Raw genomic sequence first — 278,027 nt, 5'->3', positions numbered from 1 at the left:
TTTTTTACAGCTCCCCGAGTGAAGTAAGGAGACAATTTGTAAAAGAATTTAAGGGGTAGAAATTTTAATCCAGCTAAAATAAGATTTCGCTTTACTTACATAGAGCTGAATTTCACAAACACAAATGCTTAAATAAAACCGTAAAAGCATCATTATTCATTAGAAGATAATAAAATGAACAAAGAAAATTATATCAATACGAGTTGTGTGTTCATGACACTTACCTGGCCAGGATCCACCATTATGGTAACTCCAGCGTGTGTTCTTTGGATCATATCCAGTGCCAATCCTCCATTCATGTCCCTCCAAGGCTGGGTAAGAGATCTTCAAAGGCATCTCTCCTATCAAATCCTCCCAACGCTCCTCAATCAAATCCATAATTGCTGTTGCCTGCGCAGGCATGGCAAGAGAACTCAAAATGGCAATGCAGTTCCCTACTAAGAACCACCGGAAGTCCATCCGAGCAGGGCTAACATTGCCAATCAAATATCCTCCTCTCAAGGGCATGAAATCAAAAACCCAGTCGGGGATAGAATCCGGAATGACATTAAACTTGTTAACAGCAGTGTGGGAGTACTCCTCTGTCTTATAACGGTATATATTATTTAGCTGCGTAAAATCAAGCCAGTAGTACTTCTGGATGTGATAGCTGAGAGCTGTGATCCTCTTATCAATTCTTTCAATCAACTCCTTGCCATCTCGTTCTGGTTTTAACATTTGTTTGGCACACCTCAGTGCAAAATAGAAGAGAGCCTGGATCTCAATTGGATACCCATATATTCCCTGTGAAAAAATAATAATAATAAAAGAGACAAATTTTAAATCCAGTGGAACAAAAAGATTAAAACCCCTAAATATATTAGCTATCAGCTTCACAGAGGATCCCTATTAGGCAATTAGCAGGTGTTCAGCTTGAACATAGTATATAGATGTGCTTCAATTAGCGGGAAATTTTGAACCTGATAGTAAGCTTAGCTGTCATTGTTTGTGGGGAATTATAAAAACTTATACCTTTAGTAAAGTTTCAATCATATATATCAAGAGAACGGTAATGCTGGCTTCAAAAGAGATGAGCTGGACCCTATGCTAAATCCCTTAACAACTTCAGGCAGCACCAAAGAAGTCGGACTCAACTCACATTGTTTCAAAATAGCAAACTCAAGGACTATGAATATTTGAACAGAAGCATCCAACTACAAACTTCAAACCCATGGGCCCATGGCCTATGCATGCATTTTTTTATTTTTTTTATTGTTTATGCATACCTTCTTAACTCCGTGATCTTGCAAGACAATATAACAGAAAAAGACTCACCATTCTCCTGTCAATCATGCTACATCCATCCGCACACAAAAGTGTAGGGAAAGTGTCAAAGCCATCTGAGAGACAAAGGTTGAGAATCAACTTCATTCCTCTCTGCACCTCAGGCCGTTCTGCTAGTGCATAATCACGAGTGCACTTAGTATATGACCTTAGCAGTATAATCCACCAAAAGCCAGAATCAACAGGCGCTACCCTTCCTATGGCACTACCACCAAAATCTGCAATCAAGGTCTCCTTTTGCTGATGCGAATTAAAGAGTACCTTAAAACTTGCGGGCATCACCCCTTCTCCGAGGGTAAAGTTGTCAATCCTTTTCTCCCAACCTTGAAGGTGAAGGGTCTTCAATAGAAAGTTTTTTACAATCTCAGGTTCTGCAGGATCCCTCATCAGGCAAGCCAAGCCAGTTGGAACAAAATCTCTCACGAAAACCTGAACAAATAGGTATAGAAAGGACAATTACCCTTCCGGCAGACTTTGAGCAACATGTTGAACAGACAAAACATTACTCAAATAGCCATAATTAGACAGATGTCTACCCATTGATCATGGGAGAATTTTTAAAAGAGAAAAACACAATTTATAAGTGTTCTTTCCAATCATATTTAGATATTAAGATCTAACATAGATCTAGGATTAGACATGATAGAGAGATAGTAATTGTCAAGTGGCATGTATCTAACATAATAGTTACTTAAGTATTTTATTATAGGTATGTAGATAACTTGAGTCAAGAATGCATAGATATTTTACATCGTTTAAATACATATAATTGCATAATATTGAATGACAAATTCCCACCCTAATATAACAAAGAGGGATAATGTTGTTCAAATATGAAGATATTCAAACTAGTCTATCATAACTATTTATTTGCTATTAAATAAAGTATTTATATTCTCAGAATATACAACTTAATATAATAATTGCCAACTAAATTAGATGTGTTGCATTAATAATACATAGATATATTATTCTAATCACACACTAAATAAAAAGTAATTAAGTCAATCAAAGAAAACAATCACTTTTAATAAAAATTGGTGGCATTACAGCCAACCTCTTGTAATGTGTAATGATTATGACAATGCACACGTCAAACAAACATGCAGAGGCCACGTGCCCCTATAGAACATCCTCTTCCTATGAGTTTATAAACCAAAAGAATAACATAATGTGAGATTTTTTTTAACTTTTTCTCAAGGATCTCTTATAATCTCCCTCTCTGGAAATTTTTCTTAACAAGAAAAAAATTTTCAAAAGAGTAATACAGTTAATGATAAATCTATTAGAATGACTCGTTGTAACTATTCTCACAGAACACATAGTAGAAAGGAGTAATAATAACACAAACACCCTCTCCGTTGCAATCTTATCAAAACTCTCACATGACTTCCTCACATTATTACATTGCTGCACTGATGCATATTCCCGCATTATCAACACATCACAATTAGATATGAGAAAATCGTAGTAATCAAAAGGATATAGTTGTACTGAATAAAACACAAATGGAAACCGACAATCGTGTAATTTGTGTTTGTAGTTTGATATATACGTAGAAGTCTCATCTTAAAAAAAAAAAAAAAAGAAGAGTAGAAAAACGTTTATTAATGAAATCATAACATGCTTTTATAGGTTTAATCTGTACGAATATTTTCTAAAAATATACTCCAAATCGCACCTTATATACCAAAAAGAAATTAACATGAATACACTAGTAAATCAACCTGATTGTAGTTCAAAGCCTCGGCCATAGGATCCATTGCAGCGAATGTCCCCACAGGCTTTCCTTTGAAGAAGACGTAAGATTTCTTCAGTCTCTCCCATGCCTCTTCCATCATCGCGGCACCATTATTCTCTCCACCTCCACCATTCGATCTCATCACGTAATCATATATTTCAAGATTAGTGCCAACACTCGGACACGGCTTTAAGGACATTGCCTTGGGCAGATTCACGCTCTCGGACATGCTCTCGTTGCTCTGCAATCTCACCATCTTCTTCACCTTCTCCGGCTTCACTATCTCTCCGGATTCAAAGCTGTCTTTCTTTATAGAATCTCTATCTTCCAAAGACACTGAATCATTTTTTTCTTTAGCTTCTAAAGCGCATTTTGAAGTTTCAAAAGCCACAAAATCCGGCGAAGATTTCTCAGGAGTAGTCAAGTCCACTGAAGGGACTTCCAATAGATCATCCGTTGTGGATTCAAAAACCGATGAGTCCTTCTTGCTGATAGGTGTATACTCCACTAATTTAGTTTCCTTGTCTGACAAACTCTTTTGCTCGGGAAAATCTTCGTTAAATGCGGAGGAAGAGTTCGTCAGTGCCGGTGGAGGAGCAGCCTCTGCTTCCTTTGCATCATTTAAAGAATCTCTTAGCCTCTCCGACATTCTAGATTAGTGGCGAGAGCTACCTTCTATTGCTTGGCTGCAGAGAGATTCAAATACCGGCTGATAGAGGGAGTGACTGACTCACTCACTCAACTTGAGAGAATAGAAAGCAAGGAGTGTATGTTTTCTGTTTTGGCGGTTTAAAGAGAATTCAAGAACTCGATAAAAACTTATAGGTCTTATTTTTCGTATTATTTACAATGTTACCTTTATGCCCACAAGATAGATGGTGAAAATGTTTGTGGAAATCCTTGGAGTGATATTACGGTGATTAATTAGGGATATTTTGAGGAAATTAACAACTGGCGATCGTTTAGTTGCCGAGGCAGAAATGAAGGATGGATGCCAAAGCCATCGTGCGCCAGCTGCCAGCTAAGCACACAATACAACCGCCAGCGTTGCCTAACACGTGTCCCCAGTGCTACTATCAATGTTTTCGAAATCAATCCAGATGTTCAACCGGTGCTTGGACCGGTTTTGAATACACCTGGCTAAAAAAACAGATTATTCCTAGGGTCCGTGAGTAATTCATTTAAAAAGGGTTATAAATATTAAACTTCTAAATTTGTATAAATTTTGGATTCACATTGACAAATAATAAATTTTTATAGATGGATTGAGCATATTCAAGAGTACTCACAGATTATCCCTTTTTTTTTTCTAATGAAAGAAATTTTGTCATAATATTTATACTCATATCATAAAAAATAAAAATAATAAAAACGATAAAAAATCAATATTGACTTCATCTATTAGCCAATTATTATCGTCAAACAAGTCACTATAAATAATATTGTAATTTTAGACTCAATTCAAAATTTGGGATGTTGATACCCTCGTTATTTATTTTGATGATATATCAAATTTTGAATTTTATTATCTATATGATTTATGTTCTTGTGTAAAATACATATTAAAGATTACAAGAGAGATAATTTTTCTCTCTTGAAAGTATTTCTATCAAATATATATGTTGCAAAACCTTATAATTGTTAAGACCAATCTAATTTAATTATTAAGGTTATAACTTAAATTTGATTACTATGAATAAGTTATAAATTAATAGTGATGAAGTCACAAAAATTATTATTTTGACTTGTTTATATTTATTGCAAGTGGGGATCTTTCGTGTTAATTAATGTAGTATGGCAAAACAAAAATTAATAGTGATGTTGAACTCTGGAAAGAATCGGGAAGGTCCCGAAACAGGAAATGAAAATAGCTTGAAAATCTTCCTGATTCCTGCTCACAGAGGAAGAAGAAGGAAGTTACAAAGGGGAGATCTGGATTTAGCTTTAGAAGTTAAACTCCGACTACGATAATCGCTTGCTTCTCAGCAGAATCCACTCTTGGTATTACGGAGGATTATGTAAAGTTAAGGTTTTGAAATTGGTGGATCTTCCACGTGTCTCTCGATCCCAATCTTTCCATTTTTCTCTCTGTTTCCTTTATCTCTTTTGAGTTTTCAATCTTGCTTCCTTCTATGAATGATATATTAGCGCTGTCATTTATTCTTTCTGACTTAAAACAGATAATAATCTAAGACCTAACTTCAGTCCTGTTCTGAATAATGCTAATTAAGATGATCGGTAGATTATTGTCACTTTGAGAAATGAGAATGGAATTTTTTTTATTCTGCAAGTCTGAAACCAAATCAATTGGTAGGTTGTTTCATTTCATCATAGATGGTAGTCTATTTTCACTGTTTTCAGTCCAAACCCTTGTAGGGGACAATGAGGAGCAAAAACTCATGGGAGTTGACTATGGATAATCATCAAGGAATTTTCCACACCAAGGAATAATAATTTGAAAATATTAACCATCACAGAAAACGTGGAAACAAAGAAAGCAAGCTTCAAGCCATTCCAAGGAATTTGTGCAGCAACCTCCAAGATTTAAAAGAAAATTATTTTTCTGACTTTGAAAATTTAATATGTTGTCACATCTGCATATAGTTAGTTAACTGTAATTGTAATATAGAATAAAGATGAAGTTGGATTACACCTAATGGGACAGTGACAAACTTCAGCATCAATGGTCTGTTTGGGAAAATACCATGTGCTTAATATTGTTAGGTCTACAGCCCCAACAGTAAGCTAACCCAATTTTCAACACATCCTCATCCTAAAACTGTCCACTAGTGGGCCTCCTCGACTCACTCGCACTTCAACTTAGAAATTTAGTCCCCCATAAAAAAGCCATATACTTGGCTGTTTCTTGGCAACTTCCCTTTTCTTGCTGTTATATATACTTGGATTATACCACAAACCTGACACAGCCCTTTTAGAATGGATTCTGAAAAGGTGTTAAGAATCAGGACTCATCAACCTTGTGCCGCATGTAAGATGCTACGTCGGAGATGTGACAACAATTGCACTCTTGCACCATATTTTCCAACCGATGAGATAGAAAAGTTTGCCTGTGTGCACAAAGTTTTTGGCGCTAGCAATGTCATTAAAATGATTCAGGTGGGGAAGATTTACTGATGGATGTAGGATTAAGCGGTCTCATGTTCATTAATTCTTATATATCCAGGATTAATTGTTGATTATACTACTGTTGATTAATTCTTAATCATACCATGATTGAAATCCCCTACAGGTTTGTCCTGGAAAATTTGTTCTAAGATATTCGTGTTTTGTTATAATAACAGATGGTTGAGGAGATAAAGAGAGAAGATGCCGTCAAAGCACTAGTTTACGAAGCAAAAGCAAGGCTTAGAGACCCTGTTTATGGCAGTGCCGGGGCTACCTCTCACTTGTATAAGATGGTTCAGGATCTGAAAGTTGAGTTGGAATCAATGCAAACTCAAATTGTGGCGTTGCAAGAACAAAGAAATCAGTTATTAAGTATTCTTATGAATGTTCATCACCAGGATCCTGTCTACTCCATAAATGACTCCACAATTGACTGTGGCAATTTCTCAGTAGATGATGGATCTCTGGCCTATGATCCTGTCAACTTTCCTGTGGCATGTGACAGGATTTTGTAAGGGGATTCTAATTCTCTCCAGTATTTTATGAGGTGAATTACCAGAGTTGTTGCTTTAAAAAGGTAGAGATGATTTAGTAAGAAAGTACCCATGGAAGTATACTGGTTTAATTTGAAGAAATGTTCTACAGTAGAATCAAAATTTGGACTTTGTAATGTGTTCTTGTATAGCTATTAACTATTGACTCCTTTTATCAGTTTACCACAGTTACAGATTTCTTATAATTAAGATGACTTTTTTAATCTTTTGTTGTTGAAAGCTAACAAAGTTTTGTAGAATGCGCTTAGCAGAGCAGCCTGAGGTGTTTCTTCTAAATTGAAGGCTTACTAGTCATTAGTTTTTTCCTCTTTTAGCGGTGCCGACAAAAACAAAAATTCCACTTGGATAGCCGCAAGAAAAATTTTTCCAGAGAAGCTTCACGACATTTTCTTTCCAGAAACAATTGTGAACAAGCTGGGAGACAATTCAAAGTTGTCAGCTTTTCAAAGCCTCCTTGGCTAAGTGAAGTAGCAACATGTGGGGGTAAATATCTTGACATTGGCGCATTGGAATAAAAAGGGAGAAGAAAACATAAACTTCTCAGCTGAAGAGATTTGAGGCCGCCCTTGCCTAACTAAGTTTGTTACTTCAATTTTCAGTTATTTATCTGCCCATGAGTTGCTCGCTTGATATAGACATGTAAGGATATAAAAAATATCGATAATATATTATTATATAATTAAATAATTTTAAATTAAAGATAAAATTATATAAAATTATATGATATATTATTTATATACTTATATTATATACCACAATAATGTATAGATAGAATAACCTTTATATTATTATCTTAAATCTTTAGGAATATTTTATATTGTTAAGATGTTTCTTCATACACTTTTTTTTTTTTTCGATTTTAATCCCAATATTCTCCGGTTTTGTAACAAATTTCTGATTTTCTGGGTGTTACTTTTGGTCTCCAATGTCTCCACTTCAATGTTTGGTCTCGAACTCTCGATCGTTCCAGGAAGAGGACAAACTTTTCAGGCATTTTAGGAGTGGGCGGTTACCAATTGGACTTTAAGGCTCGGCATTTAGTGTTGACTTGAAAGAGAGAAATATAGATATTTCTACGGGAACTATACAGCTGTAAGTCCCCATGATGAACACTTGTCATTTCTTTCGCCGTGTCACGGCCTTAAGTCGAGTGCTAATCGCAAACTACTTTATAATCAAAATTACACGTGGGTACACATTGAATGCTTATCATGGGGCTGCCTGGACAACTACTTATTATTGTCAAAACTCTGAAAATTGCTGATTTTCGAGGAAATTTATTTGTAATTTTATTGCTTGATATCTCAGAAAAAGCCGAAATTTTGGTTTGGGTTGATTTCAAGATTTTTTTAATTACTTCTAAGGGTCCTATTTCAAACAAACAAAAAAGGACACCTCTTACTTACTGAAGATATAGGTCTTCCGACCCTTATCTTGAAAACAAGCTAGGACCCACAATCAACGTGTACGAATTAGATCGCACAAACGACGAGCAACTTACAACCTTCCGAGTCACGGTTCTTTAACATGGTCCCCACACAAATTGTCAAAATGACACATCGATGTTCCAGCGTCGTCATTTTTTAACCCTTTTTTTTTTTTTTTCGGTTAATATACGAAACCGAAAAGCCTGTGCTGAATCGTGTAAAAGGACATTGGAGCGTAATGGTAATGACTGAACATCAAAAGAAACGCAACACCGCCTCTTCCACCTGTCTCGTGCTCTTAGATTCTTTTGTTAAATCTTTTTGGATCTGAGAGTAAATGGTTTCATTCCATTTATAGATTCACTTCAGTTGGATCTGCTAAAATACCTACTTCCCATATTCAATATCTGTTCGTTTCAGTTATATTGGTTTGTACTTGCTCTCTTCTACTTCTTGTTCTTTCATTTCTATTAATTTTTTGTCTTTGTGATTCTTTTTTGTTGTATGCTGTCTAATTGCTTTTAGGTTTTGTCAACATGTTTGCTGCTTCTCTCAACTGATCTTTCTCTTGTTGATGGCTGCTTCAATATTGTTGGATTTTCATTTTCTTAGTTTTATTTTATTAATAGTTATTGGACGGGTTTTCCGGATTCGCTTGTGAAAGAGAAATATGTAAGTCAAATATTAGGTCTCGGTTCTTGATATATGCTGGTGCTTGGATTTTGAGTGATGATATTGGGATGTTTCTGAGCCCCGAAATATGAGAAAATAGCTGCATCGTAGTTTTGTTTGATTATTATCTATATTTTCCATCGTTATGAAGGGTATTGTCCTGATTTCGTGTGGAATTCTGAAAGAGTACTTGTCGGGATGAATGTAAACCATTAGATGATAATTTTCAGGGTAATTAACTTTTAATTAGTTGATTACTTTCAAACACTCTTATATTTGCAGTAAATGCTGTTTAACAATCTTTTGCTTGTATGTTTGAAATTCTTTGTGGCTTTTGTAAGTATAATTTTCTTGAGTTTTTCCAGGAAAATCAGGAAGATTATATAAATTCTAAGTTAAAATATATTGGATGTTAAAACTTGATAATCTTCCTTCGTTTTTCTTTTTCTTAATGTTAGTATGTAGGCATAGGCGTCTTATGATAAGAGAGATTTTTCATTCATCCTTGTTTATGGGAAATTATTGTTTAATTGGTTCTCAAAAATTTTTATAGTCACGAATGCACTATCATGTATTTCTGTGCATGCGGTTATTCTCATGACGACCTTGTATGATTAATCTTCTGATATGTTAAGAGGACAATGAAAAATGTTGCTTATATACTGTATTTGTCTGATAATGGGTGTGACATGTGATTTATTTTTTTGGTTATTTATTGCTTTGATTTTTTGGTTGCTTTTTTCCTTTCTTCTTTTCCCTCCTCTTGTTGGTGAGGAGACGTTTTGTAATGACTGGGGGAATATTTCTTCCTTGTGTGTCCCATGAAAGTCCATTTAATACTTGTAGTTTGACTCAAGTAACCAGCTTGTCACTGTTTATTTATGAAAAAATTTTTCTAGTCAATTAACATGTGATAAGTTTTTCCTTTTGCAGATAAATGTCTCCAGAGTGTAATGGCGGCAGCTGAAGCTAGGGCTGTGTGGCAGAGGACTGCTAATCGTTGCTTTGTCCAAGAAGATGCCAAAAGAGCTCCTAAGTTAGCTTGCTGCCAATCATCATCTTCATCGACAAAACAGAATGATGCAGGAGCTCCAGGTGTAGCAGATGCGCCCGATAATCCTGCTATAGGTTTCATGCCTCTGAACAGAAATTGGTCACATTCCAATCTTCCTGATGATACAAGATGGTGGCTTAAGCTGCAACCTAATTGTGGGTACCAAAAGGGTTTAACATGTGAGCAATTGAATGCCCTGGAGGCCAAGATGGAAATCCTGAGAGCTGGCTTGGTCAAACCATCCTCTAAGGTTAGCGGGGAACACCTATCAGATGAAAGAGGTGTTACTCATGTTTATAGCAATAAAAGTAGTGAGGTTCCTCTTGATGTACATCATGGGATCTCTGCTGTTTGTATGATGAAAGATCACAAAGTTAGAAAACAAGATATAGAGGCTTTAGATTGTAAGACCACCCAAGAATTTCTTGAACTGATTGACACAAGGGAAACCTATGAATTTGTTGAAATAGATTCTGTGGGATATCCAACTTCTAAAAAGTCCAATGAAAGTGATTTTGATCCAGAATCTCCCTGGATTGGGGATGGGAAGGGTGAGCCATGGTGGCGCAGGACAGATAAAGATGATCTGGCCTCCTTGGTTGCACAGAAGTCACTCTGCTACATGGAGAATTGCGACCTTCCTCCACCTCAGACGATGCACATTAGGAGAAACCCTTTTGCTTGTTCTCCTGATATTAAAAAAGTTGAAGCATCATCTTTGGATTGGAAATGTAAAGCTGATCTTATCTCAAATCCAATTGTTCGTGAACAGAGCTCTTCTGATGCGGGAGGGGCCTCAGTTGAAAAAGTGCAAACACCAGTTGTTTCTGATCAATCATTAAGGTAATATGTGTGTGTGTTTACACGTATATGTACTCAATAACCATATCCCTTGGCTTTTATCTATATTGAGACCTTATTTTCAGGTATAGCACAACCAGCAGGGACATTCCAGAAATACATGTTGTTCCTGAGAGTGATTCTTGCAAAGCTCAGCTTATGGAAGCACTACGCCATTCTCAAACACGTGCAAGGGAAGCTGAGATGGCAGCAAACCAAGCCAATTCTGAGAAGGAACACATCCTCAAACTCTTTTTCAGACAAGCCTCGCAGCTTTTTGCATATAAGCAGTGGTTCCAACTGCTACAGTTAGAAGCCCTTTACACTCAGATCAGGAACAGTGACCAGCCAATCTCCACTCTTTTTCCAGTGGCACTTCCATGGACATCCAACAGAGGTAGGAAACTGAGAAAGAGTTGGCAAAAGGCTAAAGGCAAGCGAAGGAAGCAAAACCGACCCAAAAATGACACATCAAAGTATGCTGTTGCTTTTGCTTTGGGGTTGGGTCTTGTTGGTGCTGGATTGCTATTGGGATGGACTGTGGGCTGGATGTTGTTCTAGACTCCGTAGGTCATCATCTATCAAATCCCTTCTTCTGTCGAAGATTCATTATCAAAGAGAGGCGTCAGAATCTAGTTTATCAGCACTTTATTAGATATCTTAGTCTTGTATATGTACTTCCTCAATTCTCTACTTATCATTTACTTTTATCTAATTTCTCTTTTCTCTACTCATCATTTACTTTTGTCTAAAAATGTAGAGCTGTCCATATGTATAAATTGGTTGAACATGTTCTCATGCTGCGATTTCATTAAATTTCTCTTTTGTGATATGTATAGATATTATGTATTTTAGTTTGCAATTCTATATTTCCATGTGATGTGTTTTTATGTTATAATTTTAAGGGACTTTTGTGTGGTTCCTTATTTGAGAATTGAAACTATTAGACTATTACTAGATTCACTGTACAGGATTCCAGGGAAATCACACACTCAATATTTGCACTCTAGTTAGAAGGTCAATAACAGAAACCCGACTCAGTTTTACCCATACCCATATTTACTCGTCTCGTGTTTGGCCCGGCAGGAAGCTATGGTTTGCCCCAAGCCACCAAGAAGCGTTGTGCTATGGTTTGCGCCAAGTCACCAAGAAGCTGTGTAGCTAAGGCTTATTGAAAGAGAGTACAAACAAGATGTCGGTAATGGAGAAGCTAAAGATTTTTGCCGTACAAGAACCTGTTGTCGCAGTTTCTTGTCTTATTGCTGGTGTTGGTGCGCTTCATTTTTATTTCCTCTCTTTCTAAACCCTAATTTAGGTCTCTTTTTTAATCCATGGATTATTTTTTAAATTTCTTTAACCTCCAATCATTTTAATGTATATCTGTTGAATGTGAATTACATTTGGGACGAAGCTGGTGTAGTTTCATTTTTTGTTTCTAACGTTTTGCTATTGCGGTAGTGTAAAGAATCATGTTATACTAGTCCTGATCTTGCTACAAAAAATTGATGTGCAAACAGGGATATTAGCAGATAATTTCAAAGATTTGAGACTTTTCAAATCAATTCTAGAGGTGGAAGTTTTTGGAATTTTTATCGAGGAGCATCCAATCCAGTTATTGACAATTTTGGTGATATTTGTACAGAGGTTTTCTTTTTATAGGTTTTTGATGCATTCCTTTGGCGGTATTTACTTTTGCTCACCCACGACCAGAATATTCTGCATGATTTCATTTTTCAGATTGCTTTAATATCTCTTGTATGCAATAGACATCCACTGCTTTTAAGTTCTTCCAGTTGCATTTGCATTAAGGGTTTTATACAATCATATTGCTCAGAAAGACTGATATGTGCTGGTGGGGAAGTGAGCTTCATCTTCTTGGTAACTGACTTATCATGTTGTGGAATTTCAGGCCTCTTCCTTCCCGCTGTTGTAAGGCCCATGTTAGACTCTTTCGAATCATCTAAACAAGTCCTTCAACCTGCTTTATGTGATGTGAGTATTGAACATGGTTTAATGATTTCTATGTTTTCTTGTGCAGAGAAAATTATGGATGCTTCTGTGTTTTGCTATATGAATTAAGCCAAATTTCTCAACCCGCTTCTACTTATTATTTAACTTGATGCCATTCAGTGGCAGCATTCCCAACTTAGAACACTACAGGTTGTGCACGCCTGCTCTAAATTGCAATTAAGATCTGCTGCCTCCAGTACTATACAGCATCTATAAATTGTTTAAATTCTGCACTTGTCCCCTCCACTGCAATAGCTCTATAAATTCTATGAATTTTTAGTCATATGTTTAATCTCATTTTGGGAGGAAAGACAAAATTAACTAAATGGCTGGGCTAAAATAGTAATGTATTAATGGTGTTCCTGCTTGCCTCCTCCAAAGAGTTAAGGCTAACATAGCTTATGGGTTTTCCACACAGTTGCAATTGGAATTCTTGTACCAGGTCATGTGATCTGCATATTCTTCATTAGTACTTATTTTGTATCTTTGCAGGTGGTCACAAGTGTGACTGGGAAAAAAACAAGGATGACGTGGTTTGCCAGGCATTCCGCCCTACCACTGCCTCTCTTTTCCCATTTTTGTTTCACCTCCATCACAAATGAAAAAAGCCAGGCTTTAAACCGGTGAAAGTGAAAAGAAGAAATTCATATTGAGCGATATGCCGTTTCATGTGTTGATCTTTAGCAGGTAATTGAAAACCATGATTTGAGAATTTACTTCCTTTCCTGTCCTTTCCTAGGATTTAATGTTTCAGTAACATATATGATAAGGCGTCAACTACCTGGAAGTTTGGAAAAGGGAGAGTGAAGTGGCCATGAACATTGGAGGCTAATTGAAAACCAGACAGTGGACAACTTTGCACAGTCAATTGCTCATTTGCTACTAACCGACACTGATTACAGCAACTAATTGGCCTATATGATATGAGCTTGTCCTTGTAAGTCGCTCATATGCAAGATTCATCCATATTAGCAGTGTAAAGTTATTCGTTTGAAAAATACTCAGAATGGCAAAAATAAAAAGAAAAAAACAAGGACCACTATTTAATTTTACAAGCCCAGAGAGTAGTCGCCTTCTTATTTTAGGCCCATCCAAAAAAGTTGCGGAATCCAGCTAGAGAAGCAACAGCAGCGGCGTCAAGCAGCAGTCATTTTCATTCACCACGATAATTATCACACAGCCACACAATTGTGTTACAGGTCATTAATTAACTGGCCAGCGCTATCCCATCAAAAGTCAACCAGGAAACCCATCTTTCTTCGCTTTTCTAGTCTTCCATGGAACCACTTGCTTCAAGCCCCCGTATACGGTCGCCTGCATTGTAATTTGTCAAAACGGCATTAACTTTTTTGCTCATAAATTTCTTTAGAAGGCCAAAGGATCCTCCATTTTTTGCATGATTAACGTTCAAAATTAATCACCGTCAAAACAAGTTTAGCTATGATGGAATAAGAATTTAAAAAGAAGAAAGAGGAGGTGAATATAATAAAGTCGCCATTCTCTGAACCTACTGTACGCTGTTTATTGTCGCCCCCATGCCTCGCTGCAACCCGGGACCTCTAGCATAAAAGTTTATCCGACTTCGTAAGCAAGAAAAAAAAGCATTCCTGTGGGTATTTTATTAAGACTGTTGATATGTACTAATATTCTTCATGGCATGAACAGGTTGATTCAGATAATGTGATGAAATTTTCTACATAATGCAAGTTTACAAGCAAAGGTACTAGTTTAATCACTCAAACTTGACATTTGTAATATGGAGTGAATGAAAAAAAATATTAAAAAGGATTTGGGTAGAGTCAAAAACTTACCCAGAAGTGAGACCTTGGAGCTGAAAGACTAGAAAAGCTGCCTGTTCTTCGGATACTGGTAAGGTTACTCCCTTCATCTTCTCTGCTGTATTCACTCTCTCTATCCACAGAAGATGGAAAGACGTAACTACCCCCTCCAACATCACTTTTACCTTTCTTCCACCAAGAACCAAATAACCCTTTGTCTTTGTGCCCTTTCTTACTAAGAACAATAGCACCAAGCTGACTTCTCTCAAGACTAAAACTACTCCTACGAAAGGAACCATAACACTGACCGGTAGTCAGCCTAAACGAAGAAGCCTGGATCTTAGACTTGCCCATGTAAGGACCATCAAGGACTGTAGTGGGTGAGGGTTCCATTAACGAAAGTCTAGGTGGCAGTTCTAAACACTTGTGAGGAAGATCATCTTTGGGGTTTGAGTAAGGGGTCTCAGTGGTGCATGTTTTGGGTTTACCAGGCTCTTCCTCCCAACGAAATGGGACAGAAGCTGAGGAGTAGAGCGGTGACGGTAACATTCCAGGTCTCTCAGGAGACTCCATGCTAATTGGTATGGAAAAGAAAAGCGACAACTTAGGTGTGGAGCTTAGCTGAAGCTGATCAGAATCCATGATCAAACAAAACAAAGTATGGTTGACTGGACAGGAGAGAAAGTCTTTGCACGATAACTATATAGAGGAAAGGAGAAAGATCATGACAGAGACAAAATAAGGAAGGTGAGGGGAAGTGGAGAAAGAAAGTCTTCTTGCCCCTTAATTACTCATACTTGTCACTGTCTTACTTAACCACTACATGTAAAGGCTTGGTTCCTAAAAGATCGTTACTATCCGAATCTCTATAACCCACCCAAATTAGACCAACGACAACAAGCGTGCATGTCTTTCATGGTTGAGTGGATGCCAAGTTTCTAATAGCAAATTAGTTGGATTAATCATTATTTTTAATTTCATTTAAATATTAGTTTCATGGTAATCGCGGTGATGGTGAAAGCACTAAATATATCACGAAACCAACTTAACCTACTCTCCATTTTTAATTTGAAAATAAAGAATATCAAGAGGCCGAAAACAGCAAAATCATTTCACCGCTTTTCATGGCAACAAGATTTTTTTACTTTTTGGCAACAAGATTTTAACTTGAACATGTTTTGACGAATATAGAGGCTTCATTGTTGGCAATTACGGTGCTCATGTGCACACCAGATTTTTGTAAACTGCATTGGATGCCAACTTTGTGATTGTTAAACCGTCTTGTATCAAGAATGGACTTGGTAGTCAAAGTCTTTCCTCTGTGCCACCAAACTTGCTGTAAATCGTTAACATTTTCTAAGATTAAATGGCACGGCTCTTGTGAAATGTAAGTTATACCTAGGTTTGCATACGAGTAGAACAATTCTGAAAGACGAAAGTCCTTATAATGATGATAAGGCCCTTTTAGTGCGGCTGTGCTTAAGCTTAAGCACTTTCTTTTCATATTTTGTTTTTATCTCAATGGTAATGCCATTTAGCCAAATTAGCCAACTCTTTGTGGGAAAAGCAAATGTACGAGCTAGGGAACTGTAGCCGGGCCAGATGGCTACCAAGTGCAAAAGCCAAGAGGGAAGAAAACAAAAATAAAGAAAGAAAGATTCTGTCATTTTCAGGCATGGGAAAAACGAGCCCGCCGGATGCAGTACAGTATATCCATCCATGCACCACATTTTTCCTTGGACTTTTGGGCTCTTGAGCACTTTCAGAACCGTTTTCGTCTGCCCTCTATTTCCCTTTTGATCACTACTTCTCCTTTATGCAATTTGTACATCATTAAAGACAATGAGAAATGGAGAAAAAACACTATGAATTATAATCCCTCTTTACATTAATTCATCATCAAATTTAATTGTTGAAATGGGAGGAAATAAACAACGAATTTTTCTACTATTTTGTGAAGTCAAGGATTCTTTCATTTGATTGCATGCAAGCTGCACTAAGTGGAAAGACAATTATGCATGCAATGACCAAAGAATTTTCTGAAGTCCCTGAAGTATAAAAAACCTTCTTCTTGTTCAAATCTGGTGGGGCTGGTGACAGAGTGCGGCTAGGCCAGGCCCATCAATTAGTTTAGCCCAGCAATCATATCCACCGACACCAGTTTGCTTTTCATGCATACAAATATACCCCACGTTACGGTTAGATTCGAATCAAACTTATTCAAATTCGAATTTGAGTTTAACTCAAATAAATTTGAAATGAGTCAGTTATATACAAGTTTGAGCTCAAGCTCGAGCTACTCATCAAATTTACGAACTAAAACTTTTGATGCAAAACGATGTCGTTTTGATCAATATATATTAAAACAATATCGTTTTAATAATGAACTAGTGAAAAGTTTAAGCTTGAAATGAGCTGAACCAAATTCGAGTTAAGTTCAAGCTTAGCTTCCACGAGCTCGAACTCAAACTCTACTATATGCAAATCTAGCTAAACTTGAGTTCGATTCGATTTGAATCCAACTCTGCCCACCACCAATCCTATAGTTTCATTGCTTAAGCCCAATATCAAACAACGGTCTGCTGACATAAATATGGCGAATTAAGCTCTTTAATTACGTTAAATTCATTTTCATATATAAATTGAAACCAATTCTACTTAACACATAAATATAGAAAAGCCTCTCGGTTGCAAAATGTTTACCCACTAGTCTAAGTGGGTCAATTTTCGTGTGTAGAATTTCCCCTTTGTAAAAAACATAAAAATAAATATTTGGCCCATCCATGTGCTTTAGGTTGAAATATGATTGATTTCCCTTAAATTGTGGCAAAAATTGGGCCCCAAATTTAAAAAGGGGAATGAACCCGACGTGAATCGAACACGCAACCTTCTGATCTGGAGTCAGACGCGCTACCATTGCGCCACGGATCCAGTTAATTTTTATGTATGGGATTTTATTTATAAATATATCTTATAGAACCCTTAGGACCAATCTCACTTAAAGTGAGTAAGCAATTGCATTAGTTAAAAGTTGGTAGAGACCCACCTCAAGCAAAATTAATGGAGGAAAAACGTGCGTGGTTTGTACAAGGACTTACTTAAATGGGGTTTGATTTGAAGCCATTATGAGTATCTTTGCAGGCCTAAAATGTCCTTCAAATGGCCGATGCAATTAAAACCCATTACCAACCCAGTATTATTTATCCAAAATAGGTCATAAAAATCAGAGATGTTACTTCAACAAACTATCAAGAATGGGAATAGATGCTTCTATTATGTAAAAATTAAAATAACTAGACAAACAACGATCCTCTTTATGTTCTGGACATAGTAGTTAACTTTTGACCTCCTCCTAGTGCTGAAACTTTTTGAAACAAAAAAAAGAAAAAAAACTAAAACTTAAATTCTAATGCTCCCGTATCTTGTATGTCACTGTCAAAGAGATCATACATTTCTTTTTTTTTAAGTTTCTTTCCACCCAACCTCTCCTTTTAGTAGAAGTAATCTTATTGAAAACAACCTTGGCCCCATATCTACGACAGACTTGAAAAGCAATTCCCATATCTATGCCAACTTCTTATTCTCTCCATGTCACCTTCCCCACTGATTCTTGTTTTTTCTTTCTAAAAAACTCAAAATAATTGTACCAAAACATTGCCCTCTAAAAAACTTTCTAAACTCTTTAGCTTTTTCAATAGAAAACAGTAATCTGTATGTGTCTTCCAGTGACAAGAGAATAAGGGCACGCTGCTCGTCAGGCATAAAAAAATGAATGTAGTTACAGGCCAAATGGTCACAACTTTCTACTTCCAGAAAAATCAAACGCCAACAAAGTATTCATGTATATATTTTTACAAACTGTTCTACATTAAAACCACACTAGTATTAAAAACCTCCATAAGTTTCTCTAAATTTTACCAGTACGAATCTGCTAGCTCTCCTTCATTCAAGGCTCCAGAAAGACCCCAGCAAAAGTGAACTACCACCACCTTGCTTTAAAAGTTTTTAGGAAAAAAATGTAAAATCAATAGGGTTTTTGTACATTTAGATTTCAGACTAGTTATCTGAGTCGTCCAAGCTTATAACAGTCCGCTCACCCTCTACAGATGGTACATTAAGCTTGCGTATTGGGCTCATCTTCTTCACTTCACATGAATATATGAATATCTTCTTCACCATTTTACAAAATTCCCTGCAATTGAAAAGAAATGTTCATGCTAATTTAATGGAATTTTACAATGTGCTATTGAATAGATTTGGAATCACTTACTGCCATGGATTGTCGCCTGCCAGCATCATATCACCCTCATCATTAGCAAAAACCACTTTCCATTTGTCACATGGACGAAGTTGTCCTTCAATTTCAAACATCTTCTCTAGTTCATCAATGAGATCATCGTACCCTTTCAATACAGTTAAATCAACAGCTCGTCCGACAGCAATTCCTTGCATTTTAACCTTCTCAAAATCCAATAATTTTAATTAGAACTTTAAGGCTTAAAAGATTAGAACAATCCAGTTAGAATCCAGAAATATTCCCAAATTCTCTACCTTCGTACGAGTTCTTGTGGAACTAGCTGAAGCCTGCTTGTTCTGTGTCTCTTTTGGTAATGCCTCTGGAATCACTTGCTTCAGTTCCTTCAAGGATTTTGAAAAATCTGAATTTTGGGCCTTATCAGAATCAGATGCAACCGGAATAGACCCTTCAATGCAATTGTATTCAAAAGTTAAATCAACAACTTCCTTTGCTGAAGGAGCAGCAATGTTAGAACTATGTTTCAGGTCAATTCCAAACAACCGGCAACCTGTTGAAGTCTCAGACTGCTTGCCTTTTTCCACCCAATCATTAAGTACGTCATCATGTGGACTTGATGAAAAACCAGACAGAGTAGACCATGCTGCACTGTTTTTGTCGTCATCTGCTGTACCCTGGAACAGGTTTAGAGAGACATCTAGATAAGAAGTAGGCCAAATGCTTTCAGGTGCCGCCCTTGAGCTACAGACATTACTGCCATTCAAATGATTGCTATCAAGTTCTTTCTGCCTCAGAGGCCGGACACCTTGGCTTTCAGAGCTTTGGACTTCAGCAGCACCAGCTAATTGAATTAATTCATGGGAAAGGGTTGATCCTTGATACCAAAGAGCTGAAGATGCCAAATTTGAAGAAATTTCTGCATTCAAATGATGCATCCAAGATTTAAAAGATTAGATGGAAATTCCATTGAAAAAATTCAAGGAAAGCATTTTCATACCAGAAACTGAAATGTCAATGGATCGGGGTCTCTTGCTCTTAACAGCAGGTTGAGCAACACAAGGCTCTATCTCCCAAGGAGAAACCCTCTCTGGCCTTTGAATTGTAGCTGGCTCATCCCATTGAATCTAAAAAGACACACGCAGTTGGAATAAAAACAATAAAACAACAAAACAATTATGTAACCGTTTGAACTGTAATTCAGAACCATATTCAACCTTTAATGAAAGCCATTTAGAGCCTGGCCACTGCACAGAATTATCTCCAACACTGATTATGGTGCCTGTGAACCTGAAAACAGTACCTGTAGGAAATAAGAATCGACCTCTAACCATATTAACTCTCACCGAATTTAAAAACATATTGTTGAGATACCTTCTCTCAGGAGAGTCTTCTCCCTCAAATCTCATCTTAAAATGCATGCCAACAGAAAATCTATTATTAATAGCTTCCAGGTACTTGTTTACGCTGATAATGAACTGCCTTGTCCTGGATTAGAAAACAAAGCAAAAAAGAGTCCTAAGATATATTAGTAGGGCAACAAAATAATATAATTCCAACACAGATTATAACAGGAACCTTGGCTTGTAGTATACAACAAAGCGTGTTTGAGTAGTAACAGCATGTGAAGCCGTAGCTAGCACTCCTAAATGCATACTCTGGCTGGATATCACAGATGAAGGCATGGAGCTCTGCTGACGAGCAAGACGTTGAACCCCTACTCGTAATTCCCTATTCTCACCTCTGCACACCATCATTGTAAAATGAAACCTAAGCCACAACAAAATTCATGCACCTGAATCTAATTAGTATAACAAAGTTGAAAGCCAGCTACCTCAAAAAAACAAATGCGTCTCCTGCAACCAGCCTTTTGGAGGTAACAAATGTACTCCACCCTGTAGTAAGCAAATGTCTCTTTGGATGACCTGATCACATTAATTGGGTGGAGCAGAACAGAATCAACACAACAGATATTACTTAATACATCTGACTCCAAGCTGCTATGCACTTATGTTAGCAAAGAACAAATATAACAAAACTACAGAAAGCAAACTCTGACTTGAATGTAATTTTTTATTACCTCTGAATATATGTTTGAATCGCCACTCGTACCCATGAAGATCTTTGGCAGCCAATTCCTGGGTTGGGGTTGTTTGGGTCATGTCCTAATGAAACAAAAGATGATGCAGAAGAAAAAATAAAGTAAGATGATAATATGTCCCAGAAAATAGTTGTAGTACAGTGACAGTCTTTACCAATGGAGGAAGGCATTCAGTAGCATGCTTGCGAAGAACAGAGAACCCCCCATGGGTGCTTGTATCTGAAGCTGTTAAAATCTTACAAAACGAGTGAACAGTTTGCTTCGGAGGGTCAGATGGGCAGGGATCAGGACTTGTAGGTTCACTTTGCTGTGATATTGCCATAACCAGAAACATACATCAATGCCTGTGTTCATCTAAAAAAATCAATAATACTACGGCCTATTTGGTTGCAGGTAAAACCAAGAACAAAAAATAATAATCGATAATTGCTCTAAGCTAAATATACGGGCAAAGCTTAAGCTAGTTACTCTCGTTGATTTCTGAATATAAAATAAGAATAGAATTTGGCTCAAGTTTCAATTTCCAGCAACCAAAGGAAGCAAAAATGGGACAAAAAGTAAACAGATTTACTCACATCTGCAGTTGGTAGCAAAGTGATCTGAGCATAAACTTCGTCTGTCTCTTGCTCAGCCTATAAATATAAGGAAAAGGATTGCAGATTGAAGAATCGACAAAATTGAGAAAGAAAAAGAAAGCAGAAACAAGTAGATAGTATGAGATATTAAGATAAAAAAACAATAATTACCAGTAACTGAACGTTAACAACTCGACAAAGGATCTTATAAGGAAGATCAAACAAGGGCTTTTGATGATTCAGCTCTTGATTCGTCGATGCTTCTAGCTGCAGAACTCAAAGAGTAAGATATAAATAACAAAAAATATATAGATAAATTGCAACAAGAACAAAAAATAGATCTATCATGAAACACATAAGGAGAAAATTTTGGAAATTTTACTCAAAATAAAATTTGCATACTTGTTCCAAGTGACCCTGAGGGAAGTAGAAAACTCTTTCTCCAGGTCGAGGAACTTCAACCAGTGGCCCTGCACATGCCTTCCAAAGCTCCTTATACAGATCACTGCTTCCTGTACCCAACAAATTCAAAGAAAAACTTAGAAATCCCGTAAGCTGCAGCATATAGCAACGGGTATTAGGTCCCCGATCCTAAAAACATAAAAGAATAACAAATCACAGATATGTTTTATAATTTAAGCCCAAAAAGAAAAGCTTCATTCTAATCGAGCAGAGAACCAAGTGCCCAACTTGTGCAGCAAACTACGTACGATTTCACATTCTCATTTTTTCACCGAGTTTCGTATCTTTTGTCGACAACCAGACAAAGGCTTCAAGTTCAACTTTCCCATTTTGTCACAAACAAAAAAAAATCCCATTTTTATTCTTCTTAACTTTCTCCGGGAATAAACACAGGATTTTAACTTAAAATTTCTCCAAATTGTTACCTGTTTCTACTTGAGAAACCGATGAGCCCCCAAGATGAGTGTCAACATGAGCCATCAAATAAACAACCACAGCAACGATGTCCTTTTCAATGAAACCGGTATATCACTTTACAAAATCTCAAGAAAGGAAAGAAAGAAAGAAAAGAAAAGCCCTTTAAGCAGAAGAGGGTAAACTAAACTACCCCATTAACGAAGAAAAAAAAGGCTGTAAGAGAGAAAGAAAAACAGGCTGAGAAAGAACAAGAAATATAGATCACGAAACAATAGATCACGGTTATGTATCGTATGCAAGCATAAATACAAGTAGACTAGTGTAACAGACTGTGAGGTTTCAGTTACAAAAGCAATGTGCTTTGGTAATCTCACTGCGCTTATTTCCAGGCTTATACTCAACAAACACTTGTAAGAAGCAACTTTGTGGTTTACTTGTTGCTGCTGTTGTGCACTTCTTGCTCCTAAAAACCTGAATCAGACGTTACCAAATCCCCAAAACCTCTTTTTCTCCGACTTATAATATTCTGCTGGAAGATTCTCTCTCTTATAGGTTTTTTTTTTTTTTTTCGGTTTGACTTTTATAATAATGGAGGAATCTGTTTTTATTTTATATTAAAAAAAATTTAAAAACAATATACCAAATTTAAATGACAGATTTTTTATTTTTAAATTTAAAAAATAATTTTTTATTCTTTAAAATTTTAAAAATATTTATATTATTTTCTCTAAATATTATAATAAAAATATTAATACTTTTTATTTTATCATTAAAAGTTTAAAATATTACGATAGGATGATATTTTCACTTAAAACATTTTTAAAATTATCGTGTTTAGTTTTGAAAATAATTTTAATTTTAATTTTAAATATATAACATTTAGATTTCTAATTTGATATAATTTTTTTTTTTTACGTCTAATATTAAAAGATATATTAGAATTATAAAATTAAAAAACTAAGATTTTTTAATCTCAAAAAACATTAAAAATTTATATTACCGCTTTTAATATTTTTTAAAATTATGTTTAATTTATATTTATATAATTATACTATCACTCACATATTCATCAATATATATAATTTTTTTGTTATTTTTAATTAAAATTAATATATAATAATATAAACAATTATTTAATAAAATTTTGAAAACAAAACTTTATTTAGTTCAAGAGTTTTTTTATCTTTTTAATAATTTTACAAAAAAACAACTTATTTTTTAAACAAACTTAATAGTAAAGTCTTAAAAATTGGATCAAAGCACGAACTATTTTGAGTATTAATTTTGGTCAAACCGTTTTGACTGATCAATTTAATTGGATTTTTAGTTTTATGTTAAAATATAAAAAAATTATATCTGATTATATGTTCTTTATACACTAAAATTTAATTTATACATAATTTTCAATTTAAACCCTGCAAAATATGTATTGAAATACTATTATAAGTTAATTATATAACATAATATTTCTAATAAATTTTAATTATAAATAATTAGAATTATATTCACGGTAGTTAATTATCTAAAACTTTTTATGACAATTTGACGATATTTGAACTTGAAGAATTATGCAGAATTATTGATGAACTTGAACCTATAGGGAAGAGCCAAACTTGGATAACAACAATTTGGAGAAAAATTCCACTATGAACGGCATCGACAACATATGAGAAGAACAGACAATGTTGTGGGAAGTTCGTTGGTTGGTTTTAGTTTTGCAACAACAATGGCAACAGAAAAGGGCTAGAGCAATGACTAAAGCACCAGTGACAATGTAAAAAGATTAGAGCACCATCAACAACGTAGGCGAACTAGAGTACTAATGATAATGCATAAGGGTTGGAGCAACAACAGCAAAGCAAGGAAGGGTTGGAGAAACAACAGCAAAGCAAGGAAGGGTTGGAAACGCGATGGCGCACTATCATGTTTTGATCAAGGTTTGCAAAAAAAAATAATTTAACTATATATTCATAATTTTAATGTATCAGAGTTTTGTTTGAATCAGACTAGATAGTGAATCAACAATGAACCATCCGTCCAACCACAGTTCAGTCTGAACAATTAAAGAAAATGGTTATTCCAATCTAGAAAATCATTGAAGTTATTAGTTCATGATCTGATTCAATTTTTCAACCCTTGTTTAATAGACTACAAAAATGAGTTTTAAAACTTAAAGAATGCGCACATCAATTTATAAAACTTTGGGTGGGACATAGTTGTTCGGCCTTATTTTTACTTCTATAGTTTTATCTTTGCCAGGAATGACAATGTCGCGCAATGGAACTTGCCTTGTCAAGGGCAACGATCACATCCCTCTTTCCAGAATATTTCATAATTTTGTATGTAATTATTATTCCTAGAAATTTTCATTTATTAGTGAAATTATGAAAAATCCAATTTATTGGTCAGAAGAAAGCCCTCCTCAGACCAGCACCTTTTCTTTGGAACTGTTTTAATTATATTAAATAGGTTAAATTTTAAATTTAATCATCAATTTTATAATTATTATATTAAATAAATAAATTAAATTTTGATTTTAACAAATACCCAATTGAATCTTTTACCCAAAATCTCCTTATTAGAAATCAAAACCCACGATCATCTACCTTTTAAGGTATGAAAATTCTAATTTTACTCTGGACATTTTTGCGTCAGACATAGGGATCAGTATCACGGGACTACCGTACATCACTCTGTAGAAAGTGAATAGCTGCCTGCCGTCTGATAAAGGCGGCGAGGCCAGCAGATGACTGATCATAATCCATCACATCACAAACCACGTCCCGATGTTTAAGTGTTACATTGGCAAACGTAATGACTCAATGATTCACGGAGTCGAGCTCCGTTTTCTGCCGTTATCACTTTTTCTTTTCTTTAACCAGTATCCTTTTTTGTCTGCATCGTGGCAGGCAATCTTGTTGGCTCGTCTAAACCCGGCAGAGAATATTTGGTCTTATTTTGTTTATATTTAATTCGTTTAATTTTATTTATATAACTTTTTTGGTCTTCGTATTTTGAAAGTTTGTATTTTACACGTGTTCTACCTTACTGTTCGGGACCACCCGGAAACATGGCGTTTAAGTTGATTTTGAAGCCCATGACGCCTTGATATTGAGTGGAACGCACGCGCCTCAGCTGGGAAACTCTATCTTGCGTACAGGTTATTGTCCTTGTGCGCAGCTTCTGAATATTGTCAGCGACATTTTTTATCTTTTATTCAATTGAATCCGACAATATCTATCTAATTTTAAATTTTCTCATTTATATCCTTAATATTACAAAAAAATAAACACAATTGACTCGAATTGGTTGGACAAATTTATCCAATGAAGCCATTCATCTTCTTCGTCTTATCTCTTAGCTACCTGTGACAAGACCACAAGTTTGAACATATCATCAGCAGATTGACTATAATGAAATCAAAATAATAAATTATTTATAAATAAAAAATATTGTTTTGAATTGAACGGTGGTAGTTGCATGGATCTGAAATGGAAAGTGTAGGGCAGTGCGTTGATGAGGAGCGTGGGGTTTTACATAAACTTGTGTTTCAGTGTTGTGGGCATGCTGATTAGTTAGGTGGACCATCTTACACGTCATACTGCCAACCACATTAAGCATAGCCACGTGGTGAGGCTGTTTTCGTCAAGACCCAACGTTCCGTTGCCAACTTCTTAAATTGTAAAAAATTTGTGGATGGAAGGAAATATCTAATTCAAATAAATAAAATATTATAATAATTTTCTTTGATCCCAGTTGAAAAAATTAAAAATTAATATTTTATTTTGTTGGGTTAGCTTTTTGTATGCATGGGACTACGAAATCATTTAATTTGTTTATGGTTTTTGGTATAATATCATTGGTTTGAGAAGAATGGAATATGTTATAAAATAATAATAATAATAATAACAAAGGTAATGGAGAGCACTAAATTATTTGAAAATGCCCAAACTTCATTTGTATAAATAAAATATGAGGCAATTTCATATTTCTCTTAAGTTTTGTAAATGTTATATTACCTACATGAATTATCTTACTTTATAATAATTAATTAATTTTGTCTGTTTTTTATTTGAATGTCACTTTTTCACCCTCAAATTATAAATATGATACTTTCTCATTTTTCATTTATATATTTTTGTCAACTTTATTTACAAAAAGATATTTTCATAATTTTTATTATCTAATTTAAATCTTAATTGTAATTATCTTTTTCTTTTTGTTCTTTCTTTTTTTATAGGAACAACTTCCCTTGTTATCACTACGCACAACACAAACTTATACATTATAACTAGTGACCTCATCACCCCTCTTCTCCCACCACTCCGGCTAAGATTAGGGCTCCAATGTGTTTGTTTTTTGGGTTTTTGTTGTTTTGATGAAATGGTGGAGAGTGTTTGGTTAATAATAAGGATGTGTGGGAATTAAAGAGAAATTTTGTCATTTAAACTTTGAGAAGTTTTTTTTTCTGGTTTGGGGTGTGAAAAAGTTTTTTTTTTTTTTGGGGTCAAAATTCAGCGTGATGCGCTTGTTTCTAACTTTATAATTTACTTGAGTTTGGAGAACCAAACCCTAAAATTTAGGTTTGAATGTTTTCTCAAAGTTTGTGTAATGAAACAGAGGATTTTTCTTTCTTTTTTGGACATGGGTTTCCCTATTTTTTGGATGTTTAAAATAATGTGAATTCAATAAAAAATTATTTGTATAATTTTTATTACAAATTACGATATATTATCATATGATTTGATGTAATTGGTAACTCTTTTTATCTATAAAAAATGAGAACAAATTGGATAACATCAAAGTGGAGATGGGTATATCCTTTGTTGACATGAACATTAAAAGAAGGGTGTGTGCAATTGCATGTGAGAGAAACGGCTCTCTCTTGGTTGCCTTTTGAATTAAAAACCATAAGAAAATAAATAAATAAATCACCCCATTATTAAGGTATGATTTAGTCTTAAAATAAATTAATCAAAGTGTAACATGGACCGCTCCTTTGAAGCAGCATAAATCAGTTTCATTGTTGTACCATAATGTAAGTGCACCACGGATGAGAATATTTATATTTTACACAAAATTAAATAAAAAGCCCAGCAGCGAAGTGGAATCCAAATCATTGCCCTAATCTATCTATCTTTCATTCAGTTTAATAGGTTCCTTCCTCTAATCTAATCTTAAGCAGCAACCAAATTGACATCAAACTTCTAGAATTATAATCATTTTTAATGTAACATCAAATCATTACATGTGAATTTTACCCCCTCAAGGCAGCAGAAGTTCAAATAACAAGCCAGCTGACCACCTTTTTATATTAATATATTTGGAGGCGGAGGTTGGATTTGAGTCAGTCTTCTTAACAATGTACTGCTTCTTTCTTAGATGTATTATAGATTTTTAAACTTCTTGTAAGGAAAAACAGCGTAGTTAACAAGAGAAGCAACATACCAATCACATTGAGTTCCGTATATTATAATAGAGGCCAAAACACTTTATCCCAATTAAGTTGTAGTGAAAACTTAAAATAATTTCTTTTAATTGTTAAAGATTTAAATATTTATTCATGAGTTAAATTTTGTTAAAAAATTTAATTAGGGTAAAGGGTAAAATCATTATTTACTATAAAAATTTTACTATATTTTCATTTTCAGGTTTAAAAATTTTACAATTTTTTTTCATCTAAAGTTTTAAAAAAGATGATTTATCCCTTAAGTTTTTTCTTTTCTCTCCATGACGATTCACCAATCTCTGACAGTCAGACATCCTACCTCCTATTTTATCTCTCCCTCCTGGCTCTCTCCCTTAACTTGCCAACTGTTGTTTACCAAGACTCAAACGAAGATAACTGGCCTCCCTCTGATAGACAAAGAGAATTTCTTTGTCTCGTCTTGGCTAATGATAGTCAACAAGGCAAGCAAGAGACTAAGAGGAAAAGATAAAATGAGAGGAAGGATGGTTGGTAGCTGGAGGTTGGCGAATCATCGTCGGAGAGAAAGGAAAAAACCATATAATATAAATGTTTTTTAAACTTTGGGTAAAAGAAAAATTATGAGATATTTAAATATAAGAGTAAAAATGTAATAAAACTAACAGTTTTACCTCTTATCCTAATTGAATTTTTTAACAAAATTTGATTTATAAATAAGTGTTTAAATTTAAAAAAATGAAAGAAAATCACTTTAGATTTTTACTATACTCTTTGGCTTACAATATACCCGCATGATCCTCTATCAAAGATGGTTTCACAGCCAAACAATATTAATACATCAGGGTTACGACGTGTCTGTTTAAGCAGTCCCAGTTGATCCATGGAGCAGTAGTTTGACCAAGTCAAGGCCCAAGCAGATGTAAAAGGATTGATCAAGATAGGGGTTGAGGTGAAGGCTAAGTTGTAGTGGCATCATAATAAAAATAAAAGTGAGATGTTTGGTAGTACAATTACAATACCCCCCATGTGGACATCAATTCAGTTTCTGTTTCTTTCTCCTGTCCTTCACCCTTTGCACTCATCAATTCATGTGCCTTCTCTCCCCTGCCCTACCCTTTTATTACTTATTTATTCTGAGGTAGAAATTCATGTGAAAAGAAAACAACCATGAGAGATGGGTTCGTTGTGATTGTCACTTTCAGTTACTGTTTATATCCTTCCTGTAATATTTGTTAATACTAATTTCTGATACCTAAATCTTGTAATTTATTATTATTTCTTCTAAGAACCTTTGTTAGGATTTGTTGTCCTAATCTAACCTAAGCCTATTGAGTGATCGAGAGTGTAAACTTGAAAGCTATATAACATATATTATAAGAAAGGTCAAAAGACTTATTCCCATTTAGGGTGTGTTTGGTTGGGGAAATTTATTATTACCTTGGTAATCTATCTTTTATTTCCTTGTTTGGTTTGTCAGTGATTACAGTAATCTTCTATTATCAATGCTGATTTATATGATAATCTGATTACCATTTTCACCTTAAGTTTTAAAGATAATTTTAGTTTATTATAATTTATTTATTTATTAATAGATAAAAATAAATTTATTAATTAATATTTATAATTTAGTTTATAAAGTAATAATACCCATAATATAATCTATCTTTATCTGTTAAGTAATCAAACATTGACCAAACCAAACGCCTCCTTAAGGTTAAAATGATTCCCCAATATTATATCAGTAATATCAATATAAATAAAATTATATCTTATTCTCTTTTTTTTAATTAAAAAATTAATAATTTTTCTTTGTCTTAAAGTTTAATAAATTGTATTTTTCTTTATACTAGGGTTTATTTTTGTTAATCGAGATTGGTTTTCATCCCATTTTTTTTCTTTATCATTAATGATGATGATACCTGATGAGACCTAGTAAAGCCCCGATTGACAACAAATTAAAAACAAAGAAGCGAAATCAACAAATTTTTTCTAAATTTATTGGTATTTTAGTCTGATTAACTTTATTTTTTATTGATTCGGTTTTAGACAAAGACAAATCACGCTATAAAAGCTTTGTTTGAAATCAATTATATAAAAAACACCAACAAATCTTGAGAAGCTTCATTGATTTGATTTCTTTTATCTTTGATCCATTGTCGACCAAGGGTTTCGTTGGCTTCATCGGACATCATTCATTAACTGGGACAGGACAGCAGTTGAAGAGATAACCCCACATGAATTAATTGTTTATAATTTAAAACTGAATAAGGGTAGGGAAGGGAAGGGAAGGGATTTTGGTACATTTGTCCGTACAAATCATGACACACTTTTGACCAAATTTGCCACTGATAAGGTCAGGAATCTGGAGATCCATTGGCCTACCATTACATTTAGTTGTTTTCAGAAATAGTAAGGCCCAATTCACGTTACCTTTGCACAATTAAGAAGAAAAGTAGTTAAACCATACATGGAACAAAAACAATGGAAGCAAATTTGTAGCTGCAAAATATTACTGGCTAACAAAGCGCAGTCAGAAATAATAAATAGTGAAACAGAGAGTAGATAAGTGATATGAATGTGTGAGGATTGGTCAATTGTACATTGTAATTGGACTAGTAAGTTCAGTGCTAAAATTAGGTAACTAATTTTGGTGGGTGAGGGGACCAGATATAAACCGGGAGAATGACATCAGACATAGTTTTTCAATGAGCATGATTATCTCTGTACCAATATATATATATATTAAGCATCCTGCAGCGAACCCAAATATGCTAACAAAAATATTTATATTGTTAGTCATTTAGGTTGCCTTTTCACTTGTAAATGCGTTGCATGCATGAATTTGATTAGCGGGTTAACATGAACTTGATATTTTATTATAAGTTAACAAACTTTGTATTATAATGGTAAAAATATCAACCTTAACCATCTGAACAAAAATAGGAAAGGTCCAAGACAATGATGGGTATTGGGCTTGCCTTTATAAGTGGCTCAGGAAACTGTATCTAAGTCGAGCCCAATTAATTCAGGGTCCAGTTATGTCTCTAATGGCTTGTGGGGTATGCAAGTCTTCTGATAAATTTATAAACAATTGATTTAGTGCATGTGGAAATGATATTTAGCCTAATCAAAATGTTCTCTAATTTCTTTATTTGAGGTCTTTCCATAAGCAAGATGTTAGCAGGCCATAGGCGTGACGCCACACAAATATAATCATGAATTCTTGCAAAAGCTTCAAGCAAAATTCTTACACGAAACTTTTTGTTCAGCAGAAAAAATAACTACAAGTTCAGTCCAAATTACCGAACTGCTTTGCACAGTGACAACATAGTGCATGATCTTAAGAACTTTTAAATAAATAAAGAAAAAGGGGGCAGTTTAACCTACAAATTTTTTGACTGGATCATAGATCTATATTTCATAAAACATGCTCGCTGAACAAGACTCACAAACTGTGACAATAGAATGGGGCATATTTACCCCGGAACACAATTAACCACACAGCAGAATGACCATCTGCTGCCCATGCAAGGATAACTTGGAGAGCAACGGTAACAACAGACTCCCACCATTCTGATCCTCAGAAATTGCAAAAATGGAAGGTTAATTCTTGACAATGTTCAGTTACATGGTATAAAGTACTGTCACCTTACAAATGTGAGCTGATCAAAACTTGATGAAACAAACGCACAAATGGAGCTTTTATGCAGAAAAATACCCTGAAAAGTCGTGCAGAAAAATATCCTGAAAAGTGGTGCAAACAAATGATTAGATGATATATTTTAGATTGCAAACCAACATCTAAGGACAAAAAAAATAAATAAATAAAAAGAAAAGAAACTTATATAAACAATTTGAGAATCAAAGGGCAATGTCCATTCAGCTAAAACACTGGCATGTGATGGGCCAGAGAGCAAATTATTACATATATATTGACTTGCCTCAAAATCTATGAATGAATTTCGTGAAAGATATGAGATGCCTAACAAGCAAATAGACACTTTACTATACATCACAGGTGTCTCAGCCCACTGGAAGCTCATATTTCCAACGGAGGCAACACCGATTGATACAAGTCATATTGCTTGTAGAAAGAAACACAAACAATACGCAGGCACAGAAAAGTATAACACAACTTTTAAAATTAAACTGATATGATAAAATTGAATAACCTAAACACTTCTTTTCAGCATAGGGAACAATGTATTAATTTGGCTGACAGATAAAGCAGAGTTTTCAATCTGAGAAACAATACTGATGACAAAGAAGTGAAACAATGACAAAGCGGAAAAAACATACTCAAACTATAGGGCAATTGTAAGTGTTGCAAAGTTGAAGCAATGTTGTCTGATTTGCAGCCTCTAGATTTTCACTGATGATCTGGGGATACCTCCCAGGGGAAGTGGCAGAGCATCTTGCCAACGATGCTACTAGGAATTCCTTTGGATCCCTTATATCCTTTAAAGGATCCTCTTCTTTCTTCCCAGCATTGAAAAGGCTAACAAATGCAGCTGTATAACCCACATTTTCAGCAATATCTGGCATTTCAGGTTCCTCTTCAACTCTTTCCTCCTCTGGCCGCGAAAGAAGGCTAACAATGCTGTCCAGCATCTTCCCCCAGAGTCTTAGAGCAGCACCATCCAAAAAGACAGGAGATTCACAGATGAGTCTGGTTGAAGCAACAGCAGTCAACTTAACTTCAATGGAGCCTGTGATCAACTTAAGATTTGGTATCCAAAACTGCTCTACAATTACTAAAAATACGTCAGGCTGAACAGCATTCATTGTATTGACAAGGTTTGCAAAACCATGCTTGATAAGAAACAGTGACATAAAAATCAGAAAGGACTTGATAAATTTGATTGTCCGATTCTTCTGGAGGCGTGTAAAAAGGGCATTCCAGATGTGAACAATGTATGAAGAAATGGCATTATATTCAAGACACTCAATAACAGTGTTTAGCACATAAAAGCCTTGTTCATCAGTGCTTGGGGATGCCACAAGCATGTTGAATATCCCAAGCACCTGGCTCAACCTGCCTTCTTGGATGATTTCATGAGGTACCTTCTGAAGGAAGGCCTGAAGCAAACGCACAAGAGCTGGAACATTTGAAGATCTCTTCCAGGATTCAGGCAGAAGGAGAAGCTTAAAAATCTCCATGTAGTTTGCGGCAACAGGTGGCCTATTCAACTCAACAAGCTGAGCCAACAGCTGGAATGCATACGGCAAGAACTCAATCACATCATTTTGCAAAATCATCTGGAGGCTGGGCAGAATGCTAGCTTCAAAAGCTGTTATGAGAGAGGGATCCCTCTGGCATGCCCGTCTGACAAGAACAGCTACTGACTCAAAGAGATAATGATTAAAAATTGGATTTTTTGGATTTTTGCAAATTTCATTCAGAATAGTCGTCAAACCAGAAATGCAGGGTCCAGCAACCTCACTGGAAATCTCTGCAACCCCAAGAGTCCGCATTATACACTTCATTATGTACTGATTCTCCTCAGATTCCGGAAACTTCAGAGCATTAAAAAGGTTGGTCATCAGCACTGGAAGATATGGAGTTATATCCGCTGAATTGTACCTTGCTCCTCCCCCCTCATCCTTGACCAGCAAGAGTTTTTCTATACAACTAGCAGCATAAGAATGAACCACATTTGACTCTGCACCAAGGAACTGAACCAAGTCCGGAAACAATTGAAATGCATGGAGCTTTGGTATCTGACTTCTAAACATTGTAAAGAATTTAAGAGCACCAGCTTTAAGCATCGGAAATGCATTCACATCCTGATTTTGCAACTCTGGAACAATAACTGATGTAAAGAAGCCCTGAACATCAACAAGATCAGTCGAAACAGAAGTGCCCCCAGCCTTCTTCGTGGCAAGTGAGACAACTAAATATATGGCACAATCCTTGTCCTTCCAATTTACAACAGGGTTAGCACCAAATGAGCTTAATAGATTCTGTACTTGAACTGAAACTATTTCCATTACCTTTTGCTTATAATGTGTTGCAACACCTTTAAGTAGTTCACATGCAATCCTCCTTCTAGTATCAACATCACTACCCTCCATATCCCTCCTAATAAACTCAACATAATTCATCTCAAAAAGCTCTTCATCCTCATCTCTCAACCTCACATTTGGAATCACAATACTCTGACAAATCTGAGGTATAACTCCTTCACCAGAAAACAATGTGTGGTGCACGCTTGTACTCACAGCAGTCAAAAACTTAATTGCTGTAACAGCTAATGTATCACGACTAGAAGACTGTGACACACTCCCTAATAAAGTCCAGACAGCAAGAGCAAAATCATTTAAGTAACCCTGGAACTCTTCCTCGTTAATTTTCATATAAAGACTGATATTCTCACACACTGCAGCCCTAAGCTCATCAACCACGCCAAGTCCATCACCACTACTCTCAAGTGTAGGATAATTTGTTGTTAGATATTTCTTGAATTCACTCATCCACTCACTCATATGATCCTCAAAAAACTCAGGCAACTCTTGGTAATTCAGCGAATAAAATATCCTACAGCTCAATCTTTGAGACTCTAAAAGCAACTTAAGAGTTGCAGCCGCCCCAACAGAACTTGCAGTTGAATCAATTAATGCAGCAGTTTTAAGAAATATTTCTAATAATGGAGCGGCAAAATTATCGAGACAGTATTTCAAATCTAATAAAAGGTCATTTGTTTTGTATTGGTATCGAAATTTCTTAAAAATAGAGTTTGCAGTTCCGAGAATACCGTTGACGGAAACGTAATCGTTGGATTCAGACGCTTTTCTGAGATTGGCGACGAGTTCGGGAAGTAAAGTGGGCCAAAATTTGGGAAAATCGTGCTTGCCGATGATGGCTAGGGCCTCGCTGAGCTGACTCTGAATTCGCGGCGTCGAAGTGAGCATTAGAGTCACGATTAGGGCTTTGATTTGCTCCTTCTCAGGATCCAGTATTGCAGTGAGAGTGGAGCCAGAGTCAGAGGAAGGGGCCCAGCGAGACCGTAGGTGGTTCTTGAAGTTGACAGCGGCGGCTTGGCGAATCTGTTCATCGACTGTTGGCTCAGCTACCAAGCGGAGAACTGCGAGACCGTAGTTGGGCCTTTCCGAGGCTTCAGCCAAAGATTGTTCTGCGGCGCGGCGCGGCTCGGGGGACGGAGACAGCGTGTGGAGGAAGCATTGAGAAAGGTTCTGGAGAGTTTCTGGATTCCACTCCATTCCGATGATTAACGTGAGTGGTTTTACGATTTTCGAATGTCTCTGATTCGAAGGGTTTTGAGAAAATAAGTTTAAAATTTTTTAAATCAGAAATGCTGAGCTGGGAAGGAAGCCAACTGCCAAACCAGCTAACCTGAGACTGACTGAGATTGACTGCTGAGGCGGACCCTCGTTACAGTCGGCTGTTGCTAATAGGCCGGAAAAGTTTTCCAGATCGTTTTTGTGATGTACGGTAGTTTTCTTGATGTAAGTGGGTGGGCTTCAATGAAATTAAACGGGGGGAAATTGAAATTTTTATCTTTACTGTAATTCGTGTATATATAAATATCACTCATTTTAAAATTTAAACTAATATATCATGATAGTATCTACTTTTCTAAAATATCTTATCTATTTTTATACAAAGATTCTTTTTTTTATGTAATTTTTTTCTTTTTTTTTTTTCTTTCAAATGATAAAAGAATCACGTAAAAACTAAAATAAATACTTAAAAAACAAAAAAAGAATAAAAAAAACTAAAAAAAATAGATTTGAGATTAAGAATCCATAACTTAAAAAAAAGTAAAAAAGTTGGTCGAAAATCACCACCTTTCTTATTATATTATATTTTAATAATATAATATAATTAATAAAAAGAAGGGTTGCGTTGCCGCCAACCCTTACAAATAAATAAAGGGTTGGCTTTTAAATTTATTTTTAATTTTTCCTTAAATTTAGAAGCCAACCTCTTATATTTACCGCCAACCCCCTTTCCAAATTTTTCTCGTCAAAATCAATTTTCTAATAATTTTTTTTATTTTTAAGATTATTACACTAATAATTTCCTGTAAATTAATTTATTTTTTGTAAAATTCTTCTATAATAAAAATTATTATCTTATGCTTCTGCAATAAAAATTATTCTCTAATGTTTCTGTAAATTTTTTTTTGTAAGATTCTGTAATTCATTTTTGTTTGATTCTTCAGATATATATATATATTGATGTATTATTTATATATTCAATATCAAGTACACATAAATATAAATTTTGTTTTAAATATTGATACTAAATATTTATAATTTTCTCTCTTTACAGTGCATTAAAAATAAGTAATACTGAAAACTTAGTTTTGGTTTCTCAAGGTTGAAGATAAGACAATTGAGGTATTCTATCATATAAAGTGGTAAAAATGTTTAGAGTGTAAAAAGTGTAGTATAAATGTATACGTGGGTCCAAATGAGGGTAAAAATTTCAATTTCCCAATGATGAGGAAGAGACACAGTAACAATCTTGTTTGGTTGGTGTATTCTAAGAAAACATGAACACATGGTACAATCACTATTTGGAATTTTTTAGAAATTGTATTTTAGTTTTGAGTTTTTTTTTTTAATTATAATTCAAAATTATAATAATATGAATTTAAATTAAATAAATTATTCTTAAATCTAAAATTAATTATAAAACAAAAAGATTTGACAAAATAACAAAGTAAAATCACTTTTATCACTCGCATCTTAATTTCGTTAGAGAGTTTTTAAAATTAGTTTTGAAAGTAGAATAAGTGTTAGATCGAGATTTTGACTATATTTATAGAGCAATGTTATATAAATACATGATATGTATAATTTTATATACAAACAATGATATATCGTTATATAATTTAATAATTTTAAATTAGAGATAAAATAATATTTAATTATATGATGATATATCATTATTTGTGTACATAATTTTATTGATATCCATATAATGCATAGAAAGTTGGCTAATGTGTATAGGCCCAACAAAATTATGTTATTTTAATTAATTTTCCAATAAAATGGTAACAATAACTATAGATATTTTTTAAAAGAAAAAACTTTTAAAATTTATTATTAAATAAATAAAGCTTTTAAAATTATTTTATTGAAAAGATAAATAAAATCATCGCAATAATGTTTATTCACATCCTTCGATTTAAAAAAAAAAATGTTGTGCTTTGATACCCTAACTTAGTATTGTTCATAAAGAATTGAAATTTTACCCTGAAAATGTGTCTTCAAATAATAATTTACATTTGTGAGTGTGATTATATGGTATAATTTTCCGTAATATGCTTGGATTTCCAAGAAATGCCCCTCTCATTTGGGCGTAAATTGTAGCAACACGATTGGTCATAGTCCATTATATGTCTGCTAACCTGTAAAAGAACTGTCGGCTAGTATTAGTAGACAAATACCGTGACTGATTTCGACCCAACTCAATAGAAAGGAGAGCTGGAGATAAGGCTGGCCTATTCTGCCGGGCTCAGGCTTATGTTAGCATCACGGTAAACTGGAAAGGCACTGACACTCCAGAGAAGTGACAACAGTACGCCTAAAATCTACGGTGTACACGAATCTATCTACTCTCTCGCACACGCCGGCTCATAAAAGAGTTTCCATTCTGAAAGAAATAGTGTAAAGTACAAGAAAAAGTAAACTTCCATGGCCTTTCGATGTTAAATCAGTTGAAATTTGACAGGGGCTATCTGGAATTTTGTAAGTTCGTTTTTGCTTATATTTGGTAGTATTATGATAGTGGCACCAAACATAAGTTGTAACTGGGACAGGATGCCAGATCTTCCTGTTTCCTCATTGTGTTGTGCTTGAGCGCTAGGATTACGCTACAATTTGCCATATCCATGACCCTTACAAAATAATCGGCCGTTTTTGGCCCTCCGAATTTCCTATAAACTTACGTGTTCACATTTATGATTCCTTTTTTCAGAAATATGATTAATTTGCTTCTTGTTGATAGATTTCTCCTTGTATAGGTAAATATCCGACCCGACCTGATTTGAACAAACCAACCCGATGCATGTTATGGAAAAAAATAAAAACAGTTTTAGTTATTCAGGTGGAAACTGAGAGCTGCAATAAGAAACCTGCCATTCAAATCCCGTTTCACATTTCTTTATTTGTCTAGAATAAAATAAAACAAATGTCGGCTATCTCATAGTCAAAAAGATTTTTTAATGTAAGGTGTCATTAGGATAATCAACAAGAAGGCCCATTTTATTTGATAATTTATATTTCACATCCTTTGCAAAAGATGACAATACATGGCCTCCTCGAATTCCATTGAATTATTATCATCCGATTTTGCTTTTAGCCGACATATTGTCCATGCCTAGAACCTAAATTCAAAGTAAGAATTTAATCGGAAACGTAGAAAAGACTATTTGTTCTTTCATATGAAATTAGTAGTTTTGTTCTAGAGATTAACACTTACAAAAAAACAAGTACAAACAAGTCAAACTGAACGAAATATTATTTGATTTGAAGTCAATTAGATAGATTTGTTGAATAAATAGAATTTCAATTCGAATTCAAAACAAAAACGATTAGCTTGGGTTTAACTTAAAAACTTATATTTTAATCAATTTTTAAAAAATAATTAATATATTTATCAATTAAATTATTATATTCTAAGCCAACATATAATTTTTTACCATTATATGAGAATGATTTAAAATATTTAAAAATTTATTGATATTTTATTCGAACTTAACATTAAACTTACAAACTCATTAAACTAGCCAACGTAAATAGCTTAGGGTTATCGATCATCAAGTGATAACCCTTATTAGAGTATAATATTATCCAACGGGCTCTCGAATAACGGGCTAAAGTTATTTTACCTAAAATAGTTTACCGTACCATAATTTTACAGAGTAAATGTAAGACATGTTAGTTGGTTGATGAAAAAGAATTGCATATAAGGGATAAATTATTATTTAAAATATATGAAGGTTAACATATCTATTTGATGATATCCATTTAAAAAAAAAAAAAGCTACAATATATAGATTCATTAAGTCAACAATATCAAATTTAAACAAAAATATATTTGTATATCTCCTCAACTTTTCTGTAAAATAATTAAATTATATAGTAACCAAAAATTAGAAGAATTTTACATTTCTCAAGAATGTATTCCAAATTCCAACTTTGTATAAATATTCTTCATTAATAAATTACATGGATATATCACTTGTTACATTTAATTTACAGCCTCTTTGAGCGTATAAATTTCACATATATTATCAACCAAAATTAAGCTATTAAAATCAAGTAAATGGCAGTTTTATTGGGAAACCCATGAACTTGTATAGATGAAAGATAACAAATAAAGCAGGAATAAAATTATGTATATATATTTTAAATATATATAAAATATAAATATAAATAATATATTTTTTATATAATTAAATAATTTTAAATTAATAATAAAATAACACTCAATCACTTTGTGAATTCAAAAGTTTAGTAATCAACAACACCAGAAGCTAGTAAAATATACATAGACTTGCTAATTTTTACATGCCTGCCAATGCCTCCTGCTTTAGCTTGAAAAACCTCAATAGTGTCCGTCAGGGGCATGCCTTGAACGCCAGCTGTGCATCTCCGTCAATCCACGTGGCATCACTGTTGAACGTCCATCCACAAGAATTACTATGAAACCCACTGTTAATCAATTCAGGCAATTCAATCTCACCCCAGAAGTTATCATCAACATCACCGTCCGACTCATCAATCTTCTTTGATGAATTAACGGAATGTGCTGCCTGAGCTGCCGCCGCCTGAATATCTCTAGCCGTACACGTCGGGGGTCGTGGCAAGTGATCAACTTCGTCAGGAAAATTTAACTGAGCCTTCCGTCCCTTTAAACAGTATGCAGCTACATCGTACGCCTTAGCAGCCATTTCGGGGAGGGGGAATGAGCCTAGCCAAATGCGGGTTTTCTTGCGAGGCTCTCTAATTTCAGAAACCCACTTGCCCCACCGACGTTTCCTAACGCCGTGATATACAGGATGTCGCGTACCGCCACCTTGGGAGATGTGTTTAGGTTGAATCACGGCGGTGTTTGTTGCGGTGATTTGCTCATTTTCAGTAAAGGGTGGTCGCTCCATTCACATTCCTAGCACCCAGCAATTTCTCTTAACGATTTAATGGCATAAATTTTTATACGAGCAGCTGGTATTGTCATGTACAATTACTAAAATGCCCATCTATAAGCGTTCATTGTCAAATGAAAATCAAGCGATTCGAGCACAGATTAGCACAATAATGACTGAGTTGCCCTTTCATGAAAACTCGTTGTCAGGGCTAACGACTCTGCAACTTTCGGTCAATGTAGAGGTTGGAGATGGTTTACACGGCGGAGAGTGCCACGAGATTTTAGTGATTTACTTACTTTGTTTTAATAATCTATGGCTAGTTTTATATACAGCCATTTATTTCGAGGCTTGATTATGACAAATCTTCATAGTGTTCAAGGCTTTATAATTATTGGAAACACACGAGAAGAAAAGTCCCATCAATTTTAATTCCGGAGACAATGATCTGATAAGGACTAGTTTCAAATTACCAAAAGGACCCATCAAGTTTTAGGTTAAATTTAAAATCACATCTATAATAGATGAAAAAATTGAATGCTCATCTATAGATTAATTATTCTCTAAATTTTTAATAAGAGATAGAGGTAAAATCATTATTTTACTCATAAACTCTAAAATATAAAAAATTTATATCATTTTTCTTTCTTTAATTTAGAAAACTTATATTTACCTTCCATAATTAAATTTTGAAAAATTCAATTTTCTCCTCTTTTCAAGTTTCATCTAAGATGACTTAGGGAACCAGTTAGCGATCAGAAAGAAGTGAAGGTCTTTTTCGATGAAAGACGACCCTTCTGAATAACAAAGCATCATCCAAATTGGGAAGATCAATGAAGGACAACAAGTCATCATCCTTCGTTGTTGCATCTATATGGTTGTCCTTCGTCATCTTTTGTAGTTAGATCTAAAAGATGAGTGAAAAGTATCGATTATCAGTCAAAATGATAGTGACCAGACAAAGAAACAAATTTTAAGGTTAAAATCTAAATTTTTTAAACTTTAAAAATAGGTTGAAATATTAATTTTTATAACCTAGGAGGAAAATGATATAAATTTTAAGGTTTTATAGTTTATAAATAAAATAATAATTTTACTCTTACTTCTAACTAAAATTTAGATTGTAGTTAATCTATAGATGAATAGTTAAATTTTTTATTTATTATAGATATAATTCTAAGATTAAATTAAAATTTAGATAAAAAATAGTATTCCCTTCCCTTTAAAAATTACATTAACCACATCAGACTCCTCAAATCTCTTTCAAACATTATCCGTATAAAGAGTACAGAATTAGTTTGCAGTTTAAAAAAATCACATGAGTGAAATTATGTTGATGTAGTAATCAAAAGATAGACACGGGCTCAATCCATGCTAATGACAGAAGTAATGTAACACGGAAGAAACTCTATCTAAAGCAACTGTCTTCATCAGTGTGACTTTGCATTGGTTGGCCAGAAAGTAGAAAGCTTCCTGTGACGCCAATCAATCAATGAGGAAATAAGGCTTTAATTCGTTAACAAGCACAGTGTAAAGATAGAACTTGGGAGGGGAATGAACATAGGTAAATTTGTCTGCTTTCAATTTACTGGAAGCTACCCAGTACCCACCAATTAAATTTTGTCTTCTCTTTAACATCAGCCTGGTGTCATTTTTACGTAAATATATATTTAGTTATATTATTCTTGCCTTCTGTCTTTTGTCAGTTCAGTGTACTATGGTTTGTAAAATCTACCCTTTATTCACATGACATGATGCAAGAACAGTGGCATTGACACCAAACAAGTACGGCCTAAGTAATAGCATCAAGGTACAAATTAGCTAGTACTACCAGAATAACCACGTGGTTCCGTTGTTACTTGCCGTGTTAAATCAATATAGAGTAAATATGAGATATAGGACAAAGGATTTATTTTATTTTTAAAAATACATTTACATAGTTTAAAATTTTTTAAATTTTATTTATAAATTAATTATTATTAATTTTTTTGGTTAAAAATAAAAATAAAAATATTATTTTATTAATAATATTAAAAATATATAAAATTAATTTATTTTTCTTTAAGTTTTAAAAACTAACGATTTTAATTTTGTTCAAAGTTTTTTAACTTTAAAAAATTATATTCTTTTTTCTCAAACTTCGGGTTTTCTTTTTACCCCTCCATCCACCATCTCTAACATTAATGATCTTCTCTCTTCACCCTAAACTGTTGATCAGTACACAAAAAGAGTTTAGAGACACTGGTGGTTGGAGATCTCTTCTCCGACAAAGAGATCCCCAGATTTTCTCATCTTCGATGAGATCTAAATATTTATTTATCAGTTAAATTTCATTGTTATTGTTAGAGATAAAACTGTTATTTAAAAAATTTTATTTAAACTCATATTTTAGGATTATTTCTAAATTTTCAACTTTATATTTTTACCCCTTAAACTCATATTTTTTAAATTTAAAAACTGACTTCTCCCCACCCTAAAGTTCAGAGTTTGCAAAACTTTATCTTTTTGCCTTATACACCACCTCCCCAAATTTTTAGAAAACTTTCAATTAACAAAATAGTCTTCCTTTTTCTTCCTCTTTAGCAATGATTTTTGACAATTGACAGTCGATCTCTCCCTCCAGAATTATCAGTATGGCTTTCCCTTCTCTCTGGGATGGGGAGGGGATTTTCTTAGTTGAAGATGAAGATGATCAAAAAGGAAGACCAGTTGACTGGGAAAGTAGGAGGAAGAGAGCTGACAGTGGTTGGTCTCTAAAGATAAAGATTTGGAAACCGAAGTTAAATAGGGGTTAAACTTGGATTTTTTAAAACTCTGAGGGGTGGCTATTTATGGTAAAAAGATGTGAGTTTTGCAATCCTAGATTTGAAGGGAGAAAAAAAGTCAATATTTAAGCTTGAAAAATATGATGTTAGAGAGTAAAAATAAAAAATTTAAAACTTAAGGGTAATTTAAAATACGAATAACAATAAAATTTTTAAATAATGATTTTATCTCTAATAATAACAATAAAATTTAACAGATAAATAAGTATTTAAATTTTTAATAATTAATAAGTAAAAAACTAGATTTACATCATATCTTAGGTGAGGGAATAATCATTTGGCCTTTCTTTTTTAACGAACAACACTCTTTGACGGTCCGGCATGTTGAACAGCTGCCTCAATACCTTTTGAAGAATATCTACTAAAATAATTATTAATATAAGAAAATGCAACTTGCTTGATTTAAAAATAATGTTACAATTAAATGATGTCTTTCAACCTTGTTTTACATATGATTTGGAGAAACATCAATTATGCGAAATATTATTTTACAGGCAAGGGCCTGTAATGTAATGATTAATGAGTGAAGGATTTCCAATTATAAATATTCGCTTCATCTTATTCGTTACTGGTTGTCAAAGTCATCCTGATGACGATATTTGCTCTTTCCAATTAGATTTATAATGTCAAGGCCAACAGACTTGTTTTTACTCAAGGTATAGTAAAAATTCAAACTTTTATCATTTAATTTTTAAAAATTAAATATATATTTATAAATAATCTTTTATTAAAAATTTTAATTAAAATTAAAAATAAAATATGTATTTAACAACAAAATTTAAAAAGATTAAACTTTTATAATTTTTTCTCTCTTAATTTTAAAATCTCATATTCCCCCTTTCCTTCCAAAATTTTCTTCAAAGTTTGAAATCTCACAATTTTCCCTCTAGTTTTTTCTCTTTTAATGACTTACTCTTTCCAACCATTAGTCGACCTTCCATTTTTCTTCTCCCTTATCGGTTGGCTTTTTTTATTCTCATTTTGCTTTCGTCGGAATGAAGACTATCATCTCTATCTTAGATGAAGACTTTTTGTCTTTGTCTAAGACAGATACAATATTCTCCATCTCTAACGAAGGATAAAAAGAGGCAATCAGCCTAGAGAGAAGAAGAAGGGAAGGTCGGTTGATAATTGGGAAGAAATTGTCGCTAAAAAAAAAAACTTAAGAAAAATAATCATTTTTCAAATTTTGAAGAAAAAATTTGGGGGAGGGGATTGTGAGAGTTTTGCATTGAGGGAAGAAATTGTGATAAATATTTAGTTTTTAAATTTTTTAATTAAATAATAATTTTATCTTTAATTTTAACTAAAATTTGTAATAAAAAATTATTTATGGATAGATATTTAAGTTTTTGCAAATTAATGAATACCAAAATTTTCAATAAACCTTGGGTGGGAATAGGTGTTTTGGCCTAATGTCAATACCATCAATAAATTGAAATTTCAATAGTGGATAAAATATTTAAGTTTTATGTATTAATTATTTGTGATGAAATTTTGTGGGAAGTACAAGTTCTTGTTAACATCTAACTTACCAAAACACAGCTGGAAAGGAAAGCATCCTTACTGGACTGATGAATAGGTACAGGCCTTTCCACCTTTTATAGAAAATGATTTAAATGCATAAGGCCCAACGCAGCAAAATAATACAAAATTTAAATCTTCCTTGTTGCAGAACTAGTTAGGGTTGGATTTAAACTGAATTTATTCAAATATGAGTCTGAGCTTAGTTTAAATAAGTCTAAAATGAGTAAACTCTATACAAACTTGTTCGAGTTCGAGCTACTTGTCAATTTTGTTAATTAAAAATTTTAATACAAAACGACGTTATTACGATTAATATGTATTAAAACAATATCATTTTAATAATAAAATAGTTAAAAACTTAATCTCAAAATGAGTTAAATCGAGTTTGAGCTAACTTTTATAAGCTCAAACTCGAACTCTACTATATACAAATCAAACTGAATTCGAATTCGATTTGGTTCGAATCTAACCTTAGGGCTAGTTATTTAAACCTAGAGGGATGTTTGGTTTGGAAATATTTTTTATTAAAATTAAAAAATTATTTTAATAATATTTTAATATTTAAAGTAAAAATAATAATCATATAATAATTATATTTTTTTATTACATTATTATTGATAATAAAAAATTATTAAAATTTTTATTATTTATAAATCAAATAAGATAATATAAATAATAAAAAATAAATTATTAGAGTAATTTTTTTTAACTCTTGATCAAACGCCTTCAAAGTAGGCTAAATTGCTCTTGGCATCAATTGTGTACACATACATGAAATTAACTTTTGTGACAATACATTGATAACCCAATATTAAAACAATAATAAAGTTATGAGCAGCCAATTTTAAATAGGCCAAAGGACTAACCCAAAGTATAATTTCTCTCATTAATTTTGAAAATTCTAACCCACCCATAGACTATTAAAATTAACGGAAGTCTAACCCTTGAAAGTTTAATAACAATTTCCCTCAATTCAAGTAAAAAATAACATTTTTCCTCTTAGGGTCAATTTTTTAGAGTTAGTTTTCCGACACTATTTCTTCCTCTCCGACAAGTGATATTTCTTCCTCTTCGGCGTTCCTAATTATCCTGGACTCATTGACAAAGATGAGTCGTCTTCGTCGACGACTGTGCCTAGGACAACCGTTGGAAGGAGGTCGCATCAGAGGAAGAAGTGTCACCTGGAGGTCACCAGAGAGAAAGAAATGACACTGAAAAACTAACTCCGAAAAATTGAAAGTAAAACTTGAGTCGTTTATAATAATACAGACAAAACAATTTTATCCTTAAAACCGTTAATTTTAATAGGTCATAAGTTAAATGAGATTTTCAAAGCCTTGAATACCTTGGATAAAAATAGTCATTTGAAATTTTCAAACTCTGTGTTTTGGTGTAATTATAAATTAAAAATAAAATAATATTTAATATATATTATTTAAATATTTAATTAAATACTTAAAATTATATATATATATATATATATAACATTTATGTTAAATCAATGTATTTAAAAACTTGCAAATATTAATAATAATGTGTTGTCTATATATATTTTTTTTCCGAAGCAATAATAATGTGCTGTCTTCGTTTAAGCATCAACGACTGAAAACAATCCTTAACTGTAGCTTTAGATGGCCCAAAAGAGGCCCAAGTACTAAAAGACTGGAGGGGAATAATAAAGCAAGAATTGTTGATTTATTATCTAAGGCAGATAGCTAAATCGCGTATTAAAATCTTAACTTTTTATATCATAGATTAAATATTATATTATATTAATTTAAAATAACAAAATAATCTAATTAACACATTAATATTTTAAAAAATATCACAAACACTTTTAAAAATTTAAATTTTTTTTTTATATACATCTTATTATATCATAATTTTTTTTAAAAAATATATCAATATGTATTATAAGATACATATTATATCATATGATATATTTATTGTATCATATTAATTTGATAGATGTTATGATATAAATTAGTGGGATGAAAACAAAGAAAGGTGATAGAGTTACCCTTTGTCATCTCAACTTTATATGTATGCATGTGTCATGTGATTTAAAGACTCTTAACTCTCCATGGATCCTAAGATGCTTTTTATCGTAAGATCAAAGAAACTTGCACATAACCTTTCAGTAAATTAAACTATAAAATTTGTAATCGAATAATCGTGGTTCATGAATTTATTTTTAAAATACAAACATAAACAAACTCTCATGTCTTTGACCAATCAGCAGCAGAAGCTTTAAAAAGGAAGCAAACATCTCAAGGTGAGAGCGATACATCAACAAAAGATCAAAGTGGTTGTTCGTTGAGACATCCCGAACTTCCTCCTAACACTCACCCAATTAATCTTATAAACAAAAGCTTGGACAGCAGCCATTGGAAGACAAAAGAACTTAAATGACCTATTTATTAATTTCTAATCACCTGGGATTAAGATATATAGTTTGTCGCAACAGAAAGTACAACTCCACATGGTCTGTCAAATATATTATATAAAACACAATTCAATTCAGATCGAATTCGCTCAATGACAAATTGACAACAATAAGGCCAGAAGTTACAATGGAAAAAATATTACACTTTTTACTTTCATTATTTTGCAATATCATATGTGTTGAAGAGTCACACGGCAAATAAAAATGGTATAAGTGTGATAAATTGAATATTAATACAAACTAATTAATTTTATGTAATATAAGTTTCAATCTTTATACTTATAAATCTAATATATTTTTACGATATAAATTTTGCCCGGCTTACAAATTTAGTTGTCTTTCACAATCCAGGATAGAAACATTAGGTTTTTTTGCTTTCAAATTAAGACAGATTAAGTAGAGAATATTTAAGTTAAATTACTTGTTATTTCCGTTAACATGTGGGTTATATGTAATTAACATTGAATAATGTGATTAATGAGAAATTTGACGAGGAGATTAGTAATAAAAAAAAAAAAGGCCCAAATTTGACGAGGAGAAATTTGAAACAATAAATTCACATACTTTAAGTTTGAAACTCTAATTTTTTTTTGTATATCACGTATTTTTTTTTTTTTTTGTTGGTTTTAATATAAATTACTGTTTTATTTTTTATTTTTGTAAATATAATGACAAAAAATTGTCACCATTTAATACAAAATACAACTATTAATATGTCTTTAATTGTATTAAAATTGTAAAAATATCCCTATCAAAAATAAAAATATAAAATACCAATTTATCCTCAAATAATTATAATTATAATTTATTAATTTTCTCTTAAAAGATTTTTTTGACTCTTTCTCCTCTTATTATCCAAAGTTTTTAATTTTAATTCTCAATTTTCATTTTTCTATTTTCAACACTCATTGACTATTTTCACCACCAATCATTGGCTATTTTTTCTTCTTTTGGATCTTCACCACAAATTGACAATCATTTTATCTTTTTTCTCGTCATCTTAATCAATAATATCATTATTGATTATTATTTTTCTTTAGTTATTTTTACTATTAATCATTCCTCTTCTCTCGTTATCTTTACTCCACGCTTCTATTTTTTTAGTTTTTAGGAAAATTTTTTAATTTATATTTACTTAAATTGAAAATGAATTAACGGACAAATAAAAGAAAGAGATAAATAATACTTATTAAAAAAGGAAATAAGTGAAAAAAAAGAAAAATATAAATTAATATTTACTAAAAATAAATGAGTTAAAGAAAAACAGAGAAAACATTATAATAAAAAATGAATAGAAAAAAGAAGTAAAGAGAGAAAGTAATATTTATTAAAATTAAATAAGTTTAATAGTAAAAAGGAGAGATAGTAACTAGAAAATGATAAAAATAAATAGGAATAAATGTGAAAATATTTTTAAAAAATTAAGCGTTTTAAATATTTTTTAAATTATTAATTTTCAATCTCTATTAAAATAATGTTTTAGTCCTTTTAACTTGTAGAAAAAAATTTGCCCTCCCACAAAACGTTGGGTGAGAAACGACCGTTTGACCCACCCAAAAAAATGGTTAGCCTCTAATTGACTTGACTGTTCAATTGTCGTAGTCAAAAGAATCCAATAGTCGTGACTCGTGACGGTGGCAGGCAAAGCAAACCATGTTGGACTATTGGGAACCACGCCCAAAATGTTTAGATTCACAATCATGCCGCTGGTGTGAAATCTGCACCCAATCCAACTGCACCACGTGAACTTTGTGTTTTCTTCACGGCCAAAATACGATTCTCACCCAAGTTTTTAGTCTATTTTAAAGTTTTCGTAACAAATTTTAAAAACTCAAATATTTATTTATTGTCTAATTTTTATTAATTTTTTCAGTTAATTATAAAAATAAATTATTATTTTATAATTAATATTAAAATAAATAAAATTATATCTTATTTTACTTTTTTAATTAAAAAATTAATAATTTTTTTCAATCAAAAATTTAAAAAGTTATAATTTTCTTTTAAGGTTTGATTTTTTTTTGGTTTTGATGACTACTCCATCTAGCCTTCTCACCGCCTCCATCTTTGATGGTTTTTTGACATAAAAACCATCAAAAAGTCAATGAAAATAGTTGATGAGGTTATACAGATTTGTGTAACATTTGATTGATGCACATATGACTAGACATTACATATTTAAGTCAGTTTTTTAATAGCTTCCTAAGGGATAGAGGTGATGGGAAAATCGATTGACAATTTTTCTGAAGTAGTCACTTGAACAAAAAAAAAAATCAAACCTTTAGGGGAAATTGTAATTTTTTAAATTTTTAGATTAAAAAAATTTCTAAAAAAATTAAATGAAGTATAATTTTATTTATTTTAATATTAATTATAAAATAATAATTTTATCTTTATAATTAACTAAAATTTTTTAAAAATTAAATAAATAAATATTTAAGTTTTTAAAATTTTATTTATAATACTTTAACTAGACTAAAATACCCTTCATATTTCACAAATATCTTAATTTTTTAGAAAATTATCGATTCATTTGGACCTTCAAAAATGTCTTTTCCTGAGCCGACGCTTCTAGACTTTTAGACTTTCAAGGCTTTGCTACTAAGCTAAATGGGCGGTCTTTTTGCTTGTGAATGACAGCATGTTACTATAAATTAAAATGTCATTGTACACTACATAGATTATGTTCGTAACTCAATATAAATAACAATATTTATCCGGATCGAGAAAGGGCAAAGAACAAGCAAACGAAAATCTGCCATGTCACTATGACAGTGAGAATTACGCGGAAATATCAACGAGTCGGCACACGCCAAACACGTTGCACCTAATTTAACACAGTCTGATTTTAATCGCATATCACGTTCTTCTCACACATACGACACAACTCCCCCTCGGTTTACGTTTAAATCACGTGCTCTTCACGACCTCTGAGCCATTTTTTTGTCCAGTCCTTGTTTTGTCAATTATCAGCCTCTCCTTTCGGCAAGTTTATCGGTTTGTTCGGTTTGATCGAGGATGGCGGAGATGGTGAAACGTGTCAACAGATCCCTCCACAAAGGTCGTGGCAATCACGTGATGTGATAAACGTGTTTGCAATTCAGAGGTGTGATTCAGCCGCCCGAGAACGCGTGTCGACCACTTCGTTATCGTGATGATTCTCATTGGAAAGTCTTTTTCACGCCAGCATTACAGCATGGAAATTTCAAATGTATTGGACGGTTGTCTCACGCGCCACCATGTGTTTGATTTGAAGATAAATTTCACAATCAAGACCCAATTGATTTAGTCAAAATATAGGGATGGAATAAATATCATATACTTAGTTATTCACATTATCATAGGAAAGGATTTTGTGTCGAGCGTAAAAATTATTCTGGTGGTTTATATTCTATTATTTATATTATATTATTTAATTTATTAATAATATAATATTATAATAATTTTTTTTATTATTATTAATATAATAGATAAAATAAATGGTAATTTGATTATTATTTTTATTTTGAATATTAAAAATTATCATTATAATTTTGATTTTATTATTATTATTATATTATTATTCATTAATTTTTAGATAAAATAATCTTATTTTTAATTAAAATATTTATTTTTTAATATTTTTAATAAAATTAATAATTAATAATATATATTTATTTTTAATAAATTTTATTATTTGTATTTATTAATTTTTTAAATAATTTATTTTTATAATAATTTTTTATTTTAATAATAATATTATCCGACCTAAATATCCCTGAAGATAATGTATAAATACGGATATAAATATTTTAATTTAAAATTATTTATGTTTCTACTTTAAATAGAAATATTTCACCAGTTATCTCTAACAAGATTGAAAGTAAAATACTAGAAACCAGCCCAAGTACGGTGTTGTAAACAGTGAAATTCTAATTGGATTTAACCATGCTTTTCTGACCTGGTTTATGTCTTCAATGTTGATAATATTTTATAACCACGTGCCAACGATTTTGCACGTTTGACGTAACAGACTTCACTTGTTTCCCAATTTCCCACGTGTAACATGTTTGTGTAAACTGTGCTCGGGCCTATCGTTTTCAAACTGACTAACACTCTCAGCCGTTCGTCTTTGTATATTGTTTTTCGATCACGAGGCATCCACACTTTATCACATAAAAATGAAAGAAGGATAAATTAGTATCACTGATCTCGTTAGAAGCTGTCCTGATTATGAGATCACCTGAGATTTTTATTGGCTTTGTCTCATTTTCAACTCTTGTTTTCCCTAGATTCTACTCAATTTGGGGCCACATTTCTACTTTGCATTTTTTATTAGGCCAAGAGAGTTTCCCACTTAAATTTTAATTCAATTTCGAAAACATCTCATAATATATTAAAAATTTAAATATTTATTTATGAGTTAAATTTTATTATAATTTTTTATTAGAGATAAATATAAAATTATTATTTCACCACTAGACCTTAAAAATTTATATTATTTTTTTCATTAATTTAGAAAATTAACAATTTTCTCTTATAATTAAACTTTAAAAAGTTGTATTTCCCTTTTAAGATTTAAAATTTGTAGGCAAACCACTGTCTCTCCAACCAACAGTCGTCGATCGTCTTTCTTCCTTCTTTTGATCTCATCCTCACCGAATAAAATGAATATTCATCTAGACAAATTGACGAAGATGAGAAATCATCTTCGCCGAGCACTGATGAGACGATTTCTCTGCTTAAAATTAGAATTGTTGTTCGATGCTTTTATGGTTTAAGGTTCCTCTTCCTACTGATCAATCAAATTGAAGACGAATCGACTATGTTTTCGATGATAACGATGTTCGCTCTTTGACCGACGATGAAGGTAGCAGAGAAAGAAGATGGGTGGGAAGAGGAAGTCAACTAGAGAAGGAACTTCGTCGCTAGAGCAGAAGAAAAAAAATCCTAAAGGGGAAATTTTGATTTTTCAAAACTTAACTTTTTGGGTAAATTTTTTGTTTTCCAAATCAAGGGGAAAATGATAAAAAAATTTAACGTTTAATGATAAAATAATGATTTTACCTTTACCTCCAATAGAAATTATTCTATAAGTAAGTGTTTGGATATTTTTAAATTTCATAAGTATGCTTTTGAAATTATACTAAAACTTGAATAAGAAATAGTCATTTTGCTTTATTATTATTATTCATTTAATGTTAACCTTCTCCTAGCCCACCTAACCTTAATATTATCAAATTTGATTTGTTTTCTAGTATTCTTTTTCAATAAAATTAACTATATTAATAATGAATACTAATTTGTGCATAATTATTATATAATTAGATAATTTTAAATTAAAAATAAAATATATATAATCAAATAGTAGCATATTATTACCAATTCACAAATTATTATTCATTATTCCCAACTCATCAATCAATCATCATCATCTACTTTGTTACGTAAAATATCTTATGATTAATAATTTATTTAATATATGAAATCTTTTCCCTCTTATTAGGACTCTACTACACTATTTACATTAACCATCTCAAATTCCCTTAATCTTATTTCTCTAAACCCTACAATCCCTTTGTTTTACTCACCACCACCATCTTTTAAAAAACCTCAAACTTTTCCTCCTCATTCTCTATCTTTTTGTTGCCTTCACTCATCAATGCTTCATTTCCTTTAACTTTGACCAGGGTCGCACATCTATCCCCCATTTTGCCTCCCTAATTTGCCTTGTCTTCTTGGTTTCTCTTTTAATATTCGTGTCCACTTCTCTCCTTCCCTTCTCCTCCGAATTTTTTCACTCTGGCAACCATTGTCTTTTCTTATCCAATGCCATATCTTCTCAACCACTAACTTTGCACAAACCTTCAATCTCCAAGCCAAATGCAATTGTTTCTAGATGGTTTTCCAACTTCTTGTCTTTGTTCTATTTGATTCTCACTTGCCAGCCTCGATTGTTCATCGGTGATGTGGCTTTAGTGGGAATTTATGCTTGCACATGTTGTGCAAATTGCAAATGGCATTAACAAAAGTGGATGGTTGGTAAAAAAATAATTTTTCAAATTTGAAGAATGAGAAATCATTATTTCATCAAAATTTGAATGAGAAAAATAATCATTATTACTATAATTTAAACTAGTCAATTAAAAGAAAAACAAAAAATAATCATTATTTAAATGACAAATATGTATCTAAGGTAGGTAAAAAATCTAACTAGTCATCTAAGTTTTAATTTGTTAAGGTATATTTATATATTTTTTGTTAAAATTAAGAGGTAAATTTGTCATTTTATCAATAATATTAAAATAATTAAAATTATATCTTATTTTTTATTCTAATTTAGAATACTAATATTTTTTCCCCTTAAATTAATTTTAAAAAATCTATTTTTTCCCTCTAAAATCCAACCACAGTCAACCAATGGTGGAGGAGTCGACTACCAAGTATGATAACCATCATCTAGATCTGAACAACAGTTTATTGTCCAAACTGGACGACAAACGTCATTCTCATTGGACAATGCTCCATCGTTCAAATCTAGATGATGAGGGTCATCCAGAGAATAGAAGATACTTTGTCGTCTAGTGAAAGACGACGAGCGTCATCTAAATCTAGGCAACGCTCGTCATTTAACCTCTAACCAAGTCAATTGTCAATGGTCAGAGGGAGGATTGAAGAAAAAATAAGGGATTTCGAGAAAAAAAATCACTTTTCAAAGTTTAAGTATAAGGGTTAAATGTTAATTTTTAAAACTTAAGAAAAAAATGAGATAAAATTATATATTTTTTAGTAGTATTATTAAAAAATATTTAACCCATATATTTAATGACAATTTAAGAATGAGTAGGTGTTTGAGTTTTTCGTCTGTTATAAATATAATTTTTAGATTGAGATAAAACTTGAGTGAAAAATAGTCCTTTGCCCTAAATAATAATAGGCCACTATCTCCCACTTAAATTTTAGCATATTCTCAACAATATATTTGTAGTGTTTCAAAAATTCAAACATTTATCTACGGGATAATTTTTATTAAAATTTTCTATGAGAAATAAGAGTAAAATCATTATTTTACTCATAAATCATAAAAATTTATATTATTTTTCTCTTTAATTTAAAAAATTAACAATTTCCCTCTATGATTAAACTTTAAAAAACATTTTCTCTCATAAGGTTTTTTCTTCTATCTCTGGTGACCAAATATTGTTCTTGTCATTAACTGGTCTTCCTACCATCTTCTTCTTCCATTGTCAATGTTTTCATCGAACCAATTTCATTAGATGAAGATAAGTCGTCTTTGTCTAACTAATGGATTGGCATCAAATGAATCTTCTGATATCAATCTGTCTGTCAAACAAAAATAGTTTGTCTCAATCTGATGAAATTGGTCTAATGAAAATGTCGATGTCAAAAAAAGAAGATGGTGGAAAGGTCGATCAACAATGAAAATGACATCTAGTTGATAAAGATGGAAAAAAAAAACCTTAAAAGAGAAACACAACTTTTTATAGTTTTATTATGAGAGAAAATTGTTTTCTAAATTAATAGAAAAAATAATATAAATTTTTAGGATTTAAGAGTTTAACAGTAAAATAATGATTTTATTTTTATATTTAATAAAAAAATTTTAATAAAAATTAGTTTATAAATAAATTTTTAAATTTTTGAAATATTACAGATATATTTGTGTGGATACACCATAACTTAGACTAGAAATAGAAAACAAGCAAAAAACTTTGTCTTGCCGACTACCCCTCAACCTCCAACCATTATTAACCCAACACACTAACCATGGTTACTCTTTAACCTTAACGTCTACTTAACTAAGGTCCGCTTATGCAGTTCCTACACTGTTAGGATTTAGAGAACACATACAACGGACTCCCATTTCTCTCTTTAGCTTCACCTTCTCAGCTTCTTCTCTCTTTCATTTGTTACACACAAAATAGAAAATTGAAAGGATTTTTGTTTCTTTGTTCCTTTGTTTTGTGGGAAATTTTATTCCCTAATTAAAGTTGTTACTTTCTCCTGAAAATTTTACAGCTCTCGAGACTCTCACTCCGCTGCCTTACTTCAAATGATAACAAATTCTTTCGTTTAACCACCGGTGTGTATGAATTTTTTTTTTTTGGATTAATCCTAGCTTATTTTTTTTTTATGGGTTTTCTTTATTACTTAAGCTTTTGAGCTTGTGAGATCTGAAATCGTAAGCGCATGCTCTCATGTAATTGAGCCATATGGGTTTTCTGAAATTTTCGAGTGCATTTAGTTCAAGTTTATATTAGATTTTTTTTTCTTTCGGGTTTTAGATAATCGACTTGATCTGGATACTTAAACTTTTAAAAAATTGAATTTTTAGGAGTTTAGATATGAAATTTGAGTTTAATATGGGCGGCCGTTTGTGGAATGATGAAGACAAGGCCATGATAGCTGCCGTTCTTGGCACAAAAGCTTTAGATTATTTAATATCAAGCTCTATTTCAAATGAGAATCTCTTAATGGCCATTGGCAGTGATGAGAATCTACAAAACAAGCTGTCTGATCTCGTGGACCAACCGAACGCATCAAATTTTAGCTGGAACTACGCCATATTTTGGCAAATTTCGCGGTCCAAGTCTGGTGATTGGGTTTTGGGGTGGGGTGATGGATCTTGTAGAGAGCCAAAAGAAGGCGAAGAATCTGAAGTTACACGTCTTCTTTATATTAGGCTTGAAGATGAGACTCAACAGAGGATGAGAAAAAGGGTTTTGCAAAAGCTGCACACCTCGTTTGGTGGATTGGATGAGGATAATTATTTATTAGGATTGGACAGGGTTACTGATACAGAGATGTTCTTTCTAGCATCTATGTATTTCTCTTTTCCTCGTGGAGAAGGTGGCCCAGGCAAGTGTTTTGCGTCTGGAAAGCATGTCTGGTTGTTGGATGCTATGAAATTGGGTTCTGATTACTGTGTTAGGTCATTTCTTGCAAGGTCTGCTGGAATTCAGACCATTGTTTTGGTTTCAACTGATGTCGGGGTTGTTGAATTGGGGTCTGTTAGATCTGTACCTGAAAGTCTGGAATTGGTGCAGTCAATAAGGGCCACGTTCTCTGCCAATTCTTCTATGATAAGGGTTAAGCCAATAGCTGCATTGCTACCCGTTACTAGTGAGAAGAAAGATGAGAGTGAAGGGTTTTCGAATTTGGGGATTTTGGAGAGAGTGGAGGGAGTTCAAAAAATTTTTGGCCAAGATTTGACCACCACAAGCCACGTGCCTGCCCATTTTAGCAGAGAGAAACTTGCTGTTAGAAAGATGGAAGAGAGACCATCATGGGAAGCTTATGCCAATGGAAATAGGAATGCCTTTTCGAGTGCTCAGAATGGTGTTCATGGTTTCAGCTGGGGAAATGTTCAAGGTGTGAAACAAGGGAGCCCAACTGAAATTTATGGCTCTCACACTACAGCTAATAATTTGCAGGAGCTTGTGAATAATGGTGTTAGGGAAGATTTTCGAGTTAATCACTACCCATCTCAAAAGCCTGTGCCAGTGCAAATTGATTTTTCAGGGGCTACTTCTAGGCCTGCTGTGATTGGTAGACCACAAAGTGGGGAATCTGAGCATTCAGATGTTGAAGCCTCTTGTAAGGATGAGCGGCCTTGTGTAGCCGAAGACAGAAGGCCTCGGAAGAGGGGCAGAAAGCCTGCAAATGGAAGAGAAGAACCACTCAATCACGTGGAGGCGGAGAGGCAACGGCGTGAGAAGCTGAACCAGCGGTTCTATGCATTACGAGCTGTAGTACCTAACATATCCAAGATGGATAAAGCTTCCTTGTTGGGTGATGCCATTGCTTATATTAATGAGCTACAGGAAAAGTTAAAAGTCATGGAAGCAGAGAGGGGTAGCACTTCCAGAGATTTGTCTGCTTTGGAATCTAACCCAAACGCAGAAAGTCTGCAGCAAGCTCCCGACATTGATATTCAGGTTGCTCATGATGAGGTTATTGTGAGAGTAAGCTGTCCTTTGGATTCACACCCTGTTTCGAGAGTCATCCAAGCGTTTAAAGAGGCACAGATCACAATTGTTGAGTCAAAACTTGCTACTGCAAATGATACTGTGTTTCACACATTTGTAATCAAATCTCAAGGATCCGAGCAGCTGACGAAAGAGAAGTTGATTGCTGCATTTTCCTGTGAATCCAACTCTTTACAGCCATTATCATCAGTTGGGTAGCAGTGGTAGCTCAAGAATGGCATTTAACTTTGTCTATAAGCGTAAAATGTAGAGAAGAACTGATATGGAGCTTCTTCCCCGGTTTTGGTATACAGCAAAGGATCCTGGAAAGAACAGCAGGGCTAGCTAGAAGTAGAAAATAACTACTTATTGACCGAGTAGGGTAGCAAATTTTATGTGATTGTTTATAATATACATGTTTTCTGTTATAAGCAAATATTTTTTCAAGATGAATTAAAATTTTAAGTTTAACCAGTTATTATATTCATCATTGTTGGTTATTAAGGAACTGATTATTTTTTATGCATATTGCTTATATTTTTTGTCCTCTGCCAATTTATGCGCTTCACTGAAATCCTTTGGGCGAGGACTAAAGAAAGAATAGATTAAATGTTCCAAATATTTGCCATGGCCTTTCCTCCTCCTCCCTTTCTTGTTCCCTGAGTGTTTGGCTTCTTGCTTCATGTGGTGATTGGTTTTTAACTAAAGAGCAAGTGCCTGGTGGCTTCAACCCATTTAGTCATAAAAAATTCCTGATGAGAATCGGCTTTTTAAGAAAACTTGTATTTAGTTTCAGATTTGACCCATAAATGGGAAGAATATTTGCAAATGTGCATAGCTTGATGAGTAGCAGAGATATCCAAAGAAAAGCATGTGACTTAAGATGGCTGGTGGAAGCCTAGTGGTTATTACTGTTCATTTTCTTTTTATCGAATGTAAACTCCCATAATGCTTTCTTTGGTTGTTGCTTTATGTCAGCATCAGACAGTAAACTTAGGAAGGCGCAATTTTCTCAGAAACTAAACGTTGCACCATTACCACAATATGCTTCTTTTTTTTTCCCATTGGAAAGAAAGCATGGAGTTTCTTTGTTTGCTTTAGATTTTAAATAGTTTGTTTGTTGGGTTGATATGATCTTCTGTGTTTTATGGCAAACCAACAACTAAAAAATTTTAATATTCTCAAATCAGTTTCTTTTTCTTTGTGTGTTTTAATAACCAAAGGAAGCTCCTTTAGATGCACATGGAAAAGTGGACAGCGGAGAACCAATTTTTGTTCTCAAAATCTAAGCCATCCCTTTAAGATTCCTCCTTTCTACAAAGAGGGTTTGAGGTATCTATCTCCATTCCTGCAGAAAAAGAAACTGAAATAAAAAAGGCAATTTAAAACAAAAATGAGTCCATAATTGCTTGCTTAATCAATCAATAATTTGCATAAACTAATAGAACAAAGACAAAACCTTTGGGGACCAAGTTTTGTACCCGTGAAGATGTTCAGCCAATGAATTGTCATTGATCTATGCCATGTGACCCTTTTGAAATCTCGACACAAGTTTGAATAAAATGAGCTAAACTGTGCATGCTTTTTGTCGATAAGATAAAAATTCAACATCAAGGCTTTACTTTCGTTCAAGTATTTGGGCTGGATTTGGTTAAAATTCAACATTATCTTCGTCCCAAAACGTGCGAGCTCAACTGCTTCATGTCCATGTTCACCGTTTCTACCAGCATGAAAAATGAATCAATGCTGAAACTTATGCCTGAATTATGTGTCAATCAAAGTCCATTATGCTTTTAATGCATGCCAACCTTTTCTTCATTATTTATTTGTTATTTTTTTGTGGGTATATTTTTTCACTTATCTTACTAAAACTTCCTTGAAGAGGTGCTAATAGACCCACATAGCGTGGCAAATGTGAATGTGAGACACTACACAGCCAAAGCATGCCATGTGAAAGTCAAATTTGGAGCTTTCAACTTTCAGTAAAATCGTATCTACCACAAAAGGTTAGTATAAATTTGTGGACCCATTTTCCATTTTGAGGCCATCTCGATGAATAAGATCAAATGAGAACATTCGAAATTTCTCAATTGAGGATGCTTCTGATTTGGCATTTGACTGGACTGGTGCACCCAACTGATATTTGGGTAACATATGAAGTCTTCCTTGTAGACTTGGGGAGCAGTTGTGCTGTCCAAGTTACAAATAAATAATTAAAAAACTAGAGAAATTTTGTTATCAGCTATAAAAATTCTGTGTTCTCCCAGAGTTGAAACATTATAAAACAGATTGTACCCACTAAAATTCAAAAGTCAGCCTGCTTCACCAAAATGGTTAAAACTTCAACTTGGAGTTAATCAGCTACTCGCCAAGTCCACGCTATTCATAATCATGTTAACATCCTATTTTCAGCAGCAGGTGTAGTTGAATTGTTCCCATTCTGTCTCTCATTGACTTCCCTGTCAAATTTCCTACTACGGCATCTGCACCTTCATCCCAGAATTATAGCACACTATGGTTTTACCATCCATCTCTTCATTTCTTTTATCAATTTCTGTTCAGCGGTCCTGCTTTTAGCACTTTCTTCACAATGTGTGCAATTGCAGTAACACGAGGGCGAGAGTCAGTGGGGACTGGGGACATAAGCAATTTGTAATTGCTTTAAGAAAAATTCCATCCGTGGCACCCAGCAGAGGTAATCCTTCCCATTGAAACTGTTGGGCTCTGCAAGAAAAAGTTCAACAGGTGAAGTCACTGAATTTGGCACATTTTCATTTTGCTCACGTTAGAATTCAAATCTACAGTATTTTTATTACATTGGTTCAGGTCAGTCAATCATTTGGTTAACTGCTTTATGGCCAAGAGATGATTACCATATAAAGACTAAGAAATAAAACATGCCCTCACTCGAGTACTAATTAGAGCATCGTTGGATTTAATGAGATCATATTCACATTTTAAAGACGAGAAAAGAAACCAGAACCAAATCAATAAGTTAAAAATTCAAAGTCAAGAACCTAAAGATACCAAGTCAATAAGCTGTGATTATATCTTTATCACAGCTTCTTCTATTGCAGGGACACTTTTACTGAAGCCTACCCATTGCTCATTTGCTAAACTAATTCCTACAAAAAGCAAAAGTAACAAAAGCTTTCAGTGTCAACACATCTGTTGCTGATCAAAACAGTTCGATTCCGCAGAAACAGCCTAATAAATCAAACACTAAAGACAGAATAGATCATTTTAGGCATTAGCTGCACTACTATAGCAACATGAGGATTATCGCAGCAGGTAATAAGAACTAAATGAGATTGTTAAGAAGACAAATAACGAACATAATAACAGAAAGATATTATTTGTAATCATCAACAAGAATCACAAGGAAACAAGAGAACTTTTCATCTTTCTAATAGTATTAAATAATTGATACAAAATCTTTAGCCCCTAAATTATTGAATCACCACCCTCCTCTTTTTTGAAAGCTAAATCAAAATGAAGGGCATTTCGTAAATGCAAATGCAGAAATAAAAATCGTTTTTTTAAGTTTACCTGACACATAACACGAACTCCGTTCTCATTAATTTGTTTCTCCAGTTGGATTTGGTGGCATTTCGTTTCTTCTTGAATTTGAATCCGTCTCCCTAGCATCGCCAGCGTCTTCGATGGTTGACAGCAAAAAAGACACCAACACACTTTTGATGAACTTCTTGTTATTAGCATTAGAGAGATCAATACCCAATCGCTCAGAGGTCGTCATCCGGACCTTGATATCAGTCGTCTTCTCCATCCGCATGCTAAAGTATTTCCTTCACAGTTTCTTCACGCGTAGTGAGAAGAGTTATGGGTGATTTCGCGATTTTTCAAACTATGCGGGTACACGGTATCGTGTGGTGGGGGCGAAAGTGTGAGATTTCAGTACGCGGGGAGGTTTCCAATATCTGACACGCAAGGCTGCGTGATGGGGGTTTTGGTAATTTTATAAAACGCGTGGTGGTGAGGTTTTTTTGAAGATTTTCCATTTTAGTGAGGAAATTGAAAATTTTTTTATTTAAAGGTTTAGGTATTTTAGGTTTTAAATTTTTTTCGTTCGTTTTTTCTAATAAAACATATATCATAAAAATTAATTTATTTTATTAATTTATTTTTTTACAGAAAATATAAAAAAGACATAAATTTAAGTTAAACAAAATTATAAATTCAAGTGATGAATATAAATTGAACCAAATCACAAATTAAAATTATTTATTTGAGTTAAAATTCAAACCGAGTTCAATCGAATATTTTCTAACTTTAATTCAGTTTAATTTAAAAAATGGATTGAGTCATTCAACTCAAATTCACTTTAAAGCCGAATTAAATAAATTTGAGTTAAATTAATTTTTGAGATTGAACCAATTTGATTTGAGTTTTACCTAATTAACACCATTAATATGATAAATTATCAATTTAACCCCTATATAGTTAAATATCCAAAACACCACCAACAGGGTAAAACGTCCATTTAGCTTGTGCATGGTTAAATATTAAATAACACTGAAAGTCTATTTCCCACCCAATCACAATGATTGACAATACCAGCCCTTGAACCCTAAACCTTGAGGGAAAAGCACTATTTCCTACCCAAATTTTAGCCTAATCTCAAAGTCACATCCACGGGAGATGAAAAACCTAAACTCCTACTTATGGCCAAATTTTTGTTAATTTTTTCTGTTGAAAGAAGGGGTAAAATAGTTATTTTACTGTTTATATTAAAAGTTATAAAGTTTATTAAATTTTCTACTGTAGGTTTTAGAAACTAACATTTCACCTTTACTTAAGTTTTTAAACTTTGAAAAGTAACATTTTCACCCCTAAACCTAGGGTTTTCATATTCTTCAAAACTCATTTTCCCCTCATAACTTTCAAAAATAGTAGTTTCACTCTCACTCTTCAACTTTATCTTCCAGTGTCGTCTCCAACCTCCTCCTTCTCCTGGTGTGATGACTGTGGTGCGATGAAAAGATCTCCAGCACCGTGCGACGAAGAGATCTCCAGCACCGTGCGACGAGAGATCTCTCTTCGTGGCATAATCTAGATGCTGAAGGATGACATTTTGTCGTCCTTTGTAGCTCGTCGCATCTTCCAGACTTGACGACGAAACGTCGTCTTTCATTTATTCTTTCAGATATGGATGATGTTTCATCATCTAAATATAGGCAACGAATATTCTTCTTTTATCGTCCTTTGTAGTCGGAGAAGGGAGATTTGTGAAAAGCGTCGACCGTCGGTGGTGGCTGGAGAAGAAAACAAACCCTAAAGATGAAATCTAAACTTTTCAAACTTTGAAAATAGGTTGAGTGTTACTTTTTAAAATCTGGAGGGGGAAATGATAAAAATTTTGAAGTTTTAAAGTTGATAAGTAAAATGATGATTTTACCCTTGTCTTTAATTGACTTTAATTGAAAATTTGGATAGGAGTTTGAATTTTTCATCTCCTGTGGGTGTGACTTTGAAATTGGATTAAAATTTGGGTGGGACATAGTCCTTTTCCCAAACCCTGAAGATGCGTCTGGTAGCAGAACACCGACAGACTTTCCAGTCATGTTTTTCGTTGTCTTATCCTTTTAGGCGGGATGTTCTTTGGTTGTTCTCAAACCTTTTTATGGGTTCTATGCTTTTTGTTAATATAAAAATTACTTATCAAAAAAAAAAAAAAACAGAGTATTATATAATATATATTTAATCTTTACATGGTCAAATATCTGTTAACCCCTCAATATTGACAAATATCAAATACTTTTTTGAATGAGCCAAATTGTGTAACTCAAAGTTTGAATTTGAATTAAATAAATTTAAGATAAGTTGATTGATTAGAATCTAACTTTAAAAAATTTAATACAAAATTTAATAAAATATCAATTTACTCAAAAAGATAAAATATTTATTAAATGACCCAAAATATAATAATACTTTATTAGAAAAACTCAATACAAAATTTGGAAAATATTAATTTATATAAATAACTAAAAACGATAAAAATTTTGATAAATATCAAGATAAAATATTTATTAAATGACCCAAAATGTTATAATATCTGTATTAGGAAGCGACTAATGCCCATAATAAACTGAAAAGCTGACAATTAAACGAGGAGAAAGGTTCCACCGAGATTTGAACTCGGGTTACTGGATTCAGAGTCCAATGTCCTAACCACTAGACCATGGAACCAGTTGTTATTCTGTCAAGTGAAAATTTTATTAATAACGTTTGAAAATATAACCTGGTCTGAAAATGAAATATCTAATTGGGAGATGAAATTAACTTCAACCACCTTTGGTAACTCTTTTGAAAAAATAAAGCAAGTTGAAATTTTATTTATATGACAATATTCAGATTTGATTTGATACCTAAAAAATAACACATCGCCCCCGTTTCCTCGACCAATTAGGGAGATCATGCACTTTTGTGCTCTTCATTCAACATGATCAGTTGAACTAACAAAAATTACTTTTCTTTTAGGCACAAGACAAGTAAAGAACCAATATTCACCGTCCGCATGATTCACCAACCAATTAATAAAAAACAGAAGCACAAATATACACGTCATGTCAAGGCTGTGGATGCAAATGAACAATTATTTATTATTTCATGAATAAATTTCAAGAAGCTTCAATCTTGAATCTTTATAAGAGCACATAAGAACCATTCCCCCCAACATAACATGAAAGCTTTGAAGGATTCTAACTGGGATACCTTATGGGATTTCATGAATAACCATATCAAAATAGATAAATCTGTTAGCTCAAGAAGTCAGTCATGGACTTAGCTACATTTTCTTCAATCTTTCTCTTCGCTTCAACCGTCGCAATCGTCGTACAACGCTGCTTCAGCCGAAGGAGACTGCATAAGATCAAAAGGCTTCCTCCAGGCCCACCCCGATGGCCCATATTTGGCAACCTTCTTCAGTTGGGCCAATTGCCTCACCGAGATCTTGCTTCTTTCTGTGATAAATATGGACCATTGGTTTACATTCGCCTTGGTAGCATTGACGCCATCACTACCAATGACCCCGACGTCATACGCGAGATTCTCCTCCAGCAAGACGAAATATTTGCCTCCAGGCCACGGACACTTGCAGCTGTCCATCTAGCGTATGGCTGCGGTGATGTGGCTTTGGCCCCATTAGGCCCAAATTGGAAGAGAATGAGGAGAATTTGCATGGAGAACCTATTAACAACAAAGAGGCTTGAGTCGTTTGCGAAGCACAGAGCTGTTGAAGCCCAACATCTTGTTCAAGATGTTTTTGCCCGGGCTCAAACTGGGAAGGCTGTGAACTTGAGGGAAGTATTGGGTGCCTTCTCAATGAACAACGTGACGAGGATGTTGCTGGGAAAACAATACTTCGGAAGCGGATCAGCAGGCCCCGATGAAGCCATGGAGTTCATGCATATAACACACGAGTTGTTTAGGCTTTTGGGTTTGATATATTTGGGCGATTATTTACCAATTTGGAGATGGGTGGATCCGTATGGATGCGAGAAGAAAATGAGGGAAGTTGAGAAGCAAGTCGACGATTTTCACACCAAGATTATTGAAGAACACAGGAATGCAAGGAAGGAGAAGATAAATTTAGCTAAAAGTGAAGATGGTGAGATTGATTTCGTCGATATTTTACTGTCTTTGCCTGGTGAAAATGGGAAACAACACATGGAGGACGTGGAAATTAAAGCTTTAATTCAGGTTTCTTTCTATCTTTTTCTCTTCGCCATTATCTTTCAAAATCTAATATGGTGTTGTGTAGGACATGATAGCCGCTGCAACTGATACTTCAGCTGTGACCAACGAATGGGCAATGGCGGAAGTAATTAAGCACCCACGTGTCCTCCGTAAGATCCAGGAGGAGCTTGATTCTATTGTGGGTCGTGATCGAATGGTCAATGAAGCTGATCTGGCCCACCTCAACTACTTACGCTGTGTGGTACGCGAAACATTTCGCATGCATCCAGCTGGGCCTTTCCTCATCCCGCATGAATCTCTACGCGCCACAACAATCAACGGCTACTATATTCCAGCTAAGACACGTGTCTTCATCAACACTCATGGGCTGGGAAGGAACACCAAGATATGGACCGATATCGAAGAGTTTCGGCCCGAAAGACATTGGCTGGCTGATGGAAGCCGAGTGGAAATAAGCCATGGAGCTGATTTTAAAATACTTCCGTTTAGTGCTGGGAAGAGAAAGTGTCCTGGCGCGCCACTCGGTGTAACGTTAGTGCTAATGGCTTTGGCTCGACTCTTTCACTGTTTTGATTGGAGCCCGCCGGAGGGTTTAAAGCACGAAGATATTGATACCAACGAGGTGTACGGGATGACCATGCCAAAAGCCAAAGCGTTGATGGCTATTGCCAAGCCGCGCTTGGCAGGCCACAAGTACCGCTGATTGCTTCTTCTATAAATAAACTTCAGATATTAATACAAACTTCCAAACTACTTGGTTTAGCAGGGAAAATTAAATATCCACAAGTGATAACGAAGCTTCCCAAAGTCACTTTACTGGATCTAATTAGCATTTTAATTACTTTATGACATTGGCACCATAGGGGTCCACATTGAGAAATTTTCCTCTGGCATCTAAAAATGAGTTACTTTTTTCTTAATCAGATGATTACTTTAAAGCAATAATGTTAAATTCTTTTCTTCACTCTTCCTTCACCCCATTCGCGTAGACAAATTTAATGATGAGAACTCTTCATGTCGCCGTCTACTTTACTTCTTCTTCTCTTTGTGCCTTACTTTTATAATGCCAATACCCTATTGTGTCACATGCTTATTCTAATTCATTAGCTCTTTCGTTTCATGATTCCTCTTTTTGTTTTAAATTAATATTCTTTTCTTGCTTTTGAGAATGTCAACTAGCATTGTCTATTTAAATCAACCAAACAACTGGATGTCGTTTTAGTTACTCTCATTGTATTTGTAGTTGTACATTCACATTATATGCTTTATTTCATTGTCCTTTTAAGTACCAGTAATGTTACCTTCCCACTTCACCTCCATCATAATCTTTAATATTTTGCCGAGAATCGATTGACTGACTATTAAAGTTACCTAATAAGTGCGGTGGCCCAGAACGTGCTATATGAGATAAGCATAAGCCTGATGTGTAAGTTGGAAATATTAAATTCCAATTCATTTTGCACACATCAATTTACTCACCTAATTCACATTTATGGAATTCGAGCTTGAATTTTAATTTAGGCCAAAGGATTTATTCCCACACAAAGTTTATTCTTTTCTCTCACTCTTTCTTGTTTAAACGCTTATATGTTTATTTATAGACAGTTAAAGTTAACCAAAATTATTAATTATATCATTTTTTTCTCTAAATCTTAAAATTAATAATTTTTTTTAACTCAAGTTTTAAAAAAATAACATTTTCCCTTTAAGGTTTTCAATTTTTCAAACGATGAAGAGACTTCTCCAGTAATCTTTAAATAATATCTCTTCCTCTTCGATATGTCATTATTTTGATGATATATGACATCGTCATTAGAGAACAAAGACAAAATTTTTATCAAGAAAGAGTCTTTGTTGACATCTTTATTCTCTAATGATGACGTTATATAATGTTAAAAAGAGGATACGTTGAATAAAAAGAGATATCATATGGAGATTGTTGAAAAAAAATTTTTGTCATTAAAAAAATTGAATCTAAAAAATTGAAAATATTAAGAGAAAATTACTATTTTTAAAAACTTATATTAGAAAAAAATATTAATTTTTAAAGTTTACGAAAGGAATAATATAAATTTTTAGTTTTTTTTAATATTATTAATCTCATAAGTAAATATAGGAAATTTTGAAAGCGAAAGAAAAAAACAAAAAAAGGGGTAAATTTTGGATAGGAATTTATTACTTTTATAGGCTGGAGATAAGATGGAAAAGACGTTAATAGACAAGTTAGAACTATTCTCTAAACGATACACAAACCACCGCTTGTCCGAATGTTTGCTTGAGGCTCTGTAAAACTCTGATTAATATTAAATTAAATCTAACCTAATTATAAATGAAACCGTGATTTCAATATAATTTCTATATATATTACAATTTTAAATGATTCATAAATTATTTTTATTGTTAGTGAATAATAAAAAATTTAACAGAAGGAAGAAAAGGGCGGGGAGACAAGACTCAGTATGAAAGCTGAGCGTTCCAAGAAGCTCCTCCAGTGACGTGAAAAGCCTCAAAATTTCACATCCAAACACTTTGACCGATGACCCCATAAGGTCATTACCATGAAGACACAGTCAAAGCAACGATTTGAGTGAGCATGCCTGCATAAATATGATTGGATTGGGACTTATTGAAATATTTAGTTTCTATTTTATTGAGATTTTTCCTTTAAATATAAGAAAATCATGTTAAAAAAAATGTCGGCACTTTTTCTCAGCGTAGAGGAGAGTGTGGATGTAAATTGACGTGGTTCATCATGGAAAGATAAGTTGAAGAGATTACGCGTGAGGGCCACAAATCGTACAGCGATATTCGTTGACAAATATTGTTCATAGTCCCACTTGCTGTCATGATTCAAACAACTTGATGAGGACGTAGCACGCACGGACTTCTCATATTTCTTCACTGAAGACTTAGTCTCACTTTCTTCCACGAAGACTTCCAGCTCTAAGTTTTACTTATTGTACTGTTAGCTTGGAAGCCTATTTAAGGGCTGCAAGTTATTGAATACAGCGTGCTTCTCAATTACTTAATTATTTTATACCGTTTATTTTAGCAACATTGCTAGTCGTTTTTCTTCAGCTTTCCAAGATAGGTCGCAAATGCGCAGTCAAGGCATCGGGATGGTGTCATGGCTGTGAATCCGCAAGTGACCTTAATAAGTACAGAGGAAAGTGAAAAGTTTATTTTTTCTTGGAATAATATAAATGTCAAATGCCTATTTTTCACCTAAGGTACTATGTAAAACTAATTTTTTTACTTATTAATAATAAAAAATTTAAATATTTATTCATTTTTTAAATTTGATTATTACTATTAAGAGTATATTATTATTTAAAAACCTAAAAATTTATTATATTTTTCTTTCTCTCCAAATTTACAAATCTAATAAGCTTTTTCCACTCAAGATTTGAAAAATCAATATTTTTCTTTAGGGTTTTTTTTAACCACCATTGTCGATAGTCAGAGATCGTAATAACAATGACAACGTTCTCCCTTTCTTTTGACTTTTCTCTTACTTTTGCTCTATTTTTTATCATCACTGATTGAGAAAATCGGTTGACGAATATTGTTTTTCGTCTTTAGACAAAGACACAATTCATTGTCTTTGTCTGAGATGAAAATGCACTTCGTTGTTTTTGTCTGAGATAAAAAAGAATCATCATTTTTATTGAGAGACAAAGAAACACCTTCGCCCCAACTTTCTTTGGTCAAGATTGAAAAAAAATAAAACGGGATTAATAGAGAAGTTGAGAAAGAGAGAGAATACCGTTGACCCCATCTTTTTTGATGAGCAGTAACGTATTGAGAAAACTCTAAGAGAAAATATAAGTTTTTTAAATTTTAAATAAAAAAAATTATTAGTTTTTAAACTTAAAAATATAAATATAATAAATTTTTAATATTTTTAAATATTTTAATAAATAATAATTTTATTTATAATAATAATAAAATTTAATAAATAAATAAATATTTAAAATTTGGTTAATTAATAAATACAAAATTCGGTTTGCACCAGACTTGGGTGGGAAATAATCAATTGGCCTGATACAAAATGTCACTATTCTGATCAGGAGTATAGCCACGGCACCGCACTAAATATGAATTGGTGGGGAAGTGAGAAGGCTGAGTCAAGTCAGTGGGTTTCACCGTATTTGTTACTTTTCAATTATAACTTATCGTCTGTAATAAACGCGCCCATATTGTATCTCAATTATTATTATTTACATGTTACTCGCATGCCCCTGCAATCCCTTCTTCACTCTCTCCCTGTTTCTCACACTCTCTTCAATGGAAGGAAAAGCTAAAAAAATCCTTCACTTTTCCTTCTTCACCGTTCTGTTCTTCTCCACCGTCACCTCCACCTCAAACTATCTCCAGTCCCACACCCTTGTTCTCAACTCTCTCCCTAACCCATCCACTTTCTCATGGCCCCAATCTGACTACCGGTCAGATCTAAATGACCTGACCCAAACCAATGGAGAATCCTCTCTCTCCCTAGACTTACACCATCTCGATGCTTTAGTGTCAATCACCAAAGACCTAGAGTCTTTATCATTTAATGGAACTCAAACCTCTGAGAGTCTTTTCAAACTTCGCCTCCAACGCGACATCTTGCGTGTCAAAACCTTGAACAAAATCCTTGAATCTGCCGCACGTTCTCCCCCAAGTAACAGCACTGCTGCAAGTGGGAGAGGAGGGTTCAGCAGCTCCGTCGTATCGGGACTTGCACAGGGAAGCGGTGAGTACTTCACTCGCATCGGCGTGGGCACACCTCCCAAGTACATTTTCATGGTCCTAGACACCGGAAGTGACGTCCCTTGGCTCCAGTGCGCCCCCTGTAGGAAATGTTATTCTCAAACCGACCCGATATTCGACCCGCGTAAGTCCAGCTCATTTTCGAAAGTACCGTGTGGTTCCCCCACGTGTCGCCGACTTGAAAATGCCGGATGTTCCACCAAAACGCAGACGTGTCTCTACCAAGTGTCTTATGGTGATGGTTCTTTCACGAGAGGTGATTTCGGCACTGAAACGCTGACGTTTCGCGGGAGCAGAGTTGGTCAAGTGGCGCTAGGTTGTGGACACGACAATCAAGGTCTCTTTGTTGGTGCTGCAGGTTTAATGGGACTCGGTCGTGGGAGGTTGTCTTTTCCTACACAAACCAGTCGCCGGTTCAACGGAAAGTTCTCGTATTGTTTGGTTGATCGCTCAACTTCTTCTAAGCCGTCCTCTATGATTTTCGGCGATGCGGCTGTTTCAAGAACCGCCCGGTTTACTCCGCTAATCACAAACCCCATGCTTGATACTTTTTACTACGTTGAACTTCTCGGGATTAGTGTTGGCGGTGCACGTGTCCCTGGCATAGTTCCTTCTCTGTTCAAACTCGACGAAGCTGGTAACGGTGGAGTCATCATTGATTCGGGCACATCAGTGACCCGTTTGACTCGATCCGCATACATCAGATTTCGTGACGCTTTCCGAGTCGGAGCGTCGGGCTTGAAGCGTGGAACAGGCTTTTCGTTGTTTGACACGTGTTTTGATTTGTCGGGAATGAAAGAAGTGAAAGTGCCCACTGTGGTTTTGCATTTTAGAGGAGCTGATATGTCATTACCGGCGAATAATTACCTGATTCCGGTGGATTCTTCTGGGACTTTCTGCTTTGCCTTCGCCGGAACTATGAATAAGTTGTCAATTATAGGGAATATCCAGCAACAGGGATTCCGGGTTGTGTATGATTTGGCGGGTTCCAGGGTCGGGTTTGCACCGCGTGGCTGCGCTTGACTTTACATGCGCGTGGATGTTTTTGGAAGGGAATTATCTCTTTTACTGTTTGTTTTAGTCTATTGGAAGATGAGAAAGAAATCCTTCTTAAAATTGAGTCCTGAGAGTAGGTGATTAGGATTTATTTCACTTGTTTGTTCATCTGTTTGTATTATGAATCTGCCTCTTTTAAGTCTTTCTCCAATATTTTGATAATAATAAAAGCTAAAATTAATCCAATTTCCAGTTAATTTTCTATACTTGTGTCCGAAATTTGAATGTGATGTTTAGGGGACAGGAAAATTGGCAATGTCTGAAGGTACTTACTTATCAAGTAGATACCTTATTTATTTACTTTTATCAGTTTGGTATTGATGTAATGAACCAATGACGAGCTTTATCGCAGATTCTGCAATATCTTAATTTGAATATGGCCTGTGTATCAATGTTAAACTGCCCATTGCTGCTGGCGCATGTGCCGCCACTATAGCACATGGCACCAGCAGCAAGTAAAAAAAAAAAAAAAAGGTTGGGCACCGAACTCTTACCACCTGTGAAACCACAATATCAGCTTGCTGGATATTTAAGAGATTGCGAAATAAGTCTGTCTTAGTGGTGGCTTGGAAAAAGGCATTAATGAATTGACTCCTTTACAATGCGCATCATGTAATTCCGCTGTCGGTGTGACACAAAATGATGCCAGGAATATTTATGAAGAATAATAATAATAATTCAACATGCTCGTGAAAAGTCTCACTTGAGATCGATTAAGAAATCATCGTGTTTGATTATATTCTGTTCACACCATCAATCCTCCTGAGAAATTAAGGCCTTAATCATCGCATTAGAAAGATTTAACCAAAAAACCCCTGGGTAGTTTATAGTTTATGTATTTCTATGCACACGGGATATTGTTCTTCTCTTATATCCATGGACAAATGTACAAAGATCTGCAACAGGAATCCCATAGCCAATGGGTGTCAAAGAAAGAGGTTGACTGCCCATTTTATAAATCTGGCTCTAATTTACCAAATATTCATAGACGAGAAGGTTGAAGTCTACATCCCTCATAGTCAACACACTCCTACCAAACGGAGAAAATTGTAGATCAATGTTAATGCTTATAAGCCTAAAATTTTTATAGTAGTTCTATTTTTTTAAACTGGCCTAAGGCTGTTTTAAACTTAAATCTGTTATAAACAGCTCAGTCGATATTGTCCGCTTTGGGTTTCAGGCCCGCACGGTTTTGTTTCTCCACTTGGGAAAAGGCCTCAACTGAGTTAAGGGCTTCTGGCCCCTGTTTATATACAAACTCAGTAGACTGCACGGGAGCGATGTGAGACTTTAGGTCACAACAAAATCAAAGTTATAATATTTATTTTAAATTTTTTTGAGCTGATAAAAATATCATTATCCATTATCAATCGGGTAAATAGTGCCAATAAAGAATGAAATAATTTTGATCATAAGAAAAATAATATCGTACAAACCGATTTTAAATCAAATTATCAAATTAAAATTTTAATTCAAAATTAATTCACTTAATCTAAAATTAAGGGTAATTGTTTTTAAGTTCTGGTTGGCTTAATAGACAAAACAATTTTGATGGTCTGATGACCATGGTGAGTGAGAGTTCAATATAATCCAGACCCGCCGTGACTTGCGGTGGCAATGATGGGCAATACACGCCAATTTTGACAGACCTACAGGCCTTATGATCACCACTAATTTTTAGGGTCACTAATGAAATATTGACTACTGTATATGCAGCCAGAAATATTAATGAAAAGACAGAGGTGACTAAAAATAGCTAGCTTTTCTGATGACTTCTCAGATTAAGGTGACTAATCACCTTGATTATTCTTGATAGGCACTTCTGCCAAAATAGCATCCTTGATGAGTTTGAGTGATTCCACAATATCATCACACAACTGATGAGGATTAGGGATTGTGTCTTCATCCACTGATAAAGCGATCGTCATTTTGTCAAAATAGCTTTGAAAGTTGATCATCAGTGCCTGCAACCATGCAATTAATATATTTAGCTCTCAGTAGCTACCAGCTTAAGTCTTAATGTTCATGAATCAAACATATAAATAAAAGGGCAAGACATATATAAATGAAAATTGCTTACGTGAGGCAGACCATAAGAACTTGCAGCAATGTAAGTCATTGGATGGCCATAGTAGCCAATTTCCTCCAGGGGTCCAACTAAATTTGAGAAAGACATTGTCGTGCGAGAGAGAATCTTGTGGGATAGAGAACTTGCTGCCTGTATTTAGCATTTTGGAAAGTTGAAAATAGCAATAAAATTTGATAATCGCTTTAACTAATGTGAGCAGTTGTATGATTCATGCCTTAATACCAAAAAGCTTGAGAACCATCTCAGCAATGGAGAAAGTAAATATAGCTTCAAGAGAATGCTTCTTTCTGTCAACTGTGGCCTTGGCTTCGCGGACATAATCTAATGGATCATCTCTTATTGCAATATTGAAAGGAAGAAGGACATAGCCAATCCAGTTGCCCCACTTTGCTTTAGTGTCCTTCATCATATCAGCAAACGCCTATCATGACTAAAAAACATGAATATCTTAACATTGATCTTAAGTTTGAAAGTAAGAAAGATAAGAGATAATTATTTACCTTAATACCTGAAGAAGGTCTTAGGTTAATTAGCAGAGCTGATCGGAGCCTAATATGCTTTGGAAGATTATTTTTCATCTGGGTTGGTTCCTCATCTTTCTTACCGCCACCTGCCAAATGAAATTTTATTGACTTTGCTGTGCACACTTCTATCTCAACATATATAAAACAAGATAATTAAAAATGGAAGGCTGACCATATATTCTATTCATAAATCGTGATAAACCAGCCTGTGTGATTCCCAGGGCAACATCGTTAATTGTCTGCAAAGCAGAAAATTTAATTATTTGAAGTCGGGCATGGATTTAAGCACTGATAAGAATTGGAAAGTTCATGTGAGATTTAATAAGATAAATTAGAGGAAATAAATGTATAGCTCACAGTGTTCATTTCATTCTTCACTAGCTTGAAATCATCCAAACTAACAGTACGATGGACAAATCGCCGTGGAGTAAATTCCAAGCCCGGTGGACCTTTCAGAGGATTCTCTGTATCCTTCAAGAATAATGCTGTTGCCGTAAACATAAGAACATCCACCATACTATTTAAAATTAGCTGGAAAACCGACCAAAACCAGACAACGAGACTCCAAAACACTCCATAAAACGTGGTATTGTGTTGAATTCTCCTTTTCTTCATCACTGGAATTGTGGGCAAAGCCTCGGGATGATTGATTTGGCGAGTACAAGCAGCAAGAAGAGACATGAGAGAAGTGCCATCGCCAAGAGAGTGATGGATCCTGACAATGCCAACAGCCTCGGAGTCTGAGGTCACAACGTTCAAGAGGTGGAGATCCCAAAGGGGCTGGGATTTTACAATTCCAGTTTTGCTTAGATTGTAAACATAATCTTCAACAAACTTGTCTGGTGAGTCCATGTCTGGGTTTATCTCTGGAACTATAACATGCTTTTCTAGGTCAACCTTTGTGCGAACCCATTTCATCTCTCTGTCACCCACCTGTATGTTATTTCTCAATTAAATAATTACTGCTAACTTTATTCAATTATGGTCAATCAAAGAAAGAATCGGAGACAGAAAATGGAAGCCTTGGGGATGTTAAACATAAAAAAAAAAAAAAAAAAGATTTATTAATTTGTTCAATCCTTAAAGGGTAAAAGACGTCAAATCCTTTCAATTGACTGGTCCTTGACTCTTTCTTGTTACAAGGAGAAAGCGTTGATTCTGCAGTCTATATTAAACACGTAGCACGCATGCGTTCGCTCGACACGTAAACCATTTTCATCTTTCTTTTGGCCTTTTATCTCTATCAAAGCAAAAGTTCTCTGTTGCTTAAGAAAATAAGAGATGTGGCAGCACTGCTGTTTGACAGAGTAATAATGCATTAATTTATAGTGAAATTAGCTAACATGCAGAACTCTTCCACACTCAAAAGCAGGTTGATCCAGTAATATGACTGTGATTTCTTATTTTATGTTGGACCAGATATTGAATTACCATGTATACCGAAAAGCTGCAATAACTATCATTGGAAAAGAACGAATTGAAAAAAAAAAAAGAATTGTTAATGTACCTGCAAACTAGAGAAGCGAGGGTGTTTAAGCAAAGTGTGCTCCAAGTTGGCTTTGATTACTTCAGGGTAGATACGAGTCTTACAGCCCATAATGGCTATGATGTAAACATTGAAAGTTGGTTCATGAAACAATCGAGCTGCCGGACTCAATGGCTCTTCTTCTCTTGTTTCGCTGCTGCTGTCAATCTCTCCGTTGAATGAGCTCTTCGTTTCAATGGCTTGTAATTGCTTTCTCCGTCTCCTCAGACTTGCACCTTTTGCCGACTCCATCACTGTCCCGAAGCTATATGGCTAGAAGTTCTTTGACAAGTGAGGAAGATTTAAGGAATACAAAGCTCACAGATTATCAAGTGGGCACCTCTACACAATTTGCCTTCTCGTTAAAGACATTAGTAATTTAAGCATTAATTAAAAATCAGAAATTTCCATACCAGAAAATGCTTCATGATGTGAGCAATCAAAGCTTAAGTTGTTCACAGGTGTTTATGCTGACAGAGTCCTCTGTCCTTTCGTTAAGTCCAAATTAATGAATAACCGTTTACTCTGTCATTTCTTACACTTTCAAATACGTACACAAGCCCGCCGCCGTAATCGACTTCTAGTTTTAATCAGTGGACTATCAGAGACAGAAAATTTGTATTGCTTTTTCTATGCTTCAAAAATCTTATGTATTATAAAATAAAATTCACTGACAGACGCAATGGGGGTGTAGCTCATATGGTAGAGCGCTCGCTTCGCATGCGAGAGGCACGGGGTTCGATTCCCCGCACCTCCATAGTTTCTTGTCGTTTTGTTTTTTCTTCTAATCATTAGGTACAGGGTAGCAAGGTCTTTTAATGTTTCACTTATTTTCTCTAGGGTTGCGCTAACTAATAAGCTATTTCACTTTTCTAATTAGATTTGTAGTGATTTCACTCTTCCATTTTCGCTAGGCATACAGTAATAAGGTCTCTTGCATTTTCCCTTGCCAAATGGCTTCTTGGGAAAATTGCACTTGTTTTTTTTGGTAACTTCTTTCATTTTGATTAGAGTTGGGTAGTAAGGTCTCTGTTTTTTCTTGTTGTCAAATAGCTTCCTGGGATAATTGCACTTTTTTTTTTTCTAAACTTCTTTCATTTTCATTAGGGTTATGTAGTATGGTATGGTCTTTTTCTTTCTTTTTTCAGTTATCAAATGACTTTATGAAAAATCTCCTGCTGATAAAACCGCACTTAGGATAGTAAGATCTTCTACTCTTGATTTTCTTCTTTAGTTATCAAATAGCTTTCTAAGAAAATTGTTACACCATTTTTTTCTTTTTTCACTAAATTTATGGTAATAAGTTCTTTTATTCGTATTTTAACTTGTCACAACTTACGAAAAAAACACACGTAAAGGTAAATCAAAAAAGAAAAGACTTCTTATATGAGCTAATTTAAATAAACAAAACAAAATGTATACCAAAAAGTAAAAAAATATAACAAATGAACAAAGTAAACTTTCCTCAAGTTCATTTGTAAAATATAGTAGAATTAGTAGTTATGGATAAGAGAATTATAACAGAACTATAAGGGCAAGAAAATTTCCATTCTTATTGTCCTTCTATTTGGCCCAAGCAACAACATCAATCTCTGTCTGGGCACTTCTGTACAACTCTAGTCTCTTTACGAGATTGCTTCGGCGTTGCATGACCATTGGGTCTTCATTCAACAAAGAAGATAACTGTTTCGACTGCAAAATTTACAAAAAAATCAGAATTTATCTTTGGAAAAAGGCAGAGTTTGTCTAGATTCTCACCTCCTTTTTTCCCAGCTCAGTGAAAAAATGATCCAACAAACTCCTTTTGGCCTCACGTACTTGACAATACACGACCGACTTGGGAATCGAGTTTCTCAAACTTGCACAAACCATGTTGACATAGGACAGGACAGTGCTTCCTGTATGTTTCCAAAAAACAAAATGAAATGAACCAATATTAACTGAAAACGAACTGGAAAATGTGCAAGCAAGCTATCAGAATCCTTCAAAACTTACCTATTCTCCGGAGATATGTATCATTATATCTATCAAAAATTGAATGCGTTGGATTTCCACCCTTCTCAACATCTTGAGGAAGTTTGCGGAAAAACTCAACAGTCAAGTAACTACACTCCATGTCGACTAGCTGTAAAGTTGCTTTCCTGCTTTCATCTCTCATCCTCTCTAATGACTCAACAGCAGCATTTCCAACTTCCACTCTAAGACTGGGATACTGCTTCAGTTCCTATGTGGAGCATAAAAAATGTCTCCTATTAGATACAAGAACATTTGCAGGAAAAAAAAAAAGTCATATTAACAAATGAATAATATTAGATGATCAAATTTTTATTATATGAATCAATAATATTCTGACCATCTAGCTACAAAGGCAAAGAAGCTCACAGATGGTGACAGACTACCGCTATTATTTCATCAGAAAATTTCCTATCCTGAGTTTCTTAGTTACCATATTTGACATATAAAAAAGTGTGTCAGCAAAAAATACAGAAATCCAAAATATAATGCTCATAAGATTGGCATGACCAGGAACTTGCCATAGTCTCACTGATAGATTTATGAACCATCTCCTTCAGTATAGAATGAACCTGTAATCATTTGCAAAAACAGGCATCAATAAACAATATAGAAAACAATGATGTTGAAACAAAGTCCAATTGAAAATTCTATATAAACATAACCATATAACACGGTGTTCTTTGATAATGCATGTGCAATAGTTTACAGCAAATTTTACAAGGTTTTCTCTTCATAATTTTATTAGAGTTATCAAGAAGGAGAAAATGGTAGAAATTCTTCTAAGAAAATATAACCAAACCCAACTAGAAACCCAAATTGGAGCAACAGCAAAGTGATAGCCAAAAAGAAGTCACAAGCTTAGTGCTAATTTTTTAAAAGGAAAAATAAAAGGTTAAATTTGGAAATGTTTAGGAACTAATCAATCACTTATATATTCATATGTAACCCAATTCCTTCTAAAGTAGTAAAGATGAGATAAATCAGAAAATAAGACATAATCACCAGATGGAATCAATGAAAACGATTGTCGTGAAAATGATGCTTACAGCATCAACAGCTGCCTCGGCAGGACCTCTGATAGTCATTAAACAAGACTCAATGAGGCGACGATATCCTTGCTCAGGAGCTATTAGATGAGGTTGATATCCATCAGCTTCAGTTATAAGCTTTCTTACATTATCCATGGAAAGATGTTTATCAAACTGCAACCTCTTCAGAGCGGCAGGAAGTTGATTGTCAAAGACACCATATATTTTATCACCACCAGGGCGTCTGCAGACATTTATCATCATCAAATCCAAGGTTAAGATAAAAACTGATAACAGATAATACTCCAATTAAATTGTAAAAGTAGTACACAATCAAAAGACATACACGCCATCAAGATGTTCCTTGAATATTTGATCAAAAGAACGGCAGATTTCCATTGTCATGTATAATTTTCCCTGCATTTATAAAACAGGAAGTCACCAGTGTTTCACAGTGCAAGCATCCAACAGAGGTGCCCAAAAAGGATAACTCAGCCACAAAACTTGACCACGTATAGAAAGAGAATGGAAAGAAACAAATAAAAGGAAATTTCTTACTCCAGCATCAGCAGCAATAGGCTTCCCAAGACGGGTCAATTCTCCTTCTAGTTCAACAATAGTTTTGTTGATAAGAGACTGAAGGCCGGGGATTCGAGACTTTATGACAGTTTCCAAATGCTGAAAAATTAACCGCATTTAGTGACAGTTGATTGGTCACCAGTGATAATGTTTAGTTTCTAAACAATGTTGACTGGATTTTGCAAAACTGGGGCGGAAAACCCACAAACCACTGTGGTTTACTTTTTTTGTCTGTTGACAACAAAAAATTTAAAATAAATTCAAGAAATGTTCTAGGCTATAAAAATCTTTTACTGATTTTTCTCACTTCTGTTGGCAAAGTACTAATCAAAATATTGTTATTCAATCTCAGAAACTTCCCTTAATATAAACGAACCACAAAGAGAACAAACTTGGTCACGGCAGGAAACCACAAAATAGTCATACCCACATTAATTGCATCAAAATTTATTACCTTAGAAAGCACCTTGCCAAGATACTCAGAACCCATCCTGTTACTAAGATGCCTGTATTCTGGGCTGTGTGCAAAGTACTCCCGCTCTCTACGCCGTGCAGCAATCATATCAACACTTTTGTTGATATCAGCTTGAGAGCGATTAACTACGCCAACCCAAGGATACTGTAGCTTATATGATCTCCCTTCAAGGATCTAAAATCCGAACATATCATGAGCAAGTCATAATAATGAACTCCATATGGTAGTAATTAACTCTGAAAAAGGCATAAAAATGTATAAATAAATTCAAATGCAACAAATTCTTTGACTATGCTATTAAATGTCTGTCATCGTTTTCATATGAAGAAAATTCATGCCATGACATCTAAGAGCAGTCATCAACAAGAAGTTTGCATATCCATTACAAATTATATGATCTCATTCTCATATATGTAAACAGACATATTTTCATGCATTCCAACCATAAAAAATATCTAGTTCTGCTTATCTTATAACCAGAAAAAAGATTTCTTACTGATTAAATGCTTTTTGTCACTTTAACAATACAATTAATCATAATACTGACACACACAAAAAATCTTCACAAAGAGTTCCCTGTTAGCTTTAAAAGTCATGACTTAGAGCAAATCAGACTTCAGAATGAATTGGCAAAACATCATTTAACCTTGTACCAGCAGGGTGCATACTTACATCAACGGCATTAGTACCCTGGTCCATAAGATCAATCTTTGTCAAAACTCCAAATGTCCTGTCCCCTGCAGTTTGATAACCAAAGAAACTTAAAATTCATAAAAGACTAGAAAAAGTTATAATCCACATAGTAAAAAATAAGATATTTCTTTGTTTGTCTGTAAGTGTCAGCAGTCCGACAAGATTTAATGATTAAACACACAAAAAAGAGAGTAAAAGTTGAGAATAAAATCCAATCATACAACCTATCAAGACTAATGGATAATATTATGTTCAATCAACAAATCAACTGCCTACTTACATATGTTTCCACTTACATCACTGCAAGGTGATGATGGTCAAGAAGGATGTCTTACCTCACCATAGAAATAAAAATTCGTTTGTTTTCTCTTTCTCCCGCAATCAATCTTGTTTAGGTTTTCCACTAGGTCAAATTTTTGTACACTTTGACGTTTCATTTATTTTGGCAAATTTTTTTATCAACTTGTGTCGTGAACTTAAATAAGAATTATCATCAAGTACTAATGGGATAGATTTACTATAGAAAGGTCCCTTCAAAAAGATGTGTAAAACCCTACCCTTAGGATCAACTTCACGAGAGATCTTGATTGCGTCTGAAGTAGCAAGGTCTTGATTGGCTGGTGAAATTGCTAGAACAATACAATTGGGCTGCATTATAGAAATGAACTATTAATGCTTTACATCCATGCCAAATATATATGTGTGCGTAGGTAAATAATAAGAATAATAAGAGAAACAAGTAAACAAGCATTTTTGGCGGATAAATTTATAAAGTGTGAATTGGCAAAATTCATACTCAGTAATTTACCAAAAGGCACATATATATGAAATATCAAACCGGGTCAGAAAGCTATTAAATATTCCAATCAACGGCAATTTTTGTTCTTTAATTTCATCCACAAAGATCAGAATTTCTGATGATAATTACCTTCTCGATGTAGGACCTAACCATATTCTCGATGTCTTGCACTGTGCTTTCAGGTTGACCCTCTGCAAGACCCAATCAGCATCACGTACAAAGCTAAACGCTGGACTAGTGAAAAATTATAACAGTAAGGGCAAATTGCAATTAATGAATATATAACCAACCGACAGCAACTTTTGTAAGTCCAGGAAGATCAACCAGTGTCAAGTTCACAACTGCAAGGTCAAAAAGTCATAAGATATATAGCAGACAGCTTCAAGCACAAAAAATTTAATGTATATTTAAATCGGCAAATTCCACGACTTTTGGAGAAAAATATCCAATCAAGATTACAAGCTAAGACAAATTCATCGACTCACCATTAGGGGAATATATACTTAAATGGATTGGAACGCCAGAGATTGCTTTTGAGCGACCAGTCTCGCGATCAGTCTCATCAGATATCTCCTGCCTCACAGCAGCTACATATGAACACAAGGTAGATTAGTGTCCAAGATAAAATGAGAAGAACATAGACACAAAACACTTGAAAGTACTGTTTTACCGAACATAGCATCACAACAAAAAACTAGAGAGATAACAATTAGAAGGGGCTTTCAGCAGAGCACGGAAAAAGTTATCATTGAAACAAAAATTAATAATAAAAAGCAAATAACATTTCTGCAGGAAAAGCTCTTTTTCAAGCTAAAAGAATACCAAAATCAGTGAACCTCTTTTTTGGGAGGTGCATAAACTCAGCATATTCTCTCCCTTCATCAATCTTATGAAGCTGCAAGACAAGAGGTCTCCGAGTAACAATTCCTACACAGAGGATCACATTTTATCCAGATGTTGACAGTAAATTGTTGGCAAACAGTAAGTATGCCATCTGCTTATCTGAAGCACACTGATAAGAGATAATAATTTGAATTACCTGAACCACGAGGCAGAAAGTCTTTTCCAACAACACTTTCCAACACTGAAGACTTCCCAGAGCTCTATAGATCAATAAAGGATTGTGAAGATTCAAGCAAATTCATGCTCATGAAAAGATGATTTATCAGTGAATGTCATTAAACAATTTAAACGCATTAATGATTGAAGTAAAACTTATTAGTACCATCCATCCAACTAAATCTCTTAAAAAATCTCTTTGACAATTGACATTACAAAAAGAGCTAGAAAATAGTTGTTCATAGCTCATTAATTTGTTAGTAGATTTGTTTAGCTAGAACTTAACTGCTTTTAATGTATAAGGGCCAATATTTCCCACAAACATTTTTATATGGTCTTTTCCAATAACGCCAGTTCTCAGTATGCATCACCTTTAAGAACAGAGAACAACCTTTGTTCACGGATGCAACATTGGTACACCATTTTCTATGCAGGACGTTTTTCATATTATCAAGTATTAGAACAGACAAGTTAAAAATAAGATAAAATTATAAATGAGTGATGTTGCACTTGCAAAGTTTCATATCCTAGATAATGTGAAGGCGTATTTAACATAGTTGCACCATTTATTAATCCTGTATTGATATCCAGTAGCAATCACATGACAACTATATATACACAAGAAGAACATGATAGTAATAAACGAAACGCAAGCCGATCAGTGAACTAAAGCAAGAACAACTTACTCAAAATACAACCCATACACAACAAAACCGTAGTTTCAAAATTATTTTGAAAAATGCACGCAATTCAATATTGAACAAGAAACTTGAAGATTGTTACAGATCTCAAAATTCAAATGTAATGTGATGGTAAATTGGCCGATACAAAATTTTAAAATTATAAATAATAAAAAACGAAAGTAGATATAGGAAGAAAATTAAGAAATGTGAATCCTACCTGTCCACCAACGACGGCAATGGCAGGTAAGGAGTCCCAGAGAGTAGGCAACGCGCTCTCTTCGCCGTGATCGCCTAGAGCTGTACACGCCCTCTGTATCTTGTTTACCAATGTTATCAAATTATCCATGAGTGTAAACCAAGTGTGACCACTGAGACTGTGGTGACGCGACTCCGATAGTGATTCTGACTCGGGCTAGGCTAGGAATCGAAGTTGTTGTTTATCAGAAGAGAAGAAAAAGAGGGAGAGGTTATTCAAATGTCAATAACGGAAACGCGAAGAACCGGGAAAATAGAATAGTTCGGTTTGAGAAAAAACAGCGTTGGAAATTTTCTAAAGGCCAAAGGACTATTTCCCACCCAAGGTATGTTGTTTTCTCAAGTTTGTTCCTTTTAACTTTAAAAATTTCAAATACCTATTTATGAATAGTTAAAATTAACGGAACCCTAAACCCTTAAAATTTTATCTCTTTTTGCCTCCCTAAACTTTAAAAATTAAAAATTTTCCCTAATCTAAATTTTAAAAAATAACAGTTTCCCTCTAGGATTTTGTTTCTAGATATCCGATGTCATCTTTGGCTCCATTTTTTGCAGTCTCTCCCTCTCAAAGCTTCCTCTCCCTCCAACGGCTCTCTCCACCCATTTGGACGTCTAATCCACGTCCCGTGGAAGACGAAGAGCTTCAAGAAGAAGACCTCTGGGAAAATGAAAAGTTTCGTCTTCTCCAACGAAGCTCTTCGTCTTTCATGGCTCCTCCGATGTCGATTGGATGTCTAAATAGGTGGAGAGAGATTGTCGAAGGGAGAGGAATCTTTGGGAGAGAGAGACCGCTAGCAATAGCGTCAGAGATCTGGAAACGAAACTCTAGGAGGAAACTGTAATTTTTTAAAACTTAGACTGGGGAAAACGTTTAGTTTTTAAAGTTTGAGAGGGGAAAAAGATTATATTTTAGTTTATTTTTAATATTATAGATAAAATAACAATTTTACCCTTACTATCGTTAATTTTAACTGCTCATGAGTGGGTATTTGAAATTTTTAAAGTTAAAAAGAGGGAAACTTGAAAAAACAGCATACCTTGGGTGGAAAATAATCCTTTGGCCTTTTCTAAACTAACTAGTAAATTGTAACTTAATTGACCAAAATTACCTAGACTTGGCCGGTTCACGATTCAAAAAAATAAGAACCCTAAACTGGAACCGTTACAGGACGGTTCATAATCGGTTTAAAACCGACAGTTTTGATTCATGACCCGGTTCGAAACCAACATTAAACTGTCAGTTCTGATTCATGACCCCGGTTTATTTTTTTAATTAATAATTATAATAATTAAGAATAAAAAAATTTTTAAAAAAAGTTTAAACTTAATTTTTCAATTAAGCTTTTTACATATCTTCTTGAGATTTGGAAGAATCAAAGTCTACATAATTCTATTTACTATTTTTTATAATTAATTTTATTTATCATCTATTATTATTATTTTTTCTATTATCTTTCATAATTAATTATATAATTTATTTTATTCATTATCAAAAAATAGTAAATAAAACTATGCGGACTTTGATTCTTCCAAATCTCAAGAGGAATAATTAATTATGAAATTGTATAATAAAAAATTAATAATAATTAAATTATAGAAATTAAAATTAGAATTGATAAAAATAAAGGAGAATTTAATTAAATTTGAGATAATTTGATTGAAGGATTAAGAGAGTATTAAGAATGGAGACAATGAGAAATGAGAGAGTTGAAAGAATGAATAATATTTATAAGTAAAATTTTATATTAAAGAATTAAAAAAAAAACAGCTAAACGGTAGCCATGTTTTAAACATTTGCAGGGGACCAGTCCCTGCAAATATTTTAAAACATTTGTATTTACCTGTTTATGTAAATTTTTTAAATTTAAAAAATAAAAAAACTGGTTTATAAATCTTTTGAATTGTCGGTTCATGAACCGGTTATAAATTGACGGTTCAACGGTTCAAAATTATTAAAACCAGAATTGAATCGTTAAAATCTGATTTTAATTCTGGTTCATACTGGTTCTAGTTTTAAATGGATCGGATTTGATCCGATTCACGGGCCAAATCGATCTGTGGCCAGGACTAAAATTACCCCTTTTTAACAAAAAATTATCTTAGTTGATAAAATATTAACAATTATCCAGTTCAAGCAACAATAGTATCCCCTTCCTCTGGGCCTATCCTGATCATATTTTTTTAATTCACAGCCCATGGGCCATTAAAAGCTTGCTGGATATCCTACAGGCAGGATATACTTGAGCACTTCTGCTCTCTGCTCTCTTAATGGTCCACTAATTCGGGTCTAGGTCCGTGGTCCACTGACTCCACTCGGCTCCAATAAGTTGATGCGTCCCTTTTAAGCATATTCCTTTGAAAATACGTGACTCAAAGTGGTATTTTCGTTATAATATGATAAACCAAGGGTATATAACATGTAAATATGCTTATCGCCCTTCCCACTCCCTACGCAATCAGAGCCTCCCGATTCTCTTATTGTTGCTTCTCTCTTGAAATGCTGACTGAACTCTGTCATGGACTCTGTTATAACAAAACCAACATTTAGCTCTTTCTGTTTCAATTCCATAAACACCAAAACCAAAATTTTCTGCGGCCCACCACACTCATCGTTCTTTAAATTCAGTCAGTTTAACGAAGTCAAAACCTTTTCAGTCATCTCTTTTTGTTACAAAAACCCTTCAAATGCCGATAACCTCGACTCAGAATCTAATAAAAATAGCAGTCTGAATTTCCCTTTAAACCCTTTATGTATTTTGTTTCCAATCTTACAGTCTATCAAAGGTTTAGCCTCTTCAATAACTGCAAAATGGGTGTCACGTCTGCAAGCTCATAACCATGAGTTAGAGAGTCTCTTACATCAGCACAAGAGTAACCATTACTTGCAAAACGGGGCGTTTGGGGTGGCTTTATTAAGCGCGACTTCGAATGCAAAAGTCAAATTCAGTCCATTTTTAGCCACGCTGGCTGCGAACCCCACATTTGTGTCTGGTTTATTTGCTTGGATTGCAGCACAATCTATAAAGGTGGCTTTGAATTTCTTTGTGGAGAGAAAATTGGATTTTACAATACTATTTGCCTCCGGAGGGATGCCCTCTTCGCACTCGGCTTTATGCACGGCTTTGACTACTTCAGTGGCGCTTTGTCATGGAGTGGCAGATTCCTTATTTCCTGTTTGTTTGGGGTTTAGTTCCATTGTTATGTATGATGCGATTGGTGTTCGACGCCATGCTGGGATGCAAGCTGAGGTAAAAAACTAAAATTAATGTTTTTTGAATGTTTTGGTTAATATGATATATGCTATATACAGTGTTGCCTAACTATTTTACTGCTGCTGTGCTTCTTGTAAGATTTTGGCTCCATAGCCCTGTCACAAGATATTGTATGCTTTTGACACTGTAAAGATATAAAACCACTTGACGGTGAACTCACGTGCTTGTCTTAGTATTCCAAAGGATGTGGCATATGTGAGATGCCTATACATGTATAACATCTCTCCCAAGCATTACATGTGAGATTTGCATAGAGTCGGCACATTGCTTAGACAATGCTTTTCTTGCTTGAATGGAACAGTGATCTTTCTTCATTGTATCATATCTTTGTTTGAGTTTTACATTGTCAGGCTCGTTATCATTACAGATGAAAGGAATGAGATGACAAGTAATACATGGTTACCCTTAATTGTTGCACCTACCTTTTTCTTTCATAGAGTATCCCATTTTGATGGCATATTCAGCTGTTTCTGAGTACATTGTTTCTTTTATTAAATGAATAACTTATTTGTGCATTGAATTGTTGATATATCCAAGTTGGATCCCTGCAAATTGTCGGACTTATCCAATGGTCTTGTGGTGGCCATGTAATTAGATGTATCTCTAAATGCTTGGTTGTCCATGTAGGAAGTAGAAGCTAGTAATGTTGTTTAGAAGTATTCTTCCTCCTTAATGAGAGCCAGCTGTGCATCGAAGGATTGTTTTTGAATTTATCTATCAAGGGTTGCTCAGTCTTTTAATTATTTGAAATTCAAAAGGCTAGTGTATCTGGAAAAAAAAGGTTTTTGTGTTATTTATTCTTAGATTTGAAAATTTTTTCCTCCATGCCTTGGTGGGGCAATAGAACCTGAGACAAGGGTAATTCTTAACAAATGGTTGGGTATTTCCTAATGAGCTGAAAACTTAGTTTGATAACAGTTATATATACCATGTTGTCTAACTATGAAGAAAGAAACATATTATGTTTTCGATGAATATGCATATAACACGTCTCCATGCATTTCATTCATGCAATCAAATGCTTTTCAACTGGGAGTTCTAATACTCCACCATTTTTGCTATACCTATATGATTGGAGTTACTACTATTAGTCTATGCTAACTCTAAATTATATGGTCTTGAAAATGTATTTGAACAATAAAAATTGCAGTTCTCACAACTAAGATTGGAAATGTTAAATCCTTGAATATAATAAAAATGGGATTCTATCCCAAGAAAAGAAGTATTTCCTTGGTTACCTCACATAGTCTGTGAACTTGGGACTTCAATTCTATTCTTATGTCCTTGTTGCATATCAGGCAGATAGTTGATCTTCAGAAAGAGTGTCATGAAATATAAAGGCTATTTTACTCGTGGACTTTAGCATACATGTTTGAGCTAAAAGGAAAGATATTCGTACTTCTTACTACCTAAAAACCTACTCTTCCTATATTTTATGTGTAGGAGTCTGAGGCCTATTTTCAGTGGGTTTACAGGGGATTTATATTTATCATGTATTTATTATTTAAGCGGTCCTCATTCTTGCCTAGTGGGCAATACAATTGACCTTTTTGTATCCTGAAGCTCTCCTAGAAGTTGGGAGCTGTCATATTGGAACTGACTTGGCTTGCAAAAGCTGCTGGTGATGCCTGAGTTTTTACCATTTTCATCGTTGGCAGTATTTGGTTTGGTTTCAATTTTGTTGGTTTCGAGTATTTAGTTTTGGTTTGTCTTTTAGGAGGGGAAACACGTGAGATTGCCAAAACATTAGACTGTGGCTGCCCTTTTTGTGTTTTTGACCTTCTCTTGTCAAGTTGTTTGGAAGATATATATGAGAAATGGTTTTATATTTTAATTGTTAAATAGGGTGCTACAGAAATGAATAGTAAGAAAATTTTGTTGCTTTTGTTTGCATGGTTTCCACTGAAATCCTCTCTTCATGTCAGTTCACTGTAATCAATTTTACCTGTGTGTTAATGTTTGATAAATTATCCAAGTCTATTTGTTTTTATTTGATTACATAAAAGCTGGGGAGCTTTGGCATTCAGTGGCTTAAGCTCACCTGTGTGAAATTTCTCAAATTTAGATGTTTATCCTCTAACAAAGCACTCGTTAAAATCCTGTCATTTGTTTTCTTTTTGTTTTATGCTTTTTGACGTAGGTTCTTAATATGATCGTCGAGGACTTGTTTCAAGGTCATCCCATCAGTCAAAGAAAGCTCAAAGAGCTTCTAGGCCACACTCCATTACAGGTCTTTGCAGGAGCTATGGTTGGTATTGTGGTTGCCTGTATCTGTTGTCAAGGTTGCTTAGTTGCAACCTGAAACTGCTTTTGCAGCAAAATTTTGGTCATTCTTACTTATGTTTAAATTGCATTGGCTCCTTTGATGGTCGCCGAGTTATTGTATTCTATTGATGACAATGGAATATCAAACAATAGAAAAATAGAATATGGATGTTTGGAATCAGGGGGTTGACAAACTATTAATCATGCCAAGTTTGTTACATTCATTTCTAAGTGCTCAGAGAAACTATCCCCAGCATAATCTGAGGCACGCGTTGCTTATCCAATTTACAGATACGTTAAAGAAGATAACATTGAATAGACGGCTATAAATACAGAAGAAGATTGGGATTAGGTTCTAATTTAGTGGGGAAATCATAGACTAGAATCATTACAGTAGAATCGAACAATCAAAGATGTCTTTATGATAAAAACTTGATTACGGCCAGAACTCCATTTTCTGCAATAAGAAAGAAAGGAGCTTATTAACAATTAATAATAGCTTAAGCCTTTATCATCCATACATTTTTCAGAGAGATCCTCGGTAATTTCTGCATCTACAGATAATGGTATAACCAATAAAATTACTTGAACTTATGAGTATTATTTTGGATATCAATAATAATGTGTCATCATGTAATTAAAATTAAAGATAAAGTAATATTAAATTACATACTGACACATCATAATTAGTATTTAAATTGAACTTATTATAAATGTACATAGTATTACTTGAGTACAACAAATTCAGCATGCCCATATGAAAGCCTGCTAGACTTATCCGATCATCCATAACTACAGAGGTTTGGTATGCAGGCTCCACCTTCTGGGTGCTGCTGTTCTTTCCATATCCGCCCTGTAACACGGAGTTTTAATTCTTTCCTGTCCCCTCCCGAGAAGAAAAGTGCCATATTACGCTGTATAATTAGGCCATCATGGCTGTCTCTAACCTTCTTGTGGCTATCTCTTATGCTTCGTGGGGTACCTTCCCAAATGAGTTTCCGCCCATTTCCTCCAACCTCAAGACTGTAGCTGTAATTACGGGCATCTGTTTCATCACCCATGAAGCGGAGGAATGCCATATACACAGGAGCCATCCCCAGCTGAAAAGCTTCAAAATGGAGACAGAAGTACTGACCGAAACAGTAGAAAACCTAAACAAAATTAATCAAAAAGAAAGACCTCAATATAAAAATGGACAGAGCAATCACAAACATTATTTGCAAGATCAAGAAAATTAAGGTATGACATGTTGGATGTATCTCATCAAACCCTATCCACAATGGAACCAGTGTACCAATCAACCAGCAGAAGGGAGATAAAGCACAATGATCGTTAGTTTCTAATTAACTTCTAACATTCACTTTCCAATTTAAATCATTTAAATGTGGTAAGGAGAGAGTGAGGAAAAAGAGAGAACTCCTGTGCTAATGTTCTATCAAGATAACAGATTTTAACTGCTTATAACAAACATCACAAAGTTTAATGCTGATGCTCCTATAACTAGCAACTTAGTGTGTATATGCATGAGGTTACCAACCAGCAAGAAGCATTTGATTTTCTTTAGCATCATTCCAAATTATATATACTGTCCCTGCCAGCAAAATGAATTAAATAAGAGAAAGTACATACAGTTAACATCCACGTTGCATTTTCTACTTCACGAGGATTAGACTTGACATAACGATGGTTGAAAGTGCATCCAGAATGCATGTCCACCTTGTGATCATCCCTCAGATGAGCAACGAGGAATGGTATATCCCCAACAACTGAGCACTCTGATCCAGCATATGGACAGTTGTATGGCCTCAAGTTGCACACAGCCTCATGTCTGAGTTTACTATAATAAGGGAAAATCTCTGGGCATCCAAGAGACATATACTTGCAAGGCAGTTCAAGCGATTCAGCAACCTTCTCTAGAGCTAGACACCTTATATCACCAAGCTCCTGTCTACAAGTGGGGCAACGGTTGTGTACCCTTGTTTTACATGTTGAACAGAGTGTATGCCCATTATGGCACTGGAGAAGTAGGAGAATAGGGCAAAAAAAAATCAGCCAAACTTTTATATAGTGGCATGATCTCAAAGTTTCTGTATTGAAAGTTATAGAGACTTACAAGAATGCCTACACACAACCCATGGATGTTGCCACTTAACTCATAGCATGTACAAATATGAAAGCATATTACATAAGCCAGGTAGCCAAGTAGAGTGATGTAAATAAAACAAATAGCATGGCTATGCTCCTGTTAGTTTTAAGACATTGCAACAGAAGGGGCTTATCCAGTCTAAGAAAGATGAAAGAGGATAACAAAACGATCCCAAAACCCATGGTATCTCATGCACGACCTAAAGAAATTACCAACACAAAAAGGAAATAATCCACAACCTAAATAAGATATGAAACTACACATAGCAAAATGATAGAATATCCCTACTTCTTTAAATAATAACAGAACATGCGATAATTCATTCTTCCTCCCACATTCACCAATATACCAGGGAACAACAACAAAATGTTGTCACGATTAGGAAGAATCTAAATAACTACTTCTATGTGCACCTTAATAACTTCAACATTTTGTAGAGTTTAACATGATTCCATAATATGTACCAAGTAAATGGCTACATTCCTCATGCTCTACTATCCACATAATTTCTCATTCCCTGAAGATTTCTTGTGTCAGTTGTACTCAGCACCACCTCACAATTGCCCTTTTGTTATGGTTGCTAATTAGCAATAATACACCTGAGCAGATATTCTGACCTAACTATATTCTATGACTGCTAGGGGCTTGTCATTTCTTATTACTAGTATGGAAAATTTAACTTGGAGAGAACCAGTCTGGCTTTCTTTCAGCTTTACAATGTCATAAAGCTAGTCCACTACAATCTTCCATATTCTTCCTACAAAACTCCCTTTCAGATTGATAATTAGAGGATAAGACTTCACTAAAAAGTTCTGACTGGATCACAAAGAGACTAAAAAATAGGCCAGAGCCAATATTATTTATATATACCAGAAGCAGGCATATCCCATTCACTCTTTACCCCGTGTAATTCTAATACCACCACTTTCAGAAATTGAAAATCAAAACACTTAACTAGAAAAAATAAATAAAAAAAGCCAGTAATGCTTTTTTTCAATGAATATGTTCCGCTCAATGAATGTACCATCACGACCCCAAAATATTCCACCAACAAAATACATAAAATCTAACACAGATCAGTCAACCAAACTAAAATCCTCTAGCAATACTACGAATTTTCAGCTAATTCTAACACCAAATTACTAGAACTGATTCAAGACCAAAATTCAAAATAAGTCAAAGGAAATGACTAAATCTGACCACAATGATAAATGATAAAACTGCTACCAAGCACAACGAAACAATCATACAAACACAATAATTACAATCAAAACATGAAAAAAAAAAGTTAAAAATGATAACGAATTCACTAAGAATAAAACCCATGAAGCAAAGAAAAAACCTGATGAATCGGAGGATACATTGAATTAGTACAAACTGGACATTCAAGAAGTTCATGGACACTGGTGGTGCCTGGATGAATAACTGAAGAGACACTGGAGTTATTATTGTTGGTATTAATATGAGGCTTTGTACTTGCAGGAAACTGATGATGATGGTGATGGATCTCATCCTCATCAGTCAAATCCGAGGATGGCACACATTCAATGCTCTCCAATTCCATTCACACAACAAACAAGCAAAAAATTATCAACCTTCTGGCTTATTTCTTTGATGGGTATGTTCTACATCTAAAAACACAAAGATTTATTGAACAAAATGGAGAATTTGATTTAAGAGAGAACAAAGAATTTGACGAGAAACAAGAAAAGATGAAATGAATGTGTGTAAAGAGACGCTCTGGGAGAGAAAAGAGAAAGTCACCGTCGAAATTGTTTAGAGTCAAATGATGAACATCAAACGGTTTAGGAGAAGAGATGAATGGAGTTTAAAAAAGAAGCAAAGCTTTGGGAGAGATTAGGTGGAATGATGAAAAAGGAGAACAGTCATTATTGCCATTCACTTATTAATTATAAGAATTTTACTTCATCCATCTTGTTGGTTGTTCCTGGCTATTACTGTTTCTTCTTTCTTTAAATTTAATTAATTAATTTAAAATATATATGTAGACGGTATCTAGGTAAGGTAACCCTCTGCGATGCTTCTAGGGGTCTATGTAAACGCGGTTTGCAATATTGGTGGATAGACTTGACCTATTATTTTTATATATATATTTGGTCAAAAAACTTGTTCCCACTTAGGTACATCACCAACCCTTTTCTTTAAATTTTTAAAAATTCATACAATTATCTATAAATATTTTTTTTAAATCTCAATTAAAATTAAAAATAAAATAGTTATTTAAAAAAAATTTAAAAACTAATTTTTTAATCATATTTTCTCTCCTCAATATTAAAATCTCATAATTTTTTTTCTAAATTTCTTTCAAATTTTGAAAAGTAATAATTTTTTTCTACCATTTTTTCTCCTCTTCAACAACTAATTTTTTTCCAATTGTCAATCGACCTTCCCTCTTTCTTTCTTAACTAATACCTCCTTCTTCCATCCTTGGTTAGACAAAATTAGGTTGATTATCAAAAAGAGTAAATCATAAGAGGAAAAAAAAAACTTAAAAAAAAAATAACTATTTTTTAAATTTTTGAAAGAAAATTAAAAAAAAAATTATGATTTTTTAAATTAAAAAAGAGAAATATGATAAAATTTTAATTTTTTTAAATATTTTTATTAAATAATAATTTTATTTATAATTTTAATAGAGATTTTTATTAAAAATTTATTTATAAATAAATATTTAAAATTTTTTAAAGTTTGGGAATAAGATTTTGAAAATTTATTACCCCTCCTTGGAAACAAGTATTTTGGCCTATATATTTTTGTAGGACACGTATTGCTTTCTTATTAGAGATTCTACATAGCTTCACCCCAGATTTATTCGCCTCACTCGCGCTGTGTTAGTGGGCGTTGACAGCATTTCGTCCTTGTTCATATTAACCAGGAAACCTTTCTAAAATTGTGAAATTTAAAATAAAAAGGGCAGAAATCCAAAGCGACCAGAATATTACGAGTAAATACTTTACTGGTAGGCATCTTTCTTCACATGTACAATACTTATAGGCGTCCAGGTATAATGTCATCATCATCACTGATCCTGTGATCTATCCAATATAAGATCATTGGAGGTAACCTTTTTCCTTTTTTTTTATCGTCGTTATGGTTACAGAGAAGATTTGGAAAAGAAGGAAACTTGAGTTCAACGTTTCTTAAAGGTAAATATAATCTGCTAATACACAAGCTTCATGAAAAAATATTCTAAACGGAGATGCCTCTGCAGCATTCTTAAACATTCGACTGTCTTTCAAGTTTCCCGATTGATCCCTAGAATTTAAGATTCTTTTCACAAAAAATAAGCTCAGAGGGGCTTTATTGCATTGTAAGGGAAACAAAAAAGATAATTACATAGTAAACTAAGAACAATATGTCTCAATTTGTTTAAAAAAAAGAAGTAATACACAATTAAATCAAATCATTGATCCAAGTCATTATTGCTATGAGAAATAAAAAAAACTTAAATTTCAAGATATCAAAATTTCCTAACCATATCATGAATGAATCAAGCTTGTTACCATAAGAAAAACATCTATAATTTTCCAGGAGTATCTTCCTCTCATTACCCTCCAATCAAGCAAAAGCTATGGGAGTCCAAGGCACAATCTTCAAACTGTAAACCTGCAAACTGAGCAAAACCTTTAATCAGACAATAAATATTAATGAAAGCTCCAGATCAGAGCCTGTAAAGTATTAAAGTTCATAGAACCCAGTTCAGTAAGGATAAAATTGGATAGGTCCAAAGTGCCAAAAACTGATTTATGTCTATCCCCAACCTCAGCAGGCTTGAACTTCCATTTCTTCTAATCCACGGCACAAGGAAATCGTCTGTATACCAACTCTAGCATTATACTTTATTTCTAATTTATTGGATGAATTATAAGAGAGCTAACCACAATACATCTAAAACAAAATAGTGGTTTTCACAGATTAGTAAGGGCGAGACGATACCTGATGCAGAAGAGACAGCCTTTTGGTCCTTCATCACGAACATCCATTTGCTTATAATCAAAATCAAGAGTATCTGCACATTTCCTGTGGATGTCAATATTTTAGGTTTGAAAATAAACCTTATACTTGATTATACCCATCTTATTGGTAGAATGTTATAAGAAAGTTTCCCAATTTTGTGCCTTGTAATTGCATCGTAAAAAAGAAATTAAAAAATGAAGTAGGCATATGATGTTTCATCAAGAAATCCACTGGAAAAGAAGCAATACATATTTGAATATGCTTCAATTAAGTATACTGGCCTGCAACATTTCAGAAGGTGGTCTAATCATAAAACTGATGAGGCAAGGCAATTTGTAAAGATGAATGCCAGAAAAAAGGAAAAACGAGAAATAGAGAAAACTTGTGTCCCTTTCATGATAGAATGAAGGCTTGCAACTTTTTTTCCCCAATGCACCTGCTAAACTAGCCTTGTAAGAAAACAAATCTAACTATATAGCACTAGCAGAAGAATCTTCAGTTGAAGAAAAGCTGGTTGACTTTGGAGATTCACTCCCTCTGACTACCCTGTTATTTAAAACTTTGAAGGACTGTGAGCCATATGGTCGATTAAGCAAACTAATTGGCATTCTCAAAGTTTGTTTTCGGTTCCGTCTTCCCCTTATTAAAATGCTGAAGGTTTTCTCGCCTTCAGTTCTTCTTTCAACAGTACTTCCAGAACTTTCGTTTGGACTGTTGAAATGATGCATTGGCCCATTCCTGGAATTCTCAATCCCACTTAGCTTTGAATGACCATTTTCCTTTAGACTTTCCAAATCAATCTCAACAACTTCATTCGCATTATCCACTTCTTTAGATGTTTGAATGTTCACTTCTTTCTTAGCTTCTTCCACAGCATCAATATCCACTGGCAGGATTGGCATTGAACTTGTAGAGTCATCAGGTTGCAATTTTGGCTTCAATATTGGATCAACAGTTGGCTCAACAATAGCTGGTGGAACAGAAAACTCCACAGGGTGGCAGCTGGGCCAAAATGTTCCAGGAATAAAGTCTGATACACTGGGGTTCACATTGCATGGCCATGAGAAATGATTGTGATGAAAGGTACCAGTAGACACTGCTTGAGGCTGTGAATAAGGAGGGTACATAAAAGGCAATGGCTGCATCATGTTAGGAGTTGGAGGAGGCGATGGATATGGATGGTGTGGGGAAGAGCACATCGGGTTAACTGTGTGTAAGACAGTAGCAGGCCCTGGATGAAGAGTTATGTTTACAGGCCAAGGGGCAACAGCAGGAGCCTCACCAGGACCAGGAGGCATAGTCATGTTTATTGCTACTGGTAAACGAGCAACACCTGGTGATGGGTTGAATGGTGCTGCTGCTGCAGACAATTTCCTGTTCGGTAATCCTCGAGTATCATCTAAATTCATGGCTGAAGGTTTGTCCTTCAAATCCTGTAATACTTGCAAGTCAGGATTTGAATTATCAGGATCAGGGGATTCAAAACTTCTGGATGAATCATTCTCATAAAACTCCCTTGGAGGAGAATCAATTGAATTGGGCATACCATCAATCAATATGGTATCCTGTGCAACTTCATGAACCTCAACAACATCAGAATGAAGTTCTTCTACATTCTTAGACACCATCAAAGAAGGATTATCTTCCACCACATCATTTATCTGAGTTTGTTCCCCATCAATCAATATGGTATCTTGTGCAACTTCATGAACCTCAACACCAGAATGAAGTTCTTCCACATTCTTAGCCGCCATCAAAGAAGGATTATCTTCCACCATAGTGTTAATTTGAGTTTCTTCCCTCTTTTCAACATTGCCAATTTCCTCTTTTGAGTTATCAGTTGATTCCGATATAGAATTTCCATTCTTCTCTTCAATGAGGTTTTCTATGCTAGTAACAAGAGTATCAACAGAATTTTTTCCTTCATTCCCTTCATCTCCACATCTCTCAACACTGAATTCCTGATTATCTGGAATATCACTTTGGGAAGCTCTTACATGCAACATTGCAATGGAACCTGGTGGGGCCAATGCCACTTCCTTGTAAGAAGGAGATTTTCCAAGACTGATAATTGATTTTTTCATCAAACTGAGATCATTTGGTACAGAAGTGGGCCAAGATTCTGGTGGAGAACTTAAGAGCTTGCCACCATTTCTAGAATTTTCTTTTGTATCCATTTTGATAGATGAAGCAGTGGACTTTACCCTGTATGTTACAGCCTTAACTACTCTACAACCAAATTTGGTACCTTGTGAAGAATTCAGAGTGTGATCCACAGAACTTCCATGGGATATTGTCCGTTTCTTTAAAAGATAATACCTACTGTTCTGATGAGTAGTCTTGACTGATGGATAGTCAACAACTGCATCCATACTCCTTTTCTGATAACTATAAACCTTGCCAAGTGTCGCTCGCCGCTGCTTTATCCTACGTCCATGTGAGCCAGCAGATCTGGGCCTCTGAACCGGTTGCCATCCATCATCTCCTCCATCATGTGTTTCAGATAAAATTTCCTCGGCAACATTTAAATTTTCCTTTGCAGTCACTTCCTCCACAAGCTGCTGCTGCTGAAATGGTACAGAGCTAATCTCCTGTTTAACTTCCACATCACCTCCAGGTTCAGGTACATGTGTCTCATCAGCTGAATTTTCTTTCAGATCTTCTTTGAGAGATTCATCAGAACCTGTGATATTGATATCTGGGAATGATTTTCCCTTCACCTGTAAAAAATTATATTAATCATGATCAAGTACATTGCAGAGATCTTCAGAGTTTATCTGACACAATGAACCATATAATGTAACCATCACAAACAATTTAGTAACTCCTTCCCCAGTGTAAAGCTAAAGCTTGTCTCAGATTTTAGAGTATTCAAAATAGTAATTTAAATCAGATCACTTCTTTAAAAGCATCAAAGAGGTCTAAATTTTAGTTCGAAAGACGTGTCTCCCACAAAAAGAAGATCTTGCTTCTTATTTTCAAAATCACTAGTAAGACAACTATCAGGCAGGTGCTTTATGACACTTTCATGGACTGTTACCACATTAACTAATTTACAATTTGCGACTCTTGATTTATGGAATTATGTTGTATGCCAAGCTTCAACACTGGTTCATTTACAAACTATTCCTTTCACCTGCAAAGCCTCAATTAGGATTTCATCAGGGAGACCATTTTCCAATTAATTTCAGTCACAAATGGAGTCATGTTATCAACTTTCCTTCAGTGGTATAGCTGCCAATGGTTTGATAAGATACCAAAACATGCAAGTCATTCTTCACTCAAATGATTAAAAAAAATACATCAGTCCCACCACAATCTGAAATTTTACTTGAATGATTGTTACCTATATGGTTACGTACCTTTGTAATATAGTTCTTTCTCTTTATGGCTGAGACATCTCTTCCCTTGGCATCATGACTAGGATTAATGTAGTCAAGTAAATCTGATACACTGTCCATTTTTGTTAAAAGAAGAAAATGTATCAGCAAAGAAAGGGTTGGGTCTTTCTATATGAAAAAAAAAAGCCATCACATGCTAAACAAATCACCAATTGCATAAGGGTCCATTCCATCAAGGACAATGCTTAAACAAGTTATACCTTAGGTGACCTTTGCTGGCTATGGATGCATCAGGCTTCCGAGTACCATTTCGTGCAGCTTCTTGCTGTTCAAAAGCCTTCGACTCAAAATACTCAAGCCAAGCAGCAGCATCCTACAGCATCAGATCACAAATTTTGTAATCAAGTATAAATGATAGAAGGTTCTTTGGACTAATCACACGTCTCCCTCCAAAACACCCCCTTCTCCCTCTTCCCACCACGCCACAATAAAAAAACTAAATCTAAAGGTGTCTTCATTTGAATTCTGAACTCATTATTTAAAACTTCTCATTTAAAGAGTTAAAAATACAAACTTCAATTTGATTCCATATTTTATGCCAAGTATTCCAGCAATGAAAAATGGCAATGAAGTGCTATTTTCCACATAATCCAAAAACACTTGTATTGAGACTACACTAGGGCAAGCAGAAAGGCCTCCGAAAAAACAAAAACACAATTGTTGAGTATAACTCTTGTAACTAAGATCAAAATACCTGTGTACGGAGATCATCTGGGCCCAGCTTCACTCGAAGAATTTGCAAGGTTGTTTGTTCATGTTGAACACTCAAAGGGTATGCCTCCATCAATGAGAGTGCAATTGCAATTGCATGGTAACTTGCTGCGGTCTGGAGAACATCAAAACAAACAGAGAAATCTAGTTAGAACTGCAAACAAAAATTTCAGTACACAGGATTATTTAATAAATCTTCAATTAAATGTTCCAGTGGTATAGTATGAGCATGCATCCAGGCAAAAGTCAAATTTTCAATCCTCAAAAAATCTGCATTTTCTGCAAAACACGATATCAGGATTATTTAGGGAGACAAGTACACACTAAATCACTCATACTGCAACTTATAAATTATCATGGTCCAATCAATCAGCTCTAGATTGGCATTTCCAGTTCTGATTCTGTATTGAGTACAGGCCTGCCCTTATCATGCCATATTCTAGACTGACATACCACTGTCTCATTCGACACACCAAAATTGTCCCAAATCTCAACCTTCATGGAATGATAGGATATAATTATAGTTATAGAGGTAGCATAGTATATGCAGTGTCATTAATGAGAAATGACCAGAGAATATGAACACTATAATATTTACAAACTTCAGCCAAATTTGAAAAGAAACGTTAGATAAACTAAACTAAACCGAACCTGTATGTGATCTGGACCAAGTAACCTTTGATTACACTTCAGAGCTTTGTGAAGATATCTGAGGGCAACATGCACATTCCCAAGTCCTTCTTCCATCATGGCCACATTGATGTATGTTGCAGCAGTGTTAGGATGAGACGGGCCACAAGTGAGATGCAAAAGGTACAGTGCACGCTTAACATACCTGGTCAAAAGTAATTACAGGTATTAATAAGGTGTATAATCTTCAACAATGATGTACAAGATGTCACTAGGATATTTCTCAAAAAGGGTAAAAAGGAAAACTTAATAAAATGTATAAGCAAAGATAATCTGGAAGTCATTTACAGAAAAAAGAAAATAAAAAAAAATATTAACTAGAAACAGGTTCCCAAATTCTTCATACAAAATCATAAGGTGTATCACATCATCTGTCATCCTTTTCCATTCGCACTAAAAGAGAAAGTAAGGGGCATTCTTCATAATAGACCAAGATCAAAAATTTTTGAAAGTCCAGAGACCTAATTGATATGCTGGTTACACATAATCAGCGAAAATGGCAAACTATTTATAACTTAATTTAAAAATGTGATTTTGAGCCACGAAAAGGTTTCTGAAATTTCTGAATAAGGCTTCAGTTCTTCACTGCTACCATTTTATCAAAGGCTTAATACAGAGTTAATGTAAGCCTACAAGTTTATCAGAAAAAAAAAATACTTGAGAGCCAGCTCTGTGTGCTGAAGTCTATAATAGAACACAGCAAGATCCCCATAACTCTTCATCGTATCAGGATGATCAAGCCCCAGTTCTCTCTCGTTGATATCCAAAGCTTTTTGCTGATAAATTGTTGCCTGTATTATGGACACATTGTTGATTGTGAATTGTCTTGAAAATATTCATTATTGAGAAAAACAAACACTAATTTTAGTTGTTAAGGTGCTTGAACAGTTTAACAAATCCTTACATGGCAACCCATCTTGTGTTTATAAGAATACTCAAATAAAATTTTGAGAAGGTAAAAAACTAATGGTGCTAAGATATCTTATCACCACTAGAAGAAAATGGATAGCTAGCAAACCTGATTAAAGTCTCCAGTGTGATACAAGACTACAGCAAGGAGGCTGTAAGCACCTGCAGTCATTCGATGGTAGGGACCACAAACTGCTACTAGCTTTGCAAGGGCCTTCAAATACCACAGAAGGAAAGAAGTAAGATGAAGAAAAAGTTTCTTAAGCACCTTAACACTGACTTATACTAAAGACAGATTTAGTTAGTCTAGGAAGCACCTTTGTTCCATAGGTAACTGCATCTTCAAGTTTTCCCTTATCCAAAGCTGTTTTTGACAATTCCAGGAGTTGCCTTCCATCTGCAGATGAGCATGCTGCTTGCTGCAAATAATAGAAAAAGAAATTAAGAATGAAGTACAGAAACATGCTGCTTGCTGCAAAAGCAATTAAGAATGAAGTACAGAAAAAATCAACATTTCAAAGGCAAGGTAGAAAGGAATATGTTCTATCACTCAATTTCTCATTCATTACCTTATGCACAGGTACCAGGCCAACAATATCTGTTTTCCGGAATGGACTTGGAGAATCCATATCAAAATCCCTTGAAACCAACTCAATGCCCACCTTAAAAATTAACAGCGATAAAATGAAATACTCAGTTAATGTTTCATTTGTAATATAAGATTCATGACCTATAAACTTCCCTGCAGATTCAAGATATTGTTTGTATTGTGAACAGTAACAATTACTTTCCAGTACTGACTTTCCAAATGATTAAAACATTTAATTTATCCGTTTAGACCTAGAATTGACCCTTTTTTTTAAATCTATACATAAATTTGGATATTGGGAATGCTTTGGTGAAGTAGTAATCACTTGACGAGTTTAAGAGAGTAATACCTGCCTAAATATAAATTTAATCATGAATATTATCCATACATCCATAATTAGGAAAAATTCATTGAACATATGATGACAATCAAATCATCTATTCAAATGAAAAATATCAGGTTTAACTACAAATGAGTGTTTCTCTTGGCATAAATTCTTCAAAACTGATATAAAATGCTCATGATGTGTCTCTAACCAAAGATACATGACCTTCAAAACTGACTGGAATAAAATTTATGATATATCAGAGAATGGCAAATCCATTACAATCGGTAATGCAGAATGTAGGTAATTTCCAAAGAACTTTGTAAACTAAAATTTGTAGTTTAATGTCAAATACCTTGTGACATAATCCCCGTAGGATTGCAAATTTTCGAACATCATTGTCACTTAAGCTATTAAGATCCCATTCATATCGCTTCATCAAGAAAACCTCCAACCATCTCCGCACAAGGGAATGGACATTATGAGATTTATTTAGTTCTTCTTTTTCAGGAACACCCAGCAGAAGATTAAGTGCAGCAGCTATAGATACAGCCATTTTCTCAGTATTACCAACAGCGGAAATAACGGCCTGAAGAATGTGCTTAAAGGCTCGAACTATCATCTCATGGATACAGAGTGATTGTACATGTGACAATTTTTCTGAAAGCTTCACCTGGTTTTCAAAATGAATAGCTAGCATCAGAGACAATGGTTCCCATACATGTAGCATTTATAAATTCCTCTCGCCAACCCCTATTCTACCCCCATCTTAATATTCTGGATCCACATAATATACAAACTTTGATAGGCCAGCTCCAGGAATTCGTACAATCCATAGTTCTAATATCAGTTGAAATTTTAGAAGATATATGGAGACATACAGCAGCAGCGGTTGATGATGAAAATACTCTTAAAAGAGTATGACAAATGTCAATTTGACAAGTGTGCGCATATGTCATAAGGATCCCAACATTAGTATGTTAGACACAATACATATCATCTAACCTATGGTAACACTTCAAATGAATTGAGGAATAAAAAAATGCAGAATACCTCCAGGAACATGTATTTATGTACAAACTGAAACAGCAAAACCACGGTTTAGCAAAAAGGCACTTACAATTTGTCCCAGAGAACGCATCCGAAGGCCTCTAGTGTGCATGAAGTCTGTTAGAGTCCGGCCATCAACAGGTGAAAGTTCAAGAGAACCAAAGTCTGCTACCTGTAGTGCGTAATCAGTACTAGAATAAAGAATCAACATAGTCTTATTTACATGAAGATCCAGGGGATAATTACCAGTTTTGGTAGAGCAACTTCAATGTAATATTTGTTGGACAGATCAACTAATTCCGGCAAAGACTGTCAAATAAATGATAAATTAGTTCCCACTGTATTGTGTTATACACAGCAGGAGATTTTATACATTCCGCCCTAGTTTGATATTAACAAATATTACCTTACGATGAAGTCCAGTTTCAGATTCTTTTAGTCGAGCAAATGCCTTATCAGACAACATGCCTTTAAGTGTAAGCTCATTATATTTGGTGCAGGTTTCAAGCTGAGCTTCTATAGAAGCTTTAGCAGAATATTCAGATTCGTCAGTAACTCCATCTGCATGGGATGTCAAATTTTCAGTCTGAATTTTCTGATTTCTTCCATCCAATTTTTTCTTATCGTTCTTAAGGGACCTAAGAGGTGTTCCGAGCCCTTCAACCTTCATTTCATTCTTAGCCTTCTCATTTGCTGGTTTCTTGTCTTTTTCTGCATTTTTTTGGTCTTGCAAATGCTGTATCCAGCAGGCTCCAAGTTCCCATCTCACAAACTGGTCCTGCTCTGGTTCCTCTTCCTGAAGTTTAGCGATACTCTCTTTTAGCAATCTCTCCACAAATGCTTGGGAAGCATTAAGTTCTTCACATTCCAAATTTTGCACGTGTGGCGCCATTTTATTCTCTTCCAATGGTGTTGATTTGTGAAGAAGTAATCTTAAACTGTCAGAAAATACAGGGCTTATACATTGCATAAGATGTCAAAAAACTAAAGGAATAACAGAAACTAAAGAATATATATTGTCACCCAAAAATGAATGATGCAATGCATCACACAGCACAGAATTTAAAGAGGTAATAGTTTCACAAGCAGAATTCGGCTACCTTACTATCTTAAAAAATTCAAGGGACTCAAAATAATTACTTCCAAGTGGATGCAACATTTTGTTCTATGTCCCCAGAAAAAAAAAACTATAAGAGCATTTGGATAATTTACACAGTCAATTAAGAATAAGAATTAAGGAATGACCAAATTAAGTGCCCAACTGTGGCATACATAGGCAGAGACTGAAACAGTATGTGATAACAAGAACACATTCCTATTCTGAGTTTGAAATTTTACTTTACTCACCAAAATCTATCGAAATTCTTAAAGCCATAAAGGGGGCAACAAAAACTAATATATAATATCTTTCAATAAACGTTGTAGAGTTTGCAAAAACCTGTTGATATTAAGGGCATTAGCGCCACCTTCAGGCTGTTCAAGTTCAAAGCTTTGAGGTAGTGGACCAACTTTTTTGTTCCCTCTCTCATCAACTTTCACAATAGCTACATAGCCACAATATCTTACATTAACAACACCAAGGGTAGCAACATCCTGCAATCAAAATGTAAAACTCACTTCAAACATTTTCATGGAAATTAGATAACATCTCAACCACTAAGAGATAATATCATCAGTTAATAACAATTCAAGTCTTACATGTGCAGCAGTATTTTCGTCAGCAGTGATCCCTTTCAGAAGATTTCTTCCTACTAAATTCTTTCTATCCACTCCAGTTGCTCGAGTTCCATCAATCTTGGTGTCCACTTTAAAGCTTGCATTGGTTGCACTTTTCATAACCATGATGCTCAAATCTCCAATTTTCTCCGTATATAGAAAATCACTGTTAGTTGAACAGGTTAGATCCGATCTTCTCATAACCTCCTGCACTGCCTTGATTGCTCTTAAAATAGCAACATCAACAAATAAACTATGAAGAAGAAATGCCTTCCTATCTCGTATTTGCCTGTCTTCTGCTGTCTTGCAAGCCATAGATGAAAGAGACGAAAACTCATAAGCCCAAGGTATCAAATCACTTTTTCCATCTCTCCCTAGACCACCTCCATTTCCTCCCCATGCTTCATCTTCTGTAGGAAGAGAAGGGAAAACTGATGGAAATTGAGCTGCAATAGGAGGGATGAGCCACGTGTTTGCTCTGAAACCATAAGGAAGATTCCCAAACTACAAGGTAAACTAGAATAGGTTAATAGCATAAAATGCGACGTAAATAGTGAGAATTCATAAAACTATCTTATTAAACAATTCTATACAATGTTGTTCAAAGAATATTTAGCATTTTAAAACTCAAAATTAAATAAAAGTAAATATTGAAACAATTGTTCACCCTATTACGCTCCGCGAATCCTTTCATGAGATCATCATAAGCCTGAAATGACATAAATGAGATATTAACTTCTTCAACCAAATATTTAATTTCCAAGAGAAAGTATCAAGTCAGAATAGCATCAAGTAAAAAAAGTTTGGCAGAATCTAAAACCTCCGATTCAACTAAAACAACATTAAAATAAAAGACCAAATGCCAATACATATTTGCTATTTTTTATGAATATTAGGGCATTGTATACAAAAACTAGCACAGTATATGAGAGATAATTTAATAAGTAAACTAAATTAAAAGTAAAGAAAAACCAACATTATCAAAGGCTCGGCTAAGCTGCCGCAACAAATCAACAAGATTGTGGCAGAGAAGCCGGTGCTTTCCAGCACTATAGAAACCCTTCTTACAAGCTTCAACATGAACCAATTTCCCATTGCAAAGCTTCACCTGAAATTAGCAACAAATTCCAAAGAAAAATTACAAAATAACATTATCTAAATCACTTGTTTAAGTTGGTTTAAGAGGAAAGCGGTTCCTACATCAAGTGATAAAATATGATCATCAGTTGAAACGTCTTCAAGATGTCTTTTATTTGCCCTCCTTATAACTGTAAGATGCACATCCACCGTCGTCAACAAATATAAACACTTCAAATTCTTTTTATAAAGAGATGTAAAGAAAGATAAGATTACATTGAAGAGGAGGAGTGAGGTGAGAAAGAGAGAAGAACTCATAAAAACTGCCGAGTCTAGGGTAGGAATGGCTCATCTCCCCGTCTCCGCCGACAAAATCGTCACTTGACGACGGCGATTTTGAAATTTTTGATGATGTCGGTGGTGGCGATTGCTTGTCATTACTGGGTTTCGCGGTGGTTTTCTTCGCACTTTTAATGTCCACAGCATTCTTCGCCACGTCTGACTTTGCGCCGTCCTTGGTCGTACCGGACGGCCCAAAGCACGTCGTACACGCAACGATGTCCAGCAATCGTCTAACGTGCGCCACTGCCCGTTCCTCATCGTAATCCTCTGAAATTTTAGCGGCAAAACCCGCGGATTATTTTTTTATTTTTATGGAGCCGTTAATTATCATTAGGCTTTAAAGGTAAAGGAGGTTTACCTTCAGTCAAAGTGAGGGCGCAGGGCTTTAATGCTGACACGTCGACAGTGTCCTTTAACCGTGGCCCGCGAACCTACCATTTAAGCAAAATCCAAAAAATTAAACTATCGAAATTACGAAAACACCCTTCCCATTTCTTTTTTTTATTTTTTATTTTTTGCGGCCTAATATATCTCAGAATAAACTATAGTAAACTATAAATAGGGTGACGATTGAACCTCATGAGACAACGAAAAATTTGTGATACTGCAAGTGTCGGTGTATACAGAGAGCAACCGACGAACATCTATGATCCTGTCCGTTGATATTCCCTGCTCGTAAATCCAATATAACGCAAATTACGCTCAGAGGAAGCATTCAAATTGTACAAAACGTGATGAAAACATGTTAAAAAACGACAGCGCATTTAAGATTTTCAGCCAATAAGATCCTTGACACGATGGCTAACATTAGAATCGTCAAGATTGTGGAAGAGAAACAATCTTGCAAGCATAAAAAAGTATAAGATGCTCAAGAAAATTGAAGAATGAAGACACACGAATGGCACCATCAAAAAGTTGGTGTCGCTGACTTGTAACTGCAAATAAAAAATTAAATGATGTGGATACAGTTGTAGCTGAATTTACTCAAATTGAACTTCAACACAAGAGCCATGAACTTTAATTAGGAGCACCAAACCTTTAAAATAACGCGAGTTTCGTCGGGAAGGTTTATGGTGATGTCCATTACAACCGGCAGAACTGGATTTTAATATATAATATTAGCTGGTTTAATGGTAAAAAATGAAACGAATGAAGAGGATGAACAATATTGAAATTAATGAATCCATACTTTTCTCTTCCTTCTTCTTCTTTTCACCTTTAGCCTTGCCGCGACTGTTCCTTGGAGCCATTTTTGAGCTGGTTGGATGAACTGATTAAGCTCTTTGAATCGACCTGTTTCAATATATAGATCAGAAGCAGTTTCGTTTTATGAACAAAATCAAACAACGTCATAATCAATATATCTATGTAATTATTCATAATTCCTCTCAGGTTTAAGAGTACTGCTGTAGTAAATTAAATCTTCAAATCCAATACCCACTGAGAAATATTGCTCAGAACCGGCAAAACCAATCCGAAGGACACTCAAGAAAGAGGGAGAAAATTAAGCAGGTCTAGAAGCACAATTACTTGTTTCATATTATTATTAACAGCAAACATGAACTAGTTTTCAGAGTCAATAAGCATTATAAACATGCATATACCAAGTAGCAGAAGCAGAAGACACGGAGGAATTCTGAAATTCCAAGGGTCTTTAATGTACTATCGAAATTCTCGGGATGATTGCAGACCAAATTGACAAGAGACTTTACTCCAAATATGTGTAAAAACCATAAAAAATACAAGCTAAAAACAGCACAGAAACGAGAGTGAAGTTTTTCGGAAGTTGGATAATGAAGAATGCTTAACCATAGGACTTTTGAAATGGAGCTCTCAGCCACTTGGTGAAAGAAAAGAGATACAGAGAGGAGTGGGTGTGATAAGGAAGGAAGGGCGGAGATTTAACAGTCAGATGATAAATGGCAGTTTCTGGCTTGTGCAGTAATTATCTTTTTCTGGATATTTCGTCTCTTAACATATTAAATAAAATATCAATTATATTCTATAAATAAATAACTGATAAAATAACCCCATTAACACTAACTAAAAAAATCACCTGCGTTAATATTGGATAAGATATAACATACATCATATAATATAAAATATAATTATTTTAAAATATATTAAATTAATATGATATATAAATATATAATATAATATATATATAATTTTTTTTAAATAATGATATAATAAATTTTAAATTTTAAAAAATATTTATAATATAACGATATAATAATTAAAATCTTAAAAAGTATAATTATATAATATGATATTTAATATATAATATAAAAAATAAGATTTTCGATATACAATATTATATACAATTTTACAACCATAACAAAAAGAGTCCATCCAAACCTTTTAGAATATATTATCATAGGAAAACAAGATTTGTCAATGAGAATTAGGAGGTACATTTTTTTTTTTTTCTAATTGAAATTTGAATTGAGATGTACGTAGACAAACAAAATTAATGGTGACTTATTTACAGGCTCATTACAACGGTGATAGAAATGGGCATGGTGACAAGTCATTTCAAAGTTTAGAAAATATTTGTATATTGTGACAAGTATCAACTACAAAATCATGCAATAAATGGACGGTCCATGATCACATGAATATTTACAAATCTATACTGATCTGAGATGCTATAATTTGTTGGTGTTTCGATGAATGTGTTTTATGATAATTACCCAAAAATATGAAAGAATTAAAAATGATACAGTACGTGGGCTAGGTTTTTCTTCGTTTAGGTGTAGAAATTAAATTAATTAACTCCTAATAAATTTGTGCGGAAGACTATATAAAATGTGACTTACATGCGTAGCCATGTTTCACGTGGGCTGATAATCCTCTGCCACTTGAAAATGGTAAGTTTGACACGCGCCTTTCATTTTTCAAGCTTCTTCAATCCAATTATAATGTATTTAGTATTTACTCTTGGCCAAACGACTATTTCCCACCCAAGGTTTGATGTTTCCTCAAAGGTCCCCCTTTAACTATAGAAACATCAAATACCCATCCATGATCGATTAAATTTAACAAAACTCTAACGCCTGAAAATTTTATCTCTCTTTTGCCCCCCTAAACTTTAAAAATTAAAATTTTCTCTCAGCCTAAGTTTTAAAAAATGACAATTTCATCCTAGGGTTTGGTTTTGAAATCTCCGGCTACCGTTCCGGCTCCATTGTCGATGACCTCTCTCTCCCTAAGCAGCCTCTCCTTCCGACGAATGTTTTCCTCCCATTTGGAGGCTTGATCGACGTCGAAGACATCTTGGGAGACGAAGACGAAGCCATCATCTTCGTCTGGGGAGACGAAGAACTTCGTCTTCCCCGACAAAGTTCTTCGTCTCCCAAGGTGAAGACGAAGCCGATCGAGCCTCCAAATGGGAGGAAAATATTTGCCGGAAGGAGAGACTGTTTCAGGAGGGAGAGGTCGTCGGTAATGGAGTCAGAACGGTCGTCGAAGATTTCAAAATCAAACTCTAGGGTGAAACTGCCATTTTTTAAAACTTAGGCTGGGGGAAAATTTTAGTTTTTAAAGTTTAGGGGGGCAAAATTAGATTCTATTTTAGTTTAATTTTAATATTATAGCAAAAATGACGATTTTACCCTTACCACTGTTAGAATTTTGTTAAATCTAACCAGTCATGGGTAGGTGTTTGATATTTCCATAGTTAAAGGATGGAAACTTGAGAAAATATCAAACCTTGGGTGGGAAATAGTCGTTTGGCCTTTACTCTTCATAAAATTTGTGCTTATTCACTTCAATTTTTCAAAACTATAAATAGGATTATCTTTTTTTTTTTTTCCTCTTTTATCAACTATAATTTTGCCTTTCGGAAGTTTTTCAAAGAAATTTCGAAAACTCATGTAATTTAAATAATTCTTATATTACAAAAAAATAATAAAAAAAATCTGTTTTCCGGAATTTGCTAATTTATCAGAGTTCGGTAACCGGTTGATGAATTTGACACGCTACTCCACCTTGCCTAATATTTTTTCTTGGTTAATAAATATTTAATTTTAATAATAATTACAATTTCACTTCTGAAATATATATTATTTGTGGATCGCTGTAATTTGAGAGAATGTGAACAAAATGCCTGCATTAAACAGCTTTGAATTTTCAATTTTTTTGTTTGTTTTATACGTAGCCTTTTTAGTAGCACGTATTTGTTAAGTGATCATGACTTTCCGCAAACAGTAAGTGTCTTTCGTGATGTTGACACTGACTGACCATGTACCGTAGCATTACCGATAAGTCCACCACAAATTGTTCAATTTGATTTAGCAAAAATAAAATATATATATATATATACACACACATACTTACGCCACACACACACATTTCTATTTGTTGCACGGACACTTCACAAACATTAGGGAGTTATCTTTAATAAGTCTATTTCAATTTACTACGAAATGCTCTGCATTGGCACCATATTTAAACAAAAATGAAACTAGGTAGTGTATTCAATTAAATATTTAAATATTATATTATTTTATAATTTTAAATTAATAATAAAATAATATTTAATTATATAATAATGTATCATTTAAATACTTATTTAAATATTTAAAATCATATACATATAATATTGTTTATTAAACATATAACACAATAAAATCAAATAACAAATGGGGGAGATAATTGGACCTGAATTCAATATTATTTTCAAACTACTGAGCTAGTTATCAATACAATATGGAGCATTTTCAACACCATTATCTCCATACAATGCAAGTTGATTTTGTGTTGCATACAAAGGATGCATCAATATAATAAAAATAAAACTATGGTACTTTTTTTTTATATAAATATGTAACTATTTGATTAAATGATTTTTAATTTATAATAATATAATATTTAATCGTATAATAATATATCTATATATGTATATATTTATATAATAAAAAAATATATATATATATATAATATTACACATATAATAATAAACTTATAATATAATTATATATATAGATAATAATATATTATTATATAATTAAGTGTATATCATTATTGACCAATTTATCTCAAAGTCAACTAACGGCCCCACTACAGACTGAACATTATTTATGAGATCATTTGCCCACTTAATCGAGCAAAGTGGGGCGGTATTAGATTGTATTTCAAAACACTTTATACTAAAAAGGGCACCAATTTGATTAAATTACTACTTGTTTTGGTTCTGTGGCAGTTGATAGAGTCGGTCAAGTGTATTCCACATGCCCATTTGTAATATAATAAATCATAGATTTATTGGGAGAAAGTTTATCAGTATTTAGGATTGGTCAAAACACACCAAACAAATCACTGTGTTTTTGTTGAAAGGCCAATGAAAGATTCCCGAGAGTTTGGCCATTGTAAAACCCATTAACCATATGAGGGGAGTGGCAGCAGCATGATCCAGATTGGAACCAAACACACTCAATTTTGTCTGTGACAAATGTTTTCAAAAATAAGTTAATGTTTATAATTGGCCAAAGGACTTATTCCCACCCAAATTATCATGTTTTCTTAAATTTTTATATTTTAACTTTAAAAATCTTAAACACTTACCAATACACAATTAAAGTTAACAAAACTCTAACCCTTTAAAATTTAATTTTCTTCCTCCCCCCCCCCCTCTTCCTTTCCAAAATTCTAAAAACTAAAAGTTTTTTTTTCTAAATCAAATTTTAAACAATGATATTCTCTCCCTTAAAATTTAATTTTTAATCTCTGATGTTATCATCGGTGATAAAGAGTCATCAACACATCATCATGTTTAGACAGTCTCTCTCCTCTTTTTTGAATCTCCAATCAACAAAAATCTCATCTGGAAAGATGAAGACGAAGATGAGATCTTCGTTTTCGTCTTTTCAGAAAAGATTTTTATTGGTCAGAGTTTCAAATTAGGGGAGAGAAACTGTCAAAACACAGTGATACGTCAATGATCCTTCATTGCAGGCGACAATGTCAGATTTAGCATCGGAGATTGACAACTAAACCATAGTAAAGGAAATACCATTTTTTAAAACTTGACTTAAAAGAAAACTTTTAGTTTTTAAAATTTAGGGAAAAGGGAAATATATTAAATTTTACTATATTTTTAATATTATAAATAAAATTATAATTTTACCTTTAAAACTAATAGATTTAATTTTTTATAAATAAATATTTAAGATTTTTATAGGTCAAAAGTAGATATTTGAAAAAATAAGAAACTTTAGGTGGGAATAGGTCCTTTGGCCTTTATAATTATATACTAGAATTATGGATTCTCATGCTGGAGAGGTGGCATGAAATAATTAAACAAAATGTTTTTTTTGTTTATTTTATAAGAATAAAATTATTTATAAAAGAAATTATGTCCTTATTCACTTCAATTTTTAAAAATATACATCGATTTTCCTTTTTCGTTTTGGCTATTACTCAAAGATAATAACATTTAAATAGGAAAATTAGTAGATGTACAATCAAATTGAGCGACTGTAAGTTTAAATAAAATAATATATGTATGGAAAGTAAATTTTGTTTCTTTCAAAAAAAGTAATTTTATGAAGAGATTACTTAGAATATATATACAGTGCTCAGATATATAGCATCACTAATTTAATGTAATATTGTTACAAAGCTTCCAATATATTGGATTTTTTCTAAACTAATTTGAGTGTCATGGCAACTCCTCTGTTACTCAAAGCAAACCCAGCATTGGTATCGCTGAAACGAGGAAAAAGTGTTCACGAAAATTTTTCTTGTGTCAAATCTGCTAAATGCATGACAGATACGAAACTTCCATGTTTTAAAGTGAAAAGCTTCGCGAACTCGACTTCTTCAAACCCAACTAGCAAAAACAATGCTTTTCAACTTTGAAGCGACATTGATAAGATCAAGCTCCTCAAAAGAAATTCTGAAAACCATTATTTTAAAAACCTTGAAGCGGTTAAAAATTCCTACGGCAGTGATGATGTAGTGTCCGTTGTTGATGATGATAATGAGCGGTCGTGATTCAGCATGGGCTGATTCTGGGTTGAATAGTAAAGATTCATCAGTTTTATTAATTGTCAGTGTTAACGGAGCCGGATGTATATTCGATAGCAGATCATAAGATACAAAGGGCATTGCAGAACTTGCCTAAATCATCATCAAAGGCTAATAAGTTATTATTAGCTGATTAATAAAACTATCAACAGGGGGAAAAAAGCGTTGTAATGAACTATTTAAAGGAGAAGATATGAAAGTCTGATATGAGCTGCATAAGCCAGTCAAACAGACCTTATTCTGTGGTTGGTGAAATTTAATTTCTGACAAATAAGTACTAAATGAATGCAAATATTGATTACTTGCCTTAATTCAGCGGATTGTTTTTTTCCCAGATAATATTTTAACTTTCCAAATTTTGGAATTTGGGTTTTAGTCCTTAACCATTGTGAGACGGCGTATGGGCTTGTCAGACAATAAGGTTATACGGCTAGTCGAGTCCATTGTTGTGAAGGCTGCTCCGGATTAAATAAAAGGATTAGCTGATTTGACTAAATCCGGTAGGTTGGCCGGTCTGATTCAACATTTAAAAGTCTTTTATAAGTTAAATTGGGTGAATTGTGCTTGAATCGAGTGAATTATACTAGATCCATGGTTCAATTGCTAATTCAAATGTTATTACATTATCTATTGCTTTTATCCGCAACATTAAACAATTGTGACTAAGTTATATACAAGGTTAGATTCAAACTGAATCGACCTTAAATTGGAGCTTGGTTTAGTTTGTATATAATAAAGCTCAAGTTTGAGTTCGAATTCATTAAGTTCATGGAAGTTAGGTTTGAAATTGGTTTGACTCATTTTGAGCTCAACTTTTTAATTATTTTGTTATAAAAATGATATCGTTTTAATACATATTAATAGAAACTACGTCGTTTTGTATTAAAATTTTTAATTGATAAATTTAACGAGTAGCTCGAGCTCAAACGAGTTTGTATAGAGTTGACTTGTTTTAAACTTGTTTGAGTCAAATTCGAGCTCAAATAAATTCGATTCGAATATAACCTTAGTTACATAACAACCTACATATATGTCACCCTTACTGTTGGATAGTGCACCCCATTACCAATTGTGCAAGCCTTGTCCACAAACCATCTCGCCAAACTTCTAATATAAAACTAATTTCCCCTTTTAATTACCAATAGCTAAGGCTTAAATTCGGTTCAATTTGATTGTTGGCCTAATTACTTTCCTAGCGGCTTGACGTTTGTATGATTAGATTAATAAAAATGTTTTAAATATGTAATATTACTACATCAATATAATTGCATGTATAAAACTAATCCAATTAAAGTGAGGATAAAAAAAATTATATATATTCACCAATCATTTTGCATCAATAAGTTGGCCGTACAAAACAAGCATAGTATCTATAAGAATTGATGTAATGTTATTAGCCGCCCTTGTGCGACTGAATATTATATTATTTATAATTTAAAATTATTAAATATTATAATAATTTATTAAAATATTTAATTAAATATTTAAAATTGAGTAATAAGTGAATATGAATTAGGATGAGCTCGAATACTTCTGATTCAAATAAAAAATAGTGAGGGGGTAAGTTTGACTCCAATTTGATTCAAATTAAAAATAATTAGATTCGATTTAATTTAAATTTATAATTTAAATTAATCATTTAAATTTAGGGTTTAGTACAATTTAAATTTATAATTTGAATTGATAATTTATTAATAAAATGATATTATTTTATATAAATAATAAATAAAATATTAATTCAAACTATAAATTTAGTTTAAATTGAATTATAAATTTAAATCATTAATTTAAACTATAAATTTAAATAATTAATTTGAGTTAAACTTAAATTAAATTTTAAAAAATAAATAAAATTTTTAATTTAAATCTTACTATAATTTTAATTTAATAAATTTAAAACAAACCAAACTACTTCCGGTAGAGTATAAGTGGAAATTAACTCTATTAAATTCAAAATCAATTATGACATACATGTGTAAGAGTAGCATAAAAGCTGCGTGCTATCTTCAATTTTTTGTTTCGCGCTTTCCACGACACTCTTTTTCCAAGGGCTCCCTCCCTCGCCAAATATTTGGAGCCAAAAACACGTCCCAGTTGGTACGGCACGTAAAATCTTCATTTAAAACTTTTAATGTTATTATTTAAAATATTTTATAAAATTTAAATCTCAATTTATATAAAAATATATAACTACTGTACTTGTGCTTTGTGTGCACGTCGCCGTTAAACAAACAGACCCCCTTCTCTCATCCAGCTTACAATTTTTATCGGCCGAGTCAGTTGCTTTCTCGGCGGGTTTTATTATTTCCAAGGAAATTCATTTTCAGTCGATTCGCTATCCATTCGGAGACTGTATTTCGAGAATTTTCCTTTTAACTTCCCTACAATACGCTTCTCAATAAAAAACCCAAACGTGTAAATTTTGATACTCTTCTGTGTCAGTGACTAAAATTAGGGTTTCCCATCAAATCTAGGGTTTCAATTGGTGTTTTCGATTGAATACGAAATTTATTAATACAGCCGTATTTTCTTCTATTGGCATTATGCTGTATTGGATGTGAATTAGGGTTTTACTTTTCGAGACGAAGAAGAAGATGATAATAAAACGACATTCCAAACTCGAAACGGCGAATTCGGAGCGGACCAAGATTGCGGATCCCTTTTATGAAGACGAAGACGCCGACGAGGCTGTCTACCTGTCAAATCCCAAGAAACGCAGAAGAAGAGACAGCGATGATTATCGTTCAATGCATCTTGAAGTCGATGATTTTAGCAGTTGTTCAGGTTCTTGGATTAGTGAGGATGGCCCTTATTGGGGTTCTAAATACGATTCCAATTCAAAGAATTTTAATTATATTAACAAAGGCACAAATCGAAGCTCCGTAAGGCATCAGCCTCCTGCATCAAAATCGTTGAGAAGAACTCAGATGCTTCCTTCTAAACACGACGACTCAGTTCTCGTGGTAGGTGACACGGATTCCAGCTTCGGTGATGATGATTATAATGACGATGAGGAAGTTAAAGGCGGTTTTGAAAGAAAATACAGTGGAACAAATTTATTGAGAGAAAAGTTTGGTTTCAGAAGCTCAAATTACTACTCAGTAAGAGAAAAAGAGATGGGCTATATAGGGTTCAATGATTTTGATCCTAGAGAGTATCTGGTTTCACGTAACTCTACTATGCCGGTGCATAAGCTGAATTCTGTACCATTTGTTGATAACGAGCAGTATATTCATCGGTTTAGTTCTAGAAATGTAGACAAATCGACCAATGAGAAAGGCAAAAAGAAAGATGTGTACAAGCCGGAGGATTTTGCTTTGGGTGATTTAGTGTGGGCTAAATGTGGGAGAACATACCCTGCTTGGCCAGCCATTGTGATTGATCCCATTGTGCAAGCTCCTGAAGCTGTTCTGAGATGCTGCATTCCTGGTGCACTTTGTGTCATGTTCTTTGGCTATTCAAAGAACGGAACACAGAGGGTAATTTTATTGCCTCTTTATTGCTTGATCATGTTCTATTTTTGCAGTTTTTTATTGTTTAATTTATAGAATGTGTTTATTTATATCTGCTATTTGATTGGCAGGATTATGGCTGGGTGAAACAAGGAATGATTTTCCCTTTTGCAGAATTCATGGACAGGTGAGTTCATTACTTTTATTATATGATTTTGGAATAATTTCGTTAGGCTATGAACATTCTGGTTAACTTTTATTATATAATTTTGGAATGATTTTGTTGCGCTATGAACATGTTGGTTAATTTCTGGTTGTTTAGATTTAGGGAGCCGACTCAGTTGTCCAAGAGCAAGCTAAGTGATTTTCGGAGGGCATTGGAGGAGGCAATTTTAGCAGAGCATGGTTTTTTGGACACGAACCTTGGGATTGGGCAAACTCATTATCATAAATCTTATTCTTGTGGAGTTGAAGAAGCTACTGGTTCAAGTCAGGATGAATATTATTTTCAGAACCAGGTAAAATTTTAGAATTTGCTTTCTCTTCTTTCTTCTAAGTTTGGATTCATAATTGAGTGCTTTATGGGCATTTAAGTCTCATGATTTGTGTCAGTTTCAATGCTGTAGTCAGTAGCCTAACTGTTGGATAAGATATGTAAAAAGCTTATTAGCCTAATATACTTATGATCAGCATGACTTGGGTTGGTTTCTGTTTCTTGTTCCACTATATCACTTGAAACTAATGCAATTATAAATGAAAATATGATATGCAAAGAACTTGGTTGTACAATGTACCTATTTAAGCATCCATACAAATGTTATAACTTAGCTTGCCACTCACTCTAGTAATAACCATATGGAAATTTAAAAAATTGTTAACTCAGAAAGTACTTTCTACCTGTCATCTTATTTATTAGCAGCATGCAGCCTAATTGCTTCTGGTTAACTACTAGAAAAGAAAACCATAACCATACATGTTACCTATTACTTATGTGAATTGTAGTCATTTATCATATTTATTGGTTTTTTTCAGTGTGAAATTCTGCCTTGAAATTAACAAACTTATCATATAAAATTCTGAATGAATTTCAGTTATAACTTGGGGTTTTCTATTATTATATTTTAGTCAATGAAGCTTCAATAAATTTGGTTGCTGAGTTACAAAAATTCATCTAGTTAATCAACTTTGCAGAATGCTTGTTATAAGAATGCAAGACCTTGTGACAGTTGTGGCTCAATTATGCAGAATGCATGTTTTCTATTATTATTTTTTAGTCAAGGATGCTTCAATAAATTTGGTCGTTGAGTTACAAAAATTCATCTAGTTAATCAACTTTGCAGAATGCTTGTTATAAGGATGCAAGACCTTGTGATGGTTGTGGCTCAATTCGTCCTTGCAAAGTGAAAAAAACGGGGGGTTCAATATCTAAAGGCCATTTCTTTTGCAAACATTGCACTAAGGTTCATAAGTAAATCATATGAATTTTATTCCATATAGATATAACTTCCAGCTTTATCAATTGTGAAAGTGTAGACATATATCTATTATTTCTAAATGATATCTACTACAATATTTCTACAGCTACAAAAGTCAAAACAGTATTGTGGCATATGCAAGAAAATTTGGCACCATTCAGATGGTGGGAACTGGGTGAGGTTATTCACACTTGAAATTAGATTTACAACTCTTTCTTTAGTGCAACAGATGAATGATCTGAGAATCTTTTTATTCTTAATTTTCCGGCTCAGGTATGCTGTGATGGTTGTAATGTTTGGGTACATGCTGAGTGTGATAAAATTTCCAGCAAAGTATTTAAGGTGTGCTTATTTTATTTAATTTGTAGTATGTTTTGGTTAATTTATGTTATATTCCCAAAATGCATTAAATTTGGGGCCTTACATACTTGGTTGTGATGTGAAGAGTCTGGAGTACATTGATTACTTTTGCCCGGATTGCAAAGCAAGGCTTAAAGCTGAATCACATATAGACAAATGGTTGCCAAGTGTCAAGTATGTTAGTGCTATCTCTGCTTGTTTTTTCCTTCTTGTGGTTTACTGGCATTCTCAGGTTTAACTCAATGTTTATTATTGCATCTTTGGGATGTGAGATGTAAACCTAATTCTGTGACAAATATATCTTGAACAGGCCTATAGAAAATAATGGACAATTGTTGCTGCCTGATAATGTAATAGTAGTATGCAACAACATGGAAGGAGCATATATTCCAAGACTTCATTTGTAAGTCCTGATAACTTTTCATTATTGGTGATAGGTGTATATGGAAACTTAGTATTTTATACTTATTAGTAAAAAGATAAAATAAAGATTGCTCAAGTATTCATTCTCTCTCTTCTTCTCCTTTACACTAATTTTTTTCTGTGTTTGTTAACAACTAGTTGCTCTGTCTCTTCTGGATATACAGTTCTACTGATTAAAAAGTGTTTACCAAATACGTATATTATTTTACTCAGGGTTCCTGTTCATTAATTTATCTTCATTTTTGCATTTTATTTGTCTTTTTTATTAGTAGAAAATTTTAGTTAGTTAATTATAATTTATTATGTTGAAGAAAAATTAAGCTAAGTGCTTCTGTTCTTTTGTTCTTTAGAGTTGTCTGCAGGTGTGGTTCTTGTGGGTCTAAGAAGCGCACACTTAGTGAATGGGAACGCCATACTGGGTGCAGAGCAAAAAAATGGAAGTATAGTGTGAAAGTCAAGGGGACATCACTACCACTAGAAAAATGGGTTAGTATTGATCTTTATCAGATTGGAATATCTTTTCTGGCCATTCTTTCCATGTCATGCGTAAGGATTTTCATTTAATAGAAAAACAAAGTGAATTAGTTAAAGCAACCAGCCAAACATATTTAAGATTAGAGCTCATTCGTGATTGCACTTGATTGCTGAGTCCCCAATAGCAAATTCTGTTTAGAACTTATAACTTATGATGGATTTCCAGAAAATCCTATATATTCAGTCTGACTGTTGATTTTGATGCTATTATCAAATTTGAGCTTATGTGCAATAAATAACCTAAGCATATTTTTTTGACAGCTACTTTATCAAAGTATTGTTGAAACTTTTGGAAAAGATTCTAGTATTGTATGTGGTACTATTATGCTAGGCACTAAAGGATATTACTTGATTTTTCTTCCTCGTATGGGAAGAGTATGCCATATTTGTAACAGCTGCATACCCATGTCATTTGACTATTGTTATAGGCTATTGTTTATTTCTTTTCTCACTAGGATTTATGCTTCTTATATGCAAAGAATTAATGTTGAAGACATTGCAGATTGCTGAGTTTAATGCTCATGGTGTGGATCCAGTGAAGTTGGATAAGGAAAAGTTGCTTTCCTTATTGAAAGGTTGTTAGCTTTAATTGATGTTGATATTCTTCATTCTCATTCTTTCCTTAATCTAGGGCAGGGTGTTGAACAGAATCTATTAGCATGTCCTCAGTTGCAGGAAACTTAATTGACTTGATTTAACTGCAACAGAGAAGTATGAGCCTCTTGATGCAAAATGGACAACAGAAAGATGTGCTATCTGTAGATGGGTTGAAGACTGGGATTATAACAAAATTATCATCTGCAATAGGTATATATATCTTCCTTTATTTCTTAAAGCAAGTTAAGTGTAGTTTGAGCAATAAATATTATGATTTTTGCTGATGCAAAAACAAGAGCTTAATTAATACTCTAAATCATTTATCTCAGCAGCAGTGCTATTTTTTCAGGTGTCAAATTGCTGTCCACCAAGAGTGCTATGGGGCAACCAATGTTCAAGACTTTACTTCATGGGTTTGTAGAGCATGTGAAAAACCTGATGCTGAGAGGCAGTGTTGCCTCTGTCCCATCCAAGGCATGTCCCTATAACTGAATTTCTTATTGTTTCTTAGCTGTTCTGAGACTTGGTATGCAGTCCTTCTATTCAACTCCATGTAAGTTTTTTACTAATCCCCGGGTAGGAGAGAAAATGGGCAGTGTTGTGATTTTACTTTGTGCATTGCCTTCAATAACTTGTACAATTTGTTTATTGTTTATATGTGTATTCTTAATTATGTTTCTGACATTATCTGACAAATAGAGGTGGCACCAGAAAGTTTAAATTGAAGGAACTGAACTACATATATTAAATGTTTCTCAAAATAATGTAATTTTTAAGGAAGACTTTTACTGGCAAAGGTTTGACAAAATAAAAATCCCTTAGTGTATCAGGAATTGTTTCAGTGTAGGATACATATTTCTATGCATCAGATTCAGTTAGATTTTGTTTTTAAGAGACTGGACCTAAAATAATCTTCTCTGGCATGTTATGAAACTAGTTCTGAAATTTATCTGATTTAGTTGACTCTAGTCTCCAATGATTAATTGTGTTATCTATTGAAATCGCTTTTCTAGGTGGTGCTTTGAAGCCAACTGATGTTGAGCCGCTTTGGGTTCATGTTACATGCGCTTGGTTCAGGCCTGAAGTTGGTTTCTTGAATCATGAGAAAATGGAACCTGCAACTGGAATCCTTAGGATACCAACAAATTCATTTTTAAAGGTACACTGGTCACAATGATTGTCTAGACAGCTTCTCTTTTCTGTAGTACATAGAAATACCTGTTGTCAAACTGTGCAAAGAATTGGCTCTGTCATGCTTGAAGTTACTTCTGTTTCTTTTTCCTAGATGATATTTTCATGGCATTATATGAGTTTATTGTGAGGAACTGTGGCTGAGTTGCAGTTTTTCTGTTAATAGTATCTTTCTTCCCTCTAAAAAATGAAAAAAAAAAATTTAATGCAATTTTATTTTGTTACTCTATGAGCTCATACATTGTTTTGCTATGTAGCATTAAAAGTAATGAATGTTTGTGATTAAACTATCTTTTAAATGTGACTGCAGAATTGCATAATCTGTAAAACAACTCATGGTTCATGTACTCAGTGTTGCAAGTGTGCCACATATTTTCATGCAACGTGTGCATCAAGGGCAGGATATAGCATGGAAGTAAGTTTTACTTTATTGTTTAGTTCTAAACATATTCTTGTTCTGAAACTTGTGATGATACTAATCTGGTCACTAATGAAAATGGGGTTTCATATGATCCCTCTAATGTGAGGATTTATTTTGTTCTGAATTGGAAATATGAGAATTGAAGAAAGTAATTACATATTAACTGGAATTTCAGATACAATGCTTGGAGAAGAACGGGAGACAGATAACGAGGAAGTTAATTTACTGTGCCATTCACAGGTTGGGAAATTTATTTTTTTTTTGTTTTATTGGAAAGACTCTTTGATCCCTCTTTCCCTCTACTGTAGAATAGAGAAATGTATGTGAAACTTCATTCTCCACATCTGTTAGTTTGGTCTTTGTTTTTCATGCCCTGGTTTGGTACAGGTCCCCAAACCCAGATGCTGTTGTAGTTGTACATACTCCAACTGGAGTTTTTGCTGGAAGAAACATGTTACAGAGCCAGAAGGGTTGTTTTCGAGGTTCTAGGCTGGTTTCATCTAAGAGAACAGAGTTTCCTGAAGCTTCTACTTCAGAGGCTTATGAGCTTGAACCTCTATCTGCTGCAAGATGCCGTGTTTTTAGAAGATCAAAGGATAAGGTGATAAATTGGGAACCAAAATTTATTCATGTGTGTAACTTTTTTCTGAGAATTCTTGTCATTTTCTTGTGATTGAACTGAGCTTCTTTCAAAGCTTGCATTTCTTGCCTCGTAAGGACAAAGTCTGATACTTTTTATTTTTGCTTGTCTCTGAGATTGTTTTGATCTATTTTCTCTTATTTCTGTCTCATTCTAATCATTATTATTGTTTGTAGAGTGTGGATAGGGTGCCAATATTCCACCGACCAATGGGGCCAAGTCATCATTCTTTAGATGCAATAAATAGCCTGAGTGCATTTGAAGTAATATTCTTGTCCCTTTTATGTTAGCTATTTTCTTAAGCTTTTCATATATGTATATATGGCTGTGGGTTTGGATATGAGGAGCGTACATTAATCTAATGGTCTAAAAATTGTGTCAAAATACAATGCCATTGATATGTAAACATATCTTTTTGTTTGTACTTTGCCTTTCAGAGTGAAATAATTTCCTCTGGGTTCCTTTCCATTATTTCAACATTTGCTATAAAGTTACATACTTAATTTTGTCACACTGCAGCAAATCAGTGAATGTAAGAATTTCACATCATTCAGGGAACGTCTTTACCACTTACAGGTAAACCATAATTCTACATGCATAATAACTATGTCTTAATCTATGTAATGTTGTAATTAAGTTTAATTCTGCCTTCAGAGAACTGAAACCCATCGGGTTTGTTTCGGGAAATCTGGCATTCATGGATGGGGCCTCTTCGCACGTAGAAACATGCAGGAGGGAGAAATGGTTATTGATTTTTAATCTTATTAATGCTCCTATCTACTTTTAAGGCTTTGTGTTTAAGCACTAGATCCCTCTTTGGGTGATTTTCTCAATAAGGCAATAGTTTCTGGATACCTCTTAAGTGAAGCCATTTTAATTCTAGGCATGTCTGTCTTCAGGTCGTTGAGTATCGTGGTGAACAAGTGACACAAAGTGTTGCTGATCTGAGGGAGGCACAATATCGTAAAGAAGGCAAAGATTGCTATGTGAGTTTTCTTTTTTCTTTTTCCTTTTTGTGTGTACCTAGTCAGCTTACTTGTGCATGGGCTTTGGTATCGTCTCATGAATAGCTTTTAATTATTTTAGTGGACTGGAAATGTAACATCAATGTCTGTGTTATTTAGTAATTGAATGTTTTACTGTGTTGTACTTTTAATTATTTGGTTTCTGATATTGGAGTTAACACCTAAAATGGAGAGAAAATCTCCAAAATGTTCTATTTATTATTGATGCTGTCTGTTATTTACTTATTTTTATGTTTTTCTTAGAAGTTGATTTAATTTGTTTTGACAGCTATTCAAGATCAGTGAGGAAGTGGTAATTGATGCCACAAACAAGGGGAATATCGCACGCCTAATTAATCATTCAGTAAGTTCTTGTTACTGCAATTAAAACTTTTAGGATTGAGAAGCAAACTTTTCCAATATTACCCGCATTCATTCTGGAGAACCAGCAGAAAGCGCATGTATTTGAGCTTTCAGCTTCAGCTTCTGATGCCATGCCAATCTTCCAATGTCTTGTTACTTCACATCTGACTTCCATATGCATGAAGCTTGTTACTTAGATTCAATCTGCTGTCTCATTGCATGCTCCAACTATATCCAACTAAAGTTGTTTGTGTCGGCACTATCCACAATGTCCACCAATCATAATACTCATATTAGCCTGTTTTTTATGCTTCTCTTGACATTTCAGCCCTCTGTTGGCTACTTGAGTATTCGTCACAAGATACTGAGGAAAGTTATTATTGAAATTTGGATGACTGCAGCCCTTTTTTGGCATCTACATTGGTTATATTCTCCAAAGCATAAGAAGAACTAAACAATTACTACCTCTTGTTGCAGTGCATGCCCAATTGCTATGCTAGGATCATGAGCGTAGGTGATCAACAGAACCGGATTGTTCTGATTGCTAAGACGGATGTGTCAGCCGGAGAGGAGCTAACGTATGATTATTCTCCTTATATATTTCTGCATATGATTTTTTTGGGTCTAGATTCATACTCATCAATCGATCCATTTTTTAACTTTGCTATTTTAGATGAGGAATAAAAGAAACTTTATTTGGTTAACAGGTATGATTACTTATTTGACCCAGATGAGCCTGATGAATCGAAAGTCCCTTGTTTATGCAAATCTCCCAACTGCCGGATGTTTATGAATTAGGTTACTATTTAATTCCCATTGTAATTTTACAAACTGGGCTCATCTTTAATTCCATTGGGAATCTCACATTTTTTTCAATTTAGCTTGTAATTCTTTTATTCTCTTTAATTGTAGCCTCATTCTTGACGAAGCACAAAAAAGGATAAAAAAAGCTAACAATAACCCTTTTAGGGATTTCAAATCCAGGATAGAGAAATCTCCTAGGGAATTCAAAATTCACTGATAATCATTGATATTATTTGCAGAACAAGACTTTACATTAAACTAATCCTAATATTATTAGAGTAAGAAAATTTTAATTTCTATTATAATTAAATTGAAAATAAGAAATGAAATTTAGCTAAAACAAATCTTCCTAATTTAACTAATTCTCTTTTTATGATTCTAGATATGCAATAAAACGTAAATTATAGTAGTTTGGCGAGTTGCTATTGTAAATTAATGTAAGCATAAACTGTTAGGATTTTGATTTTTTTGAAGAGCCCCATGAGGTCTACCACTCTACCCCTTGCAGAAGCACAGAGAATGAACCGTTCAGGATTTGGTGCTCTTATTTATCTAAAATTGTAAAAAATAAAATAAAATCATTTCCTTGAAAATTAGAGTATTTAGTGGTTGTGTTTAAAGGGTGAAAAATAATGTGAGTTGAGCCATGCGATGAATTACATTTCAATGAAATGAGGTAGATCCCTTGAAGATGTTCAAGTATATCATTGTATTGGCTAACAAAATTTACATGAAATTTAAAGTCAGCATATGATTCAAGACACTTGAATATTGCCTCAGCTGTCTAAAGCCAATAATTCATCCACAACAGTACCGACTAAGATTAAACACACAGATAAAACTATTACTTCTTCGCAAGCAACTTCTTTGGAAGCTTCTCCACTGGGGTTGATTTCAGCAAGAAAAGCCTGGTAGCACGCTCTTGCAAGGTGCCCCCGCATTTTAGCCCACGTGCTTGGAGTTCAGATTTTAATCTTTCCATGCCAAGAGCCTATCAAAACAACAAAATGATCAAGTTAAGACAATTATTGACTGACCGTGGCAAGACTAAATATTAATCATCTAACAATGCCCACAAAATAAGACAGCATCGCTCAAGAAGTTCTCATCCGCAGGATTCATGTCAATCAAACATGAAGAGATTGAATGGATTCGAAAAGGGAGAGTTTTGTAGAATGCATGAACTAATTGATCGTTCTTATCCTCATGAAGGTAAAATATATATCGTTGGTCAAAATCGGAGGATGAGACTAAAATATAATGCAGTCAAAGCCCTAAGGAAGAAAGGATATATTCAAATAGTCTGTATGATGATATATAAATATGATAGATATTTTAGACAGCAAGAAATTCTTAAATTCTCTATATTCTAAAAGAGATTACAAAAATTCCCTTCATTTACATACTATGCACATGCTAGTCCTGGGTTAGTCCTTGAACACTTGCATTAAAATCTTACTGTCTTTTGGTTTCAAGAAATATGTGATACCACCATCTGGATCGCATTAGAACAATTATCAGACCAACCAATCAAGTCAAGCACACAAAAGGTAAAAAATAAATTAAAGAAATTGCATATAACAAGCATACCTCCATCTCCACAGCTGAATTGAATTCATTAAAATCCAAAGGCCTTTTCAATTCTCCAACATTTGTACATGCAACAACTGCTCCTTCGGGAACTCTGAATTTACTTTCAGAGGCACCACTAGCTTCAGCATCCATGGGTCCATTTTCATTAACTTCCTCATCTCTTGAACTCAAAACATTTGGAGATTCACCAACTACTTCCTCTGAATTTCCAGCTGCAGGTCCACCACCAGACTTGTGCATAGCTTCAGTTACAGAAACCAATTTCAGCTCCACGCTAAAGGCTCCAGTACTCTGCACCTTTTCTTCATTAATCTTGGGTTCAGCCACACCATTCTCCTCAGGGTTCGCATCTTCACTGGAGCATCCACTGGATTCAAAGTTTGGCTGCACAAGAGTCTCTTTCTCTTCTTCAGAACCACTCTCAGATGAACCTTCACCAGAAAGTTCTCCATCTGGTTTCCCATCTGTAACTGAACCTGTACTCCCCTCAGTACCCTCACTTAAATCTGATTGACTCCTATTATTTAAAACTATAGATTTCTCATTTTCTTCACCATTGTCATCCTCACTATCTTCATCTTCACTTTCACCCAATTTTCTCTTCCCCATCCTAACAAAATCAAACATCAAAACCAAAATAAATCAGAAAACAAATTTCTCAAGGATTTGATAATATCAGTATTGCAATATTTGACAGCATACAAAATGCAATATTCATATATCCATAGACGTATTAAATATTGCATTAAATTCTATCGTTTTTCCTAAATTTCTCAAAAGTCCAAACGCATTTAATCACATTAAAAGTGAAAACTTCCAATAATGATAAAAAATGTATAGATAAAAAACGAAACCCTAAATCCGTTCCTAAGGCACACCAATTGAATTATTGAATCTTTAAATTAGATGAATGTAGTTAAAGATGAGCCCTCACCAAATCTTCAACCTTTTGGCCTCCGCTGCTGCTGTTCCAACAGTCTTTCGTTTAACATTGCCAAACGCCTCCCTCACCGATTCCTCAACCTTAGCCACACACTTCGCCGACTCTTCTCTATACGTGGACACGTACTTCTCAGCCTCTCCATCTCCAACTCCTTTTTTCCCTTTTTTCGCTGCCTTCTTAATAAATTCCTCCGCAATTTTCTCCAACCTCCTCTCCTCTACCTCCATCTTCCACTCTTCCAACTTCTTCTCCGCATTCACGTGCCTCAACCTCCGTCCACTCATATCTCGACACGCATCAAAGTTGTTTGTCTTCTTTTGACCCGCCTTTGTAGCCGCGCCACGGAGTAAAGACCCGAACCCACCTTTTCCTCCCAAAAGAGGAAGCACGAGGTGGAAGGTGATGTTATCATCGGAAATTACGGATCCGTCCTTCAATTGGATGCCAGAGTAGATAAGTCGCTGAAGGTGGGTGGGTATTTTGGTGGCTTCGTAGATGCGATTCTTGATCTCGTGGCCATACACACTTGGAGTAGAGAAATTTAGGGTTGCGGTTTTTCCATTCAGAAGCCTCACGAATAGCTGTAATGGCTTCAGATTGACGTTGTGATCTTCCATTCCTTTGATTGTGAAGAAGATGATCGATCTGTGAATTACGAGACGACGAATACAGATTATCTTTGATTTCGGGCTTTTGTATTTGTAAACAAAAGAGCCCTAATTTCTCGCATATATAATTATTTTTAAAAAAAAACGGGATCAGTGCTTGACACGTGCACGTTGTAGGTCCCAATTTCCACGAAGGTGAACTCTTCGGCTGACATGGCAAACACTAACCGTGATCATCCGTGTAACAATGGATCTCGGGTAAAAATAAATCCGAACCAAACTACTTGACGCGATCACCATAAATAAGAATGACGAGAAATTCATTTCATCGGTCTCAGCAAGGAACGATGATATGAACAAGAAGGAAGACCTTACGTCGGTGGATCCAAATCTACCGCGATGGGTGTGCCAGAACTGTCGCAATTCCCTTTGTATCGTCGGCGCCGATTCTTACGCCGACAGATACTTAAACGACTCTGCTCGCTCTAGTTAGGGTTTTCTCTGTCTCTCCTGCTATTAATTTATACCATTAGCCATGATTAATTAGTCATAGCTGGTGCTTTTATTAATCAGTTGTCGAATTTTCTTATTTTGAGCCGAATAATATTTTATCATCAATATCAATTCTTTTTTTTCATTTTTTTTTTTTTGAAGTTTAGCTTAAAACAGTATTTTAGGTTCTGCATGTTGTCACCATGGCGATTGAGGTTTTAGTACTTAGGTTTAACTCCTGTAAGTTGTACTATTTGTAATAACTCGATGAATTTTGTGGTGAATGTTGTAGGCCTATATATAAATAAACAGATTTCAATTGAGTGCAATCTATTATCATTCATTTGTTCTTGGGCTTATACCTTAAAAAATGTCGTTTTTGGAATTAAGTTGGTATTAATGTCAATGAATTTGGATGATAACATGCAGCAATGCAAGGCTCTTCAATGCATGTGGCCAACAGTGTGCTAGGTTCAACAAGGATGGATAATTCTTTTGTCGTTTTGCCAAAACAAAGGCTTCAGTCACAAGGGGTACCTCCACGTCCTCGTAGTACTTCTGGCCAACCTGATGTAGGCCAATCTGGAAAATCTATGGATGAATCTTTTGTGGTGGTTTACAAGTCTGAGTCTCCATCTGATGGAAGTGCCGCCCAGTTGCCCACACCAGACGGAGGAGCAAATGGTCCTTTACAGCCAAACAACTCTGGCTTCCATTCAACTATAACTGTTCTTAAACGTGCTTTTGAGATTGCCACAACCCAGACACAGGTATACCCAATGTTAAGGCCTTTTTATTGGTTTTCACATTTTCTTCTAATGTTTGAGCTTCTTGTTCATGTTTGATGTTGATGTTTCAAGGTATTTAGATTAAAATCTTTGTGTCTCCTATTCAGGTTGAGCAACCTTTATGTCTTGAGTGCATGAGAGTGTTGTCTGATAAACTTGATAAGGAGGTTGAAGATGTAACCAGGGACATTGAAGCATATGAAGCCTGCCTTGAGCGCTTGGAGGTGGATTCACATGATGTCCTAAGTGAGGCTGATTTTCTCAAGGAGAAATTAAAGGTGCTTACTTGGAAACAGTTTTTATGCGTATGATACATTCCTATATTTATAAACATAATTGTATTAATCATTATGACCATTTATTCGGTGGTTGTAATGATTAATAGACTAGACAAAATGCAAGTGGTATTTTAGAAAGACATGGTTGGCTCATTATTACAAATAATTTGAACATACATTCCAGTTTACTATATATTGTTAATGAAGCAAGGACAAGATCATAAATGAGTTAAAGGCTAAATCTCTAAATTAGGATTACATTGAAGTTTCCTAATTTATGAGTATTCGGTTTTGATTGATATCAGCACAAATAGGTTTTGAAATGTTTTGCAACTGAGTAAAAATTTCTTTATCTTTTCTTGATGCTTTTAGATTGAGGAAGAAGAAAGAAAACTTGAAGCAGCAATAAGAGAAACAGAGAAGCAGTCTGCAGAAGTACATGCTGAACTGAAGGAACTGGAGTTAAAATCTAAACGTTTTAAGGAACTGGAGGAGCGGTATATTTCTTTAGTAGATACATTTTGGCTGATCAAACTATTTACAGCCCCCACTTTGTGTTTGTATTTCCAGATAAACTATGATGTCTCGACGTTTTTTAATTACTCTTTAGTTTATTCTTTTTGTATTTTATATGCTCTTTATATTTATAGACCCATGTAAGCGGTAGTTGTTCTTCTTTCATGATTCTTAAACTAATGTTAACAGGTATTGGCAGGAGTTCAATAATTTCCAATTTCAATTGATTGCTTATCAGGTGAGTTGATTGTCTTCACTGTCTTTTTTGTCCTCCACCCGCTGTCTTCCAGTGAAAGTAGTTTAAATTGACTCAGAAGATCGTTGGGCTTTGATCATTACCATAATTAATCCATTGTTCCTTTTCCTAATGGGAAATTATCCTTATACAACCATTTAATTCATATTAGATTGATTTGGTTTATATAGTTAATTGTTTTTTTATACGACATTTGTTATGATGATCTTCTATGGTTGGATGGTACACACTTATGTAATCCTTTTACTGCCATCTTCTGATTAAATAATTTTCTCTTAATAGGAAGAGAGAGATGCGATCTCAACCAAAATTGAAGTTTCGCAAGCACATTTAGAGTTGTTGAAGAAAACTAATGTAATGAATGATGCCTTCCCCATCTTTCATGATGGAGAATTTGGAACAATCAACAACTTTCGGCTGGGACGACTTCCTAAAATTCCTGTAAGAGAAGAGATCATCTCTGTTAAATCTTTTGAGAATTTTCATTCACTTGCTGGTGGAAGTGTTTTCCTTTTGTTGCAATACTGCTGTTTTAAACATTTATGTGTTGGGTTTATATTTTGATAAAATGGAACAAATGGTGCTGCACACTTCTTTATACAACAATTGACTCAGTAAAAGGGGGATTGCTTCTTGCCCATCATTTACTCTTTATGGTATATTCCACTAACATGTTTTCAGATAGATTGGATTAAAGCTTATATTATACTTTTAAAATGCTGGGGAAACATTTAGGTCGAATGGGATGAGATTAATGCTGCCTGGGGCCAAGCTTGCCTTCTCCTCCACACAATGTGCCAGTATTTCCGTCCAAAGTTTCAGTATCCTTTTCAATGAAGCATATACTATTTCTGCGTTCTATTGATTATTCGTGGACTGTGGTATACTCTTATGATTGATAATACATTCAAGTGTATACCCATCTATGTAGATGGCTTGCCTTCTTTGCAATGGTGCTTTCAACTTATACCCCTTAATATGAATTTACTGTTTTTGTTGCATAAGCTATCATGCCAAGATTTCTCAGTTTTTTACAAAGGCTCAGTGTTAGTTGTCATATTTACAAGTGCTCTAATTCTCTAAAACATTTAGTAACCAGAGTCTGGCATTTTAAATTATATTCTGTCCAATTGAACTATATAGAGATATGCGATATCCTTAATCAGTAACTTTCAGCTATCGGATAAAAATTATTCCTATGGGGAGCTACCCACGGATAATGGACAGCAGCAACAGTACTTATGAACTGTAAGTACTAACTACTTCATTGGTGTTAAATCAGTTATCTTTAAATGTGGTGCATGTTCAATATATTTCATGGTGTATAAAGTGCATTTTGATCTAAATATACTTTATTGATACTCGAAAGATAAATTTCTTTGGCTTGGCTAGAAATTATTACTTTCAATGCTCAGTTTTATATGATAGAAATATCTGTGATATAGCAGAGATCCAGGGAGATGCCCTTAATAGACCATGCCTCTATATCAGTGTCAGTTCATATTTTTCTTATTGTTGGATGCTAATTAATGAGTATATCTTAGGTTTGGTCCAGTGAATTTGTTTTGGAGCACTCGCTATGACAGAGCAATGACATTGTTCTTGACATGTCTAAAGGACTTTGCTGAGTTTGCATATTCTAAAGACCTGGAAAATAACATTCCACCGGATAAGTGTTTCAAACTGCCATATAAGTGAGTTGTCTTGTCTCTGAAAAAAAGAGCTCATTGAGTATGGTTAGATTTTTTTTTTTTTCTTTCATGCTTGTAATGTTATGCATAATCATGGACTAACCATGCAGGATTGAAAATGACAAAGTTGAAAACTACTCCATCACACAGAGCTTCAAGAAGCCAGAAAATTGGACCAAAGCTCTCAAATACACTCTCTGCAATTTGAAGTGGGCGCTCTACTGGTTTGTTGGGAACACTAACTTTCAACCCCTTAGTGCAACAGTGGCTTCACCCACTGAAGTACCAGCCAGAGGCCCTGTGTAGTTGAAGCGTGGTACTGACATCAAATCCACAGCTCGTAACTTATCAAAGCCATGATTTAGAAATGGGATCAATGTTAATCAATACTTAAATAGAAGCTGTTCAATATGCTTAATCTTTTGCAGTTAATAGCACATGTGTTAGCCGCCAACCTCTTCCCCTTGCCGATCAAGTACAAACTCGCACAGAGTCTGTGGATTCCCCTGAATCATAAATCAGTATTAACACCACCACACCTGCAAATAAAATAATTAAGCTGGGGTTATTAAGAATCACTTAATTGGTCTCCTAGCCATTTTTGTGTTACTCACTGTGCCTTCGTGGTCTGACAGTTGTACTTTTGACAAGGCGCTAGCCCCCTGCCTTGCCATTTTTGACTCAGCCCGATACGTAGTCGTGTCTATCGGGTACAGAATAGTAAATCTTTAATGAAATAGTTGTCGATAGAAAGTCAATAATTTTGTCCTGTTTATCTCTCTGATAATTAGTATCATAATAATTAAGAATTTACTGGCTTCTCGTTAAACTAGACAAAAGGCATATAAATCCAAACGTAGTGCTTGCTTCAGACTCGATAAATAACTAATTGCACATTATAACTTTACATGATAGAACAAAAATCTGGACAAACCACTGAACATTAAAATACTCGACAGTTCCACCTCTCTAGAAGTCTTTGGCCGTAAAGTCAGGCTCAGTAGGCTTTTGAGGTATGAGTGGTGGTAACCTCTGAGCCAATCTCGTGCTGCGTCCACCATTCTGCCGCAACGGTCGTAGTAGATTGGCCGCAAACTTTGATGCATAGATGGTTGCAGCAAGGCTAGTGGGGCCCGTCTCTGTTGCCAGAGCATCTTGAAGTCTATCTTCTGCTTCGCGTAAGGATTTTGTAAGTTTCTTCCTGCAGTACCGGCGCCAAGCTGCTTGTATAAAACATGCTGCCCATGTTCTCCACTGTACCGAGTGGAATCTGATAGCATTATCACCGCAATTTGACCCATTATAAGCAATTTTACAATCAAGAAAAATGAATAAAAGATTTTTTAAAAAATGAATTCGTACCTGAAACTGTGCTGAAGCTGCTTGCTGTGAAGACGCCGGTATTGAGAGGCAAAAAATTTCAAGTCCTCAGCCATGAGAGCAAAGGCTTCAACCTCTGATAGAGCTTGTACAGTTCTAGTTGAGATGGGAAGATAGGTGGAGGATTGGGGGTCCAAGGCCCACGTAAGAAGAGCTTCTCCACAGAAATCAGTTGCCTTGAGATAAACAGCATTGAAGAAGCCAGTTCTTCCACCATTAGTGGTCATGGAAACTAGCTTTCCTCTCATGATAAAAAGCATCTCTTCAATTGGATCCCCCTCGCGGAGAATGAAGCTCTTCTCTGTGCAAAGGACTGGCTTTAAACGATCACACATTGCATCCAACAATTGCTCATCCATTTTCTCGAACATTGGAACCTAAATTGAAAAACGTTTTAGCTGTTCCTTGGACAATTATCTTGTAAAGAAATTATTTATGGAAAAAGCACTCACTTTCTTGAGTAGGTCCCAACAAAGATGATGCTTTATATCCCTCCTGAGATCTTTCGGAAGGTTTCGAATTAGAGCGTCTTCTTCAACACCTCTTGTTTCTTGCCATTTATATTGTTCATATTTTCTAATTCGGTCCTTGAGATTTTCAGGGAGCAAACGATGAGACATCCACTGCTCTGTATCTCTTCTCCTTATTCTCATTTCCTCTACTCTAACAGTTTTAGATTGCAGATATTTCTGCGAAAGTATAAGAAATTATGATTGACAGATTAAAACAGAGTAGCGAAAGGAAATCAGATGAATATTTTTAATGTTTCGTGGCCATACCTGCATATTCCCAATAAGAAGAGCAAACAAAACTAATCCAGAGATAGATATGAAGAAAGCAAAGAAAATCTCTCCCACATAAGTACTTGTTCTGAGATTTTGGCCCAGAGAACTGAAAAGAAAAAAAAACAGCAAACACAACTTAAATCAGTGAAAAAATTTACACACATTTCAAAGTATCTTTATTTTCATTAGATGGTAACAAAACACAAACCTAAGATTACGCAGACCCCACCAGAAGCAGTAAAAGAATTTCTTTGAAAAATGCTTTTCTTCCACCACCCTTGACCGAAGAGCATCAATTGCTATGCCGAAGTTGAATCCATTCGGTACACTTATATCATCAGGATCAATAAAAGGGCATGAATTATTCAGAAACCCGGCGTTCGATTTACCATGTTCGCAGTACAAAGAATGATGTTTACAATTAGTCGGATCTTTTTCGCACACCTGGCGCCAGCAGCTATCTTGTCGTTCAATTGAATACAAGTACCAAATAGCTCCAATCATCTGCCAAGTCACATTTTTCAATGATGAGAAAATCAATATAAACAGTTACAAATGGTGCTACAGATTTAAAAAAAATGGCAAATTAAATTTACATGACTGGCTAACATATAAAGGAAGAGATTTAGAGCAGCTCCAAGCTCTGCTGTTTCAGTGAAATTGCCAGAAGTTCTATTTACATCGTGGTACAATGGATATAAACGAGCAACTCTTGGAACATATTGGCATATAATAACAGCTTTCAACGTCTCCTTTGTGATTAATGCAATGGGGCCTTTCCTAGAGGCGATTATAAGAAGAACCACCTGGGGAAGAAAAGCTTTGTTAAAATTCATACTTATTTTTAAAGCATCTATCAAGTGAAGAACACAAACCTGTGGAAGAGGAAGAATTGCCAGAACGTCAAAAACGAAGTAAGAGGTCAAATATCTCTTGGCTATGGCTTTAGGATCATCAATCAACTCGCCCCTTCCGAAGACTCGAGACGAAGGGGAAATAAACCCAGTACGGAATTGAAATATTATATGAAGTATATAGAAGAGATCAACGGCTGTACGAAACAGACAAACAGAGATCTCTAAATTAAAGTCAACGTTAAGGCATTTCTTTTTTCCATCAATCACTGGGATGTAAAAGAACAATGGGTCTATGGCCAATGCAATCACACAAGAAATCATAAATATTTTGTTCCAACGTTGAAGAAACTGGCTTTGTGGGTTAAGAATTTTCTTTCCAGACTCAGGTTCCAATGCTGACTGATTAACATGAGAAGGGATTCTTAATGGCTTCTTTATGCTTTTAATTTTTTCAGAACCCATTTCAAAGCATCTCTGAAAGCTTTCTATAACAGCACTTATAGTTGGCCTAATCCTTCTCGAATAAAACCCATTTTCCAAGGGTAATCGCCTCTCTGAATCAGATTTTTCTGAACTCCAATCTTCAAATCTGAAAAACAAAAAAGAATAGATATAGAAAACTGCGTGAGCCAAGTTTCACCGGAAAAGTAAACTGATCAGAAGCCACCAAAATGGAATCACCAGTCAGACTATTCAGTAAAAAGCAATAAAAAAGAGGATGACTGACTGTTTCAATCCATTATATCTTGTGGTCAACATGAATATCATATCTCTGGTTTATACTGCTGTGATCAAACAACTGATTATGCTATTTTGGCAATTTTTTCAATTTTCTTTACTGTAATCTGCAACGCATATTAAATGAATAAAAAGAAAAGCAACAAAATAAAAATGCAGCCAAAGAAACTAACCTTACAAATTTCACACGCCCCATATTCATAGCTTCCTGCTACAATATTGTTTCCAGTCTCAACTATGAACCCCAAATAATAGTTTGACTTTTCACATCAACAAATATATTACTTGGGTGCCTTCAGCCTGCAAAAGTTCAACAAAATTTGTAACAAAAATTCTAAACTTATACGCAGATTTAAAAACTACATACATACATACATACATACTTATATATATATATATATATATACCACTCAAATTAAACAACTAAGTCCTAACCTTGTGCAAGTTATTAAATTTTTGGAAAAAAAATTAGTAAAAAATTTCTTATTATCCCCTGGTCACAACCTACTAGACTACACACCTAACTTTTTCTCTTTCTTTAATCGTGATACAGAATGCTTGTCTTTTGTGAGAACGGAAACATTTAAGAAAAATCAGAAGCATGTTGAACAAGTGAATTCGTTTCAGTAAAGGAACCGTGTAAGGCATTCTACAATCACCCAAAAAATGAGAAGAAGAAAAAATATTCAAAGATCAATTATAAAGTTTAAACTCTGCCATTACAATGAAAACATTGTAAAAATCTCTCTTTCTACATGAGAAAAGTGAAAACAAAAAATTAAATTAGAAAAATTTTTATGCAGATATGGTTCGTACTTCATAACAGAGAAAAGAAACAACCTACCTCTCTAAACTAACAAGGAAACGATCTGAATTTCTTAAAAAAGAAAATTTTCCACTGTTTAATAAAATTTTTTCTCATAAGCCAAACATAAACTACAAGATCATGAAGAAAAAGAAAAGTTGCACATACCCTTATCTTTATGAGCGATGAAAAAGGAAAGAAGATACAGTTTAAACTTTAAAGAAGTGAAAAACAAAACAAAATGGTCAAGTAAACGCAGAGTTTTGAAAGGAAAGTTCGTGGTGAAGCATGTAATTGCAGTTACTGTCCGCGTAATCAGAAAGAAGGAAAAACAGAGAGAAGAATGAGTCCACTGAAACGAAGAGTCAAGGCCTCCGCGCCACACCCTCCAATAAACTGTTTTCGTACAACTTCTATTGGAAAGTGGGACCGACCTCGGCCTACGTGGACAAAAAAGGGGACCCTCCTGGTCTGATATATATATATATATATATATATATATATATATATATATACCTCTAAGATAATTGTACAAGAGCGTAAAATAGTGCGGTACATATGAAAGTGTACAGTGTTGATACGTGGATATATTTTAATACATGAATCCATGTACAAAAATCAAGTGGATAGTATTAAGTTTGCTATCAATCTATTCTACCAATTCTTCAAGTCAATAAATGCTGTCTCATTTTGGGTATTAATTTTCTGATGAAAATGGCGTACACAGTCTGACCTTGGCTTTTCAATGTATGGTTGCCAAGTTTAGAATCCTGTCGTTACAATAAGACGACCTCTATGGAAAATGAAGAGTAAAAATTTAGTGATGATAGGTGTTTGATTTGGATAATATTTTATTATTAAAATAAAGAGATTATATTAAAATAAATTATTTAGAAGATTATTGGGTATATATAATTATTATGTTTGATAAAATTTTGTATGTATAAATAATTTTTAATAATAAATAAATACTAGTAAAATATTTTATTTAAATACTCTTAAATATAATTATTTTTAAATATTTTATATTATTTGTTATGTTAATTAAAAATAAATTTATTTTTCTTTTAAAAAATTATAATATAATTATAATAAAATCAAAATTATCTTGGTAATCTTTTAATACTTATGTTAAATGTGGTAATTAAATTATCACTTATATTATCTGTTATATTAACATTGGTAATAGAATATTACCGTAATCTTTTATTATTAACAAACAAAACAACGTAATGTAAATAATAAAAGATAAATTATCAATATAATTTTTAAAATCCTGTAATCAAACGGTCCTTTAAAACCTTCAAACAGGCAATTTAAATAGTAAAAGAAGAAATTTCATAAATAAAACAATATTAATTCAAATATTTTTTATAAAGTGATTATAAGATCGCTCACTGAACTTAAAATTTATTTTGTTTAATATGATTAATCTCATCTCAAAAATAATAATTTAATTCAAAAAAAAAAAAGGCACTTGCACAAACCATGAAATTAAAAATTGAAAATTAATATGTTGCAGATTGGATTCGTATTTGAATGTGCATGGAACAAAACGTAGCATAAAAAATATACATTTTAATTAGTAGAAAGTCTTTCTTTTAGGAATGAAGACCATTTGGGTCATATTTATGATTAAAAAATAAAAATATAAAAGTAGATTTCTTCAACGACGGCTTTTCTGAGAAGGCGTTGAATTGGGGCAGGGGGTCAAGTCAAGCGTAACAAAAGGGCAAGGGCAAGGGCAACATTTTCATTGTTGAATAATAAATCGTAGACTAATATTTCTTAAGGAGAAAGTATTGTTAATTTGATAGTGACATTTTAAAATTCACTTTATCAAATTCCGATCATGATACAAGAAACGGATGTGATTTGAAACACAGAAAATAATTACATTTAGGCTGAAAGGCCATTTCCCAACCGAGGTTTGTTAAATGAATAAATTATATAATTAAATATATAAATAATATATTATTAAATTTTAAAAATTATAAAATTGATAAAAATGTTCTGTCTTTGAAGTCGTATAATTAGGGGTAGGGGTTCGTATAATCAGGGTAAAGGTTTTGATTGTAAGCAAAATGTCAGTATTTATTTTTAAGATAAAGATGTGATAGAATTTTTGAATAACAAAAAAAATATTCCTATATATTATACAATTGGATGATATTTTATTTTAATTTAAAATTATTAAAACATAAAAAATAATTACATTTAGGCTGAAAGGCCATTTTCCAACTAAGGTTTGTTAAAAGAGTAAATTATATAATTGAATATATAAATAATATATTATTAAATTTTAAAGATTAATAAAATTGATAACAATGGTTAGTCTTTGAAGTCGTATAACCAGGGGTAGGGGTTATGGTTGTAAGCAAAATATCAGTATTATAATTTTTAAGATAAAGATTTGATAAGATTTTTGAATAACAAAAAAAAATATTATTATATATTATAGAATTGGATGATATTTTATTTTAATTTAAAAATATTTAAAAATATAATGATATACTTATGTATCTAATTATATATTTAAAAGTATGTATATATAATTTTATTGGTTTTATTAAATAAAAAAACAAAAAAAGTTATTTTACATAATTTTTGTTATTCTATTTTTTTTAAATGATATACATTTGAGAGGTTAACTGTAATTTATAAAAATATTAAGAGTGTTAATAAAAATTTTTAAGGTTTTTTTTAAATATAAAAAATATTAATATATTTTTAAAATTTTAATGTTTATTAACTATTTTAAAAATAACAATTATATTGTTAAATAATTAAATAGATAGTTTGATTTATTAAGAATTTATGTGATAACCTTTTATATTATTAAAGATAAATTAATAATTTTATATTTATTTTAAGTATTAATGGTAGTTTAATAATTTTAATAAAAATAAAATAATTATTTTCAGAAAAAGCTGAAGAAAAATTGTCTTCCACAAACCTTGACTAGGAAATAGTCAATTGGCCTTAGTTTTATTTTAGGGAAATTGAAATATTTACCTTTTTTTTTAATCATGTATATATATATATATATATATCACTCATCTCAAAGTTTAAACAAAAATATTATAATAGTATTTTATTTTCCTAAAATATCTTTATTGATGTAACTTATATAGAAAGAGAGAATACTATCTCTCTTTTTTCTCAACCTTCCAGTGAGGGAGAGACAAAATTTACTAAATTTATTTAGAGAATTAATATTTGTTACAAATATTTCACAACAAATTATTCACATTCAAGTTAGTATGTTATGTGTTTTCTTTATGAACAATTGAAAATCAAATAATGTATGATAGATTCATGTTTATGAGTTCATATAAAATTTAATTTTGTTATAATTTCATATTGTTAGATTGTTTAAATTGTTATTTTATATTATTTTTATTGTTTAAAATTATTATAATATTATATTAATAATAATAAAATTTAAAAATTTAAATTTAAAAAATTTCAAACAAATAATAGGTTGATGACGCCAACCCTTTGACGTTAATATCAACCCTTGGCGACGTCGCCAAGGGGTTGGCCCCGTGAAAATAATTTTTTTTTATTTTTTCTAATATAATGGCCATACAAATTTGATTGAGAAAAGGCTGACAACACCAACGCAAATGACTTTATTTTTTTATAATTTTCTTTCATATAATGGGCCCCACTACATGAAAGAAAACAAAAAACAAAATAAATACAATGGGGAGTTGGCAATTGCATGGAAGAAACTGAAAAGCAAAATAAATCTAGTGAACCCCATTGCATGAAAGAAAATTATAAAAAAATGAAGTCACTTGCGTTGGTATTGCCAAGCTTTTCTCAATCAAATTTGTATGGCGATTATATGAAAGAAAACAAAAAACAATTTTTTTTGCGAAAGGTTGGCGTTAATACCAAAGGATTAGCGTTGCCAACCTATTTTTTATCTGAAAATTTTTTAGTTTTAAATTTTTGTATTTTATAATTATTAATATAATATTAAATAATATTATAACAATTTTAAACAATAAAAACAATATAAAATAATAATATTAAACAATCTAATAATATGAAATCACAATAAAATTAAATTTCATATGAAGTTATGAATATAAATCTATCATATATTATTTGATTTTCAATTATTCGTAAAGAAAATATATAACATATATATTTTATTATTCAATCATATATTTTTTTTGTTAATGAATTTTTTTTCATACTACAGAGATTCTTTTTTTATTGGAAGGTGGAGAAAAAAAGAAATGATATTTTCTCTTTCTGCAAGAGTTATATCTTTAAAAGTATTTTAGAAAAATAAGATATTATTGTGATATTTTTATTTAAACTTTAAAATGAATGATATATATATATATACGGTTAAAAAAAAAAAATAAAAATTTCAATTTCCTTCAATTTTATTTTATTATCGGAGTCGTTTCCTGCCTTCAGACTCTGACCAATATAATAAGGATTGCATGCAGGGCTGCTAGACATTCATTTTGCATATTGATTTGAACGGGCGGCCACTCCAACAATTACAGCGACTGTCTGCCATAACTCGGCAAAAGGAGATAATGGGTTCGGTCTTTGTCATGGCCCATTGAAATTCAAAACATTGCTCCAGACACAGTAGCCAAAATAAATAAAATCAGATATTGAAAATTACAATCGAATAATTCGCTAAATTGGCATGTTAGGCAGAACGTTAGTGAAAGTCATAATCAGGAAGGTTTTAAATGGCAAGACTCATAAATAATACATAATTAAGGAATGTGCAATGCTATAGGCTTTTAAGAAAAATGTTATGGTGAGAATTAATAATATTTTATTATTAATTTAAAATTATTTAATTAAATACATTATCTAAATAGCAAATAAAGTACTTAAACTTGGATACACATATTTTTATTTTTAAGAAAAATGGTTCTCAACTTTCCCATTTATTTAAGTTGATATCCACAATCTGAAAGATAAGAAAGAACTTACAACAGTGGCATGGTTACTTTCCCGATTGCATGCTAATATTAATTAAATAGTCTAGATTACTACAACGCTCAAAGGATGACATTTGTTAATAATAACAACAAAAGCAGCCTGTTCACTAATTTGATGACGACTATTTTTACTATTTTATCGGTCTAACTTTGCCCTATCCTGCCAATTTTTAACAGAAAATAGACTCACCTTATTCTAGGAGTTCTCTTCATCCGAATGAGGCATGGTGGTCCTGGGACTGAGTCAACAAAGAAGTCCTCCACTGAAAAAAGGTTGACCCATTAGTTTGTAGCCAATGTACATTAAATCTTTTATCATAAAGAAAAGAGAAATAGCCATGCAGAAACTCTCAAAAGTACTTTGCTAAAAAACTGATAGGTTTATTATGCTATCTGGAAACCCAACTAAAGTGATGTGATTTTTTTCATAATTAATCCATACGACGTAAATGCATATATTTGGAGACATTTGATAGAGTTAGAATGATTTCATAATCAACGCGTAACCTCATGTCCAATCAAATAATTGTCTATACCATAACAGGGAAATTATCCTTTCCAATGAAATCAATGCATTGTATTGCCTCTAAGGCCTAGCTTTTAAATTTTTCTCAATTCTTCATACAGGAAATGGTATATTATCTTGATAGTAGTAATGAAACTGTGCTGTGTTTCCTATCATTATTTCTCTCAGATACCAGGTCAATAAGCATCAAACTGTAAATGCAATCCCCATTACCTATATCCTCTTGATCTGGTGAATCAAGCAGAAGTTCTGAATCAGAGGGTAGAAAAGGGGGACCAGGATAGTTTCCCAGAGGTCCTAGATCTGCAAAAACACCAAACAATTTTAAGGCAAAACATTTCATCAGAATAACAGAAATAAATAAGAAATCATTAGTCTTGACCATATCTATCAATGCACTGAATTGGAACCAGAACAGACCCCCCAAGTTTGGCAAATCTGCTGTTAGATCTGAGAGGCTAAAATTCCATGGAATCTGATCCAGTGATCTGAGGGAATCTCTAGAATTTCCAGCCCCACCATCCAGTCCAAGCTGCAATCCCACTGAACTGGCCACATCAGATGTAAATGTTGTATCAAGTGCACATGCGTCCACACCCATTCCTGACATTTCTGATGCAGTGAAGGGGAAATGGCCACTAGATGCCACTGATGTAGGACTCACATCCATTTCTGATAAGGACGACATGCCACTGTTATGAGGAATAGCAGGAGCTACTTCTGCTGCACTGTTGTCCATAACCGTGCTGCAAACAAGAAAGCAGCTGCTTGGCTAAACTTTAAAAAAAGAAGGAACAATAGGGAAAAGTATTTCATTAAATTGCTAACATGATGACCGCCCAGATACTGAGTATCAATCAAGCATATTATAGATAACATTAAAGTTCAAATGCAAAAACAAGCTGAATAAAACACTGAATCCTCACAAAAAAGGTGAAAAATTTGTAAGGGAATATTGTTCAATGCCTGAATCACAAGATGATCATGGACATGACTTCCAAATATGGCCATGAACTACCTCAGAATTCTATTATATAAGTAACCATTCATCAGTGTTAATGTGTTAAACTTGTAAGAGAAAGGCAGATAAACATAGGGTAAAGTATCAAGGGAGCAATTCAGTTATATTAACTAAATACCAAATATCAGAAAGTTTAGTGCAGACAGTAAGATCCTCACTCATTCCCAGAATTCACTTGCATAGGATGAAAATTGCCTGGTGCTGGTATTCCATATTTTACACGACAACTTGAGATTCCACATCCCATGGAGTCAAGATGAGGTTGACCAGCAGCTGGCATTGGAGGTTGCTGAAGCACTGGATACCCCATAGGTAAGTTGTTAACTGCACTGCAAACGAGAGGTGATGAATACCAATAATAGTGATTAAAAGAGACATCACCAATAATGAACAAGAACAGCAATAACTAGGCATGCAACTGATATGATCATCAACCCTAACTTCAAACTCTCATTCAACCATAGATCTTCCAACAAAAATCTTTCTTCACACAATATCCAGGAACCACATTTTATGCTACAGGTGTTTGGAAGATCTTCAACACCTAAGGTATTTGCTTGTATTAATGATAACTGAGATGGTTCAAACAAATCTTACCACCCCAACCTGCATACCAGCACTGGTTATTACCATCCATAACAGTTTTGGCATATGCCATGGTCTTGCATGGGTTGTCAGCAAGGACAAACTCATGATATTTCTTTTCACATAAATGAACACCTACTATGTATGCACTCCTAGAGATAAACTTATATTAGCATTCCAATGCAAATGTGATTGAAAGCATAAGTAATTCTGAAAATATATCACAAATGAAGACCTAAAAGTTATCAATAAAATCTGCTGAGTTATTTTATGTTTGACATATTTTTTAACAATAGTATAATTTAAAATTATTACAAAGTCAAGCATATATAATTTATAGAGTTCGACATTTATCCTAGCACAAAACTAATGTGGGTGCTTTTTGCAATGATTACATATTATAAAGAACTTACCAGGCATGGGATGAATCCCATTTTGTATGGGAGCTAAAAGAAGCTTTGGAGGTACAGGATACTTCATCAGATGATATTGATGCTCAAGCAAATGATTGAATAAAATAATTTGCCTCTTCAGCTTTAGCCTAATATAGTAAGCCCTAAAGAAATCAGCATTTTCTTCCTCCAACTTCTGCCACACTAAATTAGCAAAAATAACAAGAAATATTATGTGAGACTAGTACTCTTCCTTTCGGTTTTGAAAATTAAATACAAATCAATTGACTTCACACAACACCTCTTCCAAGCAAAACCAAGAATATGTTTTGTAACACAAGAAATTTATTATGTTGGTATAGTGTTCCCTGCAACACAGGCTGAAAGCCATTTTATCTTATAAGGAAATTCAATGGAAAGAAATTAAAAAAAAACAACATTAATTTCATTAGAACTCACTATAATCAATAAAATGATAGGCCATATTATACTTGCTAAGAAGAAAGGAAAAAATAAGTTTGAGGATCTTACCCAAAGTAGTAAATCCAGGATCAATCCTGGCACGAGTCAAGAGGGTTTTAACAACTTCATCTCTATTCATATACAACTGTAGACACCTTTCTATTAAATTTTGGACCTAAAACAACACAATTACCAAAGCTATCATCTCCAAAGAAGTAAACAACATGGTGAAGAGCCTTTAGAAATCATATAACTTAAAAAAAAAAAGAAAAAAAACACCAAATAGATCTACTGAAAAAAAAAAATCCTCTTACAAGTTCAATATCTTGGCGGGAAACTTTTCTTCCATCATTGCTTGATGCGGATATTGAACCAGAATCTGCCAAAGGAGCCTCTGTTGTTTGGTTGTTTTGTTCATCATTTTGAGATTCAAGTGAAATTTGGGTCGGGGATTGTATTTCTTTTGTACTCTGTAAATAATTTGCTTCATCTCAGTAACAAGTAACAAGTCTTCAGTTATTGCAATTAAGAATCACAGAGAAAATCACCACATTAACAATTCAAATATATTTAAAGAGATCTTATGAACGAGGAGTTTGAGAAAAATATGAAGCAGCAGTATGAAGAACCAATGATACTTCAAAATGGATGACTAGTGAGTAAGAAGGGCACGCAGCAAAGTTTAGGTCCCCGCACAACATTGACAAATAATTTTGGGAACTCAAAACTCATAAAAGAAGAAACCACTTCAAGCAACATTGAGAACATGAATTTATGAGCCAGAGATTGTACATAAAAGCAGTAATAAGAACAAGATTTCACAGAACCTGTGAGTTCTTCATTCCAGCTGAATGCAAGCTGACAGCATTTCCTTGCTCAGCATATAGACTTCTCAACTGCAGTTAAGGTCGTATAATTGACCAACAGGAATTTGTTGGTGGTGTATAAATAAAGAAACTTCATTTATTGAACCAATTTTAACCTGAAAAATAATGATAAAATCATTAGGTGGATAAGTTAAATAAAATAATCATGTTTTACCAAAGTTATTGAGGGATTAATTATAGATCCATAAAACCATCAAAGAGCTTCAGTTAACTATAGACACATAAATGCAACTTCTCCAATAAGTCATTCTCATTAAACAAATAATGTTATATAAAAAGCATTTCCCAGCAATAAACTGAATGGAACCAAATCTCTGTGTTTGAAACAAACACGCCCAGCTCTATAACATAAAACGATAAACATTTTAACAGGTAGGATAACTCAAACAAATTTTACACTAAATTCTAAATACTCAAAATCGGAAAGTATGGCAGTGTAATCCACATGTAGTAGGAATTAACCAGATCTCAATCTAGCACGTAAATCTTGCTGCATAAAGATTTCTACAACTAATTACAATGGAAAAACAGTATGGCATAGCATTTAGAATTACTTACCCTGCTGTTTCGGGAAGCAAAAGTTGCGACTGTTTGACTGAGTATTATATAGAAAAGAAAGTGCTGCCAAATAAAATTTGTTGTTAGCTAAAAGAACATACATGAACTAAAAGAGAGGACCACAATCTTCAAATTAACAACACCTTAATTAGAAATCAAAGCTATTTCTGATAAAATTTACCTTTAATAAAGATTCAGTATCTCCAAAACACCTCAAACATAAACAAATCCAACTTTATTTCGACAAATTTAAAGATCTTCCATTTTTTGATAACTCAAGATTCGCGCCAGATTTAAATAAACAAACCAAAAAAAGAAAAAAAAATTGGTAAGTAAACAGTAATAATCACGGTAGTGTATGGAAAAACTCCTTGAAGAGCTTTGAATGCACTGAAACTGAAATTTGAAGGTACTGTTGTGAAGGTTAAGCGAAATTTACTTAAACAGAGAGGAGTAGTTGGGAATTTTATAAGTTCACAGGGCCATAGGTGGAAAATACTGATATATTTGTTGAGACATTAATTAAGCGTTTTATGGGGTTTGGTGTTAAGACATTATTGGATGCAAAAGTGGAGGAGACACTGAAGGGACAAACAGAAGGGAAAAGTGAAAAATCTTTCACCGAGCAAGCTAATGTTGACATTCACTTTTATAAATTATTTTTTTAATTTAGTATAAATTAAAAAGCGGAGTATATACTTTCGTACAATCTAAATTAAAATATTCCTTCCACGTGTGACGTCTCCAACAGTTGGTGCACCTGATGGTAAAACTGGTAACTTTTGATTCAATTTGTTAACATGATACGATACAATATATAAAAAATCAAGTTAAGGTTAAGTATTTGTGATACAAAATTTATTTCAAATTAACTTGACATGATTTAAAATTAAATCAAATAATATTAAAGTTCACATGAAAATACCCTAATATGACACAAATTAACACAAATATTTTAAAGAAATATTATTTTAACAGAATTTGTTAAAGATAAAGTATAAACAATGTTATTTATGCAGAATTTTGATATATAATTTAAATATACAAATGATATGTTATTATGTAATTAGGTGTTACTTTATCTTTAATTCAAAATCATCTAATCACATGATGATATATTATTTATGTACCCAAATTATATACAAAAGTGTATATGGAAATAGTTTTATTGATAAATTACATAAATATTAACAAATAATACCAATAACAGTTGAAATCTTTACAAATTACATATAATTATAATTACTTATATTAATTTTTATTTTTATTTAAATATTTTATTTTATTATTAAATAGTAAGAATGTGATTTAATTAGTTAAATTATTTATGCGTTTTAAAATCTTAGTATCTAATTTTTAAACCATTTATAAATAAGATAAAATGTTATATTGTGTGTTTTATTAATAATAAGTTAAAGTTATTTGATAAATAAATTAAAATAATAAAAATATTTTAAAAAGTAAAAATAATTAATAATTTTAAATTAATTTATATCAATTCAAATATTATAGAATTAAATTAAGATTAAAATTTTTTTATATAATTTTAGTTTAAACCAGATTAAAATTAAAAATCTTTGTCACAAAATTTAATCTAATATAATATAAATATATTTTGATAATACAGACTATTTGGTTTTAACGGTGCAATCTGTGAGTCGTGTTGAGGTCTTTGTAATCATATTTCTCGAGGATTCTTACACATAATCAAATGGTTTACTTTTAAAAGAAAATTCAAAATTCAAAATTCATGAGTAAACGTCTGTCAATCAGATGTTATGACGGTTATGTTGGATGGATTTTTCATTTCATATTTTTAATATTTCTGAATATGTATCATATATATTAAAATTGTGATATATATATTATTATTATTATTAATTATTTGCTATATTTTCATGTTGAGGGGCCCGCTCTTTCGGTAGTCCAACCTCTGAAATCTTCTTGTCCATCAATTCGATCCTTTGATTGTGAGAGAGATCTTATATTTTGTTGTACCATAATACCCTGGAGACAACTGCCTCATCAGTATCAAAGTTGCGGTTCGGTTGAGATCATTGTTACACTCCGCCTCACGAAAATCTCAAATCTTGATCGCAGTTCCATTTGTTTCCTCTCAGAGATTTCACCCACTGGATCATTGCCCAGGACCCTTCACATCCAAGGCACGTGATCAAATATAAAGATTCAGTTAACCTTATTTAAATAGTAATTAATTAACAGAACAAATAATAATTAGTGTCAGAATTAGAAAGTGCGCAATACAGGTGACAGCTTTTGTTTCCCTATACACACCAATCAATGAGCTTAATCAATGTTGTAAAAACAATGACCATTAAGGTTCGTCGTTCCACACACGTGGCATAAAAGCAGCAGCAGAGCGTGGCATTCGTCTGTCCTTTTGTTGCATTGGAATTCGGGCTCAATATTGGAAAAGTTGTAAGAATTTTCAAAATTCCCGCCATGATTGACAGTTTGGCTCATTTTCTTGACTGTGAACACTCTTAACCTTAACATCACGATAACGCAGACAGTGAAGCGACGTTGATGTACTGATGCATTGTTTTGATAAGGATCACGTAGGCCAGAAGATTTATTCTCACCCATGTTATAATAAAATTTGAAATTCGTACGTATTAATTTTTAAAAATTAAAAAATTTATTTATTTAAATTTTTTATTAAAATTAAAATTAAAATTATTATTTTATTAATAATATTAAAAAATTATAATTTCATTTTAATTTTTTTCATATTTTAAAAATTAATAATTTTATTTCATTTTTTAAACTTTTTAAGTTTTAAAAAATAATCTTTTTCTCTTAAATCACTCAATTTTTTTATTTTCTCTTCAATGATGATGACAATTGAGATAAGGTATCAGTAAACATCTCTTTGTTTTTATCAATTGAGACATTTCTTCATCTCTATTAACGAAGGAACGTTTATTTGTTGTTGTTGTCTCATCTTAACCACTATCGTCGTCGGATAGTCGCTAAAGAAGGAGGCAAAAAAAACCTAAGGATTGAAGGGGGAGGGAGGGGAGGGAGGATTACTTTTTAAAACTGAAAAATTATCATAAAATTATATTTTTTTAATATTATTAGTAAAATAATAATTTTACCATTAATCATAACAAAAACTTTTAATAAAAATTAAGTGTTTAAATTTTTAAAAATTAATAAATATATATTTGAGATTTTACAATACCATAGGTGTGAATAAGTGTTTTGGCCAGATCAAGTATAGCAGCCAATGAAGTTGTAAAAAGTTGACAAGTCTTAGAGCAACCTGTAACCAGTTACCAGTCCCAAGATTTACCTACCGATTTGAATTGAAACCTCATAAAATTTTGGAAACAAGCAAAGTCCAACGCCATTAATTCCTTTCGGTTGAAATGAAGGGATGGTAATGCTGCTGGTAGAATTTGGTGTATACGGGTGACATGTGGGCTTCCCTACCTGTCCCAGCCATGACGCATTGATGCTTACTGCTCACCCTCTTGTTCGCCAACAGAGAAAAAAGAGCGAACTTTGTCTTTCTTCATAGAAAACGCAGTCTTAAAATGTGTACCATCTGCATCATGTGAGCAATTCAGCATTGTTCTCATCTTCTCATACAAGAAAGCAGAGATTCAATATATAAAAGAATATAAATTTGAATTCTCTTTAATAATATTTTAAGATTAAAAATTTAATTTATCTAATATAATAATTATAAGATCAATCACTGTATTCAAAGTTTTATTTATTTAGCATAATCGATTCAGTTTTGAAGAAATAATTTGACTTAAGTTGGTTTTTTATTTAAAAAAATATATATAGGGTGCGTTAATTAGTACTTGTGTTATTGTGTCACCAGTCCATTGGCTTGAATTTCAATTGATTAAAATGTCCACATCCGAACTCTTGGTACGCTAAGTCAAGGGGCCAATTCTTGGTTCTAACTTATTATGAAATTATTGGAAGGACCACTTGGTATCACCTTCACGTCAAGTTTATTCATCAAATACCAGTTTTACAGTGGAATCATTCTGAGCCACTAAGTAAATGTCCGTGTCCATTCCAACCAAGGGACAGCACCGGGCACTCATGACTCAACGTACTCGCCTTCCACTACATACAATTTCATATTTGGATTAATTAGTTGGATAGATGTGACACAATGGCTCATTTGTGCCATCACCATACGCCAAAGATCAAGTTAAAAATAAAATATCTACCTGTTAAATATTGTGTCCATTTCATTGAAGATTCTGATGCCGGAGGTTGAATCGAACTTAGATAAATAAGTGTTGGGACATCAGTTTTTTTAGTTATTGAAATTTTCATATAATTTAAGCTATTCAAATTTCAACACAGAGGTTTGGAGTAATTTCTGACTTCATCTTCCCATCAATGGAAACGGGCTGGCTGCAATAGGATTTGGGGTTGGGCTGGACATTTAACATATACCATTATATAATTAAATTTTAAATTTAAAAAAACAATAAATTATATAATAATACATATAAATATATTTTTATTTATATACTAATATATATATATATATGATATGTGTTTATTTGAATTTAATATATTACTATAATTGATGGTTAGGGCTTAATGTTAAATTTTTACAAGTAATAATTAATATAAAGATGAGGAATTTACTAACTTTTTCTTATTTTGTGTGTGTGAAAAACTAAAGAAAAAATCAAGATCAATGACAAAAAATTGGCATGTGCAATGGAATGATCGGCCTGTGATTTTTGAGATGGGTAAACTTAGCTTTAAAACAGTTGTATAAAATATAGTAATTTTGTTCAACCATAATCTCTTAATCAAAGAGTTTTGATCCCTTAAGTGATAGTCAATTTCCTTTGTACCCCTTCCAAATAGACCATTTTAATTAATGTCAAAAAACTAGGGCTGGATCTGAGCTGAGCCAAGCTCGAGCTCGGCTCGATCGAGCCCGAAACAAGCTTGGCTTAACTGAGCTCAAGCCGAGGTCGAGTTGGCTCGGTAGAATTTTTTTTTAAATTTTTTATACAAAACGGCATCGTTTTGATTAATATATATTAAAAACGACGTCGTTTTGATAAGAAAAAACGAGTCGAGCCGAGCTCGAGCCGCTCATATATGAACCGAGCCGAGCCGAGCTCGGCTCTGCTTGAATCCAGCCCTACAAAAAACTGTTTCTCATCCAAGGTTTGGTGCAAACATAATTTTTCATCTATTAACTATTAAAAGTTCAAATATCTACTATTCTGTTAAATTTTGTTATTTATGTTGAGGATAAAATTGTTTTTTAATAATTATATTTAAAAAATTATAAATTTATCATATTTTTCCTTAGGTTTAAAAACTAATAATTCCTCCCACATTTTTTTCATCCAAAGTTTAAAAAATCATTATTTTTTATCTCTCAAAAGAGGACAAATCATTGGTAGGGCACAAATTCATGCGACACATAGATCTGTGTATAGTATAGACTCTCACTGACGAATCATTGACCAATCTCATGTCGACTAATGATTCGTCCTCGTTTAGGAGATGGAATGAAGGAGGTTGGTTGGCTCTAGTCGCTAGAGAAGCAACAAGAAAAAATGCAAACCTTATGAGAAAAATAATAATTTTTTAAACTTTGAGTGAGAGGAAGGTGAGGGAGAGTTAGTTTTTTTAAATCTAGGAAGAAAATTTGATAATTGTATAAATTTTAAATATTTTTATTAAATAATGATTTTATTTTTTATAAAAATAATAAAATTTAACAGAACGGTACATATTTAGATTTTTAATAGTTAATTATTAGAAAGTGAGTTTGCTCCAAACCTTGGGTGGGAAATAATCATTTGGCCTTTAATTAATTATCTGTTTTCTTTTCTCGGAATTGCAATTGTCGAAATTAACGGCTACATCAATTTTTACTTGAAAATTCATTCCACATATGTTATTTTTATAAATACAAATTCTGATAATGTAAATAATTGAGAATTGAATCAAGGTAAAAATAATATATTAATATATTCTTTTTGACAAAATGAATATTCAGTCAAATTGAAAATAAAATGGTGTCGTTTTGATTGCCCGGCATCTGCTAAACCCTCTCACCTCACCTCCCAAATTCAAATCTTAAACCCTAAAAACCTCTATCCTGCCTGTTGCTCTGTCCACCTAATATTCTGGCGAAATCTCGCCATTGCACAATAACATCCTCCAAGTCCAAACACAAGGCATTGGCGTTTAGAACCGGCAAACGGTCATTTCAGGTTGTGCTATGCCCATTAAGCTGTTACCGCATCTTCGCTTCTTCAATCTTTCATTCCCAGTCACCCGTTTCCCTTCAATGAATCTTAAACCCTCTATCCACACTTCTGGAGTCGTACCCACTTTGCGTCGGGCCTTCCCTTTTAAGCTCAAATACTTAGGTTTCGCCGCTCACGATAATGACCCACAGCTTCAGCTCCGTGTGCGGAAATTATCCACTCGCCCGTTTCGATCCGGGTCCGGGTCCGCCTCTAGGCCTGTGTTCTCTCGTGGTGGGGAGAGACGTCGAGATGAAATTCCTGGGTCCAAGAGTTTAATTGAGGACGAGGCTGAACTTAGTGACTGGGTTAGTGAGTTAGGGCGGAACTCATTCCGTGGTAAACGGATTAACAGAGACGAGGAAGAGTCAGATTTCAGGAAGCCTGTTCGTAGAGATAGAGACTCTTCATTGATGAAGAGGAGAAGAGAGAGTGAATCGTACGGGTCTAATAGGAGAGTGAATCGGAACTCAGCTAATTCATTTTCAAGGAATAATAGTTCCATGTTTAATAGGGATCTTGAGAATGATAATGGGGTGCCTTTTTCGCAGAGAAAGAATCGTGGATTTGAGAGAGGGGGAATTGATAATTCTTTTACAGAGAAGAGAAGTGAGAGGAAGGACAGAAGGAGTTTCAAGAAAGAAGAGAAAATTTATAAAAGAGAAAGGCTCATTTCGGATGATGATATTGGTGATGAAGTGAATGAGGAGAGAGGGAGAATAATGAGTGGTATAGGGGATTTGCTTAATGAGAATGTTAGTGACGTTGATGATGTTAGTGATGATATTGATGATGATGATAGTACTTTACAGAAGAATGCCAGGATTTCAATTGGATTAGACGAAGAAGGCAGTAAGACAAGAAGCTTGCCAGGGAAATATGATTCTTATTTGAGTGAGAGCAGGTATGTCATGGGGTTTTGTTTAACTTTCACCTATTATTTGCACTCTGCTTTCATTAAATATAACAGTAGAGGTTGTGCCTACCATATATGATTACATCAGTTGAACCTTGACGATCTTAGTGACCAATGTTATTTAGCTCTTGACTTACTTTACTACTTTTGGATTCCTGCAGATTCGATCAATATCCGCTCTCCCCTTTGTCACTGAAAGGAATCAAGGATGCTGGATATGAGAAGATGACCATAGTGCAGGAGGCAACTCTACCTGTGATACTCAAAGGTTAAAAACTTTCTTATGTATCTATAAGGTTCTTGATTTTTGATTATTTGGATTGTGTATACACTTTAGATTCCATCCTTGTAAATTACCATTCCTTTTAAGTTAATTGTTGCTATGTAATGTCGCCTATTTTTTGAGACTGTACTATCAGACATGAATTTACATTTAGAAACTTCTTCATGAGAGAGTTATTTGTAACCTAATATTTCAAATAACAAGAATGCCGAAACCTAACCATGGATGCCATTCTTACCTCCTCAGCCAGAATGGATAATATGAACTGCACATCTTTGCTAGGAAAGTTCTCGTTGATTTGTTTACTCATGGAAACTCCTGATTAAGAAAGATAATGTGATTGATATGTGAGTTTGATCTGTTGTTTTGAACTGTGACTCCATTGGTTTGGTCCCTAAAAATGATTAGAGTTCTCTGAAGTAGCTTTCATTTTCTTATATTTATATATGGGTTTGCTTATTCTTTTTATACTGTTTCCCAGGTAAGGATGTTCTGGCAAAGGCTAAAACAGGCACTGGAAAAACTGTAGCATTTTTGGTAATTTTTTTTTTTTCTAATCTTATGTTAATTTGTAGACCAAGGCAAAATGTTTTCTGAATTCTAACAATAAATAGCGCCTTTTTATGGTTTTGACAGGTTTTCTAGTTATCTAATTTGCATTCAAATCATCAAAATTTGGGTCTTCTGTCTTAAGATTTACATATTGTCTTAAAAACTGATATCACACTTTCACTTTGAAGAATTACCATATACCTTGCTTAACTATTAGAAAATAAGTAAATAGCTGTGAAGGGGATGTGATTATAGTTTGGTATGTTCACTTTCGACATTAAGTTTGTACTGTGATTTTGATATAACAGAAATAATAATATTACCATTTTATGGATTTCAATTTGATGTCATTTTGATAAACTGTGGGAAGCAAAAGTTTCTTTGTTTGCTGCACCTAGGATAGGAGATGGACATGAGTCATTCAGTCTGTTTACTTGAGACCTTCTTTGTTTCAGCTTCCTTCTATTGAAGTTGTCGTAAAATCTCCTCCTGTTAGTCGTGATCAAAAGCGGCCCCCAATTCTTGTGCTCATAGTATGCCCTACCCGAGAGCTTGCAACTCAAGCTGCTGCAGAAGCTAACAAACTACTGAAGTTTCATCCATCAATAGGAGTTCAAGTTGTGATAGGTGGTACAAGACTTGCTATGGAGCAAAAGCGGATGCAAGCAAACCCTTGCCAGGTCAGCTTCTTATCACATCATGGGGCATATATCCTTTTTAATTTAATGCCTGTCACGCATTGGAACCTTGTAGGATTTGATTGGCCAATCATGAATCAGTCTACTGACCTCTAATTGTTTGACTTGTTTTTCAACTGTTTGACTTGTACTGGACGCAAAATGAGGAAATTAGAATGTCTTGGCAGAATGATTGTGTGTAGTTTAGAGACTCCCAGCCATCAACCAGTCTGAACATGGTCTTCATAGCATGTACTGCACATAAGATTGCATTGTCATTGACTATAATGTCCAGTTAGTGACATGTATCTATCATGAAATAGTAGGGATGTGGTTACATTTTCACACATTTAAAACTCTCAGATTCTTGTCGCAACTCCTGGAAGGCTCAGAGATCATATTGAGAATACTGCAGGATTTGCAACAAGGTTGATGGGCGTGAAAGTTCTCATACTTGATGAAGCCGATCATTTATTGGACATGGGATTTCGAAAGGACATTGAGAATATAATTGCTGCTGTTCCAAAAGAACGACAAACACTCTTGTTTTCTGCCACAGTTCCTGAAGAGGTTTATTTCTTACCTTGGGTTTGTTTTGGCGTGCCTTTAGAAATAAGGAAAATACTTAAGGTGCTTTATGTTGTGAAGGTTCGTCAAATTTGTCATATCGCTTTGAAAAGAGATCATGAATTCATCAATACTGTTGAAGAAGGAAGTGAGGAAACACACTCAAAGGTTGGCATTCTGATGATTCTTAAAATGAGGAAGCACAAAGCCAATCAATTATGTCCACTAACTAATCTTTTTCTTGGTACTTAAATTTTTAAAATTTTGGATCATTTCAGGTTAAACAGATGCATTTAGTTGCTCCACTAGACAAGCACTTCCCCCTCCTGTATGTTCTTCTGAAAGAGCATGTAGCTGATAATGTTGACTATAAGGTATAATTGTGGTCCATAATCCTGTCTTTCAAATTTCTTTTGTTAGATTTTTCGTAAAAAATCAATTTTTACATTTCAATTCTTTTTGAAGTATGGCTTAATACTTATGCACATTCTTGGTCCCTGACCCATGGTTTGGCATCATAGGGGTTGTGATAAAGGAGATTTTGGGCGTCTAAACTTCTTCAGTTGTATTCGTTATGATTTTTTTGTCAGTGAAAGGAAGATCTTTAATTTTTCCTCTTTTGTGCAAATTGTCCTCTGATTTGTGCAGGTTCTTGTATTTTGTACAACTGCCATGGTAACCAGATTGGTTGCTGACCTTCTTGGTGAGCTGAAGCTGAATGTTAGAGAGATACACTCTAGAAAGCCCCAGAGTTACAGAACAAGGGTTTCTGATGAATTTAGGAAATCAAAAGGTCTCATTCTTGTGACTTCTGATGTGTCTGCTCGTGGGGTCGATTATCCTGATGTCACCCTTGTCATTCAGGTAAATAGGACAAAATCTAGAAGCATCTTTTCAATTAATTTCTTGAATGAGAACTTTCTCAGAAAAGGATATAAATTTTATGCTTTTAACACTTTCTTTGATGTCCAAACCTTGCGGATGTCAATACAAAGTATAACCAACTTTCTGTCTGCCATTGTGGATAATATATTTACCATATAATTCTTTGCAATTGTAGGTGGGTTTGCCAGCTGATAGAGAACAATATATACATAGGCTTGGCCGAACTGGTCGTAAAGGCAAAGAAGGGGAAGGCCTATTGTTACTCGCTCCTTGGGAGGAATTCTTTTTATCAACTATCAAGGATTTACCAATAACAAAAGCGCCTGTGCCTTCATTTGATCCAGACACACAGAAAAAGGCAAGTTTGAATATTTTCTCAATTTTTTGTATATTGTTTGTTTTTATTGTAATACCTATTCATGATTTCTTTTTTCTGTGAATTGAATCAGAATAGTGAAATTTTCTGTGGTTGGGAATTCTTATGCGTTTACAAGTGAATACCAAAATCAAATATGCAAAAATACTAACATTTGTTTTACAGGTAGAGCGTGCACTTACCAATGTGGAGATGAAGAACAAAGAAGCAGCGTACCAGGCATGGCTTGGTTTTTATAATTCCGTAAAGAATGTGGGGAGGGACAAAATTAGGCTTGTGGAGCTTGCAAATGAATACAGTCGAAGCATGGGTCTTGTTAGTCCTCCAGCTATTCCCAAGCGCGTCCTCGCCAAAATGGGTCTTAGGAATATACCTGGTTTACGTTCAGAGTAATATGATATTGCGGAAACTTACAGCTTCGAAAATTTCTCATATTTATTATGGTAACCAATTAAGCTTTTTGATGTGTCCTGTGCTGAAACTGAATATTATGATATCAGTCTTGAGTCTTGATTAAGAGCTTTTGTATTTTAAACTTTTTAAAAGTGAATTTAATATAAAGATCCAAGAAACAAGTTTCTAGATAATCACGATTGTGTCAGCAGCCGAAATTTGTCAGAAGAGAAATCTACTTCCAGCAAATAATAATAATAATAATTATTATATTACTAAACATCTCAAATAATATCGACAATGTAACTTTCAATCAATTTGAAAATCTTAATACATTTCATCATTATCAGCTCCAACTCCCATCATTTATATGTCAATAAAAAACTATGAACCAATCAAGAAATTTGCATGAATTCATATAAAGATATATAATTATTTTTTTGGTATTAATGATTTAAAATATTTTAAGGGAAAAATTAGATGAAATGGGAAAAAGAAAAAAATTTTAGACTAGGTTTGATTCAACCCGGTAAAAATATCCACGCCCCCAACCCAACCCAATCTTAACCTTATTTTTGATGTTTAAATACTTGATAACGGTGGATTGGGCCTAAGGCAGTATAGTAGCAGACCTTTGCAAATCAGATAGGTCTATGAAAAGTATGAGACTTATGATATAAGTCCAACAATAACGGAATGATCCGTTAATTTTAATTAAAAATAAGTTTTTTTTTATTATAATTATTAATTAATTATTTATTTAAATAATTATGAAAACAGTAACAGACTAAACCGGCCCATAGGTTTTGTGTCTAAGTCCAAAGTTCCACCTGAAAAAGCCCGTTGGCCTGACCACTACAGTAATGGATCGGATCCTTGCGGACCATACCATATTCCCTGTGCTTTGGGTCAGCCCACGCGTTTGACACAACAATGTATCACCCCTCTAAATTGGTTAATTTAATTAATTATGGTACAAATAGGGGTTTCATTACGTAGTTCGTCTGCATTTTCGGTACTCGGTGATCAGCAATAAATAATCCTGAGAAAAAGCCCACATGACCATCCTAAATGATGAGAAAAGGCCAGCTACCATTCTATTCTAGCTGTGAACAAAACATACAGCGAAAAGGAAACTGATAAAAGTAGTTAGTTTGAGTCTAATAAACAAGGCGAATTTCTCTTATGTAATCTTTTATATTTTTGGCTACGTAACTTCTTAAACAGAAGTTTAGAGTTGAGAACTTGTACGCTGAGCTTTATGAATCAAGATGCTACTACATTCTTTGAAAGAAATCATGACAGAACAAATTTTATAACATGCCGAAACCCTAAAATTCTAATCCCGACTGTATTATACTTGATCAGAGTTACAATGTGTGGTATCCTAAAATGAAAGCCTGATTACGGAGTCCTTGCATCCCACTTCAACGTCAGTCTGTTGCATCCTTCAAAACAGGGTAAATTAGAAAATTGAGCTCCCGAGTGTACAAACAAGCCACAAGGTGGAAGAGCATGTTCCAGGAGAAATCATCAGATAAAATCACATCATAACTAAAATCTCCTTTTTTATGAGTGAGGAGAAAGCAAAAACACTTGGTAATGGGAGGGTTTCCCATTATAACTTTCCTCACCATTGTTCTCTCCCCGGTTTGGAAATGCAAGAGGGAAATCCTCATCCTTCAACTGGTAATTTCTTAGGGTGACTGATCAGGCAATAAAATCAAAGCCCCCTGTTAAGATGATAAATCAACGACCATCATAAAACAATTCCAGATAAATAATAAATCAAGTGATAAAATTGAATAAAACTGAAAGATTAACTACCTTTGGATGTGGGGAGAAGGCTGATCTGATGAAGACTGTTGACCTGAGCTTCCATGAAACCTCTGCTCTTCAAATGTCCCACTTGATCTACTTCCCTCACTTATCTGTGATACTTCATTTGGGCCAGAGAGACCCACTGGTCCAAGAGACCCAAACTCAAGCTGTTCAGCAGAACCATAAGCAGCATTATGATCATAAGGATACAGCATGACAACAGGCGGAAATGCTGGTCCATTCAGAGATGCTCCATTGGGGTTCATGGTTGAGAGTGGATACATGCCATATGCAACGTTGGCAGAGCCACCCTGTGTGGAATTTGAGTGAAATGGACCATTTTGAGATTGGTATGAATGGAAGTTATCATGTCTATGTGAGCCCCAAAGCCTATCAGCTCGACTCTCAGTTGTAGCTAACCGGTCTGGCCGTGGGCTTGATTTATCAGTTTGGCTACGATTATGGCTACGCCCAGATGCTCGTGATTTGGAATTGACATTCCAGTTTCCTTCTCTTTCACCATGGTGGTCACCTCTGTCGTGGCTATAATTCCCCCTTCTGGTACCTGACGAATGCCGGTCCCTTAGAGAAACCTTCTGACATACAACAAAAAAGAAAAATGTAATGTTATTTGTACCATCAATTGATTAGAGCAACTATATTAAGAGATTGAAAGAAACTAGCACATGCAAAAAGACAGTCAGAGTTGAACATTGCATTCTTTAAGTAATCAAGGGCATTGTATGTCCTTGATTACACTGCCTTCTAAAGCAATATCTGCTTTTAGACAAAGAAAAAGGAGGTAGTAAAGTATATTTTCTTTAAATAAAAGGAGGGTTATGTATTTCAGGCAGTGGACTGGGGTTTGGGCACAGTATCTTAATCTACTTTAGAGGAAGTGAAGAGCTTAAAAACCAACCATAAAAGCCAATGATCCTAAACCATTACTTGGCAATTATATTTAATTATATTCTGAAAATGACATACTTTTAGTTTCATAAGGCAGCAAATTAAGGGGTGGCCCTTGCAACCATGCACTTATTATTCTTCAAGAAGACCACTTATTACAGACAAAATATTATCCTTAAAATAACACAATGGGAATTCTGTTTACCATAATACTGGTTAACCCAATTTACATACACAATACAAGTACAGTAAACCTGGCAAATGGAACAGGAACTAGCGATACTCGGTTTTAATAAAACCTAACATCTGGTTAACTATGTGATTGTGAAACAAAAATAAAAATGTATCAATGCAGAATGAATGTGCTAAAGTGGATGAATAGAAATCAAACTGTCATGAGAAAGGGTCTGTTGAAAATTAATCTTACAGGATTTGGCAGGTAGGTCCCAGTCCCGCTACGATATCTTGGCATTTCATCGTTATAACGCTGGTAACCACCAGCAGGCCTATTAGAAGAAGATTGGATAGGAGCAACAGGAACAAGGTGAGAACCATAACCCATAAGTTGAGTAAAAAGATTCATGTTGGCCGAAAGGGGTCTTCCAGGACCATCCCATGGTAGTCTGCCTTGTAAATAGGCAGGTGGCACCATAAAGGGTGAAGGATAAATGAAAGGTGGAGATAGCCGTGGGTTTTGGCAAAACCGACCATATTGTAAATTTTGCCAATGGCTAAGAAAGTCGCTGTTAAGAATGTCAGACTTGCGCTCTGATGGCTCAACAGCATCAGACCTTCTCATAGAGTTAGAAGTACTCAACACCTCAGACTGGTCAAGTCCCTCAGACAAATCAAAGTTTTGACCAGAATCACTGTTATCCAGTCCGTTGTCCCCACTAAAATGACTTACTGATGCATCAACAGTTCCAGTCTCAGTTTGGTAATTGCAAAATGGAACTGGAAGCATTGTAAGAAAAAGAGGAACTGGTGGCCCAGTGGGATAAAATGTGTAGGGAGGAACAACCCCTGAATTGTCTATAGCTCTCTGTTGTGAACCAGGGCCAAAGAGCATTGAACCAATGGGAATAATCGAATCTGATCCACTTGTTTGAGCTTCTTCGGATCCTGCTATTTGATGCCTTGAAACATGCAAAGAACCACCAGCTTGAGTTCCTGTGCTTCTATCAGCCATTTCAGTGTCCACGGTTGGTGACCGATTCCAATCTCTGCTATCTTCATCCGCCTGAACAGATGAATGTTCAGATACACTCTTACCTTTTCCAAAAGAAGTGGTAGAAGCTGTTTTTCGACCCCTTTTTTCCCTAGCTGACTTTGAAGCCTTTACTGATGATCCTTCCCAAGAACTCTCAGAATTAGCTTTACTTCTCTGAGAACTTGTTTGTGAAGCAAGCGTAGACCTCAAACTTGTGGATCTATCATCAAAGTGAACCTCATTACCACAATTATCTTGATGATGAAAAGCATCAGCATGATCTTCCCTTATTGACCCTCGAGCTTCTTTAGTGACTTTATGTGAAGTTCTTCTAGAAGTGCCAGGGCCACCTATTCGAGATGAAGGGACAAAGTTATAACCAGCAGAAGTTGATTGTTGCTTATCATCTGACTGAACCAGCTCAAAGTTTCCATTATCAACATTGAACCCACCAGAGGAATCCCATTCCAGCTCATGCCAGTGATCCTGCTCGGCTTCCCCAGGGTTCAAATCTGAAGGACCAAAATTCTCACTACCAAGTTCAAGTGAATCTTCTGGATTTGATGCCAATCCCAGGCCAGGAAAATAATGATTCATGTGTGCAGAGACCAAACTTTGGGGAGACTGCATATTTACACCAGATTGAGTCTCAATCAAGGGATTATTGGGAAACATTCCACTTAGATTTCTCTGAGAATATCCCATTGAAGCTAGAACAGAAGGTGGGAATGCAGGAGGTAGGTGACCAGAGGCCATATTCATTGGAAAATGGACCTGTCCATTAAAATTATGAGCAGAATTTGCCATCATGTTCACAAGATCTTGCTCTTCCTGTTGCATCCCTTGTGTGCCCACTCCAGAAGAACATTCATCACCCATGGCACCCAAGACCAAATCATCATTGTAACTATTCAAAACACTGTTTGAATCAGCAGGGGCATCCAGACATTGACGGGATGAGGTGTGGCCAAAAGATAATGGATCATCAGTTGAAGATCTAATGTCGTGATTCACCAAATTATCAGATTCCGAATTCTTTCTCCTACTATTGTCTAGCCTTAAAGAAGCAAGTTGGCCTTTTCCACTTTCTGAGGCTTTTTTAAGTCTTCCTTGGGTAGAAATTTCACCATATGTGTATGTAAGCTCAGGGCTAGAGCGTGTCCTTGCAAAGAGATACCTACTGCTAATGTCACTAGCCAAGGTATCAGGCTTGAAACTTCTGAGACTTTTATCATTCTGCGCATTCTGATTGGAATCGCTATCCCTTCTAGTCTGATCAGAGGTCCTGGTGTTGTTCAAGTTACCATGATTCTTTTGGGGTTGTGCATGAGAAACTGTAGAGACATAACTGCTTCTAGAAGTGCTTTCAGAGGGAATTTCCTCAAACTGAGAGGAAGCACCAAAAGATTCTTGTGACCTGTCCACTCGAGTTTCACAACCATATGAAACCTCATTTCTTTGACCACTGGAATTGGAATTGGTATGAAGATTCTCGGACTCAACTTGATGGTTAAGATTTTTTAACCTCAACTGCCACAAGTCATTCCTTGGCGCATCAGGACGATGGCCACTGCCATGTCTGTCCCATGTGTTCATAAAAAACTGATTTACTTCATAATGTAGATCCTCTTTGGGGCAATCAAGTAACCTCGCCAACCTTTTAGCCCCAAATGCGAATGCACTGCGTATCCTAAAGAAGTTACCTGCATAATTGAAAAATATATGTACAAATTAAAATAAATCACCAAACATTCATATAGATTATACAAAAGTAGGTCAAGATGTTACACCAAGAGCATTAATATTTCTCAGAAGATGTTAAGTTACATGTTTATGAACATTTAGTAGCATATGGGCATAACTTGATAATAAATACAGTTCCATCACTCTTGTCTTTTTGTAAACAACAGTACCTGACCTCATACCATTAGCAATTTGAGTTGCAGATACATATATCAGTATCATGAATTTCCCACCACATCCAGATTAATTTTTGAACTTATAAGAGAAATTATTGCAAAAACTGCATATCATCTACTAATGTGTGCCACTGAACTCCATGCTGGCACACACAAAGAACTGCAGGGAACATGTCAATGTAAAAATAAGATCATTAAGATTTCAAATCAAACAAAATGTAGTTCACTTCAACCAAGTATTAAACATCTTTGCTGATTAAACCCAGAAAAAGAAAGTAGCAACTTTAGCTAGATGTTTTAGAGCCCATGCAAAGCAATGAATGTGATGACTACACAAAGAAAAATTTAGATATTGAAAATGTATTTTATTTTAGATCACAAGCACCTTTACTAACACTCCGTCCTAGGTTGTTGTTTTCACGCAGAGGATCAATCACATTAAAATGTTTTGAAACGAAAGGTTGACTCGGATTTTCTAGCCCAACAGGACAAACAGCATATGTAATGCTAAGAAATAACTTGCTAAGTGGTAACACTCCGCCATCTTTTCGAGGTGGTTCTGCTGAAAATGCATCAATATAAGGAATGTTAATCCTGGAATATGGCCAAAAATTTGCACGCTGGGCAATAAAGTATAAAAACATTAATCAGAATCTTTAAACAAATATTTATACCTGTTACATCTGGAAGCGAACTGATGGGTACAGGACCCCACAGGCTAAGACAAAAATTATCCCAGTCAAACTTACTAAAGAACTCTAGAAAACGAAAAAGGACCTGCAAGTGCAAAGGAACATACATTCAGAAACATGAATGAACAAATGTAAGAAGATAGAGATAATGTGGTCCCATAGCAACCTCGAGTGGTCCAGAAAAAGAATTGTTGAAAACATGAAATATGTAAAGAACCAAGGTCTCCAATGCATAAGTTGATATGAGTCCGTGGTGAGCACCCAATATACGGCTCTCATAGTAACACCAAGCTTTTATCAATATAATACTACGCTTGAATAGATGATCGTGCTTTATCACACATCAACCTATGGAAGATAAAGAAAAAGAAAAAACAATTTAGAAAGACACATAAGCATTATAAAGAAAGATTCAATTAAAGCTTTCTAGGATGGACATTCACCTCTTCAAGGAAACAAAGGGTGCATAACCCTCCAAGCTGTTTAAACGATATGTCCACCACAATATTTTCCACAAGACACTTTATTATTTTAACCTGAGAATAAATCAAGGAAAAGAGAGAGTTAAATTTACCATTAAGAAAAAATCTGTAAGGCAAGAAGTGCTTAACCATGTTATGTGAAAGTTTATGCAAACATTGTCCAAGATAAATACAGTGGTGAACTCAAGATAATAATAAAAATTTAGTAGACAAATAAGAATCATCTGTAGTAAACATCACTGGCATGAATACAATCACAACTAATTGCATTGCAACACTTATGCTAAAATTTCAAGGGAACATGATAAATGAACAATAAGAGATCCTTAACACTTGAAATTGAATTTGAAAGGAAATAACAAAGAAAAGAGACAGAATAAGGCTTATCTATTCAGGACACAAGATGAAATACTTCAATAATCAACAATATCCCATAGCACACAAATATAATATACTATTTGTACTGGGGCATTCCCCTCTTATGACTGATCAGAGTATATCTTACAATTTACCACAGTTCGGGAATTGTTTATGCTCAAATATTTTTTACAGCTCTACTGAGAGGTTGAAAGTTTGTGCATCAACTAATGCAACTCCCTTAATTCAAAAACCATCTACTGAGATAGATCACAAGCATAACTTTTCTTAAATATATTCACAATTGGATTAGATATAATAAGACACCAAGACTAAATTCAAGACCATGTGGTAGACTGTGTAGAAGACATAAAACTTAAGGAAAGCATTGAAACCTACTTCTGCCTGAATGTATTGAACCTCCTTCACATGGAATTCAGCATGCTCATTTTTTTCCTCATTCTCCAACATATCACGAACCTGATGGGCCCATGTGTCTTTCAAATGTTCATTTTTACTGAAGGCCGTTAAGTCAATGTCCCCGTCAGGCAAATATGTCTTAAGGGGAACTGACCCAAAAGTAAAAACCTGTGGATTAAAATGGACACAAGTAAATACAAATAAATGAGTATGCATAAAAATCTACCCGCTATAAATTAACCCTAGTCTCCACCCATTTGTTTTGTATCTTTACATTAACTTACAAATTAGAAACAACGAGAACTTTTTTACAACAATGCAATAGGAATTTATCAATAGAAAAAGGCCAACCTTACAAGGGAAGCATTTGACTATGAGACCCTCCACATAGGATGCAACCGCACGGCGGCGCTTTCAGAAATAGGGTTGGGCTTAATGCAGTCAATAAGCTCAGTAATTCTCTCTTCGGCCTTCGACCATCGCTCTGAGTCAATAACACGGATTGCTGAAGCCGCCTCATTGGGCAACAAACCATTTAATAATAGCCCGCTTGGTGGCTCCGTCCACCCTTCATGCTCTCCCATGCAATCCCTACGATTTTCTCTCAGCCAAACTTAACCCAAAATGCCACCACCGCTCGCAACAGCAAGGCAAACAGATTTAAACCCGCAACAAGTAATACAATAAATAATTGATAATGTTTTACTGGATTAAACGAAGTTGTTGGTATTCAAATGATTACAGTTCTAATGTTGCCAGACAAAGAAACTTGGAAATTACTTGAGTGTCTTTGAAAAGTTTTCTAAAGTAATGCTACCAAACATTTGACTATTGTATTACCTAAAGAAAAATACAGAATTGTAAATTGTAACAAATTGAATCTACAGAGAAAAGAATACAAACCCTAGACGATTGAAAAACAAGAAGAAGAAAATCAGTGATAAAAATTAGGCTTGGCTTTAAATTATAAAACCTAAGAAGAAAGTTTGAAACGGACGTATTGGTCTGTCGGCTAACCAAAAGTATAGGAATAGTTGGTAGGACGAAGAAGGACCAATTAGCAAATGCCAGAAGCCAAGATTGGGTATAAAAAAAATGGCGGAAAGATGGGGAGTGTGGATAAAATATTAGGTTTTATTAAGAGAAACAGAGAGGACGTGTTTGGTTACAAGAATAAGGAATTGTGGAGGCTAGCAAGACGAGAGAGGAACGATGAGGAAGTTTGCACATTCGAGGGGTTTTTTGAGTTTTGAAATTACAAATATTGTGAGAAAGAGGAGGATGATAGAATCTGGGGTTGGAACTCAGAAAGAGAGGAAAGCCGTTCTTTTCTTTCATTCTTAATTAGCCCGTTCTGATAGAAGGGCAAAGCCCAATAAGAAGCTCCGGCCCAAGCTGTAAAAGGTATTTTTCTGGTTTCCAAATTTTTTCCAGTTCGGTCAAACGCACAGGTAGTTTCTGATACAGGAGTAAACGACACCGTTTCATTCTCCGAAACCAATAATATTCAGAATTGAAAGAAAAGCGGTTTTCTAAAAGCCCTAATTTTTGCTCAGCATTTCAAACTTGTGAAAATAATCTATCACAGTTAAGGTAATTGATAATACACATTTAACATGCCTATTTTGATGGTTTATGCATTCGAGTTTTAGTTTCACTGTGTTCCTGCAATTAAGGTTTACGCATTTAGATCATATGTGATTGTGTTTTGGGTGGTTTTATCTTTTGGATGTTAAACCAAAAGAGTTTTAGTTAATTTACATTTTCGGCGATTCAATTGCATATTTATAGGTTCCCTGCGTTGTAATCTGATATTCGGTGGTTACAACTTATAGCGTTTTTTAATTGAAGCTTTGCGTTTTCACTTTTAAATGGCCGAGTCAGGCGATGCTCAACAGTCAGAGCAAGGTAGGTTATTTTTTTCGTCTATTTTTTTTTTAATTTTTTCTTTTGATTATATTAGCTGTTGTATTTCTTGCTAATTCTGGGACTTCTGTGATTTAAGTTTGCAATTTCTTTAGAAAGCCATCAAAGAATAAAAACATTAGAAAAAGAACTATAAATGAAGATGAAGACGAAGATTCAAAAACGGAGAGTTCAGTGTTACAGAACCTCAAAAAGGCACCCAAGTCTGATGGTCAGCTATATTTTTCAACTGGGTCCTCCAAGACTGCTAGGTCCACCGAATCTAATGCAGAAACTAATAAGTCAATATTTCAGTTTGAGTCTTCAAAGGAAATTCAAGTGCAGCATGACAGCAAAGCAACAGCAACTCTTGAAACTGAGACTGAGTTCTCAAGAGACGCTCGTGCTCTTCGTGAGAAAGTCCTTAAGCAATCAGAGGAGGCTTTGAAAGGAAAAAGTTCAGGTGATGAGAAATTGTATAAGGGGATTCATGGATATGTTGATCACAAGGCTGGGTTCCGAAGAGAGCATACAATTTCAAGTGAGAAAGCTGGTGGTTCACATGGACCACTTAGAGCTTCTGCTCATATTAGGGTATCTGCAAGGTTTGATTATCAGCCAGACATATGCAAAGATTACAAGGAGACTGGTTACTGTGGGTATGGTGACTCATGTAAGTTTATGCATGATCGAGGGGATTACAAGTCTGGGTGGCAGATGGAAAAGGAGTGGGAGGAAGCGGAGAAGGCAAGGAAGAGAAATTTGGCCATGGGAGGGAATGATGCCGATGAAAGTGACGAAGTTCCAAGTGACGAAGATGATGCTGATGCATTACCTTTTGCTTGTTTCATTTGTAGACAGCCTTTTGTGGATCCTGTTATGACTAAATGCAAGCACTACTTCTGTGAGCATTGTGCTTTAAAGGTATAATGTGTCCCATTTTTATCATAATGACTAATGAGGCATAATCTATCTAATGTTTGTTTTTTATTTTATTGTATATATATTCATGTGTGATTCAGTTGATTTTGTATCTGTGGCCAAATGGTTATGCAAGGTTTTTTTTTATATGAAAATTATTGCTTCTATTTACAGGTTATCCACACTAGATCCCAGCTTGTCATATACTTCCTCCAAGAAATGTCTTTGGGGAAATCATAGGTTTAGGTGATGTTATAGAAGGTTGATAATGAAACTAGAATTCTTGGTCTTCTTTGATTTAGAGAAATGTTTATTACTATTAAACATTGTTGATGTTTAACATTTTCATGGGTGTGCTTTCAGTTATTTTGTACTTGAGCATCCTTCTATGGGACATAATTGCTACTTTCTTTACCTTTTATGTCTATTTACAAGTTCATATTTCTTTTCTCATTATAAAAATTATCTAAGTCCCTCTTTTCCTGTTTTTTCTGTCCCCAGCATCATGCAAAGAACAAGAAGTGCTTCGTTTGCAACCAACCTACACTTGGCATTTTTAATACATCTCATGAGATACGCAAAAAGATGGCTGAAGAGGGTAGAAAATAAGCTCATAAACTTCTTTGCCTTTGTTCCTGTGGACCATAAATCCCTCGTCAGGGTAAATCTTTGACACGAGATCTATGGGCTGTGCTACCTCCTTTTTTTGTTTACATTGGGTATTGTCACTTTGCAGTGTAGTATGGCCATCCTCTCAAGTCTTCTACTGTAGTGTGAGCAATTTTCTTGGTAATTTCTTGCTTAATTGATTTGATATTGAATGGTTTTTATCCTCATTATAGTGCATGTTATGTATTACTTGTAAGGAACATACTTTTTTCGCCCGTAAGAATATTTCTGTGTTTCAACTGGTAGATACAATGTTAAACATTTGTATTATTAACAGTGTTGTGGCAGATGTACATATGAGATACATAAAGAGAGAATAAATTAAATCCCTCAATTGAATGTACAGCATTTTCTGCATAAACAAGCAGACAGTAGTTAAAGAAACTTAGAAAGTAGATTGAAGAAAGATGTGCCATGTTTGCGTGTGAATGAGATACTTCTATTTTTATTTAGACAGGGTGTGAGGCAAGGGGCCATTCAGACTCTTCAGGACTAAGGCTACATGGTTGGGATAGTTGCAAGAGAAGGCTCTAGGTACAATATCTCTAAGCATCATCACACAATGAACATGGCTCTCGTCCAATTCCAAATAATCAACTATCTTTCAGTCTCCACAGAACACAAATGGTGAAGCAAATGTGACAACTGAGCGAAGAGCAGAGGGCTTGACAATGTTTCTATTTAGTAGCATTAGATTAACTACAAGAGAAAGACTACCATGAAGAGAATGACCAGTAAATTGAAGCACCGTATTTATGTTGATGGTCTATGATCTCTGGCAATAATTGCTTGTAAATTCCTTTTGCAGCTTCGTAAATTCCACTATGAACAAGCACATCTGTTCCCTGTGAGAAAGACGATAAGATTTTAGTGGTGTTAGCTGCTTTTCTCATTCTAATTGAAAGTTGCTCTGTCAGCTCACCTCAAATCTTGTAGGCTCAAAGAACAGACTGGCTTGCCAAGATGCACGGGAGTCTGATCCCTGCAACAGAAAGAATACTAGCATGTCAGGCAGTCAGTAATACTAATTATAATGTCAATTGTATTGAAAATGAAGAAAAATACTTTTGACATAAACACTTATAGAGGGTTGTTAAAAAAGTATATCTATAAATATAAAGGAGGGGGGCAACGAATTGACCTGAATCACAAAGCAGCGGGTGAACGTGCTTGGATCGTCACAAACAAACCATTCACGGGGTGAAGAATGAAGGGACTTAAGACCCTTTGCAGCCTCTAGCTTTTCCTTCTCTCCTGCCACAACTACAGCCATGAGATTGAACATGAAATCAGCTTGCAGCTGATGCAGCAATCTTAGAAGCAACAGATGGTCAGTTTGACATATTTGCTCAAGTTTCACAATGTTTTCAGAATAAGATTGAGCAGCAATTGAGTCGGTTCACGAACAGTCTTGATTGAGTTCAACTTTTATGGCAGCTGCCTTGGCTTTCTTTTCCAAGGAAGATGTTACAAACTGTGCCGTAGTACCTTCTTATATCCTTGGCCTGCAAATTACAAAGGATGAATTAATTTCTTCGTCTAGCTAGATATGTCTAATTTACTCCCGGCCACTCTGATAATAAAATGAGTAAAAGAAAATACTCCGATTACAAATCCTGGGAATCCTAATCATTTTCTCTTTTGATTGTTTCTACAATCCGAAGCTAGAAAGTTTCAACATAGCGAAGTTCAAAAAGCTTTGGACAGTCCGAAGACTAGCCATTCTATTGGATGTTCTAAGAAATGCTGTAGTTGGGTGATAGGCAAACATGATATGCAAGAAAAGAATGACACATACCTTAGTTTCAGGTATCACATAAGCCAACTCACACAAGAAAGCCAGTTGAGAAAATAGCTTGGTATCAGACAGTAGTACTTCAACCAATAACTCGAGAAGGATTCACGGTCATATCTAACTCCACATCCTTCTTCGACTTCAGAATCATCACACTCACAAACCCAATTTTCCCTTTTTATTTTCTTTCTGCTTCATTGCTCTCCTCAGCAATATCAACACTGTCAATACCCTCTCTACTGTATTCATATCTTCACTTGAAGAGATATGCTCACATACAATTCTAACTTTTTGCACTATAAATATGCAAGAATGTAAAAAGAAGCTACAACTCTCTTGTAACTATAACATAATCGATACTCAACAAAATTTTTAAAAACATTAATAAAATAATTGTAAAATTGTAAATGTAAACTCATTAATAATAAACTAAACCATTTTAAAAACATTTTGTCTTCATTCACTTCTAAAATTATCTCTGTGGACAAGTAATTTTGGTATTAATTTCAAATTTCATTATCCACTTTTAACCTAAGATCATGGACATGTCACTTTTCATTTGATGGTAATTTGGCTCTTCTTCCTTTCTTTTTAATATTCTCATTAAAATCTTATCCCCTTTCACTAAAGATGATAATTTCAATATGAATTTAAGGTTTATGACTCTAATAGTAAGAAAATTCTTCAATAAAAACGAGAAATAAAATAGAGATTGAGACAAAGATAACAAATATTTTCATAATCAGAAATAAAGATATTAATATTTTTATTTAGATTATTTATGTTTTAAAAATTTATTTATATTTTTGTTGTGTATATTAAGATGATTAATATATAATATTTACAATATTTGAGATAATTAATTAATTTTAAGTTTAGTTAATTTTTTTATTTAACATATTTATGTTATATTTAGAAGTTAAAGGGAGAATTTTTTTTTTTTTATAAAGATGAGAGAAGATTTTTTTTCCATGAGATGGGATAAAGAGAGGATGAGGAGAAGATAGTAAAAACATAACATAAAATTTTTGTCATTTTTATAACCAAAATAAATTTAAAAAAAAGGATTAATATTTTTTATAAAAACAAAAAGGGGGATTGAAATATCCTCTGCCCATATGCCCCTCTCTTGTTGTCATCCGCACCTTTCACTCTCACTCATATTTCTCGATTCAACTGGGATGAACACTTTGGTTCAGACTTCAGATAACAAACTCAGACTCTAGCGCTTGTTCTGCATTACGAGGTCTTACCAACACCCATACATAAAATGACACGTTATTCTCACTCAACGTCCCTCGATGAAACTTCATACGCTGGGCAGTTAGAGGTTGGATAATGAATACGACAAAGTTTGTACGATTGTGGTCCTTGGCTCTGCCACAATGAACATAAAGACGAGCTCTCATGTTTTGCCAAAAAAGGACGGGCCTACTATTTCTCTAGTTGTTTCTGTAAAGTAATTTGGATTTTGTCGTTGAGAATGTCGCAAAATAATTGAGCCTCCACTGCAGGGAGAGAAGATAAAATTCATAAATCATATTTTCCATTTTCAAAACAATCTCACGGTCACAAACTGTGTGCTTGCACCAGAGTAGAAATTTATTAGGCTGCTAAAAAAAGTCCAACTCCCGAAGGTTTGGAAAATAATTTATTTGCTTACAGTGTTGAACATCTAAGTAAATAATTAAAAGTTGATAAATATAATGTTTTCTAATTAAATTGATAATCTTTGTGCATAGATTTGGACAATAATACATCCAGACAAAGATCTCATGATCGAAGGGGGGATAAAAATGGTATTATAAATTTTTAAAATTAAAAAACTTTAAATAAAAATAAAATTATTTGTTTTTAAAATTTGAAGAAAAATATAATAAATTATATATTTTTAAAATATTATTATTAAAATGATAATTTTATTCTCATATCTAACTAAAAATTTTAATAGATATTAATTTACAAAAAAGACTTTAAGTTTTGAAAACTGTTGTATGAAAATTTAAAACTCTATCAAACTTTGGATGAAAATGCGTCTTTTGACTTTAAATTATTAAAATTATACAGATATAACAACATTATTGTAATTAAAGTGGCAACATTTATGAAAACTTTTTTTTAACTATTTAAACATTCTCACAAAAAGGAAGATTGGGATGGTCCATGGTTTCTCACTTAATGTGCAAAAGGGTATGAAAACTATAACACTTGCTTATTAAGAAAAAGGGTGATACTTTTTTTAGTATCCAAAATCTAAGGGAATATTTTATCATAAAATTAAAAAAAGAAAACACCCAATAACATTATTACTTTGATTTATATTGTGATAAAAAAAATTCATGTCTTCCTATAACATAGCATTGGTGCCCATACTTGTTACGAATCTGGGTTTGTCCAATTGAGATGATATGACTGGACTTCCAATACTTTGAGCATCTGAATCTTGATGAACTTTACATTTGCTTTACATGATTTACTTAATTTTGCCTTTTTTTTATCAAGTGCAATGCAACACCCGGTTCTCTTTCACTTTACAATGAACAAAAATTATTATAATTTATTTTCTAGATATATTCGATTCATTGCGATCAGTGTCCTGTCAATGTAATTTTAATTGCCTTACGCCGGTGTATATCAACCGAATTGAGTTCAAATAACATTTTATATAAATTTAATTCAAATGAAAAATAACTTTATTCGAATTAACATTAAAGTGATTAGAGTTTAATTTGAATAAAAATGATTTGATTTGAATTTATAATTTAAATCTATGTCTTGAATTTATAATTTATTTATAAAATAATATTGTTTAATAATTTATTTAATTTAAGTTATGGATTAAATTTAAATAAAAACAAATTACTTATTTAATTTATAAATTAAATTAAATTAAATTGATTTTTTAAGTCAAACTAGCGTACGTCGGATCTAACACAGATATAGATCTGTATTAAAAGACATGATACTTTTACGGGGCAAATTAATTAACTAAATTGGCGTGGGATCGGAACACTGCATGTGGCAGGAAAAGATGAGCATGAAGTCACTTTACTGTACATAAATTTGTCTTGTTGTCGAATTCACTGTATTCAATGATGCTTCTCTGCTACACCTTTAAGACCTCTGACCGCGCACGAATGGCGATGGCATCGATATTTTGGACCGAACTCTACTCAATTCAACTCATTCGTAAAACAAGGTGCTGCCAGACAAAGGCGTATAAAATGCCTTTTCTGGTGAATAATTATAATAAAAAGCGATTCCCTATTCTGAGTAATATATTGTCAGATATGCCCTATATTAGATATAAAGGTACACTATATTGATATTCTATATGATAGTTCATCTTTTTCTTATCATTATTAAGGCAAATAACTATTTCTGACCCAAGATATGATGCAAATTCAATTTTTTATTTTTAATTATAAAAAATTTAAATAGTTATTTATTTATTAAATTTTATTATTATTATTAAGAATAAAATTATTATTTATCAAAATATTTTTAAAATAAAAATTTATTATATTTTTCTCTTTAAATTAAAAAATCTAACAATTTCTCTCTTCAATATTTGAAAAGTGATAATTTTTTCTTAAAGTTATAATTTTTTTTCTTGATTTTTTAGTGAGCTTCTCTGTTGCTATCGATTTCTTCCTCCCAATGCTCTCTCTCCCTCTTAAGCACTCCTTCTACCTCCAGATGTCTTCTATTTCCACCATCAATGACAAACGGTTGCTGGATTTGAAACCATGAGTGGGTTTCAAATTAGGAAGTCGACGACCAACAACTGTTAACAAGGACAAACAACACACAAAGGAAGGTGAAGGATGATGCACGAAGGAAAACGATTGACAACGAAGCGATTTGAAACCGTGAAGGAAGATAATTCGTCTTCATCCCCAACGAATACGGCTGGTGAGTGAAGGGAGAGTGATCGAGAAGGTGAGATGGATAGAGACAACTATCAATGACGATGATTGGTAGTTGGAGAGAAATATCTGGAAACTCTAAGAAGAATAAGTGTGACAATGACATTTTCTAAAACTCTGGGGGCGACTATCTATCAAAAAATATGAGATTTTGCAACCCTAGACTCAGAGAGGGGAAAGTCAATTTTTAAATATGAAAATAACTAGGTTAAAGGACAAAATTTTTTTTAAAACTTAGGATAATTCAAAAACATAAATTTAAATAACAATTTTATTTCTGACAAAAACAGTAAAATTTAACAGATGAATAAATATTTACATTTTTGATAGTTAATAAGTGAAAAATTGGGTTTGCATAAAATCTTGGGTAGGAAATAGTCATTTGGCCTATTATTAATTTGGAATCTAATAAAATAAAAAGTTTTGGCATCCAAATTTAATGTAAAAAAAAAAAAAAATAATTTTTTAAAAATAAACATATAACTCAAAATTAACAAAAATTAAAATCACACTCTTTATATGTCCAAAATGAATGAAACTTTATGTATATATATTTTTAAATATAATTTGTATATAGAGATAATATACTAATATATTATTAAATAATTTTAAATTAAAAATAAAATAACATATATTATATGATAATACCTTATTTTTATATCCAAATTACATATAAAAAATTTATATACATAACATTATTCATCCAAATTATATAAAAATTCATATATTTACTTTCATTTTACTCTTACCTTCTTCTTCCTTTTTTTTTTTTTTGGTCTCAATTTGAAACTAATAACAAATGATAATAGTAATTATACTAGTAAAAATATAAACAAGGGTGTTAATTACAACTAATTGTATATTTAATGATGAATTATATTTTTAAAAATATTAAAGATGTTATTAAAGGGTTTTTGAAATTTAAAAAAATTTAGATTTTTGTTCAAATGATAGTTATACACCCAACTATTATATTATAAACTATTAGAACCATAAAGTATTTTTAAAATATATAATGGTTTTCCAAGGAGTGGCCCGACATTTAGGATTTTTAAAAAAATTTTAAAATTTGATTGTGAGTTTTTGAACCTTTTAAGGGTTAAATTATTATACTTAAAATGTTTTAGTTTGATTTTCAAAATTAAAGAACAATAAAATGATTATTTTGCCCATATACTATTGTAAGTGACACTGAGAGAGTGTTATTTATACTATTTAGGATGAAAAAATATTTAAATAGTGTTATATATATAAATAATATATATAATTTTATGTATAAATAATAATATGTTATTATATGATTATATAATTTTAAATTAGAAATAAAATAATAATAAATTATATAAAAATATTATTATTTGTATATATTATTTTAGCGGAAAGATTTTTAATCCAACTGTGGGTGGGAAATATAATTTTTTATAAAATAAAATAGACAAAGGAAAATACGGGTTAACTACTAAGATCCGAATTTGTTCCCTAAGTGCGATTCAAACAAATTGGAAAAGGCCGACAGATGATAAAGCATTTTGTAGCAGGTCGGTGGGCGGATGATGGAAATTAAATTAATGAAAATGTAACGTGGTCCAATTAAAATCCAGGAATATGAAGGGTAATCTACAAGGTGACACCTGGATCTGCACTTACCGTTGATGTCAACTTGAATTATATATTAAAAATTGTTACCTAACCTAAAGCAATGAAATTGGAGAATCTCGCTCCATTACAAGAGAGTGCAGGGCACTAGCTGAAACTCTGACAAGCACACATGAACCAATATGAAAATAGTTTCTGTTCAAGGACATTTATGTCATTATCTTCGTTTGAAAGACCAAACGAGTGTTTTCCACCTGGGTTTAGTGTAAATCAAAATTTTTAATTATTAATTATCAAAATTTTAAATATTTATAATTTTATTAAAGTTTATTATTACTATTAGAGTAAAATTATTATTTAACAAAAATTAAAAAAAAAATGAATTCATCACGTTCCCTCCACTCCTCTGATTTAAAAATAAACAATTTATCCTTCTTTTTCGTATTCGGCGTTTGAAAAATCAATTTTTTTTTTTTAGGGTTTTTCAACACGACGACTCGATGAAAAGACTAAAATCTCTTTGTCCTACTATAAAGAGACTCAGATATCAGTCTTGTCTTACACTAGTAGGTGAGAGAGAGGCTGATCGAAAATTGAGCATGACTGAAAGAAAAGCCTGGAGAGAGAGAAAACGTTGCTATCATCATCTTCTCTAGCCATCAAAAGTTGTTGCAAAAACCCTATGAGAGAATGTAAGTTTTTTAAACTTTTGATAGGGGATTATGTTAGTTTTTAAACCTATGGGTGAAAATATAACAAATTTTTAGTTTTTAAATTTTTTTTGTTAAATAACAATTTTGCTTCTGATAGTAACAGTAAAATTTAACAAAAAAATAAGTATTTAAATTTTTGATTGTTAACGAATGAAACATTGGGTTTGCACTAAACTTTTGATGAGAAATACTCATTTTGGCCCATTTAAAATAATGGAAAAAGGATAATTTCTCACCCAAGTTTTAGTCCAAATTCAAAATCATATTTACGACAAATGAAAAATTCAAACACCCATTGATGAGCTAACTTCCGTCTAAATTTTCAGTTAAAAATATGAATAAAATCATCATTTTATACATAAACTCTAAAACCTAAAAAATTTATATAATTTTCCCTCTTAGTTTATAAAACTCTATTTATCCCCCATAATTAAACTTTAAAAAATTTACTTTTTCCTCCTTTTTCAGGTTTCATATCCGGTGACTTAGGAAACTGACTGAAGATAAAAAAGAAGCGAAGGTCTTCTTCGACAAAGGACGACCTTGGATGATGAAGTGTCATCCAAATCGAAAAAACTCGATGATGGTCGTTCTTCGTTATTTGGATGACATGACAAAGGAAAACACTTCGTTGTCACTTCTAAACGATGTGACGAAGAACATGTTTCGTTGTCTTTCGTCGTCCTTCATAGTTAAATTTGAAAGATGGGTGAAAATTATCGGCCTTTTATCGAAATGATGGTGGCCGAAGAAAAAAACAAACTTTAGGGGTGAAATTTAAATTTTGTAAACTTTAAAAATTGGTGAAAATATTAGTTTTTAAAATCTAGGGGAAGAATGATATAAATTTTAAAGTTTTAAGATTTATAAATAAATTTTATTTATGTCTTTAATTAAAAATTTAGACGATAATTAATCTATTAATAGATGCGTAAATTTTGTATCTATTATAAGTATAATTTTGAGGTACACTCAAATTTAATAGGAAATAATATTTTTCCCAAAAACAATATTATTAATCGAACAAGAAGGTGCGAGTATTGCGTAACAGCCATCCAAACTTCCAAAGTACTAACATCATCCCAATTTCTTCCCAATATGCCCTTTCTCACTATTGACTCCACAATTCAACATTAACCACAAATTAAAAATGATCAAATCATAATGTGCCGTGCAAGGTTTGGGGAAATCACTTTTCACCCCTAAATTTCAAACTACTGACTCCCACATAAAATGTAACTCTGATAATAGAAAATAGTTAAAACACACCTTATAAGAAAAATTACATGTTATCTTTTATTAAATTTTTTTTTTAAAATTATCATATTACCCTAATAAGCGAACATCGACGATTTGATTGGATACAATATGAAATACACTATCGAACAAAGTATTTTCTGGTTGGATGAGGTTAAATCATCCCTTATTGTTTTCAACACCTTTGACAAAAATTAACAAATTTATTTTATTTGATAAATAAAAAATTAGAAAAAATGAGAATTTATATTTTATTGTTATTAAAGTTTTTGCATAGAATCATTAGAAAATGAAATCAAGTCCTCCTGTCAATCTGAGGAAATAATTTAACAAGGACTTGTGCTGTCGTGAGAAAAATATGAGGTAAATGTAATTTTATGCTCAAGGAGAATCAAGGCAGTCAATATCATAGTTAATAAAGCAGAAGTGAAGACCAAAAAAAAAAAAAAAATAATAATTTTTTTTGAACAAATATTAATTAGACCAGATGATTATTTCACACAAAATTTGATGACAGGATTTTTTATTATTTAAATTTAAAAAATATTCAATTTTCACCTATTATCAATTTCAGTTAATGAAATTTATTAGGTATAAAAATAAAAAAGTCATTTTCAAGAATAAAAATCAACAATTAAAAAAAATTTATATTTATTTCTCTTGTATTTTTTAATATAATTTTTTTAATGTCTTCATAAAACTTAAATCCAATTTTCCCTCTCACTATCCCTTGTCATTATCATTTATATGATATAGAAAATTAAGTATATTATAAAAAGACAAAACATTTATTTTCAGAAAAAACTAAATAGAATTTATTAAAGAGAGCGGATAAAGTGTGGGAAATTGAATATTTCAAACTTAAAGGTCGTAATTGTGATTTCATCAAAGTTTGGGTGCGTTTGGACTTTTAAATAACAAAATGAAGTACAGGAACATGTGAAGGCAGAAAGGAGCAGTCAGTCAGCTAAAAGCTAGTTGTGATCACCTTGCAAATGCCCCATTAGCTATATATATTTATTTATTTATGTAATTTAAAAGAGAGGGAAAGCAAAGGAGAAGTAAAATATTTTATTGGGTAATGGGCCCACCGCTTTAAGATCAGGAAGAAAGATAAATATAAAAAACATTATACTGTCGGTGAGTTATGGATATCTGATAGACAGCCAAACCAAAGCTAATTAAAGGTTGTACTTTGCACCAAATCCTCTGCCTCTTCCTCTGCCTCTGCCATTACTAGAGATAGAAGCTTATTTCCTTTTTTTTTTTTCCTTTATTTAGAATTTTAAGGCACGTAATTTTCAGTTTTCCAGAGGGACTGTCTCTCACTCTTACTTTCTCTGATCAAAATGAACGGTGGAGATGCCTACGGTGCTATGGAGGCGCAGTACATACGGAGGCATCACAGCCACGAGACGAGCGAGAATCAGTGCACTTCAGCACTTGTGAAGCATATCAGAGCTCCTGTTCATCTTGTAACTACTGCATACAGAGCCATCAGAACTTTTTTAATTTCTTCTACTGTCTCACCCTTTGATTTCTTTCATTTTTTTGCATGATTGACTTTGTTTTTATGGATCTGAAATATTACTTGAATTTGCGTTGATTTTAGTTTAACCTACTTAATTCTTTTGTTTTTTGGTTTTTTAAGGTGAATTTTGGGTTTTGAGTTTAATCTACTTTTGTTTGGATTATTTTTGGTGGTTGACTCAAATTTTGATTTCTTTTTCTGTTTGGTTGAGTAGAAATTAAGTATTTGGAAAAAAATTATCAATAAAACTATGTTTACACACTCTTGTATTCTAAATCATCTAGTGATATGATGGAACATACCCAATTGGGAACTCAAAATATGTACATATGGAATTGCAAATAAATTATTAACTGTTTTGGTATATTATTGCTTTGCTATTTTTGTAGTAGTTTTTTCGTTCTTTTTATGTTTTTGTTGTATTTTCTTTCCTTTCTTGAAGCCGAAAAATAATTGAGTTAATGTTATTGAATTAGTAGTTTATATAATAAGGCAGTTATGGTAACAGTTGATTATTTGAGCAGGTGTGGTCTTTAGTTAGGCGATTTGATCAGCCGCAGAGGTACAAGCCATTTGTTAGCAGGTGTGTTGTGAATGGGGACCTCGGTATCGGAAGCGTTAGAGAAGTTAACGTTAGGTCTGGGCTACCTGCTACAACTAGCACTGAAAGGCTGGAACTTCTTGACGATGAAGAGCACATGCTTGGAATCAAGATTGTTGGTGGTGATCACCGGCTAAGGGTATATTTATTATGAGCAATGAAATGTGCCCAATTTGATACCAATGATCACCATGTCATTCTTGTTATTTTATCTTTATTCAAAATCATTTAATCACACATCTTGGTAGTAAAAGGGCACATAGTTTTATTGAATTATTATTCTTTACATTCTGCTATTTTCGTATAGCTTATATTACACAGAATATTTTCTTGTGATTTTACCAGTTTTGATGCAGGATTATATATATATATATATATAGGATTTGGAATATATGTTATGGCTGTAAAGGAGGTTGAAATTTACCATGATGTAAAATATTTAAATGACCTTTTGTTATTTGTTATGAGGTTTTTTTGTTGGTGGTTTTGTTCTTCTGCTGGAAGAATTTGAACCCACTTTCTTCTTGTTTAATATGTTTGCAGAATTATTCTTCAATCATGACTGTCCATCCAGAGATTATCGATGGGAGACCTGGAACACTGGTGATTGAGTCATTTGTGGTGGATGTGCCAGAGGGAAACACGAAAGATGAGACATGCTATTTTGTTGAGGCCTTGATAAGGTGCAATCTCAAATCATTAGCTGATGTCTCGGAGAGGATGGCTGTGCAAGACCGAACTGAACCAATAAACCGACACTGATGAAGAATGATGTCTAAAGTGGAGTATAAATTTATGTTTCTGGATTCCAGGTCTTTAGAGATTGGTAGGAGTTGTCCTACCTTGTTCTCAGAAGTTTTGAACATAATGCTGGCTTTCCCTTTCCATCATTTGGAGATCCCTTCAACTTTATTGCCTGCTTTTTCAATTTTCTTTTCTATCTCAAGACGTTACCTTTGCCCTGCCTTTTAGTACCAAAAGTGTAGGTTCTTTTGACAAGTTACCCTCAATGGATAAGGATCAGTTCAATGTCACTTTTTTGTCTTACTGGGTTTTGTGCATGGTGGTATGTTACTGTGGTCGTATTGCAAGAAATGGTTATTGCCTTTGCAATAGTGGTCTGTATGTTGTAGTTCCAGCTTCTAGGTACAGGAAGATTCAGTAGAGAACCTCTTCAATAGCAGTACAACTTTGTGCTTGTTTTTGTACATACAGTAGCCTTTTCACTAAATTATTGTCTGCCTTTGTTTTCTAGTATGCTGTGCTTTTATGTTGGAGCAATGTTATCTATATCCTGTTTTAAGTATCCAATTTGATACTCAAATGATGTGTCATCATATGATTGAGTATTTAATCATATGATGATATATCATTTGGTATCCAATCGGACACTCAAAATCAGAAGCACATTTTATTGTTTATGATGTTCTAAACATTTATTTGCAAGTAAACTAGAGGAGATTTTTATAGGTCGCACTACGTATGGAGAAATATATCTTTTAAACTTTTAGTCTCATACTTGTTGTAGAGGTGGAGTCTTTAACTTCCTGCAAACAAGTGAAAGTTAGATCAGATTGAGAAGAAAATGTTAGGAAGTCTATGCATTGCAGCAATTGCATTTGGTGAGCTTGCTGAATTATGAATCTCCGTTTATGCGGATTTGAAGAGATTGGAATTTCAGTCAAATACTATACAAAACTAGCTTTGATGGAAGACTTTAAGTTGCATTTATGGGATGAATTGCACTTGGCAAGTGGGGAGGTTCCAAATGGCAGATATTGAGGGAATGGAAAAAGTTGAACTGGAGATGCTTAAGTATGCTCTGAACAGTGTCTTAACAAATGGCTAAAGAAAGTGAAACCTTCTTCCCTACTCATCAATGTTTTGATGTACACGGTTGATGTCTGGCACAAGCCCTAGTTTCTTCATTTCAGAAACCTACTGATATGAGTCGAACTATGTTTCACCCAGCTCTGAATGAGGCTTTCCTTCAGCAGAGAACACATGAACGATCGATTTGAATCTGAATCCAACTTCATACTGGCCCATCAAATCTTTGACACGTTCATTGTCGTCTCATCTGTTTGACATAGCACACCCAGTACTTCATCAAAACACAATTTGTAGAGTTATGTGGTTCTAACTTAAAAAGTATCTTTGCTGCAATCTTTGCAAACTCCCAAGTTTCTGTGGACTCGACAGGATCCAAGAAGAGCACCCCAAATAGCAGCATGTAGTTTAACTGGCATTGTTTCATCAGTATAACCCAGATTTCCAAGAAGATACACTATGCATGAATAGTAATAGTGCTCTGTTGTGGCCATTGTACCATAATCTGTGCAAGCAGAAAGGAGAGCCGTGAAGGTTATATCATCTGGCCGATGTCTGCTCCACGCACCTCATCAAAAAGTGAATTAGCCTCTTTCCCATGGCCGTAAATTGCAAACCCATTATCATGTAATTCCAAGAAGCAAGTGTTTTATTTACAATCTTCCTGAACACCACTTCTGCATGTCTTAAATTGCCAGACTTGCTGTACATGTTAATTAGCGCTGTGACTATATATGCAACTTCAATATAATATCTTTTTATGGAGAAAAAGTGTGCCTCTTTACCCTTCAGTAACAGCCCTAGGCCTCCAGAAGTTTGAAGTAAGCTGGACATGGTGGCAGAGTTTGGCATGATTCCTTACTGCTGTAATTGGATGATAAATTCAAGGGTTTCCCGACAATTTTCGTTTTGTAAGCTGCGTGATATTAAAAAGTTCATGAAACCACATTGGGATCCAATCCTGAATCTTTTCATTTGATTAATCACTGCTAAGGCATCCTTATTCTGACCCCACATTGAACATCCCCAGACCAGACTTTTCCGTGTTACCAAATCAGGTTCAATTCCTTCACCTTCGATCTGATTCAATACCTTTTTAGCATCATCAAAAAGACCTTTGAAGCTATAATTTCAGATATTGGCAAATTTGAGAACATGCTTCCCTTTATTGAGAGCTCCCACTTTTCCACATGCTTGCAGCAACTTCACAATTCTTCTGCCAGAAACTCCTACAAAAGAAAACTGCAATTCTTGAAACGATTCAAAGAACTTGGAGTTGGCTCATTGTTCATTCCTCAAGCTTACCAGGACTGCCCCATTCCCCAATAAATCTTCTCGAATTGAAACTTGGCTGAATGTTTCATATCACTTTCTGCACTTTATGGTTTTTATTCTTTCTACAATACTTAAAGTAATGGCGAGCTCCATTTATAATTTTTAAATCATCAATTGAAGTTGATATTACGTAGACAATAGTTTTTTAGAATGAAATCAGTCGCCCTTAACAGTTCACTCCAATTAAAGGTGTATAATAAAGTTCAATGTCAATCAACAACATTTTAAATCCTTCCTTGATTAGTTCATACTTAACCTTAAAACTATTGGTGGAAAAAATTTGCAGTAAACTTCTTATCGTTGCAGCAAATTCCATGGAAAAATGTTCGTATTATGAGTGAGTAATGCTCAAGATGAGAGCCTATTAGAGAAGGGAAGCAAGCGATGAAACTTTCTATTTTGACTGTGTTATGAGTTAAGATAATATAACTGTAACATTAAATATGAAATATGAATTCTTTAATGAACTTTAGAACATTTGCATAATTGAATTTAATTAGGATTAATGTCTTCTTTGTTCAATGTATGAATAGTAATGGCACTTTTCAGTAAATGGAAAGCATATTTGTACAAATGTATCGCAATGACTTATGTTTTACTTAGAATATTTGAAGAAAAAGAATCGTCAAGTTAAAAATCAGAAACATGATAAATGATTTATCCTTTCCCACTGGCAATCAGTTCCCCTAATAATGGCCAAATCCTTTAAATTGCTGAATAAGTTTCAGGCTTTACATTTTAAAGCAAATGATGAGCCTCGGGCCAATGTCTGTAGAATTAAAGCGACACAGCATAAAGAAATTTGCGTCCTTTTACCAGCTCCCTCTCGGCCTACCATCAGGAAGCAGAGGGACTAGCACTTTCTCTTCATCCTTCATTAACTTATCTACCTGTTTCATTCACAGTTCCATCATCTCCACCAAAATCTGGCTGTGTATTATCATCTTCATCGGTCTAATCATCCCAACACTCATAATCTTCTTCATTGCTGTCATCATCATCAAACTGCCTATCAGTTATATATAATCATCAATATCAGACCATCCCTCTCCATCCTTGTCACTTTGATCTTTAGCACTATCATTATCTTTCCTGGGAGCATTCCTCCTCGGGAATCTAGGAACAGATACAAGATCACGAAATTTCTCTCTGACAACCAACAGTCGATCCTTCTTATCCATCAATTTAGAATCACGATAAGATTCCCTGAGGAAAACTGAGTCCCCATCAACTTGAAAGGACACATAGAACAAATCGGGATGCCTTATCAGCATCTCCCTCAGTTGCTGAGAGAATCTAAACTCCTCTCGAAATTGAATGAGGTCCTCCACAAGAATTCTCTTCTCAACAGTCAGGCTCAAAATCTCGTGCACAACCCCACAAACATGCATTTCCTTCTCTCGTGTACCCAATTTCAAGTCTGAAAAATCTGCATAAGGGGATATATAAGGCATATCTCTAAACTGAGAAATCTTTTGCATTTCACGCTTAGAAAGATTAAGACCCTTTGGAAGCTTAACTCTATTGAACTTAAGTGGTCCATGAATAATCAAATTTTTTTCTTTCAACTCTCTAGCTCGAACTTCATCCTCGGCTAACTCAGCAGCCGATACAGCAAGCTTGGGATCCCAATGAGTTAATTTCAAAGCAGGACCTCTTCTAGTTGCAACAACACGGAAATATTGGGGGTATCTATGACAAATAGTGTCACGAAATTCCAAAGGTAACCCAAAATCAGACCTCAAATGAGCAATTTTCTCCAACAAAATCCTCTTGTCTAAGGACATCATCAGCAATTTCCTTAATTTCGTGACCAACAAATCTTCCATTTCGTTCTCAACCTTTAATTCCTCCAAGTAGAGCCTTTCGGCTTCAGGTGTTAATTTGAATCTCAACGAAGATACCCCTTCTTCTATAATGACAAATACTGCCGGGAACTTCTTCAACAAAGCAATGAACATACCTATTTTTGTGACACCTAATTCTCTTCTGAACTTACTCAATTGCCTAAGTGACATAATTCCATCAGGTTGTCTCACTAGAACCTTCCTAATCTTTAACGCCGATTTGAGCTTCTTGTCCCTTCGAATTACACTCTCAAAGGCAAGCTCTTTCCTACTCTTCACAGCAGGTCTTACTGGTTCAAAAGGGACACGGACTTTTCTCATATTACCCAAATAATTAATTTTCTCTGGCAAGACCAAACGTTTGCCCAGAAACTCAGACTGCTCTGCTTGTACTGTTCTAAATAAGAGATAAGATTTACAACCAAGTTGAGGCTTTTCGAGAGAAGAAGATTTGTAGGACACCAAGAAAGGTAAAGACGTATATGCAGTGGCTTTAGTAGAAGAAAGCGACAGTCTGGGCTCCATTATCAGTTTACATAAACAAGTGAATGTAAATAAAATTAGAGAACAGAGATAGACGAAGAATTACCTGATTGGTCTCGCTCCCAGTTTTAGGTTTCTAGATGCTGAATTGATTGATCGAATGATGATCTTCGATAGGGTTTTACGGTTTATCTACAAAAACCCTTCACAGGTAGAGCTATCTCTCTGCGTATAACATTCACAGGGTGAATCTCGTTTCCCCACCAAGGTTTGGCTTATTACTTTTTGCCCCATTGTGATATTAAATTACATTTTTCACCCAAAATCAAACTTCCTTCACTTATGGAAAGAATAACATTTCACGGGTCTGTCTTAAAAGTTCTAAACATAATAATTTAATTTTTTTTATAAGTTTGAAAACTTATAATTATTTCCTTAAAGTTGTGAAACTCTAGCGCTCTAAGAGGTTGACTTAATAATTTATCTTTTATTATTAAAATTATTTTGTGTAATTGATAAGTAATAAAAGATTACGGTAATATTCTATTACCAGTAATAATGTGATAGGTATATTTTGGAGGTATTTAATTTGAAGAATATTTTATAATCAAAATTAAAAGATTATTTTGAAAATAAATTACATTGAAAATTACTGAATATAAATTATTATTATATTTGATAAAATTTTGTAAAATTAGATAAGTATAAATAATTATTGTGTTTGATTCAAAGTAATAAAAAAATACTAGTATATTATTTTATCTAAATTTTCTTTGATATAATTATTCTAAAATATTTTTTATGTTATTTGTTATATTAATTAAAAATGAGATTATTTTTGTTTTTAAAATTAATAAATAAATATATAGTTATAATAAAAATCAAGATTATCTTAATAATCTTTTAAACCTAAGGTGAATGTAATAATCAGAATCCTAAGTCAAATCCTATTTTATGAGAACAAAAACAAACAAGAGGTCAGAACTGGAGAAAAAAATGATTGGTGCAAAGACTCAATTGAAGCTATTCTAACAAAACCTTTTTTGGGTAAAAAAAGGAATTCCTCTATCAAATATCAAAAGGCCATAACAGATGAAGGATAAGCCTATATACACTATCTATAAGTAATGAAAAAATACACTATATATACGTAATGAAAAAGGATCTAAAAAATGAAAACCTGTATCCTTTTTGTTTTTCTTTTGAAGAACTAATTAATCAATTGAACGAGAATAAAGTAATATAAGTAATAAAAGATAGATTATCTGAGTAATATTTAATTCCCTCAACCAAACGCTCCTTTTAAGTATTAAAATATTATCAATGTAATTTTAAATTTGTTATAATTTTATCCTTATTTATTAATTTTTTTGAATAAAAATATTCTTATTTTTAATTAATATTACAAGTAATATGATAATATTTTAAAATAATTATATTCAAAAATATTTAAATAAAATAATATTTTATTATATATAATCAAATACAATAATCATTTATACATATCAATATTTATAAAATATAGTAATAATTTATACTTTTTAAAATAATCTATCTTCCTGATAATGTTTTATTTTTAGTAACAAAATATTATCCAAACTAAACATCACTTAATTTTTTCACACTACTTATAACTAATCTTTTATTCTAGTCGACAAACTCATTATAAATATACTCTCACCACCATTGCGATCTTATCATTCTTATTCATCGACAAACTCATCATTATTATAATCTTATTAAATTTTTTGTATCAAACCTCTTGACATCGATCGTTAGTTAAAGAGACTAGGTCATGATCTCATTACTTTTCCCCATCAACTTGGATGTCTTGCTGTTTCTGTTTGTAGACTTGGAGATCTCGTCAACTTGTTGATTTTTTAGCATTTTGACACCGAAAATGATTGTGGACACCTAAGAAGAAGAGTATAATGATGAAAGGAATGATGTAGAAGAATGTTCATAAGATTTTGAAAACTAAAGGGATTTTTGAAATTTTTGTTAAGTTGGGGTTACATATTGATATTAAAAAGTGAACTGGTGAGGATTTTTTTTACCGTTAGTTAATGCTTGCGTACTGAGCTGAATGCCTGTACTAAAGTTTCTAGGCCAAATGCCCACCCAAGGTGTAGAGATAGTTCGAACTCCCACGTTTCCATTTTGAAGAACTAAAATATTTACTTATAACTAAATTTTTATTAAAATTTTTAATTAAAAATAAGGATAAAATTATTATTTATTAAAAATTTTAAAAAAATAAAATTTTATCATATTTTTCTTTTTATATTCAAAAATTTCATAATTTTTTTTTTTAATTTAAAGTTTAAAAAAGGATAAAAAAACCCTAAAACTTGTTCTTTTTCTTTGATATCAATTTTTCTTTCTTTAACCGTCGGTTATCCTCTCTTTCTCATTATCTCTTTCTTTAGTCTCTCTCTCTTCTTTTTAACTATCTTCAATTAAAAATGAAAATAATTTTATCTTCATCTAAAGAAAGAGAAATTAGTATCTAAAAAAGAGGAATAAATTTGATTTTTGTCATTTTTTAAATTTCGAATTTGAGAAATAATATAAGTTTTTTAAATATGGAGAGAAATATATGATAAAATTTTAATTTTTTAATAAATAAAAATTTTATTTTTAATCTAAATTAATATTTTTAATATAAATTTATTATAAGTGAGTATTTGAGTTTTGAAATATTAGAGTTGGAGTTGGAGTTGGAGACCATACCTCGGGTCGGCAAAAGCTTTTTGGCCAACTTTCTAAAACTTTCTTCGACATTTCTCAGCCACACAATCGCATAAAGCCATCCAAAAACATGTTCATCCACTTGACACGTGTCATTCTTTGAGTGGAGAAACACTCATATCTCATGCCAGACCAGTACGTCTCCCTAGTCAAAGTCAGCCAGCCGAGTGGCACCCTTCAAGCTAAGGCTTGCCATCCTTTGGCCTTTGCTCACTCTACATCACATCCTGAAAGAAAACAAATTCATTCTGTACAACATGGTGGCTTTTCCATCAAATCTTTAAGACCCAAAAAGATTTTGTGTCATTAAATTATGCCATGGAGGCTCTCAATGCAGCAAGCTTGACACCTGTATCAGTTCTTTGTGAAAGAAGAACAGAGCCCAGAAAGATCCCGTCTCTATCCACAACTTCTTTATCCAAACTCTCAACTTCTCGAGGGTCTTTAACAAGGAGCTTTCATGGGGGTTTAGTGCTAGTATCTTCAGTTCTTGCTACTCGTTTAACCAAAGCTTTAACATATGAAGAAGCCCTGCGGCAGTCAACAAGTTCTTCCACATTTGATGGTGATGTAAGCGGGATTCTTGATAGTATCATCAGTTTTGGAACTGAGAATCCTGCAATTATAGCTGGTGGTGTTACCATCTTGGCAGTTCCATTGATTTTGTCTCTGGTTCTAAAGAAGCCTAAATCATGGGGTGTTGAATCTGCAAAAAATGCTTATGCAAAGTTGGGTGAAGATGGAAGTGCCCAATTGCTGGATATAAGATCTCCAGTGGAGTTTAGGCAAGTGGGTAGTCCTGATGTACGAGGTCTGGGTAAGAAGCCTGTGTCAATTGTTTACAGGGGGGAAGATAAGCCAGGGTTCTTGAAGAAGCTGTCTTTGAAATTCAAGGAACCAGAAAATATTACATTGTTTATTCTGGACAAGTAAGTGGACGGTGTTTTTCTCCTTAAATTTCAAATAATCCATGCTCAAATAATTGAATAATTGTTCAAATACAAATCAAACTAAAGATTAAAACAGACATGACTTTTTTTTTTTTTTTTTTGCTAAGCAAGTATTAATGACTATGCTCCCTGCTTTCGTTATTGTATTCTAACAATGGAGAGAGAGAGGTGGGACCCTAAAACAGACATGACAATCACATAATAATGTCAAAATTGTTTGTATAAAGAATGTGTATAAATCTCATGAACAAATATCCAAAACTCTGATTCATGGATATGATGTTAATGTAGCTAAATTTGTGATGAAAGCCAGATTTGATGGGAACTCCGAACTGGTAGCAGAGTTGGTCTCTGTTAATGGATTCAAAACTGCATATGCCATAAAAGATGGAGCAGAAGGACCCCGGGGATGGGTGGTATATGCTATTCTTGCAACATTATTTTTGTTTTAGTCATGGAAGCCAAAGTCTTGATTAGAAACTCTGTCGAATTTTGCAGAATAGCGGTCTTCCTTGGATACCACCAAGAAAAGCATTGAGTCTTGACCTTAGCAGTTTGACAGAATCTATAGCCAGTGTTATTGGAGTATGTATTGAAGTTTTTCTACCTACCTATCCACTGTGACTTTTTGTTTCTTGTATAACAGGGGGAAAACTATCTTTTTCATACGCCCATTGGAAGCTTTCTTTCTTTCTCTCAATGCTAAATCATGACTTATCATCTTTCTAACTTCAAATTATCACATTTGTTGTGTAGGAGGGCTCTGATGGTTTGCCTGTTACACTCGGGATTGCTGCCGCAGCCGCTGGATTAGGTCTATTAGCATTTAAAGAGGTTGGGTTTTTTGGCCCTTTGCCTGTTAGTTTTTCTGTGTTCTTTCTTGATATTGCCTCAGTAAAGATCAGTTTGGGTGGAGATTTTAAGTCTGAGTTTTTTTGTATCTTCTCCAGGTAGAAACAATACTTCAACTTTTAGGCTCAGTTGCCATTGTTCAACTGGTTGGAAAGAAACTCCTGTTTGCAGAAGTAAGTTATAAGTACCTAACCATCAGAATTTCTCTGTAATATTTTTGACAGAACATTTTTCTGTGGCCATAAATGAAGCCTCATCGTTTTGGGTATTAAACGTTATTTCAGATAATGTTGATTACCATCAACAAAAACTCAATTGATCTGACTATTTCTATATACTTTGAGAGACATCATCTATGCAGAACTATATTTCTGAAAAAATTAATTGAGAAAAAAAATTATATACCTTTTTACATCCCAGACATAAGGTTTGCTCACTTATCCTGCACTGGTTTTCATGGCAGGATCGGAAACAGACACTCCAAGAAGTAGATGAATTCCTGAACGCTAAGGTCGCCCCTAAAGAGCTTGTTGAGGATATAAAGGTACTCTGTAAAATCTTTGTGATTGATTCTCCTTTGATCAATTCTCTAAAGCCAAAACTAATGATTTTGTTCCAATTGCTAAAAACTAAACTACTTGGGAAAATCAGGAAATTGGGAAAGCGCTACTACCAACACTAGTGATGAGCAGCAAAGCTCTTCCTGCACCAGCTGAGGCAAGCCCAGATCCTGCTTTTGTGGAAAATCCTGAGCAGAAAGCAGAAGCAGCTGTTGAACCAGGCCCCCAAATAAATTCAGTACCCAAAACAGAAGTTATAGCGGAATCACTTCCTGGAATTCCAAGACCTCTTTCTCCATATCCAACAGTAATGCTTACGTAGTTTGCTCTTGATTCTTTTCCTTTAGTATGCGTCTCTAATGTATGTGCTTTGGATTCTCTGGCTGATGAGTAGCTTTCAGCAGGCTGATTTAATTCTTTTACTCCTATCACCTAACAAATGCTTACCTTCCATATGATCTTTTTGGTTGCAGTATCCAGATTTCAAGCCTCCAACATCTCCTACCCCCTCACAGCCCTAGATTGCAACTGTCTCGAGAGACTCCATGTAATTTCTACACCAAGAAACTGTGTAAGTCAGGAATATTAAAGCTATGGTGTGAGTATGCAATCATTTATCTTGTTACATGAAATATCTAGGCTTACACGATGACTAAGATGCAAGAAAAATGATTGTGTCATGAATTGGATGATTCGTAGTTTGCGAGAGTCTTCCCCTATCGCGTTTCTTCAGCTACTTAATTTCATTTTCACTAGTATCAGATTCATGTAGATGTGCTTCATAATAAACTGTCTCTCAAGTCTTCGAGGCAGCTGTATAACTCTAAACGCATGGGCTTGCAGCACATGCACCTGGTGACAGGCTGGTCTAATGAATTGGAGTATCAACAATTTACCTCAAGTGGCAAGTAGGTATTGTCATGTGGCATATGATTGAATGGTTTTAACTTAAAGATAAGTAATACCTAATTAAATAATAACATATTATTTGTATACTCACTCAAACGTGGGTGTGTATAACATTTACTCATATAATATTTCGACTGGTTGCAAAATTAAACAAAACGGTAAGGCATCCCAAACCGAAGGATGTGTGTTGCTCTGCCTTGCCATCGATTTTGCTTATACAAAGACATTCATTTTCTGAGATGTGCAAACATCTTAAACAAAGAGAGAAAAGAAAATGTACAACATGAATATATTAATGTTGGAGTACCACTGTGAAAATTCCCTAATAAAATTCAAAATACTATAATGAAAATCAGCAAACTGAAAAGTAAGAAAAATATTTAAATATAGTTATCAATATCTTATGACATACGATATATATTCTATAATATAAATAAAAAATAATATATACGGTATATATTTTATAATATAAATAAAAAATAATACGTATCATAAAATGTATCATAATTAATATGATATAATAAACGTATATAAATCGATATACTTTTTAAAGAAAATATTAATGTAATAAGAGTATATATAAAAAATTTTAAATTTTTAGGGTATTTGTAATATTTTCTAAAATGATGATATATTAATTATATTTTTTATTATTTAAAAGTTATATTATACAATACGATACTTGATACACGATACGTAAAATTAAGTTTTCGATATATAGTACGATTCATGATTTGACTATCATGGTTATAAATGATAGTTTCAAAAAGTTAGGGGTTAAAAGTAGGCCAAACGACTATTTCCCACTTAAATTATGCTGAATTTTCAAAGTTCTCCCCATTAACTATGAAAATACCTTTTATCCACCCATGACCGATTAAATTTAACAGAATCCTAATGCCTGAAAATTTTATCTCTTTTTGCTCCCCTAAACTTTAAAAACTAAAATTTTCCCCAGCCTAAGTTTTTAAAAATGACAGTTTCACCCTAGGTTTCATTTTGAAATCTCCAACGACATTTCCGACTCCATCGTCGACGGCCTCTCCCTCCAAAGCATCCTCTTCTTCGAGCGATCTCTTTCCTCCCATTTGGACGCCTGATCGACGTCTTCTCCAACAAAGTTTTCGTCTTCCAAGACTTCTCCGACGTCGATCGAACGTTCAAATGAGAGGAAAGAGATCGCCCGAAGGGGAGGATGCTTTGGGAGACAGAGGTCGTAGGCAATGGAGCCGAAAATGTCGTCGAAGATTTCAAAACGAAACCCTAGGGTGAAATTGCCATTTTTTAAAACTTGAACTTTTAACTTTTAAAGTTTAGAAGGGCAAAAATAGATTATATTTTAGTTTATTTTTAATATTATAGAGAAAATGACGATTTTACCCTTATTACCGTTAATTTTAATTGTTCATGGGTGGGTAAACGGTATTTCTATAGTTAATAGGGAAAACTTTGAAAATTTAACATAATTTAAGTGGGAAATAGTAGTTTGCCTTAAAAGTAAACCAAATTTTTGCCATGTCTCAAAATAAATGTGTAACAAGCAAGAACTATCAATGAGGTACGAATAATACTATATATATAATATTATACATAAATAATAATATATTATTATATGATTAGGTGATTAAAAATTAAAGATAAAATAATAATAGTACAAATATTTATATAAAAATTTTACTAACAAATTACACACATAATATTACTGATACCATTCTAGTCGTTTTCATTTTACACCGCAGCTCTGCATTTCCTAGAAGGACCGACGTTAATTCAAAGTAAAACCGAAGCGGGAAACATTTTTTATTTTTTGCTTCTGAATCGATTTGGTTTTTCTTCATTCACTCAAACTTGCTCTCGGCTCCTATAGTTGGTAGGTCTATGGCGAGAACCAAACAGGCGGCCGCTATAAGCAAAATTCGAAGACAATCTGGTCAGATATCTTCCTCTACCTCACTCACTTTTTTTAATTATTCAAAACTAATTTCCATCTACAGTGTTTATTTATATATTATGGATTTTATTTGTCCTTCTTCCAGTAAACCCTAACTTTATAATTCTAAAATTAAAGGTGCTCACGCGACTTCACCAGCTTCAGCTTCACCCTCAACGCTTCCGGTACTTTTCTGTCTTATCATAGGTGCTTTTCCTACTGTTCTCAGCTGCATAAGATAACTCTTCTGTTTTCTTTTTAGTTTGAATTTTTTGAGTTGATTTTGGTTGCTAAGATATTGAAGGAAAAGCTGTTCCCATATAATTAAAATTACTCAACTAATTAACTCAAAGTAATCAGATGAGGATTATGTAGAAATATATTGTAATTCTAGACTTCTTTTTCCTTTTTTTCTCTGCAACTAATGTTTTAAGAGAAGGAATTTCGTGTAACGCATTATTAGCGTTTTTTTTTAAAGCAAAAAAAGTCACCTGGTGCAAGCACAAGCAGAAGGCGAGCCAATGCTCCACAGAGTGAGTTTCTCAATTATTTATCGTAAATTGTAAACTGAATTGGTGTCTGTGCTGATAATGACATGTAGTTTTGCATTAATTGAAAATAAATAAAAAGGTCCTGCCACAACAAGGAAGCCTTATCGTTACAGACCAGGAACAAAGGCGCTCCGTGAGATTCGGATGTTTCAAAACTCTACAAAACTGCTCATTCCAGCGGCTAGCTTCATCAGAGAAGTGAGCTTTCTCTCTTTCCCTCTGTATATGAATTTATATGTGTATGTGCTCTATTGTCTCCATATCATTAGTATTTGCAAAATTGGTTTAGCGAATTGCTGATGTGGCTCTCAATGAAATTTTTGCTGGATGTGGGGAGATATGTGAGAAGTTGCAATTAGTAGTCTAATGATTCATTGAATTGAATATGTCTTTATTGGGGCAAATCACACATTTGAAATTCAAATGTTTCCTGTCAGAAGGTTGTGCCAATTTGACTTCTAATATAATACTAGGTTGAAACATTGATAATAGTTTGATGAACTTGCAATTCATATCTTCATTAGAAGGATTCATAATAGACATCTATATAAGCTCTATAATAGAATTATCTGAAAAGATTTATAACTTATTAACTTTTAACTTTCATCTTGAAGTTGTGTACCATGTGTTCTCTGTTATCACACTGATGTGCTGGTTCCTTTACAACTTAATGAAACCATGAACTTGTTTCTGAGAAGGTTTGGGATATTATCGCAGTTGAGATTAAAGTTTCTAATGGTTCTTATTTCTTTCCTGGAATTTAATCCACTGGACGGACCGTTTCCTGAAAATAATTTTCTTTTCCTGTACTCTTACATGTTTGCAATAATTTTTTTCTCAAAGTTCATGACCTACAATCTGATGTTAATCAACTTTCATATCACAGTGACCACATCTTCCTTTTTTTGTTTGAAATTTTTTGAGTGTTTACACCTCATTTAGTATTCACTTTTAAATAGGAAAATGTCAGATTGCTATTCTTAAGAGGATTTGCATTGGTTGCTAATTTAAGGAAAATACTTTTTTCACTTATATATTCAGTGAACTATTTTTTACTTTTTTTAATCAATGAAACCATTCATATATTAATGTAAAACGATCTCAGTTAGAAGTAGTAACATAATTTGGCATTGATGAAGGGGTATGTACAGTTGTTACTATCATCAAACATCTAGTTTCAATCTCCTGTACTGTAGTACCTTTGACCTAACCATCCTGTCTGTGCATGCTGATTTAGCAAAATCACCCTTGAGCAACTTTGAATTACACATTTTGCAAGCTATTTATCTTGACCTTTCCTGTCATATGTACTGTTTATTTACTGGTATGGTTATGCTGCTCTGTTGAGTTTTGAATCAGATCGTGCTAACAACTCTTGTTATTTGTCTTAGGTAAGAACTATCACTTACCGTATTGCCTCCCCAGATGTCAATCGTTGGACACCTGAAGCTTTAATTGCAATTCAGGAGGTACTGTGATATAGTAATAAGAAAAACTTCAATTTGTTCTGTTGTAAAATTTTTGCAATCACCGATATCCGGTTTTAGAAGAAAGTTTATAATATATGTTTCCACATTTTTGTTTTTGTTCAAGTATTGAATAATTCAGTTGCTCTTTCTGTGCAATTGCTTTTACTAGGCTCAGCTGTAATAAATTGTTTCCACAATTGTAGGCAGCAGAAGATTTTCTGGTTCATTTGTTCGAAGATGCCATGCTCTGTGCAATCCATGCAAGGCGTGTTACTCTGAGTAAGTTAGTTGAGACAATTGTTCTCCTAATAACTCCATTAATCATCTTATATTTCAATCTTTTCCATTGATTTTTATGAAAGAATGCCATAGCAATATACATGTTTGCACAGAACTGATTATCCATTAAGATGAAACCAGTTTTATTTTCTATGTATGTGTGTATGACTTCATTTACTCCAGGGGTTCTCAGCTAGATCAAAAAGGACATTAATGCTCTTCTTCATGTGTGTCAAATCATGTGTTATGTACATAGTTTGCACAGAATTGATTGTCTGGCTGTTTAGGTTTGTGAAACTGACTGTCCAACTTGATGTAGGCCCTGCTTCCCATTGAAATTGACGCATCTCATTCAACATGAATAATGGCTACATATCTCTTAAGTTCTGCTCTAAAAATATGGCCCTGCCTCTTGGGATTTATGGCCTGATATATGTAGTTTGTCAGTATTGCTTAGTAGGCTCTAAAATAGATTATTTGCTTTTCTTTGTCACAGTGAAAAAGGATTTTGAATTGGCGCGCCGGATTGGGGGTAAGGGGCAGCCTTGGTGAGAGAATACACTATTAACTAGCACCATCATCTCTCACTTTTACCCCAGGGAAATTTGAATTTGTAGCCATTCTTTGACAGCAGTAAGCATATAATTGTATTTGAAGATTAAAAATTAGGATTTAGGAAACAATATTTAACCTCATTATACAATAACTGTTGTAGCTCCGAGAAGTCTTCATCTAGCTCGAAGAAGTTTGACTTATCTGTTAGTTTATCCACTAATGGAGGTGAATCCCCTTTTTGATTTGAAGCTCCAATCACAAGCTCTTATAGCATTCAGCCATGTGGGGTGATCTCGCTTGGCAATCTCTGATCTATGCCTCAACAAATCTTACAGGTGGGGTCAGAGTTGTTTCTGTAAATTTATAGTTTTCGATAAACTAGTACGGTCTGTTATCCTACTATAATCTAGCAAACTACTACTTTCTAGTTATAGCTAAACATAACTGTAAATGAAACTGTATTGAAGCATTTGGCTTCTTTGGGTGATTGGACCTAAGCTGTGTAGTCACGTTACAAAGTAGCCAAATGATTGCATTCATTTTATTTTCCCCTTAGAATAAGTCCAATGCTCGTTTTTAACAGTTTTATCTAAAACTTCATGCTCACCTCACCTTGTTCAAGACAAAGCTTGTGATTTGTCAATTGTCAACTTCCACTTATTATTTCACCGCATCTTTTTCAAGACAAAGCTTGTCAACTAGCACTTGTTTCTTCCCGCCCTTATAAAGAAGGAATCACGACTATGCGATCTACCATCATTGTTTCAATTTACGATTGTGTTTATTGTCAAAGTTTATGTTGCAGTGAGGAACAAAAGTCAATTCATTATTTTTCACTCATTTAGCCCATCTTTTAATGATTCTATTCTCATTTATATGAACAACGAATTCATCTCACCTAGAGTTTGCTAACACAAACTTGAACTTCTTTTTATCTCTTTGGAAATTTCTCAAAAAAAAAAAAAAAACACTTTGATTTACCAATATTCCTATAGATTCTATTAGAGATTACAATGGGATGGAGCGGGACTGAATATTTTATTCTTGTCCTAGTAATTTGGATGTTTTCTCATTCCTGTTGCTCAGCTATTGCTAAGGGATGATAAAGAAACTGTGTCTTTGCCGGAAAAAGGAAGTATTCATTCCCATGCCGTCTATGAAGACTTAAAATACACTGTTTCACTAATAAACAAAGGGTTAGGAAACTTTCCCTTGTTTCCATCATTTGACACAAAATCAAGGCTCTATGGTTAATGCTTTTTTCTTTGGTCCTTTCGATTCAGCGCCGTTGACCACCATCTGTGCTTAAGCTTCAGTTTAATCAAGTCATCCGACGGTCAAGAGGAGTTTCCATTATCCTAATTTCTGTTATTGATTAATGGTTGAGATAATTTGTGTTTGTTAGATTATGGTTATGTTTCTGAGTTTTATAAATGGTTTTACTTATAAAAGTAGTTGAGGAAATAAAAGATTAAGGTACTTTCAGTTCGGTTTTTTTCTTTTTTGGCGAAAGTTGAGAAATTTTTACCGTCCTTTCCATAACTGCATACATTTTTCATGGTTAACAACTCATTGCCTCCTTTTTCTACAAAAGGCCACAAATTTCACCTACACTTTGTTCTCCTTTTCTCTCTTCCTAAAGCCATGCCTTCTCCTTCTCTATCGTAGGATGAAAGTCACCGCCACCATCATCAAAGTCATCGTTTTGCCGTTTGAGCAAAGTCTGAAATGGAGCTGACTCGGCTTATTAATACGACTTCGATCTCTTCACTATTGGCGTCCACGCATCACGTTTCAGCTCAAATTTCAGCGTTTTTGTTGTCCTTTGCAAGCTTCTTTTCGCTTCTAATCTCTCACTTTTACGAAACAGGCAGGAACCCGTACGATTTTCATCTCTAGTATTCACTTTTTTCTTTGTTGTGGGTACCTCCAGATAATATTAAAATTTAAGAGACTGTGACTCTATCGAGTCACTATTCAAGCAACAACAGCTGCTCCACGAAGAACGAATCATATGATATTTCTATAAACAAATTATTGAGCATCAACAAAACGTAACAACTAACAATCGCCAGACATCCGACATCTAATGGAATTTTAATCAGGGGAGAACTTTGAACAAAATTTGTAAGTGTTTGCTAGAACCACAAATGGTATCAGTACTGTATGGTCCCAAAAAAAGCAGAGCTTCTCTTTATCCCAGTTCACACAGGGCTACACGGGTCCTAAACGACAACGTTCTACATTTCTTCTGCAAATTTCTCCAATACCCGTCTGGTTTTTCAATATACAGCTGAAAGATATTGTACATTCAAGCGTCAATATTTTGTTGATTGAGCTATCCAAACGATGTCGAATGTGTTCCAGGTTGATTCAGGAGCCAAACTGAACTGCTTCATCTGTCTGTTGCTCTCATTTCTTCAGATTCTTCAAAACTGAACAACAAACAAACGTCAGATCTTTGAATAAATTCGTTTGTTTTTCCAATACCCTTAAAATAAATGTGGTCTAAGTTTAGTTACTTTGAATTGCTTTATTAGACTTATCTCTTCAAATAGATTCTTGATAAAAAAGACGAGTGTTTCTTCACATTTCACTGGTTCTTGTCATCATAACACACACTTAAACCCAAAGTATGACCCTAAATCTACAAGAAAGTCCCTTTTCATCCAAAATGTAAAATTAGTGATAGGCTAAAATTATACTTCAATTACATTTGGCAAATGTTTACACAACAGAAGAAGACACAGGATGTCAGTTCAGCCAGGTTGGAATTTGGATAGAGTGCCATGAGACAGAAGGATGAAATATGTGAAGTGCAATCTTCAAAAGTTGATCTCTCTTTTTAATGAGATAAGTTTTCTTGCATATCTTTGTCAAAGCTGGATAATTGTAATGGAAATTGCAGTTTTGGGCCAACTACATAAGTTGTTGCGTTGGAAATTTTGGTCGACCTGAACACTTTAAACGAAAGCTGCAGACTTGGGCAAGATGTGTTGTACTGGGACCTGTCAGCAGGCTTCAACTAGTAAATAGAGACAAAAGAGTAAGGAAAGACAAACCCAGAAAAGAAGAAACCTTGAGTAATCTCTCAGGAACTCTTCTGAAAATAATATTCCAGGGCAGAATCATTGTTTTAATAAATAAAAGCAGCATAAAGGAGCAGTACATCTCATTGGAATAGATGGCAAAACCATTTTATACAGAATAAAATGACGATGCTTAATTGAAAAAACCAAATGGATGACTATATAAAATTAATGATGAAATTTTAACTTTATAAATAAAAATATATCTGCCTATATTTTATATACAGTTCGTATGTATAGATAATTTGTCATTTTAAATTAAAGATAAAATAATACTTAATCATATAATAATATATCATCTATATGTACAAATTATGTATCAAAAATAGATACATATAACATTATTCTAATTTGATAGATCGTAACCTTTTAGAAATATTTTACTATATATACAAAATCTAAGTCTTCAACAAACAGAATTTATTGGGTTTTTTTCAATGGCCAGTGTAAAAGAAAATATTGAGAAAGCACATTGATTTTGTTAATACAGCTATTCTCTTTTTAACCATATTTTCTCACCAAACATTCATCTTCATCTATCCTTACACTTATTCTAACTTGTTACTATGCATTAGAGCAAGCAATTACACTTAATCTAAAATTTAGTCTTAATCTACTGTTAACAGATTCTGAATTTATCCCTTTTTTTTTTTTTTTTGGGTTACTTAGCTATCTTACTTTTTGTACTATCCTGCAAATTTTTCATCACCTTTCATAACGGAATTTTTAATGTTATCCTATGAGAAAAAAATTTTATGTACGGTGGTTGAATTTTCTTTCCTCCCAAAAAGTAAAAAAATGATAATTTTTCAAAAAGGTTGGGATTCTTCCATTCCATTTAATTTCCGAAATTAACAAACAAAACCATTGACGTTTGGCTGCAAATGAATTTTACATGTGAGTCTTCTTGGGCCTTCTTAACTTTTAGGATTCCTACAAATATATTCAATCTTCTATTCTTTCTTGTAAAAACGTATACACAGCATTGTCTAGACAGTCTCTTAAGGTTAAGGAGGAGGAGGCCGTACACTTCACACTAATTAAAGCCGAAAGTGGGCAGGATAGCAGAAAATTAGTTGCCTTTTAGGTGTCATAAAAATACAGTGGAAAATATCAGCTTATAGACAAGTATGGTAAGGGCGTATTGTGCCGAATTTAGTTCTTGCTTATGGCCATTAAGCGAAAGTTATAAGAAAGGCCAAATTTCCTACCAGTTTTGATGTAAATTTAATTTTTCATTCAAGGATAAAATTATTATTTAATAAAAATATTTAAAAAATTATAAATTAATCATATATTTTTTTTTAGATTTTAAAATTAATAATTTTTTCTAATTTTAAAATTTGAAAAATGAGTATTTTCCTTTTAAGATTTGTAGTTTTTTTTTTTATTACTTCTCTAATGATTAGAGTCGGTTAATCTCTTTCCTCTCATCTCTCGGATGAGAATGAATAGTTGATTGACGATTTAATAAAAAGTGAAATATTTTTATTAAATAATAATTTATATCATTGATAATAACAGTGAAATTTAACAGAATGGTTGATATTTAGATTTTTAATAGTTAACGGATAAAAAATTGGGTTTGTATTAAAATTTGGGTGGGAAATAGTGATTTGGCCTATAAGAAATATCAATAGCCACCTGGCTTGGATGAGCTTAAAGGTCCCAATCTGGTCCCAATCTTTTCATATATGGAGCCAACAATATATGCCATTTTCTCCTTATATCCATCTCTCAGCTTTCCTTCTTCAACCTTTTCACCGTCAATTTCCTTGACACACTTTTTCTCTTGTGTTCAGAATGGACTCAGTTTCACTTTTTTCTTGTTTAATTTGCAGGGCCTGGAAAGACAATTTTGTATTTGTAATAAGGTGTAATGGCATTGATGAAAGGCTAGTGAGTGACTTTTCCTATAAAAGTGAAGTGTCACCAGATAGAACAAGTTTGGCCTGTTTAAAAACTGAAAAGAGAAACAACTACAAGTCAACGATTTTTAATTTGTTTGTTTGGTAGGACCTGTCGTTCGTTGCTTGCTTTATTCCGAAGAGTTTCAATTGAAGCTCAATTCTCTATGCCCATTTAAAAGCCACTGCACTGCACTGCACTGCACATTGAAACTCATGATAACAATAAATTCTGCAATTCTGGAATTCCATTTTAAGGAAACTAAATTATTGATTGTCAATACTTACTTGGCCCTTTAAACACTCACAATTTCTACTGGGGTTTTTCTCATTCTCTTCTTTCTTTTCTCTTTTAATCGGCTTTTCAAGCAACTCTAACCATGGATAAGCGTCGCCGGAAGCAACCGAAAACCAGCACTAGTTGTTCTGAAGGTAAGGTTTTTTTTTGTTTTTTTGTTTTTTACTCTCTTGCTAAAAGTTAAAACTTAAACCCACTGGTTCTTCTTCTGGGCTGTTGGATTATAACTCTTTCTTCTTCTTCAGCATTATTGATATTATTTATATAAAAACTAATAGTGGGCACTTCTCAATCTGTAATGTTTTGGCAGAGGTGAGCAGTATTGAATGGGAGTTCATAAACATGTCTGAACAAGAAGAAGATCTCATTTATAGAATGTATAAACTCGTTGGGGACCGGTAAACAGACTATGTCACTTACTTCTGGAAATATTCATGAACTGTTGTTTTATTTTTTCCCTGGGCTATGGCTTTTTTCACCATTGAGACAGATTATTTTCTTGTCGCCCATCAGTATTAAATTTTCTTCAGGGTGAAACTATGTACTGTATTTTTCAATGATTCATTTTTCAGCTTCTGCTTGTACGGCCTTCTATATTTATTTTTTTCGAATGACTATTTTATCCTCATTGAATTCAACTGGTTATCAAGATTTTAGAGACAAAAATTAATTATTCTGTGTCTTGGCTGCATCCCATAGGCCTTATCTTCTCCATTGTTCAAAATCCATAAATCAAGTACTTGATTTCACAGTCCCTTTCTGCATAAAAAATATATTGATCTAAACAATTACTCTAATAAACAGAAAACTTCAATTTTTCTGTTCAAAAAAGTTGTCTTGTATGATTTTCTTTCATCTCAGTGTTGATAGAACATACAATCTCAGGTGGGCACTGATCGCCGGACGGATTCCAGGCCGAAAAGCAGAAGAAATAGAGAGGTTTTGGATTATGAAACATGGAGAAGGGTTTGCCAGTAGACGAAGAGAGCTTAAGAGACGTAATTCCTAGTCAGATTAGTTTGGTTAATGGCAGTATGTTAGAAAGTTTCATTTTGTTTTAATCTTTTTTTTTAGACTTCTTTTTTGTACAAGCCAGTGACGAAATTAGTAGTAAGTATTGCCATTAATCTATGCTGTTTAAGTCCTGAAGCTTATAACTTTGTGTTTTTCAATGACATTAACAGACAAACACCAAGGACAAGAAAGGATGCAGATTCGTATAAACTTGACAAATAATATATAAATAAAAAATGACAATATACTGTGGCGTGGATTACTTTGTACTTGAAAATGATCCACAATTTGGCTGGTCCTTTTTATCTTCTTGTTCTCTCTTTGGGAGGGTTGATTGGTTTCTATCTCCTCTGCTTCCATGTAGTAAAATCTTGGGCCACAACATTATTCCCTGTCGCTGTTTCATGGTGCCCCACTGCACGAAGGCCACAACTTTAGTTGCATTGAATACTTGAAAATTCTCGGCAGTGAGTAGAATTCTTGTAAAACATAATGAATGCATGCATAAATGATATATCTATCAGGAAAATGAAGAAATATGCTTGAAGTTTGTTTGAATATATATATATATATATATATATATATATATATATATACACACACTAGAAAGAAATTTTATCCAAATTAATTCGTCTTCTCTTTGGAGGAGAACCAATCACACAAAGTAAATCAAACCTTGATCTTGGCATGTCATAAGAAGTTTTGCACCCAAATTCTCTATCTTAAAACTAACCTTTTTACCACTGGAACCACCAACCGAAAATAGTTGTTGGGTTTGGTTTACTGGTGTGGTATGTGTTGTCACTATACTTAGTTGGTGGATTGGTTTTCATTTATGGCGTGGCATGGCATATTTTTTTTATGAAAAGTAATTTAACTTTTTCCAATGACTTACCCAAATGATTGAACTTTTGAAAAATTACTATATACCCGTAAAAAATTTAATCAGTGAACTCTTTATCTGTCTCTTCTCTCCCCATTTTCCTTTCTCTTCTACCGTTACAGCCTTACTAATTTTCTCTGCTAAGACACAAGTAGAAAGCAACCCTAGAATCCTTTCACATTCTCACTTTCTCGAACCTCAGTATTGATGGAGCTAGGTTTGAAGGTTAAGTCCAAGCCCACGCTCTTGTAAAAAAGCTCAAGTCCAAGCCCACGCTCTGGATAGAAAAGTATAATTTATACATTTGGTGGATAAAAAATGTTTCAAGGTGAAAGTTTAGGAAAACGTATGGCCAATAATGAATTGATTTTCTTCTTTGACCATGAGCTTGAGAAAAACAAAATAAAATTTGAAATCCTACGTCTTTGCTTGTTTACTTGTCTTTTCGATCTAATTGATCTTCCAAGCCTATTAAAATTGTAGTAAATTACCCAACATTATGGCTTCAGTTTATTTTTGATCAATCACAATATTATAAAAATGAGCTCAGTATTTTCCCGAAATAAGAACATGGTGGGTTCTCAATGCTGAGATTGTATTCCTAAAGATGACTTCACTTGGAGTAGAAATTATAATGATGGTTTACATTGAAGACTCAACAAACTTGCCCAGAAAAATAAATAAACAACCTCAAACTTCCATAGGTTCCTAGGTTTAGGGTTAGATTCGAAACGAACCGAGCTAAACTAGAGCCCAAGTTTGGCTCAAGTTTAAATGAAGTTTTTAACTAACATATTATTAAAATAACGTCGTTTTAATATATATTAATCAAAACAACATTATTTTATATTAAAATTTTTAACTCACGAGCTTGATGAGCGAAAACACATTTAAAGTTCGGCTTGAAAATGTTAAAGTTTTAGACTCAAATTTAAACTCATTTGAGCTTAACTTTTTTGAATTTATTAGAATCGAATTTAAATTTAAATTCCAATTCAATTTGGTAGGATCTTGTCCTGAATTAAATGAGATTGACTAACGTCCGATTTGGGATTATTGCAATAATGATTTACAAGCCCACTTGATTATGAAAATGGATTGGGGTGAACATAAATGACATCACACCGGTCCATGATCTGCAAATTTTGGTCCCAGAGGCTGAGGACATACATACTTGCAATGTTTTAACATCCTATCCAGCTTTGACCTCCACAATGGCCCGGTCTAGGTCAACTGGATAAATGGCCGAGTTGGTAATTTTTGAAAAAGAGTATTAAAAATCCAAGCCATGAATCTCATCTACAAAAACTTTCTCTCCACGACGAAATGGTCATTTTCAACTTCTTTGAACTTGTTCTTTTATGTTTTTAACATCGATCTTTTCGTTTGATTTTTTTCCGACATTGATTTCATCATTTTTTGTGACTCATTCTCATCCTAAATTGTTATTAGATATAGATTTTTTTTGTTGAATTATGACTCGATACGACCTAACAACTAAAACCATTAGACTGTCACCCCAAGTGCCACTGTCCATCCAAGCTTTAAAACCATGCATACTAGAGCTTGACTCATAAACTGAAATTACGGTAGTATTATTATGTTCAAAATTAATTGTGACATGATTTTTGTCTGTATGTACTTTGGCAATATTTAATTGAAATAAATAAATAAATAAATAAATTTCTACGAAGATACCAAAAAATAATAATAATAATATTGTGATGTGTCATATTGAATTTTTAAACTTTGTTTGATAGGATTTATGGGTCAAGCAGAAAAGGAAAGGACAACAAATGTGAACGCAACTTTATCCATTGGAGTCTTTTAAAAATTGGGTTATTAATAATTATATTAATAAAATACAATTTAAAAAAATACTGTACCCACCCATATTTTCGATTCCCTGGTGGTGAGGCAGTCAGTGTGAAAACAATCCGTTTGGATATTTTTGTCACCAATAAAAATAGAATCTTCATCCAAATAAAATAAAAAAACAAACAAGTTAAATTCCTGATGATGGACTGCTAAAACAGAAAAAATCTTTGATGCATATATACGTGGCCTCCTTTTTGAACAAACAGTCCCCACACGTTTTCTGTACTAATTGAATTTTAAAAAAAGCTTGGCCCATTTAACCTCTCGCTTTCTGGACCAGAATTTGGCAACTTCCCGGAAGGAAGAACTGGTTTTCCCAAGCTTTGGTTTTAAGTTCAGCTCTCTGACGTCGACACCCAGCTTTCTAAAAACTACGTTTTGTCTATGATTGGAACTGCAACCATAATTCAAGCCTTGATTTAAAATTTCAAAAACAATTACTCTGGAAGGAAAACTTCAGGTCCATTGATTTGTCCGTAGTCACTTTATCAACGTAAACGAAAAGAATGATTTTGATATATCATTAATAGATTTCAAATTTATTATCCATACTTTCTTATTTAAACACTATCCACCTTATTATTTCGATTATCCATTAAAAATAATATAAAAAAGATTAATCGATTTAGAATGTGAAATATTTCAAATTTTGACCCGTACTTATATTATTAGAAAGAAAATCATTTATTAATAATTATTTAAATAATAATGAATGTAGTAGTATTACGATAAAACTATTTTCATGTAACCTTAATGAGTAATCTGAGAGATAAAAAAAGAAATTTCATGTATAAGAAAATATAAGTTCAAGTCTTTTTTGAAAATTTATCTAATTTTGAGATCGGTTTTTCTTATTATACTTATATGATGATACATAATATATGGATGAGTGATGTAAATTGTCGTAATAATTTATTTTTAAAATGTTTATTTTAAGATTTGTCTTAGTAAAATGTTTAAATATATAAATATTGTTAGTTCTAATTATTTTAAAAATAATTCCTTTCCTACCTTTTAATGTATATTGCTTGTATTAAGTATACTTTCTTGATACTTTTTTTTTTCTTTATTTCACATATACATTAATAAAAGTATATGCATATTCTATCATGTGTGTTTTCTTTTTAAAATTAATATTCGATATAAAATTTAAAATTTTAAGATTTATAAATAAAATAATAATTTTATTTATATTTTTAATTAAAAATTTTAATAGTAATTAATTTATAAATAATTGTTTGAAATTTTTTTTCTATTATAAATATTATTTTAAAATAAAACTAAAATTTAGGCGAAAATAAATCCTTTCCGCAATAGAATATGAATGTAAAAGTGAAACATTTTGACCCTGCCTTGTATGTAGGTCCCCCAATGGCTACAAGGAGCCATAATTAAACGATCTTTGTAAATCACGGGAAAGAAAAAGGTAGAAAAAGACAAATCCATTTCCCACGAAACAAGACTAAAAATAGTGATAATAATGCACACGTAAGCAGAAAGGATTTATTTTATTTTATTTTATTTGTATTATGTGCGGAATAATAAAAGTCTTTTTGTTGAGAGAGTATAATAGGGGTTGGATTCCATTGATTTGATTTAAATTAAATTTAAATAATAATTCATGTTTAATATTGTTATTTAAATTTTATTAAAGTTCCCTTTTAATAAAATAATTTTATTTTATATTTAATAATAAATTTAATAATTATCGAATTGAGCCAACTTAAATAAAACCATACTCCGACTCGCTCAATTCTAAGTTAATTCTACTCGCATGGCTAAGTGTGTGGCCGTGATTACCCTGAATGTACGAGGAATTGGCAAGCCATGGAAATGTAGTAGTTGATTGAAAGGTCTGAGTGGTAGCTGTATGTACATACATACGTGGGTTCTGGCTCGCTCGCTTGAGCGATCAATCAACGTCAGCGTAAGGAACGGGGTTACACGTGGCGCAATCAATCTACGTCTCTCCATCCATCCGGTACGTTCACCATTTATGATTTATCAATCTAAAGTCTAAACTTAGCCAGTGAGCCATTCCGCGTATGAAGCTTTGAAGATTCCCGGCGAAGTGTTGAACCGGTCAGAGTTGGACCCTTGTATTCTGACCTCGCACCCTCTCCATATTTTCCACATAATTTCTCGCTTGCATCGTCTATTCTTCTTCCCACCTTCTTTTTCATTCATATTTGCTTTACCAACCAACTCTCTTTCTTCTCCTTAAATTTATATCTATCTACATCTCTCTTTGATCATTGGCTCACTTCTTCTCTTCACATTTTGTTGAGCTTTGCGTATGGAGAGGGAGACCATGGATAGAGAGCAAAACATTCTCATCAGTGAACTGATCCAAGGGAAGAAGCTAACCGAGCAGCTTAGTAACCATCTTAACCCTTCTTCATCGCCCAAAACTCGACAACTCTTAATCAAACAAATTCTTTCTACTTATGAAAAAGCGCTTTCAGTCTTAGAATTACCGTGTTGCTTTCCCAACTGTAGCCCAACGAGTGAGGCTGCTGATCAAGATTGTAAAGATCAATGTCAAAGCAAAGATATTGTCTATAAGAAGAGGTAAATTTTAGGCCACTAGCAATCCTTTATGACATTTCTGTAACTTATAAGTGAATTTGATGTAATTAATTTTGGATTATCTTGTTGCAGAAAGACAATGGCCCGGTGGACTGAACAAGTAAAGGTTTTCTCCCAGAATGGATTAGAATCTATTGATGATGGTTACTGCTGGAGAAAATACGGACAGAAGGATATTCTTGGTGCTAGTTATCCAAGGTGAGAAGACTGTTTACTTCAACAAATTTCCATTATCCAAATTAACAGTCCCTTTGTTTTTGCCACACATCAAATAGAAAGAAGGCTAATCAATCTAGGCTGCTAAACTTGACTCTGAGGCATCTCTCTCAAGCTTGACCACAAGACAAACTTTAAGTTTTGTTTTTTCCCTGTGTTTGTGGCGAGATTCATGCATCTCCTTCACAATTAATTCGGCCATTAAGCTGTAGTACTGGTGATCAGTAATTCATATTGTCCTTAGGACCCCTTTTCATTGATTTCTCTTTTCATGTTGTAGGCCAGGCATCTTTCATATCAAATATCAATTAAGGCATGGTCCCCATAAGCTAAAACCAAAAATCTCTGATAAAATTTTGTCATGATTTGCAGAGGGTATTATAGGTGCACTCATCGTCATGCACAAGGCTGTTTGGCCACAAAACTTGTTCAAAGGTCCGACGACGATCCCACCATCTTTCAGGTGACCTATCGGGGAAGACATACATGCACCCAAAACACTCATCTAGCCAGCGCCTCCGCTTCATCGACGAAGGAAGGGGCCAAAAATAAACAGAACCGTTATCGTCATCAACAGCAACCAGAAGATCAAGTGAAACGATCACAAGAGTTGAATGTAAATTTCGGAACATCAGAGCTTAAAGTTAAGACTGAGGACTTGGACAACAGGGAGGAAATTTTTCCTGTATTTTCTTTTCCACAAACGTCAATTACTGGAAGCGAAAGTACGGAGCACCATATTTTCATAGAGTCCATGATGGAAACGGAAAACAATTTCATGGGGAGTTTTTCTCCGTCATTTTTATCGCCAGCAACTTCTGAATCCAACTATTTTTCATTGTCACCATGCCACATGAACGACAGCTTTGGATTAGACCAAACTGTGCATACTTCAGAATCTGGAATCTCTGAGATAATTTCAGCTCCAAATTCAGTCACAAATTCACCAGTAGGGGTTTTTGATTTCTCGCTTATTAAGGTGGATTTGGACCCAAATTTCCCCTTGGACAACTTAGACTACTTCTCCTGATATGATTTGGTAGCTTTTTTTTTTTTTTTTTTTTTTTTTTAACTTTTGATCTCCACGCTCCAGTGTACCTAGTTAATCAGCAACGATTTCATTACAAGTTCTAGAAATCTAGGCACAAAATTGCAATCTTGTACCTTGTAAACTTTCTTTATTTTAAGCTAGAGATATATATATATTGTCAAGTCAAGTCGAACTGCAAAATTATTTGAATAAAACTTCAGGAACTGAGAACAAATTAACACTTTGAACACAAAGCCATATCATATGAGAACAAGAATGGCCATGAACACAAAGCTAGTGATGTTTCATTTGCACTGAAATCACATGGACTGCATTAAGGTTCCAAGCTTCTGTCATTCTTATAGACTGACATACAATATTTTCCTCTTATCGTATTTATACAATTATTCTCAATTCCAAGAAATAAAATTTTCAATAAAAATATAACTAGATATTAAAATTTTTATATTAGATTTTGCAAACGATTAACAAGTTCCAAATGAGTTTGAGAGAAATTAAAGAAGAAAGGAAGCTCAAATGAGTAGCCTTTTTTAATAGAGTTGTATGCAAATTTTCTTTTTCTCATAGATGGACGTGTAGCTTGTATTAAGTTATAACACAATGTGTCTGTAAATATTCATAAAAACAAGGGAATAAGAAATAGGACTTTCTATGGTTAAGTTTCTGTATTCAAATATGTCAGGTTCTGTTTTTAAATTTAATTTCTGAACTCTTTTCTATATTTAAGCTAAAAGAAAACGAAAAATAAGTCACAAGTTAAAACTAGGTGTAGAGGCGAATTGAATTGAGTCTAAACACTCTTTGACTCAAATAAAAACGAAAACGCTCGATAGCTCGAATTTGGTTTGCTTCTTAAGTTCAAAGTTCGAATCTTATATTGAATTTGTAGCTCTAGTTTTTTTGTTTATTGACAAAATGACGTGTTTTTATAATTGTTTAACAAAAATCAAATCAAACTGTAAACCAAACTTAAACTAAATTACACTACTTGCCTGGCTCGCAATTTATACCTAGTTAAACTCTTTCTCACTTGAGTTCGGTTTCATTTAAAAAATGAGTGAACTCATTCAACTTAAGTTTGATCTAAACAAATTTAAGTTAACTCATTCAAATTATGCTAATTCGATTTGGGTCAACCCCAATTGAAACCATAAATGCAAACTTATTGTATTGGTAATATGGTAATGAAGGATACAATTTTACAAGTGTTACAAATAGGTCGAAGCTTGAAAGCGTATTATAATTTAATTTCTTGCCATGCTCAACTGATTAGTCCAGAAAGGAGTTTGAAATTTCAGAAGATGATTCAAAAAGCCTAGGATAACTTTACAACAAGAAACCCATCACTGTTTTAGACCGCCCGTCCTCCAAGCACACTTGATGCTATCATCTAAGACCATCTTGGAATCGTACTTGTATTCAAAGCCCATCTCAATAAGCTTTGCGCCGCCCCACTTAATTTCTCTTTTCGGTCCATCCAAATACCGGAAACCCAATTTCACCTCCCTATTAGGGACGCACGGTAACAGAATTCAAGAGAATACTTTTCATATGTGAACGAGATCTATATTATTTAAATGGCCAAAGGACTATGTCTTATAAAAAATATTCTCTTATCTCGAAGTTATCCTATTTTAATTTTAAAAATCACATTCGTTTATTTATAAACAGTTAAAATTAACGAAACTTTAATTATTAAAAAATTTATGTCTTTTTTCCTCCTTAAATTTTAAAAACTAATAATTTCTCCTATAAATCAAGTTTTAAAAAATGATATTTTCCCTAAGAGTTTAGTTTTCAAACTCCAATGCCATCTTCGGTGCTTCTTTGACAACATCTCCTTTCTCTTCTTCCATTAATCGCTCCCTCACTATCTCTTCCTCCAACTGGCAATCTTAAACCTAGCAGGAGACGTTGTTTCATTGGAAATGACAAAATCTCATCTTCGTTGAGGAAGACAAACAACTTAATCTTTCTGACGAAATTGGGAGTTATTTTTTTAGGCAATCAACACCGTCCAAACTTTCAAATGAGAGAAGCTTAGTCGTCAGAGAGAGAGGAGGTATTGGGAGATATTCGTCGCCAACGATGGCATCGGATTTGACATTGAAGGTCTGGAAACTAAACCCTAGAGGAAAAATGTCATTTTTTAAAACTTATGTTAAGGGAAAACTTTTAGTTTTTCAGGTTTGGGGGGGAAAAAAGAGATTAAATTTTAGTTTATTTTTAATATTATAGATAAAATAATGATTTTACTTTTAAAACTATTAATTTTAACCATTTATGAGTGGATGTTTGAGATTTTTAAAGTTAAGGAATGAAAACTAGGATAAGAGGATATTTTAGATGGGAATAAGTCCTTTAGCCTATTTAAATGCTATAAAACAATGAAACGGCCTGCTGCTTACTCTTGTTTGACATCATATTCTGGATGATGTTGTTGGTAGTACATAGCGATTTCAGCTGATGAAACATACGAACTTGCACACAGAAATCTACCACTGATTGAAGGCTTCTCGATGCAGAAGATGTGTGCTTCACAGACATCGTCAATGTGTACCATTGGAACTTTTCCCAACAGATCTTCGGTGAACCTCAGTGCTTGGTAGAGATATTTGCTGTTGGTAAGCTGCGAAATGTACATTAAGACGGTTGAGGGTATGGCAGAGAGAAGTGTTTCCCCGCCCACGAGTCCGATGCCCAGAGTTACCACCTCCAACTTTTCACCCTCCTCAGTATTGCTCCCGTACCTCAAAAAAGTGATTTTCCCCTCTCTCGCATCTCTAGGGGTTATTTTTTCCCTCTCTGACCATCATCTTCAACAACAATAATCATTTAATAGAAGATGAAGACAAGACGAAAAGATGATAATTATCTTCAACAGACAAATCTTCGTCTCTATTGACGAAGAGATGAAGAGACTTTTCTCTTCGTTAACAGAGATGAAGATTCATTTATCGGAGTGGTGACTAAAAAAGGAAAAAAAGAAATCTTAGAGATGTGGGAAAAGAGGAAGTCACTTTTAAAAACCAAAAAAGTTGAGGTTGAGGTTGAGATAAAATTATCAGTTTTCAAAACTTAGGGAGAAAATAGGATAAAAATATAATTTTACTAGTAAACTTAATAATTTAATTTAATTGCCAAAGAGATGAGTTTCAAATGTTTGACGTTGAAGATCAGAGAGCATCCAAGGACTTTGTCCATGTTGACTGTAATTAAAAAGGCCGCCGTAACTTCAACGCATAATTATAAATGGAACAAATCACCAGCCCTCCCCGGCGTCCACGCATACTAGCAGCTTTGTCCGGCCCACGTCATTTCTCTCTTAGGTCCATACAAATAGCTTAATGACACTTTTACACTCGTCAAATATACAAATTGCAATTTTTTTTTTTATCCGAAACCCAGTTCCTTTAAAGGAAAAGAATTTTGATATAGTTAAAAAAAAAAAGTAGACAACATTTTTCCACCCAAGGTTTGGTCTAAAAATCCTCTTTTATCCTTAGTTTGTATAAATAATATTTTTTTACTTAAAGTCAAAATTTGTTTAAAAAACTAATGGTATAAGGGTAAAATAGTAAATTTAATATTTATTAATTTTAAAAATAAAAAACAACAAATTTTTATTAGAGTCAAATATTTTTAAACATGACAATTTAACCTTTAAAAAATACTATTACATATTTTTCAATTCTTTGGGAGTGTACCATCATTTTTGAAACTATTAGAGGGTAGATACAAAAAAATTCTAAAAGTCCCCTAATTTGTTAAAAAATTTATAATAACCCCTAAAAATTCTATAAAGACTCATGATATTTTCAAAAATTATAATTTACCCTCTAATACACGATCATACAACAAAAATAATCATATATATAAAAAGAGAAGAAATGATGAGATTGAAAAAAAAAATGAAGTGACTTTTTATGTGATTTATATATTTAAAAGGTTAATTTTAATTTTTGTTAATTTATGATTATATAATAATTTTAAAAAATAAAATAGTAATTCCGCTCTTTAATACTATTCTTTCATTAACAAAGTTCAATTTTGGGTGAAAAATTGTTGCTTTTGCTTTATTTTTGGATGAAAAATATTATTTATATTAACTAATGATGGAAAAGTGTTTTAAAGCTAAACCTTGGGTGAAAAAATGTAATTCACCCTAAAAAAAATTATTATATTATATTTAACTATTTCAATTTTAAAATATACTTATCACTCTTTTAAATATTAAATTTGTATCAACACTATTTTTTTCTTTACCACAACTTCACACTTTCTAATCTCAGGAATCATATTTTCCTTTGCATCGCACAATTAGTCAACCCTTACTACTATTATTGTCATTATAAAACTATTATGACTTTTATAAACATCGAAACCTTAATTCTAACCAAAATATTGATGTGTTTTTCGTCGTATACTTTGTTTTTACTAACCCAATCTCTTGATCATCACACTTGCCTTCTTCTTTGATCAAGGTTTCATCAAAACTAAACTTGACAACTAAATTATCTTTAGTGAGACATTATTATTTCAACAATTTTGTCAATTTTCATGCATATCAATGAAATCTTTATACTATTATTGAAGTCTCTCTATGTGTTGTCATTGTGGATTAATATTATGCGAAGCTTAAGAAACTACACGTTCTTGTATCTATAAAAGGGTTAAATTTGTGATGCTTCAAATGTTAAGATGGGAAGAGAAAAGGGGTTATTTTTTAATTTTATTTTAATAATAATTTCCCCTTATGGCCCTAATTTTTTTTTCATATGGAGTTAGGTTTTGACTTTTGGGCTTTTGGCTAGGAAAATAAGTGTCTTATGCTTCTGTATGCTTTACAAACGTCCTCAATTTGTACAACTGGAACTTTTCCAAGCAAATCTCAGCCCTTGCTATATAGCTTCTTTGTTACTAAGCAGTGAAATATTCTTTGCTACGCTTGCGGGTGTGTAAGAGTATCGCCACCCCCGAGACAAAGGCCCAGTAACACATATCTTACAGTCTACTTTTTTTATATATTAAAAAGGTGATATTATGTATATCTATTTTAAATATATAAATATATATATTTATATATATTATTATATAATAAAATATTATTTTATTTTTAATTTAAAATTATTTAATCATATAATAATATATATAAATATATATTTATATATAAAAAAAAAGAGGCTCGTATTCATGACTTATGAAGCCAAATTCAGATTTGAATGGTTCTTCCCATGAACAAGGCACTGAACCAAATCCATGTTGGTTTTTTTTTTTTGTGTTTTAAAACAGACTTCATCCAGGGCAAATGGGGTTTAATAATTGGTTTTATAATCATTGAATTGGTATCAAATAGCTCATAACTTTGATTTTAAAATATTATTAGAAAAAATTTAAATTAATATCTTTTTATATATAAAATCTTATTTTTTTAATCGTTCAAGCAACCTTTTAGAAACACTTTATCCATGTTTTTCATAAGACAATTTACAGCACAGATTAAAAAAACAAAATAAAAGGTACCCATTTAAGCAACGTATCAAATATATGCTGCATGGAGAAAAATAAACAGTTCATCTGGATAGGATGATATTAAAACTTGTATTGGAAAGGAGCAATAGTGAATAATGATGAACAAGTTTTGAAATGATGTGTATTTTATTACATAATAATAATAATAATAATAATAATAATAATAATAATAATAATAATAACTAGCTTTCTAGAGATGAAATGATGATAAGTTAGACAGTGGTGAGATGTTTTGGCCATAACATGTAATTTCACTAGCCAATTCATAAGAGATCTATGATTCTTTTCCCCAAATTATTATTTATTTCCTTCCCATTATAACTGTTTCCATTAACAATTTACCATAATAATAATAATAATAATAATATAAAAAATTTTCACTTTCTAACTTTAGAAATAATATTTTTTTTATTTCATCCAATTTTCTCTGTTAAATTTAAGTTTAAAAAAAAAAACATAAAAGTAAATTTTCTATTTAGTTTTAAATTTATATTATAATTATACCTTTTTTTAATTTATTTATTCTTACTTACCATCTTTCCCTCCATGTCACCAATCACCATCAAAAGCAACAAGAAGTTCAACTCCTTAAAAAAGCATTACTTGCCTTTGCCGTGAGTTATAAGTTGTACAAATTATAATGAAAGGTCTTGAGGTAAAGTTCACGGGTCAATCATATAATTTGTGAAAAAATAAAAAAAAATTAATATTTTAAATAAAAAAATTATATAATGTAGAAAATAAGTTAATTACAAAAGCTTTGATTTTTTAGTGAGCCAACATGACTTACAAGATCTATCTTTTTACGAGTTTGAACACAACATAATTCGTAAACCTAACAAGTCACATCAAATTCAATCCAATATAATCCAGTGACATTTCTAATCACTTTTATACCTGATAAATGGGTGGAATGTGCTTTGACATGCTATAATATATATATATATATATCATAGTTTTTTTACTTGGTTTTCACCTATATCCGTCTTAAAATAGTCTGATCCGATCATTTGCCAAGCATAGTCCCCACCCACTTGTCCTCTCCCCAACCCATACCAATGTCATGACCACACACCACCCACAATTGCCAACACCAGCACTAGCGGCCTTATCGTGGCCACCAAATGCCCTCACACTCATCTCAACCCTCCACCTCCCCCCTCTGTCAACCACAACGTCGCCCTCGAATCCATCATCTCCCTTGGTGGTAATCCCCTCGCCACCTTTAGTGGCCAACTAATTGTTGGCGTTGAATCTGGGCACCGCAATTAATGTCTTCGAGTGGTCGTCACGGCCCCATAAACTTAACTGTAAGTACACTGAATGACTGACTGACTGAAATCTATATGGCTTTAGATATTGTCCTACGTGGCATTAGTTGTCTTCCTTGTGCTGTAATGTTGGGTTTACAAATTGGCTTTTAAAATTAAAAAATAAAAACATGTCATTAATATTAAGATGCGCTCGTGAAGCTCTGGACCACCTAGCCTAATGTAGAAAAAGGACAAAATAGGTGAGTCCACAATTTAAAGGCTAGTGATGATGCTTCGCTTAGCTAAGCATCTCGTGCAAAGGACAGTCTAATTGCTTACACTTGTCATCATCATATAAGGCCTCAACTTTTTCTTGTCAAACGTTAATTATGATATTTTTTTACTTTTTTAAGTAATTATTGGAAGCTGATTAGGCTTATCATGAACATCTTTTTTCCATTTTCTTTTTAAATAATTCTTTCTTGGCTTTAAACCACATACAAACTGCCGAAGCAAAACTTAATGTTCCTGTTAAAATTTTATTAATAAACCGAAAAAAAAATATTATATACGGTCGTAATTAATTGACATGTTTTTTTATAATATTACATTTGACCAATACTAGATTATGTAATTTAATATTATTTTAACCGTCTGAAAAGTTGGAATATCTCGTGGATGTTGAACCCTACACAAATTATGTGGTATACAATTGAATGGTTCGCCATGATTGGTGTCCGTGAAGCATGTGCTATGTTTGAGCTTGGAATATAGCTCTCGCAGAAAAAAAAAATGTCTGATCCTGAATTTCTTCTTATTATTTTCATAAATATGTGGAAGGACTTATCCTGAAATCCTCATTTCTATGCCACTCCCACCCACCAACCACCGAAATATGTTCAGTGGCGATCACTTCGTTGAATAATATTTTCTTGCCCATTGGGTCCACTCCTCTGTGCTGAATTCAATGTTTGCTCTTCCAATTTCCTTTATTCTGGGGTATGCTGTTGCCACTGGCTTCACCTGTTCCACCTACTTCAATTAATTTATAAGCAAGAAAAATAATCGACTTCTCCAGAAATTTATTCTTTTATTTAACATATTCATAAATAATAACACAAATTTAAAAAAAAGAAAAAAAGGTAATAACTAAGGCTACAGACAGAAGAAGAAAATACATTTAATTGGGAATTTTGTTCTTCCATTTGAGAGCAACTTCAGCGAGTGCTTTTGTTGAAGAGCCATTTTCACTAAGCACAACTGTGGCCGCTTCTTTTAAGTCTTTCATTCTATAGCGAACACTTTTACCTTCTTCACCTTCCATTAAACCCTTGACAACTCTTGCAATTTCTTGTTTTTCAATGAGGCCTTTTTCACTAGCTTTTGGTCTCAATGCCACTTTAATATCCTCGGTGAGACTAACTGCGTTCATTTTCTGTTCTGCATAAAGTGGCCATGCTATTAATGGCACACCATTAACAACACTCTCCAGAACAGAATTCCAACCACAGTGGCTCAAGAACCCTCCTGTGGAGCCGTGGCTCAAGACTTGTGCCTGTGGTGCCCATGATGGCACCACCAGACCTCGCCCCTTGGTCCTCTCTAAGAACCCTTCTGGTAGAAATTTCAGAAACTCATTCTGGCTATGAATTCCAAAAAAAGTAGCATTAGCAACCTCGTCGTTTGGGCTTCGTACTACCCATAAAAATCTTTGCTCGCTCATCTCTAACCCCAAAGCCAACTCCTTTAACTGAGCGGAAGACAGGGTCCCACCGCTACCGAAAGAAACGAATAATACAGAGCCACGTGGCTGATTATCCAACCACTTTAAAGATTCATCATTCTCAATGCTTGAACTTGAACCCATTTTCACAAGTGGTCCAACCGGGTAAACGGGTGGTTTACCGGGTTCAGCCTCTTGCAGAGCCTTAATAGCTTCTCCTTCCAATCCCATGAAGCTATTTACCATAATACCCTCAGCCATTTTAAACCTTTTGGAATGGTGGAGTAGCCATTTATACGCTTCATTTTTTCTGTCTTGAGCAGGGTCGAGCAAATATTTACCGTGAATAGGTATGCATCCGGGTATTTTCACGGGTTCAGGCAGGTCTCTGTACTCACATGTCACCAAAGCGTCAAGCGTAGGCAAATACAGAAACAACGACAAAGTCATGGCCGTCGACGGGAAGAAAATGAACGGTGACAAATTAAATTCTTTAGCAACATCAAAGGCGTCAGTGCCAAAAAGATCGACCACCAAGCTTACCAATGAAGTATTCGCTACAAGCGGCTTCAACGCATCACGAAGAGACGGAAGAGAGCGAACCAAAGTGAGAGAAATAATAGTTTCAATTTTCGTACCTTCAGGGTTGTCATCAAAGGTGACCGGAGGAAGGAAAATAGAGTTGATGGAAGCAGGAAGAGAGGCAAGAGTGGATTTTTGGGCTTCAGTAGGAGGGCCGTTGTTAGGAATAATAAAAGTGACGGCAAATTGATGCTGATGAAAGAGTCGTTTAGCGAATTCAATAAGTGGGATCAGATGACCCATCCCCGGAGTGGGCACAATGGCGATATGGGGCATCTTTGTTTGTGTTTTTTCCATGGCTGGTTTTGGCCGTTTGAAGGAAGAAGAAAGAATATGGGCGAGCTTATATAAAGATGGGTTGAATTGAAACGTGGGGTTTGATGTCAGTTTTGCGGTATTGACTCAAATTTGTTGAATTTTCCAAGTAAATCTGGCGATAAATGATGTCAGTTCTAACGTAAGGCTTATGTTATCAACTATTTTTCTCTCTATTAAAGGTATTTTAGCCTCCTGCCATCAATTAATTATCAAAATTACATTAATCATTAATTACATGTCTATTAAAAAAGAGAAACAAGTATTTGATGTTCATTCTCTTCCTTTCTTATCAGATTTTTACCTTACACGAAGGGATATAATTGGAAATAAACATCATGGATTTTCATCCGAGTGAATCATATTCCAAAGAAATATGCGCAGCCTGGAATGTCTTATCTTTTTGGAAGCATCGGATTGGAAGCACATGTTGCCACGTGTCTAAAATTTCCATATTCAAACATTGCGTCATGATAGGAATGTGAGGCCTTGATTAATTGGTCGGTTGTGACTGGTTCGGCCTTTGGACATCAACTTGCTCCACCACACCCATCGGCATTTACAAAGTTTCTGGAAATTATAAAAAATAAAATTTGTCAAATAAAAAATTAAAGTCACCCTTTGAATGTGGCCCTAGGAACGTAATAATTCTTGGAATGTCCGAAGAAATTAAAAATTAAACACCACAAATCAAATGACTATAAATTTAAATAAGAATACTCTTTCGATATTTACATTTTTTATAATTAATGAAAATAATCTGAGGATGTATCATGTAAGGTATGTTTATATTAAATATATATCAACATCTTCTATAATTGTTTGATTTTGAAGATAGTATAATTAAGAAGAAAATATGAAAAGACAATATAACGGGGTATAGATTTCAGATGTTAGTAAAATTGATAAAATATTAAAACTTTTAAGATAAAATCGAGTCTCTATTATGTTTGTAAAATCTTGATTTATTCGATATAGTGGTTATGAATTTGATTTTTGTGTCTTAAGTTTACCTGTCTAACAAATACGAAGCAAAATTCCTAATTATTAAAAAAATTAATGGGATGTAATAATATCATAAATATTAGCATGATCTAGATGTTTAAATATAAAACAACTTTATTGGGAAATAATTCCCTATACAAGATTAAAATCTAGAAAGTATCGACAAAAAATACTGAAACAAGAAAATTCTGACATGGACATAGTCAAAAGATATTAAAAAAAAATTAGAAACTAAAACTAAAAAAATTGTATGTATATATATAAATATAAAATTTTAATATATTAATTCAAATAAAAATTAGATTTAATTATAATTTACAACAAATAAAGGTTCTTAAAAGATAAATAATGAAAAACATTGGTGATGGGTGGTATAGGATGCCGATGACAACGTTGGTGATGACAATACAAAACATAAAAGGGATGATGGTGGTGCGAGCGAGAGAGGCAATATGAGTGGTAGCAGGAGTGACAGTAATAATGGTGACAAAGTCTCCTCTTCGATCTCATTGTTAACCATTTGAGCTCACACTGGCATATTTTCTACAGCCAAAAAATGAGAAAAAATAAAAAATAAAGTAACAAAAAAGAAGTCATGAAGTAGAAAAAACATATAAAATCATTAGATCTATAAATGATATTAAAATTATTTTATATCATGCAAGCGGCGAAAATACCTGAAAAATTGAGTTTGGGTGGGACATAGCATTTAGCCTATATCTTATTAACCATAAGTTTTTAAAATTGAATCAATGATTGAATTGAATATTTCACTTGTTTATGATTAGACTGATTTGATTGAGAACTGATCAATTTAATTTATTATCAAATTATAATAAATAGATTTTACTTAAAAATTTGTAAAAAAAGAAATCAATTAGGATACTCAATTCTATAATAATTAGAACATATTCTTTTTAAAAATAATAATTATTTATTTAATTTCAATAAAATAATTAAAATAAAAAATATTTCAACCTTATGATACAGAAAACAACATTATTCTATGTGTTATTATTTATAGAAGATATTTTTATGAATATAAGATACTTTTTCTCTTCTTTTTTATTTAATTTTTGAGTTTATTTTCTTTACAAACCTTTAGAAATTCATCCAATTTAATCTAAAATAATCAAATTACTTAACAATAATTAAATTTTTAAAAATATCCTAAATTTTAGTCAAATCTGATTCTATCAGTTTTGATTGATTCACTGATTTTAACTAGATTTAATCTAATCAACAAATAAATCAGATTTAACGGGTTACACCAAAAATTGGCTCACAATCCAGTCCAGTTCGCATTAGAAATTGGGTTGGTTTGTGACTCAGTCAAACCTGATCAAATTCATTGAACCAATCAGAATTAGTTAAACTGGTTTAACCAAGCTTAATCCGTAATTTGATTTCTAATCTTTCCTATCGCAGTATCGCACACAAAAGAATCAAGGAAGCCGCGGAACTGCATTCTTCCTTTCTCAATCTTTCTCCCCACACAGCCAATCATCTTTACATTGATTCAGAAATCCCCAGACTTGACTCAATAGCATTCTCTTCCGATTGGTTAAGTCTCTTCAGTCTTCAATCTTCACCACAGATTGTTTTTTTTTTTTGTGAGGTGTTAATGTTGCCGGACTTTTATGGCTTGGGATTGTTTTGAACTTTGAATGTAACTATGGTACTCTGAGCTTGGGATTTCAAATTTATTGGCTTGGCATTGTTTTTTCAAATTTAATATCATTCCGGGTTTTTTCGTTTTGCCTTCTTATAAGCTGTTACTGTTGGTATTTATACTTATTTCTAAGATTTTCCTACTCTTCTAGACTGCGTTTTGGATAATTAGGCTTTGGAAGCAATACGTCAGAAAGAAAATCTCCCATTGCTGATGATGAAGGAAGTAGATATTAAAAGCTGTATCTTCCTGGAGTTGCTTGATTAATAGGTTTGGTCATTGTGATGTCATGCAATCATTTTTGTTCATTTGGCATTTAGAAACTCTTCGAAAGCAGGACACTGAGGGAAGTTACTCCAGGAATTTACATGCTTAGGAATTTTCTTCAGAATTTGCGTGTTAAAATCATTAAATTTTTTCTTTTGGCTTGTGAAATGAGCACATTTTTGTTGAAATCATAATAAATTTATGGGGGATTTAACGAAGAATAACTTTCTTCATCTTTTCCATGCTGTAAATGTCTAGTAATATTGACAGTATCAACTCTTCCTGGAAAGGAATTTGTACCCTGAGATACAAGACTCTATGAGCACTATGGGTCCTAGAGGCAACTTTCTTTATCAAGCAAAGCGATGGTTAGAACAGATTAGACATATTGCAAAAACACCAAAATTAAACCTGGATAATTCTTGACCTCTTTCATATCTCATGGACCTGCCTGACAACTTAAAGAAATTCATACAATAATATAAGAATGAGTTAAACCATTCGGTTGAACCAGTTAAACCGGTTAAACTATGAACGAGTAAAACAATCAGTTTGATTACCAGTCCAGTTTTAAAAACCTTGGCAATAATTAATATGTTGGGGCTGGGCCATTTTTCTGATTAAAATGTAAGCAACGAGTACCCTATACTTTTGCCAATCTCAAAGGAACATAATGCATTTGAAGTCCGAAATATAATGATAATTATAATGCTCAAAAACGACTTACTTTATTTCATAAATGTATATACTGGTTACATTAACCATATTATTTAAGTGATCCATTAACCAGCCATTGACTCATTCAAATGGCTTCTTCGGGTTTTATTTTATTTTTTATCTTTAGAACCAACTCTGACTTTGACTTCGTAGAAGACCCTTTTGTTGAAGAGTGATTTGAAGGCTTTTAGGTGTATTTCATGTGATACAAGTTCATCAACACATTTTAGGTACATTTCATGTGACACAAGTTCATAAACACATTTTTAGGCGCATATCATATGACACAAGTTCATAAACACATTTCTAAGTGTATCTCATGTGACACAAGTTTAATATTTACACAAGTTCATATTCATACACAAGTTCAATGTTAAGTTATTAATCGTTAATGTACAAGTTCAATATTAAGTTTATGTATTTAGGATTTTAAAAGTCATCTTTGTACCTATAAATACTCTAGTGGTTTTATATTTGAAATATGAATGAAAATTATAAGTTTTCCTCTCAAATAATTATCTCTCATACAAAACCTCTCCCTTATAAAATTATTTCTCCTCTCTAACAAAGTGGTATCAGAGTCTAGTTCTTTTGAGAGATGACAAATAATAACAAAGTTTACTCATTTCAATTTCCTCACCTCACAAAAGAAAATTATCGCACTTGGTGTCTGCGCATAAAAGTCGTATTTGGCTTACAAGATGCATGGGATATTGTTGAGAAAGGTTATGTACAACTTGAAAATGAAGTCGATTTACCACAAAATGAGAAGGACGCTTTGGTGAAGATAAGGAAGAAGGATCAATAAGCTCTCACCCTCATCCATCAATGTTTGGATGATTAAATGTTTGTGAAGGGGGCTGATGCAACTACCTCAAAGGAAGCATGAGAGATTTTGCAAAGTTCATTTCAAGGAGTTGACAAAGTGAAAAGAGTGTGACTCCAATCATTACAAGGTGATTTTGAAGCTTTGCGTATGAAGGATTTCAAGTCACTTTCGGATTATTGTTCAAGGATAAAGATCATTGTAAGTCAAATGAAAAGGTATGACGATCAAATTAAAAAGAGGGAAGATGAACCACTAGAGCAAGCTCTAAAAGTGAAACTTTTTTTTAAAGATGATAATGGCGAGACTAACCACAAAGGATGAGGACGAGAACGAGATCGTGGTCAAGGAGGACGAGATAAAGGTGATTATAACAACTTTACCAATGATGAAAGGAGTCATTAATCATATAGAGGTCAAGGAATAACAAGAGAAAGAGGAAGAGGTAACAATTCTAGACTAAATAAAAAGAGGTATGACAAGTCTAAAGTTGAGTGTTACAACTGTCATAATTATAGTTATTATTCTTGGGAATGTTATTTTGCAACGACTCATGTTGAGGAACAAGTGAATGTTGTTGATGACAAGCAAGAAGTTGAAAAGCTCGTTTTCTTGCTAACACTAAAAGATGACAAGAGAAAAGAAACAAAATGTTTGAAGGTAGATGTGAGAGATTTGTCTATAGAAGAAGTTTTGATCAAGAGATATGGGGAAGTGTTTGCAAAGTTAAATCACGAGAGGCAAGCACGACAAGTAGTGAAGAATTCAACATCAGAATTGAGTGAGAAATTCAATTGGTTAAAGGCTATAACACATGAGTCAATCAAGCAGGGTGATGAGTATGCAAGACTAAAAAATGAAGCATTGCATAAGAAGGATGAGGTTACAAGATTAAATGAGAAGTTGTCATCGAAAATTATTTAAGCTAATAATGTCAAGGATTAGGTTTGTGAGGAATCTATTTGAATCAACAATTTTTAATTAATGAAGTGCATGATAATGCACTTGCATAAGGCAAAGTTGGAAGAACAACATAAAGGAAAATTGATTTTTATAAGTTTGAGTGTAAACTTTATGTTATGACAAATGTCGTTGAAGGATATAGAAAGGCTTTGAAAGAGACTCATAAAGCATTTGTTGAATATAGAGTACGATGTTTGCAAACTGATGAACCACTTTACATGGATTTTATAGGTGGTAAAGGTTTAGTTTTGAGTGCTATGGAATTGTGAAAACAACATGTGAAGCTAGAAGAAGATGAAACTTTGAACCGTATGTTAATTGAAAAGTAAATTAAGGAGTTTGAAGAAGGATGGATTTCAGAACAACAGGTTTATGAAAATTTTCATCAATTATTAGCATATGTTAGAATGAAGAAGAAAATTTCAAATTAAGAGAGAGTGTTGAAGATTAATTTGAAGACTTCTAGATGCATCTCATGTGATACAAGTTTAATGTTTACACAAGTTCAAGTTTATGTTCATACACAAATTCAATGTTAATAGTATAAGTTTAATGTTAAATTATTAATGGCTAATGTACAAGTTCAATTTTAGGTTCATATATCTAAGATTTTAAAAGTCATCTTTATACCTATAAATACTCTGATGATTTTGTATCTGAGGCATAAATGAAAATTATAAGTTTTCCTTTCAAATAATTCCCTTTTACACAAAACCTCTCCCGTATAAAATTAGCTCTCCTCTCTAACAACTTTTTCTGTTATGGCCTGGGTTGCTGCATTTTAAGAGTGTTTATACGCTGTGGTATTCTTAACCCTTCTTCGTCCAGCAATAGACTCTTCACAACCTTTGCAATCTCTTCTCTTCGCACGAGCCCATTTTCATCGGCTTCCGGTCTTAGTCCCACTTTTAGGTCTTCACACAACATTAAAGCGTTTAGCCTTTGATCTGCAAACAGAGGCCAAGTAATTAAAGGCACCCCATGTACTATACTTTCGAGTATCGAATTCCAGCCACAATGAGATAAGAAACCACCAGTTGAGTCATGGCTTAGGACTTCAATTTGTGGCGCCCAGGATGGAACAACTAGACCTTGTGCTTTAGTCCTTTCCAAGAACCCTTCTGGTAGAAATCTAAATGGTCCTGAGTTACTTTGGGCACTAACATATGAGCCACTGGCTGATGAATTATCAGGACTTACCACCCATAAAAATTTTTTCTCACTCATTTCTAATCCTAAAGCTAATTCATGCAGTCGGAGTTGAGATAGAGTCCCACCACTACCAAATGAAACAAACAAAACGGAAACAGTTGGCTGATCATCTAACCATTTTAGACAATCAGATTCATCAGTAATCCCACTGCTAGAACTGGATCGAATTAGAGGTCCGATCGGATAAACTTTTGGCTTACTTGGCTCTTGCAAAGCATTAATAATTTTTGTTCAATTTCCATGAAGCTATTCACAAGAATACCTTCAACTGAAAGCGATCGTTTTGTGTGGTGAAGAATCCATTTATATCCATCGTTTTTTCTGTCTTGAGCAAATCTCTTGCATGAATTGGGACGCCGCAACCTGGTGTTTTGACCGGTTCAGACATGTCTCTGAACTCACCAGCATCCTTCACATCAAGCTTTGGAACGGACAGAATCAACGACAAAGTGAATATGCTGAAGTGAAAAATACGTATGGTGATATATTGATTCATTGGCAACATCAATGGCACCTATGCTAAAAAAATCAACAAACAACGCCACAAGTCTAGCAGTTGAGAGCAGTGACCTGAGTGTGTCGCGGATGAAAGAGAGAGAGCGAGTCGCAGTAAGGGAAAGTTTTGCTTCGATGCTTACGTGGCTGGGTAAGTCATCGAGGGAAACAGGAGGAAGGAAAACATGATTTATGAAATCCGGGAGATTTTGAAGGGAGGATATGAGAGTTTTGGATGGAGGACCAACTGTGGAGATGATGATTGTGAAGCAGAAGTTATGGTGGCGGACAATTTGCTTGGCCAACTCAATGAATGGGAGGACCTGGCCTATTCCTGGACTTGGTTCTACGGCTATATGAGGCTTGACCTCTTCCATGGTAATTAATCTCTGTTCAATTGTGTTGGATTTTACTGAGGAGAAGAAGCAGAGTGATATTGTTCCCGGCTCGGGCCCAGATACGGAGAGTCTATGCAAGAACCAGTTCAATACTTGATTCGACAAGTAGACGTTCAAATTTTAATTCCTTTATTATTTATTATATTATCTAAATTCGTAAATTTGTTTATCTTTAATTTATATTTTTGCCAATCTAAAAGGAACATAATGCAATTGACCATTTTATTATGCTAAAAAACGACTTTTTTTTATTTATTATTTATTTATTTACAACTATTGAGGTCCAAACTAAATAACGCTTACTGATAACATTGACCATTTTATTTAAATAACTCATTAACGGTTCATTCACTCATTCAAACCGTTTCTTCTGTGTTTTTTTTTTTTTTTAACTTGAGAATAAACTCAGACTGTGACTTTGTAGAAGACCCTCCTTCAGTCAAGGCCTTGACTGCAGCATCCTTAAGAATGTTCATAAGCTGTCGCATTCTTAATCCTTCTTCGCCCTGCATTAGTCTCTTCACAACCTTCGCAATCTCTTCTCTTCCCACGAGCCCGTTTTCATCAGCTTCCGGTCTCATTCCCACTTTCAGGTAGTCACACAACATTAAAGCATTTAGCCTTTGTTCCGCAAACAGAGGCCAAGTAATGAAAGGCACCCCATGTACCACACTTTCGAGTGTCGAATTCCAGCCACAGTGAGATAAGAAACCACCAGTTGAGCGATGGCTTAGGACTTCAATTTGTGGCGCCCAGGATGGAACAACTAGACCCTGTGCTTTAGTCCTTTCCAAGAACCCTTCTGGTAGAAATCTAAATGGTTCTAAATTACTTTGGCCACTGAAATATGAGCCGTGGGCTGATGAATTATCAGGACTCCTTACCACCCATAAAAATTTTTGCCCACTCATTTCTAAACCGAAAGCTAATTCAGTCAGTTGGCTGTGAGATAGAGTCCCACCGCTACCAAATGAAACAAACAAAACGGAATCAGTTGGCTGATCATCTAACCATTTTAGACAATCAGATTCATCACTAATCCCGCTGCTAGAACTGGACCGAATTACAGGTCCAACCAGATAAACTTTTGGCTTACCTGGCTCTTGCAAAGCATTAACAACTTCTGGTCCCATTTCCATGAAGCTATTCACAAGAATACCCTCAACTGAAAGCAATCGTTTTGAGTGGCGAAGAATCCATTTGTATGCATCGTTTTTTCTGTCTTGAAACGGTCGAGGCAAATCTATTGCATGTACTGGGACTCTACAACCTGGTATTTTGACCGGTTCAGACATGTCTCTGAACTCACCAGTAACCGTCTTATCAAGCTTTGGAAGGGACAGAAACAACGACAAAGTGAAATGTGCTGAAGTGAAAAATAAGTATGGTGATATATTAAATTCATTGGCAACATCAATGGCATCAGTGCTAAAAAAATCAACAAACAACGCCACAAGTCTAGCAGTTGAAGGCAGTGACCTGAGTGTGTTGCGGATGAAAGAAAGAGAGCGAGTCGTAGTAAGGGAAATTTTAGCTTGAATGGCTAAGTCGCTGGGTAAGTCATCGAAGGAAACAGGAGGAAGCAAAACATGATTTATGGAATCCGGGAGATTTTCAAGAGAGGATATGAGGGCTTTGTATGGAGGAGCAGCTGTGCAGATGATGATTGTGAAGCAGAAATTACGGTGGCGAACAATTTGCTTGGCCAACTCAATGAATGGGATGAGGTGGCCTAGTCCTGGACTTGGTACTACAGCTATATGAGGCTTTACTTCTTCCATGCTAATTAATCTCAGTTCAACGGTTTTAGATTTTTCGGAGGAGAAGAAGAAGAAGAGTGATATTTATACCGGCCCGGACAGAGATGTGGAGAGGAGAGTCTATGCACGCAAGAACCGGTGAAATAATTGATTAGCTGGGTTGGGGTGGGTTAGGTTAGGTGGGAGTTGAAATTTTTTTAACGTTATTATCTGAATACGTAAGTGGTGACAGGGTTTATTTACTATTCTTTCTAAATGGGACTGGGGGAACGAACTACTTCTCACCCGTTATTCGTTCCATTCTACCACGCTTTCCCATCATTTACATTAAATAGGAGAATTTTAGGTTTAAAATTCAAACTTGTTTTACACGGAATCATGGAGGTTGAAAACTATGTGTAAATGTTCCTGCTGGGGGATGATATCACACTTTGACTAGAAGGTGAAAATAACAGTTATCTATATATGGTGAAATAGTGCAACCATTTGTTCTATTGGATTGTTTCTAGGTGGGGAAAATTCGATGGAAAAAAAATTATTAAGTATTGTTCGCACCCTTTTGAATTCAAAGTGAATCATTATATTACAATTATTTTGGTTATGTTAGTGAAACTTTGCCGTGGACTCAAAGAAAGTTGAGAGTTATCTATAGATGCCTGCTTTTATGTCATTGCTGATGCTTGTCTTCTAGATCTTCATGAACTTTGGATTTCTTCTGGAATTGCCTGAAACTTGTATTGTGTTTATTGCACTACAACGTGAATCCTTCTCCAACATTTTGATTCAAAAATATCTCGTTAGATTTACTGTTACAAATGCTCTTGATGATCAGAGGTCAGTGGAAGATTGGCAGGGCAGTGAAAGTGAATGGAGGCAGTAGAGCTAGCAATAATTCAAAATAAAATTTTCTACTTATTCAATTAATGATTAATCTGTGCAACCACAATGATACGTAAACCCAAGAACATAATTAAACAACAACACACAGTAAACAAGAAGTTAAATTCTAAGATTCTTCCACTTGAGTACCAAGTCAGAGAGCCTTTTTGTAGATGATCCTTCTTTACTCAAAGCCTTGGCTGCAGCCTCCTTTAGGCCATTCATTCGTTCGCGATTCTTCATTTCTTCTTCACTTGTCAAGAGATCCTTCACAATCTTTGCGATTTCATCTCTTCCAGTTAGCCCATTTTCATTTGCTTTAGGTCTCAATGCTACTTTTTGATCTTCTGATAACATCACAGCGTTCAACTTCTACTTAGAAAATAGAGGCCAGGCAATCGAAGGCATGCCATGCACAACCCTTTCAGGTATTGAATTCCAACCACAACGGCTGACGAAGCCTCCAGTTGAGCTATGCCCAAGTATTTCAATCTGTGTTGCCCAAGATGGCACTCCCAAGCCCGTCCTTTCTACAAACCCTTTTGGCAAGAAGTCAATAAGGGTTTTTGTCACTTCGTATACTGATACATGAACCACTAGCAAACTTGTCATCTGGGCTTTTCACAACCCATAAAAATTTTTGCTCACTCATTTCCAAACCTAAGGCAAATTCAGTGAGAGCTGATCATAAGAGAGAGTTCCCCCACTACCAAACGAAACAAATAAAACAGAGTTACTCGGTTGGCTATCTAACCATTTAGGACAATCAGATCCACTAGTTTCATTACTCGAGCTGGACCTTATGAGGGGTCCAATCGGGTAAACAGGAGGTTTGCAAAGCGTCAATGAGGCTTACTCCAAAGTCAACAAAATTATTTACCATAAACCTTCTGCTAAATCAAACCGTTTCGTATCGTGAGGACATCATTTGTATGCATCATCACTTTTTCGGTTCTGAACCAGGTCGGGATAGTCTGACACATGAAACGGGACGCCAAGTCCTGGTACATCAACAGCCTGAGTGGGCATGTCTCTGTACTCGCAAGAAACATTCAGATCCATACTTGGCAAGTTAAACAAAAGAAACGACAGTTGCAAAGGGGTTGGTTGATGTGAAAAATAGTTTAACGGAGGGACAATAAATTCAAAAGCAACGTCAAAAGCGTCTGTGCCCAAATGATCCGTAACCAAGGCCACGGGTCTGATTGAAAAATATTATTGATGTAAATGTCATTATAATATAATTAAGGCCATAAGACTTAATTCCACCCACAAACTTTTATCCTCAAGATTTAAAAAGGGCAAATATTTGCACTTTTATTAAAATTTCTTTTAGGGTTAAGGTGGCCATTTAGTTAAAAATATTAAAAAACAAAATTATCACATATTTTTCTTTGTTAATTTAAAAAATAAACAATTTTTTTACTCAAAATTTAAAAAGTTATTTTTTCCCTTTTTAGGATTTATTTTTTTGTTCTCTTTTACTTCTCTAATAATCAGAATTTGTCAATCACCATATCGATGTTCTCTCCTATCTTTTGGAAGAGGATAAATTGTCAGCCAACCAAAAATTAACAAACGATTCATTAGCATAAATCTATGCATTTTTACCTGTAACCGTAACAAAAATTTTAATAGAAAAATAAGTTTTTGAGTTTTTAAAATTTTACAAATGGGAGTTTAAGATTATACCAAACCTTGGGTAGGAATATGTCTTTTGGCCCTGGAATTAATGACATTTACATCACTAATATTGCAAACAAAAGAAAAGCACCGATTGGCATGATTTCAGAATGGAATCACACCAGTTTGGCGTATCTTAACGTCCCTGATGATAGTTAATTTAAATTAATTTATTATCTGTAATTAGAATTAAAACAAATAATGGGCCCAATTAGCGCACGCCAAAACCTTTTTTGGCAGAAATCAATGGGCAGGGCTTTTTTTTTATCAAAGTGCAAGGAAAGTGTACCCTGTACTATTGCCAATCTAAAAGGAACATAATGCAATGAAATCCGAAATATAATGATAATTATTATGCTAAAAATCTTTAAAAAAATAAATTATGGGTATTTATTTTAAATATATACTTATTTATATTATTTTATATTTAATTTAAAATCATATGATTATATAATGAGATATATCAAACATATATTAACTTATATATTAAAAAAGGGTAAGTATGATTTTATTATTTTATTTTATAAACGTATACATTGCTAAAATAAATCATATTATTTAAGCGATCCATCAACCTGCCATTGAGTCATTCAAATGGTTAATCATGACTTTATTTCATTTTTTAGCTTGAGAGCCAACTCTGACCGCGACTTCGTGGAAGAACCTTCTTCAGTCAAGGCCTTGGCTGCAGCATTCTTAAGAATGCTCATACGCTATCGCATCTTTGGCCCTTCTTCGCCCTGCATTAGTCTCTTCACAACCTTCGCAATCTCTTCTCTTCCCACGAGCCGTTTTCATCAGCTTCCGGTCTCATTCCCACTTTCAGGTCCTCACACAACATTAAAGCATTTAGCCTTTGTTCTGCAAGCAGAGGCCAAGTAATGAAAGGCACCCCATGTGCCACACTTTCCAGTGTCGAATTCCAGCCACAGTGAGATAAGAAACCACCAGTTGAGCGATGGCTTGGGACTTCAATTTGTGGCGCCCAGGATGGAACAACTAGACCTTGTGCTTTAGTCCTTTCCAAGAACCCGTCTGGTAGAAATCCGAATGGTTCTAAGTTACTTTGGGCACTGAAATATGAGCCGTGGGCTGATGAATTATCAGGACTCCTTACCACCCATAAAAATTTTTGCCCACTCATTTCTAAACCGAAAGCTAATTCAATCAGTTGGCTGTGAGATAGAGTCCCACCACTACCAAATGAAACAAACAAAACGGAATCAGTTGGCTGATCATCTAACCATTTTAGACAATCAGATTCATCACTAATCCCACTGCTAGAACTGGACCGAATTACAGGTCCAACCAGATAAACTTTCGGCTTACCTGGCTCTTGCAAAGCATTAACAACTTCTGGTCCCATTTCCAAGAAGCTATTCACAATAATACCCTCAACTGAAAGCAATCGTTTTGATTGGCGAAGAAGCCATTTGTATGCATCGTTTTTTCTGTCTTGAAACGGTCGAGGCAAATCTATTGCATGAATTGGGACGCTACAACCTGGTATTTTGATCGGTTCAGACATGTCTCTGAACTCGCCAGTAACCATCTCATCAAGCTTTGGAACGGACAGAATCAACGACAAAGTGAAATGTGCTGAAGTGAAAAATACGTATGGTGATATATTAAATTCATTGGCAACATCAATGGCATCAGTGCCAAAAATATCAACAAACAACGCCACAAGTCTAGCAGTTGAAAACAGTGACCTGAGTGTGTCGCGGATGAAAGAAAGAGAGCGATTCGTAGCAAGGGAAATTTTAGCTTGGATGGCTATGTCGCTGGGTAAGTCATCGAAGGAAACAGGAGGAAGGAAAACATGATTTATGGAATCTGGGAGATTTTCAAGGGAGGATATGAGGGCTTTGGATGGAGGACCAGATGTGCAGATGATGATCGTGAAGCAGAAATTATGGTGGCGAACAATTTGCTTGGCCAACTCAATGAATGGGATGAGGTGGCCTAGTCCTGGACTTGGTACTACGGCAATATGAGGCTTTACTTCTTCCATGCTAATTAATCTGAGTTCAATAATGTTAGATATACTATGGAGAAGAAGGCGACCAATATTTATCCAGGCCCGGACAGATACATGGAGAGTGTACGCAAGAACTTGTCCAACAGTTGATTAGTTGGGTTTGGTGGAATGTTGAAATTTTAAGTATTTTATTATTCATTATAGGCTTGAAGGAATATTTCTTACCAAAGTTCTAGTTTGTTTTTAAAATTATACTTATGAAATTTAAAAAATTTAAAATTTTACTCATAAATTAATTTTTGTTTAAAATTTTAGTTAAAATTAGAGATAAAATTGTTATTTATCAAAAAATTTAAAAAACTAAATTTTGATTTGTTTACCCCTCCTATTTTAAAAATCTCACAATTTTTCATCGTCCAAAATTTGATAAATCAATATTTTTTTTCTAGAGTTTACAAATCATCATTGAAAATGATAAAATTTATCATCTTCAATTACATTGGCTCTCTCTCCAGACTTATTTCTTCCTATCAATCAAACCCTAACCATCGACGAAACTAATTTTCTTATACGAAGACGTTCAACTTTATCGAAGTATTTTTGTCTTAGGTAAAGATGATTTCATTTTTATTTAAGACGAAGATGATTATCAAAGGTCTCAGACAATTACATCGTTTTCATCTAAGACTTCTGATGGTTATCTTTATCTTTGACGAAAATAAAATCATATTTGTTCGAGATGAAGATATTCCAACAAAGATGATTTATCTTTATTGATGGTTGAGATTTGATCTGTAGAGAGAGTCAACAGAGCCAGAGATAGTGAACTTCACTGTCTCTTATGACAATTTACAAATCTTAAAAGAAAAATATTTATTTTTTAAACTTTAAGTAAATAAAATTATAAGATTTTTAAATTAAAAAAATAAAAGAATATAATAAACCTTCAGTCTTAAATTTTTTTCAGTTGAATGACGTAGAATTTTAAAATTTTTTAATTATATAAATATGAGTTTAAAAACATACTAAAATTTAGGTGAAAAATAGTGCTTTTGCCTTTATTTTATTATCTTGATACTTAAGTGGTGACGGGGGTTAATATCCTTGATAAATAGGAGTGGGGGAGGCACTACTTCCCACGCTTTATTCGTCCACCCGCACTTTTCCAACCTTTATCATTATTTTTAGTTTAAAATTCACACATAAGTTTTACAAGGAATCATGGAGATTGGAAACTCAATACAGCCACGTGGAAATATTTTTGCGTACACAATTTGGGAAGTGAAACTGAGTAGAGCTGCTGGCAATTAAGTTCAAAAATAAATATTTCTATTTATTCAATTAATTATTAATCTGTGCAACCACAATAATACGTAAACCCAAGAACATTATTAATCCATAGATATGATGAAAATGCGCAACCATTTTGTCTACTGGATTGCTTGTTGGTGGGGAAATTTGGATCATTATTGTTAACCCTTTTGAAAAACCTAAGGGGAAATTATTGTTAACCTTTTTGAAATTAAAAATGAATCATTATTTTACAATTATTTTGGTTATGAATGTCAACTCTTTGGTGTGGAATCTGAAACTTTGTCATGGACTCAAGAGAGTTATGTATAGACGCCTGCTTTTATGTGATTGCTGCTGCTTGTCTTGCAGATCTTCCTGGACTTTGGATTTCCTCTGGAATTGGTTGAAACTTGTCTTGTGTTTATTTATTGCAGTACTCCATGAATCCTTCTCCAACATATTGATTCAGAAATATGTTGTTAGATAATGCGCTTGATGATCAGAGGTCAATGGAAGATTGGCAGGGAAGTGAAAGTGAATAAAGGCAGCAGAGCTAGCAATAATTTAAAATAAAATTTTCTACTTGTTCAATTAATGATTAATCTCTGCAACCACAATGATACGTAAACCCAAGAACATAATTAAACAACAACACAGAGTAAACAAGAAGTTAAATTCTATGATTCTTCCACTTGAGCACCATATCAGAAAGCGTTTTTGTAGATGATCCTTCTTTACTCAAAGCCTTGGCTGCAGCCTCTTTTAGGCTATTCATTCGTTCACGAATCTTCATTCCTTCTTCACTTGTCAAGAGATCCTTCACTACCTTTGCGAGTTCATCTCTTCCAATAAGCCCATTTTCATTTGCTTTAGGTCTCAATGCTACTTTTTGATCCTCAGATAATATCACAGCGTTCAACCTCTGCTCAGCAAATAGAGGCCAGGCAATCAAAGGCACGCCATGCACAACACTTTCAAGTATTGAATTCCAACCACAATGGCTGACGAAGCCTCCAGTTGAGCTATGCCCAAGTATTTCAATTTGTGGTGCCCAAGATGGTACTACCAAGCCCTGTCCCTTGGTCCTTTCTACAAACCCTTTTGGCAAGAAATCAAAAGGATTTTTGTTACTTTGGACACTGAAATATGAACCACTAGCAGACTTGTCATCTGGGCTTTTCACAACCCATAAAAATTTTTGCTCACTCATCTCTAAGCCTAAGGCAAATTCAGTGAGCTGATCATAAGAAAGGGTTCCACCACTACCAAACGAAACAAATAAAACAGAGTTACTTGGTTGCCTATCTAACCATTCAAGACAATCAGACCCACTACTTTCATTGCTCGAGCTGGACCTTATGAGCGGTCCAATCGGGTAAACAGGAGGTTTACCTGTTCCTTCTTCTTGCAGAGCGCCAATGAGGCTTACTCCAAAGTCAACAAAACTATTTACTAGAATTCCTTCTGCTAAAACAAACCGTTTCGTATTGTGAAGAAACCATTTGTATGCATCACCTTTTCGATTTTGAACCGGGTCGGGTAAATCTGATACATGAACCAAGACGCCGAATCCCGGTATATCAATAACCTGAGTGGGGATGTCTCTGTACTCGCAAGAAACATTCAGATCCATAGTTGGCAAGTTAAATAAAAGAAACGCCAACTGTAAAGGAGAGGCTGTGAAAAATAGATACGGAGGGACATTAAATTCAAAAGCAACATCAAAAGCGTCTGTACCGAAATGATCAGTAACCAAAGCCACGAGTCTAGAAGTAGAAACTAATGACCTGATGGCTTCACTGATTAAAGAAAGAGAGCGAGTGGTAGCGAGGGTAAGTTTGGCTTGGATGCTTGTATCTTTAGATAGATCTTCAAAGGAAACTGGAGGAAGAAATATAAGGTTTATAGATTGAGGGAGGTTGTCAAGGGCTAACTTTTGGGCTTTGAGTAGTTCGGATCCGGTGGTGGTGATGATGAAAGTAACTGAGAAATCATGGTGAAGAACGAGTTGTTTGGCAAACTCAACGAGTGGGATGAGGTGACCCATCCCTGGACTCGGTACTATAGCTATGTGAGGCTTTTGATCCATGCTACCCTGAAGCTAATCAGCTGCGTTTTTTAGCTAACACGGCGACTTGTAATGAAAACAAGTTCAGTTTCAGTAACCAGAATTCTACGGACCACCTGTATTATTCCTCATCTGGTTAATAAAACTGGTTACCCCTACGGACAGTGCCCTTCGGGCTGTGTTTTTTTTCCAGCGGACCGGGTCGTGTCCTGCATATGTCCCGATTAGAACAATTGAATTGAGTTCCTCCACACATTTCAATTAAATGGGCCTGGCTCAGAATTTCGGCCCATCTGAAAGAGAGCCGGATAGTTCAGGATTCGGGTTGGCATGTCATCAAATATCGAAGCCTCAGAAGAGAGAAGCATTAACCAGAAAGAGGGATTCTGAGCGCAGGAGGAGAAGCAAAATGATTCATCGTAAATGGACTTTGCTCACTGGTCCACCTGCCATCTTGGGTGGAATCGTAGCCACCGTCATCGTCGCCAACTATGCCTTCTTTGATGTAGTAATTTTCTGTACCCCTTTGTGAACTAAAAGCATTAAACTTTCAGATCTACCGCTCAAAATTTATCTGTTTTATTATTTGCTTTTCTTATTATTGTTATTATTTCTAGACTATTTTGATTATTTGTATATTTTGTAACATCTATTCTGATGTGGTGAGAATCATATCGACAAAGTTAGGGTTTGGAACTCGAGTTTCAGGTTCTTGATTTTGGCTTGGGCATTATAAATTTCTGATCGAATTTACTTTATTTGTGTTCGATATACACTGTTGATATTTTCTATAGAATCTTTTATATGATGTCGCTGTTTACATTTTGTTCTCATAAATCATCCATTGTTGTAATCTTGCGTATTTTAAGCAAATAATAGTTTACCAAGCATAAAATAACAACTGAAATTAATGGGATTTTATAACTTTATGCAGTTCTTATAAATATTAGCATGATCTAAATGTTTAAATATAAAACAACTTTATTGGGAAATAATTCCCTATACAAGATTAAAATCTAGAAATTATCGACAAAAAATACTGAAACAAGAAAATTCTGACATGGACATAGTCAAAAGATATTAAAAAAAAATTAGAAACTAAAACTAAAAAAATTGTATGTATATATATAAATATAAAATTTTAATATATTAATTCAAATAAAAATTACATTTAATTATAATTTACAACAAATAAAGGTTCTTAAAAGATAAATAATGAAAAACATTGGTGATGGGTGGTATAGGATGCCGATGACAACGTTGGTGATGACAATACAAAACATAAAAGGGATGATGGTGGTGCGAGCGAGAGAGGCAATATGAGTAGTAGCAGGAGTGACGGTAATGATGGTGACAAAGTGTCCTCTTCGATCTCATTGTTAACCATTTGAGCTCACACTGGCATATTTTCTACAGCCAAAAAATGAGAAAAAAAAAAATAAAGTAACAAAAAAGAAGCCATGAAGTAGAAAAAACATATAAAATCATTAGATGTATAAATGATATTAAAATTATTTTATATCATGCAAGCAACGAAAATACCTGAAAAATTGTTGTTTCAGAGTTTGGGTGGGACATAACGTTTAGCCTATATCTTATTAACCATAAGTTTTTAAAATGGAATCGATGATTGAATTGAGTATCTCACTTATTTATGATTAGACTGATTTAATTAAGAACTGATCAATTTAATTTATTATCAAATTATAATAAGTAGATTTTACTTAAAAATTTGTAAAAAAAGAAATCAATTAAGATACCCAATTCTATAATGAGTAGAACATATTCTATTTAAAAATAACAATTATTTATTTAATTTCAATAAAATAATTAAAATAAAAAAATATTTCAACCTTATGATACAGAAAACAACATAATTTTATATGTTATTACTTATAGAAAATATTTTCATGAATATAAGATACTTTTTATCTTCTTTTTTATTTAATTTTTGAGCTTATTTTCTTTACAAACATTTAAAAATTCATCCAATTTAATCTAAAATGATCAAATTACTTAAAAATAATTAAAAATTTTAAAAATACCCTAAATTTTAGTCAAATTTGATTCTATCAGTTTTGATTGATTTACTAGTTTTAACTAGATTTAATCTAATCAACAAATAAATCGTTTTTTATTGTTAACTAGACCGAACTTAAAATCAATTCTCAATTCAACTAGTTGGATTTCAAAATAGTGGTTTTTAATAATGATTTCTTTCCAATAATGGGCACAATTAGTGTATATTATACTCTTTGTTAGCAATAATTAATATTTTTAAAATCGGACTGTATTGATCGATTTAACGGTTAAACCAAAAATTGGCTCACAATCCAGTCCAGTTCGCATGAGAAATTGGGTTGGTTTGTGACTCAGTCAAACCTGATCAAATTCATTGAACCAATCAGAATTAGTTAAACTGGTTTAACCAAGCTTAATCCGTAATTTGATTTCTAATCTTTCCTATCGCAGTATCGCACAAAAAAGAATCAAGGAAGCCGCAGAACTGCATTCTTCCTTTCTCAATCTTTCTCCCCGCACAGCCAATCATCTTTACATTGATTCAGAAATCCCCAGACTTGACTCAATAGCATTCTCTTCCGATTGGTTAAGTCTCTTCAGTCTTCAATCTTCACCACAGATTGTTTTTTTTTTTGTGAGGTGTTAATGTTGCCGGACTTTTATGGCTTGGGATTGTTTTGAACTTTGAATGTAACTATGGTACTCTGAGCTTGGGATTTCAAATTTATTGGCTTGGCATTGTTTTTTCAAATTTAATATCATTCCGGGTTTTTTCGTTTTGCCTTCTTATAAGCTGTTACTGTTGGTATTTAAACTTATTTCTAAGATTTTCCTACTCTTCTAGACTGCGTTTTGGATAATTAGGCTTTGGAAGCAATACGTCAGAAAGAAAATCTCCCATTGTTGATGATGAAGGAAGTAGATATTAAAAGCTGTATCTTCCTGGAGTTGCTTGATTAATAGGTTTGGTCATTGTGATGTCATGCAATCATTTTTGTTCATTTGGCATTTAGAAACTCTTCGAAAGCAGGACACTGACGGAAGTTATTCCAGGAATTTACATGCTTAGGAATTTTCTTCAGAATTTGTGTGTTAAAATCATTAATTTTTTTCTTTTGGCTTGTGAAATGAGCACATTTTTGTTGAAATCATAATAAATTTATGGGGGATTTAACGAAGAATATCTTTCTTCATCTTTTCCATGCTGTAAATGTCTAGTAATATTGACAGTATCAACTCTTCCTGGAAAGGAATTTGTACCCTGAGATACAAGACTCTATGAGCACTATGGGTCCTAGAGACAACTTTCTTTATCAAGCAAAGCAATGGTCAAAACAGATTAGACATATTGCAAAAACACCAAAATTAAACCTAGATAATTCTTGACCTCTTTCATATCTCATGGACCTGCCTGACAACTTAAAGAAATTCATAAAATAATATAAGAATGAGTTAAACCATTCGGTTGAACCAGTTAAACCGGTTAAACTATGAACGAGTAAGACAATCAGTTTGATTATCAGTCCAGTTTTAAAAACCTTGGCAATAATTAATATGTTGGGGCTGGGCCATTTTTCTGATTAAAATGTAAGCAACGAGTACCCTATACTTTTGCCAATCTCAAAGGAACATAATGCATTTGAAGTCCGAAATATAATGATAATTATAATGCTCAAAAACGACTTACTTTATTTCATAAATGTATATACTGGTTACATTAACCATATTATTTAAGTGATCCATTAACCAGCCATTGACTCATTCAAATGATTTCTTCGGGCTTTATTTTATTTTTTATCTCTAGAACCAACTATGACTTTGACTTCGTAGAAGATCCTTTTGTTGAAGAGTAATTTGAAGGCTTTTAGGTGTATTTCATGTGATACAAGTTCATCAACACATTTTAGGTACATTTCATGTGACACAAGTCCATGAACACATTTTTAGGTGCATATCATATGACACAAGTTCATAAACACATTTTTAGGTGTATCTCATGTGACACAAGTTTAATATTTACACAAGTTCATATTCATATACAAGTTCAATGTTAAGTTATTAATCGTTAATGTACAAGTTCAATATTAAGTTTATGTATTTAGGATTTTAAAAGTCATCTTTGTACTTATAAATACTCTAATGGTTTTATATTTGAAACATGAATGAAAATTATAAGTTTTCCTCTCAAATAATTATCTCTCATACAAAACCTTTCCCTTATAAAATTATTTCTCCTCTCTAACAAAGTGGTATCAGAGTCTAGTTCTTTTGAGAGATGACAAATAATAACAAAGTTTACTCATTTCAATTTCCTCGCCTCACAAAAGAAAATTATCGCACTTGGTGTCTATGCATAAAAGTCGTACTTAGCTTACAAGATGCATGGGATATTGTTGAGAAAGGTTATGTACAACTTGAAAATGAAGTCGATTTACCACAAAATGAGAATGACGCTTTGGTGAAGATAAGGAAGGAGGATCAACAAACTCTCACCCTCATCCATCAATGTTTGGATGATTAAATGTTCGTGAAGGGGGTTGATGCAACTACCTTAAAGGAAGCATTAGAGATTTTGCAAAGTTCATTTCAAAGAGTTGACAAAGTGAAAAGAGTGTGACTCCAATCATTACGAGGTGATTTTGAAGTTTTGCGTATGAAGGATTTCGAGTCAATTTCGGATTATTGTTTAAGGATAAAGGCCATTGTAAGTCAAATGAAAAGGTATACCGATCAAATTAAAAATATTTATGTAGTAAAAAAGATTCTTCGTTTCTTGACTTTAAAGTTTGATTATGTGGTTCTGTCATTGAAAAGTCTAAAGATTTAAACTCCTTGTCACTTGAACAATTAGAAGGTTATTTACAAGCCTATGAAGACAAGATTAAATGGAGGGAAGATGAACCATTGGAGCAAGCTCTAAAAGTGAAAGTTTTTTTTAAAGATGATAATGGCGAGACTAACCACAAAGGATGAGGACAAGAACGAGGTCATGGTCAAGGAAGACGAGATAGAGGTGATTATAACAACTTTATCAATGATGAAAGGAGTCATTAATCATATAAAGGTCAAGGAATAGCAAGAGGAAGAGGAAGAGGTAACAATTCTAGACTAAATGAAAAGAGGTATGATAAGTTTAAAATTGAGTATTACAACTGTCATAATTATGATCATTATTCTTGGGAATGTTATTTTGCAACGACTCATGTTGAGGAACAAGTGAATGTTGTTGATGACAAACAAGAAGTTGAAAAACTCATTTTCTTGCTAACACTCAAAGATAACAAGAGAAAAGAAACAAAATGTTTGAAGGTAGATGTGAGAGATTTGTCTAAAGAAGAAGTTTCGATTAAGAGATATGGGGAAGTGCTTGCAAAGTTAAATCAAAAGAGGCAAGCACAACAAACAACGAAGAATTCAACATCAGAATTGAGTGAGAAATTCAATTGGTTAAAGACTATAAAGGATTTTAAAAGTCATCCTTATACTTATAAATACTCTAATGATTTTGTATTTGAGGCATAAATGAAAATTATAAGTTTTTCTTTCAAATAATTCTCTTTCACACAAAATCTCTCCCTTATAAAATTAGCTCTCCCCTCTAACACCTTTTTCAGTTAAGGCCTTGGTTGCTGCATTTTAAGAGTGTTCATACGCTGTGGTATTCTTAACCCTTCTTCGCCCAGCAATAGACTCTTCACAACCTTTGCAATCTCTTCTCTTCGCACGAGCCCATTTTCATCGGCTTCCGGTCTTAGTCCCACTTTTACGTCTTCACACAACATTAAAGCATTTAGCCTTTGATCTGCAAACAGAGGCCAAGTAATTAAAGGCACCCCATGTACTATACTTTCGAGTATCGAATTCCAGCCACAATGAGATAAGAAACCACCAGTTGAGCCATGGCTTAGGACTTCAATTTGTGGCTCCCAGGATGGAACAACTAGACCTTGTGCTTTAGTCCTTTCCAAGAACCCTTCTGTTAGAAATCTAAATGGTTCTGAGTTACTTTGGGCACTAAAATATGAGCCACTGGCTGATGAATTATAAGGACTTACCACCCATAAAAATTTTTGCTCACTCATTTCTAATCCTAAAGCTAATTCATTTAGTTGGAGTTGAGATAGAGTCCCACCACTACCAAATGAAACAAACAAAACGGAAACATTTGGCTGATCATCTAACCATTTTAGATAATCAGATTCATCAGTAATCCCACTGCTAGAACTGGATCGAATTAGAGGTCCGATCGGATAAACTTTTGGCTTACTTGGCTCTTGCAAAGCATTAATAATTTTTGCTCAATTTCCATGAAGCTATCCACAAGAATACCCTCAACTGAAAGCGATCGTTTTGTGTGGTGAAGAATCCATTTGTATCCATCGTTTTTTCTGTCTTGAAAAGTTTGAGGCAAATCTCTTGCATGAATTGGGACGCCGCAACCAGGTATTTTGACCGGTTCAGGCATGTCTCTGAACTCACCAGCATCCATCACATCAAGCTTTGGAACGGACAGAATCAACGACAAAGTGAATATGCTGAAGTGAAAAATACGTATGGTGATATATTGATTCATTGGCAACATCAATGGCACCTATGCTAAAAAAATCAACAAACAACGCCACAAGTCTAGCAGTTGAAAGCAGTGACCTGAGTGTGTCGCGGATGAAAGAGAGAGAGCGAGTCGCAGTAAGGGAAAGTTTTGCTTCGATGCTTACGTGGCTGGGTAAGTCATCGAGGGAAACAGGAGGAAGGAAAACATGATTTATGAAATCCGGGAGATTTTGAAGGGAGGATATGAGAGTTTTGGATGGAGGACCAGCTGTGGAGATGATGATTGTGAAGCAGAAGTTATGGTGGCGGACAATTTGCTTGGCCAACTCAATGAATGGGAGGACCTGGCCTATTCCTGGACTTGGTACTACGGCTATATGAGGCTTGACCTCTTCCATGGTAATTAATCTCTGTTCAATTGTGTTGGATTTTACTGAGGAGAAGAAGCAGAGTGATATTGTTCCCGGCTCGGGCCCAGATACGGAGAGTCTATGCAAGAACCAGTTCAATACTTGATTCGACAAGTAGACGTTCAAATTTTAATTCCTTTATTATTTATTATATTATCTAAATTCGTAAATTTGTTTATCTTTAATTTATATTTTTGCCAATCTAAAAGGAACATAATGCAATTGACCATTTTATTATGCTAAAAAACGACTTTTTTTTATTTATTATTTATTTATTTACAACTATTGAGGTCCAAACTAAATAACGCTTACTGATAACATTGACCATTTTATTTAAATAACCCATTAACCGTTCATTCACTCATTCAAACCGTTTCTTCTGTGTTTATTTTATTTTTTAACTTGAGAACAAACTCAGACTGTGACTTTGTAGAAGACCCTCCTTCAGTCAAGGCCTTGACTGCAGCATCCTTAAGAATGTTCATACGCTATCGCATTCTTAATCCTTCTTCGCCCTGCAATAGACGCTTCACAATCTTTGAAATCTCTTCTCTTCGCACGAGCCCGTTTTCATCAGCTTCCGGTCTCAGTCCCACTTTCAGGTCCTCACACAACATTAAAGCATTTAGCCTTTGTTCCGCAAACAGAGGCCAAGTAATGAAAGGCACCCCATGTACCACACTTTCGAGTGTCGAATTCCAGCCACAGTGAGATAAGAAACCACCAGTTGAGCGATGGCTTAGGACTTCAATTTGTGGCGCCCAGGATGGAACAACTAGACCCTGTGCTTTAGTCCTTTCCAAGAACCCTTCTGGTAGAAATCTAAATGGTTCTAAATTACTTTGGCCACTGAAATATGAGCCGTGGGCTGATGAATTATCAGGACTCCTTACCACCCATAAAAATTTTTGCCCACTCATTTCTAAACCGAAAGCTAATTCAGTCAGTTGGCTGTGAGATAGAGTCCCACCGCTACCAAATGAAACAAACAAAACGGAATCAGTTGGCTGATCATCTAACCATTTTAGACAATCAGATTCATCACTAATCCCGCTGCTAGAACTGGACCGAATTACAGGACCAACCAGATAAACTTTTGGCTTACCTGGCTCGTGCAAAGCATTAACAACTTCTGGTCCCATTTCCAGGAAGCTATTCACAAGAATACCCTCAACTGAAAGCAATCGTTTTGAGTGGTGAAGAATCCATTTGTATGCATCGTTTTTTCTGTCTTGAAACGGTCGAGGCAAATCTATTGCATGTACTGGGACTCTACAACCTGGTATTTTGACCGGTTCAGACATGTCTCTGAACTCACCAGTAACCGTCTTATCAAGCTTTGGAAGGGACAGAAATAACGACAAAGTGAAATGTGCTGATGTGAAAAATAAGTATGGTGATATATTAAATTCATTGGCAACATCAATGGCATCAGTGCTAAAAAAATCAACAAACAACGCCACAAGTCTAGCAGTTGAAGGCAGTGACCTGAGTGTGTTGCGGATGAAAGAAAGAGAGCGAGTCGTAGTAAGGGAAATTTTAGCTTGAATGGCTAAGTCGCTGGGTAAGTCATCGAAGGAAACAGGAGGAAGCAAAACATGATTTATGGAATCCGGGAGATTTTCAAGAGAGGATATGAGGGCTTTGGATGGAGGAGCAGCTGTGCAGATGATGATTGTGAAGCAGAAATTACGGTGGCGAACAATTTCCTTGGCCAACTCAATGAATGGGATGAGGTGGCCTAGTCCTGGACTTGGTACTACAGCTATATGAGGCTTTACTTCTTCCATGCTAATTAATCTCAGTTCAACGGTTTTAGATTTTTCGGAGGAGAAGAAGAAGAAGAGTGATATTTATACCGGCCCGGACAGAGATGTGGAGAGGAGAGTCTATGCACGCAAGAACCGGTGAAATAATTGATTAGCTGGGTTGGGATGGGTTAGGTTAGGTGGGAGTTGAAATTTTTTTAACGTTATTATCTGAATACGTAAGTGGTGACAGGGTTTATTTACTATTCTTTCTAAATGGGACTGGGGGAACGAACTACTTCTCACCCGTTATTCGTTCCATTCTACCGCGCTTTCCCATCATTTACATTAAATAGGAGAATTTTAGGTTTAAAATTCAAACTTGTTTTACACGGAATCATGGAGGTTGAAAACTATGTGTAAATGTTCCTGCTGGGGGATGATATCACACTTTGACTAGAAGGTGAAAATAACAGTTATCTATATATGGTGAAATAGTGCAACCATTTGTTCTATTGGATTGTTTCTAGGTGGGGAATATTCGATGGAAAAAAAATTATTAAGTATTGTTCGCACCCTTTTGAATTCAAAGTGAATCATTATATTACAATTATTTTGGTTATGTTAGTGAAACTTTGCCGTGGACTCAAAGAAAGTTGAGAGTTATCTATAGATGCCTGCTTTTATGTCATTGCTGATGCTTGTCTTCTAGATCTTCATGAACTTTGGATTTCTTCTGGAATTGCCTGAAACTTGTATTGTGTTTATTGCACTACAACGTGAATCCTTCTCCAACATTTTGATTCAAAAATATCTAGTTAGATTTACTGTTACAAATGCTCTTGATGATCAGAGGTCATTGGAAGATTGGCAGGGCAGTGAAAGTGAATAGAAGCAGTAGAGCTAGCAATAATTCAAAATAAAATTTTCTACTTATTCAATTAATGATTAATCTGTGCAACCACAATGATACGTAAACCCAAGAACATAATTAAACAACAACACAGAGTAAACAAGAAGTTAAATTCTAAGATTCTTCCACCTGAGCACCAAGTCAGAAAGCCTTTTTGTAGATGATCCTTCTTTACTCAAAGCCTTGGCTGCAGCCTCCTTTAGGCCATTCATTCGTTCGTGATTCTTCATTTCTTCTTCACTTGTCAAGAGATCCTTCACAACCTTTGCGATTTCATCTCTTCCAGTTCGCCCATTTTCATTTGCTTTAGATCTCAATGCTACTTTTTGATCTTCTGATAACATCACAGCGTTCAACTTCTGCTTAGCAAATAGAGGCCAGGCAATCAAAGGCATGCCATGCACAACTCTTTCAGGTATTGAATTCCGACCACAATGGCTGACGAAGCCTCCAGTTGAGCTATGCCCAAGTATTTCAATCTGTGTTGCCCAAGATGGCACTCCCAAGCCCGTCCTTTCTACAAACCCTTTTGGCAAGAAATAAATAAGGGTTTTTGTCACTTCGCATACTGATACATGAACCACTAGCAAACTTGTCATCTGGGCTTTTCACAACCCATAAAACTTTTTGCTCACTCATTTCCAAACCTAAGGCAAATTCAGTGAGAGCTGATCATAAGAGAGAGTTCCCCCACTACCAAACGAAACAAATAAAACAGAGTTACTCGGTTGGCTATCTAACCATTTAGGACAATCAGATCCACTAGTTTCATTACTCGAGCTGGACCTTATGAGGGGTCCAATCGGGTAAACAGGAGGTTTGCAAAGCGTCAATGAGGCTTACTCCAAAATCAACAAAATTATTTACCATAAAACCTTCTGCTAAATCAAACTGTTTCGTATTGTGAGGATACCATTTGTATGCATCACTTTTTCGGTTCTGAACCAGGTCGGGATAGTCTGACACATGAAACGGGACGCCAAATCCTGGTACATCAACAACCTGAGTGGGCATGTCTCTGTACTCGCAAGAAACATTCAGATCCATGCTTGGCAAGTTAAACAAAAGAAACGACAGTTGCAAAGGGGTTGATGTGAAAAATAGTTAACGGAGGGACAATAAATTCAAAAGCAACGTCAAAAGCATCTGTACCCAAATGATCTGTAACCAAGGCCACGGGTCTGATTGAAAAATATTATTGATGTAAATGTCATTATAATATAATTAAGGCCATAAGACTTAATTCCACCCACAAACTTTTATCCTCAAGATTTAAAAAGGGCAAATATTTGCACTTTTATTAAAATTTCTTTTAGGGTTAAGGTGGCCATTTAGTTAAAAATATTAAAAAACAAAATTATCACATATTTTTCTTTGTTAATTTAAAAAATAAACAATTTTTTTACTCAAAATTTAAAAAGTTATTTTTTCCCTTTTTAGGATTTATTTTTTTGTTCTCCTTTACTTCTCTAATAATCAGAATTTGTCAATCACCATATCGATGTTCTCTCCTATCTTTTGGAAGAGGATAAATTGTCAGCCAACCAAAAATTAACAAACGATTCATTAGCATAAATCTATGCATTTTTACCTGTAACCGTAACAAAAATTTTAATAGAAAAATAAGTTTTTAAGTTTTTAAAATTTTACAAATGGGAGTTTAAGATTATACCAAACCTTGGGTAGGAATATGTATTTTGGCCCTGGAATTAATGACATTTACATCACTAATATTGCAAACAAAAGAAAAGCACCGATTGGCATGATTTCAGAATGGAATCACACCAGTTTGGCGTATCTTAACGTCCCTGATGATAGTTAATTTAAATTAATTTATTATCTGTAATTAGAATTAAAACAAATAATGGGCCCAATTAGCGCACGCCAAAACCTTTTTTGGCAGAAATCAATGGGCAGGGCTTTTTTTTTTATCAAAGTGCAAGGAAAGTGTACCCTGTACTATTGCCAATCTAAAAGGAACATAATGCAATGAAATCCGAAATATAATGATAATTATTATGCTAAAAATCTTTAAAAAAATAAATTATGGGTATTTATTTTAAATATATACTTATTTATATTATTTTATATTTAATTTAAAATCATATGATTATATAATGAGATATATCAAATATATATTAACTTGTATATTAAAAAAGGGTTGGTATAATTTTTTTATTTTATTTTATAAACGTATACATTGCTAAAATAAATCATATTATTTAAGCGATCCATCAACCTGCCATTCAAATGGTTAATCATGACTTTATTTCATTTTTTAGCTTGAGAGCCAACTCTGACCGCGACTTCGTAGAAGATCCTTCTTCAGTCAAGGCCTTGGCTGCAGCATTCTTAAGAATGCTCATACGCTGTCGCATCTTTGGCCCTTGTTCGCCCTGGATTAGTCTCTTCACAACCTTCGCAATCTCTTCTCTTCCCACGAGCCCGTTTTCATCAGCTTCCGGTCTCATTCCCACTTTCAGGTAGTCACACAACATTAAAGCATTTAGCCTTTGTTCCGCAAACAGAGGCCAAGTAATGAAAGGCACCCCATGTACCACACTTTCGAGTGTCGAATTCCAGCCACAGTGAGATAAGAAACCACCAGTTGAGCGATGGCTTAGGACTTCAATTTGTGGCGCCCAGGATGGAACAACTAGGCCTTGTGCTTTAGTCCTTTCCAAGAACCCTTCTGGTAGAAATCCGAATGGTTCTAAGTTACTTTGGCCACTGAAATATGAGCCGTGGGCTGATGAATTATCAGGACTCCTTACTACCCATAAAAATTTTTGCCCACTCATTTCTAAACCGAAAGCTAATTCAATCAGTTGGCTGTGAGATAGAGTCCCACCGCTACCAAATGAAACAAACAAAACGGAATCAGTTGGCTGATCATCTAACCATTTTAGACAATCAGATTCATCACTAATCCCACTGCTAGAACTGGACCGAATTACAGGTCCAACCAGATAAACTTTCGGCTTACCTGGCTCTTGCAAAGCATTAACAACTTCTGGTCCCATTTCCAGGAAGCTATTCACAAGAATACCCTCAACTGAAAGCAATCGTTTTGAATGGTGAAGAAGCCATTTATATGCATCGTTTTTTCTGTCTTGAAACGGTCTAGGCAAATCTATTGCATGAATTGGGACGCTACAACCTGGTATTTTGACCGGTTCAGACATGTCTCTGAACTCGCCAGTAACCATCTCATCAAGCTTTGGAACGGACAGAATCAACGACAAAGTGAAATGTGCTGAAGTGAAAAATACGTATGGTGATATATTAAATTCATTGGCAAAATCAATGGCATCAGTGCTAAAAAAATCAACAAACAACGCCACAAGTCTAGCAGTTGAAAGCAGTGACCTGAGTGTGTCGCGGATGAAAGAAAGAGAGCGAGTCGTAGGAAGGGAAATTTTAGCTTGGATGGCTATGTCGCTGGGTAAGTCATCGAAGGAAACAGGAGGAAGGAAAACATGATTTATGGAATCTGGGAGATCTTCAAGGGAGGATATGAGGGCTTTGGATGGAGGACCAGATGTGCAGATGATGATCGTGAAGCAGAAATTATGGTGGCGAACAATTTGCTTGGCCAACTCAATGAATGGGATGAGGTGGCCTAGTCCTGGACTTGGTACTACGGCGATATGAGGCTTTACTTCTTCCATGCTAATTAATCTGAGTTCAATAATGTTGGATATACTATGGAGAAGAAGGCGACTAATATTTATCCAGGCCCGGACAGACACATGGAGAGTGTACGCAAGAACTTGTCCAGCAATTGATTAGTTGGGTTTGGTGGAATGTTGAAATTTTAATTATTTTATTATTTATTATAGGCTTGAAGGAATAAAGTTTTGGTATGGTTTTAAAATTATACTTAGGAAATTTAAAAAATTTAAAATTTTATTCATAAATTAATTTTTGTTTAAAATTTTAGTTAAAATTAAAGGTAAAATTGTTATTTATCAAAAAAATTTAAAAACTAAATTTTAATTTGTTTACCCCTCTCATTTTAAAAATCTCATAATTTTTTTTTTATCCAAAGTTTGATAAATCAATATTTTTTCTTTAAAATTTATAAATCATCATCGAAAACGATAAAATTTATCATCTCTGATTATATTGGCTCTCTCTCCTGACTTATTCCTTCCTGTCGATCAAACCTCAACCATCGACGAAACTAATTTTCTTATACGAAGACGTTCAACTTTATCTAATTATCTTTGTCTTAGGTAAAAATGATTTCATCTTTATTTGAGACGAAGACGATTATCGAAGATTTTAGACAATTACGTCATTTTAGTTTAAAACCTCTGACGGTTATCTTCATTTTCAATGAAGACAAAATCATCTTTGTTTGAGATGAAGATATTCTAACAAAGATGATTTGTCTTCATCAATGGTTGAGATTTAATCTGTAGAGAGAGTCAATTAGGCCAGAGATAGTGAACTTCGCTGTCTCTTTTGATAGTTTACAAATCCTAAAGAAAAATATTAATTTTTTAAATTTTAAATAAAAAAATTATAAAATTTTTAAACTAAAAAAAGAGGAGAATATAATAAAACTTTAATTTGAAATTTTTTTTTGGTTGAATGATAATTATTGAAATTTTGAAAAATTTTAATTATATAAGTATGAGTTTAAAAACATACTAAAATTTGGGTGAAAAATAGTGCTGTTGGCCTTTATTTTATTATCTTAATACGTAAGTGGTGACGGGGGTTAATATTCTTGATAAATAGGAGTGGGGGAGGCACTACTTCCCACGCTTTATTCGTCCACCCACACTTTTCCAACCTTTATCATTATTTTTAGTTTAAAATTCACGCAAAAGTTTTACACGGAATCATGGAGATTGAAAACTCAATTAAGCCACGTGGAAATATTTTTGCGTATACAATTTGGGAAGTGAAACAGAGTAGAGCTGCTGGCAATTAAGTTCAAAATGTTATAAAATTAATAAAGTAATTGACTTGCCAAAGTATTATTAAGCTAAAACACGGCAGAAGGAATAAAGAAACAAGAAGAAGCAGAAAGAAAGAAAGAAGAATTGTGTCTAGAATAATAGAGAAAAGGGGGGGTATATATAGCAGTTTGCCGCCTCCCCTTTTACCTAATACATTGACTAAAACCCATTTTATTTGCTTCTCCTGCGTCACCTTGCCATTTTCTTCTTGCTCTAATAAATGAATTCCCACTGCCGTTTTTGACTTACTTTGGTGGAAAGTCACCTGGCTTTGTAACACTCCCCCTTGCATTTCTACCACTTACAGATAATTATATTAACCTTGTTAAGGAAAAACCCAGTGGGATAAAAACCAAAGCAAAGAAACATAATTATTAAATGTCCTGTAAGTTGGCGTTGGACGTGCTTAAACTGCCTCATTAAAAACCTTACTAGGAAAACCCAGTGGGACAAAACCTAGTGAAGGGAAAAAGAGTATAGTGCACCTTTTGTCCAATACTTCAAAATTTTGCCTGATGAATGCTCCCCCTAATGAACGCTCCCCCTCTTTGTAGTAGGATTAACTTGGTTGCTTGTTGAGCCGCCGCATACCGATATTATACACTAACTTCTCAAATGTTGATGTCGGTAGTGTCTTAGTGAACAAATCTGTAAGATTTTCACTAGATCTGATTTGTTTGACATCAATCTTTTTACTCTGCTGGAGCTCATGAGTGTAAAAGAACTTCGGTGAGATATGTTTGGTTCTGTCTCCTTTGATGTACCCACCTCTAATTTGGGCTATACATGTTGCATTGTCTTCATATAATATGGAAGGAGTGTCTGTTGTAGAAGGAAGACTGCATGCATTCCGGATATGATGGATGACAGACCGTAACCATATACATTCTCGGCTGGCTTCATGGAGAGCTAAAATTTCGGAATTATTTGAAGAAGTTACAACCAAGGTCTGCTTGGTGGAGCGTCATGATATAGCTGTGTCATTATAAGTGAAAATATATCCCGTTTGTGAACGGGCCTTATGAGAGTCAGAAAGATAACCAGCATCTGCATATCCAACCAAATTAGGATTTTTAGGGGATTTGGCATAATAGAATAATCCCAAATCTCTAGTCCCACATAGGTAACGGAGTATATGCTTGATTCCGTTCCAGTGACGACGGGTTGGTGCAAAGCTAAATCGGACCAATAAATTAACTGCGAATGATATATCCGATCTCATGCATTGGGCCAAATATAATAAGGCTCCAATGGCATTAAGATATGGTACTTCATGACCAAGTATCTTTTCATCTTCTTCTTTAGGACGAAATGGATCCTTTTTTGGATCAAGAGACCGAACAACCATTGGGGTGCTCAAAGGATAAGCTTTATCCATATTAAAGCGTTTTAATAATTTTTCAATATACGTTGCTTGATGGATAAGTATTTCATTTGAATTGTGCTCGATCTGCAGGCCGAGACAATATTTTGTTTTCCCCAAATCCTTCATTTCAAATTCTTTTTTCAGATATTCAGCAGTTTTTGAGAGCTCTTCAGGAGTCCCAATTAAATTCATGTCATCAACATAAACTGCTACAATAGCAAATCCCGATTCTGACCTTCTGATAAAGACACATAGGCATATAGGGTCATTCACATAACCCTCTTTTTTCAAATATTCACTAAGGCGATTGTACCACATACGTCCGGATTGTTTTAATCTGTACAATGATCGTTGTAATTTAATTGAGTATACGCCTCTTGAATTGACACTTTTTGCTTCAGGCAATTTGTATCCTTCAGGGAGTTTCATGTAAATTTCAATGTCCAAATTTCCATATAAATAAGCAGTAACTACGTCCATTAGATGCATATCCAGTCCTTCAAAGACTGTTAAACTGATTAAATATTTGAATGTAATTATATCCATCACAGGTGCATATGTTTCATCAAAGTCTATACCGGGCCTTTGGGAAAAACCTTGGGCTACAAGCCTGGCTTTATATCTAGCAATTTCATTTTTCTCATTTCTTTTTCTCACAAAAACCCATTTATATCCAACGGGTTATACGTCTTCAGGTGTTGGAACTACAGACCCAAACACTTGACGTTTTGCTAGAGAAGCTAATTCTGTTTGAATTGCTTCTTCCTATTTAGGCCAATCATGTCTTTATTTGCACTCAGTCATAGTACGTGGCTCAAAATCATCATCATTCAGAATTTCAGTAGCTACTGCAAATGAGAATATATCATCAATTATAATTGTTTCACGATTCCACATTTTTTGTGTATGAACATAATTTAAAGATATTTCAATATTCTCATTTTCTTGTTCTTCAGGATTTTGTATCACTTCAGGGGTTTGTGCCACTTCAGGGGCTTGTGCCACTTCAGGGGCTTGTGCCACTTCAGGAGCTTGAGTCTCTTCAGGGACTATAACCTCTTCTGGAGGAATATTTGTTTGATTATTTGCCTTTCTTTTTCGAGGAACAGTGTCCTTCGATCCAACAGGTCTACCACGCTTCCGGCGTGAGGTAGATAGATCAGTCACGACTCGAATGGACTGTTCAGCAGTCACATTGATTCTTGCTAGTGTATTAGCAGCTGGAACATGTGATCTTGTCACTTTTGCTGTATCAACAAAGGCATCAGGCATTTGGTTAGCAATAATTTGTAATCGCACTATCCTTTGCACTTCAGTTTCACTTTGGGATGTGTGAGGATCTAAATGAGACATGGTAGGTACATACCAAGTAAGTTCATGCCTAACTTCAAGAGGCATTTTCTTTTCCCCTAAAGATGGGAAAGTTGTCTCATCAAAGTGACAATTTGTAAATCGTGCAGTAAAAAGATCACCTGTTAATGGTTCTAGATACCTGATAATAGATGGTGAATTATATCCAACATATATTCCCAAACGACGTTGGGGTCCCATTTTTGTGTGTTGAGGGGACGCAATAGGGACATATATAGCACAACCAAATATTCTCAAATGAGATACATTAGGTTGGTAACCAAAAACCAATTATAGGGAAGAATATTGATGATAAGAAGAAGGTCGCAAGCGAATTAACGCTGCAGCATGTAATATAGCATGTCCCCACATAGAAGTAGGTAATTGACTTTTTAATAATAAAGTACGTGCAATTACCTGGAGTCGTTTGATAAGAGACTCAGCTAATCCATTCTGTGTGTGGACATGCGGGACTGGATGTTCAACCTCAATCCCCATAGACATGCAATAATCATCAAATATTTTGGATGTAAATTCACCAGCATTATCAAGCCGTATTGACTTGATCGAATAATCTACGAAATGTGCCCTTAATTTGATAATTTGTGCTAACAGTTTAGCAAATGCAACATTTCGAGTAGGCAATAAACAAATATGAGACCATCGTACAGATGCATCAATTAAGACCATAAAATAACAAAATGGCCCATTTGGTGGGTGAATGGGTCCACATATATCCCTTTGAATTCTTTGCAGAAATGATGGGGATTCACCTCCAAGTTTGGAGGGGGATGGTCTTATTACTAATTTGCCTTGAGAACAGGCGGTGCAGAATTGTTCACTAGACAATAAAATTTTATGATTCTGTAATGTATGTCCATGTGAATTTTCAACAATCCTACGCATCATTGTAGATCCTGGGTGGCCTAAACGATCATGCCAAAACATAAATGCTTTTGGATCAACGAACTTCTGGTTCGATACTGCGTAGGTCTCAATTGCCTTTATGATTGTATAATACAATCCAGATGATAAAACAGGCAATTTTTCTAGTATAAGCCTTCTTCCGGAGGCATTACTAGTTATACAGATGAATTCTGCACCATTTTCACTCATAGTTTCAAGATGATAACCATTTTTTCTTATATCTTTAAAACTTAGTAGATTTCTTCTAGATCTACTTGAATATAATGCATCATTGATGCTTAATTTGGTCTCATTATTTAACATAATTGTGGCTCTTCCGGAGCCTTCTATTAGATCAATTGATCCTGATATGGTGGTTACTTTAGCTTCAATTAATGCTAAAGATAAGAAAAATTTCTTTTCCTTAAGGATTGTGTGCGTTGTTGCACTGTCCACCAAACATATGTCTCCCACATCAGCTTTTGAAGTCAACGCTTCAATTTTGGAGTTCATTTCCTTTCATTTAAAAATTACGTTAGTTATAACGTACACAAAATATTGAAAGGAAGAAAACATGACAATAAAATACAAAATAATATGCATGACTCCAAAATAAATATATATGATGGATTAAAAATTTTGGGCATTTTATACTTATAATAACTATTTCTGGTAGTTGCGTTCACTTCAAGGAACGATGTATAACGAGAAAATATTAATTCAGAATTTCTTTTCTGATATTGCTACTACAGGAGCAAAAATAAAATGTGGGGAATATTTTATCTTCCACATTCAGGAAAAGATTCTGAATATTACAAATTTATACTAAATATAGAGTCATTGTATTCATATTTCGGCTTGCAATCCTTCAGGGATATGATGCCAAAAGATAATAGTCTCGTATTTGTCATTCTGGGATATTATATTTAGTTAGTTTTTCAAGGCTCACAAATTCTAGGTGGTGACTCATGTAAAAAGCTCATTTAATATTATCCATCCAATTTTAGGAACTTCAGGTTCAATTATTGTCATATTTACAAAACTTCTGGTTTTGTAAACAATATATATGAGTTAATCTTTGAAACTTCAGGTTCAAATATTATCTCATATGTACAAAATAGCTGATTTTGTAGGAGAAATATTGAAATTAATTTTGGAAGCTTCAGGTCCATATATTATCCCATATATACAAAACTTCTGGTTTTGTAATTCGTTTTCAGAATATTATAATACGTATTCTGATTATGGTTTTGGACTTCAAGTCCATATTTTTCACACTTTATGCAAACTTCAGGTTGCAAAAGTGATTTCATTATTAAAATAAAGACTTTGATGAAACTGGGGACTTTCGGCCCATATTTATGAAACTAGGTACTTCCGGCCCATAAACATCTATTCTCATGATTTTACAAACTTCAAGTTGTAAATCGTAAAACTCGGGACTTCGGGCCCATATATATGATTTTTTTCACGATTTTACAAACTTCAGGTTGTAAATTGGATATAAATAAAAATAGAGATTCAAATAAATATGCGAATAAATAAATATTCAAATAAATGGAATACAATAAAAATAAATATTTAAATAATATCAGGACTTCCGGTCCAAATTCTTGGTTTTGTAAACTTCAGGTTACATGTAATATTTATGACTTCAGGTCACAATTTTATAATTTCGTAAACGTCGGGTTACGAACGATATTCAGGATTTCAGATCCAGATTCATGATATTCAGGACTGCAGGTCCAGATTCATAATTTTGTAAACTTCAAGTTACAAATACGATTCAGAACTTCGGGTCCAGATTTATGATATTTCAGACTTCAGGTCTAAATTTATAATTTTGTAAACTTCATGTTATAAATAATATGCAGGACTTCAGGTCCAAATTCAAGAGTTTCAGGACTTCAGATCCAGATTTATAATTTTGTAAACTTCGGATTGTAAATATTGTATAATTATAAAGAAAAATTAAGCAGAAATATAACATAAATTAAAAGTTAACTGGGACATCACAACTGGGATATCCGTATTTATAATATTTAAGCAGCATAACAGCGTAATATAAAGATATAATATACCTGAGCTGATGATGCTGATAACGTGTTATAAAATTAATAAAGTAATTGACTTGGCAAAGTATTATTAAGTCAAAACACGGCAGAAGGAATAAAGAAACAAGAAGAAGCAGAAAGAAAGAAAGAAGAATTGTGTCTAGAATAATAGAGAAAAGGGGGGGTATATATAGTAGTTTGCCGCCTCCCCTTTTACCTAATACATCGACTAAAACCCATTTTATTTGCTTCTCCTGCGTCACCTTGCCATTTTCTTCTTGCTCTAATAAATGAATTCCCACTGCCTTTTTTGACTTACTTTGGTGGAAAGCCACCTGGCTTTGTAACACAAAAATAAATATTTCTATTTATTCAATTAATTATTAATCAGTGCAACCAACCACAATAATACGTAAACCCAAGAACATTATTAAGCAACAACACAGAGTAAACAAGAAGTCGAGTGAACTTGCAATTTTAATTAATTATTTATCACATTATTTCAATAGTAAGTGGTGACGGAGGTCAAAATTCTTATCGATAGAACTATGAACACATACTTTAGAGTAAATCAATGTTGAATTTTTTATTAATTGATTATTTATTTTATTATCTCAATACATAAGAGGTGATGAAAGTTGATACTCTTATCAAGTGATTTTGAGTTTAAACAACCAGTTATGTGGTTAAGTTGAACTGGAAATTGTAGAATGATATCACAGTTATGTGGTTAAGTTGATCAAGAAATTTATCTATAGATACGATGAAAAAGTGTAACCATTTTGTCTACTGGATTGCTTGTTGGTGGGGAAATTTGGATGGAGAAAAAATTAGTAAGTATTGTTAACCCTTTTGAAATTAAAAATGAATCATTATTTTACAATTATTTTGGTTATGAATGTCAACTCTTTGGTGTGAAATCTGAAACTTTGTCATGGACTCAAGAGAAAGATGCCTGCTTTTATGTGATTGCTGCTGCTTGTCCTGCAGATCTTCATGGACTTTGGATTTCTTCTGGAATTGGTTGAAACTAGTATTGTGTTTATTTATTGCAGTACTCCATGAATCCTTCTCCAACATATTGATTCAGAAATATCTTGTTAGATAATGCGCTTGATGATCAGAGGTCAATGGAAGATTGGCAGGGAAGTGAAAGTGAATAAAGGCAGCAGAGCTAGCAGTAATTTAAAATAAAATTTTCTACTTGTTCAATTAATGATTAATCTCTGCAACCACAATTATACATAAACCCAAGAACATAATTAAACAACAACACAGAGTAAACAAGAAGTTAAATTCTATGATTCTTCCACTTGAGCACCATATCAGAGAGCGTTTTTGTAGATGATCCTTCTTTACTCAAAGCCTTGGCTGCAGCCTCTTTTAGGCTATTCATTCGTTCACGAATCTTCATTCCTTCTTCACTTGTCAAGAGATCCTTCACTACCTTTGCGATTTCATCTCTTCCAATAAGCCCATTTTCATTTGCTTTAGGTTTCAATGCTACTTTTTGATCTTCAGATAACATCACAGCGTTCAACTTCTGCTCAGCAAACAGAGGCCAGGCAATCAAAGGCACGCCATGCACAACACTTTCAAGTATCGAATTCCAACCACAATGGCTGACGAAGCCTCCAGTTGAGCTATGCCCAAGTATTCCAATTTGTGGTGCCCAAGATGGCACTACCAAGCCCCGTCCCTCGGTCCTTTCTACAAACCCTTTTGGCAAGAAATCAAAAGGATTTTTGTTACTTTGGACACTGAAATATGAACCACTAGCAGACTTGTCATCTGGGCTTTTCACAACCCATAAAAATTTGTGCTCACTCATCTCTAAGCCTAAGGCAAATTCAGTGAGCTGATCATAAGAAAGGGTTCCACCACTACCAAACGAAACAAATAAAACAGAGTTACTTGGTTGCCTATCTAACCATTCAAGACAATCAGACCCACTACTTTCATTGCTCGAGCTGGACCTTATGAGCGGTCCAATCGGGTAAACAGGAGGTTTACCTGTTCCTTCTTCTTGCAGAGCGCCAATGAGGCTTACTCCAAAGTCAACAAAACTATTTACTAGAATTCCTTCTGCTAAAACAAACCGTTTCGTATTGTGAAGAAACCATTTGTATGCATCACCTTTTCGATTTTGAACCGGGTCGGGTAAATCTGATACATGAACCGAGACGCCGAATCCCGGTATATCGATAACCTGAGTGGGCATGTCTCTGTACTCGCAAGAAACATTCAGATCCATAGTTGGCAAGTTAAATAAAAGAAACGCCAAATTTAAAGAAGAGGCTGTGAAAAACAGATACGGAGGGACATTAAATTCAAAAGCAACATCAAAAGCGTCTGTACCGAAATGATCAGTAACCAAAGCTACGAGTCTAGAAGTAGAAACTAATGACCTGATGGCTTCACTAATTAAAGAAAGAGAGCGAGTGATAGCGAGGGTAAGTTTGGCTTGGATGCTTGTATCTTTAGATAGATCTTCAAAGGAAACTGGAGGAAGAAATATAAGTTTTATAGATTGAGGGAGGTTGTCAAGGGCTAACTTTTGGGCTTTGAGTAGTTCGGATCCGGTGGTGGTGATGATGAAAGTAACTGAGAAATCATGGTGAAGAACGAGTTGCTTGGCAAACTCAACGAGTGGGATGAGGTGACCCATCCCTGGACTCGGTACTATAGCCATGTGGGGCTTTTGATCCATGCTAACTTGAAGCTAATCAGCTGCGTTTTTTAGCTAACATGGCGACTTGTAATGCAAACAAGTTTATTATTGCTCATCTGGTAAATAAAACTGGTCACCCCTACGAACAGTGCCCTTCGGGCTGTGTTTTTTTCCAGCAGACCAGGCCGTGCCCTGGATATGTCCAGATTAGAACAATTGAATTGAGTTCCTCTACACATTTCAACTAAATGGGCCTTGCTCAGAGTTTCGGCCCATCTGAAAAAGAGTGGTTTTTAATAATGATTTCTTTCCAATAATGGGCACAATTAGTGTATATTTTTAACGGGTTAAACCAAAAATTGGCTCACAATCCAGTCCAGTTCGCATGAGAAATTGGGTTGGTTTGTGACTCAGTCAAACCTGATCAAATTCATTGAACCAATCAGAATTAGTTAAACTGGTTTAACCAAGCTTAATCCGTAATTTGATTTCTAATCTTTCCTATCGCAGTATCGCACACAAAAGAATCAAGGAAGCCGCAGAACTGCATTCTTCCTTTCTCAATCTTTCTCCCCGCACAGCCAATCATCTTTACATTGATTCAGAAATCCCCAGACTTGACTCAATAGCATTCTCTTCCGATTGGTTAAGTCTCTTCAGTCTTCAATCTTCACAAAAGATTTGTTTTTTTTTTTTGTGAGGTGTTAATGTTGCCGTTGCCGGACTTTTATGGCTTGGGATTGTTTTGAACTTTGAATGTAACTATGGTACTCTGAGCTTGGGATTTCAAATTTATTGGCTTGGCATTGTTTTTTCAAATTTAATATCATTCCGGGTTTTTTCGTTTTGCCTTCTTATAAGCTGTTACTGTTGGTATTTAAACTTATTTCTAAGATTTTCCTACTCTTCTAGACTGCGTTTTGGATAATTAGGCTTTGGAAGCAATACGTCAGAAAGAAAATCTCCCATTGCTGATGATGAAGGAAGTAGATATTAAAAGCTGTATCTTCCTGGAGTTGCTTGATTAATAGGTTTGGTCATTGTGATGTCATGCAATCATTTTTGTTCATTTGGCATTTAGAAACTCTTCGAAAGCAGGACACTGAGGGAAGTTACTCCAGGAATTTACATGCTTAGGAATTTTCTTCAGAATTTGTGTGTTAAAATCATTAATTTTTTTCTTTTGGCTTGTGAAATGAGCACATTTTTGTTGAAATCATAATAAATTTATGGGGGATTTAACGAAGAATATCTTTCTTCATCTTTTCCATGCTGTAAATGTCTAGTAATATTGACAGTATCAACTCTTCCTGGAAAGGAATTTGTGCCCTGAGATACAAGACTCTATGAGCACTACGGGTCCTAGAGACAACTTTCTTTATCAAGCAAAGCAATGGTCAAAACAGATTAGACATATTGCAAAAACACCAAAATTAAACCTAGATAATTCTTGACCTCTTGGACCTGTCTGACAACTTAAAAGAAATTCATAAAATAATATAAGAATGAGTTGAATCAATCGATTGAACCAGTTGAATCAGTCAACTATGAATGAGTAAGATAATCAATTCGATTATCAGTCTAATTTTAAAAACCTTGACAATAATTAATAGGCTGGGGCTGGGCCATTTTTCTGATTAAAATGTAAGCAACAAGTACCCTATACTTTTGCCAATCTCAAAGGAACATAATGCATTTGAAGTCCGAAATATAATGATAATTATAATGCTCAAAAACGACTTACTTCATTTCATAAATGTATGGTTTCATTAACTATATTATTTAAGTGATCCATTAACCAGCCATTGACTCATTCAAATGGTTTCTTCGGGCCTTATTTTATTTTTTATCTTTATAACCAACTTTGACTCTGACTTTGTAGAAAATCCTTTTGTTGAAAATTAATTTGAAGACTTTTAGGTGCATTTCATGTGATACAAGTTCATCAACACATTTTAGGTACATTTCATGTGACACAAGTTCATAAACACGTTTTTAGATGAATATCATATGACACAAGTTCATAAACACATTTCTAAGTGTATCTCATGTGACACAAGTTTAATATTTGCACAAGTTCATATTCATACACAAGTTCAATGTTAAGTTATTAATCGTTAATGTACAAGTTCAATATTAAGTTTATGTATTTAGGATTTTAAAAGTCATATTTGTACCTATAAATACTCTAATGGTTTTATATTTGAAGCATGAATGAAAATTATAAGTTTTCCTCTCAAATAATTATCTCTCATACAAAACCTCTCCCTTACAAAATTATTTCTCTTATCTGCCAAAGTGGTATCAGAGTCTAGTTTTTTTTAGAGATGACAAATAACAATAAAGTTTACTCATTTCAATTTCCTCGCCTCACAAAGGAAAATTATTGCACTTGGTGTCTACACATAAAAGTCGTACTTAGCTTACAAGATGCATGAGATATTGTTGAGAAAGGTTATGTACAACTTGAAAATGAAGTCGATTTACCACAAAATGAGAATGACGCTTTGGCGAAGATAAGGAAGAAGGATCAACAAACTCTCACCCTCATCCATCAATGTTTGGATGATTAAATGTTTGTGAAGGGGGTTGATGCAACTACCTTAAAGGAAGCATGAGAGATTTTGCAAAGTTCATTTCAAGGAGTTGACAAAGTGAAAAGAGTGTGACTCCAATCATTACAAGGTGATTTTGAAGTTTTGCGTATGAAGGATTTCGAGTCAACTTCGGATTATTGTTCAAGGATAAAGGCCATTGTAAGTCAAATGAAAAGGTATGCCAATCAAATTAAAAATATTTATATAGTAAAAAAGATTCTTCGTTTCTTGACTTTAAAGTTTGATTATGTGGTTCTGTCATTGAAAAGTCTAAAGATTTAAACTCCTTGTCACTTGAACAATTAGAAGGTTATTTACAAGCCTATGAAGACAAGATTAAATGGAGGGAAGATGAACCATTGGAGCAAGCTCTAAAAATGAAAGTTTTTTTTTAAAGATGATAATGGCGAGACTAACCACAAAGGATGAGGACAAGAACGAGGTCATGGTCAAGGAAGACGAGATAGAGGTGATTATAATAACTTTATTAATGATGAAAAGAGTCATTAATCATATAAAGGTCAAGGAATAGCAAGAGGAAGAGGCAACAATTCTAGACTAAATGAAAAGAGGTATGATAAGTCTAAAGTTGAGTATTACAACTGTCATAATTATGATCATTATTCTTGGGAATGTTATTTTGCAACGACTCATGTTGAGGAACAAGCGAATGTTGTTGATGACAAGCAAGAAGTTGAAAAGCTCATTTTCTTGCTAACACTCAAAGATAACAAGAGAAAAGAAACAAAATGTTTGAGGGTAGATATGAGAGATCTGTCTAAAGAAGAAGTTTCGATCAAGAGATATGGGGAAGTGCTTGCAAAGTTAAATTGCGAGAGGCAAGCACAACAAACAATGAAGAATTCAACATCAGAATTGAGTGAGAAATTCAATTGGTTAAAGACTATAAAGGATTTTAAAAGTCATCCTTATACTTATTAATACTCTAATGATTTTGTATTTGAGGCATAAATGAAAATTATAAGTTTTTCTTTCAAATAATTCTCTTTCATACAAAATCTCTCCCTTATAAAATTAGCTCTCCCCTCTAACACCTTTTTCAGTTAAGGCCTTGGTTGCTGCATTTTAAGAGTGTTCATACGCTGTGGTATTCTTAACCCTTCTTCGCCCAGCAATAGACTCTTCACAACCTTTGCAATCTCTTCTTTTCGCACGAGCCCATTTTCATCGGCTTCCGGTCTTAGTCCCACTTTTACGTCTTCACACAACATTAAAGCATTTAGCCTTTGATCTGCAAACAGAGGCCAAGTAATTAAAGGCACCCCATGTACTATACTTTCGAGTATCGAATTCCAGCCACAATGAGATAAGAAACCACCAGTTGAGCCATGGCTTAGGACTTCAATTTGTGGCTCCCAGGATGGAACAACTAGACCTTGTGCTTTAGTCCTTTCCAAGAACCCTTCTGTTAGAAATCTAAATGGTTCTGAGTTACTTTGGGCACTAAAATATGAGCCACTGGCTGATGAATTATAAGGACTTACCACCCATAAAAATTTTTGCTCACTCATTTCTAATCCTAAAGCTAATTCATTTAGTTGGAGTTGAGATAGAGTCCCACCACTACCCAATGAAACAAACAAAACGGAAACATTTGGCTGATCATCTAACCATTTTAGATAATCAGATTCATCAGTAATCCCACTGCTAGAACTGGATCGAATTAGAGGTCCAAAACTTTTGGCTTACTTGGCTCTTGCAAAGCATTAATAATTTTTGCTCAATTTCCATGAAGCTATCCACAAGAATACCCTCAACTGAAAGCGATCGTTTTGTGTGGTGAAGAATCCATTTGTATCCATCGTTTTTTCTGTCTTGAAAAGTTTGAGGCAAATCTCTTGCATGAATTGGGACGCCGCAACCAGGTATTTTGACCGGTTCAGGCATGTCTCTGAACTCACCAGCATCCATCACATCAAGCTTTGGAACGGACAGCATCAACGACAAAGTGAATATGCTGAAGTGAAAAATACGTATGGTGATATATTGATTCATTGGCAACATCAATGGCACCTATGCTAAAAAAATCAACAAACAACGCCACAAGTCTAGCAGTTGAAAGCAGTGACCTGAGTGTGTCGCGGATGAAAGAGAGAGAGCGAGTCGCAGTAAGGGAAAGTTTTGCTTCGATGCTTACGTGGCTGGGTAAGTCATCGAGGGAAACAGGAGGAAGGAAAACATGATTTATGAAATCCGGGAGATTTTGAAGGGAGGATATGAGAGTTTTGGATGGAGGACCAGCTGTGGAGATGATGATTGTGAAGCAGAAATTATGGTGGCGAACAATTTGCTTGGCCAACTCAATGAATGGGAGGACCTGGCCTATTCCTGGACTTGGTACCACGGCTATATGAGGCTTTACTTCCTCCATGGTAATTAATCTCTGTTCAATTGTGTTGGATTTTACTGAGGAGAAGAAGCAGAGTGATATTGTTCCCGGTTCGGGCCCAGATACGGAGAGTCTATGCAAGAACCAGTTCAATACTTGATTCGACAAGTAGACGTTCAAATTTTAATTCCTTTATTATTTATTATATTATCTAAATTCGTAAATTTGTTTATCTTTAATTTATATTTTTGCCAATCTAAAAGGAACATAATGCAATTGACCATTTTATTATGCTAAAAAACGACTTTTTTTTATTTATTATTTATTTATTTACAACTATTGAGGTCCAAACTAAATAACGCTTACTGATAACATTGACCATTTTATTTAAATAACCCATTAACCGTTCATTCACTCATTCAAACCGTTTCTTCTGTGTTTATTTTATTTTTTAACTTGAGAACAAACTCAGACTGTGGCTTTGTAGAAGACCCTCCTTCAGTCAAGGCCTTGACTGCAGCATCCTTAAGAATGTTCATACGCTGTCTTATTCTTAATCCTTCTTCGCCCTGCAATAGACGCTTCACAATCTTTGAAATCTCTTCTCTTCGCACGAGCCCGTTTTCATCAGCTTCCGGTCTCAGTCCCACTTCAAGGTCCTCACACAACATTAAAGCATTTAGCCTTTGTTCCGCAAACAGAGGCCAAGTAATGAAAGGCACCCCATGTACCACACTTTCGAGTGTCGAATTCCAGCCACAGTGAGATAAGAAACCACCAGTTGAGCGATGGCTTAGGACTTCAATTTGTGGCGCCCAGGATGGAACAACTAGGCCTTGTGCTTTAGTCCTTTCCAAGAACCCTTCTGGTAGAAATCCGAATGGTTCTAAGTTACTTTGGCCACTGAAATATGAGCCGTGGGCTGATGAATTATCAGGACTCCTTACTACCCATAAAAATTTTTGCCCACTCATTTCTAAACCGAAAGCTAATTCAATCTGTTGGCTGTGAGATAGAGTCCCCCCGCTACCAAATGAAACAAACAAAACGGAATCAGTTGGCTGATCATCTAACCATTTTAGACAATCAGATTCATCACTAATCCCACTGCTAGAACTGGACCGAATTACAGGTCCAACCAGATAAACTTTCGGCTTACCTGGCTCTTGCAAAGCATTAACAACTTCTGGTCCCATTTCCAGGAAGCTATTCACAAGAATACCCTCAACTGAAAGCAATCGTTTTGAATGGTGAAGAAGCCATTTATATGCATCGTTTTTTCTGTCTTGAAACGGTCGAGGCAAATCTATTGCATGAATTGGGACGCTACAACCTGGTATTTTGACCGGTTCAGACATGTCTCTGAAATCGCCAGTAACCATCTCATCAAGCTTTGGAACGGACAGAATCAACGACAAAGTGAAATGTGCTGAAGTGAAAAATACGTATGGTGATATCTTAAATTCATTGGCAACATCAATGGCATCAGTGCTAAAAATATCAACAAACAACGCCACAAGTCTAGCAATTGAAAGCAGTGACCTGAGTGTGTCGCGGATGAAAGAAAGAGAGCGAGTCGTAGTAAGGGAAATTTTAGCTTGGATGGCTATGTCGCTGGGTAAGTCATCGAAGGAAACAGGAGGAAGGAAAACATGATTTATGGAATCCGGGAGATTTTCAAGGGAGGATATAAGGGCTTTGGATGGAGGACCAGATGTGCAGATGATGATCGTGAAGCAGAAATTATGGTGGCGAACAATTTGCTTGGCCAACTCAATGAATGGGATGAGGTGGCCTAGTCCTGGACTTGGTACTACAGCGATATGAGGCTTTACTTCTTCCATGCTAATTAATCTGAGTTCAATAATGTTGGATATACCGTGGAGAAGAAGGCGACTAATATTTATCCCAGCCCGGACAGATACATGGAGAGTGTACGCAAGAACTTGTCCAACAATTGACTAGTTGGTTTAGGTGGACCGTTGAAATTTTAATTATTTTATTATTTATTATAGGCGGAAGGAATATTCCTTACTAAATTTAAAAAATTCAAAATATTACTCATAAATCAATTTTTATTTAAAATATCAGATAAAATTAGAGGTTATATTGTTATTTATAAAAAAAAAATTAAAAACTAAATTTTAATTTGTTTACCCCTCTTATTATAAAAATCTCACAATTCTTTTTTATCTAAAGTTTGATAAATCAACATATCCTCTCTAAAGTTTGTAATTCATCATCGAAAATAATAAAATTTATCATTTTCGATTGCATTAGCTCTCTCTCCCAACTTATTCCTTCCTGTAGATCAAACCCCAATCACCGACAAAACTAATTTTCTTTGACAAAGACTTTCATCTTTATTGAAGTATCTTTATCTTAGGCAAGAATAATTTTATCTTCATCCGAGATGAAAACGATTATCAAAGGTCTCAGACAACTACGTCATCTTCGTCTGAGACCTATGACGGTTATCTTTATCTTTAATGAAGATTAAATCATTTTCGTTCGAAATGAAAACACTCTAACAAAGATGATTCGTCTTCATCGATCATTGGGATTTGATCTATAAGAAGAGTCAACAGAGCTAGAAATAGTGAACTTCGTTGTTTTTGTGATAGTTTACAAATTCTAAGAAAAAAATATTGATTTTTTAAATTTTCAATAAAAAAATTTATAAAATTTTTAAACTGAAAAAAGAGAGAAATATAATAAAACTTTATTCTTAATTTTTTTTGGTTAAATAATAATTAGTGGAATTTTAAATTTTTTTAATTATATAAATATGAGTTTAAAAACATATTAAAATTTGAGTGAGAAATACTGCTTTTGGCCTTTATTTTATTATCTTAATACGTAAGTGGTGACGGGGGTTAATATTCTTGATAGATACGAGTGGGGGAGGCACTACTTCCCACGCTTTATTCGTCCACCCACACTTTTCCAACCTTTATCATTATTTTTAGTTTAAAATTCACGCATAAGTTTTACACGGAATCATGGAGAGTGAAAACTCAATACAGCCACGTGGAAATATTTTTGCGTATACAATTTGGGAAGTGAAACTGAGTGGAGCTGCTGGCAATTAAGTTCAAAATAAATATTTCTATTTATTCGATTAATTATTGATCAGTGCAACCAACCACAATAATACGTAAACCCAAGAACATTATTAAGCAACAACACAGAGTAAACAAGAAGTCCAGTGAACTTGCGATTTTAATTAATTATTTGTCACATTATTTCAATTGTAAATGGTGACGGAGGTCAAAATTCTTACCGATAGAACTATGAACGCATACTTTAGAGTAAATCAATGTTGAATTTTTTATTAATTGATTATTTATTTTATTATCTCAATACATAAGAGGTGATGAAAGTTGGTACTCTTATCAAGTGATTTTGAGTTTAAACAACCAGTTATGTGGTTAAGTTGAACTGGAAATTGTAGAATGATATCACAGTTGGACTAAGAGGATGATCAAGAAATTTATCTATAGATATGATGAAAAAGTGCAACCATTTTGTCTACTGGATTGCTTGTTGGTGGGGAAATTTGGATGGAGAAAAAATTAATAATTATTGTTAACCCTTTTGAAATTAAAAATGAATCATTATTTTACAATTATTTTCGTTATGAATGTCAACTCTTTGGTGTGAAATCTGAAACTTTGTCATGGACTCAAGAGAGTTATGTATAGATGCCTGCTTTTATGTGATTGCTGCTGCTTGTCTTCCAGATCTTCATGGACTTTGGATTTCTTCTGGAATTCGTTGAAACTTGTATTGTGTTTATTTATTGCAGTACCCCATGAATCCTTCTCCAACATGTTGATTCAGAAATATCTTGTTAGATAATGAGTTTGATGATCAGAGGTCAATGGAAGATTGGCAGGGAAGTGAAAGTGAATAAAGGCAGCAGAGCTAGCAATAATTTAAAATAAAATTTTTTACTTGTTCCATTAATGATTAATCTCTCAACCACAATGGTACGTAAACCCAAGAACATAATTAAACAACAACACAGAGTAAACAAGAAGTTAAATTCTATGATTCTTCCACTTGAGCACCATATCAGAGAGCGTTTTTGTAGATGATCCTTCTTTACTCAAAGCCTTGGCTGCAGCCTCTTTTAGGCTATTCATTCGTTCACGAATCTTCATTCCTTCTTCACTTGTCAAGAGATCCTTCACTACCTTTGCGATTTCATCTCTTCCAATAAGCCCATTTTCATTTGCTTTAGGTCTCAATGCTACTTTTTGATCTTCAGATAACATCACAGCGTTCAACTTCTGCTCAGCAAACAGAGGCCAGGCAATCAAAGGCACGCCATGCACAACACTTTCAAGTATCGAATTCCAACCACAATGGCTGACGAAGCCTCCAGTTGAGCTATGCCCAAGTATTCCAATTTGTGGTGCCCAAGATGGCACTACCAAGCCCCGTCCCTCGGTCCTTTCTACAAACCCTTTTGGCAAGAAATCAAAAGGATTTTGGTTACTTTGGACACTGAAATATGAACCACTAGCAGACTTGTCATCTGGGCTTTTCACAACCCATAAAAATTTGTGCTCACTCATCTCTAAGCCTAAGGCAAATTCAGTGAGCTGATCATAAGAAAGGGTTCCACCACTACCAAACGAAACAAATAAAACAGAGTTACTTGGTTGCCTATCTAACCATTCAAGACAATCAGACCCACTACTTTCATTGCTCGAGCTGGACCTTATGAGCGGTCCAATCGGGTAAACAGGAGGTTTACCTGTTCCTTCTTCTTGCAGAGCGCCAATGAGGCTTACTCCAAAGTCAACAAAACTATTTACTAGAATTCCTTCTGCTAAAACAAACCGTTTCGTATTGTGAAGAAACCATTTGTATGCATCACCTTTTCGATTTTGAACCGGGTCGGGTAAATCTGATACATGAACCGAGACGCCGAATCCCGGTATATCGATAACCTGAGTGGGCATGTCTCTGTACTCGCAAGAAACATTCAGATCCATAGTTGGCAAGTTAAATAAAAGAAACGCCAAATTTAAAGAAGAGGCTGTGAAAAACAGATACGGAGGGACATTAAATTCAAAAGCAACATCAAAAGCGTCTGTACCGAAATGATCAGTAACCAAAGCCACGAGTCTAGAAGTAGAAACTAATGACCTGATGGCTTCACTGATTAAAGAAAGAGAGCGAGTGATAGCGAGGGTAAGTTTGGCTCGGATGCGTGTATCTTTAGATAGATCTTCAAAGGAAACTGGAGGAAGAAATATTAGTTTTATAGATTGAGGGAGGTTGTCAAGGGCTAACTTTTGGGCTTTGAGTAGTTCGGATCCGGTGGTGGTGATGATGAAAGTAACTGAGAAATCATGGTGAAGAACGAGTTGCTTGGCAAACTCAACGAGTGGGATGAGGTGACCCATCCCTGGACTCGGCAGTATAGCCATGTGGGGCTTTTGATCCATGCTATCTTGAAGCTAATCAGCTGCGTTTTTTAGCTAACGTGGCGACTTGTAATGAAAACTTGCTCATCTGGTAAATAAAACTGGTCACCCCTATGGACAGTGTCCTTCGGGCTGTGTTTTTTTCCAGCAGACCAGGCCGTGCCCTGGATATGCCCAGATTAGAACAATTGAATGAGTTCCTCTACACATTTCAATTAAATGGGCCTGGCTCAGAATTTCGGCCCATCTGAAAGAGAGTCGGATAGTTAAGGATTCGGGTTGGCATGTCATCAAATATCGAAGCCTACAGAAGAGAGAAGCATCAACCAGAAAGAGGGTTTCTGGGCGTAGGAGGAGAAGCAAAATGATTCATCGTAAATGGAGTTTGCTCACTGGTCCACCCGCCATTTTGGGTGGAATCGTTGCCACCGTCATCGTCGCCAACTATTTCTTCTTTGATGTAGTAATTTTCTATACCCCTTTGTCAACTAAAAGCATTAAACTTTCAGATCTACTTCATAATTTATCTGTTTTATTATTTGCTTTTCTTATTATTGTTATTATTTCTAGACTATTTTGATTATTTGTATATTTTGTAACATTCTATTCTGATGTGGTGAGAATCATATCGACAAAGTTAGGGTTTGGAACACGAGTTTCAGGTTCTTGATTTTGGGTTGGGCATTATAAATTTCTGATCGAATTTGCTTTATTTGTGTTCGATATACACTGTTGATATTTTCTATAGAATCTTTTATATGATGTCGCTTTTTACATTTTGCTCTCATAAATCATCCATTGTTGTAATCTTGCGTATTTTAAGCAAATAATAGTTTACCAAGCATAAAATAACAACAGAAATTAATGGGATTTTCTAACTTTTTGCAGTTCTTATAAATTTGAAGCTTATGGAAAGTTGAGGTCTTCTGTTATATGTTCATAGAGCTGCGCAATGTATTTTGGTTTTTATGCTAATGTATTGCCTAACAACTTTTTCTTTTAATTTTCAGGATCCGTTCTTCAAATCACAGGAAAAGAAGCCAGTTGCAGCCTCAACAACCAAGTAGGATGAAGGGAAAGTGAATAGTTGGATGTTTAATGTGGTTCCCAGTTTGTGTTCTGTTTTGCTATCATGTACTTTTTAAAGCTTCTGGTTAGACATGAAATTTCAGTTGAATAATGTTGAGATAAGGTCCTTTCTCTTTAATTACCCAGTTGCAAGGTCATTGACATTGAATCTCATGAGACCAATGACAAATTTGAGTTTTTACCTGCTTTATTGCTTACTTGCTCCTTATGGTTTTGTTACTTAAACTAGCTCTTTGGTGTGCATTGATTTTCCTTGTTAAAATGTTAGCAGAAATCAATGCTGTCATTTTATAAATGCTGAAAATGTTCCAGTAAAAATTCAAAGAGACTTTGAATTTTGGACATGAATTTATGTTGGAAACTGCAAGATAAGTTCACATGCTGTGTGTGTTGGACATGAATTGAGTCTCGATTCTGACATTTTTATTTTCAATTGATCTCTGAACTAGATATTACAGTATTTTTGTTTGGAGTTTTAAACCTTTGTCAATTCTGCAACTTTGTTCACTGTGTCATTATCTAATTGTGAATTGGGTCTGAGAACATATTCTTGGAAAAATTACACATGAAACGCCAAAGATCTCTATCATGTTCAAGAAAAAATTAATTAATTAATTAAATTACACGTGATGATCATCTGTCGATTCCATCATTCACCACCATCTCCATTAACAAATCATTCCAAGAGTCAATTGGGCCAGGCATGCACCAATGTAGACAGTCATTCTGAACTTCGGCATTCTTATCCTTTGCAAATGGCTGAAATTGCCTGTATGGCCCCGGATGCCCATCAGGCCTCAATAATGAAAGCCGAGTTGTGTCTAATAATTTCAAAATAATCCCATTTTCAGCTCCTACACCTACAGCTTTCTCAACTTCTTCCAATTCAATATCTCGCATTACACTATCTACATCTCTCATATCCACTTCGCCTTCTCTGAAGGGCATGGTTCTATTACAATTCCCCCCACTGAACCATTCTCCGTTCTCAAAATGATCTGGTGTGGTGGTTCTAAAGAAAACATTGGCCTTGCGGTCTGATCTTGTGAGAAAACTAAGAACTAGCTGGAGTGCTTTACGATACGCATAGCCAAATCCTAGCTCGGTTAAATTCTTCCCAGGACAGGAATGGCAGCCTTGGACAGTGTTGTTTTCATAGTATATAGCAGTTTTGAGAAACCATTTCCCACCAGCAATTATCATGTAATCGAAGATTTTGTACTGTTCCATCCATTTTTTATCAAGCATATCAAGATAGAGCTGGATTTCTGATGAGGAAACTCCATTGTTATCTTCAAAAACATCAGCTCTTAACAGGAATGGGGTCCAAACTACAGACAGGGTAAAGTTGTGAGAAGGAAAGTGCCATCTTTTCGATTTATATTCCTCATCATGGTAAACCTCGTTGGCTTGCTCCACCTGTGGGACATGATAAATTATCAAGAACACCATTGTTTCAAGATTGAAAGAGTACAATGCAACAAAACAAGAATAATTGCAGAGAGATGGATCAACATGTCAGGTTGTGGTAGGTCCTAGAGAGTGCACACCAGAACTTCAGAAATTGAATGACAGTGGATTGTTGGTGGGGTCTAGGCGGGTCAGGGGATTAAATTGAAACTACATAAACCTCCTCTTCCACCATGTTTAAATAAATAGAAAACACAGTTTAAAGTTTTATGTCAACAGCATTTTAGTCTACTGAAAGCAAACTCACACAGGCCACCAACAAGAAAAATATGTATCTATCACCCATCAGTCTTCTAGAAAAGAGTTAGAAATTGAGGCATCGATCATTATTCTTCACAGAGCTGGTAGGTGAACCAGCACAGAAAAGACTTCATAATCATAATTAAGGCAGCTGTCCTCCATAATGAAATGTTTTGATGATTAAATTAACAATATCCTAATAACCAAGCAGCAAAGAAGAAAATTAAGATGGGAAGTACACCTCACTCACAAATGTTCAGATATGATCATTGTGAGATTCCTTCCTTAGAAGATAATTCTAGCATAATTTGCTTAAAGTGACTAAGAATATTTGATTGGTCATTACTTCAATTAAAAGAATAAGATCTGGTCTCTTTTTTGACACTAAATATTTTTTTTCTTAATAACCAACCTTATAGTTTTCATAAAAGCATGTATTATTTTAATTGAAAATCATTTCAACTGTCACAAAATTTACTTTCATTTACTTCCTTCTAAGTTAGGCCTGGTTTTCCCTTATTTAGAGTCAACAGAAGATGCATAGACACTGAATAATGACAGCAGTGAAAAGAAAATGAAGCAGAGGACGCAAATGCAAACAATCAGAAATTAAAAAAGCCAGTCTAAAGAATCACCTAAACTTAACGTTTTTTCTATTCTGTGAAATTTAAACTAATATACCTGATTAAGAATGCAAAGCAATGACTGAACATGGTTGCGAGAAATTGAATCACCAATAAAGGCCCAAGATTTATTCCTCATTAAATCAAGAAATCTCCCAGGATTGAACTTGGGTAGTTCACAATCTCGTGGTTTCCAACTCCAGTAAAGGTAGCCAGAATCGGGTCTCCCATTCATCATACAATTCTGATGATCTTCAATTGCATTGCAGGTAACGTTGCTGTAAAATGGACCAGATGGGTCCGGTACCCAGTCTCCAATAAAAAGATCACATTTTGCTGAAACAACATTTTGAACATGGATTCAGCCAGACAATGACATAGAGATCTTTCTATTGAGGTACTAGTATGCAAAGACTGGAGAAATCACCATACAAAAAAATTATTCTGATGTAAATTGATATATGTGCCCACAAAGACAAATGTTATACTATTCAATGAAGACTAACAGATTTGAATGCCAGTTAGTACTGAAAAAACATCATCCCCCTTCCTATGCAAAGCTTTGAAGTTATCAAATAAACCCATTCCAGATGCTCAGCCTTTGGATTAAAAGGAGAAAAATAGAAAAGAAAATAACAATGTATATTCTCTTACCATTATTTGATACTTGAGTTTCATTATTTGGTTGATAATCACCAGAAGCTGGTTCTTCAGCAGGCAAAAACGTCTCAGAGGACTCTTCTTGAGCAGGCAAAAAGGCCTCCGGGAACTCTGCTTTGGTGTCTTCTACAGGTGTCTGAGTCCACTGAGTTTTAAAGAGTGATGAAAATCTTGTTGAATCAGAAACAAGGAAACGAAAAGCAAGTCCCAAAAGCAAAAACGAGATGACAAACTTTAAGATGACTTGATTGAGTTTGTTTTTATAGTTTGATAACGGGCTCAAATCCGACCTGATTTCCTTCACCATTTGGTGCTGGAGTAAGAAAGACCCAGAAAAACTCTCCAAAACTAGAAAGAGAGAGAGAGAGAGAGAGAGAGAGAGAGAGAAGCTGAAGTTCCGTGAACAGATGATTAATAAGGAAGAACCCAAATGTAGCAATAGCAAGAAGTATATAATTATTTAAATTAAGAGTGTAATTACCTTGTAAATGCATTACTTGTTTATTACAAATAATTGTAATCACTAGATTAGTCTGCATTCATGCACGGCAATAAAAAGGCAAGATTTTGTCCACGGGACATATAAATTTATTAGGCCAAAAGACTATTTTCCACCCAAGGTATGCTGTTCTCCCTAGATTATTCCTGTTAATTTTGAAAATCGTATTTACCTATCTATAAATGATTAAAACTAACAATTTTAAGAGTAAATTCATTATTTTATTTGTATTATAAAAAATAAATTTTAATTTAATTTAATTTTTCTCATAAACCTTAAAAACTAACAATTTCTCACAACCTAAGTTTTAAAAACTAGCATTTTCCCCCTTAAGATTTTCAATTTTTTAGATTTAATTTTCTAGCATCGTTTCTTTCTCTTTAGTGACCTCCAGGCGACAACTTTTCCTATCTGATGCGGTCTCCTTTTGACAGCTCTCCTAGGAGTGTTCGTCGACGAAGACGACTCGTCTTTGTCGACGTCCACTCCCAGGAGAGCCGTCAGAAGAAAATTGTGTCGGAAAGGAACAATTGTCGCTTGAAAGTCACTAGAGAGAAAGAAATGACACTGAAAAATTGAATCTGAAAATTAGAAATCCTAGGGGGGGAAATGCTATTTTTTAAAACTTGAGTTGAGATGAAATTATTAGTTTTTAGGGTTTATGAGAGGAAATGATATAACTAATAAACTCAATTAATTTTAACAGTTTATAGGTGAGTAAATGAGATTTTTAAAGTTAACAGAGAAAATTTTGATAAATGCGCATACTTTGGGTGGGAAATAGTCCTTTGGCCAATTTAATACCGCAAGTCTTCTTTAAATGTTTTCTTAATGCAGAAAAGAGAGAGTTCAATTTGTTTCCATCCCAAAGGTGATTAGAGAAAATGAAAATGAATTAGTGGACTGATTAAGATTGAAGAAGAATTGAAGCAAAGTTGACGCAGATGGACATGGGTGTCCTTTTGTTTTGAGAGCTTGGATTGGATCTACTTAAATTTACAGCTGTCTAATTCTGGATCCCTCAACGCCCTTTCTGCTTTGAGTATTTGTCACATCACAGGCTGGACAACTTGCCACTTGGTTACCCGACCCGCCATGACGTTATTTATTTGTAAAAAAATAATATATATAATAAACAATATTAAATTAATATAATATAAATACATCATAAAATATATATTATAAAATATATTAAATTAATATGGTATAATAATTAATATAACAAATAATAATATAATATAACAAATATAAAAATTTTAAAAATATTTATTATATTTTTTAAAATAATAATAAATTAATTATAATATTTTAATTATATCAAAAATTTTAAATTTTTATAGTAAAAATGATATTGTCCTTCTTCTTAGTTTAAATAATAAAAAAATATTTTTATTAGTTTATAAAATATAAAAGTATTGTATAATTAATTTTTTTATATATAAAAAAAAATGTTTTCCTCTTATCAATTGAAATTCAATTAAAAATAAAAAGTTTTAAATTTTGATATTTATTTATTTATATGTAATAATAAAAATAAATTTAATGAAATTTGACATAAATGTTATTTATTATAAAAAAATATTTTTTTCATTTTAATATATCAATTTTAAAAAAAAACTAATTTCACAGATAATATCCCATGAAAGTGAAGAATAAAGAATAGTAATCGCTTTATATTCAGATCGAGTCTTTGCTACTTACTAAACAAAAGAAATTAGTGTGCTTTGACTTTCAAATTAATTTAGGAGAAGGAGCTTCAAATGTATTGGGACATTTAAACAACGGCCAAAAGACGTAGTCCCACCCGAGGTATGTTGAAATCTCAAACTCTCGTTCTTTAACTTTTAAAAATTTAAATACTTACTTATAATTAAATTTCTTTTAAAAATTTTACTAGAATAAGAGTAAAATCGTTATTTACTAAAAAAAATTTAAAAATTAAAATTCTATCGTATTTTGTTTTAGATTTAAAAATCTTATAATTTGTTTTCAACCTAAAGTTTGAAAACTAATAATACCCCCCTAAAGTTTGTTCATTTTTTCTCTAACATCGATTCTCTGTCTTTGACAGTTGGTTGTTCTCTCTCCTGTTTTATCTCTTTCTCTGAGCATCTCTTCCCTTTTTAGCGATCTTCAACTAAAACAAATATATGTCTTTATATAAAACGAAAAAGATTTTATCTTCGTCTTGACTGAAGACAATTGAAGAGAAAAGAGAAAGTGATCGAAATGAGAGATAAAATGAGAGAGAAGACAGTTGACCACCAAAGATAGTGAATCAATATTGGGAAAAAACGAAATAAACCCTAAAAAAGTATTTGTTAATTTTTAAACTTTGGATTAAAAAAATTATAAATTTTTTTAAATTTAAGAAAAAAATATAATAAAATTTTTAATAAATAATAATTTTATTTTTAATTTTAATTAAAATTTTTAATAAAAAATTAATTATAGATAAACCTTTGAGTTTTTAATAGTTAAAAAAGATAATTTAATGTTCCACTATTCCCTGGGTGTGAATAAGTCATTGGGCCTTTAAAAAACCATGTGATACATACACGGTTGTTTGGACACACTATTAACTTAAATAATTATTAAATTAAAAGCTGTAAAGAGAACATGTTCTTGTCGTAATTTTAAGATTGGTCTGATCGATGTAAACTGTACAATTGTTTTATGGATATGGACAGGACAGGACAGGACAGGAAAGAACAACAAGCATATTCATTTTTTCAAAGAAGATATATCTATATATATCTATATTTTTATACAGAGAGTGGTTAAGCCGTAGATTTACAGGCGGCAAACCAGACCAGCAGGCATCATTCGATGCGGCCGAGACCGAGAGTCAGAAGGCAATTTAAAGAGCGTCGAGTAATCGCAGGGACAGTACCCACATTTGAGGTCTATTATTTGGGCTATATTGGACAAGCTATAAAAAAATATTTTAATTTGGCCTGCGTCACCCATCAAATGCCATTTATTTACCAAATTTTAAATATTTAATTTAATGTTTTTTATTTAAAATCATTTAATTATATTTAAATACTTAATTAAATATTAAAAAATAAACACATATAATTTTATTCTTTTTTTCTTACAGGTATCCCTCTTTCTTGTATGCCAAAAGATTACTCACACATTTATACAAAGGTAGATAATACAACACGAAAAACCTTCCGTAAACATTTGGTAACAACGAAAATTTGTGGGAAAATTACAGGGTTCACGTATACAAATGCAAAATTTAGCAAACCAACACTTTGATCGTGCAACATTAACAACCAGAAAGCCTCAAATAAGCTAAATATGAACCTTCAAAGCAATAGCTTTTATGTATCAGGGTGTATGGATTGATATCTTCAACAGCTCTGGATCAACATTAAAACTTAATGATCTTTAAAATTTCACTGTGCAGCCACTCTAGGTTTCATGCCAAATCCATGCTGTTCCCTCTCAACTCTGTTCAAAATGTCACATAAGAAATAAGCTTTTTAATATATGTATTCATAAATGAAAAGACTTAGGAGGAGGAGAAGTCACAAATTTATTTCCATATGGCTCCCAAATATATGGGCACAATTCTTCCATGCTGTCACAAAATTTGGACTTAGAAGCCATAGATAAGATGGCAAAATGGAAAGATATAGACGGTTTGTAGAAAAACAATTCATAGCAATATTTTACTAGTTAAAGCAATTTACACATAAAAGATTCTTACGTTGGAGCAAGTTTGCCAAGGCTGTCTAGCTCTTCTCCAGTGTCCTCATCCACAACTTTCCCAGAAATCTCAATGATGTAAGACCTATCCCTCTCAGTTGGAAGTCCTCTACGAGCAAGCAAATCCAAATCTTTTTGGTGAAGTTCTCTTCCATTGACGAAAATTCCAGTATTTCCACCAGCGCAGTTTTCTGGCATGGGATAGTTGAATTCTTCAATGAATGGCTGCGAGAGAGTGACAATTTTTTTTTCTTGTCACAGATAATTAGGAGAAAATAACAAGTACAATGCCCTAATATGTGTCAGAAATAATTGTTCTTACAAGAATTATGCCGAGACATGGCCCACCCAGGACACCCCAAAATCCACCACGGAAGTCGTACCTGGTTCAGATACAAGAAACAGAAAACCATAACTGGAACTGATATATAAGAAATAAGTATAATGTTCATATTTGAGCACACTAGCAAAATAGTAAGTTTATAATAGATCAATATATAACAAAGAAACTAAACCAATCTTTTCTCCCACTTGCATGCATGGGATTGATGCATACGGGTCCATCCCACATACAAACCCCATTATAGCATGCCAAGTCGAAAGATCATTAAAATGAACAGATGAATGTAGGCATATTTACCAATACTGTCCAGGACGAATTGGTCCAGCTGACTTTTCAGCCTTCTTAACAACACGGTCTGGTATAACATGGCCATTTACTGAAACATTACTTTTGCCATGGTCGTCAGTTTTGAAGCTCTTCTTGAAAATGTTTGCAAAAAACGATTCGCTCCCTTTGTTGGTTCTGGGAATATCATCTTCTCTGATTACATCCCCTGAATCTTGAGACATCACAGTATTAGAGTACTCATTTAATGGTACCTCCATCTCAGTTGCCAATGATGCCTCTTTTAAAGAATTTTGTCTTGTGGCAACCCTGTTTGGGATCAACTTCTCTTGATCAGAGCGACTACTTCTATTTCCCTTTCCAAATCGATTAACAGCATGATTATTAGAAGAATAATCAAAATGCTCTTGAAGTGGTGAACCAGCAGGTGGTGGAGACAGAGTCGCTTTAGTAGGCTGCTGAGTAGATTTTGTGACCTCTTTTTGAGCAATTAAAACCTCTGGACTAGTTTCATCTTCACAGGTACTAGGAGATGAATAATGGAGGCTTTGCATCTCCAGAGGCTTGCCTAAGTTCAAAACTTGGTCTGTCGGCAATGGGACAGGCTCTCTATCCATTGCCTCAAAGTCATAACCAGAATTATCATAATCATCAGAAGAGAAATTAGCTCCACTCCGGTCAAAATGACCATGGGAATGCGAAATATACTCTTTCACTGCCTCAACAGAGCTATTATCGACTTCTGTGGCAATTTGTTTTGTTTCAGCTTGAGCAGAAAGAACAAGTTTCTTATTGATGACTTCAAAATTGATAATCAATGAACATGTTCCACACAGCAATTTTTGCCGATTCTTAGCCATAAGCTTCGCTTTCTTGGGCAGTTGCAGTAGCTCAAAACAATTATTGCATATAAAAAATGGGGCACCACCAGCTATTGGACGGCAATGGCGGCCACCACTGGCTAAAACCACCCTCCGAGGATAGCAGTGAACAAAACCACCCATTTTGGAATTAAGGTCACTCGGCTGTCTTGTGTGGGATTGTGGACCGTGAAAATTTGATGGAGGAACAGCAACACCAAAATTATGAACACACGGACCAAATGCTCCTGGAATTTCATGATGGTATAACATAGAATTATTTGGTTTGTTTCCAAAAGCAGTGGATTGGACTGGAGCTGAAACCTGTTGATGTTTGTCATAGCAATGGTAACAAGAGTAGGAAGGCTGGTGAAAGATAGCATTTTGTTGGTATGACTCAAAGGGATAATGGGTTGTGTCAACATATTGTCCAGAAAAGTATGGATGAGATGGTGGTTGTTGGTATTGACTGGGCAACTGGTTGGAAACTCGCCTGAGCACTTGGGATTCAAAAGGATCCCCATACCCAGGAACATGATTTGGGTTATGTATTGAAGGGTGTAAACCATGTAAAGGCATTTTATGGCCATTTGTATAGGGAAATGGATCAGGGCCATGATTGAAATAAGAAGGCCCTGCAACATGTTTATCAGGCCCCGAAAAAGGCATTGAAGATTGATCTGATCCCAAAGAACCATTTGGAAGCCATGAATCAGAACCACCAAAAGGATCTGGAGGAACTATTCTCCCATCAACAGGAACTTTCTCCTTTGGTTTCTCCGCCACATCACAAGACCGACTAACCTGTTCCTTAAGCTCATCTAGCTTCCTCAGAAGCTCAACTCGATCTTGTTCAAGGTACTGAACTCTATTAGCCCCATCCAGACCAGTACGGTTCCTTAATGGCTCCCTATAACAATAAGAAGAATTTGAATGGTAACTTGAAGGGCCCTCCTCAGGATAATTTGAAGTCAGAAATCTTACACCTCCAGCATCAGTTCTCATTGTTTTGTGAGATCCTTCCGCCTCACTTCTCTCTCCAGTTTGCCAATCTGACATCTGTCCTGATCTTTGGGAACCACCTGTATATCCAATTCTGGAATTCAGATTCCTATTTTGAATTCCTATTGCATTATCTGTTTCATCTTTCCTAGTGTTCACATCAAGGCCACGCTCAACACCCGTATTGTCATTTGTAACCTTAGATTGATTTGTAAATCTGTCAGCAAGTTCAACCTCATTCTTCTGTGAGACCCCTTGATCGCACCTCAAAGAACCAGAATCTGCCTTATCTGTATCAGAAGCTTCACTCGAGTCCGCTATTCCCTTTTCAGAGGAAGTGGGCGATTTGGTGGAAGCTTCTCCAATTTTCTCTTCTTCAGACTTCTCAGATAAAGTGTCAGTCTCCCGATTTTTAACTTTGGCTGTGAATTAAATAAGCAAAAACATTTATTCTCAGAAACTCAGGGGAAGAATCATTTACAACAAAAATAGCAAAAGAAAAGGTAAGAAATTCAAGCACCCAAACCCTAAATCTTTTTACCTATTTTGATTTCCTAAATTGAAAAA

At 34.0% G+C, this 278,027-nt stretch overlaps 41 protein-coding genes, 1 long non-coding RNA gene, 3 other non-coding genes and 6 pseudogenes across 71 annotated transcripts in view; 16 read left to right on the top strand and 35 right to left on the bottom strand.

The window, feature by feature from the left end:
* The window catches only part of LOC123223346 (probable alkaline/neutral invertase F), a 4,155-nt gene extending 442 nt beyond the window's left edge, over window positions 1-3,713 (bottom strand). The window contains exons 1-3 of the mRNA XM_044646499.1: window positions 3,051-3,713; window positions 1,315-1,752; window positions 225-783 (exon numbers count right to left, since the gene is read on the bottom strand). Of these exons, the coding sequence (XP_044502434.1) occupies window positions 225-783; window positions 1,315-1,752; window positions 3,051-3,713 (1,660 nt within the window). The remainder of the gene's footprint in view (window positions 1-224; window positions 784-1,314; window positions 1,753-3,050) is intronic.
* A 2,288-nt stretch (window positions 3,714-6,001) lies between these two features.
* On the top strand, window positions 6,002-6,947 carry LOC123224552 (LOB domain-containing protein 1-like). The gene is made up of 2 exons (XM_044648277.1): window positions 6,002-6,181; window positions 6,367-6,947. The coding sequence occupies exons 1-2, from the start codon at window positions 6,002-6,004 to the stop codon at window positions 6,703-6,705; spliced, it is 519 nt and encodes a 172-aa protein (XP_044504212.1). The 3' UTR covers window positions 6,706-6,947.
* A 1,876-nt stretch (window positions 6,948-8,823) lies between these two features.
* LOC123223613 lies at window positions 8,824-11,612 on the top strand. The gene is made up of 3 exons (XM_044646860.1): window positions 8,824-8,843; window positions 9,777-10,740; window positions 10,824-11,612. Exons 2-3 carry the CDS (start codon window positions 9,797-9,799, stop codon window positions 11,296-11,298), a joined length of 1,419 nt encoding a protein of 472 aa, XP_044502795.1. The 5' UTR covers window positions 8,824-8,843; window positions 9,777-9,796; the 3' UTR covers window positions 11,299-11,612.
* Window positions 11,613-13,579: 1,967 nt separating this feature from the next.
* On the bottom strand, window positions 13,580-15,320 carry LOC123223614 (uncharacterized protein At4g00950-like). The gene is made up of 2 exons (XM_044646861.1): window positions 14,559-15,320; window positions 13,580-14,061 (listed from the first exon to the last, which is right to left on the bottom strand). The coding sequence occupies exons 1-2, from the start codon at window positions 15,165-15,167 to the stop codon at window positions 13,984-13,986; spliced, it is 687 nt and encodes a 228-aa protein (XP_044502796.1). The 5' UTR covers window positions 15,168-15,320; the 3' UTR covers window positions 13,580-13,983.
* Window positions 15,321-17,384: 2,064 nt separating this feature from the next.
* On the bottom strand, window positions 17,385-17,456 carry TRNAW-CCA. Its single transcript has one exon. It is a non-coding gene; the product is annotated as a tRNA-Trp (tRNA).
* An 847-nt stretch (window positions 17,457-18,303) lies between these two features.
* LOC123222603 (auxin response factor 18-like) lies at window positions 18,304-22,840 on the bottom strand. Of its 2 annotated transcripts, XM_044645455.1 has the most exons (15): window positions 22,341-22,840; window positions 21,856-21,965; window positions 21,625-21,720; window positions 21,454-21,510; window positions 21,033-21,185; window positions 20,858-20,942; window positions 20,612-20,702; window positions 20,356-20,520; window positions 20,152-20,265; window positions 19,995-20,067; window positions 19,778-19,904; window positions 19,331-19,696; window positions 19,077-19,228; window positions 18,796-18,983; window positions 18,304-18,717 (listed from the first exon to the last, which is right to left on the bottom strand). In XM_044645455.1, the coding sequence occupies exons 1-15, from the start codon at window positions 22,393-22,395 to the stop codon at window positions 18,582-18,584; spliced, it is 1,968 nt and encodes a 655-aa protein (XP_044501390.1). In that variant the 5' UTR covers window positions 22,396-22,840; the 3' UTR covers window positions 18,304-18,581. The 2 variants fall into 2 exon arrangements, with proteins under 2 accessions (XP_044501390.1, XP_044501389.1); XM_044645454.1 differs by having other exon boundaries at window positions 19,077-19,696.
* An 8,130-nt stretch (window positions 22,841-30,970) lies between these two features.
* Window positions 30,971-35,244, bottom strand: LOC123223779 (exportin-2-like). The gene is made up of 3 exons (XM_044647138.1): window positions 35,115-35,244; window positions 32,060-35,023; window positions 30,971-31,504 (listed from the first exon to the last, which is right to left on the bottom strand). Exon 2 carries the CDS (start codon window positions 34,979-34,981, stop codon window positions 32,060-32,062), a length of 2,922 nt encoding a protein of 973 aa, XP_044503073.1. The 5' UTR covers window positions 34,982-35,023; window positions 35,115-35,244; the 3' UTR covers window positions 30,971-31,504.
* Window positions 35,245-39,153: 3,909 nt separating this feature from the next.
* Window positions 39,154-40,224, bottom strand: LOC123222906 (ethylene-responsive transcription factor ERF023-like). The gene has a single exon (XM_044645927.1). The coding sequence runs from the start codon at window positions 39,892-39,894 to the stop codon at window positions 39,355-39,357; it is 540 nt and encodes a 179-aa protein (XP_044501862.1). The 5' UTR covers window positions 39,895-40,224; the 3' UTR covers window positions 39,154-39,354.
* A 14,272-nt stretch (window positions 40,225-54,496) lies between these two features.
* LOC123223885 (transcription factor MTB1-like) lies at window positions 54,497-57,132 on the top strand. Of its 2 annotated transcripts, XM_044647349.1 has the most exons (2): window positions 54,497-54,760; window positions 55,166-57,132. In XM_044647349.1, exon 2 carries the CDS (start codon window positions 55,386-55,388, stop codon window positions 56,862-56,864), a length of 1,479 nt encoding a protein of 492 aa, XP_044503284.1. In that variant the 5' UTR covers window positions 54,497-54,760; window positions 55,166-55,385; the 3' UTR covers window positions 56,865-57,132. The 2 variants fall into 2 exon arrangements, with proteins under 2 accessions (XP_044503284.1, XP_044503283.1); XM_044647348.1 differs by having other exon boundaries at window positions 54,497-57,132.
* A 1,566-nt stretch (window positions 57,133-58,698) lies between these two features.
* LOC123224267 lies at window positions 58,699-60,475 on the bottom strand. The gene is made up of 2 exons (XR_006503916.1): window positions 60,195-60,475; window positions 58,699-59,369 (listed from the first exon to the last, which is right to left on the bottom strand). It is a non-coding gene; the product is annotated as an uncharacterized LOC123224267 (long non-coding RNA).
* A 2,305-nt stretch (window positions 60,476-62,780) lies between these two features.
* TRNAQ-CUG lies at window positions 62,781-62,852 on the bottom strand. Its single transcript has one exon. It is a non-coding gene; the product is annotated as a tRNA-Gln (tRNA).
* A 402-nt stretch (window positions 62,853-63,254) lies between these two features.
* LOC123222697 (cytochrome P450 703A2) lies at window positions 63,255-65,103 on the top strand. The gene is made up of 2 exons (XM_044645603.1): window positions 63,255-64,364; window positions 64,426-65,103. The coding sequence occupies exons 1-2, from the start codon at window positions 63,441-63,443 to the stop codon at window positions 65,062-65,064; spliced, it is 1,563 nt and encodes a 520-aa protein (XP_044501538.1). The 5' UTR covers window positions 63,255-63,440; the 3' UTR covers window positions 65,065-65,103.
* A 3,455-nt stretch (window positions 65,104-68,558) lies between these two features.
* Window positions 68,559-70,358, top strand: LOC123224150 (aspartyl protease family protein 2-like). Its single transcript, XM_044647707.1, has one exon. The coding sequence runs from the start codon at window positions 68,586-68,588 to the stop codon at window positions 70,137-70,139; it is 1,554 nt and encodes a 517-aa protein (XP_044503642.1). The 5' UTR covers window positions 68,559-68,585; the 3' UTR covers window positions 70,140-70,358.
* Window positions 70,359-71,758: 1,400 nt separating this feature from the next.
* LOC123224252 (wax ester synthase/diacylglycerol acyltransferase 11-like) lies at window positions 71,759-74,779 on the bottom strand. Of its 3 annotated transcripts, none has more exons than XM_044647861.1 (8): window positions 74,724-74,772; window positions 74,293-74,583; window positions 73,143-73,718; window positions 72,958-73,024; window positions 72,762-72,871; window positions 72,476-72,661; window positions 72,253-72,390; window positions 71,759-72,136 (listed from the first exon to the last, which is right to left on the bottom strand). In XM_044647861.1, exons 1-8 carry the CDS (start codon window positions 74,736-74,738, stop codon window positions 71,963-71,965), a joined length of 1,557 nt encoding a protein of 518 aa, XP_044503796.1. In that variant the 5' UTR covers window positions 74,739-74,772; the 3' UTR covers window positions 71,759-71,962. The 3 variants fall into 3 exon arrangements, with proteins under 3 accessions (XP_044503796.1, XP_044503795.1, XP_044503797.1); XM_044647860.1 differs by having other exon boundaries at window positions 72,476-72,682; window positions 74,724-74,753; XM_044647862.1 differs by having other exon boundaries at window positions 71,952-72,136; window positions 72,484-72,682; window positions 74,724-74,779.
* Window positions 74,780-74,994: 215 nt separating this feature from the next.
* TRNAA-CGC lies at window positions 74,995-75,067 on the top strand. The gene has a single exon. It is a non-coding gene; the product is annotated as a tRNA-Ala (tRNA).
* Window positions 75,068-75,706: 639 nt separating this feature from the next.
* Window positions 75,707-82,123, bottom strand: LOC123224162 (dynamin-related protein 5A-like). The gene is made up of 16 exons (XM_044647728.1): window positions 81,860-82,123; window positions 80,940-81,003; window positions 80,723-80,827; window positions 80,386-80,487; window positions 80,191-80,241; window positions 80,030-80,091; window positions 79,659-79,749; window positions 79,081-79,145; window positions 78,388-78,582; window positions 77,913-78,032; window positions 77,701-77,771; window positions 77,373-77,598; window positions 76,845-76,895; window positions 76,306-76,534; window positions 76,069-76,208; window positions 75,707-76,002 (listed from the first exon to the last, which is right to left on the bottom strand). The coding sequence occupies exons 1-16, from the start codon at window positions 81,986-81,988 to the stop codon at window positions 75,874-75,876; spliced, it is 1,830 nt and encodes a 609-aa protein (XP_044503663.1). The 5' UTR covers window positions 81,989-82,123; the 3' UTR covers window positions 75,707-75,873.
* Window positions 82,124-84,346: 2,223 nt separating this feature from the next.
* Window positions 84,347-87,615, top strand: LOC123223601. Of its 2 annotated transcripts, none has more exons than XM_044646841.1 (2): window positions 84,347-85,145; window positions 87,310-87,615. In XM_044646841.1, the coding sequence occupies exons 1-2, from the start codon at window positions 84,414-84,416 to the stop codon at window positions 87,469-87,471; spliced, it is 894 nt and encodes a 297-aa protein (XP_044502776.1). In that variant the 5' UTR covers window positions 84,347-84,413; the 3' UTR covers window positions 87,472-87,615. The 2 variants fall into 2 exon arrangements, with proteins under 2 accessions (XP_044502776.1, XP_044502777.1); XM_044646842.1 differs by lacking the exon at window positions 87,310-87,615 and adding an exon at window positions 85,248-85,603.
* A 492-nt stretch (window positions 87,616-88,107) lies between these two features.
* LOC123223600 (E3 ubiquitin-protein ligase SINAT3-like) lies at window positions 88,108-91,493 on the bottom strand. Its single transcript, XM_044646840.1, has 3 exons — window positions 90,923-91,493; window positions 89,064-89,450; window positions 88,108-88,585 (listed from the first exon to the last, which is right to left on the bottom strand). Exons 1-3 carry the CDS (start codon window positions 91,142-91,144, stop codon window positions 88,217-88,219), a joined length of 978 nt encoding a protein of 325 aa, XP_044502775.1. The 5' UTR covers window positions 91,145-91,493; the 3' UTR covers window positions 88,108-88,216.
* A 2,296-nt stretch (window positions 91,494-93,789) lies between these two features.
* LOC123222483 (protein TSS-like) lies at window positions 93,790-106,255 on the bottom strand. Of its 2 annotated transcripts, XM_044645282.1 has the most exons (25): window positions 105,973-106,255; window positions 105,558-105,661; window positions 105,405-105,466; window positions 105,274-105,303; window positions 104,945-105,037; window positions 104,727-104,799; window positions 104,303-104,635; window positions 104,150-104,217; window positions 103,926-104,057; window positions 103,617-103,658; window positions 102,932-103,453; window positions 102,672-102,826; window positions 101,640-102,171; window positions 101,480-101,542; window positions 101,304-101,405; window positions 100,539-100,856; window positions 99,839-99,931; window positions 99,587-99,688; window positions 99,379-99,483; window positions 99,018-99,151; window positions 98,322-98,505; window positions 97,654-97,785; window positions 97,160-97,272; window positions 96,921-97,011; window positions 93,790-96,278 (listed from the first exon to the last, which is right to left on the bottom strand). In XM_044645282.1, the coding sequence occupies exons 2-25, from the start codon at window positions 105,616-105,618 to the stop codon at window positions 94,029-94,031; spliced, it is 5,790 nt and encodes a 1,929-aa protein (XP_044501217.1). In that variant the 5' UTR covers window positions 105,619-105,661; window positions 105,973-106,255; the 3' UTR covers window positions 93,790-94,028. The 2 variants fall into 2 exon arrangements, with proteins under 2 accessions (XP_044501217.1, XP_044501218.1); XM_044645283.1 differs by lacking the exon at window positions 105,274-105,303.
* A 7,342-nt stretch (window positions 106,256-113,597) lies between these two features.
* LOC123223437 (histone-lysine N-methyltransferase ATX3-like) lies at window positions 113,598-122,733 on the top strand. Its single transcript, XM_044646599.1, has 23 exons — window positions 113,598-114,876; window positions 114,981-115,036; window positions 115,172-115,367; window positions 116,190-116,309; window positions 116,431-116,499; window positions 116,598-116,666; window positions 116,770-116,858; window positions 116,995-117,087; window positions 117,458-117,593; window positions 118,144-118,216; window positions 118,349-118,448; window positions 118,588-118,712; window positions 119,252-119,397; window positions 119,740-119,844; window positions 120,026-120,090; window positions 120,238-120,451; window positions 120,667-120,753; window positions 121,010-121,066; window positions 121,145-121,234; window positions 121,390-121,476; window positions 121,784-121,858; window positions 122,335-122,435; window positions 122,565-122,733. The coding sequence occupies exons 1-23, from the start codon at window positions 113,992-113,994 to the stop codon at window positions 122,653-122,655; spliced, it is 3,129 nt and encodes a 1,042-aa protein (XP_044502534.1). The 5' UTR covers window positions 113,598-113,991; the 3' UTR covers window positions 122,656-122,733.
* Window positions 122,734-123,219: 486 nt separating this feature from the next.
* LOC123223441 (replication stress response regulator SDE2-like) lies at window positions 123,220-125,909 on the bottom strand. 2 transcript variants are annotated; one of them, XR_006503792.1, is made up of 4 exons: window positions 125,189-125,909; window positions 124,252-124,864; window positions 123,453-123,652; window positions 123,220-123,338 (listed from the first exon to the last, which is right to left on the bottom strand). XR_006503792.1 is itself a non-coding variant. In XM_044646606.1 (3 exons), the coding sequence occupies exons 1-3, from the start codon at window positions 125,812-125,814 to the stop codon at window positions 123,506-123,508; spliced, it is 1,386 nt and encodes a 461-aa protein (XP_044502541.1). In that variant the 5' UTR covers window positions 125,815-125,909; the 3' UTR covers window positions 123,354-123,505. The 2 variants fall into 2 exon arrangements, 1 of the variants encoding a protein (XP_044502541.1); XM_044646606.1 differs by lacking the exon at window positions 123,220-123,338 and having other exon boundaries at window positions 123,354-123,652.
* Window positions 125,910-126,093: 184 nt separating this feature from the next.
* On the top strand, window positions 126,094-130,280 carry LOC123223440 (beclin-1-like protein). Its single transcript, XM_044646604.1, has 10 exons — window positions 126,094-126,293; window positions 126,727-127,067; window positions 127,193-127,363; window positions 127,736-127,860; window positions 128,069-128,117; window positions 128,418-128,576; window positions 128,871-128,956; window positions 129,312-129,383; window positions 129,680-129,829; window positions 129,937-130,280. Exons 1-10 carry the CDS (start codon window positions 126,158-126,160, stop codon window positions 130,130-130,132), a joined length of 1,485 nt encoding a protein of 494 aa, XP_044502539.1. The 5' UTR covers window positions 126,094-126,157; the 3' UTR covers window positions 130,133-130,280.
* A 391-nt stretch (window positions 130,281-130,671) lies between these two features.
* Window positions 130,672-134,775, bottom strand: LOC123223438 (putative cyclic nucleotide-gated ion channel 13). 4 transcript variants are annotated; one of them, XM_044646600.1, is made up of 9 exons: window positions 134,560-134,775; window positions 133,760-133,886; window positions 132,867-133,437; window positions 132,588-132,797; window positions 132,200-132,495; window positions 131,986-132,097; window positions 131,659-131,895; window positions 131,189-131,583; window positions 130,672-131,096 (listed from the first exon to the last, which is right to left on the bottom strand). In XM_044646600.1, exons 2-9 carry the CDS (start codon window positions 133,786-133,788, stop codon window positions 130,796-130,798), a joined length of 2,151 nt encoding a protein of 716 aa, XP_044502535.1. In that variant the 5' UTR covers window positions 133,789-133,886; window positions 134,560-134,775; the 3' UTR covers window positions 130,672-130,795. The 4 variants fall into 4 exon arrangements, with proteins under 4 accessions (XP_044502535.1, XP_044502538.1, XP_044502536.1 ...); XM_044646603.1 differs by having other exon boundaries at window positions 132,672-132,797; XM_044646601.1 differs by lacking the exon at window positions 134,560-134,775 and adding an exon at window positions 134,431-134,529.
* A 4,606-nt stretch (window positions 134,776-139,381) lies between these two features.
* Window positions 139,382-144,344, bottom strand: LOC123223442. 3 transcript variants are annotated; one of them, XM_044646608.1, is made up of 10 exons: window positions 143,989-144,334; window positions 143,804-143,870; window positions 143,190-143,344; window positions 142,677-142,832; window positions 142,432-142,537; window positions 141,922-142,104; window positions 141,082-141,247; window positions 140,323-140,648; window positions 140,116-140,205; window positions 139,382-139,639 (listed from the first exon to the last, which is right to left on the bottom strand). In XM_044646608.1, exons 3-10 carry the CDS (start codon window positions 143,202-143,204, stop codon window positions 139,563-139,565), a joined length of 1,119 nt encoding a protein of 372 aa, XP_044502543.1. In that variant the 5' UTR covers window positions 143,205-143,344; window positions 143,804-143,870; window positions 143,989-144,334; the 3' UTR covers window positions 139,382-139,562. The 3 variants fall into 3 exon arrangements, 2 of the variants coding, with proteins under 2 accessions (XP_044502543.1, XP_044502542.1); XM_044646607.1 differs by having other exon boundaries at window positions 143,808-143,870; XR_006503793.1 differs by having other exon boundaries at window positions 139,589-139,639; window positions 140,285-140,648; window positions 143,808-143,870; window positions 143,989-144,344.
* Window positions 144,345-149,860: 5,516 nt separating this feature from the next.
* On the top strand, window positions 149,861-154,934 carry LOC123224211 (DEAD-box ATP-dependent RNA helicase 31-like). The gene is made up of 10 exons (XM_044647814.1): window positions 149,861-150,995; window positions 151,169-151,275; window positions 151,772-151,827; window positions 152,298-152,522; window positions 152,883-153,089; window positions 153,168-153,254; window positions 153,365-153,460; window positions 153,735-153,950; window positions 154,147-154,329; window positions 154,513-154,934. The coding sequence occupies exons 1-10, from the start codon at window positions 150,064-150,066 to the stop codon at window positions 154,738-154,740; spliced, it is 2,337 nt and encodes a 778-aa protein (XP_044503749.1). The 5' UTR covers window positions 149,861-150,063; the 3' UTR covers window positions 154,741-154,934.
* A 983-nt stretch (window positions 154,935-155,917) lies between these two features.
* On the bottom strand, window positions 155,918-163,868 carry LOC123222335. The gene is given in 10 exon segments (XM_044645033.1): window positions 155,918-156,473; window positions 156,568-157,157; window positions 157,898-160,383; window positions 160,985-161,161; window positions 161,274-161,376; window positions 161,458-161,622; window positions 161,729-161,827; window positions 162,530-162,718; window positions 162,902-162,963; window positions 162,966-163,868. Coding segments are annotated over 10 exon segments (4,050 nt in total). The 5' UTR covers window positions 163,135-163,868; the 3' UTR covers window positions 155,918-156,463.
* A 136-nt stretch (window positions 163,869-164,004) lies between these two features.
* On the top strand, window positions 164,005-166,966 carry LOC123222333 (zinc finger CCCH domain-containing protein 1-like). Of its 11 annotated transcripts, none has more exons than XR_006503613.1 (6): window positions 164,005-164,143; window positions 164,386-164,458; window positions 164,556-165,379; window positions 165,878-166,149; window positions 166,503-166,579; window positions 166,654-166,966. XR_006503613.1 is itself a non-coding variant. In XM_044645029.1 (4 exons), the coding sequence occupies exons 2-4, from the start codon at window positions 164,422-164,424 to the stop codon at window positions 165,983-165,985; spliced, it is 969 nt and encodes a 322-aa protein (XP_044500964.1). In that variant the 5' UTR covers window positions 164,005-164,143; window positions 164,386-164,421; the 3' UTR covers window positions 165,986-166,388. The 11 variants fall into 11 exon arrangements, 3 of the variants coding, with proteins under 3 accessions (XP_044500964.1, XP_044500965.1, XP_044500966.1); XR_006503612.1 differs by having other exon boundaries at window positions 166,499-166,579; XR_006503611.1 differs by having other exon boundaries at window positions 165,878-166,165.
* On the bottom strand, window positions 166,577-168,002 carry LOC123222334 (phospholipase A1 PLIP1, chloroplastic-like). Its single transcript, XM_044645032.1, has 4 exons — window positions 167,844-168,002; window positions 167,187-167,550; window positions 166,968-167,027; window positions 166,577-166,890 (listed from the first exon to the last, which is right to left on the bottom strand). The coding sequence occupies exons 2-4, from the start codon at window positions 167,328-167,330 to the stop codon at window positions 166,759-166,761; spliced, it is 336 nt and encodes a 111-aa protein (XP_044500967.1). The 5' UTR covers window positions 167,331-167,550; window positions 167,844-168,002; the 3' UTR covers window positions 166,577-166,758.
* An 8,485-nt stretch (window positions 168,003-176,487) lies between these two features.
* LOC123224338 (abscisic acid receptor PYL9) lies at window positions 176,488-178,721 on the top strand. Its single transcript, XM_044647974.1, has 3 exons — window positions 176,488-176,810; window positions 177,391-177,606; window positions 178,011-178,721. Exons 1-3 carry the CDS (start codon window positions 176,685-176,687, stop codon window positions 178,227-178,229), a joined length of 561 nt encoding a protein of 186 aa, XP_044503909.1. The 5' UTR covers window positions 176,488-176,684; the 3' UTR covers window positions 178,230-178,721.
* Window positions 178,722-181,158: 2,437 nt separating this feature from the next.
* Window positions 181,159-183,232, bottom strand: LOC123222630 (protein WHAT'S THIS FACTOR 1 homolog, chloroplastic-like). The gene is made up of 2 exons (XM_044645493.1): window positions 181,644-183,232; window positions 181,159-181,595 (listed from the first exon to the last, which is right to left on the bottom strand). The coding sequence occupies exon 1, from the start codon at window positions 183,002-183,004 to the stop codon at window positions 181,649-181,651; it is 1,356 nt and encodes a 451-aa protein (XP_044501428.1). The 5' UTR covers window positions 183,005-183,232; the 3' UTR covers window positions 181,159-181,595; window positions 181,644-181,648.
* Window positions 183,233-185,895: 2,663 nt separating this feature from the next.
* Window positions 185,896-188,976, top strand: LOC123224473 (rhodanese-like domain-containing protein 4, chloroplastic). The gene is made up of 8 exons (XM_044648147.1): window positions 185,896-186,642; window positions 186,977-187,079; window positions 187,162-187,248; window positions 187,420-187,497; window positions 187,614-187,688; window positions 187,979-188,059; window positions 188,167-188,382; window positions 188,549-188,976. Exons 1-8 carry the CDS (start codon window positions 186,032-186,034, stop codon window positions 188,594-188,596), a joined length of 1,299 nt encoding a protein of 432 aa, XP_044504082.1. The 5' UTR covers window positions 185,896-186,031; the 3' UTR covers window positions 188,597-188,976.
* Window positions 188,977-190,735: 1,759 nt separating this feature from the next.
* LOC123222693 (histone H3-like centromeric protein HTR12) lies at window positions 190,736-194,329 on the top strand. 3 transcript variants are annotated; one of them, XR_006503694.1, is made up of 8 exons: window positions 190,736-190,914; window positions 191,053-191,099; window positions 191,378-191,447; window positions 191,545-191,663; window positions 192,857-192,934; window positions 193,138-193,213; window positions 193,710-193,846; window positions 193,929-194,329. XR_006503694.1 is itself a non-coding variant. In XM_044645596.1 (7 exons), exons 1-7 carry the CDS (start codon window positions 190,863-190,865, stop codon window positions 193,763-193,765), a joined length of 498 nt encoding a protein of 165 aa, XP_044501531.1. In that variant the 5' UTR covers window positions 190,736-190,862; the 3' UTR covers window positions 193,766-194,329. The 3 variants fall into 3 exon arrangements, 2 of the variants coding, with proteins under 2 accessions (XP_044501531.1, XP_044501532.1); XM_044645596.1 differs by having other exon boundaries at window positions 193,710-194,329; XM_044645597.1 differs by having other exon boundaries at window positions 190,744-190,914; window positions 191,393-191,447; window positions 193,710-194,329.
* A 4,325-nt stretch (window positions 194,330-198,654) lies between these two features.
* On the top strand, window positions 198,655-200,216 carry LOC123223039 (transcription factor CPC-like). Its single transcript, XM_044646094.1, has 3 exons — window positions 198,655-199,196; window positions 199,373-199,460; window positions 199,948-200,216. Exons 1-3 carry the CDS (start codon window positions 199,145-199,147, stop codon window positions 200,069-200,071), a joined length of 264 nt encoding a protein of 87 aa, XP_044502029.1. The 5' UTR covers window positions 198,655-199,144; the 3' UTR covers window positions 200,072-200,216.
* Window positions 200,217-204,878: 4,662 nt separating this feature from the next.
* On the top strand, window positions 204,879-206,859 carry LOC123222682 (probable WRKY transcription factor 46). The gene is made up of 3 exons (XM_044645582.1): window positions 204,879-205,408; window positions 205,499-205,624; window positions 206,015-206,859. Exons 1-3 carry the CDS (start codon window positions 205,134-205,136, stop codon window positions 206,670-206,672), a joined length of 1,059 nt encoding a protein of 352 aa, XP_044501517.1. The 5' UTR covers window positions 204,879-205,133; the 3' UTR covers window positions 206,673-206,859.
* Window positions 206,860-208,036: 1,177 nt separating this feature from the next.
* Window positions 208,037-213,365, bottom strand: LOC123223345 (anthocyanidin reductase ((2S)-flavan-3-ol-forming)-like). Its single transcript, XM_044646498.1, has 3 exons — window positions 213,260-213,365; window positions 209,102-209,498; window positions 208,037-208,199 (listed from the first exon to the last, which is right to left on the bottom strand). Exons 1-3 carry the CDS (start codon window positions 213,363-213,365, stop codon window positions 208,037-208,039), a joined length of 666 nt encoding a protein of 221 aa, XP_044502433.1.
* Window positions 213,366-214,275: 910 nt separating this feature from the next.
* Window positions 214,276-216,153, bottom strand: LOC123222600 (hydroquinone glucosyltransferase-like). Of its 2 annotated transcripts, none has more exons than XM_044645452.1 (2): window positions 214,657-216,153; window positions 214,276-214,510 (listed from the first exon to the last, which is right to left on the bottom strand). In XM_044645452.1, the coding sequence occupies exon 1, from the start codon at window positions 216,078-216,080 to the stop codon at window positions 214,659-214,661; it is 1,422 nt and encodes a 473-aa protein (XP_044501387.1). In that variant the 5' UTR covers window positions 216,081-216,153; the 3' UTR covers window positions 214,276-214,510; window positions 214,657-214,658. The 2 variants fall into 2 exon arrangements, with proteins under 2 accessions (XP_044501387.1, XP_044501386.1); XM_044645451.1 differs by having other exon boundaries at window positions 214,276-214,501.
* Window positions 216,154-222,307: 6,154 nt separating this feature from the next.
* On the bottom strand, window positions 222,308-223,632 carry LOC123223344 (annotated as a pseudogene).
* A 226-nt stretch (window positions 223,633-223,858) lies between these two features.
* Window positions 223,859-225,533, bottom strand: LOC123223068 (hydroquinone glucosyltransferase-like). The gene has a single exon (XM_044646133.1). It carries the CDS (start codon window positions 225,432-225,434, stop codon window positions 224,010-224,012), a length of 1,425 nt encoding a protein of 474 aa, XP_044502068.1. The 5' UTR covers window positions 225,435-225,533; the 3' UTR covers window positions 223,859-224,009.
* Window positions 225,534-226,302: 769 nt separating this feature from the next.
* LOC123223343 lies at window positions 226,303-227,354 on the bottom strand (annotated as a pseudogene).
* A 1,173-nt stretch (window positions 227,355-228,527) lies between these two features.
* LOC123224226 lies at window positions 228,528-229,998 on the bottom strand (annotated as a pseudogene).
* Window positions 229,999-231,812: 1,814 nt separating this feature from the next.
* LOC123223247 (hydroquinone glucosyltransferase-like) lies at window positions 231,813-234,042 on the bottom strand. Its single transcript, XM_044646377.1, has one exon. The coding sequence runs from the start codon at window positions 233,336-233,338 to the stop codon at window positions 231,920-231,922; it is 1,419 nt and encodes a 472-aa protein (XP_044502312.1). The 5' UTR covers window positions 233,339-234,042; the 3' UTR covers window positions 231,813-231,919.
* A 4,882-nt stretch (window positions 234,043-238,924) lies between these two features.
* Window positions 238,925-240,325, bottom strand: LOC123223342 (annotated as a pseudogene).
* A 209-nt stretch (window positions 240,326-240,534) lies between these two features.
* Window positions 240,535-242,186, bottom strand: LOC123223251 (hydroquinone glucosyltransferase-like). Its single transcript, XM_044646381.1, has one exon. The coding sequence runs from the start codon at window positions 242,088-242,090 to the stop codon at window positions 240,789-240,791; it is 1,302 nt and encodes a 433-aa protein (XP_044502316.1). The 5' UTR covers window positions 242,091-242,186; the 3' UTR covers window positions 240,535-240,788.
* A 778-nt stretch (window positions 242,187-242,964) lies between these two features.
* Window positions 242,965-244,050, bottom strand: LOC123223341 (annotated as a pseudogene).
* Window positions 244,051-245,161: 1,111 nt separating this feature from the next.
* LOC123223248 (hydroquinone glucosyltransferase-like) lies at window positions 245,162-246,665 on the bottom strand. The gene has a single exon (XM_044646379.1). The coding sequence runs from the start codon at window positions 246,630-246,632 to the stop codon at window positions 245,220-245,222; it is 1,413 nt and encodes a 470-aa protein (XP_044502314.1). The 5' UTR covers window positions 246,633-246,665; the 3' UTR covers window positions 245,162-245,219.
* Window positions 246,666-254,794: 8,129 nt separating this feature from the next.
* On the bottom strand, window positions 254,795-256,320 carry LOC123223245 (hydroquinone glucosyltransferase-like). Its single transcript, XM_044646375.1, has one exon. The coding sequence runs from the start codon at window positions 256,318-256,320 to the stop codon at window positions 254,902-254,904; it is 1,419 nt and encodes a 472-aa protein (XP_044502310.1). The 3' UTR covers window positions 254,795-254,901.
* Window positions 256,321-259,913: 3,593 nt separating this feature from the next.
* On the bottom strand, window positions 259,914-261,318 carry LOC123223250 (annotated as a pseudogene).
* Window positions 261,319-261,516: 198 nt separating this feature from the next.
* Window positions 261,517-263,121, bottom strand: LOC123223243 (hydroquinone glucosyltransferase-like). The gene has a single exon (XM_044646374.1). It carries the CDS (start codon window positions 263,070-263,072, stop codon window positions 261,648-261,650), a length of 1,425 nt encoding a protein of 474 aa, XP_044502309.1. The 5' UTR covers window positions 263,073-263,121; the 3' UTR covers window positions 261,517-261,647.
* Window positions 263,122-265,165: 2,044 nt separating this feature from the next.
* LOC123223246 (hydroquinone glucosyltransferase-like) lies at window positions 265,166-267,005 on the bottom strand. The gene has a single exon (XM_044646376.1). It carries the CDS (start codon window positions 266,688-266,690, stop codon window positions 265,272-265,274), a length of 1,419 nt encoding a protein of 472 aa, XP_044502311.1. The 5' UTR covers window positions 266,691-267,005; the 3' UTR covers window positions 265,166-265,271.
* A 1,337-nt stretch (window positions 267,006-268,342) lies between these two features.
* On the bottom strand, window positions 268,343-271,179 carry LOC123223249 (protein trichome birefringence-like 25). The gene is made up of 3 exons (XM_044646380.1): window positions 270,746-271,179; window positions 270,150-270,427; window positions 268,343-269,177 (listed from the first exon to the last, which is right to left on the bottom strand). Exons 1-3 carry the CDS (start codon window positions 271,056-271,058, stop codon window positions 268,392-268,394), a joined length of 1,377 nt encoding a protein of 458 aa, XP_044502315.1. The 5' UTR covers window positions 271,059-271,179; the 3' UTR covers window positions 268,343-268,391.
* A 3,229-nt stretch (window positions 271,180-274,408) lies between these two features.
* The window catches only part of LOC123223690 (protein ENHANCED DISEASE RESISTANCE 4-like), a 4,325-nt gene continuing 706 nt past the window's right edge, over window positions 274,409-278,027 (bottom strand). The window contains exons 2-5 of one of the 2 annotated variants that reach the window (XM_044647010.1): window positions 275,611-277,882; window positions 275,293-275,353; window positions 274,972-275,161; window positions 274,409-274,712 (exon numbers count right to left, since the gene is read on the bottom strand). In XM_044647010.1, the coding sequence (XP_044502945.1) occupies window positions 274,997-275,161; window positions 275,293-275,353; window positions 275,611-277,882 (2,498 nt within the window). In that variant the 3' untranslated portion in view covers window positions 274,409-274,712; window positions 274,972-274,996. Of the gene's footprint in view, window positions 274,713-274,971; window positions 275,196-275,292; window positions 275,354-275,610; window positions 277,883-278,027 lie in introns of both variants that reach the window. The other variant, XM_044647009.1, reaches the window with a different exon arrangement.

Source organism: Mangifera indica, chromosome 8 (assembly GCF_011075055.1).
Source record: "Mangifera indica cultivar Alphonso chromosome 8, CATAS_Mindica_2.1, whole genome shotgun sequence".
Lineage (NCBI taxonomy): Eukaryota > Viridiplantae > Streptophyta > Magnoliopsida > Sapindales > Anacardiaceae > Mangifera > Mangifera indica.
The sequence above is the reverse complement of the archived record's forward strand: the minus strand, read 5'-3'. Positions and strand labels throughout refer to the sequence as shown.

Coding starts and splice junctions, on each gene's coding strand:
- LOC123223442 (XM_044646608.1), bottom strand. Junction 140,649..141,081: donor CAAGTGAATTCTGGGAATGA/GTGAGGATCTTA, acceptor TCTTGTTTGCAG/CACGGTTATGGACAACAGTG. Junction 140,206..140,322: donor AGATTTGCCAAACTTGGGGG/GTCTGTTCTGGT, acceptor GTGTTTTTGCAG/ATCTAGGACCTCTGGGAAAC.
- LOC123223345 (XM_044646498.1), bottom strand. CDS start 213,365: ATGAGTGTGAGGGCATTTGGTGGCCACGATAAGGCCGCTAGTGCTGGT. Junction 209,499..213,259: donor ATGGGTTGGGGAGAGGACAA/GTGGGTGGGGAC, acceptor GATGATGGTCAG/AGAGGGAAAAAATAACCCCT. Junction 208,200..209,101: donor GAATATGATGTCAAACAAGA/GTAAGCAGCAGG, acceptor CGTCCCTAATAG/GGAGGTGAAATTGGGTTTCC.
- LOC123223248 (XM_044646379.1), bottom strand. CDS start 246,632: ATGGAAGAAGTAAAGCCTCATATCGCCGTAGTACCAAGTCCAGGACTA.
- LOC123222600 (XM_044645452.1), bottom strand. CDS start 216,080: ATGGAAAAAACACAAACAAAGATGCCCCATATCGCCATTGTGCCCACT.
- LOC123223437 (XM_044646599.1), top strand. CDS start 113,992: ATGATAATAAAACGACATTCCAAACTCGAAACGGCGAATTCGGAGCGG. Junction 114,877..114,980: donor CAAAGAACGGAACACAGAGG/GTAATTTTATTG, acceptor TTTGATTGGCAG/GATTATGGCTGGGTGAAACA. Junction 121,235..121,389: donor ACATGCAGGAGGGAGAAATG/GTTATTGATTTT, acceptor GTCTGTCTTCAG/GTCGTTGAGTATCGTGGTGA.
- LOC123222693 (XM_044645596.1), top strand. CDS start 190,863: ATGGCGAGAACCAAACAGGCGGCCGCTATAAGCAAAATTCGAAGACAA. Junction 191,664..192,856: donor CGGCTAGCTTCATCAGAGAA/GTGAGCTTTCTC, acceptor TATTTGTCTTAG/GTAAGAACTATCACTTACCG. Junction 193,214..193,709: donor TGCAAGGCGTGTTACTCTGA/GTAAGTTAGTTG, acceptor TCTTTGTCACAG/TGAAAAAGGATTTTGAATTG.
- LOC123223441 (XM_044646606.1), bottom strand. CDS start 125,814: ATGGAAGATCACAACGTCAATCTGAAGCCATTACAGCTATTCGTGAGG. Junction 124,865..125,188: donor GCCAAAAGGTTGAAGATTTG/GTGAGGGCTCAT, acceptor TGATTTTGTTAG/GATGGGGAAGAGAAAATTGG. Junction 123,653..124,251: donor ATTCAGCTGTGGAGATGGAG/GTATGCTTGTTA, acceptor TTGTTTTGATAG/GCTCTTGGCATGGAAAGATT.
- LOC123223243 (XM_044646374.1), bottom strand. CDS start 263,072: ATGGAAGAAGTAAAGCCTCATATCGCTGTAGTACCAAGTCCAGGACTA.
- LOC123223600 (XM_044646840.1), bottom strand. CDS start 91,144: ATGGAATTGGAGAGCATTGAATGTGTGCCATCCTCGGATTTGACTGAT. Junction 89,451..90,922: donor TGTATCCTCCGATTCATCAG/GTTTTTTCTTTG, acceptor CTACTTCTCCAG/TGCCATAATGGGCATACACT. Junction 88,586..89,063: donor ATGCAACGTGGATGTTAACT/GTATGTACTTTC, acceptor AATTTTGTTTAG/GTTTTCTACTGTTTCGGTCA.
- LOC123222483 (XM_044645282.1), bottom strand. CDS start 105,618: ATGGCTCCAAGGAACAGTCGCGGCAAGGCTAAAGGTGAAAAGAAGAAG. Junction 104,800..104,944: donor ATTTTTCGTTGTCTCATGAG/GTTCAATCGTCA, acceptor CTTAAATGGTAG/GTTCGCGGGCCACGGTTAAA. Junction 103,454..103,616: donor GATTCGCGGAGCGTAATAGG/GTGAACAATTGT, acceptor TTTACCTTGTAG/TTTGGGAATCTTCCTTATGG.
- LOC123223039 (XM_044646094.1), top strand. CDS start 199,145: ATGGATAAGCGTCGCCGGAAGCAACCGAAAACCAGCACTAGTTGTTCT. Junction 199,197..199,372: donor CAGCACTAGTTGTTCTGAAG/GTAAGGTTTTTT, acceptor ATGTTTTGGCAG/AGGTGAGCAGTATTGAATGG. Junction 199,461..199,947: donor TATAAACTCGTTGGGGACCG/GTAAACAGACTA, acceptor ATACAATCTCAG/GTGGGCACTGATCGCCGGAC.
- LOC123222682 (XM_044645582.1), top strand. CDS start 205,134: ATGGAGAGGGAGACCATGGATAGAGAGCAAAACATTCTCATCAGTGAA. Junction 205,409..205,498: donor GATATTGTCTATAAGAAGAG/GTAAATTTTAGG, acceptor ATCTTGTTGCAG/AAAGACAATGGCCCGGTGGA. Junction 205,625..206,014: donor CTTGGTGCTAGTTATCCAAG/GTGAGAAGACTG, acceptor CATGATTTGCAG/AGGGTATTATAGGTGCACTC.
- LOC123223779 (XM_044647138.1), bottom strand. CDS start 34,981: ATGGAGTGGAATCCAGAAACTCTCCAGAACCTTTCTCAATGCTTCCTC.
- LOC123223614 (XM_044646861.1), bottom strand. CDS start 15,167: ATGGATTCTGATCAGCTTCAGCTAAGCTCCACACCTAAGTTGTCGCTT. Junction 14,062..14,558: donor CTCCAAGGTCTCACTTCTGG/GTAAGTTTTTGA, acceptor ATTACAATGCAG/GCGACCGTATACGGGGGCTT.
- LOC123223885 (XM_044647348.1), top strand. CDS start 55,023: ATGAAATTTGAGTTTAATATGGGCGGCCGTTTGTGGAATGATGAAGAC.
- LOC123223245 (XM_044646375.1), bottom strand. CDS start 256,320: ATGGATCAAAAGCCCCACATGGCTATAGTACCGAGTCCAGGGATGGGT.
- LOC123223601 (XM_044646841.1), top strand. CDS start 84,414: ATGGACTCTGTTATAACAAAACCAACATTTAGCTCTTTCTGTTTCAAT. Junction 85,146..87,309: donor ATGCTGGGATGCAAGCTGAG/GTAAAAAACTAA, acceptor TTTTTGACGTAG/GTTCTTAATATGATCGTCGA.
- LOC123223440 (XM_044646604.1), top strand. CDS start 126,158: ATGAACAAGAAGGAAGACCTTACGTCGGTGGATCCAAATCTACCGCGA. Junction 128,577..128,870: donor GACGACTTCCTAAAATTCCT/GTAAGAGAAGAG, acceptor GGAAACATTTAG/GTCGAATGGGATGAGATTAA. Junction 128,957..129,311: donor TATTTCCGTCCAAAGTTTCA/GTATCCTTTTCA, acceptor AGTAACTTTCAG/CTATCGGATAAAAATTATTC.
- LOC123223246 (XM_044646376.1), bottom strand. CDS start 266,690: ATGGATCAAAAGCCCCACATGGCTATACTGCCGAGTCCAGGGATGGGT.
- LOC123223251 (XM_044646381.1), bottom strand. CDS start 242,090: ATGGAAGAAGTAAAGCCTCATATAGCTGTAGTACCAAGTCCAGGACTA.
- LOC123223249 (XM_044646380.1), bottom strand. CDS start 271,058: ATGGTGAAGGAAATCAGGTCGGATTTGAGCCCGTTATCAAACTATAAA. Junction 270,428..270,745: donor AACTCAAGTATCAAATAATG/GTAAGAGAATAT, acceptor ATGTTGTTTCAG/CAAAATGTGATCTTTTTATT. Junction 269,178..270,149: donor TGCTTTGCATTCTTAATCAG/GTATATTAGTTT, acceptor CATGTCCCACAG/GTGGAGCAAGCCAACGAGGT.
- LOC123224211 (XM_044647814.1), top strand. CDS start 150,064: ATGCCCATTAAGCTGTTACCGCATCTTCGCTTCTTCAATCTTTCATTC. Junction 151,276..151,771: donor TCTACCTGTGATACTCAAAG/GTTAAAAACTTT, acceptor ACTGTTTCCCAG/GTAAGGATGTTCTGGCAAAG. Junction 154,330..154,512: donor ATCCAGACACACAGAAAAAG/GCAAGTTTGAAT, acceptor TTTGTTTTACAG/GTAGAGCGTGCACTTACCAA.
- LOC123224338 (XM_044647974.1), top strand. CDS start 176,685: ATGAACGGTGGAGATGCCTACGGTGCTATGGAGGCGCAGTACATACGG. Junction 176,811..177,390: donor TCAGAGCTCCTGTTCATCTT/GTAACTACTGCA, acceptor TTATTTGAGCAG/GTGTGGTCTTTAGTTAGGCG. Junction 177,607..178,010: donor GTGGTGATCACCGGCTAAGG/GTATATTTATTA, acceptor ATATGTTTGCAG/AATTATTCTTCAATCATGAC.
- LOC123222697 (XM_044645603.1), top strand. CDS start 63,441: ATGGACTTAGCTACATTTTCTTCAATCTTTCTCTTCGCTTCAACCGTC. Junction 64,365..64,425: donor AAATTAAAGCTTTAATTCAG/GTTTCTTTCTAT, acceptor GGTGTTGTGTAG/GACATGATAGCCGCTGCAAC.
- LOC123224552 (XM_044648277.1), top strand. CDS start 6,002: ATGGATTCTGAAAAGGTGTTAAGAATCAGGACTCATCAACCTTGTGCC. Junction 6,182..6,366: donor ATGTCATTAAAATGATTCAG/GTGGGGAAGATT, acceptor TTATAATAACAG/ATGGTTGAGGAGATAAAGAG.
- LOC123223613 (XM_044646860.1), top strand. CDS start 9,797: ATGGCGGCAGCTGAAGCTAGGGCTGTGTGGCAGAGGACTGCTAATCGT. Junction 10,741..10,823: donor GTTTCTGATCAATCATTAAG/GTAATATGTGTG, acceptor CCTTATTTTCAG/GTATAGCACAACCAGCAGGG.
- LOC123222603 (XM_044645454.1), bottom strand. CDS start 22,395: ATGGCTCATGTTGACACTCATCTTGGGGGCTCATCGGTTTCTCAAGTA. Junction 20,521..20,611: donor GACGCATTTGTTTTTTTGAG/GTAGCTGGCTTT, acceptor GATGGTGTGCAG/AGGTGAGAATAGGGAATTAC. Junction 18,718..18,795: donor GCAGGCGACAATCCATGGCA/GTAAGTGATTCC, acceptor TTTCAATTGCAG/GGAATTTTGTAAAATGGTGA.
- LOC123223438 (XM_044646600.1), bottom strand. CDS start 133,788: ATGAATATGGGGCGTGTGAAATTTGTAAG. Junction 132,098..132,199: donor TGGGGTCTGCGTAATCTTAG/GTTTGTGTTTTG, acceptor TTTTCTTTTCAG/TTCTCTGGGCCAAAATCTCA. Junction 131,584..131,658: donor GTTGGGACCTACTCAAGAAA/GTGAGTGCTTTT, acceptor TTTTCAATTTAG/GTTCCAATGTTCGAGAAAAT.
- LOC123223068 (XM_044646133.1), bottom strand. CDS start 225,434: ATGGAAGAAGTAAAGCCTCATATAGCTGTAGTACCAAGTCCAGGACTA.
- LOC123223247 (XM_044646377.1), bottom strand. CDS start 233,338: ATGGATCAAAAGCCTCACATAGCTATAGTACCGAGTCCAGGGATGGGT.
- LOC123224473 (XM_044648147.1), top strand. CDS start 186,032: ATGGAGGCTCTCAATGCAGCAAGCTTGACACCTGTATCAGTTCTTTGT. Junction 187,689..187,978: donor AGAAACTCCTGTTTGCAGAA/GTAAGTTATAAG, acceptor TTTTCATGGCAG/GATCGGAAACAGACACTCCA. Junction 188,060..188,166: donor AGCTTGTTGAGGATATAAAG/GTACTCTGTAAA, acceptor TGGGAAAATCAG/GAAATTGGGAAAGCGCTACT.
- LOC123222906 (XM_044645927.1), bottom strand. CDS start 39,894: ATGGAGCGACCACCCTTTACTGAAAATGAGCAAATCACCGCAACAAAC.
- LOC123224252 (XM_044647860.1), bottom strand. Junction 73,025..73,142: donor TGAAGAATGAAATGAACACT/GTGAGCTATACA, acceptor TCTGCTTTGCAG/ACAATTAACGATGTTGCCCT. Junction 72,391..72,475: donor TCAAGCTTTTTGGTATTAAG/GCATGAATCATA, acceptor TGCTAAATACAG/GCAGCAAGTTCTCTATCCCA.
- LOC123222630 (XM_044645493.1), bottom strand. CDS start 183,004: ATGGAGCCCAGACTGTCGCTTTCTTCTACTAAAGCCACTGCATATACG.
- LOC123222333 (XM_044645029.1), top strand. CDS start 164,422: ATGGCCGAGTCAGGCGATGCTCAACAGTCAGAGCAAG. Junction 164,459..164,555: donor TGCTCAACAGTCAGAGCAAG/GTAGGTTATTTT, acceptor CTGTGATTTAAG/TTTGCAATTTCTTTAGAAAG. Junction 165,380..165,877: donor GTGAGCATTGTGCTTTAAAG/GTATAATGTGTC, acceptor TTCTGTCCCCAG/CATCATGCAAAGAACAAGAA.
- LOC123224162 (XM_044647728.1), bottom strand. CDS start 81,988: ATGGATAATTTGATAACATTGGTAAACAAGATACAGAGGGCGTGTACA. Junction 80,828..80,939: donor CTTTCTGCCTCGTGGTTCAG/GTAATTCAAATT, acceptor TCCTCTGTGTAG/GAATTGTTACTCGGAGACCT. Junction 80,488..80,722: donor AAAGAGGTTCACTGATTTTG/GTATTCTTTTAG, acceptor GTTCATATGTAG/CTGCTGTGAGGCAGGAGATA.
- LOC123222334 (XM_044645032.1), bottom strand. CDS start 167,330: ATGTTCAATCTCATGGCTGTAGTTGTGGCAGGAGAGAAGGAAAAGCTA. Junction 167,028..167,186: donor CCCGCTGCTTTGTGATTCAG/GTCAATTCGTTG, acceptor TTTCTGTTGCAG/GGATCAGACTCCCGTGCATC. Junction 166,891..166,967: donor TTGAGCCTACAAGATTTGAG/GTGAGCTGACAG, acceptor TCTTTCTCACAG/GGAACAGATGTGCTTGTTCA.
- LOC123224150 (XM_044647707.1), top strand. CDS start 68,586: ATGTTACTCGCATGCCCCTGCAATCCCTTCTTCACTCTCTCCCTGTTT.